Here is a 237,581-nt window from a genome sequence, read left to right as displayed (position 1 = left end):
CTCCACCGCAATCTGCTTTTCGGCTGGTGTTTGTTGCTTACTGCCCCATCCTCACCGTAAGGCACGAGAAACACCCAATCCTGAACAGAAATACAGATTCCCCAGCTCTACCCTGTTGCCCTTTCTTCTCACACCTCAAAATCCTCCTGGAAGCTCTGGATTGCTCCCCCTCCGCAGGAAGCGGCCCTGAGACCCTCTGCGAGGGGGGCTGCGATACAGGGTGCCGAAGCCAAAAGCACTGCGGCAGCTGCCATGAGCCAGGCCCCAGGGAATCCTCTCCCAGCGCCTGGCCCGCGTCGGCAGACACGCAACAATTTCAGATTGAAGTTTGGGTGCCTGTTTCAGACAAGCTGTCCCCTTAAATTCTCCTGGACAAACTTTTTCCCGGCGTAACCCTGCTCCCCACCTTCAGATGGTTCCTCCCAGGCCAGATGCCGTATTATCTGGAGCGACTTTCCCTCCCAGCCTTGTTTTCCTCCTACTCCTGAGCCCTTTGTCTGGCTGCCAAGTGGAACGGCCCTGCCAGGCAGACAGCTGCTCAGCATCGCTGCGCCGGTGCTGCCCTGTGGGCTGAGAAGCCGATTCCAGGCTCCTTCCATCTTTGAGGGGGACGTTCTGCCGTAGAGATAGCGTGTACCAGACGGAGAAAAGGCAAACAGCACCTGTAAAGATGTCGGAAGAGACTGTAAATGTTTACAGTAAAGAGGCCTTAATGCTACTCTGGATTTACCTTCGAGACGGCGTGAGTAGCAAGCCTGCTCGCTCCTGCTCCGCCTGGAGGTCTCCCTGGAGGACCACAGAGCGGGAATGAGAAGTTTCCAAGCCCTCAGCCACAAAAGCACAGCCCTAGAATCGCTCTAATGAGAGTTTTCCTCTTTGCAGTTTGCCAGGCAAACAAGCACCAGGCACCAATATCAAAACCAGCCCAGATTCCAACGAAAACCAGCAAAGAAAATAAGCGCAGAAAGGAAACGGCTTCATTTTGCTTGTGAAGAACAGGAAAATAAAGCTCCCGAGCCCCCCCCCAGGCAGCAGGAGAGCTCTCCCCGCCCTGCCGAGCACAGGGTGAAGCCAGGCGGGCTGCCCGGCTGGGCGCCCGGGCCAAGGGGCTCCTCCTTCCCTGCCGTTGCTCGCAGGGACGGATTATCACGTTATCTTCATATTACAGGGCTTCCCTGCATCGTCTTTCCAGACGAACGAGCACTCCACCCTGCCCGATCCCCTCGGTTTGCCTCGAAGGACTCTCCCTTCTTGCCCTGCGGGCCAGACTCGCGTTACCCTCTGCTCCTGCGCCCTTGAAGGCTGTGCCAAGGAGGGCGGCGCGGCCCAGGGCGCGCTGAGCTGGCACCGCTGGGCTGCCAGGCTGCGGCACGGCCCTGCCTCTGCCTCCCGACCGCTGCGGCTGTGGGCCCGGGGCAGGGAATACCCCACCCTTTGGCTGGGGCAGAGGAGGCTCGGAGACTTGCCTTCATCCCAGCCCTGTCTGGGAAAGCTCCTGAAGCTGCGCTGCGTCCAGGAGCAGAGGAATGCGCAGCAAAGCTGAGTGCTGGCTCGCCTGAAGCGCTTCCCGTACGCGGGCTGGTGTCAAGCACCCAAATGCCCTAATCAGATTGTGCCCGTGTGAAATAAGCTTCCACGTGACACCTGCGGTGGCTGCAGAATCCGGTTACCTTCTGGAGGGACACGCTGGGGTTAAGCCTCACAGAAAACCTTCCCCGTGCAAACCAAGTGTCACCAGACCAGTGACGTATTCCTGAAACAAACCGTCGAGAGGCACAAAACACCTCTGTCCCTCACTGCGACACCAACTGTAAAGCCTGATGGGAGCATCCCTAATTGTTTTGTTGCTGGTCATTTGAGCAAAGGAAGCGGAGGAGAGAGTGGAAGCAAAGCCCAGGGCTGGAAAATGGAAATGACTGTGAGGAAAGGAATGTGGAGCTTCACAACAACTTGGGGGGGAGAAGAGCACAGAGCAGAGAGAAGGGGGAAGGAGGAGAACCAGGGGGGAAATCGCAGCGACACAACAGCACGGTCTCATGGGGTGCAGTACATGGCCCCGGTGGCTCCTCGGTGGTCTCTGGTTGGGCACTGTACGGCCCCCGCTGACTCTGCTGCCCGGCGCTGCCTTCCCCTGCCCAGGCCAGAGCCTCAGACGCAGCTTTTGCCAGGATGAGTTTAACACATCTGCCGAGCTCCTGCCCCAGGACACGGCTCGATGCGAAAGTGAGAGCCCTGAAGCCGTCTCTTGCTAAGCTGGTGTTTGCGTACGAGGATCGCTGGTGTAAAAGCCTCTGTGCCCAGCTCCGTCAGTGGGTGCGTGTGGAGTCTTGCAGCGTGGATTGCCAGATTTCACACTCCCAGCAGAGGCAGCGTGACAGGGCGATGTCCACAGCGCTAGGGCTTGGAAATGCTAAGTATTTTTAGGCAGCCAAATAATCAAACTCCGCCTAAACATCTACCCGAAGAGCGACAGCAGCAGCCTACTGCCCTGTCATGCTGCCTACGAACCCCTTCTTCACCCCCGACCGCAGCAAAGAGGGGAGCCCACGGGGTCCCCCCAGATCTCTGAGGAGCGGACACGCCGTGGGTCTTCCCCAAAGGCAGAGCCCCCCAGGCCCTGAAGCATGGCCCAAGCCCCTCAAAAAGGGCTTTCAGGAGGGCAGCCAGGCTGTGGCACCCTCCCCAGGAGCATGCAGGCCTGGGATGTGCTTTTCTCTTGCCAGGGAAGGGAAGAAACACCAGTGTTTCACTGGCGTCCACCCCAGGAAGCAGCAAAGGGCCAGTGGGGCACACGTGGCTCAGCAGAGGCCAGCTGCAGGCTCAGCTCTCTCCTTGCTCACATCTACCTTTTCATCCACTCCAAGTAACTCCAGGGGAGATCCTACCCAGGAGTAATTAAATCACTTGCACCCTGGTTTATGATTTAACGTAGTCATTCTGGCTGATACAGATCTCTGTTTCACGCAATTTGTTGTGTATTTAGCAGGCACAGTCAATTTTTCCAGCTTATAAATGTGAAAGGAGGGAAGCAACATCTAAACCAGAGCTGGACTTCCCAAGGTAGAAGCCGTCAGCTCACGAGCTGCCTCCCTGGCATTTTTAAGGTGCATTATTCACATATTGGAAAAAAGCCAAGCAAAACTTCTCTTAAGACATTTCTCCCTTGCTTACAGAACAAAGTCTACTTCTTTATGAAAATGAATAATTAAATTCTGAGGTTTGGGCATCTTCACTTATTGCTGAGAACTTGGCATCATCGCTGTTCCAGATTTGGGGAAAATGAGAACAAGAGTCACTATAAAATGATTTACGAAAACAAGATTAGATTAGTCTGTTTATCCTGAACTAACTCTTTGAATAAAGATATTTGCATGCTATGCATAAAATATGAAGAAGTTGATACTACCCAATCTTAATAGTTTTTATAAACCCTCCTCCCTTTTTTAAGATCATTACAATTAGCATTCAGAGAATGTTGTGAATCTGCTCTTAACTACCAATAAAACTAGTTTAATTAACCAGTGAAATTAACCAGGTTAAGTGCCAGGTATTTAAAAAGATTGAAAGAAAAGATGTTTGGATTATCACAACAGGACTTCTGCTAGTCTGAAGGACCCTAAAATGGAACAACAGTGAGTATGTTTAATGTATGCAGAAGTATTGCTGAAAGGCGCTCCAGTATAAACAACCTACATGGGTAAGTTCCACAACAGAAAATTAAAAGGGGAAACCCCCTCAAAGTAGTTATTGGTTTAATTTCACTTTTTTTCTACACCCCCCCCCCCCCCCGTCCCCCCAGTACAGAACCCAGCATGTTCCTTTGTCATTTTTGTGAGTCTAAATCCTTCTGAACATCGCAGTGATGTTTATTGCTGGGCACTCGATGTTCCGCCACTCTGCATGAGGACAGCTGGCACGCACGGGTAGTGTCTGCTCACACGGAGAACGCAGGGAAACGGCGCGCAACACTGCGCTGGAGGGTGAAACTTCAAGGTTGGCAAACGTTTCCAGTCAGGGCAGGCAAGAACACCTACAATTCATCCCAAATGTGACGCGTCTTTGGAATTCTGTTGCCTTGGACTATTAACGGGGTAGACTGAAGAACCACTCATAGTGAAGACCTGCTTTAAAAAAATAGTGTGTCCTTTGTGCAGAGGTAGCCTCAGAGCAAAAGTTGTCGCAGGGGTGCGGTACGGCCCCTCCGCCGGATTGCTGGCAGATGCTGAGGCAGCAAACACCCACCCCAAATAAAATTCAGCCAGCTGTAGGACTTTATGTCAGTGACTGAAAAATAAATCACATGACTTGGCAAATAAAACTGCCGTTACGTGCCTGCAATGACTCTGGCATTTTCCTGGTTATCCTCTCCAAATCAGAAAGTGGAGACATAAATATGTATGTAATCAGAAATACCAGCAGCAATCTGTCTTTATCCTTCACAGGGCAAATCAAGTACAACAAAACTGCTCTTCGGCAGGTGACCTGTGTCATTAAAGTTATGCCCTGAGCACAACTCAGTTCAGAAACTTCGCTCTTACACCAGTTAACATACGTTGATTCAGGTATTTAAGCACTGCAGGACTTTTATCAACAGAGGACACTGCTTAAATCCAAACGTGTTCCTGTATCAGTTAAGTCCACCAGCTCTGTTACTTCCAGTCTGTCCTCTCAGCACAGATGTCCTTCTGGAAAGAACAGTCAGCGCCCTCCACACGCGTGGCCTGCAACTCCACAGAGACCCACGGGATCGGCTGACGACACAGAAGGTGAAACATTCCTTATACAACTTTCGGCCTCAGCTTAAACCTGTCTGGTTCCTATTCTTGAATCTTATTACTGCCTCAAACTTCATTCACTCAGAAAGGATTTTGGATCAATTAAGAAAAATTAAAGCGCACCAGGGAAGTTCTTGCTAGGTTTTTGCTTCTCACTCTCTTTAGCGTAAGCTTTTAGAGGCAATCTGCCCTCAGCTGTTGTAACTGTGGCTGAGAAACACTGGTATTTCCAGTCTTTTCTTCCCCCCTTGGTGTTTTTCTCCTTTTAAAAGAGAGTTGTTGCTTCTCAAACTCAGTACCAAGCTAAGCAGCAAACGAGGCCAAGGCCGCTCAGCTGAAGCGTCAGCCCTCGAGGTTTCCCATGTCTCCGTCCGCACCCAGGCATGTTTGCGGTTGCCTTACTTCGTGCCTTCTGCCAGCTCCGCCAGCCTCTACCGTGAGAGGCTGCGACGCAGAGTCCACTGCAGCTGCCAGCACACGGCAAAAACGCCTCCGTTATTTCTGCACATTCATTGCTGACGCTTGTGTTGACCACAGAAACTACCCGAAGTGTTCTGCTGCTACTTGCAGCTGGACGCTTCTTGCCATCACTCTCCAGTGGCGCAGCTTTGCAAACCGCTTAACTGAGGAAACCAGTGTGCAGACACAGCCCCTCCCAGCAAGAGGGGAAGGGCAAAGCCTGGGTGACAACTGCTGCAAGCTTTAGGGCTAAAGCAGGGACAGACAATTCATGGTTTGTCTCCAACTTTGATATAAATAGATGTATTTTTATCTGGCAAATAAAAATATGCACAATTTTTTCCAAAGAGAAGAAAGTTCCATTATCTGTGTTTTGCACATTTAGACATTACGTGAAGCTCAAAACGTTCCCAGAAAATACTCTGCAACAGACACATCTTTTCTGCTCTCAAATTACTCTAGGAAGAGTGCTTTTCAGACAGTTAACATTTAATATGAATGCAGCAACCGTACTTTTACATGTTAGGACAGGGGGCAGGCCCTATTGCTGATGCAGCTTAATTCTAGAACCCGTAGAAGCTCACCGAATGCACAAACTGAGATACTAATGAGTGGAAGAACACGATAATGTATCTAGGATTAAAGCTCAAGATCTGAAACGCACTCAAAAGACTACAGAAAACAAACTCCACAAAAATTCAAATAATTGTTTCTCTCTGATACAGGCACTAAGAAGTGAATAGTACCAGTCAGTGAAAGACACTGGGAATCAATATTCTCTCAAGAAAATGCATTATGCACCAAAAATATAGAATAAAGCCACATAGCATCAAAAGGATCAGGGAAGACAATCGATAGTTTTGACAAAAATGATGACAACATGTAACACGCACAATGTATGCAGACGTCCCTAGGAAGCTTTATATATGCCATATATATTTCAAAGTACACACAAACTGCCTGTTGGGCAGGTTGAGAAAATAGGAATACATCTGGGGAAGGTCACCAAGAAAAAAAACGCACAGGAAAACAAGAGTTATTTACATTCAATAATTCAGTAGCCTTTAACGTCTCTATATACATACAGACTCTTTCTATATATGTACAGACTGTGAAGGGGTCCGAACGAAGCTTATTCCAAACGCAAAATACAAAAGCCCCTTGATGATTCCCTTGGCAAATGTCCACAGGTTGCAGAGCTTTCTCCATTTACAAAGCAGATCCTACACGCCGAGCAGACAGCCAGCATCTCCGGGGAACCTGCAGTCCTGCCCAGAGGTGCGTGTTCCCAACGTCCACACAGCCATGGGAAACGAAGTGAAAACTTGCTGTGCAGAGGAGGGTTTTAGGGGGTCAGAATCGCATTTACTGTGTCAGACGTATCTTCAGTATGAAACTGGTTAACAAGTCAAACTGGAGTTGCTGTCAAGGGACAGTTTAAAAGAGAAAAAGCCAAATTTGATCCCTTCAATTCCCAAGTCAACTTAAAATGTGGATCTTCCCCCTCTACAGCATGCTTCCAGAACTCACGCAGTGCAGCCATTACTACCACTTTACACTGAGCTTTGCTCCTGTTATCAGAGACAACTATCCTTTATAAATTTTACATCCGTTGCAGCTGGCGATTTACACAAAGCAGATCAATGCCCCACAAGCAGCAAAAATAGAGACCATTCTCGCCTCGCAATTTATATGACGTGACAATCGGTCTCTCCTTTTTCCTCCCTGTAAGGATGTTTGTCTTACGGGCAGTGCTGCAAGAAGATTATAGAACCACAAAGGTTGGAAAAGACCTCTAAGATCATCAAGTCCCTTTTCTCCCCCAACCTTTATCAGCAGCTCATGCAAGAAACAAACTACTACCAAAAAAACACACCTGGACCTCCGAGCACAAATTTTCAAGAGAAAATGTTTTTTGTAGCTCGAAGGCTCCTGTTTTTTATCGATGTTAACCTTTAAGATGTTGTAACACTCCAGAGCTGTGGCTGCAGATGTGTTAGTAACCGAGTAACAAAGCCAAGGCATGGACGGCGGCAAGCAGCAGAGCACAGGCAAAGGAGAACAAGTGGGGGAACAGATTTCTGGAATGGGAACAGTTCTTAAGGATCTTTAAGTGTTAGGTGTGGGTGGGTTTTCTCTCCTCCAGGGGACGTCAGTCCATGGGAAGTTTAAGAGGGTGTGAGTGAACAGCATACGCTACAAACTCCTGAAATAGCCTAGTATGGCTTGGGTATCAATACAGAGAATGTCCAATTCAATATTTGCTCATTCCACCAACCAACACTGGCACAACAGGCTCAGTAGAGCACTTAGCAACAGAAGAGTATTTAAATAATGACTTTTAAAAAAAAAAATAAAAAAAAAATCATTATTTGTGAAGCTACCACTTCCAGAACCATCCTACTGAGCGTTAAGATCTAAAATACTATGTTACCATCTCAGATGGTAGAAGTTTCTACATTAAATAATACTACTACTAATTAAAAAACCCCAGTGAAGTCCACACACAGCTTGCTGTTACTAGCAGTTCAGTTCACTATCTGTTGCAGTAGTAATTTGTCAGCATACTCTTCAAAATCTCACTACTTTTCCAGGAATGGTTGCCAAACCCATCCAATGGCGGGTACGGAACACACGAACATCCTCCCCCACACCCTGGCTGTGGTCTAGCTTTCCAAGGCACATTGCAGCACTCGGGCAAGCTCCCCTGTACTGCCAGACGATTAAAACACTCGTGAACACCTACCGCCTGCATTGCAAGCACTTTACAGACCCGCAGCAGGCACTACGGCAACAGGCAGCATGCCGGCTTATTCTGGATCTGGATCTACATTCCCAGTCAGTCTCAGCATGCGCCAAGGATTCGTCCCTTTGACCATTTCGGACCAGGAGCAGAGGGCAGCAGGCAGGCTTCCTTCCCCGCGCAGGGGTGCCGGCACAGGCAGGGTTAACAGAACCTGAAGTGAAATAATCTACGTAAGGGAACTCACTTCAGCTTGAAGCTGTGGAACTTCTGGCGCCGTTACTTACGGAAAAGCTCTTTACGACACTTGAATCTGGCTCATGGAGCATTTACAGGAGTGACACGCGCTACAGTGGATTACTGCTGGTGAGCTGTACTTAAAACATGCATCAAGGTTTAAACACAGTTGACGTCTCGCCTCATTAATGAGTTCAGCTGAAATCTGGACTGCAAGACAGAAGCCAGGTTAAAGCAGACCGGAACATGCCAAGTCCTGTCGAATTCCAATTGTACAGACTTGTTAGTTTTTTTGGAAGACAGCGATTGCCTAAACAAGACTCCACTTCTTGTTAGTACAATAACTTTTATTTGACATCTACAAGATCATTATCTTGTAGGCTTTTTGGACAGGTTTATACAATCTCAATTTTTCAATAGTGCAACCTGTGCAAGCAAGAAATGACAAACATTGTCCTTCACTTTCTTATAAACATCTACTATTATAGGCAAAACAAAACTTACCCATATTATAGATAAGTGACTATTCACATTTGTACATTACAATTTCTTTTAAACAGCTCCAGATAAACTCTACAATGTCTTACAACATATTAAACAGTATTCAAGTTACTGGGTAACAGAAACAGCACATACAGCGGAACCCTCAAGTGTTTCCCATTCTCTAATTTACAGCTCAAGTAAGGTTTCATCTTACAAGTGACAAATTAAATTACATTAATGAAGTAAAAAATATAAGATTGTATGCGAGATGGAAGTGAATTTGCACTTAAGTTTCCATAACCACCTCGGATTAAGGAAATGCTTCAATTTAAGGAAAACAGGCATCCAGCCATCTTTGCAGTACACATTAGGAATACCATTAATACATTAAAAATGAACTAACTTTAATTTAAGATGTTTATCACAAAAAGAACATGTTGTAGACTCAAATATATAACCCCCAGGAGAGAACCAGAAAAAATGCAACACCTGGGTATAAACACTATAAAAATGCAATAACCAATGCTGTACAACTAAGATTGTGTTTCTCTCTGAATTCCTGTCTCGTGTGTTTATCCTGTCCATGCCCGTTTCCAAAGACATGCACTGTCAAACAGAAACTGGGAAGGAACCTGAATGCATGATGTGCAATCTCGAGGTTTCATGCTTTTATAAACTCATAAATCGAAGAGAAAAACCCAATATATATTTTCTATATATATACTCAATACATGCATTCAAGGATATCTCCCACAGCAATGGCATCGATGCACTGCGTTAAACCCTGAGCACTGTATGACAAGATAAAAATAAAGCCTGCTTGGGGATTTTCAAGCATTTTCAAACAAATTGTGGTTTGTAGCTTAAAAGGCCAAAAGTAAAAGCAAACAGGAAGCACTACAGAGAGCATAAGGAAAGACAGATGCACCACCATAAACAACTGCTGGCTTTCAGTTCTACCAACCTTTTTAGATCTCTTTATTCCCAAAGTATTGGAGAGCACACAACTGAACTGAAAAAGTTATATTTCTTTGGAATCTGTCCCTGATTTTTATGCAAGTGATATGCTTTTACAGCCTTTTCCTCAAACACCAAAGTCAACACCTGTAGTTTGTCCTGTTATGCGTTGTTGAAATTGGTGATGCTTTGCGGGTGATGCTGCTGCCATATCTGCTGCTGCTGGACTGCAAGCTGCTGAGACTGGTCTGACGTTGACAGGAGGTTTACAAGGGGCGATACGCAATTTGCAGGAATGATCAAACCTGAAAACAGCAACAAATCGATTGTTTCATAAGTGTGCAAACAATTTGTTCGTTAAACCTCAACCTGATGATTCCACCAGTTAATTTATGCAACAGTCAGCGACCATTTCCAATGCCAAGTCTCATCAAGCACAGCTACAAGTTCCGCTTCCCAGCAAGAGGTTTGTCTTCAACAGTCACTAGATCCTTTAGGTCATGGCGCAACACAAAGTTGCCCTTTTGCCCCCGAACACAAGTTTTATTCTTATGTTGCCTGCTGCCCCGTAAAACCAGAACTCAGCTATTTTTGCTTTTCTAGTCTCACAGAGGTTACAACACCATGAAAGTCTGCAACATGAAAAACCTCGTTTCAACATCTTAGAAAACTGTTACTAGAGTAGGAGCTGTCATGACATCACACAGCCACAGGAAGCCCGCGTTTGAAAAAAAAAAATACGGAGATTTCAGCCTCTGAGATACCTGCTACGAGGGCTTCACTAAGAGGTTTAGGGACAAGAAGTGATAATCATCTTGAAGTCATTCTAAACCATTGATTACATACGACTTCCAGTAGCTCAAAACCCACAAAAACAATCACTTCAAGGGCTTATTCTTTGCCAAAGTGGGCAAAAAGTGGAGCCCTTATGGTTTCAAAGGTAGCTTGGCTGGAACAGGCCAAATACAACATTTCTGTTCCCAGTAAATTGGAAGAACTCAGAGAATAAATGTTCCAAAGCCTGGCTGAAAAAAAATTCTCTATTCTTTAACTCGACTCAAAACAGTGTTTGTACTACAATACAGATTGCAAGCGTTGTATTTCTGCCCCTCCCCAACGTACATCCCGACAAGCCTTTTCTCTCATAAGCATCTTTATAGAGCTTCCTATGTGACTCTCAACACAGACTGACTTCTAAGTTACAACTACTCTCTACTTCAAGATGGAAATAAAATGACAGACAAGGCACTTACCTACGATCCTCTGCCCATCTTCTGTTCTTAGACGAACTATTTGCATTTTCACATTTGTACCACTCACAGAGGCTAGAACGCCTTCTACTTTTGTCCAGACGCTCAATACTGAACCACACAAGACATAGTACGTTCGACAGCGGAGTCCCACTTCACAAACTAATCCCAAGCCTGCCTTCTTACAATTGCCTCTCCTACAGTATGGAGAGAAAAAAAAGGTTTCAGAAGAGTTCTGCGAACAAAGTATCCAATTCCATTAATGACAAGCCTTGAAGTTATTTAACCTGTATTCAGAGTTGAGCAAGGCCTGCAAGTATGCTGCAAGGGAAGGATGCTTTATCCACAGCACACCTCCAACGGTAAAGCTGGGAGAAGTGCTGGCCTGTTTAGGACTGCATCTTCAAAATGTACAGACAGAGCTTTAAAGTCAAAGATACCACTCACTTCGATCACCTGAGACCAGAATACGTTACACATGAAACTGCTATCTGATCAGCGTGTTTCAAAAGCTCCAGTATTAATCTGAAATGTCTACCAGTTATGCTGTTTCTCAGGAGTTAAGACATCAGCTGCTGAGTTCAGACACAGAAGAGCCAGCACAAGCACAGCTGTTTCTGACATCTAGCTCATCTCTACGTGAAGTATTCCTCCCCCCCAGTAACATCTGAACTATCCTACCACAATAATAATCAGATCAAGACCCTTGAAGCACAAGCCACTCCCGGGCCATTCTACTTCTCCTGGAGTGCAATGGATACGTCAGCATTCATCTGACACATTACAACTTCAAGGGCAAGTGCAAAGCTTCATGTTGCCACTCAAAGGCTGGGTCATTTCACTGGTCATGGGACAATTCTTCTTCAGCAAGAAACACAAGATTTCACATGAGGAACAGAAGAATAAAAGTAGTGATAAACCAATTTACATAAACAGTTTAAGTTAAAGCATCTATGTGCATACAAATACTAACCAGTAAGCATGGGTGCAGGTGTCTGCAGAAGAATTGTACTGCTCTAACCAGTGCGGCAGGGCATCTTCAGAAGGTACCTGGAAAAGTCATCCAAAGTGGGAATAATAATCATCAAGTAAAACACATCAAGACTTGCATAGAACAAAAAAAAGCAATTTGGTCATTGCTACAAGAAAAGATGGAGCACTGACTGACGGTGACGAGAGGTACATTATTCTGTCATTTCAGGCTATGCCAGGGAAATGCAATCTCAAAGGATGAGCAAAATGCTTGAACATAGCAGAACCTCAGCAACAAGAGCAGCAGAGCCTCAGAGCTTTTCCAGTAATCAACCTGATCTCAGAGTTTCCTCAAGTTTTAGAACAATTTTATGGTGTCAAATTTGGAAGAAGTGTTAGATACCTTACCAGTCTCTAAACAAAATTATCCATTACAGTATTTAAAGTGTCATCAGCAAACAGCTGAAGCTTCAGAATTGTTACTTAGAATACACTGCACACAGCTGCTTATTTAAGAGCACGTTTGTACACCTTACATAGAAGACAGACTTTTCCTCGCTAGTCCTGAAAACCCCCTCATTTTCTATTACCACACCACAGATTATTTATAGTCAGAAAGCTTTGGATATAGGAATGCAGAAACCATGTGGATTCCATTAAAAAGACCCAAATACAAGCTCTGCTCTGGAAAAATAAGCCTAGTTTCTGACTTGCTAGAATTACACACAAATACCAGAAAAAAAGGTCCTTATCACTCTTATCCAATTTTTCTAAGTTTAAAACTAGCATAATTTTATGGGTTACCTTCTTGTATTTCTTTTTCAGGTCTGCACATGTTTCTAGCTTGAGTTGTTTCCCAGTATTTGGTCTGTATACTAAAAAAAGCTTCTTTTTAGGATTCACTTCTTTTACGAGAATAGCGGTTTTCTTGTTATTTCTGATCTGGAAAAGAAAGACAAACCAAAAACTTTAAGTTTAAATATGCTGACAGTATCTACCCGAGGTGATTCCATACTCTGCTCTTCACAGAGTAACAGCGCGCACGTGTGTGTACAGTAACACAAGCAGTAAGGACACCTTTAGAAGACAGTATCCTTAATCCACATTAACCTCACAACTTCTCTTTAAAGTGAAAGCATCTTGTTTCTTGATGCAGGTTTAAATAAGAGTTATTAATTTGGGCTCACATTCCTACCAGAAAACATCCCGAGCAGCTAAAAAGCTTCATCCTTAAGACTTGGAAACAAACTTATGTAACATGAGTTTTAATGTAAGATTGAAAGCATTTTGCAGAACTGAACAGTAGTCCATTTGAACAGTAATTTTTCACAGGAGACAGTGTATTTGGTTAGCCCCCCGCCCCCCCACATTTCGCTAAAGAGACAGACAAGCTTACCTGTAGTGATAAATAAAATCCATCATCTGGACCTGTCTGTTCTGCCCAGATCTTCGTTGCTTCATCCCAAGACATTCCTCGCTCCACACTGATCTAGAAGAGAGCCACGCAGTGGTACGCGAATGGGAACAGGCTTTAGGGCCGCTACAGACACAGGAACTAAAGAACCACAGAGCCAAATACTGCCCAGTGACAGGCCTGGAACCTGCCTCACTCAGCACATGCTTAGCCAGTTGCCACATTTTACAAATTTGCTGGTAAGTAAGTTTTATTAGTTCAAAGAAAGATACAGAATTAACTTACTGTGTAGAGTTCTACATGTCCGGAGGTAGAATATCCGGGAGTTAAAAACTTCTTCACGTCTGCCTTCCTTACCTTCTCATCCCCAGAGCCCAAATCTTAAAAGGAAAGGACAGAGTTACTCTGCTTGGTCTGTTCTTACTGAAGTACAAGAGTACTGAAAAATTGCTTTACTCACCTAAGATGCCCATATCGTATCTTCCATTCTTTTTAGCATTTTGAATAACTGCATTTAATGTGTCAGAAAAGTACTGGAATAAAGCATTCTGCTGATGTACTTCCATACCAAGAATTCTATTCAGAAATTTCCCTATATTGTTATAATCTTAAAAAAAAGAAAAAAAGAAATACACATATTAGGTCAACAAAGATTAAATCTGATGACAACAAGCTCTCAATCAGTATTCAAATAGTCTCAAGAAGACTACTTAAAGCCATCCTTTCAGAAATGAGGAAAACATTCTGAAGTTCTCTAAAAAAGTCCCTTTTTAGATAGTTATAACTTCAGTTCTGCTGCTAGGAATCTAGTATCACGATATATGATATTCCTAGTGACACTCTAAAGATACACGAAACACAGAAATACCTTTATCAAGCGTCAGTATTCCAGATCTGTCTTCTACATTTATCAAGCCTACGCCAATCAATCCCTGACGAACATCTAGGAAAAAGAAGTTAAATCATAGCTACTTTGCCATCTAAAAATAAACCAGTGAAGTACCAGCTGCTTTAGCAATCTTGTTTCAGGATCCACTTTCAAAACTTCCAGCACCCCTCAAAATACATTACCTACAATTTCTACCCAACACATCAATAAGCAAGGCAGAACTCTGCCTTCTGTCCTTCCAGGAAGCACAGGCAGGGAAAACTACTAACAGCACTATACATGAGCCCAGAGGGGAACAACATATTGCAACAGATAACGGGAACATGAAGTTAGAGAACTGTACGTAATACTTTGGCCCAACAGATATAGAACATGCCTTATATTGAGACAGTTTACAGATCTTGGTTCATACGTGAACTTCAACATTCAAGCAACATGCATAGGAATAACACCCAGCCAGAGCCCAGCTGAGCCAGCTGATTGTTTTAAATAGTAACAATGTTTTCTAGCTCTAAAATTACTTGCGTTTTCTGCACACTAGAGAATGATCAAAAGGTAACTATTACATCCAGTGAATTACACTTACCTTTGAAGAAGTCTCCAGGAAAATCAGGAGGCGGTGAGACCATTGGAGAGTCCAAGTTCACAATGGATTTCATAACAATCTCCAAAGCGTTTCTGCCATACTGCGTCAGAAAAAGAAAGTCGCTCTAACAATGTGATCTGCTGTTTGTGCCTCAGCCCCAAGCGCACATGGTTTAACAAGCATTTGTAATTCACAAGAAAAAGTTTTTCTCTGCAATAAAGGGAACTAATTATTAGCTTTTCAACTATGAACTACACTATATCAACAGCCCAGTCTTCATTTCTAATTAGACTTGCCAAATTCATGTCAGTCGTGACTGAAAGGACACATACCATTTACTTAAGACTCTGACTGTTAGCAAATGCAGAAAAGCAATTTACACACATATTTGTGTTCCACATAGCTTTGCAAACAGAATTAAGACTGTTTACTGGCTGTCTCAGAAAGAGGCGTCCTGCCAGAAAGCAATACAGTCAAAAGTAAAGCACTTCACAGGAGACAGAAGAAATCCTTCCTCAACAGGTCAATTTGTAGAGCAAGAACCACAGCATGAGCTTTCAAACAGGAACAGAACCGTCACCTTGTTGTCAAAATTGAATCTGCTGAGGTCTCGAGTTTCTGTAGCCCGTCTGTCACCATGGGTGAGGGCTCCCTGTTAAGACACACCTTTGTAATTAAATCAAATTCCAAGAAAAAGGAATTTAAGTTGTATTTTCTCAAATGAAAGATCAGACTTCTCGAAACAATCTTACCAAGCTCTCCAGTCTTTTTGCAACTATAGATGCAAATCTTTGCTCGCCTGCCAATTCCGAAATCAGGAACACGTACTCTGGAGCAGTCACTTGGTTGGATCTATGAGTTCTTCCTGGATAATTAAGTAGAAGCACATATGTTAAACAATTCTACTTCACTGAACATTTCTAATAAACTGAATTGTGAAGAGTAAAAAACAAGCTAGAACTTAGTCCTGATGAAAATTAGTTCCTGCTGTAGTCAGCCAATACAATGTAGTACACGAACGCTCTACAATTGTGGCAACTTTCATAAAGACGCTTGATAGATGAAAAAACCCTAAGCTGCAGCCTAAGTTTGTTTGCTAGGTTTCTTTCAAAACTTTTAAGACTATTTGCTATGACTATAAAGCTGATTCTGTTCACGAGCAAAGGACATTGAAAGGGTCCTTAAGAGGTTGCTTAGTCAATCATATTTTCCATGAATTAGCAGTAAGTTCTATTAGTATTACCGAGTTTGCTAGGGGAAGGATACAAAAGAGTTATTTACCAAACTGCTGTATTGCTCTGTCAGCGCTCCACGGCAACTCCAGAGTCATGTGAACTCTCCGTCTCTGATTCTTAGCTCGACGGTCTGCTTGCAATGATATACCAGAGCTGGCAGCCTCCGAGATTATGGCAATGTTCTTTTATTAAGAAAGGAGTTAGTTAGCAATAAATCCAAGATCAAGCCTCAGTTTTCAGTTTCTAAAAAAACTTTGATTTTACTATTAATACTAACATGTGTCCAGAATGGTTTCACTGTTCTTTGGTCTTCCTATTGCAAGAAGGGGGGCGAGGGGAGAAAAAGTATGGCGCGCTCTCAGAGTTAGAAATACTAAGGCTTTTTTTTGTTTGTTTGTTTTTTGTTTTTGAGTGAAAGGAGTGGTTTTCGCTTTGCTTTTCAGCAACGCCTGCCTGTGCAGATGAAGGCAGGCAGTATGCTGCAGTCCTGCCATTCCAAAGGGCAGGTGTCTCTGATGTTGGCCTGCACAGGAAGAGGGACACAGCAGAGGGACACAGGGAGGCTTGCTCCAATAGCAAGCAGCACAGAGAAGACAAAAAGTTGCTGCCAATACTGTATAAGGAAGAGGATACGGCCATTCTAGTATCTGAATGCATGCGCCTTGAAAGAATGTAAATGTTTAGACTGTGCGCAAGTGACTAACAGGAACATGAGTATTTACTCTTAAGTGTAAAAACAGGCCACAGAAGTTCCACACAACAGCTATGCTTACTTGATTTGCCCTCTTGTGGTAGCTCGTCCCAAACGAACCACAGGGAAGTTGTTTGGATTTTTCCCCCTCCTTATCAGCTTCAATTCTACCATTATCCCTGTCTGTATTTTCTTTCAGAGTGCAACATAAAGGACAAAAGCTATCACTCCCCCTGAGCATTACTTTCCCAACCTTGTTAAGGTAAACAACCTCCAGCTTCTCCCTTCAGCCTCTCACTGAAAGTTTTTTCATACCAAGTTAAGCAGCAGTTTTCCCCGTTTCTCAATTTCATTATTTCCTCTTGGAAGCAGAGGTACACAGTAATCCAGATAAAGGTATCGCAAAGATGTGGAGGGTTTATCTGCCTATTAAACATCTGTTGATTTTACGAGACCAGCTTCAAGGTGCTAGCTTCCAGTCTGGCACACCTCTTTAGCACAGGCCTCTGCAGCCACCCAAACTACAGCCTGACCTTCAAAGCACGCTGCAGCCACATATTAGGACTACTGAACATACTGGTTTGAAAACCAAAACACACAGCAGTGAATAGAAAACGCTTTCTAACCAGTACTTATGTGCCTAAAAAGTCACTGTGGGTAATGGCAGAGCCACAACGCTAATAACTTAGTGTTACTATGGCATCTGGCAAGTTTTTCTAAGTTGTATCTCTTTAAGGACTACCTTATCTCCATCCATGAACCTCTGCTTTTCCGTGATGTTGAGAATTTCAACGGGCACATCAAGTTCAGATCTTGACTCGTAAGATATGCTGCCATCATCATTGCTTACAACTCTCCCTTTGCGGCCTGTCATCTTTAAAAATGAAAAGGAATACAAGCTCATTATGGCAATACCAGAATTATTACATGACCAAAAACTTCAAGCTATGGTGCTATCTATTCACATACCAACCTTAAAATAGATTAGGTAATTTACTCCAGCCGCAAAACTACATTAGAAAACCTGGATTATTTTTTGGTTGATGCCATTATCTGCTACGTAGAACATATATTTTGAGGTAACGCAGGAAATAAAAAGCATAACAAAGCATATTTATGTAGAAATGACACAGTATTATACTACTGTCCATACACGATTTACGAAGAGTACTAAGCAAATAAACTAAACTGACAGCTGAGACTGTCACCAATTTTAACAGGGCCTTTCAAATCGCAATGATGTTTCTGCTTGATACAGACAGGTAGCTTACTGAGGACATGATGAAGAGTTAGAATGTACCCTCAGCAAGTTTGCTGATGACACCAGACTGGGAGGAGTGGTAGATACACCAGAAGGCTGTGCTGCCATTCAGCGTGACCTGGACAGGCTGGAAAGTTGGGCACAGAGGAACCTGATGAGGTTCAACAAAGGCAAATGCAGGGTCCTGCACCTGGGGAGGAACAACCCCAGGCATCAGTACAGGCTTGGGGTGGACCTGCTGGAGAGCAGTTCTGCGGAGAGGGACCTGGGTGTCCTGGTGGACAACAGGTTAACCATGAGCCAGCAGTGCGCCCTGGCTGCCAAGGCGGCCAATGGCATTCTGGGGTGCATCAGAAGGAGTGTGGCCAGCAGGGTGAGGGAGGTTCTCGTTCCCCTCTACACTGCCCTAGTGAGGCCCCATCTGCAGTGCTGTGTCCAGTTCTGGGCTCCCCAGTTCAAGAAAGATGAAGAGCTACTGGAGAGAGTCCAGCGGAGGGCTACAAGGATGAGGAGGGGCCTGGAGCATCTCTCCTACGAGGAGAGGCTGAGGGAGCTGGGCTTGTTCAGCCTGAAGAAGAGAAGGCTGAGAGGGGACCTAATATATATTTACAAATATCTGAAGGGTGGGTGTCAGGAGGATGGGGCCAAGCTCTGTTCAGTAGTGCCCAGCGACAGGACAAGGGGCAATGGGCACAAACTGAAGCAGAGGAAGTTCCAGCTGAACCCAAGGAAGAACTTCTTCCCTCTGAGGGGGACGGAGCCCTGGCCCAGGCTGCCCAGGGAGGTTGTAGAGTCTTCTTCTCTGGAGATATTCCAGACCCGCCTGGACAAGGTCCTGTGCAGCCTGCTCTGGGTGACCCTGCTTTGGCAGGGGGTTGGGCTGGGTGACCCACAGAGGTCCCTGCCAACCCCTGCCATTCTGTGATTCTATGTTTCTTAAGTTACTGAGAAAAAGATAATTCATCAGGCTTTCCACTAATGCAGTTATACAAGTTCTTAATCTTCATTGCCTATGAAGATGAACTAAAGCTGCTTTTGCTTTCATATACACCAGCTTCAAACTGAGTGCAGCTAGAGAAATATAACACTACAAAGCAAGAGAGAAACTAGTACGATTTACCCAACAAGAAAATATCAAGAAACTAGCGGTCTCAGAAATAACCTATTTACCCATTCATAGCTCTTCTCTGTATCCTAGTGCAATCTTCAGGTTTGCTGAATGCCTCTGAATTAAAGAGAAGAGTAACATGTATTCTTATCCCTGTGAGATTACTGATTAAAACTGATACAGGTTCTCTTTAATAGATACTTGGGCACATGCAACCTTGAAGAACAACAACACTGATTTACTGCAACGAGATAGATAATGTATGGCTGCAGTAGAAAAAAACATCAATTTTTTTCTACATGTGAACATCAGCCTACCTCTGCAACATTTTCTGGACCACCCAGTTCATCTATAAGCTCATCCAGTGTATTAGGTGGAAGATCTTCAGCCAGCTTCTCCAGTTTATCAAGCAGTTCTTTTTTCATTTGTTGGGCCCTTTCAACAGCATCCTGACTTGTTACAAAGCTGCTGTTCGTGTTACTGTTTGCTGGAATTTAAGAGAGACTCTTTAAGATTTAGAATTCCACTGCCTAATTGCTAAGAAAGTGAATCAATGTCAAAGAAACTTACTCTTACCTGACGTGTTGGTACTAGATGTGGTGGTACCAACAGTGGAAGTAAAACAGCTAGGTCGTTTCGATCCAAGACCAGAAGCTAGTAAGGCACTTTGAATAGAATCTGGGTCTATACTTTTCTTCTTTTTCTTGTCTTTATTTTTTTTATGCTCTTTTCTAATTAACCAGGGATCTAAAGTTAAATAAAATTATTTTCAAAAAGTTTCAAGCATTTACCAAAAAGCCATCTTGTCCTTCGAAAAACTACATTCTCACTACAAAAGGTGAGTTACAAAAGTCTGAACTGCAGTGTGTAAGATCTACTTAAAGAAGATGCATATCAAAACTCTAGTACTAATTCCAATCTCATTAGAACCAAACTACATGCTTATCAAAGTCTTATTATTGGCTCACCGAAATAGTTAGGACAGACTTTATGTTTACTGTCTGCAAGTACAGCTACTTGCTTGGTGAAACACTTAAACTGTCTTACCATCTTCATCATCTTCACTGGATTCATCTCTGAATGGGTTGAAGTCGTCATCATCTCCAGAGCTCAAAAACTTGGAGCTCTCATTGTCACTTTCTTCATTATCTGAAGCATCAGACTCACTTTCACTCTCATCAGAGCTGCTACCTGCAAGGCCTCCTGTTTTGCGAGCTTTTTTTGCTTCTCTGCTTATTTCTTCACCTAATCCCATCACCAACATCACCCCAGAAGAAGAAAAAAAATTACTTTACACCTTGTAGTCTACTTATGAGTTTTGTTTTACCACCACTGCATACAAACTAGAAAAATATTCAGCTTCTAAAGATGTAACTGTTTAAGAGAATCTAACCCAAGTTTTAAGACCTCTCTCCCAGGATTTTTACGATCACCTACATTTTGGTAAAAGCATAATCAGTTTGAGAAGAGGAGTGGTACTGGGCTTCTCCTTACTGACCCTCAAGAAAAAGAAAGCAATTATTTGCGCAACTGTGTCAGCAAATGGTCTGACATGCACAAGGCATTTTGGGACACAGTCCCACACTACATCAACCCAATTTTGAGTAAAGTAAGTAACAATCAGAATTTACAAGTTATTTTGCTTCAGCAGGAGTTTCGAAATCTGTTAATGGAAATTTCTAACATAGGTCTTCGAGACTTGTAATACATGCTCATTCATAAATTATTATACAATATGCATATTCCTGTATTTTTTTTTTTCAGAGTTCACTCTTATGCAACTCCAAAATCGCCATTTTCACTATAGCATTAGTGTAAGAACTTAAGCATTACCTTTCCGCTTCTTTATTTTGTTCTCCTTGCAAGGGCTGTCTCTGGGTGAATTGTTATTACTTTGAGCAGTCAAGTCAATTCCCAACAAGCTAAACAGCTTCTTCCTGTCAGGAGCTGGAAAGTGCTTTTCAATAAGAGACTGGAATACTCCTCTGTTTAAGAAAAAAGGGTTCTTCAGTCGAATTTGCATTTATTTAAAGTAGAAACCTGTAACTTTTTAACAGCTCGCTTGACTTCTCTGAAGAATTATTCCTTGGGAACGTTCTTACGCAAACACTCTGTATAATTATCACCCATATTACTGTATTTGTCACTTTCTTAAAAGCAGGAGACATTTTCTTTACAGCACTGTTACACATAACTTGTTAAATGTTGTTTAAATATCAAGTGGTATTGTTACTGCTACCTTCTCATTCCTCAAAGATTAAATGACAGATTAACTTCATTTACTAAGGTCTTCAGAAAGGTAGTCTCAGGATTGGATCTGGCTCATCTGATAAAAAAGGGAAGCCATGACTGTAACTTGCTTTGCTATAAACGCAGGGCACACCTGGCAAGCCTGCCCCTCCTCCCAGTTTGAGTAGCACTGCACCAGCTGTTCACACCTGAGAACGTCATTTCAGAGTGCCACTAGAACTAGGAACTAACCAACAGCTCACCTGAGCAGTACTGTCACGTTTTATGTACAGACAGCTTAAGTAGAGAACATGGGTACTAGACAAACCAAACTTTCTATGCACTGATGCACGTTTTACCCATGAAAGGACAAATTACTACACACACTAAGTTGGATTAAGATTAGTTTTGTAAAGGGCAGTTCTAACGAACTTCAATCTTACTTTGCTGTAGAAACAAAGTCATTCAGTTCACCACCTCCTTCCTCCAAAGCTTCTAACGTTCTTGCTTCTCCTGTAGACTGCAGGCCAATAACAACACACTAAAGGACAAATGAATACAAGGCATTGTCACTAAGACAACTTGTAAGTTTATTTTTTCCTGAAATTCTGCTCATTAAATAGCCTCAACACCATAATGTACAAAAGCATGCTACTACTACATCTGAAAATATCTGTGTTATAAACAGAACCATTAACAGCTTTACACTAAAGATATTTAAAAATAGGTCTTAATCAACTCACTTTGCCATTCTTGATTTCTTCCCGAGCTAGCTGCACCACCCTCTTCACTTTAGACGCTATGCACAGGTACTTGAAAAACCGCTGATGAGCTGACCAAAACTGACCCCACATAGACTTTTTCATTCGCTGTTCTGCATCGATAAGATCGGCTGCTTGTTGAAACCTCTCTCTAGCACTGACCCACTGAAGAAGAAAACGTTAATTGCTTTACACGTCACATTTCACAGCTACACAGGTACATTTTTTAATATCCTAACAAAGACAGAAGTGAAGTCACAGTACTATGGGACTGCAAGTCAAGTAAACTCATCATACATCCAACAAAGATCACAAAAAAGAAAACAGCTACGGCTTAGTAAATTCAGAAGATAACAACCCTCATAATGAAAAGCAGATACATTTAGATTACTACCAGTGCAAACATACACAATATTTTGTCATTACCTAGTTTCTCCATTAATACATTCAGGCTAAGAAAGCAAAGAGCACTGCCCATAATTAAACATAAAGCAAGACTCCAAGAAGAGAAAAACCCCGCTGCCTTTGTTGCTACAATATTTGCTATACTAATTGTTCCCAGGTTAGGTAAAGTAAGCTCTGGACACACGTTCAGTGGTTCTTTTAAATACTATTAATTAAGTGCTGTTTTAAAGTTGATGCTACATACCCATCAAAGATAAATTTTACCCATAGTAGCTACACAGCATCAACACAGAGTTATGCTTTACCTCTTGAGCAGGTAAAGACCCTGCTCATTTTAATCTATGTCCAAGGAGTAATTATTATCTAATACAGCAGTGGTGATGTACAAGCAGAATGCGCACTCAGGAAAAAGACACTCAGGTTAGCACATGGACAAAACAATTAAGAACAACACAAAAAAGATAACCAGCAGGTGAATAATGAAAACATTAAAGGTAACCACAGCTTCGATGCTTTAGATTTGATCTGCCACGTGGTTAAAACTATCACCCCATGGTGTTTAACTACAAGTACTACTCCACCACACTGCTTCGAGGAAGAAGCACATGCAGCAGGTCTAACACTGTGCAGCCAGTTCCCACCTCAGCTGCCTAAAGGGGGAGGACTGAAGCACAAAGTTGTGACCAACCGGTGAACAACAATGGCCAAGGTCTCTGAAGTGCTGCTAAAGGCAGTGAGGATCTCACAGATCCTGAAAGACACACCCAAAACTGCAGCTTTTATGACTCAGAACAACAGTTGACAGCTTTTGCCAGGTCTTAAATGGAGAAACCTTTACACTCATATCAGACAAGATGCCATTCCCGTCTCAGACTACTTCAGGAGCATTCAAGTTTAAACAAAGTAACTGCAATCTCCCATAACTCACAGAAAGAAAATTTAACAAGGCTTTCTTACCAGTTTCACAGATTTATTGTACATTTTAACGTATTCCTGTGAAAGCAGAACTTCATCAATTTTGAAAGTTACACCGGAAAAACTCAACTGTCTTGCTATGTACATTCCTCTCAGCTTCATGTCCATAGCAACTATTTCCATGGCACCAACACCTCTAAAATAAAGTAATAAATTAAGTCAGTATTAGAATTTTCAAGAGCAGGATTTGTTAAAAAAAATGACCTCTCGCACTTAAGAAGATAATCATGCTTACAAATGTGAAAGAATGTTTTCAAAAATTGTTAGTACTGTTTCATTGAACACATCCAATCAGGGGGTCTTGAAATTTAGCCTTCACATAAAACTGTATCCCTGCTTTGTGGGTATGAAGTGTACCCCAAGAGGTATCAACACTAGGAATCAGTACCTTACAAACTGCAATTGCATAATGAAGTTGGTCCAAACACATAACAATCTTGCATCGCAATTTTATGAACTCCAGTGAAGATTTAGAATAATAAATACAAACTGTGTTAAGCTATTCAGATTTATGTTGGTATGAAAATAATTACATTAGTAGCTAACTAGTTCTCTGCAACAGCAACACACCTTTAGCAATACCTCGAGAGCACAGAGGTAGTCAACTGCAAAGCTAACCTACTCACAAGCTTGGGCCTGTAATTTCATTATTGCTCATTCGATACGTACTCAGTAATGAAGCGGAGACTACACTTGCACAGCCTAGAAAAATCATGCATCACGTAGATGGTATGCAAGAAGATGTATACTAAGCCCTACTGTAGCATTCTGAAGTGTTCAAAATTCTTTTTAAGTAGGCAAACCATCATGCTTTGAGATGCTCACCTACCAAAGAATGCAGCAGTTGCATATTCTACTGACCTCTCGCATTTAGTTTTTTTAGTAAGTTCGGAAATACGAAGTACCTTGCAACAGCATACATGATTTTTCTAACCGTGTTCTTATGCCAGAAAGCATAAGAACAAGACTTTTTCCTGTTAAACTGCCTAAGCTGAATGCATAAACATTAGAGGGTTTCTACATGCAGTGAGACATCAACTATACAGAGCATACTCAGTACATACACCGTGCTTTCATGATGAGGAGCAAAATACTTTTATTTCATAACACCCATATTTTAAGAGGGCCATTTTCCCAGCAAGCTTCTAAAGCTCTCAAAATTTTCTGTGAGCGAGGGAAACGTCCCATTTTTCACCACAGAAGATAAATTACATTTCTGCTAGATTTAGAAGCTGGAGTCAGAAGGTTTCAAGTGTGACAGGACAAGTCTGCAGAGGACTATGAGTGAGTGAAAACGAAGGAACTGGAAAGCAGAGTCAACACAACCATATGCGTTCTTGCTATAGCTCTTTGAAATCTTACCTTCTTTCCACAGCCTGAATAAAGTCACTGAATTCCCTAAATGGAGTTCCTTCACCCCATATTCCAAGACGGTTCATATATGCCATATTTCTTGGCTCAGATGCACCTAGGAGAAGAACACACTCTGTACCAGTGCCACTAAAAACATACAAAGACATTTAAGGCAAACCAAGTAGTACATACCTGTGGCACTAGCATAAACAACCCTGGCTTTTGGAAGTTTATTCTGAAGTTCCAATACAGCCAGACCTGTTTTTGTTGGTTTTGATGAACCAACAGGACACAGATTCTTAGCTTTATGACACTCATCAAATACAATCTGAACCATAATTAAGGAAGAACTTTGTTCCACTTATTTTTAGAACGGGCACCTAACACAGAAGACAAGAAAATCTGCTGATTACAATAGGTGGCAGCAGTAAATTGTAAACTCAAGATGACACTACCGATACTTTTCACTAAAAACTTTGGGAAAAACATTTAGCCAGTAAGTACTTAAGAGCAGTTACCAACACATGAGTTCTTTAAAATGCTGTTGATGCTCCAAAAAATTTATGAATCCATTGGAGAAAATTTCAGTGTAAACTTGAGGTTCTTAAACATCGTATTTTAGTTTTATATGTTCTTTATAGAAAAAGCAGAAGCTTCACTCTTGTACCAGAACTGTGTGGCAACAATATAATGGTAGCAGATTTGGCACAAAATTTGTAAAACTTCAAGTCTGGTGTCAAAGCATACACACAATCACTGTTACGAATAAAGAACAATACCTAAAACTACAAGATTGTCTCTAAAGATGTAAGCTTAAATAGCTGTTCGGTTACAGCCAACCGAACTCCAGATAAAGGATACAACTCCATCGAAGTCTTCACCACACCAGTGAAGAAGCTGCTTTAATCTGGTTTTGTATTTACCACCAGACTGACTTTCACCAATAAGAGAAGAATAGGTAGCAAAGATGACACCCTTCTTCACACTTCCATTATGTTTGGAAGAAATTTTCCCGTACTTGAACTGCAATAAAAAGGTAAAAAGTTAAATAAATTATTCTAAAGAGATCCCTCCTCAAACCCACCTACCCTATGATTAAGGCATGCCGGTGGTCTTAACGCGTGTACACTTCAATATCCCTACATCGCGATTCGGGCGTAGGTGGCATGCGGTAATGCGGTGAAGGGGATATACGGGGTCTTACTTACATATATACTTAAGGAAGACTACATCTGAGGCCTGAAATATTAACAGCCACATTCTGTGACTTCACTGTCTCCTTTCTTTAAATACAATGAAGATTTTAGTTTCAATACATCCCTTAGAGCTAACAGATCAAGTGTATTTACAGCTGCTTCCATAGACGACAATTTCTGAAGATTTGCTGCATCTCAGAAATGAAGACTTCAGAAAGCAAGAATACTAACTTAAAACAAAGTTCAGCGAATTCAACTAGTAATCACATTTCACAATTTATGTAAGCAGCTAATCCTGAGCAGAGGCACAGTCTCCAAAAATAACTTCACACGCTACTGCTGCTTTAATAAATTACTGAGAAAGTCTCTTATTCAAGTATTACATAAAAAATGTATTGCATGTAAAATGTGCGCTGGGAGACAGAAAGGAAAAAATTCAAATGCTATGAAGTCTAAAAGATTTAAAGACTATTTCCACTTCCAGAAAATACTCTACTAGTAGTATCAGTAGTGGTTTGAAGAGTAATGTTTTTCACAAAAATATCACCTGCTAAGACTTAATCCAACAAGGGGCCTATTTACATGATTAACTTAAAGCACTGCGTGGTTCTTCATAAGCTTAAGGCCTGCCAAACAAGACCTAGACAGCAAATTTATTGGAATTCGTACATTCTTGCTCTTAAAACAGTCAATATGCACAACTTGTCACACAAGCGTACCTAAAGTTTTGCCTCAACTGTACACATAGTAAAAAGTTTCCACACCTTGTTTAATGAATGAACCAATATGTTTTTTGCTCCGATATCTCTCAAATCTCTTTCAGCATCGTATTTCAGATCATTTGACACGCTAAACCTGAAGATATAAAACAAAGCACAAATCCTGTAAGTTACAGCGCAAGTTCAGAAAGCAGTTACTAGAACATTTGTCAGAAGACTGATTACATTGAATTTAACCACTACAGCTGCTACAGCATCTGCTCTAACAAATCCTGACACACTTACCACACTGCTCTTTTTCTGCCTAACAGGTAATTTTCATAGATTATTCCAGCTATGGTCCTTCCTTTTCCTACACCAGCACCATCACCTATCAAGAATCCAGCTCTGTCTCCATTGGGCAGGAATGTTTCATGTTGCTGTAGGAGAAAGAACAAAATACTTGTACCCATTCTCCAGAACACATCACTGTGGATTGTCAGAAGTGAGCAAACATACGAAACATCCTACTGGATGAGATCAGTAGCGCACCCAGCCAAGCAGCCTCCTGACAGCAGGAAGAGGGGTTTTTATTTAGGGAGAGCATACGAGCCCAATGGCTTTATGTGATCCATTCTCCCCCTTCTTCCCTCAGCTCCTAGAATTGCTGTGAAATTGCTGTACATATCTGTCTAATCCTTGTAGTGACTACTACCAGACTGGCTTCTTGATTATGTAAACCTTGATTTCACTCCCCATTTCTTTTTCTCCCCTTCAGCCTGAGGCATCCCAGCCTTGTTCACCTCTTTGCAGGAGGCAACTTCTTCCCTCCTGTGACCAGAAGTTAGCTGTCCTCTAACTTCACTACCTTCCTGCCTGACACGCAGAGAGCGCTGCACGCACAACATCTGATGCAGACCCACTGAAATTTAATACAGCAGCAAAGTAACAGCCAGTCTTGCTCCCTGCACCCTTCCCAATGATGCCAAACAGCATTGGCTTTTTTAGCCTGCTGCTACTGCAGCCATTAAGTTATTTCAGAGAAATAAAAATGATGACTAAGATGCCCTTCCTGAGTTTTAAGACAGTCTGAGATCAGCATCATGGAAGTGGTTTAGACAAAGCTTTCCTACGTGTATTACATCACATTTATCTGAACCAAAGCTCACCTGCCACCCTCTAATGCAACTCAAACCTTTAAGCTCTTATTATTTTATCTCCTTATAAAACTGACATAGCTGCACGTCAGATAGCAGTTTTTCTTCTTAAAGTCTATGTTAGCTTTTACACCGTACTAACGTCTAGCATACCTGGGCTGCGTAAGTGATTGCTTCAAGTTGCAAAGCTGACAACCAGCCACTATCAATTGTTTCTTCTGATATTGATGTCTGGTACCACACATCAGGAGGAGTTACACTGGATAATGAGCTGGTTTCCACTACTGGGTCAGGATGACGTAGACCAATTTTTACTGGTTGAAAAGGGAGGAGGAAGGAGAAAATGAAAACATAAGAGTCTTGTTGCTGCAGCACAGGTTATTGTATTTACCAAAACAATTTACAATTGTCCACAGCAAAGGCTGAACTTGAGAACAACTATGTTTCACTACAACAGTACGTCAAGTGTTAAACAAGCTGCATCGTACCCAAAGGAACACATTAACCTGAATTTATATAACTGCAATGTTAACTTTGCTTCTCTTCTCATCACCTTCCTCCAATTTTTATGAAATTAGATAAAATTCAGTTATTAGAAAATGAAAATATTTTTATACTTGACATGTTTGAGGAAAAACTGGTCTAAACCTTGCCTTCCCAAGAGGCCACAGGCAGCCTCAAGATGCCAGAATCACAAAAGCAACATTCTTCTCACTATTTATATAGTGCTGTTTTTAAGCAGTATGAGAGGAGAAAAGATTCGGAACAGACATGGCTTAATTGCTGACAGATCTCGTCAGTGACAATAAAAATTAACCATTTAGCTACAAACTCCATGCAAATTTTTTTGCCTTGTTTTTACAGCAGGTCAGCAATGTACCTAGAAAATAAGGCAACAGCTTTTTATCATCGATTATGATAAAGAAGATAATGGAGAAAAAAGGATATGGCAATTAGCAGCTGTAAAAGATTCACTTTAAAAAAAAAAAAGCTCTAACAAGTCAGTCAGGAACAATGCAGGAAGAATGTGCTTAGGGCAATTTCACACCAAAAGACTCAAACTAGATTCTGAAGTGCAGCAGGGATCACTTAATCCCTTCACAGAATTTCCTCTGCTGAGACACAAAGCATCATAACATAGGTAAAAAAAGGCCTCATCTTGGTTCAGCTGTATTTCTGAAAGAAGCATCACTCAAAGATACACTATAGAACTGCTTTTCTATTAAAAAAATCACATACTTTCCAAAACTAAGTGCTATAGAAGAGAATATTTCCTAGGAAAACCCACCACAAATTCAGGTTCTTTTTACTTGATTTGGATAGTAACCTATCTGGTTTTTTTGGTGTTAGTAACTACAGAGGTGTAAATAACAAATTAGCTCTCAAAACATTTCAACCTTTTGACATCACAAAACATTAGGTCGTACATTTTATTGGCATATACTCGGCGTAAGTTTCTGCATGGCCCATTTCTTCTTCATCTTCTTCCTCAGGTTCTTCCTCTTCCTTTACTGCTGGCACTTTCTAGAATAGAGAAATACCTGCATTAGTCAAACAGAACACTGTTAATACCCTATGTCCTGGAAATAAACCTGAGGAATGAAGTGAGCACAAACTTGCACCTGAATGTTTTAACACACATACTACATGAACCAGTGAGCAGCTGGGAAAACTACAAATGGAAATGTAGATTTCTGACACTCTGAACAACCCATCAAAGACAAAGTCAGGGAATTTCCTCTCCTTTGCAAGGAGATTAGAGTACTCCAAATTCACATAAGCAGAATTAAAAAAGAAACACTTCTTACAGCATATTAAATCCAAACTATGACTTAAGAGAAAACTGCTTTGACAACACAGCAGCTAGTTAACAGCCAAAACCTAACGTTCAAGTACTCCCATGAATTCTCCTGCAGTTTCACATTCATTACCTAATCTCACGACTTCAGGGAATAGTTACAATAGTTACAGTTCTATCCGATATTCTCCGAAACCTGACAACTGTCCCTTTTTTACTGGGATCTTGATCAATGTAAATACATTAATATTTTTTAAGTACTCACTAGATGACAAATCAAAAACCTTCCACAATTATTAATTTAATGATTAACATGAGAAAAGTAACCTGAAAATCCTTCTGTATGTGAGTCACTCAGGAGCACTGTTCATCACAAACTTCAGCCTGATTCTAGCTATCAGCGAAGATGCTGAAACTCAAGTGTTTACATTACCACATGTATTTTTATTAGATTGAGAATACCAAGTGATACTCAATTTACGTCTTAAATCAAACTGCCCAGTGGGTCAGCCACACTAGAGAAAGTCTTCTAGCTTCTTCATTGCTGAATGAGGATATTTTAAAGAAATGTCTTGAAACACAGAGCAAGCGACATGTTCATCAGCTTCAAGGGGAGCACACCCTTCTCTGTCCACACAATGAGGTTCTGTTAAGGACAGTAATTTCTTGAAATTGTCACTGACTCTATAGGTAGTCCACTCCACAAAGCTGTTAGTTTTAGTCATCTAACCAAGTATTCACCTTGTGGAGAAACTAACCTTTCGAACAAACAGATGCACTCGATAATCTTACCACACAAAAAGGCCTATATGAGTAACTACTGAAACTACTCACAGGTGGTTGTGGCCAAAGAAATGTACATTCATTTAGCAAATTAACCATTTGTATTACTTACCATAGTAGGTGAAAAACTTCTCATTTTAATATCATTTATCCATATTCTTGCTACCTCTTTTGTGGAAGTCTCCTTCTTCGCTGCACCATTGCTTAGATCAGCTACAAAAGAAAAGCTGTGTTTTATAGGAATTCCCTCCAAACACTGGCTCAAATTAAGATCCTCCTCTTTTAATGAGCTAGAAGTTTAAAATGTCCAGTAGCACATTGATGCTTCAAGAACGCAACCAATGTTTTTGTCCAAACTAAAAAGTCTCTGAGCAAGGAGTTAAATCATCTCAGTTCTTTCACTGAGGAAACTTCCCATGCAATACCACCGCATCTGACAGTTGCGTATTAGTTTCAATATTTTTAAAAAAATATTTTGGGCCTTCACCAAATCTATACATAGTATTTAGAAATACTCCATCTTGTGAGCCTTTGAAGTTTAACAACAAACCAGAGAGCCCAGTGTTTCAAGAGAAATGAACTTACCTGGCCTGGTAGCATTTACCACATTAGGAGAAACTACAATTATTTCTGTAAAACAAAAAGCCAACACTTTGGACTTAATTGTTTAAAGTTTATAACAGGATCCTTCAAGAGGACAATTTATTAACTTTCCTGTCCTCAGCCACATTTAGAAACAACTGGCAATAGGGCTCAGCACAAAACTAAAAAAATTTACACAAGGATAAATGTAAAACATTGAAAGCAGCTGTCAAGCTTCCATCATGTTGACAGTCAACGCATGTAATAAATTTAGCACAATTGCTCTAAAAAACAATTAAGACAATTGCACAAATAAAGTTTTCCTCAAAGAGGTTGCACAATTTAACTTTTTAATATTTTCCAATCTAGAACTCCTGCTGCCTGAATTACATGAAGTTTCCTTCAAAGACTCTCTCGAATTTTCTACAAGTATTTGTCAATTTTTTATAAGCACAAAGATCCAGTAACATCAGCACACAAATAAGATTAGCAAAGCAGTTCCAGAACTTGCATGTCTCCTCTTCACTTTACACAGAAGCTACAGATCCAACTATTTCCTGCAGCTATGCCATTATGACAACTACTGTGTATTGATGTTACCTATCACTTATGTGCTTCTGCAAGTTTCCATTTAGCACAAGGGGGATAAGTCAGTCCTATAAGACCTTCTCCCCCTCTTCCTCCTCGCTCCTTTACCCCCTGCCCCAAATGCAGCTAGTGTCTTAACTGCATTTTTGTCAACCACTCTGTAACAGAGAGCAACAAACATGGCGGCACATGCTTTGTTTCAGTCCTACACAGCTTCATTTATTGCACACTACCTGTACACAAAAAAATAGGTTACTTCCGACCCTGCCTATAAAATCAGTAAATTTTCTTTCAGAGACAATGAAAATATAGTAATCCAGGAAAAAGCCCACATCCCTTTCAGAAAAGGCAGCAATAGAGGTATTTTCAAACTCAGCCTGTCTGATCTTAACCTCATGCTAAAACTTGAAAGACTCAAACCATAAAAATACACACACGTGCAGCCTTCCCCTTATGTTAAGCTGACCGTACAAGCTGCCCACATATTAGAAATAACATACAAGGAAAGATTCTGAAAGGAATCACAAAATGAAGATTTGGAGTGTGGTAACAAAATACTTGCGGCATTTATATTACCTCCACATTTAAGGAACATGGAAACAAACAGTACATTTTTAGGATTTAAGTTTTTAAACAATAGATCCTATACCTCCCACAAAACATACAGCCACAGAGATTTTCTCTCAGGAGATGCTCCACAGAAACACCCTATCACAGGAGCACTAACACGTACTACAAATCTAGTTTGGAAGATGCAAAAAGAGTACTCATTTGTCATCATTGCACAGCAAGCATACAGTAGAACGGCAACTGATGTAGACTCAAGTAAGATAGCTAAATCAACTTCAGTAATGTTCATGAATTAATTTTACCAATTTGCCAGCTGCAATTTAAAATGTCATTTTCCTCATTCCTTGCAGTAAATCAAGAGCTTGCTTAAAAAAAACCAAACACCTGTTATTTTGTATTCCTTCACCATGAATTCTAACACTAATAAAGTTAGACTAGAATTTATCAGGTTTTCTGGACCATTTCATTTTACTGCGATATTCTACCAATCAATGAAAATACAAGATATACAAAGATCTTCACGTTATATTACTTCACTATTTGTCTAAAATACTGTAATTACGAAGAAAGATGAAAACTCACTTGCTGCCGTTGCTACTGGTTGGGCAATATTGGGAGGTGGCTTCAACTTCATGAGTTCATTAAGACTATTATTCTTTAGCAGATCTTTCAGCTGAATCTGGTCCTTTGAAGGTGTAGAGGTCAAGGCATTGCGTACTGCTGGTGCTGCAACCGAGGGGCGAGTAGTTGTGCTGGTTTGAATGATTTTTGCTACAGTGATAGTCTGCCTCGTAGTTGTAACAGGTGTTGTTTTTGTCATCACTATTGTAGTCCCCAAAGTTGGAAGCTGATTTATTTGATTCAGCACAAAGGTCGTGGTGGATGGCGGTTGCTAGCAACAAAGAACCAGGGGAATTTTCAGAAGACAGTGGTGAAAAAAGCAGACTTCATTAGCCTTTCATCTGAAGCACAGGATTCACCAGTTCTTAAAAGACTCTTGTAATAAGAAATGTCTTCACACAACATGCTGAAGATGCTAAAGTAATTATCTTATGGTGCACCAGGCTGAGCAAGAAGTGTCTACCTATCAATACACTGATTTTTTTTAATAGTATTTTTAAATTTTAAGATAAGGGAAAGGAAACAAAAAAATACGGTGAAGGATTCATCACCTAGGTACAAGACATGACTACTACAGGTACATGAACCCCAAGCTGAAGACAATTCCCAATACATAAACTAGCTGCACAGAGAAAATAGCTTGCATTACTTAAAGTGTACGTGCAGTCTTTCAGACACACTGCACTACATCCACCTTCCTGCAGATCTGCTTTTTATATTCTCATTTTAGGTGCAACCACCACGACTACAGTGCTCAAGATTATCTGCAGCTAGAAAAGGTGCTACACAGCTCAGGCACAGGAGACAAGTTTACATAACCTCCCTATCCCCAGAATTTGCATGCAGAGGAAGTAAATGGCACATGGGACATCTCAAAATGTTTTTCTGCATGCTGCTGGGTCCTGCTTTGTGCTCCTTGTCACAGAAATTGTATCAACGTGGGAGTACGCTAAGCTTGCGTGGTCTCCGTGCAAGCAGAACTAAGACGATGGCCAGCTGGCACTTTACAGTCCCGCGTCTTCTGTTGCATTTCACTAGTACACCATAATGAGTTCACATGGCAAGGTTTTGGTAGTGGAGGCGGCTTCTGTGTGAAGATGCCAGAAGCTCCCCCACGTCTGATAGAGCCAATGGCAGCCTGGTACAAGACGGGTCCACCGCTGGCCAAGGTCGAGCCCACCAGCGATGTTGGTAGCACCTCTGCCGTAGTATATTTAAGAAGGGGTAAAAACTGCTGTGCAATCAGCAACTGGGAGAGAGGAGTGGGAACACGAGAGAGAAACAACTCTGCAGGCACCACGGTCGGCAAAGCAGGAGGGGGAGGAGGTGCTCCAGGCAGCCCACAGTGACACAGGCTGTCCCCCTGGAAGTCCATGGTGAAGCAGAGATCCACCTGCAGCCCATGGAAGTCCATGGTGGAGCAGGTGGATGCACCTGAAGGACACTGTGACACCGCAGAGAGGAGCCCATGCTGGAACAGGTTTTCTGGCAGGACTTATGGCCACAGGGAAGATCCACACTGGAGCAGTCTGCTCCTGAATGACTGCACCCTGTGGAAAGGGCCCATGCTGGAGCAGTTCCTGAAAAACTGCAGCCCGTGAGAAGGACCCAGGTTGAAAAGTTTGTGAAGGAGCTGCTGGAGCAGGAGGAGGAAGGAGCAGCAGAGACGACATGTGATGATGCCGGGAGTGAAGCTGAGCCCAGGAAGAAGTGAGGGGTGGGGGAAGGGTGTTTTTCGATTTGTTCTTTTTTCTTACTATCCTACTCCATTGTTAACTGGCAATAAATGAAATTAATTTCCCCAAGTTGAGTCTGTTTTGCCCGCCACAGTAATTGCTGATCTCCCTGTCCTTATCTCAGCCCACAAGACTCACATTTTTTTCTCCCCCGTCCAGCTGAGGAGGGGGAGCAATAGAGCAGCTTAGTGGGCAGCTGGTGTCCAGCCAAGGTCAACCCACCACACATACACAATCCTGAAGTACCCGTTCTTACCCGAACATTTAATAAGGTTGGAGTCGATACAGTCTCTGGTTCTTGTTTCACAGCAGCTGTGGCCTCAGTCTCCAAGCCTAGTTCTAACGCACTAAGTGGCACTGACTGCAGAGGAAAGAAAGCATGCATCAGGAAACACATTAGCAGGGAAAAAAACTTAACACTAAATATCCACCCACAAAATGAAAGTTAATGGGGAAGTCCTTAACTGTGCTCATTAATAAAGGTTTCCCTGACAATAAATATCAGGTGGTTGATTTCACATTCAAAGAAGCTAAACATACAACATCTTGTTAGTTAACTGTGGTGAAAATGTAATTAGTTTTGTGACATCAAGGTTCAACATACTACTGTTCCAAGCCCATGTCTGAGACAGTTACGTTCCTTCACAGTGAATACTGTCCCGGAGCTTAAACTCCATGTCATATTACACTTTTTGTACATTTTGCAGGAGAACAGCTAGGCTCCAGCGGTATTAAGAGTTCTCCATGGACACATGACAGCATGCCCCCATTTAGCCCAGAAGTTAAGTATATTGATGTTCATACTGACCTCCATAGCGTATTTCAGACTGTTTTTTGTATGAAAGTTTAAAAATCAATTAGCAAGTCATTTTCTAATCTCAGGACTACAAGGCAAGAAATTTATGAAAACTCCACATTCTTTAACCATTTTCTATGGACACCCGCCCCCAATACAAGCACAGGCTCTCATGTCCTTTAGCAAATGACCGTGTTCTTGTTTTAACCTGCTGAACAGCTGGAGTCGGTGCTGGATTTGCAAGAACCACGTCCGGAGAGTCAATATCAAATAGATCATTTGGACTGATTCCACTCTCACTCAAAGCAGCAAGCAACAGATCTTGTCCTGGCTCCACCATCTCTAAAAAAACCAGAACCATAATACAAGTTACATTTGTAATTTTTTTTTTTTAATTTTGTGCACACACCCACTCACATTTAAATCTCCCTTTCCTGGATTTAAGGGTATATGCAATGCATTTTCTTGTATACATAGAGTTTCACTTTCTGTATTTGCTCTGGCTCTCTGGCTCTTTTGTTCATCTGTACATTTTTTCCTCTGTTTTGGTTTTTCACATCTTTTCAATACACTCACCACATTTAGAAGCAGGAAGAATCAAATAGTTTACTACACAAAATGCTATCATACCCATAAAGCTAAAAAGAAAAAAGATGCCTTTTCTAGTCTTCATCACACTGCATTTTTCAGCATTACAAGAAACACCAAGAGGCAGAAATGGTGAGACTGTATTATGCTAATGATATGTCTTTGTCAGTGAAGCACACAGCACGAGGGAAGCACAATTAAAACTCATTTATTTTATCTTGTAACAACAAGTTGGTGATAAAAAGCTTGTAAGGAAAGCCTTTATTTCTTGCTTGCCCTTAAGTTAGGTAGCAATTCATTCATTGGAGAAATTTTGTTCTGCACAGTGGAAAGAACAAACATTCCACTATTATAGTATGTTAACTACATATTAAATAGGACACCAATATGAGGTCACAGACCCCTTTATGTGTAGGACAAGCAAAATTAATTTCAAAAAGCTATTCTGGACAGTGTAAAAACTCATTAAAACTGCCCACTACTCTGTGTTTTAAGATGAAGAGGTAAGATAAAGTGTTTTGCTTCCTGAAGAAGGAAAGCCATCTGCCGTAGTACCAAGACAAAAATTAAACGAGTCCACACAACTTGAGCTGTCACTTCTGTATTCTAAGACACACCTTCAGTAGAAATTCATTCCAGTCATTTTCCACACCCCCTGTAACGCCCACTGCTAACAAGCATTAAAAACTAACAAAGCTGAACACCTACTCTAAAGCAGAGAAGAGGACAAAAATACTTATTGGCATTTTAGATACACTCATTCACAGAGACTCCGAAACAGCATTCACTTGCTTATCCTTCTCTACACATCCAGCTAAGCCACAGCCAGCTGGCTGGTCACACATTACTTAGCACATTCGGCAGAACAGGTAATTCTTGTCATAAGTAAAGCCTCAGGCACTTACTTCTTATTCTTCCCAGTTTTAGTCTCTCCAATAGCAGGGAGAAACCTTTTAGTGGACTAACACAGAGATGGTGGCACCACAATTGTAGCAGTGGATGTACGGTAGTGGGACAAGGGGAAGATATACTTTTAGGCATCAAAGACTGTACTACCCAAAAGAATACGGAAGCAACAAACAACAACTGGTGGGACAGCTACTGACCACATGCAAGCCCATTAAACACCACTTGCTGTGTCAGAACTAGACTCTGCTTTGTTTGTTTTTTTTTTAAAGGCATTTGAGGTGATCAGATAAACTGGCAGAATGGCCCAGCTTGTAGCTATTGGGTACAGAAGACGTTAAGAAATTAAGACATCTAGCAGACTTAATTAACATGGCAGCTCCTTCAAAGGATGTCACCTCCTGCTAGTCTGTCTCCTAGAACCTTGAACAGGTCAAGTAAAATGACTAAGAACAGACCGTTAGCTTCACCTTTCAGCAGGATGAAGCCTCATGTCCCAAAAAAAGGGGACTATGCATATATTAATTGGGTAGGATAAAACCTTAATTTTTGTCAGCCTAAAATACCAACAGCAATCATCATGGTTAAGTTTAGAAGCTTATAGCATTGTTTACCAATTAGAAACAGGTGAGAGGAGAAAGATTAAGTCTGTAGATGGTAGTTTTAGCATATCGGTACTTTTGGTGTTACAAACTTCAGAGCAGCCATTGAAGGTGCATTTCTCTACAGAAGGGGAATTAACAAGGGTTACCCCACCAACCCAGCATCTCCAAAGTGCTTTACCATCACGACTGTGCAGAATCAATCTGGGAAAGAGGCACGAGAACTCTTTCACATAGCGCAACACTCTTGCTCAACATGGTCAAATAAACAAAAATGTCTAAGGAAAAAAGTCAGTTATATCATTGTTCAGCCTGCATGTAGTTTTGATCACGCCATCTCTAAAGGAAGGTATGACTAAAGTTTGGTTGAGACATAAGTAGCTATACTGAATAGAGGCATGGAAAGTCAGAAGCTCAGGGCTGTTTACTTAAGAGATCCAAGACAAAAAAATTACTCAAGATAACTTCTAGTCACTCTTGCAATATATGAAAGAAACATCTTTCTATGAAGTTGAGACTCAAAGCAAAACCAAGGCTAGAAAAAACCACACCGACATCACACAAAAACACATCTTGCCCAACCACCCTAAAATGGTGCCACAACCTATCAAGTCTGTTTCAAGTCAAGTTTAACACATCCACAATGACACCAAACTCTGCATTTTCATCCTTTTAAAACACAGCCTCCCTCAGTTTGGAAAAAAACACTCACAGCAGTTACACTTTAATTGCTTACTTCAAAGTTTTCACTAGATGACTAGTGATAGAAACTAGTAGAGCAATTCCTACAATTCCAGAGTAAGTATCTTCAGTTCAGAAGCATCCCCTTCCTAGCAGAGCTGTTTTCACACACAAATCCCCCAGCTGTACCTCTCTCCTGCTAACCCCCATTTTAACAGTCTTAAAAAATTAGCAGTTGCTAACAATCCAGCAAACAGCTAACTAAACCAGCAATTGTTTATTTGTCTGTCAGACAGTTTGGACAATGAAAATTTGACTAGTTTCACTTATTTTGTTTCTGTACACTAGGAACAAAGCTGCATTGTTTGAAACTGGAACAAAAGGAATTCTGAACTTCTAGAAAGTTTACATTAAAAAAGTCACTGAATACTCAACTCCAATTTTAGGCTTTGTGAAACTTCCAAGCACCACTGCTGCTCTCCCTACCCCCTGTTTTAATTTAGTAAGGAAATTAAATGAGTGAACAAAAAAAACCCACCAGGAAAAGCTACATCGCAATAGCTTAGTTTATTTTTTTGTAGCATATGCTAGTCAAGCCTAAAACATTATCAAGCTGAAACAGCTCCATAATCTTACAAGGTAGGAGGCTCCTTAGTTGACATAAGCGAAAGCGACTTTATCAAGCTCTGCAGCTCAGCTTTGGCAATACTATATAAGGACCTATTTGCCACATCTTAAAAATCTCCAAAAGAAAATACTTCTAAAAAAGTTGTGAATATTACAAGCTGTTCCCTGAGCATTTCACCAGTCAAGAAACTGTTCTGAGCATGCAGAATCTTGCAGATAAGGTCGTCTATGTTTAGTCAGGCTGTCCAATGTCATTGAGCAAGAATCAACCTGTTAGATAAAACTAAAAAGATATATTTATAAAATTTCAGCACTAGCGGTATCTCATTTTCTTTGTATTAAAATATAAACTGCTGCCATTTCAGGAAAGGCTATCAAAACACACCAAGCATTTTTGTAAGGTGTTCTTCTGCTGAAGAATATAGCCTAAAACTTTGATAAAAGGACAGTTTTGCTACTACTACATATTATATAAATAATTTCTGATTTAACAATACAAAACCAGAATGCCATGTTTAATATTATGTCATGTATCCATGCCAACCTGGCTCTCTCCTTCCCTCCATTTTAGCTTTGGTACAAAGAAGCAAAACAAAAAAAGGGATTCTAAAACACATGTCGAGCAACCTGCTCTCCATTTCCCCCAAGAAAAATAACGGTAGAATCCTGAACAATGAAAAGACTTTTGATTTTTCTCCGAGTTACACGTTGCAACACCGTATACCTGAAGGACTTTTTAAAAAGTAATTATGAACTACAGCATCACAACTCAGCCCAAATGGAACATCACACCAACCAGGTGCAGCAATTTCCCCACCCTTCAGACAACTGGCCTCTGCGGCGTACCCAACCTGCACACTTGGGTTTCAATGCCTGGCCTGGGACACCAATGTAGTTAAGCAATCTTGTTCTCCTTTTATTGGAAGGGTTTTCCCCACCGGCTTTCTGAGGAATGTATGTCACTTAAACTATACTGGAAATCATTTAAAATATCACACAAACTCTGACGTAGTAGAGATGAGACAGGATGTCCCCCAAATTCTCTGGCTGTCTAAACTGTAACCTATTATCAACCTAGAAATTTCACATCCCCATTTGCAGCCTCTCATAACATTGGTGTATGAGCTGCTAGCCCCCAAACCCACACAACAGGATTCTCTGGATATCCAGATGGGTTCTGCTCATCTCACAGCTTCTGGCTCCAGAAGGCAACTTGGGTAACAACAAAAAATTAAAAAAAAACAACCAACCCAATCCCTTCTGGTCCTTTCCAAGTCACCATCCAATCAAAGAGTAAAACGCTAATTACTGAACTCACCCATCCTTACATGCTTTAACCTCAAGACTAGTAGTTAACCTTGCATTTAAATGCACAAAGTTAACTTTTGATTTTTGTGAAAACTAACCTAATCTTGTATACAAACACACCAGTTTTTCAAACGCTGGTTACCCTCTCTGAAGTCAAAGGGTATAAGGACTTCAGGCACAGTTCAGGATACTGTGGATTTGATTCTCCCTCAAAGCTGTCTAATGACTGTTTTATGAAATTTACCGTAGTCAGGATACAGAGTATAAAAATGTGAAATTCATAAGTTGTTAAAGAGACTAAACAGTGCAATGATTTGGCATGAAATCAGCTTTCTGACTAAATGGTTGGAGGTGACAATTCAGCCAGTGGTGAAAGTTTTTAAGCAGCAAAACCCCAGAAGAGATAAGAGCAGTATCTGGCACTAGAATGCTTCCTTAGTTTTGGCCTGAGAGTCAGTTCTAGGTGTATCTCAAGACACAAGAAATGCATTAAGCCTATCTGTCACCTACTTCAGTAGCTTTCAGAGTAGACATCAGCCAGTTTTGACACCAAGGAATGTGTCTGGACAGCAAGACAAACTGCCCACATTTTATTTTTACAGACTAAAGTTGTTCAAATACAACATATCATGCCAGTAGGGAAGATGTAGAAAAACAATCCAAATGTCACACTGTTGCACAACTTCTGCCATACTAAATTATTTGCTTTACATTATCCACTCATTTTTCAGTTTGGGAGCAGCGGGAAGCTTGCAAGACATCCTTGTATGTATTACAATAATTTTAATGCAGACACAATTTATGTACTCTAAAGCCAAACAGTCTATCACCGAAACTCTTAACTCCAGAGAAAGTCAAAAATAAAAAATTATTAGCACGAACAAATGACACAAACCAAAGTGATCTAATACACCAATTCAATCTTTTTTTTTTTCAGCATTTAAACGAGTGGCCTCATATTTAATAGGCATCAAACACCTAAAACCAGCCTGCGAGTATCTGGAAGGAAGTAGGAGTTCTAATTTATACCCTCAAACACAGCGCGGAACCCAGTCACCTAAAAATAATAATAAAAGCAACCGAAAAAATGGAAGACAGACCCACACAGCCTCTTCCCCTGCAGCCTCTAAAGGCATTTTTCACGTTAAACAATTACTCACCCTAGCAACCTCTGCCTGAGGTGCGTTCGTTAAGAGTCACTGGACTTTGAGGCCGGGTCTGTCGCTGCGGCGTTCGGCCCCACCGCTCGCTGCCCGGGAGCTGCGGGGCCCCGGGGCGGGAGGGTCCCCGGCCCCAGCCCCGCCACCTTCCCCCACCGACACGTGTTCCCGACATAAACTTCCGGGTTGGGCTGGAATCGGCTGCGTAATCGTGTCCCAGGCACCACTTTTTGCGTTTTCAGACCTTCACCCCTTTAAAGGTCCCTTCCCCAGCCCCAGGAGCCCGGCGAGGGGCGGGAGGGCTGCGGCTCACGGCAGCCTCCGGACATTCCCCCCCCAGCCCCGCTTCACCACAGCGGCTCCATTTCAGACCTTCACAATTAACCCCGCCGCGGAAAAAGAGCGCACAAAGGCGAGCGGCGCGGAGCCGGCGGGCAGACGCCGCCGTCCCGATGCCATTTTGCCTGAGCAGGGCGGAGGAGGGAGAAGGGAAGCGGGGGGGGGGGGGGGAAGGAGGCTGCAGCCCCGTCGCCCCCCACCCCCGCCAACCGCTACCCAACCACTTGCCCGGAGCCGAGGGGCTTCGCCGCCCCCCTCCCCCCGCCCCGGTCGGCCCCTCCGCCCCCACACGGCCTCCGCCGCAAAGTTTGCCCGACTCCCGGGGAAGCAGCGGCTCCGCTGAAGCAGCGCCACCCGCCCCCTCACGCCCCGGGGCCCACCGGGGACCCCCGGCGGGGGCGGCCCGCGGCCCGCCGCAGGCTGATGGAGACGTGGAGCTCGCTGCCGGCACGGCGGCCTCTCCCCCCCCCCCAACAACAACAACAACCCGCCCCCTCCCCCGCCGCCGCCCGGTGCCTGAGGGGAGGGGGCCCCCGGGGGCGCCGCGGCGGCCCCGCCGCGCAGGGAGCGTCCCGAGGCGGCCGAGCCGGCCCGCCGCCAGGCGCAAAGGGGGGAGCGGGACTCACTCTCTCTCGCTCGCTTTACGGTCCTCCCGCGGCCGGTCCTGGAAGTCTCCGACGCTAGCCCCACCGCCCGCCGCTTTCTAACTCACGGCCGCCATCTTTGCCCTCCCTCCCCTCTCGCGGGGGAGGGGGAGGGGAGGGAGGCTGGGGCCGCCCGCCGCCGCGCACCACGTGACCGCCGACGCGCCTGCCCCCGCCCGCCGCGGCGCGCCCTCCCATCCCCACGTGACCCCCCCAGCCAGCCCCTGCCGCTAGCAGCGCGCTCCGCGACACGTGACCCAGCCCCCCTCCACCCCGGCCTCCCTCGTCACGTGGCCGGCTGCCGCCACCGTCTCGCGCCCATCCCCCCTCACCCCCCCCCCCCCCCTCGCCGCCGCCGCCGCCGCCGCGGGGCTTTGGCGCGCGCTCCCCCGTCACGTGGCATGGCGCTCCGCGTTCTTCCCAGCCGCAGCGGCAGGGGAAGGCAGCGAGCTCCCAGAGGAAAAACCCCCAGACCCCGGCGGCTCCAGCGTCCTCGGGCAGCGGCGTCCCCGCCGGCGGAACCAGCCCCGGGGGCGGCGGCCGGAGCCGAGCCGGGCCCGGTTCCCCGTGGGTGGGGGAGGGGAAGGCGGAGGCGAACAGCTGCGAGCGGTCACGTGATCCTGGCTCCTCCAAGATGGCGGCCACCGCGAGGACGCGCGAGGGCGCGCTCTCGCGAGATCCGGCGCTTCTCGAGGCATCATGAGGGGGGAGGGGGATAGGGGGCGTGAGGCGGGGATGCGCCGCGCGCAGGCGCGTCCTGTGTCCGCGCTGGGGTGGCCGTGTGAGGCGGCGCGCGGCGTTGGCGGGCGTTGTGAGGCGGGCTGGGGCCGCCGGGCTGAGGAGAAACGAGGCTGTCTCGGCCTTCCCGCCCGTCGGTCCCGTCCCGCTGCGGTTGGCACTGGTGTTCTGTGGAGCCGGGCCTGGGCGCCTCCACGTGAGAGCACGCTGAGGCGGCTTCGCAGGGCTCGGAGCTCTCCGGCGGGGTCGGTGCCTCTCCCCTGCCCTCGCAGTCCTGCGACCCCGGTGTTTCCCTCAGAGGAGCTTCCAGGACTGCCGTGGGAGAATGAGGGCTGGCGGAGCAGTGCTGTGGAGAGGGCCATCGCCGCTGGCCGGCCTTAGGAACGCCATGCCTGTGGGGATGTGCGGGCACATGAGTTTTCCCTTGCAAATATTTTACAAGCTGCTAATGCGAAATTTTCTGCTGCAAAAAGCTGACCATGTTTGAAAACGTGATGACTAACACTAGTTTTGCATTTGGGAAGCGCTTTTTAGCACTGAAGGCCCTCAGACTGACAAGAGTTTTGAAAAAGACAGTCTTCCATTAGAATGTTTTCCCAGTGGTGTAAGAATAGGAAAATTTTTACGAACTTTTACCACAGAATTGAAGCAGACAGAAATAAAGTGTGGACAGTCATGAAATCTGACTTGTGATGTTCAGTACTGCTCATTCGATTTTATACACGTTTACTTATTGTTGGACAAACTTCAGGATTAAAATAACCAATAAAGGATTAGACAGATTTACACTAAGCTATTTAAAGACAAAGCAACGTTAATTAAACTGACAAGTAATTGAGATTAATCAGTGATCCTTCAGACGCTAAATGGAGAAAAAGACAGCAGAAGTCTGGCCAGAGATGAGAAGAAAAACGACCGCTAAAATCTTGATTATTGCCCTCTACACACTTCAGATAAAGGCACAACGAAGTACAGTTCACATACGCTGTGTCTAACATTAAACGCATCTAAGCAGCTCCCTACAACCGTGGCAAGAAAGCGACCTTTTTGATGTTTTGAGTTGAAAAGGTAGTTATCCGTCAGGCCTGTGAACAGAGTTCGTGATCATCCTCAACTGGGAGAGGTGAGTAACCCCACCGGTGGCGATGACGCTTCCCACCAGCGTGAAATTAGCACGTGCAGAATTACCCGCAAGACCCTGTTTCCCTGGGATTTTGGATGTTGTAACGTAAAGATCTCACTGAATGCACTTTGTCAGAAATGCTCTTTTTTTTATCATTGGTAGATACTATTCTGAATGTAACTATATTTTATAATCTATCAAACGTAGTTAGCACCTACTGGCATTTTACTATACAACTTTATAAAATAACATTGCTTCACGTGGTGCTCAACCGTTACCCTCAGGGCATTGCTTTTACTTGCTTTGTAATGGAGAGGCCCAGCAGCTGAAACACAGATGGTCAGGATTTCGTCTTGTAAGAAATCTGTGTAAATGCTGTGATATTTATTTAATTGCAAATATGACAGGTGCTGTGTGAGAACTACAGCGAGAACTTGCTGCCAGGTGGAAATATTGAACAAGCATGTCTTGTTGGTATATTCGAAAGAAACTGAACTTTTGAATTCAAAGGTAACCCATCCTAAAAAAGAAGTTGTTTTTTTTTCTAAACCGGGTGAAGTGTTAATTTAGACTGAAGTTATTTACTCTGAAGATTTTCTTTCTTTTCTGAGCAAACCCAATGCCTTCCTTGTTCATTTTTCTTCCCTTCCCCCACAACACAATTTCACCTTTCCGCATTAAAACGTAGCGCTCTCCGGAGCTGCCCTTGCAGCAATATTTCGGTCACTGGGTTTTAAAGCTGGTCCTAGCGGGATTCGTGCTGCTCTCCCCCGTGTGAAGGAGTTGGCCTGGGCTTTCCCACCCACTGCACACCCCGAGTCACGGTGACCAGTGCTGGCAGACGCATCGCGTCCTCGTTTGGGCTGCAGCCTTAGGCGTGATGGCATCGGGACTTCCCCCCGGCACTGGCCTTTCGGCTGTAGCTCGCCGAGGAAAGCTAAGGGAGGCAAGCTCAGCGTGGTTTGTTAAATCATGGCGTCATCCCACCGTGCTGGCAGCAGGGGACAGTTCGAGATGACGTTGTTTTCTTTGTTTTTCCAGGGAAGAGAATGCCTTAGCTTGCTTTGCCCTCTAGCGGCAAACTCGATGGCTTTGTTTAACATATATCTACAAAATTAATATTAAAAACATCCAACCCCCAAAAGCTGAGCAAAACCACAGCGATGGTGTTTCCAGAGCTTTCCCAGGACATTAGGAACAGCGCTTCTCAACTACTGGAAGAAGGAAATCAGCATTACTAATTTATGAAGATATTTTTCCAGTCACATCCTAGCGATGTGAAAAGAACAGTGTGAACTGGGGTGGAAAAAATCAGACCAGTCTCTGCTAAGGGCTCCGGTGCTCTTCTGGAGAGCTTGGCGTAGCTGTCGTGACAGAGGAGCTCGTCAGCGTGGTGCCCAGCGGCTGGCAGCTGCTGGAGTTCACAGGAGAACACCTCACGCCCTGTGCTTGCCTTTCTGTGAAATGCCTACGTGTGCCTCGTTAGTGAGGATGCAGACACAAGAAACGATGGTGACGGTGCGGGGTGGGCTTGCTTTTGCCTTTTCTCGAAGCGCCTGTTTTTGCAGAGAGCCGTCGTGACGTGAGGAGAGGGAAGGCTGAAACGCCGCGCGGCCTTCCGGTCTCTCCTCTGCAGTTGCGCCACATTGGAGCCTTGGCCGCTCCCCTGCCACCAAGGGACAGCCCGGGAAGGACGAAGCCATCTCTTCTGGCCATTCCTTGCTGAAGTTGACACTGGGTTTTTTTTTTCTGTTGTTGTTCGTAAGAAACGGGGTAGTTTTCAGTTGCATCACGGTCCCAAACTGGCCGATCATGTCGCTGTAGGAACGCCCCAGAGACAACCAGCAGCCTGTGGCTGCAGATAAGCCGTCGGTGGGAAGCCGTGCCCTGCAACGATAGCGCTTTGGGGCAGCACACGTGCCGGGGACCCGCACCCCGGGGGCACGCAGCCAGCTGTTGGCAGCTGGGCCTGGAAGGGGCTGGCGCAGACAAGGAGCGAGACCAGTCGTGCGTTACTGCTCGGCGTAACGGTCCTGCGTGGAGCACCGGGCAGGCCCTGTGTGGTGATTTCCTAACTTCCACGATGACACCCACTGACGAAGCACCGTGCAGCGTCCCCTCGCGCTGCGTGCCCTCTCGCCTCGTCGCTGCTTCGCTCTTCGCAGTCGTGCTGTCCACACTGGGAGTGGTGTGGACGAGACCGGTCATAAGCTGCTGACCGGGGGCGCGGATGCCGGAGGCCGTTCCGGCTGGCCTGGAGACAGCTCTGTGGGTTTGCCACGTGTTGCCTGCCCCTGGCCGGGAACAGGGGGTCACACAAGAAGGGGTTTGGTGCTCAGTCGCCGCACCTGAGCGTTGTTTGTTCTGAGCGCGGAACCGACAGATGCGCGTTTCAGCCGCCGAGAGTTGAGCCAGACACTGCGTAGCTCCGCAGAGCTTTACAGTCCCGCTAGAATTAGAGGTATTGCGGCTGTGAGGCCCCCACGGCCGGGGAGGCAGGAGCAGGGATCCGTGCGCTCCGCGGAGGGGAGCGGGAGGAAGGGGTGAGGGAACCAACGGAACCGGCCCGCACCGGGCAGCACCGCGGGCGGGGTCCCGCTCCCAGCCGGGCGTCCTACCACGTGGCGGGGCCCTGCCGCGGAAGGACGTTCCTTCCCCGCGCCGCCAATCAGAGCGCCCGTTGCCCTTCGCACGGACCAATCGGCGCCCAGGGAACGCACATTTAAACCCCGTTCCCGGGATCTGCGACCAGCTCCGTGTGACAGAGCGAGGGCGGGGTGCGGCTCTGCGCGCCAATCAGGGGCGCGGAAGCGGTTATCGACAGGCGGCTACGCCAATGGGGTTGCGGAGGGGATCGCGGCGTCTCCCTGCGGAGCGGTTGGCTTCGGTGGGGAGCTCCTCGGGGACCGTCGGGGCAGCCCGGCCACGGGGGCCTCCTGGGCTGCCGGGCTGCGCCGCCGCCGCCATGGCGAAAGGTGCGCGGGCGCAGAGCCGGAGGGGCGTGGGGCCGGGGCCTCGGCGGGGCCGGGGGCGCGGCGGGCGGGGGCCGGGCGGCGCGGGGCATCTCCGCGGGGCGGATGCTCCTCCCGGGAGGCGCGGGGCGCCGGGGCCGGCGGGACTCCTCCCCCGCGCGGTGTGCGCAGCTCGCCGGGAAGGGGCTGGGCCGCCGCGGCTCGCCCTGCCGCATCCAGCCCTTTAAACATGGCGCAGGCCGCGGTGGCCGGGCGATGACCGCGGGCGGCCGTGCCGGACATGGCTCAGTCGCCGATCTTCCCCCTTTGCTCCTAGGGAAGAACATGCCCAAGGCCAGGGCGGGCGGCGCGGAGAAGGCCAGCTCCGAGAGCGCCGAGAGGAAGGGCCCCGGCCGCCCCCGGGCCGGCGGGGTAAGCACTGCCCGGGCTGGGGCGGGCGGCTCTCGGGGTCTGCTGCGCCCTCCACTTCCCCCGCGGGGCGAGCCAGGCGGCATGTGGGCTGCCCCGGGGAGCCGTGCGGCCCCGGGCGCCTGGCTGCTGGGGCTTCTCGGATCGTTCGCAAACCGGTTAACTTTAAGTGGAATCGGGCTCTTTCCCTGGCTCCGCGTGCCCAGCCGCAGCTGCCCTGCAAGCGCAGGGCGCTGCCGCGGCTGTCAGCGAGCAGCCAGGCCCTGGGCTCGGCAATCCCTCCATGCCATGGAAATAATCGTGGATATTGCATCAAACTCCCGAGCTCCTCAGCAGCCCTTCGTGTGCTCTGCTGTGCCGAGAAAACCGCTGCTCGCGAGGGTCTCAAGCCTGGCACAGACAAAGACGTGGCAGCCACGTCTTGGTTGCGCCAAGAGCGCAGCAGGCAGGGAGCTGGGAATGAGGGGAGGAAGCTACGCTGGAAAACTAGTTGTTGGTTTCCTGTTAAGGGTGTGTTGAGAGCCAGAAGGCTGTGCTGGCAGGTGGACTGCTGCACTTCGCTGCTGCTGCCTTGCTCCGGAAACACCCGGCTTTAAACTCTTCACTAAATCTTGAGAACTTTGCAGTGCAGGGTTTGCTGTTTGCGATTCTTAAAATGAAGTGCTTTCATAGTGTTTCATCCTTAAAAGCCCCATTTTTTTTTTTTTTTTAATAAGCAAGTCATGTCTTTCATAGGCCTTTTGGAAATATTGGGGCTCAGGGAGTGTCTAACTGACTGGCTTTTTCTCAGGCTGTTCTACTGTAATCTGTAGTAAAGTTTATTTGTGGACTGAGATTTGAGCCTTTAACTGGTCTTATTTTGTGTGTGAATTATGTACGCATTAAGTTTGTTATTCATGATTATGCTAATTATTAAAATTATCCTATGTATTCTATTGTGTGCTTTGTTTACTTCTTTTACTGTTTGTGTGACTACATATACTGGAGTATTTGTTTAGTCACCTATATTTGAGCTATTTTTTAACTAATTGGAACCTTTGTATGCTTTTCTAAAAAAATGGATGCATGTTTTTGTTGCTTGAACTGGCTTGCAATGTCTGAAAATTGCTTTTAGTTGAGTCAAAATACAGCCAAGACAAACTCATTCCGGCCAAGCTGCATCTGCTTGTCCAGACACTGAGATTTCGCAGTTGAAATCTGTGTGCCCTACACATGCTGTGTAGTCATGCTTGGCGAGGTGGCAGGAGGCGGTAAAAGCAAAGGTGACACGACTCCACTAAACTTTGGTAAATTTGATACTGCTCACTGCTGATTTCTTTGAGCCCAAGCCAGTGTACGGACTCTGGTCTCTGGTGTTTGACCATGCCAGAGGGTTTTACCATTTTCCCGGCTGGGCATAAGTGCTTTGTGTAGACTCTTTAATATTTCTTTTACCATGAACGACTTTTACACTCGATTTAGTGAAATATAGTGGATGAAAAGATAGTGTTGTTTATCTCCCAGACTTCACTGCGAGGTGTCATTCAAGGTAGACTGTGCAAAACTGATTGCTGTCTTCTGCGTTGCCCAGTAGAGCATATAATTAACTGCAGTAACATTTGACACCTCATGAGAGCGTTTGGGTAAGCTCATACCTCTGTGGCTATGAGGGCTATGTTCTAGGCTTGGGCAATTTTTGCTGTGTTATTAGTGTGTTTTTTGGCTTGCACTCTTTGAGGCCGCCTTCTTCCTGAGGAGCTCAGGGTTAGTTTTTTTTTTTAGCACCAGAGTTCATACTGTGAAGCAGAGGGTGAAAGCTGGACTTGGTTATGACTACCCCATCCTGCCACACTGCATATGAAAGTCCTCTTGGACGGAGAGTTTGCATTAGCAAAGCTCTCTGAGTGCTTACCACCATTTTGTTTCCGCTTAGTAGAAATAGCCACAGAGCAAGGGTGTCGCACTAAAGCGGTGTAACTTGCATGAGCGTGGTCAGTTGTCAGCCCTGGTCTTCGCAGCGTGTTTTGAATACCGATTTGATGTACCTGGCATTCCTGTGATGTACTGATTTTTTGTGTGGGTCTGTTCTAGGAGAATGTGTTTATTGGTCAATCCAAAATCTACAGCTACCTGAACCCTAACAAAACTCCTGGTGCTCGCCCCCCGCTTCAAGAAGAAAACTCTGTCATGTATCACGAGGTGAAATGTCAGGGCAAAACACTAAATGAAACCTACAGGAAAGGAGATGGTAAGATTGATCTTTGGATTGGTTGCCTCATTAAATGTGCTCCCTCCACCCCCAGTTTGAAGACTTCAATACATGGTCAAGAAGGCCAGGCAGCTCCCTTGACCCAGTTGCTTTCCCAGTCCTACAACTCTGTTGGCAGACTGGGACTCTACAAAGACAAGGGTGTCCTTGTCCTGTTCAAAACTCAGGTTATAGGTTTACCAGGCAATTTTCCTCTGTTTTTTGTCTAGCTATGTTTGTATTGTCTCCCTGGGTATAAAAAGCTAATACTTGCCTTGTCGATATGCCCTAATCTCCCTGCAATTCTGTTACTACTCTGTTTATTCAGGTCAGTGTTTGGCAGTTTCCTAATTACTTTGTTGGTCTGTTTTATTACCTAAAACTGGTTTATTCTATAATTTGACTACTTATACTTGTTTATATAAAGACAATTCAAAGTCAAATCAGGTACAAGGTAGAGGTACTAGTAGAAGAAGAAACAATTCTTAAATATTCAGGATGAAACAAAGGCAGTGAGAAGGAGGAGCACAGACTGTGGATGCTGAGTGCCAGGCTGTGTAGATGCTTCATTGTAGTAACTAGGAGTGGGAATGTTCCAGGAGTTTATGGAGGGGGGCAAAAAAAACCTGGCTTGTGTTTTAAAAGTGCATTTAACAACCTTAGTAATTTGTCAAAGTATTTTGACACAAACCCTTTTAGCAAGCAGGTGTTTTAAGTCCTACTCAACACAGGGAGTGCCAGGTTTTCTGGAAACTTAAGGCCTTTAGCTCCTAGTTTAGCTCTCCAATTTTGACAAGTGAAGATGGCTTTAGCTTGTCCCACTGCTGTGGCCTTGCAGCTGTGCTTCATTTCTCCAGTGAGGCTGAAGCATCTGTCTCAGCAGATGGGACTGTTAAACCTGGTGATGGGCTTTAAATAAAAACCTTATTCAGCTTTAAGTGATGCTCACCTACCTCTAAATCAGTTGGTTGAGCAGGAGGATGTGGTCATGTCAAGGTAGGATGTACGCAACCAAGAAAATGTTGGTTGTGTGTGGAGTAGAGTTCCTGTAAGTGCCAGCCCTTTAGCTCCTGTGGATTTTGTCTGAGTGGTGTTTGCTGCTTGGTACCAGCGTCCGCAGCTACAGATCACAGTAGTGCAGGATCCAGAGAGGCTTCGTCTCCCTTGTCACTGCGGGATGTTGATTAGCTTATGGCAACTTGATAATTTAGTATGCCAGATGCAAACTGTGCAGTTGTTTCAAATGCTGCACTGAAGGTGCTGCATGTTCAGGTTTGGAAAACTCCGACTTGCAAACCTAATGTGACGAAGTGCTTGGGCTCTGTTTTACCCTGTCTCTGCTCACCCCTCCCTCTGTATTATGTGTATTGTAGCAATGACTAGTCAGAAGCTGAGTAACAGCCTATCTAGGTTCTAGCAGAAAGAAATTGTATCATTCCCTTCCTCTTTCTCCTGTTTGACAGAACTAGAAACTTGGACTAGAAACCATTGGAATTCATTTAAAGCACTCTGGTATAGATGATCCTAAGTTCAGAGCCTTACTTTATTTTCCTGTCACCAGAAAAAAAGAATGGTGGCAATATAATTGAAGGTGCTATGAAATCAGAAGACCAGAAAGATAAAGAAGGTGGGTGCAATGCTTCGGTGCCCTTCTCTGATCAAAAGCAAGAAACTGTAGAAACTCAAAAGATGCCTCTGCCCTCAGACTGTGCTGATGAGGCCAATGCAAAGCCAGCTCAGAAAAAGATGGTTAAAGCAAAACGTGGACCAAGGAGAAAGTAAGTGACTTCTGGAATTGTAAAAGCTTTTCTTCAGTATGTCCTTTTGCACCAGGAGGCTTTGATCTGCATTTTTGCTTCAGGAACTACAGTCAGACCTGTAATTAATGTTACTCTTGTTGCCTTTAAGCAAATGGTTATGTTGAGGGGAGCAAATCTTGAGGAGACGTCTTTGTTTTCTCGAGAATAATGTATTTGAAAATACAGACCAGCGCCTAAAGTGTTTATCTACCTTGCAGAGGACTTTTGTTTTTCTTGAAAGCAAGGCTAGTGTACTTTATCTCAAGTGAAATACTTGCTCATCACCTATAGAAAAAGAAATTAATGAGCCGTTATGACCTACTTTTCTGTGGACAAATGGGAATGTATCTTGTCAGAAACAGAATATTAGATTAATTACAGTTGGAGGCTTCCTGGCTGAACTGATGCTCTTTCGCATGATATTGGAGTAATGTGACCCAACTTTAATGAATTCCTTGCAAGCAGTTTTCATGACCTAAATTTTAGAGTGCCTTCTGGCAGGGCACACAGGGGGGCTTCAGACTTGTAACGTGACCTCAGCTGGTTTCCAATGGCATCTCATTCTTCTTGTTAGAGAATTAGTACTGAAGTAGTGGAAATAACGTGAGGAAGAAAAGGGGATCTAGCTTCTGGCTTGAAGGGAAGAGTATTGATGAGAAACACTGATTAATATTGATCACTGTTCAACATACCAAGCTGAAAATAAAAATTTCTTACAGATGCCTCCATCCTAAGGTGACGCTTCACAAATAGTCTGAAATACACGTGTTCTCTATTTTTCTTATCCCTTAGAATGCAAGGAAGAACACCAAATCGGAAAGTGACAGATTATTACCCAGTTAGAAGAAGTTCCAGGAAGAGCAAATCTGAATTGGAGGTAGTGCTTCTTTGTTAAAGTAACATCACTTACAACGTTGCCGGTGAATTGAACGTTTGAGGAAGTGCATAACTATTTGTAAATGGTTTCCATTGGCCAAATACAAATACACTGAAAGTATTGTTAAGAACATTCTTAAAATTTGGAAATGCTGATCCAGTTCTTCTAGGGTAGAATCTAGCTGCTTATATATTTTGAGGGGCAGAAATCTGTCTCTTTACCATGCAGTTTTGCTAGAAATATGGGATGGTTTAGAAAAACGAGTGTTACTGGCTAATCATTTCCCTTTAGCTATAGAATAAGCTACAAAAAACTATCAACAATACTGTGGTTTTATTTGTTCTTATTTATTCTGCAGACTGAGGAGAGGAGGAAAATAGATGAGCTAATTGCAAGTGGGAAAGAAGAAGGAATGAAGGTAACTCTGATGCCAACTTGAGTAGCCGTATACTGTTTATAGACAGTATCTTGCTGTTACTCTGTTCAAGTAGAAAGTAGCAGAACTCAGTCTCAGAACTGCTGCAGTTCCTTCATGGTAAGATGGAAGTGCAGCAAAATTGGACCGTGCTGTCTTTCCTTTTGGATGGGCAGTATTTGGCTCTGAAGAACATGTACGGCCAGGCTCAGTCATAAATATTGAAGGGGCTTTACAGTTTTTACTGAAAATGCACTTGCTGCCTTTAGTATCTCATTTCTTGGGTTAGCTTCCAGGAGTGGGGTTAGATACAGCATCTTAATCGTCATGTGTTTTAAAGGTATCACCCTCTGTACTGTCTGTATGGTAACAAATTCTCTTAGCCCGTTTACAGCCAGTCGCTGTGGGTCTTCATTATGGTGCTTGGGATAAGGGGTTGTACTGGTTTTCCTCCCACTGCTAGCAAATACTAGTTATTGGGACCAGGTGCTTAGTGTTTGGGTTACTCTGATCACCTTTTTTAGAATTTAAAGCAGAAATGGCTCCTGGAAGTGCAGGAGAGCTGTGATTTTTGAAAAGCAGCAGCCTGCCGCTCACACTGTCACATCTACGACAGCAATAGGAGAACTTTCTTGGAGTTGTCCAGTTTACAGGGGGAGGCAGGAATGATAAAGTATTCTGGTGGGTGATAAGTGTAATTTGTGATCAGTTTTTCTGTTCCTCTGTTTAACCTGTGCATGCTAATGGTGACAGTGAACCTGAAGTGGAAAAGCTTACTGCCGCAGCTAATACGGAGTTTAAAAGGAAAACCAGAGAACTCTTCTCTGTGTGTGGTCTACTTAAAGTAATTCTTAGTTCTTTGATTAGAAGACTTTGTATCGAAATACCTGGTAACTGAGTGTGTCCCGAACTCCTCCTATATTTCTTCCACAATGTTGTGCATTGTGCATCTACAGCTTTGTCTGCAGTACACACAAATACCCTGCTGTAGCATTTTGTTAATGTGAAATCACTCGTTTCCTAGTAACTTGCATGTAAATACTTTCTAATTTCCTAGCTAGTTTTCCTTTCAACTCAACAGATTGATTACATCGATGGTAAAGGGAGAGGAGTAATCGCTACTAAACACTTTAATCGAGGAGAATTTGTAGTTGAATATCATGGGGATCTCATAGAGATCACTGATGCTAAAAAGCGAGAAGCTGTGTATGCTCAAGATCCATCCACAGGCTGCTATATGTACTATTTTCAGTACCTCAGCAAAACGTACTGGTAAGTTTCTCTTCCCTTAAGCGTGGTAGTTGAGTGACAGAGGCTTTGAATGCTGCTAAGTCTTGTTTTCTTGAAAGAAAAAAAAATAGTGGGAACCATGAATTAGGAAATCTTTTTGGAGCACTCTTTTGTGGTCCAAGAGCCTCCTGTACCTCGGGGCTAAAAGGAAGGGCAGGTGACTCAAATCCCTGTCCCTGCAGTACAGCACAAGCTATGTGGAGACTTGTATCTGCTTGGATGAGACTTCTGCCTCTGCTGTGGACTTCTACCTAAATTCATTCACTTGTGAAATTAACTGTTTTTCTTGAGTTGCAAGGATTTTATTTCAAAAGCAATATGGACAAACTCTCTGGAAGAGTAACGTTTCCTTCAGCTGTCTTTGGATGGGTCGTCTTCTTTCTCTGGTACCTGACACCCACCCCACCTGTATGCTTTTTCACTCTATTTGCCATTTCATTTGCCCTAAACTCCAGTCCTCTCTAAGCAACTACTCAGTGTTCTTTCCTCCTCGCCTGATATTACTGGATACTGGAGTGTGGGTCACTTAACTTGTATATTAATTACCTTGAAGCGCCTGATATGCGGAGTGTCTGAATTGCAGTCTGGATGCTACAGTGATCGCTGCCATAACAATTCTTTGTGCAATGAGAGGCACTAGAGCTTCAGCATCCAGGTCTCTGGAAGTTGGGCATGTAATATTTAGGCATTCTCAGCCTTCCATGTGAGTAGAGACTCTTGCTGGCTTACTCAGCGGATGCTATTTAGCTTGGACGCAGCCTTCCTGAGGGGAGGGTGTTTAAGGTATGAAGCCTTTCTGGTGATGTTCTACATCTGGATTCTGCTATTCCTCATGAACAGTTGGGAGCTGCTTGGAAGCAGGCAGCTCAAAAACATAGTCCAAAGTTGCCCATTTTCTGGATTTTGTGCTAACTTAAAAATCTCCCAGAATTGCTTTAGTTTACCTGCGTTGCCATGTTATGTGCTGTCTGTTTAAACGTGTGAATATTCTGTAATGTTCTGGTTTTCCTTCATTTTTCAAGCCTTGTGTGGATTCCTCGTCTTTATCTAATTTGCAGTTTGGTTTTTGTCCACAAATGTGATTGTGTGAGGTGCAGCAATCCTGCATTCTGTTCTTGTTCTTCCAGTGTTGATGCTACAAAAGAAACGAATCGTCTGGGAAGACTGATTAATCACAGCAAATGTGGCAATTGTCAAACAAAGCTTCATGACATTGATGGTGTGCCTCATCTCATACTGATAGCTTCCAGAGACATTAAAGCGGGTGAAGAACTGTTGTATGACTATGGAGACAGAAGCAAAGCTTCCATTGAAGCTCATCCATGGCTGAAACACTAATTCATCTTTGTTTGGGGTTTTGGTTTTTTTTGGACTGAGTTCTCTACTAGGAGTCAGTGGAATTTTTTTCCCTGTCCGCACTTCCCTCAGCTTTTAGTGGACTGCTTATGGTGTTCTGAGCTCCTTAAAAACTACTTTTTTGCTTTGCAGTATTTAAAATACCTATTACAGTTTTCCAGGCAGGCTTGAATAATTGAACCTAGATTGCCAAAAGTTTTATATCATAAAAGGAAACCCTCCCTAAAATTTGAATACTTCTGCATAGTGACCAGTGCCACTTGAGCATGCAGTCAGACTTGCACAGAAACTTAATCACTGGGGTTGCGCTTCTGCTTTTGCAGTGAAATTTCATGTTCCGCTCTGTGGGACGATGAACTTGGCGTTAGCTTTACGACAGCAGAGATACTTCTGTACTCGTACATCCAATGGCGTGACTGCTTGTCAGACTGCTTTTTACAACCCCGTGCTGACAGGCTTCTTGGAGATGGATGCTACTATTGTTCTCAAATAATTTGTCGTAGGGATCCAGTTTTTTCCAGTGTCATATCTCATGGTGGCAGTGAACTTTAAATGCACTGGCGGTGAGGGAAATGGATGGTAAAATTTGGCTGCTTTCTTCAGAGAAATGACTCCAAGCCAAATGAGGATGGATTTTGATAGACTGGGTTAATAACTATTAGAAATGTGAAGACGGAACTTCACAGTGAGAATCAATGTTTGATGTTACTTATTTTCTAAAATTTAAGATGGTACCTTTTTATAGTTGATGGCTGATTCTTGGAGGTGTCTCCCAGAGGATTTTAAAGAAGTAAAAGATCTCTCCAAAAATCTTTTTATTACCTTCCTATGCTAATTAGCCACATCAGAAGCTATTTATTTACTGTGAATGCTTGAAGTAGAGCATGGCGGTTCCAAAAATAGGAGTCATCTTCATATGCAGCTTCAGACTGTAACAATGGAGTTCATGCAATGAAGAAAGTAGATTCCTTATTGCCTGGTCCTGTAGGTCTGTCCAGCATGGTCTGGTCCCACTGTCTTAAATGGGAGTTGAGCGCTTGGCATCTGGCGGATGTTTGTGACATTACTGTTGGAGAACCAAATCTGTGGTATAGGCGGGCAATACAATGCAGGTCCTTTATGTTAAAGATGAATTCTTACCAGTTGGAATTTTTGCCAAGGCAGGCTTGGCACGTGTGTAGATGAAAAATGGCTGTGAGCCATTGGCCACGCTTGCTGCTGGAAGATGTCAGCAAGGGATCTGTGGCTCTGTTCACGTCTTCTGTTCCTTATGTCTTGAAGGCTGCTGCTGTTCCAGCTGATGCCCTCTAGGACAATCTTACGTGCTTGCCTATGTGATAGGTCAAATAGCAGCAACATCCTGGTTGTATGCTCCAGCAGCAAGAGAGGTGGCTTAGTGATGTATTTTTTAAATTAAAAACTTGAAGACAATGTCTCTGTAAAATAAAGAATATATTTATTATTGATGAAGTGGCTGCTATAGTACCTGTCTCCGTTGCAGATCATTAGCATTTCGAAAGAAAGCTGTGAAAATCATTAGCCGTTAAATGCTTTGTATTATTTACCGCTGAACACAAGGCAAGCTCATCAGAGACAGCCTGTGTACTTTCAACATTTCTGAAGATTTAACTGGAGACCTGTTACCTTACAGGTACTGAGTTACAGGTAAGCTTGGTTGGCTGACTTCATTTGTGTTGGTACGGATTTTTTTTTCTCTGGTCTCGGTAACAGAGACCACAGCAGTGTACAGTATCCTGTTTCACCAGAGCACTTCCCATAAGTCAAAATTGGAATAAAATGCTTCTTTTTTGTTTTTTTTATTTAAATGTTTGCTCTGTATTAGGTCAAACAGCTTAAAACCTCCGTTCTTCCGCATCACTTTTGTAAATAAGAAAGGGGAAGGATCTCTCCCTATTTTACATGAAAAGAAAATTGTCTTTTCTGAAACGCTTAACTGGTAATCGAGTAGCACTGCATCAGAAGATGGTAATAAAGCTGATGTTGCACTGGATATGTATCCTTTACTTTTCTAGGAACTGATATATATATCTCATAGATCTCAAAATACTTTTTACATAAATATGCTATTTGGATTTTTCTCTGCCTTTATAGGAAGGCTTTGTCTTTTAACAAAGTGTAGAGCACTTAGTGGGGAAAGATGCCCTTGGCTTGGGAGTTGAACTGCTGCCGTCAGGCTCATGGGGCTTTGCCGGGGCAGCGGTGTTGCTCCAACAGGACTGCAGCCACTGCTGGTGCAGCCACAGCCGAGAAGTGTGCCCCCCTTTGGAGGGAAAGCTGTGCGGCTCCTCTGCCTGGCACCAGTGTGGATGCGAGACTGATGGTTCCAGAAAAAGACTTGCCCAAAAAGTTTGAGGTGCTCTCTAACTGGTGAACTCCTACTTTTTTTTTTCTTAATAAAGAACATCTTCAATAGTAAAATGAAAAGAATAATTGCAGCTTTCATTGACTCCTTCCACTAACTGCAAAGAGTGGCCTAGGGCTACGTTGCACTCTTCCGTGCCTCCGTGGCAGGCAGTTCCTTTTGCATGGCTCTGTGTAATCTGTGCAGTTTATTACCTGAAGTTGTTTCATTAAGGCTCCGCAGAGTGAGCGGTGTGTTTTGGGGTGTAGGTCCTCCTCCCACCTGCCTTTTAAAGGAGATTGGAAAATACATCTCTGGATAAACCACAGACGAGGATGGTGTTCGGAGCACATGTGAACAGCTCTCTTCAGCTCCAAGGTGTATCCTGGCTGCTGCTGATGCACGGTAGATTGATTGGGGGGGTTTGTGGTGGGTTTTTTGGGTTGTTTGGTTCCCCCCCTCCCCCAAACACGAATCCTCTACTAAGGAAATGCAGTAACTCCCTTCCCTGCTACCGTGCTCTAGAAAATATGTCACGGGGACATGGCCTAGGCTTATTAGTATTTTGAAGAGGGCAAAATTACTTCAGCAGTTCTGTGCCTGGCTAAACCAGCTTGCTTAGGTCAGACAGCTTTGATGTTGCCTTGCTAACATACAATTGCTAACAAATTCTCTCTGAAAGGACCCTGCAGTTCTACCTGCAAAGGTGCATTCGCATTGTGCATCTGAGCGGACGTGTGAAGTGTCCTACATTTTTCATGCTGCCTAGTGTGTGAGAGGGAATCAAAGGATTTCAGAGCCTGCTTTCACTTCTGAAGAGAGTAAGATCATAGTTTGATACCTGTCACTGCTCCTTTTATGTCTGTTCAGACTTTCCTGCTCTTGAAATTCTGCTTTTCTAAACGTGGAACCTAATTGGTATATTTCAGGCTTCTTTCCTATTCCTCTGTTTGCCCTGTATGCTTCCACTAGCGATAAATCTCATTACTTGGGCTAATACAGAGCTTGTGACAGTTGACTGAAAGAACAGAGCTTGTGAAAAATACAACTGTCTACCCCAGGAGACCTACAGCTGTCAGAAATTAAATGCTTGGTGCATCTGTTCCAGTTTGAGCATGTCTGCACCTCTGAAAAGACATCAGTCCTTCATGGTGGCAGAGCACGATGCAGCAGCTTTTCTTCCCTTGCTGTGCTCTTCTCTGCCATCTTTCATCCCGGCCCCAAACGGCCCCTCCTGCGTGTGCGGGGGCTCTGCTGTCACAGCCCAACTGCGCCCTCCTTTGCTGGGGCGGGACAGGCTGCTGCCCCCAAATCGCCCATCTAATGCAAAGAAAGACCCAAAACAAAAAACGATGCTGGGGCTTTCTTCAAGCAGTTCTGTGTTTGCAGAAAGAAATTATCTTGTGCTAAAGAGCAGTGGGGACTGCAAACTGAATGGGTTCTTCCTTCCCAGCACCTCTCTGCAACTGCCCTTGTCAATGGCACGTTGCTCTTAAAGACCTTCATCTTGCAAAATCATCTGGGCTGAGCATTTTGATAGGTGGACAGGATAAATAACTGGTAGTACAGATCATCACAGGCTCTTTTAATAAGAATAAAAATCATCTTTGTATAAATGTTTATTCTCAACATGTGGGTAATATCTGGCTGGAATCTAAGAAATACAAAAAGTGTCTGTCTGTCTGAAAGAGTTTCTAAACCAGCAGAGTAAAATCTGTTCTGGAGGAATATTATACAACACCATTTTTATGAGATTGCTTATCCTTTACAGTACGAGTGATGCTTTGTCTTCCAATCATTGACGCCCCTAATGCCTTAGGGGCTCTCATCAGTGCCATGTCTCAGCAGAAGTGGTCTCCAGGATACTCATTTTCCATGTTTAAAAGAGAACCTAAAAAAGAAAAAAAAAAAAGGGCAACAAAAAGGAAACAATGTACAACTGGAAAAGCAGGAACATGCAGTCAGATGGCCGCATCGACGCGTTCTGCTATTTTGGGGAACTTTCGGGGCGCAGCCTGAGCGTGTGGGTACTGCGTACAGCTGCTCCATACAATGTGACCAAACCTCCAGGGACAGCTGGCGTGTTCCCACACACGAGCCTTCATGCGCTAGCAGGGGAGGCAAGCAGCACATAGTTTTGCTCTGAAATGCTTATTTTTCCTAGGAAAAAAGTGATGCCCCACTTAGCCTGGGTGGAGGTCACCTTCCTGTGGAGTGCTTTTTCCACAGGGAAGGATTTCTTGTGTTTTAATTTTACAGGGAGAGGAGGAGAAAACAATATCCAGCCAGCTAGGCCAAGGTTCAGAATTCATCCCCGGTTCACCAGGTACGAAGCATGCCCTATTCTTCCCTGTTCTGCCCAAAAAAAGGTGCAGACGAACTTACAGCCATTTGATGATCGTCTTCTCTGCGGTGTCCTTGCTGGTGGCAGGGCTGCTGCCACTGGCCTCTTTTTCCGGTTCTTCAGTTTGGTCCCTTCTCTGTGAGATGATCCCACTGGGAAGAGAGAAGAGGGTTTGTTTATTTTTCATGGGTTTGTGCATGGCGTGGCAATGCCATGTCAAACCCTCACTGGGTGGCCTGGGACGTGGCTGAATGGGGGCTCGCAGGACAGGGATGGCATCCGGGGTTATTTCTTGGAATTAATTGCTCTTCTTTTCCTTAAATGCTGCAGTGTAGTTTTGCTTAGGCTGTGCTTTAAAGAGAACACCAAAAAAGCAATGAGCTGACTTCTCCACACAGGACGAATGGCAAATCGTGACAGGAGTGGAAGGGAAGTGTAATTACACGCTGGATTTGTACAAGAGTCCAAAGAAAACAGCAGGGTGCAGACAGGGATGGTGAGTTTCTGTGTGGGTGGGTCTGCGGTACCTTCAGCGCAGCCACGAAGGCACGCACCGCGCGGCTGGGACAGGTGGGAGTTCCCAGCTTCCCTGCAAGGCAGGTGCCCATTCCCCTTTCCATCCTAGAGAGGAGAAAAAAAAGGCTTTGCCTGAGCTGTAGATTTTGTCATCCTGCTTCGATGCTGCCACGCTCTACACGGGTGTAACTGCCTGCTTCAGGGAAACGCTTCAGTTTTACCAAAGGATGTTTCCCCTCTTGGAATCGGGTTAGATTTTACCAGCTCGCATACTACGCTATGTTTTCACAGCTTGCCAGCTTGCTGTCCTGAGCTGACCTCATTTATCTGGAGAGCTGAGTGGATCACAGCTTGTGACTGCAGTAGCTGAAGGCTGGAAGTAGCTAAGCAACACCCGTCTGGACCTTGGAAATGAAAATAAGGGAGAGCATCTAGAACCCGGTGTTTCATTCATCTGGCACAGGGTCACTCTGTGGCAGGTTCTCTTAGAGAAACGGGACCGTGAGCAGTTTGTGACGCTGCAGATCTCTAATGTCTGCACAGTAACTTCTACTCAGAAATCGTGACAAAAAATGCAACCCCCAAGCATCGTAAGTCACTTTAAGCCGTTCCCTGGGAGGATATCGGTTACCTGGTGCTATACAGAGCTGATTTCCAATACACACAAGACATTTTAGAACACGTATTTATCCTATTCCCCTGCACAGCTCCTCTTTATGGCCGTACAATTATAATCAGTATTTTCTCTGAATGTTTAAAGGGAGGATGGTTTTTGGCTTAAGCTGTAACGCTGAATGAGGAGACAACCACACAGAATTACTTGAAGTGAAAAGCAGCCTTGACGCGCTCTCTGGGTGCACAGCACCGTGACTTAAGTCACCCAAAACCTGAAAACATTCACACTGTTAATCTTTAACTCGTCCTGGAACAAGCTGTGCGACACAGCCAGGAAATCAAAGCAAGCAGCCGTTCGCGGGCCGCCCAGCAGCGGCAGGCAGTCGAGCTGGGGAAGCAGTGCCTGATGGTGCGGTGAGAAGTGCTCCCAAGCAGTCTGTAAACCGACTGCTGGGATTTAAGTTCGACTTCTTGGCTGAACCTGCCCGTTACGGACGAGGCAAAGGGCGGGCTTACTGTATCTAAGGGGTTGTTGCTGAGCTATCTCGACAGAAATCGAGTGTGCTCAGACATTTTGTTTCTAGATTAAGTAGTTTCTCGCCCCAAAGAGTTTAAACTACAACCTGATGATGAGGGGAAGAGCAGCCTTGGAGGTGAAGGAATTGGCAGCACCGAGAGCAAGGCCCTTCCTCCATCCCACCCTTTGGCTCGCACGGATTCTCCCAGGCTGGTCCCTTCTGGAAAGACCAAAATCCTTCTCTGAAAGCACTTGCTTTGCATAGTTCAAGTGCACAATCCTCTGCTGGCAGTCTTCAAAAACCCCCGCAGCTTATCTTGAATGATGATGAAAGGGCCTAAGACTGCTTTCTCGATCAGCGCCGTACCCGCTGCGGAGCAGAGGAGCCGTAGGCAAGCCAGCGTCCCCCACGGCAAGCCGGAGGAGGAAGGAAATTTTGACTAAAGCTGAGGTGGAAACCCCCGTGCTCGTTGGTACGTGGCGTGGCTTTAGGCAAGAACAGAACGCCTGCGCCTGCTGCCATTGCGTAAATGCGCTCGCGTGCATGAGAACCCAGCTGGGATGTGGAGCAGGAGTGACTGTACGTGGGCTTACGGCAGGGCAGTTACGGGCATGGGCTGCCAACTGCACAGAGTAAGAGTTTTAACATTCTGCTGCGTGGAGATTTCATCATTCCCCCATTTTTTTTTGCTCATTTGTAGGCTCTTGGGAGCACCGGTGTCTCTTCAATGCCTAGAGAGTGCCTGGCCCAGTCTAGGTGCTCAAACCTGCTACGCTGATCCGGTAAGCTCCCCAGACAAGAAGTAGTTGTTACTGGTTCTTTGCTGACTTCAGGATATACCTCTTATAGCACTGCAGCTCCTCTTGCGCCACAAGAAGCTGAGCTTTCAGCTGGTTACGCTCTTGCAATACATCTCGCAGCTCCTGTAATGTGAACCGGGGGCGATTTGGATCCGTGAGGTCGATTACCATTTTATCCGGTCCAAGGTTGAGCTGTAAAATAAATGGTGGTGGTCATGATCTTGCCCTCCTAGAGTAAAAACCTCTGAATTTTATGAATATATAGTAATTCTTAGAATCAGCATGCATTCATCGCAATCCTGATTGTTTCCAAGCAGTTCATTATAATTTTTCTTATTATTTTGTAACTCCCTTGGGGTCTGTATTTGCCAGCCAAGTGCAGGGCCCAACTGTGATGGGCTCTGACCACAGCCAAAAGCAAAGTCTCTGCCCCAAAGAGTCTGCCATCTCGTTTGCCCAGAAGCTGCTCTGATCTGCTGCTCTGGTGCTGAGAGAGGCTGAGCAACCTGTCTGACGTCGCACCAGAGCTCTGGGGCAGAGAGAGGCGAGAGCTGAATTCTCCTTTCCTCGTTTCAGACCTTTGTGGTAATGGCTTTTTCGCCCACAGACATCATTTTCCCTTGCAGAGAGTAACAAAGCTTCAGCGTTTGTGTAAGCGGCGAATTGTCTTCATAGGCCAGCGCCGCGTGAGAGCTGCAGAAGGGTGGATTTGGGCTCTGTGACGGTGCCGGGCTGTGCCCGAGCCCCTCTGCCCACACGCTGCTGCGCTGACACGCGATTCGTCGCTGCAGGGGAACCGGAGCGAGAGATCAGCACTGTGCCTTGGGCCAGCCAAGATCCCCCTGCTCGGGCAGAGACTCCTGCCCTCCGAGACTCATTCCGCTGCCGTAAAAGCGACTGGTGACTGCGGTGAAGGCGAACCCTGATCCGTCTGCTGTCAGGGTGGGTCTCATGGCGCGTCGGTGGCCAAGTGGGCAGGCCTGGGGTGTGCGGAGAGAAACTTCACACCCCACAGAGAGTTATAAAGCAGGTACAGAATCACAGCACGGTAGGGGTTGGAAGGGACCCAACCCCCTGCCAAAGCAGGGTCACCCAGAGCAGGCTGCACAGCACCGTGTCCAGGCGGGTCTGGAATATCTCCAGAGAAGGAGACTCCACAGCCTCCCAGGGCAGCCTGGGCCAGGGCTCCGTCACCCTCAGAGGGAAGAAGTTCTTCCTCATGTTCAGCTGGAACAGTTTGTGCCCGTTGCCCCTTGTCCTGTCCCTGGGCACCCCCGAGATGGTACAGGGAAGGGGCCTCGGGCACCGGTGCCAGCCGCACCACTGAGCCCCGAGCCGGCACCCACCTGCCGGGCACTCCCCCGGGACCCCTGGGCCCGCAGCTCCTCCAGCTCCCGCCGCAGGCTGTCCCGCTCCAGCCGCAGCTGCTCCGCGGCCAGGCTGCTCTCGCTCACCAGCGCTTCCAGCATCTCCAGCACCCTGACCACCCTGAACTGCAGCCGGGCCAGGGCGGCGGGCAGGGGCCGCCCGGCGCTGAGCTGCAGCAGGTCCCGGCCCACCACGGAGGAGATGTCGTAGACATCCCCGGCCGTCAGCTGGAAGGGGCTCTTCTCCAGAGCCCTCTCCGGGCCGCCATCACCCTCCTCCTCCTCCCGGCCCCGCTGCATGCCCGCCAGCTTCCTGCCCCGGGGAGGGCCGGGCCGGGCGGTGCTGCCGGCGGGGCCCGCGGGCGGAGCGAGTCCTCCCGCCCCCGGCGGTTTCCATGGAGCAGGCCGCGGCCCCGCGCCGCTTCCCGCCCGGCCCCGTTCCCTGAGGGGGGAGGTGCCGCCCGCCCTCCGCCGTGAGGGGACCGCGCGGAGGGGCGGTGCGGGGCTGCGGGTGCCCAGAGAGGGCCCGCAAGGGAGGTAAAGAAGGCAGCGGCGGCTCCTTGCCGGGGCTAGGGGGAAGGGGCGGAACCGGGCCGGGGCCCGGCGGAGCGGGAGGAGCCGCCTGCTCGCCGCGCCGGGCGAAGGGAGCGGGGCGGCGGCGGGGACCGCGGGCGGGGAGAGGCCTCGGGGCCGCCTGAGGCCGGGGGAGCGGGGCTGGGCCGCGGGGGCCCTGGGGCGGGTCCGGGCCGGTCGCCGGGGCTCTGCGCGGGGAGGGGGGGGTGGACTCGAGCAGCCGCCATGTTGCCGGCTGGCTGAAGTCCGTCGCCCTGCGCGGGTTCCTGCGTGAGCGACGCTGTGCGGCAGCGCTGACGGGGCCTCTCGCGCTCCCCACTCGTCTTCCTAAAATACCCGCGCGTCTGTGCCACGCACGGTTTGTTCCCGCTAGGCAATGACCGACTGGGCCCCCATCGCGAAGGAGTACGACCCCCTGAAAGCCGGGAGCATCGACGGCACGGACGAAGAGCCCCACGACCGCGCCATATGGAGGGCCATGCTGGCGCGCTACGTGCCCAACAAGGGAGTGACCGGAGATCCTCACCTCACCCTGTTTGTGGCCAGGCTCAATCTTCAGACAACAGAGGAGAAGTTAAAGGAGGTCTTTTCCCGGTACGGAGACATCCGAAAGATCCGACTGGTTCGAGACCTGGTCACGGGATTTTCCAAGGGTTACGCCTTCATTGAGTACAAGGAGGAGCGTGCTCTCTTGAAGGCCCACCGAGATGCCAACAGGCTGGTTATCGATCAACACGAGATCTTCGTAGACTTCGAGCTGGAAAGAACTCTCAAAGGATGGATTCCTCGGAGGCTGGGAGGTGGTTTTGGAGGCAAAAAAGAGTCCGGGCAGCTACGGTTCGGAGGACGGGACAGACCTTTCCGGAAGCCCATCAATTTGCCAAACATGAAGAATGATTTCTACGGAGAAGGATCGTCAGAGAAAAGAAACTGGTCTCGTGAGGGAGCGAGGGACTGGAGAACAAGAGACCGAGACCACGACAGGAGCAGAGACAAGCGATGGCCGGAAAGGGAGCGGTCGGGGGCTTGGGGTGAAGGTGAGCGAGAGAGGGACTCCAAAGAGGAGAGGAGCAGAGGGAGGGAGAGGAAGGACAGAGACAGGAAGGACAGGGACAGAGACCGCAGCAGGGAAAGAGATGCCAAGAAACAAAGAGACGATGACAAGCATCGCTAGGTGACAGTGCCCTGCTGTCGGGGTGTGGGCCCTGCTCTGACATCCACCGCGCTCCAGTGGCAGACGCTGCCTTCAGCGTGGGCTGCGAGCGGTGTTCCCGCAACAAGGAGCTGCGCTGGTTGCTTCTGCCGGTAGCTCTCACCTGCTGGAAGCGCTGCAGTTCGGCTGCCAGCGCGGTTACAGCGCCTGTTGTTGAATCGTTCCTCAGATCAAATAAACTTTGCTGTCCATGTTTCTGAACCGGTGAATGCTGTAAGAAACGCACCGCGTGTACGGGCGTCCCACCTGGTACCCAGCGGGCTGCCTCGGTGAGTCGTCATGAGAGAGCTCGGCATTTAATCATTTCTGTGCCAGGTGTCCAGTCGCGTTTAGTCAGACAGACGCCCGTTACGAAACAGGCGCTTGTTGAAGAAATAGCGATGAAACGGCAACAATGAAAAATGTGGCCCAAACCAGGAGCTGATGGGAAGCGACTTTATTTTCTTGAAGACAGGCGAGATCTTTAGTAATACTGTGTCCTTAACTGGCTATATGACATGAGAGAGCAGCATGTAGTAAGAAACTCATTTTTTACGTCATGGGAGGATGTAATGCCGCTCCGTTAGAGGAACGCGCACTGCAGAGCGGCCAGCAGGTCGGGAAGCTCCCGTTCCTGACCAGTACGCGGGCAGCCAGGGTGTTGTGGTTACCCCTGGCTGCAGCTGCATCCGCTCTGCCCTCTCCTCCGCCCTGCGAGCAGAGTCCCGCCTGCGTGGGGCTCACATCCCGGGCTGGAAACTGGGCGTGCTGCTGGGTGTAGCTGAACCGGGGGAAGCAGCGGCAGAGCATCTCCGTTCTCAGAGCCAGGCGTGTACGCACAGCCACGCGCCGACCGGTGGGGAGCTTACGGCGCTTTCTGGAAAAGGCTCCCTGGTGTTTGTTGTCATCCTAGGCAAGTCCTAAACATTTCCAAAGTATTTTAAACGGTGTTTCTTTAGTCAGCCTTTGAATGGCCCTGTCCTAAACCTCGCCCAGTTTGAGGCTTTATTTCCATGACGAGTTGTGTGAGCCTTTTTCAAAGGAAAGAACACAGACCCACATCCCCAGGAAGAGATGGTGTTAACTGTCCACAAAAACCCCAACACAAGTCTTGCGGAAATACTTGTTGTTCAGAAATATTTATTAAACTGTTAAAATGATTTACTGCCCAACTAAAAAAAAAACCAAAAAAAAACCAACCCAAAAACTTCAGTGACCCTGCCCGCTGCAGACAGGATTGTTACACCCTGGATCTGACAACACCCTGGCCCCTTTTCCAACAGCAGATTTTACCTGAATATTGCAAAACAACACAGGACATATCTTCAAACCTTTACAAACTCTTCCCTACAGGCCATCCTTTCCGACGGCGCGTGGAGTGTATAAACTCAGCATTTCAAACACGAGAACGAGGAGCAGAGTGGTTAATGCTAGGTCAGGAGTAACTAATTAGATTTTTGAGGTAATGGGCTACGGAGATGAGTGGGGGGAGGCTGTACTGCTCAGTGCCGTTGTGTGGACCGGCTGCGGATCTGACCCGACTGGTGCCTGGGCTCTGGCGCAGGGGACGGGATGGGATGGGACGAGCTTTCCAGGCACTAGGCTGGGAGATGTCCTCTGTAATACACCGGCTTCGGTGCTGGGCAGAAACAGTGCAGTCTGTATTCCTGTTACCCCAGCTCACTGCGCTCAGCTGGTTTCAAAAGGGGTGGGCTTATTCAGGCTGTCCATCTGCTGCATTCCTGCACTGTTTCTGGTCACTGCAGCTCTTCTAAATGTGCTGAGTGACTGTACGCTGTGCTAGGGAGAGAGTTGACGGGCATCAGTCGCAAGTCAGCTGCCTGATCCAACTGCAGTGTACTTTTTTTCTTCTAATATGGAAGTGAAATAGACATCTTAGCAACTTAAGTATCATTAAATTAAGACACTCCCCCCATTTACGAATTGCTTTTCACCCAAGGGCGGGGGGAAGTCCTTGCTGTTTTATGGGTACAGCTTTCTGTAAGCATACAACGTAAGATATGTTACCAAAACGTAACCAGGCAAAAGCGTGTCTGCCTAATACCAGCATCAGATGCTACCGTCACTATCTCAACTGCAGATGGTTTTCACCTAAGGCCACGTATCCCCCCGCCCTGAACTGCAGTGACACCAGCGAGGCACAAGAAACACTTTCTCTACCTAGAACACGTGAAGGTGTTCAAAACACAGCACAGTTACCGTCAGCATTCAGCCCACCCCTGCAAAAATAGTTTCTCCTGGCAGTTTCCTTATAGATGGGCTAGGAACCATTTACTGCCCACGGACATCAAAGAATCTGGAGTCTTGGCTCACCCTGTATTAAAAACACCTGGCCTGCACTACACCCTCTGGCTTGCTGTCACTCAGGACTTCTCCAAGACTTCCTCCTACATTCAGTACCTGGAGTAGCTGAAGCTTTACTCCCACCTGAGCGCTGTTTTCTGCTCGTGGTGCTACTCCTAAGAGGCTCTTTACAGAGCAGATGTAGTTGCTGGGGGTAAGGTGCCAGCAGCAGCCCGCAGCCCCTGGCGCTAAGCCGTGTGTACGGAAGTTGCCTCCGGCCTTGTTGTAAGGATACGCTCCTCGCCAGCAGCGCTGTGCTCCAGCACGGACTCTCCTAGCACGCAGAAATCCGACCTCAGCACCTCCCTCGCCAGGGGCCGCAGACGCGCTCGTCCTCTCCCACCCGGTTAGGGGCCTTCGGGGAGAGCGTGACGTGCCCACACCTCACTGGACACGACAGCCATGCTGCGCAGGGCGTTAGTGTCATGGTTTTTGTAAGCACAGCTGAGGTCTCACAAGCTCAACGGCAAAGCAGATCGAAATCCCTTCTCCTGGCAGCTCAGCTGTGCTGGGCTTTTCCTGGTGAGCGTAGCCGCTGTAGCTGCAGGCTGCCCCAGCATCGACCAGCACCCATGGAGCAGCCTGCACGGACAGAACGCATCCGCCCTGCCCAGGTAGTGTTTAGACTAGTCAGAGAAAAGGTTTCAAGTGGGGGTCATCTCTGAGTCAGTTAAAACAGTTCACGTCAGCTAGCTGAGGGTGTCTTTCACTCTGAAGTTAGGCAGCCTTACCTAGACAGAAAAGTGGAGTGTGACTTCGTTAAAAACCTGTCTGTGGGAAAGAGACCCCGTAGCAGCTGTCTGCTACTCCAGGGGGAAGTCCCTGGTAAGAAGGGAAAAATTCAAGTGTTAGAATTCCTCCTTGTAAGCAGTTTGTTTTCCATTAACACTGCAGAACTCATGGCAAAATGCAAGGCACGCTCACCTCATACATCGGTTTCTTCATGCTTTAGGCACTATAAGCAGCAAGGGAAACGTACGCTCACTACCCCTCTCAAGGCTACTCCAGTTTATCAGTTTCTATCATCAGGTGGATCTCCACTCTGCAAAGTGCAGATGCCAGCTGAACTTGACAGGACACAGCAGCGCTATGACCTGCCATAGAGAGTGGCCAGCTGTCGTATCCCTCCTGAAAAAATCCTTACAGAAATAAAAAGCAAACAGCTGCTAGTGTTAACAAATAGGATAAAAGAGTCTCTGCCACTAGATACTGTACACTGCAAACAAACTTCTAATCATGGCACAGGTCCTTTCTTTTTGGTTTAAAGAAGCTTGTGTTACTGTAGTTAATGCATGAACAAGACCATGGACTTGTTACTCAGCACAAAACAAGTCATCTAGAAGCTTCGATGTCCCAGGGCATCAGCGACTGTTACTACAAAGCCTGGATTCTGTTTTCAGCAAACAGTCACCAAGTGAACAGTGAGGGATCCCTTCCGAAGAGCACATCGGAGACACAGCCGCTGAGGTGGGCAAGGCAAACAAAGTGACGAGCTGCCGGATTTGCTGACAGAAGCTTCATGTTAACTAGAGTGTCGAGATCTACTGCAGTCAGCTGAAGACCTCAAGGTTTTAGTCACAGGTGCTGCAGGGCTTCTTGTCCTTGTTCAGTGTAGGAGTCATCTTTATGTGAATTTGACCATTCTCCAAAAGTATCCTGGAAGTGCACATTTTTCTGTGATGCCTGCATACGTTTCTTATCACGAGAGAAGAAACTAAACCTTCCAGGAAGGGAGAAGCAGGGGAGGGGAGGGAAGAGAAAGAAGACTGTTTACCATCCTGAAAACACTTCAAACACCCGACACGATACACAGCACAACAAAACACAGAGCAAAAAAATCCGTTTGCATCTGCAAAAACCAAGGCAGGGAAGCCTGATGGGAGTGCATGTCAGAATGTTATTAGAGATGAAGTCATTGCAATCTCAAGCGGTTTGGCTATGGAAGCTTCAAATAAGCTCTAAATGCTGTTGACTCTACAAGGTCATTTTAGACGTATATTCCCCCTTCCCCATCCCTGAGATAACGAAGCGACACAATACAGGTTAGTTTCTCGGCATGAGTAAAGTGGTATCTTTGCCATTAAATCTGTATAATTTACCATAAAGCAGAAACAGAGAAAGTTTTTAAGGGTTTCAGCATGGAAATTTGTAAGATAAGAAAATAAGGCTCCACATTTTTTCCAAGTGTACAGATTTTGACAGATAAGACTTGATTCCTGCAAAAATAAATGAACAAACGCACGTATGCGCACAGGAGTTTGCAGGATGAAGGTTCTAGGCAAATGGGCCCAAGTGTGCACATCATTTCCTGTCACACGGCGTGGGTGCTCTAAGATGATGACGCACGTGAACCAACAGCCATTTAATACAACAACAAAGCTCTGACAACAGAGCTAAAAAAATACAGTTGGAAAAATCCTTGGTATCATTTTATTTGTATAGGATGAAGTTACTTGATTAGGCAAATTCAACGTTCGTCACGAGTTCGGTGCAAGGGGTGTTAGTGCAGTGTTCAGGTCTGCTGAGAAATGCAAAAGTTGCGGTTCCCGCTACCAAAGGTCTGAATTGGCTGCATACGCTTTTGGTTTCAGTGGTGCACTTCAGGAGGTAAATAGTGCACGGTACCAAGTATAATGCAGTCCTCATCCAGGACAGGAACTGCCAAATGCTTCTACAGTAAGAGGTTATGCAAACATAAACTCAGCTTTGACAGGTGATGGAGTATTTGTCAGGGCATAAACCTGATGCTGTGTCCACGCCCCAGCATCCTCAGCGTCCTTCCTCCTCCCACACTGCCCTCAGTCTCCCCTCCGCGCCATGGTCCCAACCCTCCAAGCCGCCTCATGCAGACCAGGGAGTTCTGCCTTCCATGTCTCTAGTCACACAGGAGGCTGTATTTGAGTGGCAGATGAGGTTTAAGGCAGCTTTCCTGCAAAAATATCCTATCATATGTGCAGGTAAGCATGATGATAATGGTTATCAAGAATATTAAGAATAATTATTTCTTGACTAGAAAGTGATATAAAAAGCAACACCAGTGCAATGCCAGATAACTAACGTTGCTAGCAGGACCTGAACTTTTGCATTTCCTGGCTTCAAATGTGCAGCCTTAATAGTGAAGTAAGTCTTTTGCACTTAATTGGCCTCACACTTTTCTACCACCTTCATCACAGGAGCTGATAAATTCACACACATATGCTACGTCTTTTCAGGGCCAGATCCAACTCCAGCTGATAAAAGAAGTGTCTAGTCACTGCGGCTTTCTGCTGAGCATGTTTGGTCCTGCATGGCCAGGCTTAGTATCCTGAAGTCCACACAACAGACTGCTGTATTTACGTAAGTGAGTTTCAAATGTCAAAGTTCAGTAATTTTCCACTTTATCATGAAATTAAGTAAGAGAAAAATACGTTCCTAAAATCTCTGCATGAAGCAGAAGGGTTAGGCTTTTTTTAATTCCTTCTGAAACGATGAAAAATGTTATTATGGCTAGAGAACTCATACGGAGGATGTCTGGAAAAAGCACCTCTGTGTGGAGAGGAAGGGAATTCAAATACTGTGTCGCTGCTGTAAATATGAAGATCACTGAAGCAGCAGTTCTACTGCAAAGAGCCTTTGTGTTAACAATTACCGGTACGTCTTCCAGGGACAGCCAAGAATAGGATGGTAGAACTGATTACTGAGAGTGTATGCTCTATTCCAAAATACGTAATTAGAGACAAAATATACAGTGCATGGATAGAAAGACACGGAAGCAACAGCCTGTAATTAACACTGGAAATTAATGTAGCTATCAGCCATTACATTCTGTAAATCTAACTAACTGATTTGTACCAAGTCATCAGAATGACAAGGGTTTCTTAAAAAGCACTGGTGTGAAGTGTGAATGGGCACGCTTAGTAAGCCAAATTAACAGATGCTGGTTAAAATTGCGTATTGCAATGGTTTTCTAAGGAGTAATGATTGGTTTAGCATGGTAACATTAAGGCAACGGGTGATAAAAAGTCAATACTTGAGGATGAGCGTGGAGGACTATGATGGGTTGGGCACTGACTGGTCATTCTGATTGGCACTTTGTTCTTCTGTGATCCCACAGGCAGCCGATGAGAATGCAACCAGCAGCGCATGTTAACACGGGGTCATGCAAAAGGAAACCACGGTACCAAACGTTTTAAAAAAAAAAAATTCCTACAAGGGACACAAGTCTTCTTATTGGCTGCAATGTGGGATCGTCTGGAATCAATCCAGCTGCTACCATGGGCATTATGGCTGTAAAGATCCTGGTCAGGAAAGTACAGACACAGAAGAGATAAGACTGGAGCAAGGGAAAGAAAAAGCATTCCATTAAAAAGAAAAGAGGCAAACACGATACATGGGGTTACTTTGAATTACCACATAGGATGTGTTACAGGGAGAGGTGGATCACCCAGGACAGCTCTCCTCAGTGAAAAACTCTCATTTAGGAAAAGCAGTCATTGTAACAGTTTAAATTGCTTTTGAGTTTCTAAAAGATACCACTTTTCTGTTGTGAGGCAGCCTGCAATCTGGGTTGGATTTCATCCAGGTCTGACCACCTCTAGCAATGCAGAGCAGAGGGCACATTTTTCTTCCCCAGAGACAAACAGGCACATACAGAATGAAATGAAGGATGAAGGTGTATGTTAAGACATACAAAACACGACTCTGCTGCGACTACTGGCTATTTGCACAGAAAACAGGGTTAGACAGGACCAGCACTACAGTTAAAAGATTTTACAAATGTTACAGCTGACAGTTTCAAGTTAAAAACCAGTATTGCAGGTGAAACGTTGAAATAACCTCCTACGCAAGCTGCTTGGTTAAAGGGCCTGTGTATCTGCTCCAAAAGAACCCTGCGTTGCTTCACATGCAGAAAGATGCCGGCGGCAGGCAGCTAAACACTTATTTGAAACCTTGCAGCTACTCTAGCAAACGCTTTCTAGCTGGCTAGCAGCAGTTTCTTGGTAAGAGTTCAGCACTGTCACTACGCGTTATACGATTCATGCAACTCGGAGCTTGAGAGAGCAAGGTGCTCTCTGCCCAGCCAGCCCCACACAAACCTGCCGCCACACCTTCATCCGTACCTGGAACACCCTCTGTTTTTCTAAGGATTCTCCTCAGAGGTTCTCCCTTGTGCCAAATATTTTTTTGAACTGTGGACTAATGTCAATTAAAGATTAAGTTGAAATCACGAGAGACATTTCACTTGTGACCAAATGCAGCTCTCCCCAACACAGTCACTTTTAACTGCTATTCTTCAATTAAAAAATGAAAACAAACAAGCAAACATTGTTGTATCATTAGCAGTAGCTAGAACGTCTATTTTTATGCATTGTGGCATGGTCCGTGAGCTGCAGAAATGAGACAGACACATCAGCTTTTGTAGACTGCAAGAATAGGAAGAAAACTTATGGCTGTTTCAGGCATTACATCAGTGACAAACAAGCACATATCCTTAAAGAGAAAACAAAAGGGCGTTTTCTGCTCAAAACAGAGGGAGCATTTTTAATCTCTGTACTTCTCCTCCACAGTAAAGCCTCCTGGTTACATTATTTCATCAGACATCTGACATGTGATGTGGTGGAGACAAATGTAGAAATCAGTCAGTCTGAGATCAGAACTCCAGAGTTTGCCCAAACCTGCAAACCCTGTGAGTGAAAAAAATGTTGATTTCCTTAACTTCTGTTTTCCTTTCTTTATGAGGATGTGGCACAGAATCACCTGAGCACATCTGAGATGGCACAGGCTACACACACAGGCCTCATTCCCTGAGGTACCGCGTGGTCAAGGAAAAAAGGGCACGTTACACGGGCAAGCATGAAACTTCTCTTGAGAGGAGAGCAGCAGTGTCTCCTATTTTTGTACTTCAGTTTTTTGTTTATATCAGGAGGAAGAGTCTGAAATGGAGGGAAAAGCAACCCTTCCTAGCAGTGAAATTTCCTGTCTTTTTAAAGCCCATCTACAAGTACACTGTTGACAACAGAGAGGAGGGGGGAAAGAGAAGAACCCCACACTAGACAAATCCCATCCAGACAGGCTGCAAGAATAAGTCACACCTGAAAACTATTACCGTCCTTCAGGTTGATGATTTTATCTTCCCTTATTTAATGTGATGGCTAAATGAAGAGAGAGCAGAAAGAAACCTGGGGACAGAGCATGACAGCTAGAGAAAGTAATTTCATCTTAACAGCAGGTTCAACGTGTGCTTCCACCGTCTGGCAGAAGAGAACTTTTGCCTTTTCTGAAAGGGGCCAAATCAACGGGATTTTATCTTTTATTGTGTGCGGGTTTAGTTAGATGAATTTAACACAGAATCTGAAAAACAAAGATTAGACAGGTGTCTGAAAATGTGCATTGACGGAGTGGTCTGATGCTCAACAGGTTTTCACTGATAAATCAACCGAGAGGAAGAAAGCACCGAGATAAGTGGTTGAAAACACTTCTGTGTCTCCTGCCATGGCTGCCTGTGTTGCTTACGCCTGTGTGCAGAGGGCAGAGTCAAAGCTATTACCTCGTCAGCACGTGCTCTGTCTTACAACGCCTATGTACGTTTTCATGCCACCTTTGTTTCATAAATCACGCATGGAAACTGCAATCAACACAAACTGCGTAAGCTGAAGCCAGCCACCCCCCCACAATTGGATAAGCTTTAAAAAGTACTAAAATAGATTTCAAAGAAAAGAGAAGCTTTACAGTGGAGACCTTGTGCGACAAAGTATTATTATTATCATCATCACAGTTGCAGAATGAAAACTTAAGTCCCAACTCAAAGTGTATTTTCTAGTCATCTGAGAGGAAGGGTTCTCTCAGCAAACAAAGCAGCACAGACAGAAGCTGGAGCCTTCTGAAAATCATCAAAAGTGCCCTCCTGACTTTATGGTGTTTTGGATCAGTACAGATCTTCCCAGGGAACTTACTCTCACGGGGCTGCTGCTGTTATTAAACAAGGACTGAAGGTTATGGACATGGGGACAGGATGGAAGAGCTTCTTATGTGGAAACAAAAGACTATTCCAAAATCATTTATACAGCTAATAACATTAAGCTTCCAGTATCACAAAAATCCAAAGACCTGCTAGAAGGTTACAAGACTTAACTTGGAATAAATAAACGTACAAGGAGGGAGTTTCAACAGACAAATGGATTGGCTAACACTGTGATTTTATAATTATGTGATACACTAGTAAATGCACACCTCTGACAGTAAGCTTAGGTTTCGTAAAGCACCATTAAATGCTTCACCAGAAGAAGGTGGGGTTCTTTATAGCCAAGAAAGCTAGCATCCTCTCCAGCAGCAAACAAAAGGTTTTTGTGCTGTACACATAGTGCAAGTCGGGTTCTAAAGGCTTAGGTCAACAGGGAAATGGGTGCAGCAAGGTCATAGGGAAACCTTGCTCTCCACACCCAACTGCTACAGCTCTGCAGCTGGTTTTCCTTGTGAACAACCCTCCTTACACCGAGCATGACCTGGGGGCCAGTGGTTTCTGACACTCCACCACCTTCGGATCTGTGTGTTAAGGAACTGGGACTTGCACAGGAGCGTTGTTCCCGCCATCCGTGGACACAGAGATCCAGCATAGACCAGTTTTGGGCGCTCAGGACAGGCTGAGTGCTACTCTGGATAAGACCACAACTAGCAGCACCTCCCTTTGGAGTATGGCTATGTAGCCCAGACAAGAAAATTTGCTAGGAAGATCAGGTGTCTGTGTTTAAAAGCTCACCGGCTCATACCAGCTGTGATAGAACACTGCAACACATGCTCTTTTGGTTAGCCTGAAGAGTGTACTTAAGAAGGACACATTAGATCTGCAGTGGGCATCTGGGGCACACCAGTCCGGCCCACAAACACACGCGGAGCACTGCTGGGCTCCCTCCTGCTCTCTGCACGTACGGAGCGAAAAGGTACCACAGGAGATAATCCGAGATTGAAAGTTGTCCCAGATCTAGGCAGAAGTTTTGGCCAAAGCCAGCTGCTGTTTCATGATACCTGTCAAGTGCTCCTCCAATGTCTCTCCCATATGCATTAGGGATGTGGTTATGTTAATTTTAGATTCTTTAAAATCATCCTATGCATAAGAAACATTTAGAATTTGCAGACTATATCCAGTATCCTTAGAAAGTATGCTACTTACAGTCGTTTGATTCCAGATTCAGGCTGAGTTGAGGGTTTGGACTGAATTATGGGTGTAGGTTGTGGGGATCTAGTTTCTTCCTCTGTTTCCTCACTTTAAAGAAAGAAAAGATAATTAATATTCTCCTCCCAAGCCACAGAAGCGCTTTAAGTTCAAAATTCAGTCTGAGGTAGTACTGTTGATGAAGAAATGCAAAAAGATCTGTTCCAAGCTCACTGAAATCAATGGGAGATTTTTATGTCAACCAAGGAACAGCACCTAGAACTGGGTCTCCTTCCAGTATTTTCTTCCCAAAAATACAAGCAGAGGGAGAAGGGGAATACATTGAATAAATGTTCTAGAATTTTCATTTTAGACCCACTTGTATCCCCATTTTTGAAGTTCAAAAGCATTACATGTTTATAATCTTTCTAAGATTCAGGGGGAACTTGGGAGTTAGGGAAGGACATAGTTTTTCTCAACCAGACTCAAACCAAAGCCATATGCTTCCAATCTCTACTTTAAGCCTTTGCAGAAATAAAAGCTTGCTGGACGCTATTTAAGACCACATTTATTGTTTCTAGACCTCCTTATGGCTCCTCTGTGTACAGCATGCAACAGGAGAGGAGATCTAGCCTACCTTTTGTAATACAAAAGCTCCTCTTGAAGTAAAAACACTTTAGATTTCAGTTCATTCCTCTCATGAAGGACATCCCGAAGCTCCTGCAAGGTGAATCTTGGACGATTCGGATCTTTTAAGTCCATTGCCATCTTTTCTGACTCTGAGAGGCAGTCATCATTGTTTGGTTCTGTCTAGGAAGTGAAACATGGTCTTTATATTCACCATGCAAGTGCATGTCTGAGGATTTTAAAGTATTTAGCAGTCTAGTTCCCAGCATCTTCCTTTCAGCACTATTAAATCCTCTTTTAGGAGGAATACAGCAATTTTAAGAGGAAAAAAAAATGTAGAAGGAATTTGTTTTTCATGTTAAAGACTGTCAGCAAGAACAGCTCGGTGATCTGATCGCTTTGTTCTTTCCTGCACTCTGCTGACTGAGGACACACGCAGGACTGGTGAGACCGTGGCAAGCCTCCGAAAGATGGGCTGAGCTCTGTTCTACCTCTCTTCACCATGTGCTGGGGGGAAGACCTAAGTGTTGTGACCCACAATCAAAGCCCCGTACTCACAGGAATCCTTCACAGAGGTACATGTCTGGGAAAACAAACAAAACCAATGGTTTCTAGCAGGCCTGAACACAAGGCCCAGCCTGAGCCACCTTACAGGTGATCAGTTTTCTTGTGCGGAAATTCTTGTGGAATCCAGACTGCCAGAAAGTCCACTGAAATGCACAGTCCAATTGTTGATAAACAAGTCAGTTTAAGGAATTCATACTTTTAACAAATGGGGTAAATCAAACATCAGTCTTTTATATAAACACTGAAAAAAATGCATAGCAAAGATCACGACAGTTCCTTCCGGCTCCTCCCACAAAGCTGGCTCCTTTAGACATAAACATACCAAGTGGAGATTTAAGTTTCTATCCCCTTAATGCCTTGATCAGAAAAGCCAGACTGGTGTTAGCACCAGAATCTAGGTGCAAAGTGGAAGAAAACTGCAGATGAATGCTAGATGAGGCATTTATACCTGGGTACCCTTGTCTCTTCTGTTCCCCTGAGGAGGTGACTGGAAGCGTGGAGGAACTGTACCTCCCACCCCCCGGTTTCTGCGGCTCCCAACAAGCCAGGACTTGCACTCCAGGCACACAGCTGGATTCCCAGGCCTGTGGGGCTGCTTCCTCTCACCAGGCAGGCTCTAGCACATGCACAGAACTATTTGGCCCTAACCGCTTGTGAAAATGTGGTCTGTATAAACACAGCACACAGAAGACCATCATTCAAGTCCGCTACTGTTGCTCCACTCGGTGGCTGCACAGAGCTGAGAACCAGTTAATGAGAAATCACAAGCTTCTGGGAAGGGTACTCAGAATCAACATGCTGAAAAGCAGCTACAAGCCTTTAGAGGTCTGCAGGATTTCTAACAATACAGGTAAATGCAGGGCATTCTGTTCCCGCAAAGTACATCTGAAATGTAGCAAAGTACATTTGAAATGTGATGCTTTTTGCAAGGACTGACTAGAAGCCAGCACATGAAATCAGAGATGCCAGCAGCCAGGCCAGCCACCCACCCTCCTAGCAGGATGCAGAGCTCAGAGTCTCTGAGCTCCTGTGTCGCAGTGACGCCTCGCTGGGATGCAAGCTGGACATTTGAGGAGCTAAGTACTGAAATTCTTAAGAGTCCGTTTTTTGTAAGGCTGATCCTACCCTCTTTTAAGCTTATGTGGTTGTGAAACAGTTTTGCTAGCTATTGATACATGACTTCAGGTTAAACTTGGCTGAGCTAAGTAAGGTTGGTGCAGTATCAATTTCTACAGCAGGGACAGCAGTCCTCCTGCAAGGACAAAGCAGCGGAGCAATGCTCACTCGTCCATTTGTTTGATTCACCCCACTCATCCAAATGCATTTCTTTACATAGACTACAATAAATAAAGATTGATGCAACCTAACAAGAGGTTCAAAGGAAATTACCCAGAATTTCCTCTTCTTCACCCCTCTAGATCAGGGTCTGAGCTGATGCCTCTTTTTTTTCCCCACACCTGTGCCCATATAAGCTATTTTTGCTAGATTTTGCTCAAATCAGCAAAGACTGAGCAGCCTGTAGCCAATGCAAATGTACTTGGCTGAAGCTAACAAGCAATGTCCATTCCAGAGTATGCAGCTATTCTAGCTTTCTGCTTGCCGCTGCAATTCCTGTCTAACCACCATCCTGGCAAAGAGAGCAGGGAACAGCTCTAATTAGAAGAGGTGCCATTGCCATGGAACTGATGAGCTAGAGAGAGGTAAAGAATGCGTCCTTTCTCTCCAGAGACTGAAGACACTTTCACTCCTGCTGGCTCCAGGCCTAGGCTCCGCAGCCCCTTTTGCAAAGCTGGGTGTCCTGACTGAATTAACAGCAATGAAATCATCCTTTTCATTATTAATACAGTGCTTGCGCAATTCAGCAGCGACATGTTTTAACACAACACTGGCTGTCACATTCCAGGGGGGACCAGGGCACCCTGTCAACCTTTGCCTCTGCTTCCTGATGTGTATTCCTGCCTACTACAAGTGAATTGGCTGTTTCACTCCCCACTGCAGTCTATCGGGCATTTACAACGACGCTTGGTACTGGAGCTCTTACCAACACATCCAGCCAAACACCTCTACACGATAGTGCTCATTTAAGTTCCTTCATATCATGATAGCCCTATCCTACTTGGTACTCTTCTAAGAGCAGCCCTAGGGAAGGGAAATACAGCACATTTGCTTTAGGAAGACAGAAGTAGTGTCACATGCACAAAGAAAAATAATGGGAACCATAAAGAGGACTCAAGGATGCAGCAGACCAGAGATGGATCTTTTTCTCAAGTCTGCATTCCTACGGCTCTGATCTCAGCACCAAGTCCACTTGCAGATTGTCACTTCGCCTGTTCCTGCAAGTACCCGAGTGTGCAAGTAGTAACATTTGCTTTTCATGAACATTTGTGCTCGTAAGACTTCACTGTACAAATTCCAACAGGAAGCAGAAGCAGAAATAAGGCCAAAGTTGGCTCCTCCAAAAGGTGCCTTCAAATCTTTATGTTGATTTGGTAGCAACAGACCAGCTTAGTCCTGACAGATCAAAAGTACCATAAGCACTGCAAGGACCAAGTGTGCAGAGCTCTGCATTGCCTCTGGGACCGCTTCTGACACAATTTCTTTTCTAGTATGGTTCATATGCCACCACCATCGTAGTGCACTGCACCTTTGGGACTCATTAGGGCTTGCATATCTGCATACTTGGCAAAGCTTAAGCTACTTGTCAGCTGTTTATCTTTTGGAAAACCCAGACTGCTTAAGGAATCAGTTTGTTTTCCTTTGGGGGAAGGGGTTGATGTGTACAAACAAAATGAAGCCAAACATACTAACAGAGCACTACCAAAACACTATCTGCCTCCAATACAAATTAACAGCTGATACTGCAGAGATTCTGGATTGCTTTGTGATGTTTTTAATAGAACACTCTCTTTTGAAGCAATGATCTGTTCTGATATCTGGCGAATCCCGCAGCCTAGTGCATGACCCAAAGGTTACACTTCCTAGGACATGTGGTGGGCAGCCACAAGTCTAAGGGGAGAGCTGTTCTCTAGTGCAGCCATCCCACTGCTAACGCCACTCTGCCTTCTTGGGTCCCTCCTGTAGGAAGGAGGGGTCTGTTCCACTGGGTCCTCACCCACCCTAATGGGGCCCTTCCTGTCACGGTGCAATGAGTGATGTTGCTCTCTGGATGTCACACCCGAATGCAAGATGCTGTCCTCAAATCCCACCATTGCCTCTGATGTGTATCGATCACTTTTATCCAAATAAGAGGTACTTGGTATGAAATCCAAAGCTTTTCAAAAAGCTGTTTAAAAAGTGATTTGAAGTGTCTCTTACCTTTACTTCCTCCCCATTTTGGCTGTCCTCACCCTGCAGTTTTTCTCTCAGTTTCCCCAGCTCTGCTCGCAGCGTGCCCATCTCCTGCTCCTTGGTTTGCAGGTATGCTTCCAACTCCACCTTCTGCTCGATCAGTGCCTTCCCCTGAGCCTCAACCACAGTGATCCGATGCCGCAGGTCATGGTTAATTTTCATTAACCTGTTCTGTTGCTGCTGAAGCTGCAAAACATTGATGCAATAGGTCAGCATCCATTCAGCCATCAGCCATGATGGCCAAGTCCCAAACACCATGTTAAAGAAAAACTAGTGGGATCCTGTTGAATTTAATCTGGGAAATTCTCTCCCTTCCTCACTCCCAGATTAGTTTCTTTAATATGTAACTATCTACTGCAGTTGCAGTCACGAAAATTTAATTGCTTTCTAGAGTAAAGAGGCATTTTTCCCCTAGCACAGGGAATTCTCCAGCTAAAAGCAAATCTATCACTTCTGGTATTATCTTTCAAAAAGGCAAAGTTCAAGGATAGGGTGGCTTATGGGATTCTGAATCAAATCTTAACCTAGAGTAGAAGAGAGAAAGACAAGGCAGAGGAATCCTCAGTATTCAATTTATATTATAAGTACTTTGCTTTCAGCTCTTAGGCTGTCTCGTAAGGTGGGGTGTGACCTGCTGGGCATCATGTGGACAGCACCAATTCGAAAGGCCACTGCACCTACCAGAGGCACTTGGGTAGAGCAAAGATCTTCTAGGTCTGCCCCTCACTAGCACCAGAAGAGTCCCATGGCCTCAGGAGATGAGGCAGCAAGAGGGTGGGAAGCAAAATATGGGTAAGGAGGTCATTCCTCCTGACACAGAAAGAACCAAGACGTCACGTGATACCCAAAGTCACAGTGGAGTCTGTGATTCATCTAAGACTAAACCTGGATCTCTTGTGCTGTGGTCCCTAGGACAACCCATCCTCACAGTGACCTGTTCGCTGCTGGCAAAAGCAAGTGACCCAGGCTGGGCTCAGGCCCCGTCCTCCCACACTCTTCCTGTGCAAAGAGGTAATCAGCATTGCATCCCTGGTGTGGGAGTGCGGCTGTGGAGTCCCTGCTGCCAAACTCTGCAGAGAATATATGTAAAATATACAGTAGCCTGCTCACCCACAGCACGGATCTCTGGGTGGGGCGAGGCATGGGGCTGCTGAGGAAGTTTGCACTGCCAAAGCAGAGAGAGATTCAAGAAGCCAGAGAAAGTTACCTGTCCCGTTCCCATGGAAGGGAAGAGGTATCAGGTCTTTAACAAAACAAACAAAACAACCCGTCCTTCCCCCATCTTCCTCTCCTTACACTGGTTTCCAGTCACGTTCCAGCTGTGCCTGGTCCTTCTGAATGCAGCAGAGGGTGTGTGTCTGCACTGAAGACTGCCCAATCATTTTGGACACTCGACAGCTATGCCAGACACTTCAGTTACCCGACTAATTATCTGGCATTGCTTACAAATTCTGCATTAACTTAAAACCTGAAGCCAGACTATGGAAATATGGGTAAGAAAGAAGAGAAACAGGAAGAATAAGAGCCACTTACAGCCTCTACATCCTCATTTTTAAGTCCAAGTTCCCGGTCCTTTGCTCTGATTTCATCCCTCTGTTTATCTACCACTTCCTTCAGCTTCTTCATGACTTGCCGCTCTCTCTCTGACATTCCTGGTTATAAAAGAACACAGAAAACAAACTAAGGACAATTAGAAGCTGCTGAAACTGAGAACAATAACAGTGAGAAATATTTATGTAAAGACTCTGGAAGTTGCCTGCTGGTAGAATTACAAAGAAGCTGTTGGAAGATGCTTTAAAGGTTACTTCAAGGATAACAGGGAACACAGATGACACAATCCACTCCATAAAGCCACTGCACAGTAACTCCTTAAAAAAGGAACTGACAGTCCTCAGAAACATTTGTAAGAGTGAGGTGATGCTTCTACATTTTGCTGCCTCAGTAGTTTTACACCAGAGTTCACACTGTGCCCCAGGGAGCTTGGTTATCTGTGTGATAATCTGTAGAATCAGCTGGCTAAGACCCTGTGAAAATTGTAAAAAAGATGGTCTGGATCCTCATCAAGTTCCAAACATGTCATTGTTGTGTGTGTTAGACCCAAACCAGCTGAGGTGCACTGGACTAGAATGATTTTATGCTGAAACCCAGTTTTGTGATGGGTGAACAGGAGATGAAGCAGGACCCTCAGAAAGTACCCACACCCTGAATCTAGAAGGAAAATTCAGTCTGAATTATGGTCACGTATTTTCCCCTTACATTTTGCAGCCCTTTTTGCATCCTGTTGTGTGATAATTCATATTAAGCATAATTGTACTTCAGAGAAGAATACTACACGGCATTTCACTTATGAAAGATGTTTGGAACATTGCCAAGAATCCAACATTGATCCTGTCTGAAAATAAACAAAGGATTAGATTAACCTGAAATCTGACCAACAAATCATTAGGAAATGTCACAAATCACAAAATAGGAAGAATTCTTCCGTTATTTGTCATTATAGAGATAATCAAGAACTGCTGGTACTACAGTGATGGGCTCTTTGCAGCAAACACCGACAGGGTGGTTTAACTTGGTGAGATGATAAATCCACTACACGAACTCTTCCTGGTAACGGCAGAGACACGCAGTTTGATGGTCCTAAACTATCACCTAAAATCACATTATCCAACATCCCATAGGAGGGCTTGAAGAGGGAAGGCTGTGACCAGGGCCGTGTGTGGCTGCTCTGGCCAAAGTCCAGCCCAAGCAGAAGCTCAAATCCAGGGCCTACTGCTGTCTCGTCACATCACCTTTGGCAAAGTACTTAGTTCCTTGGGCCCTCAGTTCCCTCCAACTATGAACTGCGGGTGGTGATAATTCACTCATCCCTCTGGGTGGCTGGAAAGCCGCTTCCTTTTTAATATATCAAAACAGTTCCCACATCAGAAGTATGCTGCGTACACATCAAATGTATCCAGCCCGTCAAGTCTCTACTTTCTAACATCAGCTCAGACTTTCTGGTTATGTTCTTCCCTCATCAGAGAAATCCAAAGCTGCTCCCATAAGACAATGCAGGCTGCACGCCTTTAGGAACTCCAGCTGACATTGTTTACAGTTTGAACTGATGGATAATACAGTAAAGCAAGACAAACTTGAGAGAAAGGGAGTAACTCTTGGTGGATGTGCACTCCTGCAGCAGCTGTGGGTGCCCATGCAGGCATAAAAAGCGTACTGCTGCCAACAGAGGGAACGCCAGCTCCGATCCCTCACCGCTAAAGGACACAGAATCCCCCAGAGCTACAGTACAGCAGAGAACAGGTAACTGCTCTGCTGGAAAAAAGGACTGGTGATCGTGGCTGGCCAGGAATTTGGTTCAGAGAATGTGCTCCTGTCAAACACCAGAAAACAGCTGAGTGACATGGTGTTCACATTCTAGTATTACCTTCTCATCTTTTTTAATTCTGTGGTAAGTCTGCCTGCTCTATTTCTGGACCCTGGTCCTTACCATCTCTCTGCTCTAGGTTCCAGTTCTTTGCAGGATAATTTTAATTCTGCACTGCGCTAACAGCTCATACCCACCAGGGAGGACAAGAGGACACGGACACATACTGCCACTTCACTCTTCTAAAAGATCCACGCTTTCCTATCACAACACAGGTCTGGCACACTACTGTAGCCACAAACTCCACTACAGGTTCCTGGATCCACCCTCTGCAGCCAGCCTCAGGGTTAGGGCCTACAACATCAGCTGTATTTAAAACAAACAAAAAAAAAAATCCAAAACTTTGCCTTGAAGTACAGAGGGACTGCAGTGAAACTTCAGACTGGTGGTTTCACCCCAGTAGGAGCTAGGAATAGTGAGTGCAGCTATATTCATTAGTACTTGTGAGATGCTTTGAGATCTCTAGATAGCAGGTGCTATTTAAAGAAAAAAGTACCATTTCGGTGCTGACTGCCTTTCCTCCCACTGTGCTCATTTTTCTCCCTGACATTTGGTGAACGTAAAAGACTTCAGTTGTGTGCACAGATCACTATATTATCCTTTTCATTTTAAGAGGAGAGGAAAGGAAAGGTGGGAAGTGTTTGTGAAACAGTCACATCATCTTCTACTTCCTCAGGCACTGGGGAGGAGCAGAGGGAAATCACTAAGTGCCCTAAATGTAAAGTAATTATCTCTAAATGATTCAAAGTCTAATATCTGCAAGATCTTCAATGGCACACCCAGCTGGCTTCCCTAGGCACATCCTATGAGCAAATTCCTGTGGATTGCTGTGATCATAGCATTGTTCGAGCAAGAGAAAGCAAAGCGGCTGAAAAAAAACAGAAAAGAAATGGGAAAAAAAAAACACCCCACCCCACGAACATCCTTCATGTTTATGTTTAGGGCCCTGTTTACTGTTGTGTTCATACAACATCTATCACAACAGGTCACAGCGGCAGTCAGGGCCTGTGGCACTATGCCAGTACCTAAATATTCAGAATAGACGTTTGCCTCCGCTTTTGAGAGGGAACTGTAGGTTCGTCAGCAGCCTAGCACAAGAGGTTCACACAACTGCTGACATCCCACTGCTTGTCTATACTGCCACAGCCAGTCTGAGACAGCAGCTCCCCTGGCTGCAGTGGAACAGCAGCCTGCTTCTCCTGTTTGACACACCTTGGGTCAGGCTTGCTCGGGGCGTATTACTAGGATATTCCAATCAGTCAGCACCATCACGAAGTGCTCAGCCTGAGCTTGGGCGGAGTAGCATTAATGGACGTTGCAGACTCATCTTTAACCCCTCCTGTGTATTTTGCATTCTGCCACCTGTCCTTTCACATGAACCCTGCTCTGCTCAGACTCTCAGCAGACGCCCTCTGTGCAGAACACTCCTGTTTAGACAGGATCGCATCTGCCTCTCTCATAAACACCTTCGTTATGCTGAAGTGAGGCTCTGTGAACTCTGATGTGACTATTAATTTGCAACGATTGAATCTCAAAGGCTTGTACACCCAAATCACTGGCCTCTGCTGACTGTGCTAAAGATAACTCTTTTAACTGTCTGGTAAGTAAGCAGCACGCTGTTAATCCCAGGGGCTAGCCGCTAAGGGGAGACATGACCACGATACTGAACTGTGCTGACTGGAGTCTGGTCAAAGTTAGTCCAGCTAACAAAGTATTTAGCTGGAAAATCTGCCTCTGTAGACTCTACATGTATCAGATCAAACGATGGAGACTGAAAAAAAGCAGCATGACTGCTTTTTGAGGCTATCCAAACAAGTCATTTGAGACAAATCTATCCCCATTCATTAATAAGAAAATTTCCTAAAAGGAAAACAGTTGGGTTTGATATAATAGGTCCCAATAATAAGACAACATTGCTATAAACTAATGCGATTTGACTTAAACTGATAATTTTGGCCAAAGAGTACCAGTGATCCCAGAATTTGATCGCTGGAATGGGTTTATGGGTTTTGTTTGTTATTATACTTGGGTAGACACAGTAAAAATAACAGGAAAAGCATGCCTGGCATTTGCTTGGCTAGCTGCATGTGAAGAGTATGGCTATATTTAAATAGCACATGAGCTGCAGTGAGCTAGATACCCACTGGAAGAAGAGGATAAAAAAAAAAAAAAAAGCAGAGAAAACAAAGGGGAAGTTGGTTCTTTATAACAAGATGCCATAGTCTTCATGGTCTGTGACTCATCGCTGCCATTCTGAAATTTTGCATGGAGTTTGTAAGGCTGATGTTGAGCAGCTACTTTGCCGTTAATTGACTTCAAAATTGAAAGCGTTGCATTTGTTTTAAAAAAACTGGTGCTCTTGAGAGGTTTAACAGTTTTTACTTTTTGAAGATTTCATTATACTCCTCCCCAGGGCAAGTGAGCAGTACTCGGCCTCTGGGAGGAAGCATGTGCGACTTGTGCAGCGTTGGACAGAGTTTCATCCACCTACAGCAAGCCTTCATTTAATCCCAGCCTCCAGTGTCTGGAAAAGGATATCCATTTGGTCCTAATGCTTTACTGGAGAGCTGCAACAGCTCAGCTGTGTGGTCTGGTTTTCAGACTGGCCAGTGACTTTGCACACTACACAATGGACATTAGCTTTTTGAGGGAGCTGTGACTTTACTGATCATCAGAACCTGCAGTGAAAGTGGAGCTGTGGCTTGAAGCAGTGGACCAGAGTCCCGTCCACATACAAACAGCTCAGAAAGCCACCCACTTCCCAACCGACTCACCATCACTGGCAGGTTTTGCTGCTGGAGTGACACTGTTACCATTCTCAGCTGCCCGCCCCATCTCTCAGCTCAAGGCTGCCTCATCCCCAAAGCTGCACAGTCATTTTTTTTCAACTCCTCAGCTTAAATCCCAGCAAAGTACCATGAAATGGACTCGGTACCCAGCAGCCTCAAATGATGAACTGTGGCACAAACAGACAGCGGCTCATCTGCCCCTGCTCTTGGGAAAGAGCTATTTGCTGAGCTGTGGGCGAGAGCTGAGGATGGCAATTGTTGCAGTTGCTGCAGTGAAATCTACCTGTCCTTGCAAGTTGGAATCCTATGTCTTGAGCTTCACTCTGCCTCAGGAAAGAAGCTGCCCACAAATTGGTTGTTTCAACTCTTTAGGATTCACCCACTCCCTGCATTATAAATCTCTTCACCTATTCTAAATTGACTGTAGGCCCCAAACAAGTGAGAGAGCCCTAAAGGCAGGTAAATCAAGTAAAATCAGCCTCTCCTATTCCAGGAGAGTATCATGACATTCTCCTAGAACATCTCCAGATGGTCGACTGATATAATTCACGCAAAGACATCTTGATTTGCTGCTTCACAAACAGTTATTGTGAATAGATCAACAGTTGCACTTATTTTTGTGCATAATGGTGTGAAATAAACATTGCTGAATGGATTATTAGAAAACATAAGGAAGGCTTAAGAATGTCTTTTGCAAAATGCAAACTAAAAAGAAAAAAAAAGTGATAGACAAAAAAATGAAGCTAAACTTTACTTTCAGAGATGCTTCTCAGCCAAACTTGTTCAGGCTTTTATTTCCCTCCTATGCCCACCTCTCACCACATCTTCAGTGTTATCATGTATTCTAAGATTTTTCTGTTTAGGTAAAAAACCAAACCAAACCACAAACCTCCAAAATCCAGACCTGCATTAACCTATAAGAAAAAAGCCAGAATATCCAGTCAAAATATTTTTATAAAGTATTGCTTTTTATAACAAAAGCAAGTACTGAATTTGAAGTATCAAACTTGCCTTCATGCTTCTGAAATTCCTCTTCTGTGAAATTAATGTCTTTGTGAGACAAGTTTGTCATCAGCTGTTTATTCTCCTCCTGCAGCTGTGCAATTTGGGTAAGAAGGTCCTGTGCTTCCCCTCTCCAGACATCCTCCACCAGCTCTAATTCCTAAAGGGTAGACCGGGACAACACATTTATATTTTTAAACATGTTAAGAGTCTTTGACTGGACGACTTACAGATCAAACCAGTAACAATCCTACTATGATTCTTATCAAAAACAATTAAGTGAGACTACTTTGAATTTCTTAGATGATGTCTACTTTTCTAATGCCAGCATCAAGAAATCAACTACCAAAGTCTCCTTCTGTTATATGCGGAATGTAAATACACGAGGAGACAATTCCTGACGCAAACATTTTTGACGTGCAAGTTACCCAAAGGATGGCTCCTTATGCCCCATTTTGCTGTGAGGACCAGATTAAGGGGACTGCTGTGTTAGACAAGATAATCAAACATGACCAAGAACTACCTCCTGCATTCCAGGAAGCAGTCGCAAAGGCTGTTACAAAAGCCCCAGAAACATCACACAGCGCGGGCCAGGGGAGCCAGTGTTAGGCACGCTCATTTTGAGAGGGTAGCATCTCTAGTCTAAATTTCTGTTATGAAACACAAGTGTAAAAATAAGGAGTGCGTGATCCAGCGCAGCAAACCCAGAGTTCCTAGCTCACATGGTAAACACAAGACAAAACCGACCGTCTTACATAAATTGTTCTATATGGAATGTCTTGAGTGGCATCTGTGTCAGTGGCAGCGAGACCAGTCAGAACAGCAACCCCCATTTGTCAGGACACTGTGTCAAGAGCAGCTGTCACCAATCCCCACAGAGGTCAAATTAGGACAAAAAGTATATAAAGTCCTCTAGAAAAAAAACAGTTGTATTAAGAACTTTGCTTGTTCCAAAAGCCTTTGCCATAAATCATACTTCTGCAGTGGGGGGCATTCTCTGCTCCATTTTCATGTGTGTGCTTCAAACGAAAAAAGCTGCATGCAAATCACTGGAGCCAGGCTGAGTCACTTGCTGACTTCCACATTCATCCAGCACGCCCCTTTCCTACCTAACAACAAAACACATTCAGACAACAACCCCGCCAAGCAGAGCTCCAGGCTAAAATAAGCTCTGCTGAGAGATTAAAGGATAGCTTTCTGCTTTGAATGTATGCTCTGATAATGGGAAATCATGCTCCTATTGGCTTTTGGGTCCAAATGCCATTTTATTCCAGCATTTATTCTTGCATTGCTGTCATTTTATAATGCCTATAAGTGTCCTAAAAGTTTTACAGAAGACACTACATGACAAATACAAATAACATATAGATGTTGTAAGCTATGCAGACTTAACTACTATGAAGGAAAGAAAATATAATGAATCACCTCTACTCTGCTTGAAACTCTTTATCTTGAGAGAAAAGCAAATTCGTAATAAAACTTTATGTAGTCTAGATATTTGGCAATTTAGAATGACGCTGCATATTATAACTCTGTAGCTAAAATAACGCACTGACCCAGTTTAGGTAATAAAACAGCACATTCACCACTTATGAGCGTACTGATAAAAACAAAATAGAACACACATAAACCTCCAAACTACCTCAAGTTAAATCGTTTATGTGTGGCCACAGTGTAAACACACAACTAGACTAAGCTTTCTTATTTATTGCTAGTGAAAAGCTCGATCAATTGGAGCAGAAATTAACTTCTGAACCCTCGTTAGTAGAGGTATCGGACCGAGAAGGCAGATCTGTAGGCCACTCTGTGCCAGCCAGCAGAGGAAACCCCAGGTGGTGCTAAGCCAGGTTAACAGGCAAGCACTAAAATCTCGTAAATTGATACTTGCCAAGAACCACTAAAAGCTTGTCTGGACTGGGTTTTGGAGGCTTTCGGGTCACAAATATTTCTCAGTCTCTGCCTTCTTCCTGCTTACCAGTACATGTCCTGTGAAAGAGTTAGCCTTCAAATGCTCACACTGGAAGACAGCTGGATGCAACGCTACTGTTCTATAGGGACTTACTGCACTGGGAATCAACTTGATTAAGAAATACATATGTATCATGTATTGTATTTTCCTTTTTAAAATGTTTCCACCAAAGTTTCATCTGGATTGTCTGAACACTCCCTGAGCCATTTCCTGACCATTAGAGGAGCCAGCCAAGTAGAGATGGTTAACTGGCAGGGGATAAGCTGACATCTGGCAAGCACAGCGTTCTGCAGTTGACACGCCTGGGAAACTTTTTAACACACAGATGAATTTCAGAAGCATCTACACAGAACATCAACTTGGACAATGATACTGGGTGTTGCTCCCAGGCCCAGTTCAGTATCCACTTCACCATGCAGTGTGTTGTTAATACACAAGATAAAGCACTACTGCTGACTGGAAACACCGTGGCCCCTGTGCAACCAGTGGGGAGCTGTGACTTGGGGCAGCTCTTCCCAGAGGCGACATGCCCTCAGAAAGCCTTCTGGCAGCAAGGGCTCTGGAAGACCTACCTCGATCTTAGCAGAGGGCCCAGACACAGTAAGGAACCAGCACAACAGACAACCTGCTTGCCTCAAAGTCAGATCTGATAGACGGGCAAAGGCACAGGTTTGCTATGTGGGCTTGTACCTGTTCTCTAGACCTTCTTACTTCATACTCTGGAGACTTAACCAGGGCTCTATACATTAAACATCTTCCACCAGCCTTTTCAGAGATACTGCCCTGAGACTTCCTCTGCAAACTGCTGCAGGAATTATCCTGGATTTTTCACGTGCTAAGCGAAAGTCGCCTGGCTGATTCTTTTTACAACACAAAACTTGAATTTATTTAAATTGAAGCCAGCTTTCGAGGTTTGAGGTCTCTCTTCCAGAAATTCCTTGTCTCCTCCTTATTCCGCATCTGTGTGTACAAGCAGGAATGGCATGAAGCAGCAGTGATTTAGCACAGTCACTAGAAGAAAACATTTCTTTAAATCAGTTATCTGGATGGTCTAAAGAGTAGATCTGCCATTTCCACTGCAGTAAGCCGAGCAGCTCACGCTGTCCTGCCACATGAGGGTGAGAAGGATAAAGGAAGTGATTTCTACCTTGGGCTTTCAAGGCAATGGTGTCAGGGAACAGTATGACCACCTCAGATCAAGCCAAGGGACAACATCTTACCATCAGAGGACGGAGCAGGAATTTGTGAGTGCGCTCTTCCCCAATCTTCAGCCCTAAGACTGCCCTGAAATCACTTGGTCCTCCATCCCTCTCCTATGTGTGCCAGGAAGACTAGACTGCTAAACCATTCGCGGCGCTGGAGAGAGAAGCGCATTCCTGCCAGTGACCATTCCCGGCCTAGGAGGAAGCAGCACTCTGCTCTCTCAGGAGAGGGGATGGAGCAGGAGTCCTCATCGGGGAAACATAAGGGGAAGGAAACACGGTGACTGGGGAAGGGCTGGAGGAAGGGAAGGAAGGAGGAAACTTCCAGGAAGGAAGGAAAAACAACAACAACAACACGCCCAAACCCTCAGCGACGCCAACGCAGCATCCACGGAGATCCCGAAAGCCCGCCCTGGCCGTCCCCGCACGCCCGCCCCGCGGCACCCCGCCCCGCACCCCCGCCTCTCCCTTTGTTTTCCCCGGCGGCTGCGGGGCAGGGACCGGCGGGGCCGAGGCCCGGCTCTCCCCCCGCGTCCCCCCCCCTCCCCGGGCCCGCACCTTCTGGTGCTTTCGCTCCTTCTCGATGCGGTCCATCCTCTCCAGGCGCAGGCGGTCGAGCTCCAGGCGCAGCTCCTCCATCTCGGGGTTGATGTGGTTGCGGCTGACCAGCACCTCCAGGATCTCCAGCACCCGCACCACCTTGGGCATGAGGCGGGCGATGGCCTCGCAGCCGTGCTGATCGATCACCCGCTCAAACTCCTGCCCCACGGCCGAAGCGATATCGTAGACGTCCATGACCGTCAGCTCCGCCGCGTTCTTCTCCAGGGCGGGCGGCGCCCCGCCGCCGCCGTCCATGGCTCGCCGGGCCCCGCGGCTCCCTCATAGGCGGCGGCCCCTCCTCGCCCGGCCTCCCCTCACACGGGCCGCGCCGCGGACTCGGGACGGGACCGGGCTGTTCGAACTCGGCCGGGCGGCGGGAGGGCGGGCGCGGCCTCCCCGCCTCCCCGCCGCCCCTCCCCGCCGCTCGGGGCCAATGGCGGGGCCGGGGGGGGGAGGCCCCGCGCATGCCCGCGGCCGGTGCCGCGCCGGTTCCCGGAAGGAGCCGCGCCGGGAGTCGGTGCTCGCCGGTCGCGGGTGCTCTGCGCTGCGCTGCCGACCCGTTCTGCCCGAGGCTTCGTCGTCCGGGGGCGACAACCGCGTGTCCGAGGGGTGGAACCACGAGGGGAGCGGGGGACGGCGCCCCGCTGCCCCCGAGGAGGCCGAAGGCTGGCCGGGGGCGCAGGCAGGCGTCACGGGGGGGGATCAAGGGCCTGGCGCGTCGCCCGGGGGGTTCAGACCCTCGCTCTGCAAGAGCGGAGCAAGGGGCTCCTTACGCCTGGGCACGGCGGTGGAGATTTTACACCCAGACGTAGGTTGCTGGCGCGGATCCACGGGCAGAGGAGTTCAAGCCAAGCCAGACTGCCTTTTGCTGGCGAAGTTTTTCGGTATTTTTGCCTTCGGGTGTGACCGCGCACTTCTGAACGTGCTTGTTCTCGCGATGTTTACTAAGCGTGCTCCGCTGGAGTCTCTTAAGGATAAATTAAATATGCCCCAAAATAATTTTAGGTCCCAATCCTGCCACTGGCTGCCTGCAGTGTAGGAAGAATGCGTTATGTTTTGGACGAGATGCCATGAATAATGTCAAACACGGGAACTAGTCAGGAGAAATGAAACTGCAGTTGCGAAAGCCAAGCCCGGGATGACGGATACGTGCTGCGTGCTGGGAATGCAGCACCGATCCGCTTATTTCTGGCGGATGCAAAACGCCAGTGCAAGTGAATGGGAGGTATGAGTGAGGTGAAACGCAACACTGGTGACGCTCAAAGTTTTTCATGCGATTCTGTCACAAGTTACAAAATTTCGATCTTCCTCGCGTGCTGCCAGTAGGCACTCACCTTCATTGTGCTGGGCGGGCAGGAAGGTAACAGAACGCTCTCCAAATGCCTGAGTTTGACATTCAAGTGCCTAACTTGTAATAATAATCAACGATATCCTGTGAAAATGCATCTACATATCGCTCATGAAATGTATTGCCCAAATGGGAGACCGCAGGATAGTGCATAAAGTTCCAGGGAAAGCATGAGGATGAATAATGGCGTAGTCGTCCTTTCCTGGCAAAGGCCGCCTGCGAAAGCACAGAAGGGGGTAGCAGTACGAGCAGAACGCTCAGAGAACGCTGTGGAGTACCTCAGGGGAACAGATGTGCTGTGAAGTCATCATTTTGTCTGAGTCAGAGGCGAAAAGAGAGTTCACGCCACCAGGATTCAGTATTAGATGAGCTCCCACTGTTAAGTGCAAATGCACGTAGAGGAAAAAAGCAATAATTTAGAGAACGTGAGAGTGGCCAGATTACAACTATTTCGAGACAGATGAAAAACCAGCGCAGCGGTTGATGCTATGGAAAGCAGCCAATTCAAGGTTGGCTTGATCCAAACTCATTGAAAACAAGGGAGCTTTTCAGCGACTCGGCAGGCAGAGGTGTCTTATCCAGTCACGTCCATGACCTCCAGCTCCTCACGTCCCCGCGTCCCTTGCCGAAAGCCTTCCCCTCCACAGGCATTTGTGCCCTGAGCCTGCACAAGCGCAGCCAGCTCTGCTGGCTCACAGCTGCCAGCCCGAGCGAGGTGAGCGGAATTTACTCACGTAAATCAAGTATTCGGATGACATCTGTCATACGGCTGGAGACAAACGCAACGGCCGAGTATTACCAGGAGTACAGTAGCGGGCGATTACTTGGCAAACCCAAACGCATATATGGTTCGCTAGAAAGCCAGACTGCGCTTTATTCTTTAAGTCTTCTGCAGATAATTACACAGCTAGTCGTGGAAGCAGAATTCCTTAAGCTCGAGCATGACCTTCTGTATTTCTGACTGGAAGTTTTAATTGAAAATTAGCCTTTAAGCACAGCCGTGCAAGGAGTGGCTTTTCACACGCCGTTAGTCTTGGGTGATGCAGAAGCCCTGCCATGTATCCTAGGCGTGTTTTCTTGTGCACAACGAACAGCCCCCAAGCTCGGCCTCCCCGCCATTTCCTTAATCGTCAGCTGCTCCCCAAATCCCACCTTGCTTAGCAAGCTTGGGTTTCCCGGGCTTCAGCGGCAGCTTCGGCCGCGCAGGACCGCGGTGAGGGCAGCCCGCCCGCATCCCCCCTCAGGAGCCGCCCGCGCTTCCGCCCGCATCCTCTCAGCAGCAGCACGCCCGCGTTCCCGCCCGTCCGCCCGTGTCCCCTCAGCAGCCGCGTTCCCGCCCGCGTTCCCGCCCGCGTCCCCTCAGCAGCCGCCCGCGCTCTCGCCGTCGCTCCCCCGGTTCCGGGCCACGCCCCCTCCGCTGCTCACCCAATGCCGCTCCGCGCACCGCTCTTTCTGCCGGGACAGCTCTCCGCGCCTCGTTCTGATTGGCTCCTCCCCGCCGCGGCTCCGCCCTCTCCTCCGTGCTCATTGGTTTCTCCTGAGCGCGGTCCCCACCTCCCACGCTGCGCGGTCCCCGCCACGGGGTTTAGGCCGTCTTTTTCCGAACGGTCCCTTAATGGCCACCGTAGCGCGGGCCGTACGTGGCAGTGGGGCCGCGGCGGCCTATGAGCGGCGGCCCCGTGCCCCGGAAGGGGCGTGGCGGAAGGCGGAAGCGCCCCCTCCCCTTCTCTCCCCTGCCGTCCCGCCGCTCGGCGCCCCCTTCCGCTGGGCTCCGCCATGTCGCCGGTGCGGGCGGTGCTGGCGCTGCTGGCCGCGCTGGCGGCCCCGGCCGCCGCCTACTTCGTCAGCATCGACGCTCACGCCGAGGAGTGTTTCCTAGAGCGGGTGCCGTCCGGCACCAAGATGGGGCTGATCTTCGAGGTGGCGGAGGGGGGCTTCCTGGACATCGACGTGGAGGTGAGGCGGCCCGCTGACCTTGGGCCGCCGGTGCCGCGCTGCGGGGAGGGCGTCGGTGCCCGGTGGGGCCTGAGGGAGGGGGGGAAGGGCGGCGTGAGAGCGCGTTAAACTGGCCGTGAGGATGGGGACGGGCCCGCCTGGGCGCGGGGGCTCCGTTCGGCTCCCCCGGGGGCACCGGGGCTCCTGCCCGGCCGGGTCGGGCCTGGGCTGGCGGTGGGGGAAGCCTCTCCCGGGGGTTACCGCGCCCCAGGCCGCTCCTCGGCTGCGCTGTTGCTGCGGGAGGCGGCCGTCCTGCTTCAGAGCCCTGCCTTGGAGGTTTTCTGCGCTGTCCTGGTCTGGTGGTGAAGGCTTTGGCGGGAAGAACGAACAGAGATGCTCTTGACACAAACTTGCTGGGAGCAGCGTGGCCCCCAAGCGCGCGGTACTTGGGCCCTTCGTCCCTCTGAAATGGCAGCTGCAGCACTACCCACACCTGTGCGTCCACAGTAGCGCTGCCATATGGGAGAAATCGTTTTTCCCTTTGTGTTTTCCTTCTAAACATCGGCGATAAGGTTTCCCCTGCAGTCATTAATCCGGCTAACAGCCAGGGCTGTAGATCGCTTGTGGTTTACTTGTTCTTGAACGCTGCTTATCTCGACCATGGAAGGCCGGTAATCTTGGCCAGTAAGAGAGGCTTTTGTATGACTTCCTTTACCAAGAAGTTGTGGGTTTGTTTTTAAAGAAGATTTCTGTGCAGAAAAATGCATCGCTGCTTCTGAGTTGTAGGAGGGTAAAAGTGTTGAAGACTGGCGAACCAGTCAGATTACAGCTGGTATTGGTAATTCTGACTGGATAACTTCAGAACGTGCGTGCGGTGCTGTAGTGGTGTATTTAAAACCACTGTATTTTAAATAAAATGTATGATACTTTGTTTTCCCCATCCAGATTACAGGGCCTGATAATAAAGGGATTTATAAAGGCGATCGAGAGTCCAGTGGAAAATACACATTTGCTGCCCACATGGATGGAACTTACAAGTTTTGCTTTAGCAACAGAATGTCCACCATGACTCCCAAGATAGTGATGTTCACTATCGATATCGGGGAAGCTCCAAAGGGGCAAGACATGGAGACAGAAGGTGAGGAAGACTCCTGGAAAGAAAGTAGCTTGGCTCGGGAGCTTTTCCCTACGTGCATGACTTCTGAACTTGACTAGGATTCTCAGAATTCCTGATCCTTCATGCCGCCTGGTTAGCTGTTCTCTTGCAGAGCTAAAACGGATATGGATGTTTTTAGACCTCGTTACATGATTTAATGCAGAATCACTAGGGAATCACTTGGCCATCTGCAGAAACTAATGCTTTTGTCCGTTAGCCTTTTCATCAGTTTCATTCTCTGATTTCTAGTTTGCTCAGCAGTATGTAGACTACTGTATGCATTAGTTGAGCTCTTTGATAAATGTGCTAATATAAAAGTTTTCTCTTAGCCGTGTAAATTACTGTTTTATCTGCAGCGTGTTGTCCTGTACTTGTGTTCATCTCTTACACTTTCCTCTAGGTGGTGGAGATACCTGGGATGGTATGTGTACTGCTTTTTGAAAGCTCGTTAGCATCTTGTCTTTTGCATACATTTATTCACTAACAGCTAACGTTTGCTTTTTCTCTGTAACATTTGTTTGTAGCATGAGAATGTTTTTTTAATAAGCTACAGGTCTGATTCTGAGCAATGCTGAGCACCTGCAAGCTTTCATCGAGAGGTTTATTTACTTAGCAGCTCTTGGGATCAGGTCCGTGAACTGTCCATGAGAGTTTGTCTTCAGGTGGTTATTTGTGGCTAACAGAAGACTTAATCAGGAGTTTTAGGTGAAATTAAACTAAAACACTGACCATCCAAGAACATGGGGTATTTTAGACGGTGTTTGCTTTCTGTTGCTAACGTGGGTGATGAGTAATCAAGGGCTTTTGGAAGCAGTATCTCCTTCTTTTACCTTATGAATGATCAGTAATGTTAGCAGGGGAAAAACTTCAAACTTGTCACTTGCTGTAAAAGAAAGAAATTAACATATTGGGTAACAAGTTAGAAAGTTTTGTTTAGAAATCAGTAACTGTAGCTAGAAAGGCAATAAATTCTGGTTTTCTATTTTAGCAAGTAAATAACTGTGCATTGAGTACTTGATATCACTTGAGAAGTATCAAATTCCTAACTTGTGATTTTTTTTTTTTTTTTTAAAGACTCGGTTAAATCTTTTATTGAGTCTGACCATATCTGTTGTAAATATTAGAGCAGCTTTTAAATTCTTAAGGCAAACACTTTTTCTTGAGTGTATTTTTTGGGAGTGGGTTTAAACAATCCCTGCAACTGTAATTTATTCTCATACTAAAGAACTGCACTTATTTCAGTGTCCAGCTGGCCATAAAAATAAGGGATTTATGATATTAGCAGAGTAAGTCTGGTTCACACAACTATTTAAGATTTTAATTGTGACTTATATGAGCATTATTCTCTGGTCCTCTTTTTGACTGTTCGCCATCAGGTGTGTGTTTTGAGTAGCTTTGTTTTCAGATTGGGATCTGAAACTATTTATAAACAAAAACCTAATAAGGTAGCTTCAGAGTCAAGAATGTCCCTTAAATGGAGAATGTGTTGGATTTTGTGACTTTTTGAAGAGACCTGATTGCCCAGGGCCTGTCTGTGGAACGATATGTTGAACTTCTCTTGGTGCTAGAAAACTTTGAAAATTACTTGCATAATTTATAAATCTGTGAGTGGACTTGAGCATGAAGGTATTTAAAAGATCCTGCGATTGACAGTCAAATCACTAAATCTTGGATCTCCGATCCTTCCACTTGCTGAACTATCTCAAGCTAGTTTTCTGTTAGCATTGGTTTGGTATTTTCCTCTGCTGCTTTCACGGCGTACCAGAACCTGAAGCCGGTTCCTGCTCTCTGCCAGGCCCCTTTGGCATTGTTTCTGCTGAATGCTGTGCTTCAGCTAAACCGGAAGATCACCAGATGTGATACGTTGCTTCAGAAAGTGATCTCGTTTTGCCAGCATCATGATCTTAAGCTAAATTCTCAGTCGTTCTATTTTTGCAAGCTTAACAACTAGGAAAAGCTGTAATTTAAGATAATTTGCTTGGAATATGTTGGACGGCAAAATAGATACTAGTGTGTGGTATTGATCTCGTGTGTTCTTGCATTCTGTTGCTCTGGAAAAGTATGCCTATATCGGAAAGAAGTGGTCTGTACTGACTCTAAATTGTGTGTATTCTGCCTTCTGGTCGGATGTGGAGGAAGATGTGTTTCCACTTACTTAATACCGTAGAGACGTGTTAGGAAAAGCGGCGCTGTGAAAACAAAACTTTACTTTGCTGTAAGGATAGAAAATTTTCTGCTGTACAGACTGCATTTTTCAGAACTACTTCTGCAACAGGAAATTAAGTATAACTGTTCATAAGTGTTAACAAATTGTTTTTTGAGTCAAGAACACTTTCTGATGCTTCTGAAATTTTTCCACAGCTCATCAGAACAAGCTAGAAGAGATGATTAATGAGTTAGCAGTGGCCATGACAGCTGTAAAGCATGAACAGGAGTACATGGAAGTTCGTGAAAGAATACATAGAGCAAGTATGTGTCTTTTGACTTAAATGCCTGTCCCCTCTCAAATGAACTTGCAAAATGTGATTTAAAATACGAGTCTGTGAAAGCTATTCCAAGTTACTAAAAAAAAAAAAATTTAGAACAAGTTCTGAAGGACCTGCCCATACAATAAAGAATGTAGTTGATGCCTGCAGTCGTCTTCAAATTGATTCACCTCTCGTATAATGAAGCTTGTTATGCAAAATCATCTTTGCTTAATTGGTGTAAATTCTGTAGTTCTTTAAATTGCATATTCGTGAAGATGCCGGTAACAATATGGTTCCCAGGGACAGACTTTAGTTGAACAATTACTTCGTCCTTGCCATGGGTGTGGCTTAATAATGGAGCCAAAGTAATTTTTAAATATTTTGTCGAAATAGAGCAGAACTACGGTTATTTCCAAGTAGAGAATATGGTCAGCTCTCCAGTCACAGCCCTCACTTCCTGAAATACAGCTTTAAAATATGACTGAGAGCGCTAAGTGGTGCGTTAGGGGAAGCCCACTGAGAATAAAGGGCGAATATTTGTAATGTGAAAATACAATGTGATATTAAAGCATTGGCGCCTCGACTCTTTGAATCTACAAATATCTCCGGTTTTATGACTTTTGTTACTAGTGGTCTGATTGAAGAAAAAGCTGAATTGTTATAATGAAAGATGATGAACCTTTAGGGATTTGAAATTCCCCGCTTGACTTGGAGACCATAATATGCAACTGTTACTTGAAAAAGCAAGTGGCTTCTGTTTGGCACTTGGGGGCTTCTGCCTGGCCGCTCTGAAGGTGGGCAGGATAGAGAAAGATGCTGCAGCGTGTGTCCAAAGTTGAGGTTCAGGCAGCTGCTCGTGTAGCATGGTGCAAGCTGTTCAGAGGAACACCCCTCCCTCAGCTCTCAGATCTCATCTCCAAGACTGCAGAGTCCTTCTGGAACGCTTGCAGTGACCGGGTACAAATACCGGTGGTTTGTCTGCTGTTCTTCAGTTCAATGACAAAGTTGTTTTAGGTTTTTGTTTTAAATGCTTTGTTACTTACCACTTCTTTTTTTTTTTTTTTTTTCCCCCCAACAGTTAATGACAACACAAACAGCAGAGTGGTTCTTTGGTCATTCTTTGAAGCTCTTGTATTAGTTGCCATGACACTGGGACAAATCTACTATCTGAAGAGGTTTTTTGAAGTCCGAAGGGTTGTTTAAGAGTACTTTTCTGGTCCCGGATTTCAGTTCACTGTCTACCAAACATCCTGGTCACAAAAAAAGTCGTTTAGTTTCTGAACCCTCTTTACTGAACTGTAAAACTTATTTGCTTATGTTCCTTCCTAGTTAAAAATTGTTTTTATATATCTTCTGTAGCAAAAGCTGTTCTGAAATCTTGTCACTTAATTGGCCTATTTTTTTCACTCCATTCTGCCTAGTCTGTATGCTAAGCGAGGTCCGAGCAAGCTGCAAGTGCTGTAATGCAACTGTAGTAACAAGCGATGCTGATGTCTGTTCTAACTTTTTTTCCTCTCCTCTGTTTTCATCAATACTTGCAGTTCTGTCTAGGGAAATGGTACAAGGCCCGAACGTGACTGTTAGCATTTTTGACATCTTTAACCCTGCAGTAGGTGTTAGGAAATCGAAATAATCCCTTCTTCACTTACATAAACTGCCAAGGAGAAGCAATTGGAACTTTATTCTGACAATGAATAAAAGACAGCTGACAGCTCCCACTCTAGTATTCATACCTAGTTGCTATTTAAAAGGAGGTCTTCAGTGACTATCCTGTCCTAATTACGTCAGCTTACTCCCAAAGTTCTTTTAAATTAAATAGTCGATATGAGAATACATTTTCTCCTCCGATTACGGAATGTTCATCGTGTGGTTTTTAGCCCTTTCGCAGGTTTTCTGTCGAAGCCGACTGTGTGCAGTGTCTTGGTGAGCAACGGTTCACCCTTTGGTTTCTGCAGGCCCGAAGCTCCGACGGACGGCACCGCTGTGGAATGCACGGGCGCGCGGGGAGTCTCGGTTCCTGGTGCCAAAGGGTTAATGGTTCTGGGGGTTTATTGCGATGCTATGCAGCCCTGGTATTTAAGTGGCAGTCTCTGCCGTTACCTGATCATCATTAGCATAATGCTAAATACTGGTGTGTTTTCTTTTTCAGGCACATGTAGATTTGTTTTTGTATAAAGTTACTTTTCTCGGTATCTGATAATTGGTTTAAAAATTAAAGAAGCGTCTGATGTGGGTGCTGAGCCAGGATTATGTTGTGACTGATGTATATTAGTTGTAATCATTTTGGGGGTGGGGTGGGGTCTTTTCCAGGGGGGAGCCTCTACAAGCAACACACAACAGTTTTGTACAATTAATTTAAAATTTGTTACAGGTTTTCATGTTCCAGGTAAAGTTTTTTCAACCTTGGGCAAACACTTGCAGCAGTTCTTCAGAAAGGTGGCTGTTACACCTTATTGCGACTGTTGTGTGCCAATATTTTTGTGTAAAAACACTTAAAATTGAATTCTAAGATGTACATTTAAAAATTGCTTGTGAATCTAAACATGACCCAGGTTCGATAAATAAACAAATTCTTTAAAAAAGAAAAAGTAATTTTTTTTTTTTTTCTTCGATGCTTTAAGGCAGTACAGTTTGACACAAAGCTTTTTCGTGATGCATCTCGTAGGCTGTCGGGAATTCATCCGAAAGCCATCCTGCTTTGTCAGCAGGTAGAGGAAATTGCAGCTCGTTCTAAACCTGCAGGTTTGCTACTCAACTCCGGGCAGCTGGGTGTCACCGTGCGTCTGTATGACCCGCAGGAGTGCTTATTACGATAGACCGCTTGCCGTAAAAATACGGTATTTTTTGCTATATCCGAAGTGAGGTGTAGAAGCCGGCTGGGGCGGAACTACGGTGCTGCGGCGGCTGTTTCCGCACGGCGCAGTCGAGGCCGGACCGCGGGGCGGGGAGGACGGGACCGGGCGGCGGACACGGCCGAGGCGCCCGGCCAAGATGGAGGCGGTGACTGAGGGGGGCTGGGAGTCCCTGCCCGTGGCGCTGAGTCCGGGCGTGCTGCGGGCGCTGCGGGAGCTCGGCTTCGCCCGCATGACCCCGGTGCAGGTAAGGGGACGCTCCTCGGGCGCGGGGAAGGGGGAGCAGGGCGGCGGCGGGGAGGCAGGACCTGAGGGGGGAGGGCGCGGGCGGTGGCAGCGGCGCCTGGGCCTGGGTGCGAGCAGTGCGGGGTCAGGGAGCTCGGCCAGAGCAGGCGGCGGGTTCCGCAGCAGCGAGGGACGTCGCGGCCCTTGGCTTTCCCGCCACTGGCTCTGCCTGGGTGAGGTTTATAGAGAGCTTCGGTGTCCTTCAGGCGGATTTCGCCTCTTGGGATTTGTTTCCACCAGAGCAAACTCGCTTGGTGTTTCTCTTTTTTCAGTCTGCGACCATTCCGCTCTTCATGAACAACAAGGATGTTGCCGCGGAAGCGGTGAGTGCGTTTTCTTGTCCGAGTTCGTTTGGGTTTCGTTCGTGGTTTGTCTGTGGACCTGAGGGGGGGCTGTCTCTGTTTTCCTTCTCACAGGTAACGGGCAGTGGCAAAACCTTAGCGTTTGTAATTCCCATAATGGAAATTCTTCTCAGACGGGAGGAAAAATTAAAGAAAATGCAGGTAAGATTTAAGCTATTGAGTTCTGAGTATGTTTTTATGATGTGCCAATAAGGCTGGACAACTTCAGGAAAAGTACCAATAAGGAAAATTGCAGACACAGGAAGTGCCTGCGTGCTCAGCTCTTTGGTGTAGCAGTACTGACAAACCCTTTAAAACTTGAAAATAAATAATGGGGTGCTTGCTTTGCACTTAGATACAGGTTTTTATTTGGCGTGATCAAAACAGGTTTCTGAGCTGTTAGAAAAGTGTCTTAAAATGTCAAATATGATGATGTGCTGCAAACAAGAGCCTTTGTGTGCTTTTTTGCATCCATTGACTTCAGATACGTTTTAGTTGCATTACTTATAATTTATTAGATACAGATTAGATACAGAGAACTTGCGCTGTTACTTGCTGTTAAATGTCATTATTAGATACTGCTCTTTGAGCAGAGGTATTTTGTGCGTTGGCGTAGTATCTCTTTCATAGAAATTTTCTGTTATTTTGTATACTTTGTTGTTTTTCTATGTAAATGTTTTGTCTAAAACTAGGATTGTAAACATGGCTGGTATGCATTTACCTTGTAAGGGGGAATTTTGCCCAAATCTTTATTCTCTTCTGTTATTTTCCATAAATCCTTTTTCACGTGCAGGTTGGAGCTATAATTATCACACCAACAAGAGAATTAGCTATTCAAATTGATGAGGTGCTATCACATTTCACAAAACACTTCCCTAGGTTTAGGTGAGTGAACTTTTAAGCTTGTCGTGACCATAGTTCCTTTTTCTTTGGACTTCTGTCATTCGTAAACTAGCAAACTGAAATCTTTCTGGTTTATTGTTTTAGTCAGATTCTTTTAATTGGTGGTAGGAATCCCATAGAAGATGTTGAGAAGTTTCAAGAGCAGGGGTGAGTTGATTGTCAATAATTTTATCCATGCTTTGCAGCTGTGGTTTACTGCCCATCCTTGGGGTTTTCAGATTAGGACTTTGGTCTTGTGGGTGCTGAAATTTGATGGTACTGCGTGAGTATGTGAGGGTGCGTGCTGAGGAGATTGTGGATTCTCTTCCTTGAGTGAGATGTGCCATAATGAGGCAAAAGATTGTGTATGAAGTCAGTGCCACTGACGTGCTGTTTGGGTGAAGAACAGCTTGCAGCATGGTGAGCTGAAAACTGTCTTCACTGAATATTTCAGTTCCTTCTTTCCTGTAAATGTTGTGCTAGTGGTAGGCTCCAGTGAGATTGACACTGTGCTGATAAATTGTTTTCTGGAACTGTTTGGTGCTGATACTAATGAGGAAGTTTTGAAGCAATCATATTTGCTGCTAAGTTTTATGTGGAGGTACCAAATATTCTAGCTGATAGTTGCTGATGATATTCCAAATTTTTATTACCACAAATGGTGTGCTTTCACCTGAGTGTTTGTCTCCCAGCAACATAGTGTCTGAAAGGCGCTGAAACATGAATACAGTTAGAAGTGGCAAACTGAAATTGTTTTATTGAAAAGTGCAGTCAACTTGAGTGCAGGTTTGTGCTGTCGTGGTGTTCTTAGCTTCTCCGAAGTCCTTACCTTGCAGTTACAAAATTGCCGTGTGTCTTGTTTGCAAACAGTGGGAACATCATCGTAGCTACCCCGGGCCGCTTGGAGGATCTCTTCAGAAGAAAAGCCGATGGGCTGGATCTAGCAAGTTGTGTGAAGTCTCTTGATGTGTTGGTATTAGATGAAGCCGACAGACTTCTAGATATGGGCTTTGAAGCAAGGTATTTAAACAATAAATTCTAGTAATATTTCTGAAGTTTTAAATGAGTTTATGTATGATTGATGTGAATGATTGTGGCCTACAATGCCCTGTTCAGTTCGACTTGTTCTGTTTTGTTCTTTTATCTCACTTTGCTCCGTAAACTACATAAAGCCATTGCTAAGGGGAAGAGAATTGGGAAAGAGTGGATCCTTGATGAATACAGAGTTTAAAATTTCTTTTTTTTGGATGTTTGTTACCACTTGCTATATTAATGCTTCACTAAGTATCATTATTTACACATTAGAATGGCTTAAAACACTTCAGCAAATAAGCTTTGATGTCTCTCTTCTCTTTTCTCCCAAAGTTAAGATAATTAGTTTAGTAGCAGATTGGCTCTTGATAATAAAAACTGTTTTGTTTGTAAACTCTTACTTCCAGTGATTAAACTTATTTCTGAGGGAGGTCTGGGGACAGTTAGTGTTTTATGTGTGCTTACTTGCAGTTTAAATACCATTCTGGACTTTCTGCCAAAGCAGAGACGGACAGGTCTGTTCTCAGCAACTCAGACGCAAGAGGTGGAGAACCTGGTGAGAGCAGGTCTCCGGAATCCTGTCCGCATCTCGGTCAAAGAGAAGGGAGTGGCAGCAAGCAACACGCAGAAAACGCCAACGCGCCTGGAGAACTATTATATGGTGCGGACCTGTGTGCTTTATGGTAGTTTATTGTTCCCTCTCCTTTTTTCCTGGTATTGCCGGTAAGTTTTTGAGTCTTGGCCAGTTAGGATCCCGTTAATAGAGGAACGAGAACTCTCAAAGACATGAAGCTTTTACAGGTTCTCCAAAGATCATTAAGCAAGCTGAGGAGGAAGATCTAAACTGGCAACCCTGTTGTTTTGTTTGGCTGGCCAGGAGTAGTTGTAACCCTAAAGCAGTTGCAGCGCTGTGGCTCCTTGACCTGCCTGTAGTGAATGGGCATGGGAGGAGACTTCGGCAATTTCAGAGAAGTGGCCGAGGGATGCTCGAGATACTGCTGCAGGAGAGGTTTTGTGGCTGGGGATGGGAAGAGTGGGAGCTGAAGTATTTGCTTTTACTTAACATACATCAGAGTAATGTTCCACGTGATGAACTGTGGTATAAATGATCAGAATTAAGAAATTGTGCCTGCAGGCGTTTATCAGTGCACAGTGAATGGAGGAAACTGGCAGATCACTTTGTATCAAGTCCATTTTCTTACTTTTTTCTTTTTCTTTTGCATAGTGTAGATCTGCAAGGCAGATGAAAAATTTAATCAGCTGGTGCATTTTCTTCGACAGCACAAACGGGAAAAACATCTAGTCTTTTTCAGGTAATTCTGTGTTTCATTGTGAAAACACTATGTGTTTTATTACTGAAATTCCAAAACCATGCCCTGTGCTGACAAGGATACAGCTATTTTAAAAGTGATTGATTTTGGTAGCTGTCTTGTAGAATGTGGCGCCTACAAAAGAGATTGATCATTGCTTCATACCGGGATTGTGTAGAACTTTATTAAGCAAAACGTAAATTTTATATGCATTTTTAAAGTAAGGCATTATAGATTATTATATGTTAATTATAATAATGATGTACATATTTCAAATAAAAATTAGGTAATAGTGTATATTTTTGAAAGGTCTCAGACCACTCTAGCTTGACTGTATAAAGCAGGTTAAAAATGCAGCATAATCTTTTGCTTTTATGTCTGTCTTTACCACAACAGCACGTGTGCCTGTGTGGAATACTACGGGAAGGCTTTGGAATCCTTAATTAAACAAGTGAAAATAATGAGCATTCATGGGAAAATGAAGCAGAAGCGTAACAAGATTTTTACTGAGTTTCGGAAGCTCCCAGGGTAAGAACATACGGATAGGCTAAGCCAGCCAAAAGTAAAAGTAGTAAGGGGTGTGTAACTTTGACGATATTCGTCTGCCGCTGAAGCGTGGAAGAGTGGCTTGCTGAGGAGGAGGGTGCTGCTAGCTGGTTCTGAATGTATTTATAATAACACAGACTATGCTTAGGTACTCAAATTGCGATCACAAACAAAGTGAAAATCACAAATGAAGTGAAAAAAGTGAAAGGGGTTGGGCTAGAGGATTGTTAAAGGTCCCTTCCAACCCGAACCATTCTTTGGTTCTGTGGAAAATGTGACTGCAGCCCGTCCAGCCTAATTTTAGATAATCCGTGTGGCAGCGTGGCGGGTGCGGGGACGTGGATTTTGGATATCCTGCACCCCTGACCCTCTGCAGTTTGTGCTGGTTGCTGACCAAGCACGTGCACTACAAAACCCATCGTTACTGCTGCTGACTGTGCTGCAGCTCTAACTGGGAGCCCTGTACTGTCACATGCTACAACCACACGGTAGCCTTGCTGTGTAAACGTGCCATCGATAGGGAGCTGGTGGTGGAAATAACCTTGTGCTGGTTGGTAACCAGAGAGGACGCCCAGGGTACTCTTGCGTTAGCGTATGAACAAGAAATGGCAACACAGTGCTGTGATTCACCTGCAGAAGAGTGTTCTTTGGCAGCTTTGCAGGATATCGTTAAGGGACTCTTGCCTCGTTAGCTGTCATTTTTTATTGCATAGGACCTGAGTTTTAGCATTTTATATTATAGGAAAAATAATTACCAACAGACTGGAACAACAACTGTTTAAAATAGCATGCTAAAACTGTCAGTCTCTTAGGTCTTTTATTAAAACATTTATAGTATTACATTAAGCTGTTGTGGATGCAATGGTGATTTAAGAATAGAACTTGTAATAAGGAACTGATTTTTTTTCTTAGTGATACATTGGCTGTAATATAAATCGCATCCCTTTTTATAATGTTATGTAGAATTTTAGTTGGTAAAAGCTGCAACTACCTCATAATATTTGGTCTCTTTTCAAAAAACCAAATGTTTTAAAATATTTTGTTCCTCATTCTCCAATGTAGATGCAGAATACACAGCAGGAGGGAGACTGGCTGTTCTCAAGTGACAGTTTAATGAAAATAGGCTTTTTCTTCTTCCTAGTGGCATTTTAGTCTGCACGGATGTGATGGCTCGTGGCATAGACATTCCAGAAGTACACTGGGTTTTACAGTACGACCCGCCTAGCAGTGCAAGGTACAACTTCACATCTTGAGAACCTTTACTCTGCTTGTGGTCATGTTACTGTGCTGTTCAGGTGTACATTGGGAACACAGAGCTGCAGAAAACACGTTTAATCCTGCCTGGAAGTTAGTCTGAGTGAACACACAAAATAATGCGTGAACAAGGGAGGCTGAAACACTGCAATTTTTATTTTAACTGCTGTGAATTGAAATGACTTTGTATGTGCGTAAGTCAAATGGTGTTTGCCACTTACGTTTGTGTGAAGAGGCACTCTGGTGTAAGGCTCAGTATGAGAATATCAACTAACAAGAAGTGAGATGCTAGGGTGAATGAGAACAGAGAAGAGAGTGGGGACAGAGCTCTTCAAGGAATTGAAAGTACACTTCAGAGGTGCTTTTCCGTGTATTTGAACTTCCACTGTCATAATTCTCCCTCCAGCTTCCCCAGACTTCACCCCCAAAACAGAGACCCCTTGCTTTAGCACACAGTCCGAGCAATTGAGTGGGACTGCTACACGTCTCTTGTATTGCGTTTCAGTGATTCCTGTTGGGTTAGTTCGAAAGTATACAGTACTTCACATTTTCCATTCCACAAGATTGCCCTTTTGCTGTCTGTCTGAGAGTTTAAAATCAGGCCGAGCCTCTCCTGGTAAGCTCGCTCTGTGTTGTGTTGTTTCAGTGCCTTTGTGCATCGGTGTGGTCGAACGGCGCGGATCGGCAACGTAGGCAGTGCACTTGTATTTTTGCTTCCCATGGAAGAATCTTACGTTAACTTTCTCTCAATTAACCAAAAGGTTAGTAGACTTCTATTCTACCCCAAAGCAAGAAAGGGCAAGGGAACAGGCTTCCTGATAGGAGTTTTGAAATCAGAACTCTCTGTTCTGCACCCTCTGTGCTCTTAACTCGATAATTTCCCGTGCCTGGTCCTGTGTTTGTGGGATTAATTGTATAAATTAGCTAGAGGCCTGCTAATGAGAATGTAGCTTGGTAAGGCGCAAGATGAAGATGTTGCCCCTCTCCAGCTGCAGTGTGTGAACTCTTCTGCTGGGCTGGGACAGCTGTGTGGGGGGCAGAATGGCTAACTGGTGTGGTGAAATGGCCGGGCAGGAGGGGGGAACGGGGCTTAAAGCTCCCTGAAGTGCATGGTTGAAGTTTCATGGTGCATTTCACAGCGTTTAGCTGAACTTTTCCTTTGTCTTTTGTATTTCTTCTCTGGTTTTCAGTGTCCCATGCAGGAAATGAAACCACAGCCAAACGTGTTAGATCTTCTTCCAAAACTGAAGTCTATGGCCCTAGCTGACAGGGCAGTGTTTGAGAAAGGGATGAAAGCATTTGTGTCTTACGTCCAGGCTTACGCCAAACATGAATGTAACCTGATCTTCCGAATAAAAGGTAATTCCCAGCCGGAGCTGGCATCTTTTACTGTTCTTTGCTGAAGACAGTATTTAGTTTGGCAAAAAACATAGTGTTATTGTCCACAAACTTCAGCTAGTGATTCCTGATCTCAAAGTTACTTCCTGAAGAATCAGATTCTGACAAAACTCCTATTTCTCTTAAGCAACATCTTTCTCATCATTTTCAGGAGAGAATGTTTAATTAGCAAGTTTGACCAAAACTGACATAAGTGACTTAGTGTTGTTACTAAGTATAGAATGCAAACAATGCAGTAAGATTGTTTTTTCTGTGACTTGCCAAGTGAAATTATGTTTATCCTGCAGGAAACTGACTTTGTAATCTTTATTTTAACAGATCTGGATTTTGCTAGCCTTGCCAAAGGTTTTGCATTGTTAAAAATGCCAAAGATGCCTGAACTAAGAGGAAAATGTTTTCCAGACTTTACTCCCGTCACTGTTAATACAGACTCCATTTCATTTAAGGATAAAAATAGAGAAAAACAGAGGCAAAAGCAATTAGAACAACAAAGAAAAGAAAGACAGGAAAATGGAGGGAAAAAGAGATTAATAAAGAACAAAGCCTGGTCAAAGCAGAAAGCCAAGAAGGAGAAGAAGAAGAAAATAACCGCTAAAAGGAAGCGTGAAGAGGTAAACTCTGCCCATTCGACTGAACTGCGTGTGATTAGTGTAGCATAGGTACACGGCGCAGAGAGTCATGGGTTTTAGTTTGACAGAATCGGTGACTGTAAATTAACTTTCTAGGACCTTGATAGGCAAAGCATAAAAAAAATTAGAAGCTTTTTGAAGCCAAACATTTAAGCAACTTCTCAGTACTCTGATGCTAGTCAGTAACGCTGCCAGCATAGGTAGCAGAGATTTTTATTTTTCAGAGATGCAGCAGCATGGCATGATGGGGGACAGTACTTGGGGTTGTTTGGGTTTTTTTTTCCCTCTCTTTGCTTTTTTTCAATTCTCAACAAGTATAACTGAGAGTTAGGTAGTTTCCTAGGTAGAAATTGAGTAGTATTTCCTGCTTGGAAACTCCTGGCAAAATCAAAGTTGTAAACTTCTGTTGTGTTCATCTGTATAGAATGAAAGCCTTTTGGTGTTGTGTCTAATTTGTTGTTTTTCAACCATCAACAGGGCTCTGATATTGAAGATGAGGATATGGAAGAGTTGCTGAATGACACGAGACTCTTGAAAAGATTAAAAAAAGGAAAAATTAGTGAAGAAGAGTTTGAGAAGAGACTAACAGGCAGCCAGAGTAGACTCAAAGCAGAAACTGTTGCTGACTTAGACTCTGAAGGTTGACAGTTATTCTAACCACACTTTTACATTAAAATACTGCCTATTTGAATAAAACTGTATTTTTATAACAAAATAAGGATACAGAGAACAGAATTGATCTAATTTCTTCATAAAGATACACAAACAAGCCTGAAGTAAGAACAAAGCTAAAAGTACTGCTCTTGTATGGCGCGGCAGGAGCTGCAGATTTCCATTAGCAGCCTGGTGTGTTTTTTCCTTTTGTTTTTCTCAGGTACGTACCACAGATCAGTAAGTAGCAGCATACCTCAGCATGAGTTCGAATACACCGTAAGGTATTTTATTTTACAATATCAAAATACTCCACCCATCTTTAAAATAATTTATTTTAAGTCTTTAGAAGCTGTAGTAACTTTTGGATTTTTTTAACAGTGGTCCACCCACGTTTTGTGTTTAGCTTTAAAAACTCAAGAAGGCTGATGATTACGTTAATCCTTATAACGTTGTCTCCTCACCATGTCCGTGTGACTTGTATCATCTTCCAAGTTCTTACAACTGGGATAGTCATTGAAGAAGATACATCCTGTACACAGAGTCCTCTGTTACAGATAGAGTTTAATAAGTTCATCGCTGACAGCTGATGGAGTTAACACACCGAGGTCTGTAAACAGTAACGTAATTAGCGATGGTGATGTATAGTCAATCCAGGGATGCTCCTCTGTCAGATTCTGACTTGTTTTCAGAGTGTCTGCTTTGTACTAGAGGGAAACAGAGACCATTAGTTATTACACAACTGCAAGTTAAAACCCCTTTTGGGCAAGAGTAGTACTATAGTCTCCAGCAGATGTTTGTGGTAAAACTGACGGAAGTCAGTTGCTTTAAAATGAGGCACAGGCTGGTGCCACCTTGGTCTCGGCTGTTTTACCTTCTGTATAAAGCACAGTCTGTAGTTCTGAAGTGTACTGCTTTAACAGTTTTTTGCACTCGGCTGCTCCTGTGCCCCAAATTAGGAACTAAATGCTAGTATCAGGACAAATTATGGCTGTTTAACACATGACTGTAACACAGAGCAACTCCGTATTATATAAAGTAAGCTACAGTAGAGAGATCCAGATAAATGAAGACATGCTTAGATGAAAATTATTCACAGAAATGTAAGTGTGCATCTTAGCTGGCTAAGAAGTAATTTGAATTTCTCTTACCTTAAACTTGTCTGGGACATCCTGTTGATTTAGAGGGAAAAGTCTTACAAACTTGAAACTTTCTGCTACCACATAAAATGGCTTATTCTGAGCTTTGGCACACACAGCAATCTGATTAGTGCCAATCTGTGGAGACAGACGGAAAACAACGTGCTGACTCAGTGCTACCATGACGTGATGTTGCCCCATTTCCAACAACAAATAGACGCTTACTGGGTAACATCCGAATAGAAAAGATTTTTCAGAAAGCCTTGAATTCTTCAAAGAAACCCAATTTTTAAAGTCTAGAGTTTACAGACTGATGTAATAAACTCACTACTTGTTACCTTGTTAATAATGCCTCCACTTTCAACCACGCCTTCAGCACCAACTAACACCAGGTCCACTTTCTCCATAATGTAGCTGTTCAAAGGGGGGGGGGGGGAAATCCAAGTCTTACTGGGTAATACGACAAATGAGTTACTGAACAGAACAGAAATTAGTCATTCAGACAGTCTTTCACTTTTCTAAACTGCTTTCATCCACCTATGTAAAGCCACGTGCTGTTACACATCCTTGGAGTGAGCTTTCACTGCCTCCCTGGCAGGAATATTAAGTAACCGTATCTTCTCCAGCCATAGCTGACCTCAGCAACTGTGTAAATGCTGCAAGAAGTTGAAATCTGACTAGGAATGATACTTGATTACAGGAACGTGGGCGCCTGTGATAAGACACTACCTACGCGGTGAAGTGTAACTGTACCATGATAACCTTGGCCAAATACATAGGATGCTCCTCGGGAATGCCATCCCCCTTTCTTTACATCCCTCCAATGTGTTCTGTTAATTGAAAATATAGATCTAAAAAGAAAACCATCAACTAAGTGATTTGAGTAGACTAAAGGTGTTAAACAGAACTTGTAGACTTGTCCCGTGAAGCTGCTGTCTTCCCTAGAGGTGCCTCGGTAAGCAGACTGGTAGGTATTCTCTTGAAGGCAGTCTCTGGCATTTTGCACTTACACAAGAATTGAGGTTCAGAGGCATTGCGGTTTGTCCTTTTCTCATGTTTTGTATTTACACTAAGCAGTAGTAATTTAGCAAATAGCCTAAGAAACTCTAAAATGATACACATGCAAATTAGGAAAAAAGTAGCATTTTTGCATAGCACCTCAGTTCTTTTTTACAGATATCCCCAAGTTCTACATTTAGGTGCGACTCCTTTTTTCATTCCAACGTGCCAACATCAAATACTTGTTTTGCAGCAGACATGCTCTCCTATTCGTGCACCTAAAGGTATAGCTTGTATAGCTTGTTTGATGACTATGACTAAGTAACAACCTCTGTAATTTGAACAAGCTTCTAGGAAACTTGCATATAACACCGTAAAATAAAATTGTGATGAAAAATACTAAGATGTAATGATCAGACTTACCCAACTGCAGCATCCAGAATCACAGTCACGGGAATGTTTAGCTTCCTCAGGGCTTTTGCCATTTTTTGCCTATTAAAAAGAACACGTTTGAAGCTAAAAAATCTTTTCTTTAAAGATAATGCTAGAAGAATACTGTCTGAAAGACTGAAACCCATGGCTGCCCACGTTCCCTTGCCTGTAGTTTTGCTTTATCATGTACCCTCTAATAGAAAGTAATTTCTTACGCAGAAATGGAAACAAACAAACAGATTACAACAAATCCAACAAAAATAAAGTCAGTTTTAGCAGTCAGGAATTACAGCTACAGAAAAATGAGTCAGTGAACTATTACTAAGATGACAGATTACCTAAAATGTCTCAGCTTTTCCATCAATAGGGTGTAAGAAACAAGTACGAAAGCCCATGCTTTGCTAGAAGTCGTTTCAGTGATGGTGGAAAATCGTATGTACTTCACCTGACTGAACGTCCTTGATTCTAGGGAAAGACTGGTAGCAATGTGTATTATCCCGTATGCAGGATTTACTACTTCACTTATATAACAGCGTATGCTCTGAAGAGGGAAAGCTTGCTCTCTTGCTATCGGTAATGTACTTCATTTGGCATCTTCAAACAACGTTGTTAGCTAAATGTTTTACTTTGCTATGCTTAAGATAATACTGATTATTTTAGTCTGCTTCTGAAACAGACAACTAAGAAATCAATTGTCTCCCAGGGGAAATGGAGGTTGCCTGGCACTGATGGAAAGTTTGTAAACCTTTGAGGAAGACCTAGCTAACACTCGTACTGGAATATTTAGTATTGGAAATTACTTGCCAATATTAGTTTTTTTACTTGTCCAGAATAATGTGGTATTATTAGGGATGATTACCATTTAAAAGGCTGCAAACAAGCCTAGCAGCTAGACAAGGTATGACAGATTTGATGCTAGCTGTAACTTACCCTGTTAACCAAGATAAAAAAACAAATAAATACTTGCCCTGCTTGATCTGGCTGTGATTCAGTAACATAAACACTGAATCGCTTCTTTGCCTCGACAGCTGCTTCCAACACTCTGAGGACCACTCTTGAGTAGGCATGCGTCAATATTCGCTGTCAACAACAACAACAAAAGACATGACTTTCTGCTGAGCTTTGAGAAATCTTTACTTTTGCTAATGGTGTCATGGCTTTTACTTCACATGACTGTCCATCAATGTGAGATAATAATGTATGTCGCTTGTATTCTACAACTCATATAGGATAGCAAACCACTGTGAGCTGCGCTTTGTGGCCTGCCCTGATGCGGCCAAGGGGTGATCTACCTGACCAAGATACTAGGTCAAACAAACTCGAAACTGTGACTTGTCAGCACCTCTTAGAATTAGACCACAAGTCAAAGTTGGATTGCAAGGGAAACTGGGAGATGAGTCATAACAAAATACAGCAATGGGTGATGTTACGCCTGTGTACTTGCAGAAGCCACTATCAGACAGTGCTGTTGTGAATACCAGCCTTATAGCAGCCTTCCAGTACCTGAAGGGGCCGACAGGAAGGATGGAGAGGGGCTTTTCACAAGGGTGTGCAGTGACAGGACAAGGGAGAATGGCTGTAAACTAAGAGGGCAGAGTTAGATTAGATATTGGGAAGAAATTCTTCCCCATGAGGGTGGTGAGGCCCTGGCCCAGGTTGCCCAGAGAAGCTGTGGCTGCCCCCTCCCTGGCAGTGCTCAAGGCCAGGTTGGATGGAGCTCTGAGCACCGTGGGCTGGTGGAAGATGTCCCTGCTCATGGCAGGGGGGTTGGGACCAGATGATCTTTAAGGTCCCTTCCAACCCAAACCATTCCATGATTCTATGAATGTAAAGAGACTTCATTCCCCTTCTGTTTTTCCATTACTGCAAGCAGCGGAGCAACAGAACAAGAGTGCCTCTGCCTCAGCCTACTTACGGCACCGTCTCTGATGAAGGGATGACACAGTTTGGCGATTTTGTTCCTCGAGAGAGAGACTTTCCTGAGGAAGATCTCCCCGCGCTCGATCATGATCTCTTTGCACTTGGAGTAGTCCTGCGAAACACAGCGATGCCTGCCGTGAGGCGGGAGGGTCCCTCCGCAGCAGGCAGCGCAGCCAGGCGAGGGGCAGCTGCCCTCACCGAGTACTCCAGCGAGGTCAGGCTGATGAAGCGCAGGAAGAGCTCCCCGCCGGAGGACACGGCCACCGAGGAGTCCACCCGCGACAGGGTGCTGATGGCGGCCAGCAAGCTGCTCCTCAGGCCCTGGATGGTCTCCCCTGGGGAGAAGCGGAGGTGCGTGGTCAGGGCCCCACCGAGGCGGGGAGACCCGGGGGGCAGAGGGGGGTCCCGGGCCCACCTCGGGGGACCCTGAGGGGGAGACCCGGGGCTGAGGGGGGTCCCGGGCCCACCTCGGGGGACCCTGAGGGGGAGACCCGGGGCTGGTGGGGGGTCCCGGGCCCACCTCGGGGGACCCTGAGGGGGAGACCCGGGGCTGAGGGGGGTCCCGGGCCCACCTCGGGGGACCCTGAGGGGGAGACCCGGGGCTGAGGGGGGTCCCGGGCCCACCTCGGGGGACCCTGAGGGGGAGACCCGGGGCTGAGGGGGGTCCCGGGCCCACCTCGGTCCTGCTTGAGGAAACCCAGCAGCGCGCGGATGGCGGCCACGGCCGAGGCGACGTCGGGGTCGTCCCTCAGCTGCGCCCTGAAGGTCTCGATCAGGTCTGCAAGGGAACGGGGCGCGTCAGGCCCGGCCCAGCCCGGCCCGGCCCGGCCCAGCGCCCCGTCGTCCCCGTCCAACCCCCCCCCGGTTACCGTCCGAGCTCATGTCCGCGGCCCCTCAGCTCCGCGCCTCGCCTGGGCGTGACGCCGTGCGGCTAACGCGGCCCGTCTGGATGACGTACGCCGTGGCGTCATCTCCAGGCGGCGGGAGTGGCCGGCGCTATGAGCGCGGGTGAGGCGGCAGGGAGGGGGGAAGCAGGCGGCGGGGCCCGCTGCGCCGCAGCCCCGGCGCTCGGGTGTCTCCGGAGGAGGCAGGCCGCGGCCCGCGCTCCGGCTTTATCGCCTTCCCAAGCGCAGCTCCGGCGGGCTGGGCCGTGCCCGGCTCCTCCGAGCTCCCGGGCGGGCCCCTCTGCTCGGGGGGTGCTGCCGGGGGTTCGCAGCGAGCCCGGGGTGACGCCGCCGTCTCGCCGCTCTTTCAGATGACGAGCTGAGCCTGCTGGTCATCGTCATCGACACCAACCCGATCTGGTGGGGGAAGAAGGCGCTGGGAGAAGCTGAGGTAGGGCCTGCGCGGGTTGGGGCTGCTGAGGGTGGTTTCCCAGGGAAGCGGTGCTCGGTTTTTCTAATTCCTAGAAAGTAGCCGACAGATGGGATTAGGCTGTGATTTCTGAACTGATGCTGAGATTTTCTGCTAAAACGGGTATAGCGGATACGAGAATATGGCCTCAAGTTGCGTCAGAGGAGGTTCAGATTGGATATTTGGAAAAAGTTCTTTCTGAAAGAGCAGTCAGGCATCGGACCAGGCTGCCCATGGCAGTGGTGGAGTCCCCATCCCTGGAGGGGTTCAGAAAACGTGTGGATGTGGCACTTGGGGACATGGTTTACCAGGCACGGTGGTGTTGGGTGGATGGTTGGACTGGATGATCTTGGAGGTCTTTTCTGACCATAATGATTCTACGATTTTTAAAAACATTTACACAGCGTTGTGTATTTTTCAAAGCTGTTTGCTAAATGCTTGCTGTTAAGAAAGGAAGCTCTTGCTGCGTCTTCAAGTTCTTTTAACTGCGGTTATATGAGAGACTTCTTTTAAACTTTTCAACTGTAAATGTTACTGTGCTGTATCTGCTTTCTCCTTTTTTTTGGCAGTTCACCCTGTCAAAATGCATCGATGCGGCAATGGTACTGGGAAATTCACACTTATTTATGAATCGCACCAACAGACTCGCTGTAATAGCGAGTCACACGCAAGAAAGGTACAGATGCTTCGTAACAGCGTCAAGGTTTAAAGTGTACTTTCCTCTGTCTCTCCTGATTTTCTTGTTGGATTGAAGTATATAATGGAAACCAGGTTTAAAATGCATACTGTATCATTGTCTTAAAAACAGAAATTAACTAAAACTGTGTAGGAAAGAAGTAGTCTGGCTTGGTGCTTTATGCAAAGCAACAAAAAGGCTTATGAGACTGAAGGGGGGTTTAAACAGAATTTTACTTAAAAATACCTGGAGAGAGGGAGAGAGCAGGACAGTGCAAGTGACAGAAATTTCCTGTTTAGTGGCTGTTTTTCCCCAGATACTTATGAGTGTCAGGATCTACCCTGAAGCGCAGGCATGGTATCTACTTGCCAGTTCGCTTAAGGGGTGTCTTGAAAGGGGGAGGTGAGTGTGGGTTTTACTCCATTTTGGGTTTGAAGATTGCCTGCCTTACGTAGTCTCTTTAACATCTGAAGTATTAAAATTATTTGAAATTATACTTCAGAGTACTACTGTCTACTGCTGATCATTTTGTGGCATTTTGTATTACGAGGTTAAAGACAAAACATGAATACTTTGTTTTTTCTGTGTTTCAGCCGTTTCTTGTACCCTGGGAAGTGCTGGGCTTCTGCAGATCTCTTCGGAGATGGTGGTAGTTCCATGGAATCTAATTGCTCTGGCAGCAAGGATGGAAAATATGAATTGTTAACAGCAATAAACGATGCAATTGCAGAAGAGATTAAAGACCTCATGACAAAAAGTAAGGAAAAGAAAATTCTAGGCTTAATATGCAGAATTGCCACACACTTGGACTTTCAAGGGGCTGTAGGGATTGCCTTTGTTTTGATCATGTGAATTTTAATATGCTTAAAGTAGATGAGTTTATTATGCTTGACACTTCAGACCTCTGCATTAATACTATTTGCCAGAGATAAAACTTGTAGTATTTGGTATGGTCAGGTTCAGCAGCTGGTTTTAAGTATAAAAGTAACTTTTGCAACTTTTCTTGTATTGCAGCTGACATGACGGGCCAGCAAACAGAAACTCTGCTAGCAGGATCACTTGCTAAAGCACTTTGTTGTATCCTTTTGATTACAGAATCTTCAAAGCCTTTATGTATTTTCAAGACTGGTTCTTACAATATTAATTAAGTTCTACTATTCCTGTTCTGTAATAATGCTCAAAACGGAAACATTTGCCTAATAACCGTGGGTCATGCTTATTAAAATGTGTGTTGGCTAAGGGGTGAATATGTGATGTGGATGTTGGAGTTATTTCCAAGGACAGAATGTAGATTCCTGAATGTCAGCTCACGTAGATATCAACAAGATGAGCAAAGAGGTAAAAGGTAATGACGCTGCTCCTATTTTGAGTACTTACATAAATATTTGAATGAGAGTAACAGATATAAATGTACATGTACATGCAAACAAATATGCATATGTTTTGACACACCCCCGTTTCCAAAATTGGCAATAGTAGGTACAGGTTTATCCCGATCATTTGAAGTTTCCCAGTTTGAACTAGGTCTGGATGACAGTTAGAAGTAAAGTACTTAATCGTTAGTCCACATTCTTATTCTGATTTTCTGTTGCATGCAAGTAAAATGAGTAAAACTGTAACTGGTATCTCTTTGGGACAACTGTAGGCTGCGAGGAACTTTTTGAAAGTCACACGATGCACAGATCCTCTTCCAAGAGGGCCACCTGCAGAGCTGTGATGACAGTTGAACTTCTTCCTCGGTTTTGGTCTTGCTCTTGTGACTTCTATTATCAGAAAAAGCGCTGTCTGTGAAAATAGTTTTTCACGGAGCATGTTGGACTTAGAATCAGCTGTACATTTCAGATTACTTTGATCAATGGGAAATACCATATAACTTGAGATATGTGTTTCAACCAGTGAGTTGGTAATGAACAGCTCTGAACATTGCTTTCCTGATGAACATCTAACTGCTTTTGGACAATAAATGAAATGGGTCTGCTTTCATAATGAGTCTGAATTAGTCCACAGATGCTTGTCACTGGGACTGTAAAACGGTTTCATATGCATATTTTAACTGAGATGTTAGGTCTAACATTTTGGATGTTAGATATCTAACAGATGTTAGATGCTACAGAATTAAAAGGGCAAGCTACAGGTGATACAAACATTGTGCTCATGTGTTTCTTTTTCTTTTTAATGCTTAGCCAATCAAGAAATGAAATCAAGGATTTTGGTAAGAATGTCTGCTGTCAGTTTTCTTGTAGTCTTGAAATCCAGTGATATTTTGTAGGGTCTTGAAATCCAGTGATATTATGTAAGCTAACAAGTTTGAATTGTTTTATCTAGGTCATAAAAGCAGCAGAAGACAGTGCATTGCAATATATGAATTTCATGAATGTGATCTTTGCAGCACAGAAACAGGTGAAGCTGGAATTTTTTTATGTATATTATCTTTTATTAATGTGCAAAGATAACAAAATTGTTCGTTTCTCTTATGATTATGTGCTGTTCAAGTGAAAGAGCTTCCCTGTGACTGTGGTGGTCCTGCAGCTGTAGAAGCATGTGTGTTTATAGGCGGGGCACATTTATAGCGGAAACGGGTCATGGCAGTAACACGGATGAGGCCGCATTGGTCCTAGCTGAATTTGGGTTTTATGCGTTTCGTCTCTTTTCTTGCAGAGTATTTTGATTGATGCCTGTGTCTTGGACTCTGATTCAGGTCTTCTACAACAGGTACAGACCTCCTATTCTTATTTGCTGTTTACATTTATTTGTACATACTTGATGCTAGATAGTTCGATATACTCTAAAGCTCTCTGCTGTGTTCCAAGAGTGGGTATGGAAATGTGTTGAGTGGATTTGACAGTTCCAACATGCAGGCCTTGTGCAGGATGTGGACGTTTTGAATATCCTGTTAATCTCGTAAAACATAATCTGATCATGCTCTCTGCTTTCCAGGCTTGTGACATCACGGGTGGCATATATTTGAAAGTGCCCCACATGCCATCCCTTCTGCAGTATTTGTTGGTAAGTCATTGAAAAACACTTCGGTGTTTTTCCTGTGACAGATGTGAAATCCTCCTGACTTCATTGACCAGGTAATACAGCAGTACCGTTCCAATTTGCAAAATATTTTTTCTCTGTTTGTGCAGTGGGTATTTCTCCCTGATCAAGAGCAAAGATCACAGCTCGTCCTTCCACCTCCTATTCATGTTGACTACAGAGCTGCATGCTTCTGTCATCGAAATCTTATTGAAATTGGTTACGTGTGCTCTGTGTGCTTGTCAAGTAAGTTTATAAATATTTCGGAGTCTGATTTCTTACATTCAAAAGAACTGTTTTAGTGAAAGACAATTCTTTTATTTTTCAGTATTCTGCAACTTCAGTCCTATTTGTAGTACATGCGAGTAAGTGTTTCTTCTTGTTTCAGGGGTGGGTGTGGAAATATGTCCAGTGTATCTGACGGTTCCTTTTTTAATGTTGTTTCAGGACTGCTTTCAAAATATCGTTGCCACCTGTCATGAAAGCTAAGAAGAAGAAGTTAAAGTTAGCTGTGTAACAATGTTATGTAAATACATCATTACCTCCTCCAGTAATTCCACGAAATGGAATATGTGTGAGAAATTGATGGCACTTTTCATTGGCTGTGAAAGAGAACTGGTACCACTTGTTTCTTAAGGCATAAATATTTAAATAATATGTTTTCTACGTAGCCCTGTAAGTAACAAATCACTGTATTACCATGTAACATGTGCTGTTTTAAATACTAATTCGTAATTCCATTAAGTTACAGCCTGTTAAGAGGCAGACCTTGTGAAGTAGAAGGTATTCTGGCCACTGCAGTTTCACACCTCGAAGTTATTTTCAAGGACAAGAGAGCTCTATTTATTTTTGCACGTTGGTGTAAAGGTGAGAATGACCATTTCTGGTGCGTAAGATCAGAACTTTAGCATTATGTTATTCAGGGACCTCAACTTCTTGCGAGCTTTTGCTAGCAATTTTGGACTGAAACAGCATCAATTTCAAAATAAATGAGCCATCATTTTCAAGACGGCTTAGAACCCATGTAGACCCACCTTTTTTTTTTTTAAGATTCTGATTCCCCTGCATGTGCACTTACGTGTATTCATATTCCTTTGACTGTACTGTCTTTGTGGTATTTCCTTCTCAATTGAGTATCTCTCTGTTCATCAATAAAAAGGCCCCCTTTTGTTTAAAATAACTTCAATAAATGCACACTAGCTGGTTAGTCGTTAAGGCTGTATTTTTGAACTGGAAAGCAAAAAATGTAACTATGTAATATGACAGCAGGCAACTTATTTTTACAATGTGGTTTTACATCTGGCATTTGACAAGTAAGAAGGAAGACTTTAACATTGGCGATTTTTCTGTTGGAACCTGAGGATATGCTACGTACTTCTGAACATGGCTGTGGTGTAAACAAACAAAATAATCTCCCACTTTTGAAAGGTAACTGTATAATTTGGTGTTTTTACCTGCTACTAGTAACTGATGTTCTCCTGAAAGGAATACAGAGAGTAATTGTTTTCCTGCATAGAAAAAGATGTAATTTATTTTCCCAGGATGTATACAGGAGTTTATGCCATGCCTTGATGCATGCATCGAGTGTTTGGCCATGTCACAGGTGTCCTAAGTGCCAGTCTTTTACTGGCTTGTTTGATTGCCAAAAGCCATCTTGTTCGAAGGCTGTATTTATAATTTACTTTTTATAAAACGTTTTTAATAAACCCTGTTCTTTTTCAAATGTGGTTAGATCTTGCTGTAATAACATTTTTAAGGGTGAGAGGCACATGGATAACAAGGAGGTGACTGGGGACAGCCAACATGGCTTCACCAAAGGCAAATCGTGCCTGACCAACTTGGTATCCTTCTGTGATGGGGTTACAGTGTTGGTGGACAAAGGACGGGCAACTGACATCATCTACCTGGACTTGTGCAAAGCATTCGCCACTGTCCCGCATGATGTCCTTGTCTCTAAATTGGAAGGACATGGATTTGACAGATGGACCACTCGTTGGATAAGGAACTGGCTCGATGGACGCACAGGAAGAGTTACAGTCAACGGCTCAATGTCCAGGTGGAGACCAGTGACAAGTGGTGTGCCTCAGGGGTCGGTACTGGGGCTGGTGCTGTTCAATCTCTCTGTCAGCAACATGGACAGTGGGACTGAGTGCACCCTCAGCAAGTTTGCTGATGACACCAAGCTGTGTGGTGTGGTTGACACGCTGGAGGGTAAAGGGATGCTGTTCAGAGGGACCTGGACAGGCTGGAGAGGTTGGCCTGCATGAACCCCATGAAGTTCAACAAGGCCAAGTGCAGGGTCCTGCACATGGGTCAGGGCAATCCCAAACGCAAGTACAGGCTGGGCGGAGAGGCTTGAGAACAGCCCTGAGGAGAAGGGCTTGGGGGTACTGGTGGACGAGAATCTCAGCATGAGCAGGCAACGTGTGCTTGCAGCCCAGAAAGCCAACCCTGTCCTGGGCGGCATCAAGAGAAGCGTGGCCAGCAGGGCCAGGGAGGGGATTCTGCCCCTTTACTCCGCTCTCGTGAGATCCCACCTGGAGTCCTGCGTCCAGCTCTGGAGCCCACTACATGAGAAGGACATGGATGTGTTGGAGTGGGTCCAGAGGAGGGCCATGAAGATGATCCGAGGGCTGGAGCACCTCTCCTCCGAGGGCAGGCTGAGGGAGCTGGGGCTGTTCAGCCTGGAGAAGAGAAGGCTCTGGGGTGACCTTAGAGCAGCTGCCAGTGCCTGGAGGGGCCGACAGGAAGGATGGAGAGGGGCTTTTCACAAGGGTGTGCAGTGACAGGACAAGGGGGAACGGCTGTAAACTAAAAGAGGGCAGAGTTAGATTAGATATTAGGAAGAAATTCTTCCCCATGAGGGTGGTGAGGCCCTGGCCCAGGTTGCCCAGAGAAGCTGTGGCTGCCCTCTCCGTGGCAGGGTTCAGGGCCAGGTTGGATGGAAAGCGCAGGACTGCCGCAGGGCCATCAGGCACCCCATGAGGTGCCTGAGCAGGGACGACCGGCTCTGTGTGCAGCTCGGTGAGGAGAGGAGGGCCAGGCATGTCGAGGGCTGCCTTGGTTGATCCCGCTTTCGGCTCTGCGATCGCTACCGTGACAAGTGGGAGCCGAGGCAGCCGAGCCGGGCTCTGTGGCCGCCCGCAGGCTCCGCTGCCGCCGCCCTCCCGCCCTCCCCGTGAGGCGGCCGCGCTTCCCGCCCCTTCCCATTACCATGGCGCCGCGCTGGCGCCGCAAGATGGCGGTCGGGCGGCAGCCGGCTGGGCGGTGCGGCCCTGCTTAGACGCCATGGCGGCTGCTTTCCTCGGGGCGCTGCTGCTGCTGCTGGCGGCACCTCGTCCCGGGCAGCGGGCCTGGGACCCCGGTGGGTGGAGGGCGTCAGGGGCCGCGATGAATGGCGACCTCCGGGTGGGCCGGGGGGAGGCAGCTGAGGGAAGGGGGGCCAGGAGGGCGGCTGGCGGTGCGGGGGGTCCTGCTTGGGCAGGCTTGAGGGGAGGCCCCGAGGGATGGCGGAGGGTGTCGCCTGGGACTAGGAGGTCGTGGGATTTGGTGCCCCAACCCGAGAGTGCTGGCCCCGGAGAGTCCTGCTACAGCTTTGCGCTGGGGGGAGATTCAGAGCTGCTGCTGTTGGGCTTTTCAACGTTGGTGAAGTCTGAAAAAGAAGTTCTAGTGAAGCTCCTAGCTCAGAGCCCTCAACTTGAAACAATGTCCACGCACTGCGGGCTGCAGTGTGCAATTCCCGGGTCCCAGGGAGTGAGGGGTACATAGCTGATGCCCTTCGTGGCCCCAGGAAATTAAAAAGTGTAAACAGAAGTCAGCAAGAAACGCGAAGTGTATTGTTGCCTGAGCTGTGCAGTGTCTGCATGGGCCAGTAAGTGCTGCAGTCTCCTGCCGTAACTTCCTTCTGCTGCAAGTTTACCGGGCATCTTGACAAAGGTAAACTTGTGGTGTGGAAAGCTATGGTGAACCCACTGCTCTAGCACTTTGCAGAAATGGACATATAATCCTGTACTAGGCATCATAAGAGACTTTTGTTCTACTTGAGACAATTTAAACTATAGGAAGGTAAGAATCTAGCTCAAGTGTAAGACCTAAATGTTTCTTACAGATGTTACCTTTTTCAGTTAGTGTGTACTGACTTGTTTCTTTCTTGGTTTTTTTTTTTTTTTTTAGTCTTTCAGCCTTCATTTATCCATATGTCAGGGTCCAGAGTCCATTCATTTTTTCTTGGAAATTCTTCTGGAGTTAATTTTTCCATAATTTTAAGTCCTATAGATGAAGAGACAGGTAAGAACACTTCCCCCACCGCCAAGGTATGTAAAGAAATATGTTTGATTTACTCATATTTTTTTGAGACTATAATTACTGGAGAAACCACATTGCACTTCATGTAATGCTTTAATAGTTACTGAAATAGGAACGCCAAAGGACTTCTGCTGATTAAGCCCTAAGTGCTCTGTTGACTCCTTGTCAGCTGGGCCTGAGGGTGTGCCAACTTGAAGGCACAAGAGGAGTTTAAATATGCTTCTTATTTTCCAGTCTTTTTTAAATGACAGTGGAATACTTTTTAAATTTTTATTTTGATATAGGAAAATTGCAACTTGCAAATTGCAGTGGAAGTAAAAGAGCTGGTGATTGGAACTTGAATGTAACGCCTGGTATGGTATGTAAAATACTGATTCTTCCCCAAAATGGGAAGGATTGAACTGACATACATTAAGGACTAATGAAATACTAGCACAATGTTAATGTACTAACAGCCCAGTTTGAATGTCTTGTTGTTGCCTTTTTTCCTTCACATATCCCTTTGTGTGGATGCCCTTGCTGGAGTTCGCTGAGGTGCAGCCTTGACACTGGTTCCTTGTTGTCCTCCTCCTCCTCCTCTCCCGAATTGCCTGTACTTCCTGGCTGGCTGTAGCATTTGAGGCTGTTTCAGATCTGCTGGAAGCAGCTAAGAGAAATAAAAAAGTAATGGTTTTATACAGCATGAGCTCTGGAACATCTGTATTTACTAGGCTTGCCTTCAGTGTTACGTTACACGTAATTCCTTAGGGGTTTTATCAACTCTGCACCAGTTTTCAACTGAAGGTAGCTGTAAAAACTGAAATTAATTTTGTGGTATTTGTTCTTTTCTTTAGAATTGTGCATGTGATTTCTGAGATAACTTAATCTGTGTGCATGTCTTATAGTTCTGCGTACAGGTCGCATCCTCACTGTATTTGCATATCTCAGTAGCAGACCCTTTGTCATTCCACTCTCACCAAATGTCCGATTTTATATAGGAAGAATATTGCATTGTAGTGTTGACAAAACAGAGTCGTACTGAAACTCCTCTTTCAGAAGCTGATGAATGGTATAAATAAAAGTAATTTAATATAAGCCGTCAAAGCTATTAAACTTTCTTTTGCATTTTTTCAGAACACTTCCAAAGTGACTATAAGCTTGACGAGAAATCTGCAGCTGTGTTTGCCCAATGCCACTGACTGCTGCACAACACCTCTCTGCGTGGTTGAAACGCTTCAGGTTTTAGCTTGCCGTGATTCAGTGATGTTGGCGCATCTCCTGATTCAAGCTGAAATATATGCCAACTCTTCCTTTACAGGAAATGTGTCAGGTAAGCATTTAGATATGCTAATGAAGAAATGGCATTTTGGCTGTTCTTTTCCTCTATATATGAAAAAATAAAAATTTGCGCAGCAATAAGAGATATTGAATAATCACTAACGGAATTTAACAAAAGGTTTGTACACAGCTGGAATAAACTGCAATGTGCATGGTCTATTTATTTGTATTCCAGTCCATTTAATCTGATTTTTAATTCTTTCTTTTTTTTTTAAATTCTTTTACAGAAAATGCAGCCATCATCCCAAACCAGGCGTTTCGTCCACTGGGCTCTTGTCCTTGTGACTTGACAGCTGGAGCTTGTGATGTTCGTTGTTGCTGTGATCCGGTACTTCTTTCATATTAAATTTTGATTTAGTGTTTTAAAAATTTCGAGGCTCTTTCTGTTGTCTGGGAGGAGAGGGAGGTACTGAATGCTTCAGACTAGATGGGGCTGGAGGGCTTGTTTGGATTTTCCAGTATTTCTAATGGTAAATATGACACCTCTCTATAAAATTGGTTTGATTTTTCCTGTAAGTATGGCTATAGTGCCCATGGTAATGCAATTACCGTGCTAAAAAGTGACCATTCCTTTCCCTTTCAGGAGTGTACACCAGACTTGAAGCAGTTGTTCAATGAATCATGTTTCACTGGAGTGTTTGGTGGGGATGTAAACCCACCCTTTGACCAGCTGTGTTCTTCTCAGTCAATGGAATATACACCTGAATGGTTTCCCTTCCTTTGTGTACAGTCTTCTCTTAACAATACACCATTTCTTGGCTACTTTTATCATGGCTCTGTGTAAGTCTTAAGACAGTTTATTTTCCCAACACACACACATTAGGCATGCCACCAGAATAACCTGGTTAAGAAAGTTATTTTGAAATTGGAATTTTAAGGTGTGAACTTGAAGTGCAAATGGAGAAATGTCATTGGTGCTATGTGAGAACATGGGACATGAAAGCAAATGTGTAATTATTTGTGTGAGGTAGGGAGTAAAGAATTGTTTAATTTTTAAACTTGTTTGCAGTTCTACACCCAGAATTCCTCCATTTAAGATCCCTTTACAAACTTCTCCTGGGAAGCTTTTCACTGGTTACAGACAAGGAGATCCAATTATGACAGAAGAAAATGAATATTTTACTGTTCCCCAGGTAATCACTTCATGTTCAGGAGCTTTTGGTTCCTCTTGGTTTGTTTGAGATTCTCCTTGTGTCTCACTCCTTGTGACTTTGAAAGCAGATTCTGCAGTTTGCTGTTGTGAAGTGGTGGAATATACTTTTCACCGAAAAAAAAAAAAAAAGCGGCGCAAAATCATTAATAAAAGTAAACATTATCCTTCCTGATCCCCCTGCCCATCCCCGCAAATGGTAATGTCTTAATTATTTCAAGAGTTTAAAGTGAGCTTGGTATCCCAATTAGTAGGTTATGGCTTATCATATTGCTGTATTTTTTTGTTTGTCTGCTGCGTTACTGAGCACTATAGTTGTTTTTTCCTTTGAATCTTAGTCATCTGGTTGTACGTTTTTTGAACTCCTTTTGCATTTTAGAGGCTCGTTTGTTATAATTATTTTGACAAATTAGGATGAAGCTATACTGTACATTGAAACTATTTTGAAAGCTAAGCTGGGCTTTTTAAATTTTAACCTCCCCTCTTGCTACAGATTGAAGTATGTTGATAACATCAGATTATTTGTTTGTCAAAGTGTCATATGGCTGTAGTACGTTCTTGGAGCATTTCACTAACAAATAGTCTTAAAATGAAAAGCAAAGGGCTAGAAAAGGGTCCAACATACTTATTTCTGTTGAACTGCCTGCAGCAATCTGTGGCTGGACAGTGTGTTGGAAATGCCCCCGTAGCTTATCTCCAGAACTTCGATGTCAAATGCCTTACCAATCTAGCATCTTACTGGGAAGGACTGCCCCATGACGTGAGGATAAACAGTGGTACTGGAGGTATGCGGTGTCAACCCTAACAGAAATGTGTTTTACGTTTCGCAGAGCTGCTAGAGCAGAACAAACCCGAGGGCTGTTGACATGGTAGCTACATGTCATATCTTTGTTATCTGGTGGCTGTAGTTCAGCATTTGGAGATGTTCTGTTCCTGTTTCTGATGACCTTCCAGCAGATGACCCACTATTTCCCAAGATTTGGGATATAAGAAACAGTGTGGTTGGCATTTGTTTTCCATTTACCTGTTTCTGGTGACTCATACTGGTTACGGCTCCACAGGACAGAGCGGAGCATCTCTTCCACTTTCTATTTTCAGACTGTTGCAGAGCCCTTTTTCTGTCAAGAGGGTGCAGTATTACCATTTTAGAATTAGTGAGAAGTGGTTACTTCTTGCATTACAAAAGCATATACTTAACGGATTGTGCTTCTGGAGTTTGAGATTATATGATTACCACCATGAAGACAGTTTATTTTATGCTGTGTAATTGTCTAATTTTCTTCATCTGTGTTACCTTTGTAAGACCCAGAGATAACTAGCTATGCTCTTGAAGTACATAAACTGTTTGGTCCTTTACCACAGTTAAATTTTCTAAATAATTTTCTACTCCATTTTCATAACAGCAAGTTTTGCACTCTGGATGTGAAAACAGCATGTCTGTCTCTTATTAGTCAGGATTACTGCAGTGTGTTTTTTATTCTCAGACTTCATCCAACAAAATGTCATCTATAGGACCATCGCTGACATGGGCAAATTCATCACTGAAAGCGGTATGCTTCTTCCGTTTAATAAATATGTTTCTTACTTTATATGGACTATATAAGAAATAGATGATTTTGATGCCTAAAATGTTTACTTGCTGCAATTCTTAGGAGAGCTTTTGTATGTTATCTAATGCTCAAAAAGTAAACTGTTTGGTTTACTGCAAGCAGTAAGTATTTAATTTACCCCAATGTCATTTAAAGCTGGTCAAGAAATCGGGTCCCTTAGCTTACATTAAAAGCAATTTTTGAGGAGAAAAATAGAGAACGCTTTAAAAAATCTCCAGGATGAACATGCAGGTGGGATGGGCAGACTGTAAGCAGATGTATGCCTCTCTTTTGGAAGCTCTTGTGCCTTTTTAAAGGCCTTTTTTCAGCCAATGAAGCAGTTGTTTGATGTAGAACAGTGGTTCCCAGCCAGTGGGATGGTAATGGAGCACAAATTAAACTAATGGAACCCATGCTAATGTGTATTTCTGGGCAGCGATGGCTCCCTGGGAGGGATAAGATGAAAGTAGGGTGAGTCCCAAGTCCGGAGAAGTGCATCAGCTGGTGATGTAAAGTCCAGTGCTGGGCTCTTCAGGAGAGCATTAGCTGCAAAAGGACCTGGAACTGCTGATGTTAAAATACTGATAAGCTAGGGGATTGTACTGTCGCACTGTCCTAATAAGATGGGACTTCAACGGCAAAATCTCAAAAAGATGAATGTTATAATTTCCAGAATTTTGTGAAGAGTTTTTTAATGTGTTCTTTTTCATCTACAGTAACATAGCTTGCTAATTAACAGTGCTTTTCATTATGGCCTTTTTTGTTCCTCTGCCAGAAAGCCTTCATACTGCTGAGGTTCTGTGTCAAAATGTCACTTTTGCAGAGCATTATATGTTCATTTGGAAAGACAAGAACATAGAGCAGATAAATGTCACAGTCTTCCTCGGAAGTTTATGTGATGGAGGTATCACGAAATTTCTTTCACGATTTTCGTTTTTTTTTGTTCAGCATGGAAATTCTGTGGTAGAATCTCTTATTTACTAATACTTCGTAAAAATAATTTCCCCTGGACTCTGGAAGTAAAATTTGTGGGGCTGATTTCCACTAATTTGTATTATTTTGAATCTTCTGTTACTAATGAAGGATGGGTATTTGTATCCTACATAGAGCATACTTTTTTCCTAATGTACAGAATACTTTTTGCTAATTTATTTATTTAAAAGTAAAGTAATAATTTTTTTTCTTGTACCAGAAACATTGACACAGAGATTCACAGTCAAATTTCTAAGTTTAGAGGCTACTAATGCAGCAGAACTGTTTAGGAATCCAGGTATTAATACTTTATTTTGTCTCTTAATAGTGAAAAGAAAAAAATTTTGTACTGTACAGATTATTATCAGTGACTGTTTTATATCCCCTTCATACTTCTTTATGTTGCTAGCTCCCACCTTCCTGTCATAATGCACTGCCAATTGTAATCGTGGTGATTTGTTCTTATGCTTTTGTTGTATAGATTATGATTATTTAAAGTGAGCATATTCTTACTGTAATGGAAATGTCTGTTCATTTATTTCAAGATTGATGACATTTATTATTAAAACAATGCTAATGCTTAAAGATTCTTATGCAGCGTTCACGATTTACCCTTCTATGTTTAGGTTATCAAGTTGGAAAACCAGTGAAAGCTGCAAATATGAATGCTTCTGATACTTCTGGAAGCCTGAACATTTGGCAGCCAGGTACTGGCTTGTGAGGTTGCAACTTCAACTGTAGTTAATGCTAAAATATGTATTTTGTTTATTTTTTATTTTAAATCCATATTTTAGTGAATAATCTGTCCCAAATTTTGCTATTCTCAAGTACCCCTAGCCTTTATTCAGACATCAGTGAGTAAGCCTCTAATGCTCTCTTGGAAAACTGAAGTTGAATGGACTTGTATCTATATTTGAACTAGACCACTTGGGGTTTTGCATTCTAATGTTTGATATTTTTGCACAAAATTGAAAGCTAGACATGGAAAGGTTGATACAAAAAAGCTCAAGTGAGATGTTTTCATTTCATAGCTGGCAGAGGTTTATGTACATCGGCAACTTATACACCAGTTTTATTCGGATTAGATTCACTCTCTGGGTGCATTCTGGAAGTTGGTATTAATGAAGATTGCAGCCTTTTAAGGTGAGCTACGTAGGCTGAATTGTTTTTCCCTCCATCCTTCTTGTTGCTTGTTACGTGATTCTCTACAAGTGCCTACTATGAGCACTGTTACGTTATTTTTAACTGTTCAGGTATGCATTTCAGCATTCTGTGGTTGATAGTCTCACCTTTTTTTTAAAAAAAGGGAAGTTATAATAATGGTTTAACTCAGATCTCCCTACATTCAAATGAGGATTATGTTTGGGTGGAATGCTTTGCCATTTCTTCCCTTCAGCCAATAACTGACCTTATGATATAATAATATTACAAACGCAGGGTGTTAGACAGTACAGATTTACTTTTTGTGTAATCTTATGTTCTTATTTTGTAGAGGAAATGTGACTGAGAAATTGAATTCATTAATACAAGCTACTCATGTTGGAAAGAGGGACAATTCAAGTTACAGTGATCTAAATGACTGGGTGAAAATTATACGTAAGTGAGGTTTGTGGTGTTGTTTATAGTCTAAATATGCCCATACTATGAATAAAACATCTCAAACCAAAATGTAATTTCAAATACCGAAAGATGCTGATTGTGTGTCTGGATCCATCCATCCAGGTATGTGTACACACACACACACATATAACTCAGTATGTATGCAGATACTGCACTAACATGTATTGTACTGTCAGCCTGTACACATATGACTTGGTATTTTAGTTCTCCATTGATAAAGTACTCCTTTATGTATATTTTTTGCTGTGTTTCTGTGTGACAGTTACCAGTATTTCACTGGACTATGACAGTAATACAATTATGGAAAATACAATGTTTTCCATAATACTTCTGTTTAAATAACTCTGTTCTCCTCTGTAGGTCTTGATCCATTTAATTCAGATACCAATGTGAGCAGTGGAAACTTAAAAGGCATTTGTCCAGATATTCCTGCGAATCTGAATATTCGCATAATGTTTGCTGATGTGGGTGCCGTACAAGGGATTCCCCGGCAAGAGATTCTTGCTGTGCAGATCAGGTAGAGAAAGTTGTGTCTCTGGCTATCTGACAAATAAATCTTTAATTTTAAGCCTTGCTTACCAAACATATCCAGCCTAAATTTTACAGGCAAAAATGTTATTTTGTTATTTCTAATTTTTACATGCCTTTTATTTGTATTTGCAGGCCAAATTCCTTTGATCAGAACTAGGTTTACCTTTCTCCCTCTGAAATTAAAATAACAGTAATAAAAATATTAATGGTTAACAGTAGATAGTTTTGCTACTTAACTGAAACATTAAATAAAATCTATGATGCGGCCAGTATTATGCACATGCAGAGCATTCGATCAGAAGAATGTTTTAACTTCTTGTCACGTGGCAGAAGTGACAACATTGTCCTCTGTTCTGGCTTAGTCCAATGCAGAGCTTTTCTTGAGAGCTGTGGTAAATGCTTTGCTCTTTTGTAAAACAGGGACTTTTCACTTTTTGCAAACATTTTTTTTTTCCCCAAGTTAATCCCAATCAAATACACCTGTTTCATTTTACCTCATTTTCAGACTTTGCAATTTCTCTCCCTGCATGGTGTTGAAAATCCAGAGATCATCAACTACCTCTTAAATACTGTGTATTTTGTCCTTTCAGGGTTATGTTTAGGCTCTAAATTTCCATTTACAGCCCTCAAGTAATAGTTATGCATATTCTTACAGCTACTCAACAGTCATATGGCAATTCCAGTGCGGGCTTATCTGTGACAACACTGTCAGCTTTCTTCCCATCACTGCTTCTGTTCAGTTTATTAAAGTGCCAGCTCAGCCACCCATTCCAATGACGAGGTAATTTTTGTAAAAACATTGATACTTGATATTATGTTAAGCAGATGCGAATAGCATTGAGCAAAAGGTTACTTTGGTTTGGTGCAGTACAGAGCAAGGCCTGGTTCGAAGATTTACCGAGTTAACGATTCTGTTAGTGACAGTTTTCCCCAGGACCATGAAGAATGTGAAGGGCTGTAAATTGCCCTGCGAAGCTGTCATTTGGTTTCGATAAGCTTCTGTGCTGTTTACTTGAGCGGATAAAGGGTGCTGAGTGAGGCTCCCAAACGATGCATTGTCTGAAAATGTTCATCACAAAAAGAAACATCTGGCTAAAAATGACAGAAATGGAGTAGTGGAGAGGCTCCTGTTCCCATTAGAGAAAGAGGTCAGAAGAGAATAACGAGAAGCTTGTGGTTTAGTTTTGGGTTTTTTTCCTGTAATCTGGACACCTTTTTACCCTGTTTTTTCCACTTGTGCTGGTGTTCTGCTACTGTAGTTAATAAATCTTAGGGTTTCTTTTCTTCAGATTTCAGATGAATTATACAGAATTTGACTGCAATCGAAATGATGTGTGCTGGCCACAACTTTTTTATCCAGTGACACGGTTTTACACAGGTAAAACTAATAAGCAATGTGGAATGCTATGATCTGGCCGTATTTCTTTGCAACGTAATTAAATGTGTGGAGTTTAGCCTGAAAGAATGCTTTGTAGTAGGGAATTAAAATTCCTCTTTTAGAAAGCGTGGTCCAAAAAGTCTGTTTAATTTTTTCCTTGATAATGCCTTAATTTCTTAGTTAGACTAGTGGAAAAAATAATTACTAGGAGTACTTTCTGGATGAGCTTGAAATTTTGTGAATGTCTGGCAGAGAGATGCTTTTTCACTCCCCCATAGAGTTTGGAGGGGGTTATGCTTTCTAAGGCAAAGGAGATTATATCGCTTTATGATACTGTTCTGTTTCCATTTCCTCCATTGTGAATGCGTGTCATTGCCCGTGAAGAGTGGAGGGAGACTTTGTTTCTCACCAGTGTGTGCTTTTCAGTCGGCCCACAAGTTCCAGTAAAAATTCGCCATCTTGGTCAGACAGCTACCTCTGTGGTGGATTATGTTTCGTGGGAAATGCTGTAGATTTAACGTCTGGCATTTCAAAGGGCATCGAGGCACTTGGGCTCTGTTCTGAGAATGCATGGACGGAGGCAACTGCCCGTGTTTGTGATCTGCACAGCTCCAGGGACTGAAGTTACAGACAGCACCAAGGTTTAGAAGTAGGAAGCATCTTAATTCCATGTTTTGTGCTCCATTATTTTTTTCAGGCCATGCATATACTTTATGGGGTTGTTGTCTAAACTAAGTTGTTGTCTAAACTAAAATTTAGCTCTGACATGCTTATACTTTTTTTTTCTTTCTTTCAGGAGAACCGTATTCCCAGTGTCTTGCTAAAGGCCTGTCGTTGGCATTTCTTGTTTTACTTGCAGCGATTATGAGTAATCCTTGGTTTTCTAAATTATTCAGTTCCATAATTTAAAAACCTTGATGTAGAGAACTGCTTTTTGTTAGTATTTAAGTACTGTTGGGGAATATTTGTGGATAAATATGTCTGGATTTTTTAGCCATTTTATATAAACATTTGAAGATACATAAAGTGAATACTCTTACAGCGTACAGAAAATGCTTGTGTTATTTAAAAAACTACAGAAGTAACGGAATTATTTTCCAGTGCATTTGGAGGAGCAGGAGTGGAGCCGCCTCCCGCGGGCCCACCTCTGCCCGCACCGGGGCTGGTCGGGCCCAGAGCCCGGAGAGGAGGGGCCCTGCTCCTGCCCAGCGCGCTCTCCTCCCCCGCTGCAGTGGATCAGGTGCCCCCCTCTCACTGGAGCCCCCGCGGGCGCCGGGGCCCGGCGCGGCCCTGCCCGCCCCACGGGTAGCGGGGCCCGGCCCGCCCCGCCCCGCGTTCGCCGCCGGTTGGCCGCCGCCCCGGCCCCGCCTCCCGGAAGCAGCTGGCGGCGCTGCCGGTGGCGGGCTGGGAGCGCTCCGCCATGGCCGCCGACCTCCGGGCTCCCGCCGGACGCCGCTCCGCCTCGCTCCGCCGCCCGCCTCGCTGAGCCTCTCCGCCCCGGCCCCGCCGCCCGCCATGGGCTCGCTGTTCCGCGGCGAGCCGATGTGCCTGGCGCAGCTCTTCCTCCAGAGCGGCTCGGCCTACGAGTGCCTCAGCGAGGTGGGCGAGCGCGGCCTGGCCGAGTTCCGAGACGTGAGTAGCGGCGGCGGGGCCTGGGCGCCCGGCGGGGCTTCCTGCGAGAGCGGGGGGTGGTCGGAGGACGCCGGGTGGGCGGCGCGGGGAAAGAGCCGCGGGTTTCATTCCGGTGGGGCGGTGTGGGAGGCTCCGAGGCCGCTGCTCGTCCGGCTTTCGCCGGCTCTGCCTCGCGGGTGCACGGCGGAGCTCCGCGGCCCGTTTGCCCGGGTGGTGGCGAGTCAGTGTGGAGCCCCGGCCTCCCCGGGGCTCAGGGGAGCGCGGTCTGGGGGGGCTGTACCCTGCCTCTCTCACGGGAGTACTTTGAACGTGGGGTTTTTTTTGCAGTAGGGTTCCATGCGCGAGCCCGTTACCCACCTGAAGCCACGCTGGCTTTAGTGTGAGTGTATGTGCACAGCTAGGAGATATGTCCACGCCGCTGGCAGATCAATAGAAACATCTTAGGTGTTCTCTAGGCTTACTTCTGCAACATCACAGGCCGCTGATTCATTAAACGTGTCTGTTCCCGGAGGAGCAGTTCCCCTTGCAGGAAACTACATGCCTGACTAACATTGTGTTAGGTCGGGTAATAATTAACCTTGTTTCTGTATTGTCTCATCGCAGTTACAGGATCTTTGCTTGCTGAATTGCTTCCAAGCATTCTTCAGAAATGTAGGTGGCAAAATCTTTGCAAGAAAAGCTGGGAGACATTAGACTAACAGCTAGTTAGTAAATATGGCAGGTAGGAGGAGACAGATGTGTAAGAACCATTACGTGGGTGTTACATGTTGCTGCCGTTCCAGGTATCTGACACACTGTTTATTCCAGAAATAATGTACTAGTGGTTCTGATTTAAAAGTGGAGTAAGTCGTCAGAGACATTGCACACTCATAATATGGGGATGTACGGAAAAAGATTCTTTCAAAACTTGACATTTCAAATAGAGTCTGCGGGACTCCATCACAAAAAATATGCTTGTAGAAAAGTTTGTTATTTTGAATACATTAAGCAGTATTTAACACTAGAAATAAGATTAGAAGTGGTTTCTCTGGTAGATCTAGTTATTTTGTTACTGGAGTAAAACTAGCGAAAAGCATTGATAGTTCTGCTTTAATAAAACCAACTTGCTGTGTGAAGACTTTAAATCTTTTTTGTGTTTTCATACCTACTTAGCTGAAAAGCACTTTGTAGAAGAGAGCACGCAGAATATGTGCAAAGTTGTCTCCATGAAGTCACAGAAATGGCTGTGGTTTTTAGGGGTGGTTGGTGTTTTGAATGCCTGATAGGCATTTTGTCTTTCTCCTTCAGCTTAACCCAAATGTAAGTGTATTTCAGAGAAAATTTGTGAATGAAGTAAAGAAGTGTGAAGAAATGGAAAGAATACTTGGTGAGCTTTATTTTACTGTCTGCCCTTTCTCGTCTCTGGTATTATTAAAGTTTACATTGCTAGAGTGGAACTACAGTGAAGGTTTCAGCTACAGATTTTTTTTAATCTTCCCAGTCTTGTATGATCTGAATGCTGTAGAATCGTACAAAATTTTCATATATGTGGAAAAAATACACACTCATTTGTAAAGTCTTTAGGTAGATTTTTGGAGCAGGAGATGACTGTAGCACTGAACTGGGTCAGAACACTCAAATATATTCCTTAATTTGTGTTGAGATGCTGCATCAGTTTTGAGTGTATCACAGAATCATTTAGGTTGGAGGGGATCTCTTGAGATCACCAAGTCAACGTCCAGCTCAATGGGGCAGCTAGAGCCAGTTGTCCAGGACTGGTGGGACTTTGAGTATGGAGACTCCACAGCCTCTCTGGGCAACCTGTTGCAGTGTTTTACCACGGATCTCTGATTCTTGGGTTTGTGAGTTGTAGAATTTACTTGCACTGCAATATGTATGTGCTAAATATGGGTTGGTTTGGGTTTGTTTAAAGCTTGGGGGGGAGGAGAGTTGCTAATGTGTTGCTAATGAATAGTTGAGACCATTTCAGTATTAACTGCTTAAAAGTCTGCTAGGAGAACGGAAGCTTTACTCTGGATATTTCCTTGACTATAAGATAAGCCCTGTTTTTCATGTTATTTAACTGAATGCCATTCAACTTCCAAGCAACCTCAAAAATATCTCAAGTTATTAATTATTAATTTCACATAGTAGTTAATGAATAGAGAAGGGTATGACGAGCATCACAAACAAGATGCAGGTTTCTTCAGTATGTCCCGAGGAAAAGTTACCCTTGAAGGGTTCTTTTTGTTGGAGCCCCATCAGAGGCATGTGCTGGTCATGCCAAACCATCCCAGTAGCTATTTCAGCAATCTCCCTGCCCAGCGTGAGCTGCGTTTGTTGTCAAGGTTGCTTAAGCCGCCTTGTTTGAACGCTTTTTATTCCAAACATGAGTTAACAAACAAAATGTCAGTTTGTGGCAGATGGCGTGATTAGCAGAAAGTGACACCTTGCAGCAACAAAGAGATACTATGAAATGTTAAAAGCTTCTTAAAAAGTACTTGTGGTTGGAAAATTTCAGTCGGAGGACTCTGAAGATAGCTTGCTTCTGCAAATTGCCAAGACAGAAATGTTCTGTGGTTTTTATTCCTAGCACTCCATAAGCCCCTCTTTTTTTTTCCCCTCCCTGGGGAGGCTAGTCTTCAGCCTTTCCTTGCATTGTTTTTGAAGATCGTAGTGTGTGTGATGGTGCTGAAATAAATAAATAAGATAGCCAGGGCCTGATGCTGCAGTGTGATCAGCACTATCACTAACAGCTGAAGGTCAACTGTGCAGCATTCTAGGAAGTATAAGGCAGTACCATTTCCTTTCTAACTCTGTTTTTCTTCTCACTCCAGGGTATTTAGTACAAGAAATTAAAAAAGCGGATATTCCACTACCTGAAGGAGATGTTGCTCCTCCTGCCCCCTTGCTGAAACACATTTTAGAAATCCAGGTAATTTTTCCACACAACAGATGCCAAAAGCATGGCTCTAGATCTTGGAACTTTATTTCAAACTTCATTATTTGCTGTCTTATTACCTGTGACTTAAGTTATAGGGCTGTGGCAGGGGAGGGGCAGAAGCATTTGCTTTCAGTTTTGACCATTTTTTTTTTTTCTTGCTGCCACTGTTGCTTCAGAGACTGCCAGTGAAGATTTGATATGTCGACACATAATTCCTATCAAAGGGTCACATCTAACTCATGGCGTTAGCAGTCATCGGTTTGGTTTTGATGGACTGGCATATTACACTGTTCCAGGCAAATTGTTTTCTGTAGCTGTAGTCCTTCAGCCTCACTTACTGCTTTGGGACTTAAGCTAAGACTCTTCTCGTGCATCCCAGATGTCCAGGGGGTGTGTGAGTTTTGTATGCCCACGGCTCTGCAGGTTCCGGCACTAGTTGCATAGCAAAACATGGTGCTGTTTTCCCTGGCTGCTTTTTCTGGTGTTGCGTTAGAAGTAGAAGCTAGTAAAATGCTGACATAATATTGAATGACTTTATATTTGGCTGTAGTTCTATTAATAGAATAGATAAGTGTCTTGCACCCTGTGCTATCTGCAGTTCGAATTCCAAGTCCGCATCACGCAGCTCAGACACAAATTAGGGTCAGAACAGCAGACTTAACAGGTGCCAGTGGAGGATCAAGTGTACTCAATACAAAGCAGTCTTTGGCAGCCTGAGGAATAAAACCTATGGAGCTGAAGTTACCTAAGAAATTGGGAAACTCCCATCATTGTGGCAAATAAACATGTGCTTAAAGTTCTTTCTCCCCTGATTCCCAAAACAGCATAACTGATTCTGTGTCATTTTTTCTCCATGTCTTAGGAACAGTTGCAGAAACTGGAGACAGAATTGAGGGAAGTAACTAAAAACAAAGAAAAGCTGAGGAGAAACCTGCTTGAACTGACAGAATACACGTGCATGTTAGAGGTCACACAGAGATTTGTCAGGAGAACAGCTGAGGTACTGATGAGGAGTGTGCGTCCTGTGGCATTTTTGTTGCATACTGTTAGTAGCTCTAGTTCAGTGCATGACTTTGCATTGGGCTTTACGGCGCTGGTAAGTTCATTATTGTTTGTGCTCCGTACCTAGAGAACCTGGCTGGCAACCTCTGGTGCTAGGCTGTGCTCAGGTACAGAGTGAAACGCAGCCCTACAAGAGCTTTGTGATTTCCCTGTTGAATTGTTTGACTGTTACTGCTGATGCCAACTGAAAATGAAGGCGTGTTTGTGTTATTTTATTGCATAAATTGTGCTAAAAAATTACCATGTAACCTTTGCAACACTGACTCTAACTGCTAAGAGCAGTGCGCTTGAGATCCCAAGATCTCTGTTGTCTGAGTTGAAAGCAGGAGAGGGTTTTATATTTTTATTGAAGTAATTTACTTAATTAACTTTTCTACTTCACAGTAATAAATGAACAATATTTCTTTTTTTCCGAAAGCTGTGAATGATCTTTGTTTTATTTGTTAGTACGAATCCCATTTACATGCAAATTACGAAGAATTTCCGTCTATGGAAAATGAGCCATTAGTGGATTACAACTGTATGCACAGACTGGGTGCCAAGCTGGGGTAGGTATGGTTTAGTCCATGTATGGCAGGTTGTCGGTGTGTGCTGGTTCAAAACTGTGTGATGAGCTGCCATAAATAACGGGCTACTTGCTTAAAAGATGGAGTGGGATGTGAATGTAGTGATTTCAGATGAGCCAAACAGTTTTAGAGAGGGCAGGAGCCTGACCCAAACATACCTTTGTAACAAAATTGGATTATTTGAAGAGATAAGTAGGACAGCACCAAAAAACGTGACATGAAACTTCAGTCGGACCAAGTATGTGTGTTAAGGAAGATCTCTTGAGTGCTCTAAATCAGTACTTCTACTGTTCAAGCTGTTTTTCTAGGATAAACATAGAGTGTTTTAATTGCTTGGCAGTGTCAGCTGTAAATGTAACATCGTTAATGTATGGACACTGCTCTCTACACCACCATTATGAGAGGGTATCTTACCAAGAAAAAATTAAGAACCTTAGAGAAAGAGTGTCAGCTGTAATTCTAGTTGTGTGCTCAGGCCTACAGTCTCTTTGTTTTCCAAACAGAAGTTGCATCTCTATTTTATGTACCAGTTACTGCCTGTTTAAAGTGATGCTTCCTTCTCTAGAGACGGCAGATGTTAAATTTTTGTAACTATGTGATCTTGAATGATAAGCTACTCTAAGTTTTTAATTTTTTCTGGTGAATTTTAGTTTATTTTTCAAACTTTTCTTTTTCCATAGGTTCATATCTGGGTTAGTTCACATAGCAAAACTTGAAGCATTTGAAAAAATGCTGTGGAGAGTCTGTAAAGGCTATACTATTCTTACATATGCAGAGTTGGATGAATGTCTGGAAGATCCAGATACGGTGAGTAAGCATTGTAACTATCAGTTTATGTTGTTCCGTACTTTTCATACGAAGAATTGCTGCTCAGGTCTTCATTGAATATAAATGATTTCCCAGTGCCCTCGGAGAGAGAACTATTTTGAAGTATTAGAACTTGTAAGACTTTAAAATTAGAGGTCTTGATGCCGCCATAACTATAGGAGTGGCAATTAATTTATCATAGTTCAACATGAAGAGAGCAGAACTTTGTTGTGGGTTAGCAGTGACTTTATGATTGGCTACCTTGATCAAAATACGTGGCATAAACGGCTGCTTGAATATTGATTAACTAGGTCTGTGCGGTGTGTTTCGTTTTAATAGGCATCTGGTTTCTTTATTCAATAGTTAAGGAAAAAAGTCTGGAGTACAGTTGGTCTTCTGTTAAGTTTTTTCTCTGAACTTACGAAATTCAGTTTTTGTAAATCAGCAACTGTGGCTGCCTAATCTGTCACTTTTAAATTTCACTTCGATTCTAATTTGTAACATTTTAATTTTTTAAGACTTCATTTGTTACTGATAATTCTGAGATGCTGAAACATAATACCTCTTTTATTTTCCTTGAAAGCTTTTTCTGTTTTTTCTCTTATATACCAAAAAAGAGAGATATTGGCACACTTGAATTTTTTTTTTTGATCTTCACTAAAATAGTGGAAGGTTAGTGCTACTACCACAGCTTTTTATTCAGATTTGTTATTTTGTTCTATAATTATATCACAGTGGCGTAGTTGGTTAAAATCAAACTTCATCAACTTAACTTTTTTGGGTTTTTTTTAGGGCGAAACCACAAAATGGTTTGTTTTTTTAGTGTCCTATTGGGGTGAACAAATTGGCCAGAAAGTTAAGAAGATTTGTGATTGGTAAGAACTGAAACTAATAGATACAATTTCTTTATCCCTGTGTTATTTTCTTGTTAGTTTTCCCTCTGCTCCCCTTCCTTGTGAGTGTTGATTTCTAGTCAAGGTTTTTGAAGTTAAATTTGTTCCTCCCCCCAACTGCGTCTAGCTTTATAATTATGCAATACACAAATAAATGTATGAGTCATTTTATCTGCAGTCCTTATACAAAATGGCTCTCTGTTGAATCTGTTCCAGGGTTATTAAATGATGTGTTGCAGATTTGACTAAGGCATGGGGTTAGGTGATTTGCTTTGTTTTAGTTGGGTTATTTAACACAAACTTCTGTTTTTCTGTAGCTATCGTTGTCATGTGTATCCCTATCCAAATACTGTGGACGAGCGCAAGGCGGTTGTTGAAGGACTGAACGTTCGTATACAGGATCTTCATACTGTGAGTAAATAACAGTATTCCCTTTGCTGTAGTTACTGCACCATAGGAAATAATTTGATGAATCACAGCATTAAATACATGAATATGTTTCTAAAATGCATACAGCATTGGATCTGGACATGACTGTGTGTCATGTCTCTGGTCTTGTGGTGCATTTATCTGTTAAATTTCAGGGCATTTGGCATTGCCTTCTGTTTTAAGCCGTGGCTGTTGCACCCTCCTACAAATGTAATCCAGCATTGTGCAAATACTGGGTGCCTTTACTGTGGTGAACATAACCACTGTTAACGTTTTCAGTGAAATCCTTTTGTTTTGTTCTTGGACAAAGGTGCTGCATAAAACTGAGGATTACTTACGCCAAGTCTTGTGTAAAGCATCTGAATCCATCTATACATGGGTTATCCAAGTGAAGAAGATGAAAGCCATTTATCATGTGCTCAACCTGTGCAGTTTTGATGTCACAAATAAATGTTTAATTGCTGAGGTTTGGTGTCCAGTGGCTGATCTGCAAAATTTGCGTCATGCGTTGGAGGAAGGTTCGGTAAGTCAGCTGAATGCTCAGTGATGTTAAAACGTTTGTCTTGAACTAACTATACAGATAAGGAAAGAAAATAATTATTTAAAATAGGCTAAAAGTAGGCATAGGCAGGTCTGGGTCTCTATGAACTCATACCAAACAATTTCTTTATAAGCAGAGCCCTTGTTTAGTGTTGTGTGTGGTGGTCTGGTTTGTTTGGTTTTTGTTTTGTTGGGTTTTTTTGTTGTGGGTTTTTTTTTTTTTGTTAATAACTGCTGTGTTGGACCAGGATCTGACTGGGCTCACAGTGCTATTTGCGGTCAGGTAGAAGGTGCTAATTCCCTTCTGTTAGTTGTGTTGAGTGCAGGTCCACCTTTTAGTTCTGTAAGAGAATTTTTAGTAACAAATCTTTGTTTTATAATACTGACTGATGAGTCTCATCTGATATTTCATATAAAGTAAGGATTAGAACACTATACGTAATCAATGTTTTTAGAGGAACAGATTAACTTTTCTTCTTTTAAAAAAGGCTTGAGGGGGTCAGTGTTAAAGTTGGGGCTTAATTTAGGGATGTTTCAGGATCAGTGAAACCGCTGATGGAGGAAATGTTTTCTCTTTGATTAGATTAAGCATGAAAGGAGTTTTCATATAAATGTATCTTCTTTCTGTCTGTAATTAGAGGAAGAGTGGAGCTACAGTTTCTTCATTCATGAATACCATCCCAACAACACAACCTCCTCCGACTTTGATACGGACCAATAAATTCACCTCAGGGTTCCAAAACATTGTTGATGCTTATGGAGTTGGAAGCTATGGGGAAGTTAATCCAGGTTGGTCCTCCTGAAATCTGAACTGTGAGCTGTGCTGTCATTACTGCTTGCCTTGTTAAGTGTTTCAATCCCTTGCTGAACTGGACACTAGTAAAGGCAAAATGGTGGCAACCATACTGCTTATTAGTTGTTGTTTCGGTAGTTCACCAGAAGTACAGATGGTGTTCCAAGCAGTAAGTGGGATTTGATTTTGCTGAGTTATTTTGGCATGAAAGATGCTGATAATAGTTGTATAATGCTTCTTTGTGTATTTTACCTTGGATAAGATAAGATATTTAAAGGAAAAGAAGAAAACTTTGGTAATGGCTATTGATCTTACTGAAGTGTGGAGCTCATCACTTGAAAAATCCAGCTTGTTGTATAGCCCAGTTAGTTTAATGCCCTTATGTATTTTTGTAGTTACATTGACTGTGTCATGCTGTACAGGAGAACGTACAGAGCCAAAATAGCCACGAAGGAAGAGTTGTTTGTTTTTTATTTCCTGGGCTTATGTTACTATCCTCAGAATTGTCGGCTAATGCTCAATTGTGGAGTTGTCATTACTAAGGGATGTTCTAAGCAAGCTTTAAATGGAGTTAAATTTATAGTGGAGGGGGGGGAAAGCTCTATTAGCAGGGGCTGAAATATCTTTCAAACAAAAAGCTGAAAATTGAGAGGTTATAGTAGTTGAGTTGCTTAGGCCTAATTCAGATAGCAACATCATCTATTGTGCTGTGTGCCTGAAATCTGTTATGTTGTCATTTCAGCTCTCTATACCATCATCACTTTTCCCTTCTTGTTTGCGATTATGTTTGGAGACTTTGGGCATGGTCTGCTAATGTTCCTGTTTGCACTCCTAACAATACTGTATGAAAAACACCCTCGATTACAAAGATCACAAGATGAGGTAAAAGGAATTACAAACAATTTACTCTCCACCCTCTCTCCACTCTGTTCAATTGAATAGTTATTATGTTTCTGAAAAGTACTATTTATTGCACATTAGACTGTTTTTTTTCCTTTGTTTCAGGATTTTCAGTGTTTAAAGCTGCCATATTCCTCAAGATTAATGTAGTATCTTGAACTATTCACTTTTTTTGAAAGGGCAGAAATAATCAAGTTCGAATGAAAGACTGACAAAAATTAGTTGATACTGTTGGGCTTGTCTTTCCCTCTGCTAGGGCTGCTTAGCGATGTGGGTGTTGTGCAGAATGTGGCTACAGTGACTAAAGCGAGGAGAAAATTGATTGTTCAAATTCCATCTTCTGTTATTGTTTCTGAAAAGGAGTTGCAGTTTGAAATTTATTGAACTTAGTTTTAACTAATTTTTTCATGATACGGGATTGGAGTGCAGGAACACCTGCATCTCTCCTTAGAATTGTGTTTAATTAAGAATGGCTGCAAATGACTAACTTCCTGAAAAGTAGTCCCGGGCAGGAAATGTGGCTTACAAAGACTATTTGTTTGTGTAACGACGCCAATGAGAAAAGTCTCAGTTTCTGTAATGGGAGCTTGCATGGGGACTTTGAATCTCCGTATTCGATTTAAACCGCAGTTGCCTTTCAGAATATACTTCTCGCTGCTAGCTGTGTTTCCTAATGCATATAAACTTCTGCATATAAGTCACTTCACATAAAGCTGAGAATGTGGGGAGATGAATTGCTCCAGTTTGGTGGCTGCCAGTTGTAAATTGCATATTCGCATACTTAAAGCAAAATTCTCCATGTTACATCTTTGTTGGCCTTAGGCTTCTTCATATTCGTTAATGACTATTCACAAGAATTTTTAGTTTTCAGAAGTCTTTGTATGGCCAAAAATGCATTTCTCTTAGAAATGTGTAGATAACGATTGTTCATGTACAGATGATGTTCTCTATTTTTTCTTTTTTCCAATACTTACAGATAATGAAAATGTTATTTGAAGGCCGATACGTTATTTTATTAATGGGTCTGTTCTCTGTATACACTGGATTGATCTATAATGACTGTTTTTCAAAGTCAGTAAATATATTTGGTTCTGGATGGAATGTTTCAGCAATGTTTGAACAGAAGGTTTGGAGGTGAGTAGCATTTGCTAGACCATTAAAACTAAAATGTACTTTATGCAGCAGTTAACCCTTTTGCTCACCCATTTTAACCGACCTTTTATTGAGAGCAGTAAGGAAATGTGGTGAAATCTAGCAAAATCTATTTAAGATAGCAAGTGCTGGTGCACTAAGGGCTAAGTGATACATCTGCACTTAGAATAAAAAAGGCAATAATGGTTATTTAAAAAAAAACAACCAAATTGCGTGTTATTTTAGATTGCGAAATCCACAGAGAACACAATTTCTTGCAAAATCACTCTTAGAATTTGATTATATTTAAATCAGTCAGTCTGTGAAGTTAACGTCATATTGATCAGTGCTGCTTTACTGGGTTTACATGTCCTTGGTCACCTGGAACATCTTCTAGAGTATTATCATTTGGTATAGCTGACAATCAGTCTTCTCCTGGAGCGAATTCTGTTGCGATACCCTAATGCTGTGTGCTAGCTAGCGACTTCAAGTGATTAAAAACTGCAGCTGGCATAGTATCTTTTTATTGGTAGTAAGAACTTGCACCAAATTTTATGAGGTGATATTTCTAAGCTTTATTCTGTCTCTAAAACTTCTTAGGTGTGTTTTGCATGGTTTTTTGTGGTCTCACGACTTCAGTAGTATTGTAAAATCCTGACAGCAGGCACTAGGACTTTGTCTTGCCACATATTCTTTTTATTCAGAAGTGCACTGCCTCCTATGTTATGGCTTGTCTTTACATTGATGGTTTTAGTTTGTCTCCCATTATTGTATTTTCCAGGAGAGGTTTCTGAAGGAAAAAAAAATCTTATGAGATTTTGAGACGAATAGAAAACACAGGGCTAGTTTTGGAGAAATTTGTCATACCTAGATCATGCTTCTGGAATGAATAGCTGAGCAGCATTAGCACCTACTTTAAAGAAAGTAACAATTAATGGAATAAATTAATTACCCAGCAATCATTAGTCTCTGCACAGCTTTCCTTGGTAGTTTAAAAAAAAAAAAAAAAAAAAGGCTATGTGAATTGTCAAACCTACTTTTTCACAAAGTGGGGTAACCTCATTGTTTTGAGGTATCGTGGCCCTTTGGTATTTAAATGTTCACAGCTTGAATCTCATTTTACCTCAAAAACAGGAAGTGACTTAAAATAGAAGAGTCAAAACCGCTGACTTTGATTAAAGTGTGAACAGGTTACGAGTGCTGTGTTAATTAAAAACTGCACGAAGTTAGAGTGGAAACTCATGCAAAAGGGAACGAGGATATAAATTGTTCTTTGGGTATTTGGTAGTGAATTTCATATAAAAGCAAATTGCGAGCTTTTAAATGAAACTTTCCATTCTAGGGGAATGAGGAATAAAATCCAGAAACTTTCCTTTCAAAGACAGTGCAAATTAAGCTCAGATTTTGACTTTCTGGAGGGTTATGGGGTTTTTTTGGTATTTTTATTAGCCAGGCTCTTTGTGCTTAGAAAGCCTTTTATTCTTTTGAAGTCTGACTGTGGGTGAGCTGGTTGTATAAAGGAAAGCAGGAGCGGTGTCCTGCAGAACTGAAAGTGTAGGCTGTCACTGTGTTGAAACAATGTCAGATCCAATTGTGTCTTTCTTTCTCTGCAGTCTGGAGGATCTGAAGTCTAATAATTTTCTAACACTGGATCCAAATGTAACTGGTGTATACAGTGGAGCTTATCCCTTTGGAATTGATCCGGTTAGTTTTATTCTTTTAAATTACCCATTTGCGATGATCAGTCATTTGTAAATTAGATTTTGGTATGTGTATTAAGAAGATAAATCTTACTATGGAAAAAATACACTTCTACTTGCGTTCTCTATTCAAAAAGAGCTGGTTTTGTCTTCTTTTCTTCAGATATGGAATTTGGCAAGCAACCGTCTCAGTTTTTTAAACTCTTTCAAAATGAAAATGTCTGTGATTTTTGGAGTGACTCATATGACGTTTGGAGTTGTATTGGGGGTATTTAACCACTTGTAAGTACAAGAAGTTAAGATAATATTAACATTATAGTTTTTGTCAAGACTTGAATTAAAACAGTTAATCCAGTAAGCGAAACTGGAACAATTTTTTAAAAACAGAACAACAGTAATTGTGAAAAGTTTTCTTAAAAAAACCCAGTAGCAGAGAGGTCTTCCTTCACATAAATAAGAAATCTGAAGACATTGATTAATACGAGATTTTTTCACTTGTTAGTAAATATAGGTACAAGCCTCTTATGGTCTTGATTTCCACTGAAATACCTGATTAAAATTTCACTGAATATGAAGAAATCAGTTCTGGATTGTAATTTCAGTCTTACTGTTTAAAAGTGCTGAGTACTGTTCTGTGTTATTGAAGTCATGTTTGGGCCGTGTGTTTATCTTGATCTTTCTTTGTAAAACTTATTTGTCTTTTTCCCATTTTTATCTTTAAGGCATTTCAAGAAGAAGTGTAATATTTATTTGATTTTTATTCCGGAACTTTTATTCATGATGTGCATTTTTGGCTACCTTGTGTTTATGATCATCTTTAAATGGTTAGCGTACTCTGCAGAGGACTCTACATCTGCTCCTAGTATTCTGATTCAATTTATTAACATGTTCTTGTTTTCTGGTGGTGAAACAGATGCCTTCTACACGGGACAGGTTAGTAGTGTTCTTACAAGCTTTTGAAGAGCCTGTATTCCCTATGCAGATAACACTTTACCAGTCATGAAGAGCTGATGGCTGAGTGTTCCCCTAGGAAGGGGAGTGTATCAGACTCAGGGGAAACTGAATAAACGTTATGATTAAATAACATATTTACTCTTTAATTGGTTATAAGATTTTATATAGTGAAAATACCTGTTTCTAGAACAGTATCTCCCAGGTTAAAGTTAACGCTAGGGAACAGAGTCTCATGCTTCTAATTTTGATGCTTTTCTATGTGCTGTAAATAATCTTACTAAACTGATTATCAGTAATGCTTAATCTGGAACCCCGTCCTGAAGATGCTGGATGTCTGTAACCCAATTTAAGGGCCTGATTAAGTTCAATTGCATGTGCATTCAAGTGCATGTTCAATTTGGAGTACATGCCCACTAAAATCAGTAGTAGTTTTCTTGTGCTCGAAGAGGCCTTTGAAGGAAAATGGGAAGGCTTTTCCTATGTTTGATTTTGTGACCTAATCTCATTTTTTCTTTCTCCCTCAAACAGGTTGCTCTGCAGAGGTTGTTACTTAGTATTGCTTTTCTTTCTGTTCCTGTAATGCTTTTTGGTAAACCACTTTATTTATATTGGTTGCGTGGTGGAGGCCGAGGCATTAGAATGTACAGGGTAAGTATTGAGAGACACTTGCACGTTTCTTCAGTATAGAAGAATTCAGCTGGTGTTGTATTGCATATAGAGTAATGTCCTTACTAGATATTTCTACTCAACTACAAAAATTTTTGACTATAACACATAATAGTACTGTGTTTCTCTAGCTCTCTTTTTGCCTTTGCCTGCGACTACTTTAAATAGATTTTAAAAATGACACTGGCAGTCACTTGAAGACACGATACATTTCCATTTTGTAGAGTGGCTACAAGCTAATTCGAAAAGAAAGTGAAGAAGAACTTTCTCTGCTGAGATGTCATGATGTAGAAGAAGGAGGCAGTCATTCTGACAGTGGGCACAGAGAGGGGGATGGAGAGGAGGTAACGTTTTTAGTTAATCTCTAGTTTGTATGTCCTTAAAAGCAAATTAGAAGTGGAAAATCTAGAAGACAACATGTGCACTGAGTCCCTAGAAGTTTTCGCGAAAATCAGCTGAGCTTTTACAAAGACCTGGATGGCTGAGTGCAGTTTATTTATTTTTATTTGTTGCTATTTTATTCATTATTTCTTGGTATATTCAGATTTTTACAGTATGCCACAATCTGTCTGTAGTGGAGAACAGGACGAGTGCTTTATTTGCATCTGTAGACTTTGTATCTGAGACTATAGGCGTTCTTAAATAGAAGACTGGGATAAAAATCCTTGGTTTTGTATGGTTTTATGGATTCTTGAAATTAAGGCAAGAGGATGACTGTCCATTTTCCTCATAATTAAACTTGGCTTTTCATCCAGACAAAAGTCTTTTTTATGTCTGCAAATTACATCTTGTGATGAGGATGATTGCTAATGGGGTTGGGGAGGCATGGGCGGCGTTCCTGGTCCCCAGCTATTGCTGCTGTGTAGTTTGGACAAATTTTTAAAGGTCTTGACTGATTCCACTGATTTCATGAGTTGAAAGACAAAAATGCTTCAGTTTCCCAGTGTACAGACCATGTATAGTACTTGCTTCACTGATGCAGTTGACTCTTCCTTCTTATGTGTAGGAAATACAAGAATTGTTTGTTTAAATAAAACATGTCATAGTTTCATGCAAAGTAAGTGTTGAAATTTGCAGTAATTTTAGTCTTGGAACTCTTTGTTAGCAACAAGTACGTATATTTAGAGTTTACAGTATTAACGTGGTTATTTCTCTGTCATTAGCATTACTAATAATTAATTCTGCTTTTAAAGATGCAAACATTGACATTGTAAACTTACGACCTCAACAGAGTGGGAATTGGAACCATGGCTGGTTTTACTACTTAAAGTTTTCAAGTATTAGATATATTCCTTGTGGAGAAGATAAATTGCATTCATTTTTATCTACCAACAAAGTAATTGGGGAAACTAACTGGAAAACTATAGCATCTGAATTTTTTTTAATGCTGTCTCTCTCATAAGGCTCTAAACATAGCAGTTTTTTTTTACTTGATATGAAATTGATGTATTACCCTTTAATGGATTTTTTTCTTCCATGTCGATTAAGATTTGCAGATGAATGTTTTTGTTCTGTCATGCTGTACTATGTTTTTTTAAATGGATACAAATGTATTTTTATATTTTAGCTTAATTTTGCAGATGTTTTTATGAATCAAGCAATTCATACCATTGAATACTGTCTGGGATGTATTTCTAATACAGCCTCGTATCTGCGACTCTGGGCATTAAGTCTTGCTCATGCACGTAAGTGGGGTTTTTTGTTGGTTGGTTGGTTGTGGGTTTTTTTAATCTGTCCTGTATTTTTAATGCTGTTTAGAGGGAGGCTGGCCTGTTGAAGTGATGCTACTGAAATTAGTAGGAAATTATCTTTCTTCATTTAAAAAAATTGCCTGTTTAATGATCTATGGAAAGCCCCCAAACTATAATTGTGACTTACTGTTTGGAATCTAGTAATTGTCTTCATTGATTGCTCTGTGTTGTCAAGACACTGATTATCTGAGCACTGTGTTACCTCACAGAACAGTGGATCAGTAGTCTGTACAGTACCATTTCTGCTTTTTTCCATCGATTGACCAGTTTGGAAGGTATTTAAAAGTATTGGTGTCATGGTGTGAAGTGTTGCCATCAGTAGATTGTATTTTGAAACTGAGATGTACCTTCAGGTATTTCTGGGGAACGAGGAGGGGCAACTAACTGGGGTGGGAGGGTTGCCATGCTCAGCAGATCGTGTAATATTGTTTAAACTAGAATGCGGGTTAATTAGGGTAGCTCACTGGGTGAACGTATGCACTACCAACATTAATTATGAAAACTTTTTTTTTAATAGAGTTATCAGAAGTTCTATGGCAAATGGTGATGAGAGTGGGTCTTCGTGTGGATGCAACATACGGTGTCTTGCTGTTAGTCCCTCTTCTAGCCTTTTTTGCTGTGCTAACAGTTTTTATTCTTTTGGTCATGGAGGGGCTTTCTGCTTTTCTCCATGCTCTACGACTTCACTGGTAAGTTAATTATTTACTTATACCACTTTAGCATATACTGGCTTGTTTAAGAGGAGGTTTTGTGTCAAAATATTAGGTGCATTATTAAAAAGAAGTGTTAAATTCAACAGCCTCATGCTACTGTAATAGATTTATTTAATCATATTAAATAAATGGCTAGTTAGTTGAGTGTGATTATTCCTCTGGAATATTTTCAGTAAATTCAAATATTATGTTGGCTTATTACGCATATTAACCTCAGCCACATTCGGAGCTGATTCTGGTGCAAACTATGAGCACATTTGATTTATAGTATTGCAACTTTTCATACTGTAGAATTATAGTAACGTGATTAACTGTTTTTAATTTCAGTCGGATTATATCACTGAATGGCTTCAGTCTATTTTATTTGTTCGGTTCAACAGAACGTTTATATCAGTGAGCAAAACTTTTGCTAAAAGGAGGGCTGCCAACCCTTAAGTATTTTAATCCGTTCTTAGTCCTAATGTCACTCTGCATATTGGAGTGGATTCAGAGAATGTTTAGTTTGAAACCTGATGAAATTTACAGTGTAAGAAAAGGCAGACATATATAGTATATAAACACACGAGGCAGAGCTATATGCATTACATTGTCCTTGTGATATTGTGTATTTGCAAAACAATTGACTTCAACTAACTCAAAACCAAATTAATAAGAAGTGAGAAATGAGCCATTGCAGCACCACCTCAGTGTGTTTGGGTCTCTTGAGAAACATGAAGTTTGCCTGCGACTGTGACAGGAAGGTTAAATAGCTGTGCAGGAAGCGTCAGTGGCAGGACTGGGATTGGGTTTGTTCAGCCGCTGCCTGTTGCACAGTTCTGTCCCTTGACGACTGGTCATTTTGGTTTCATACACAGATTTCTGCTTGTTTTTTTTCTTTTCTCATTTCAGGGTGGAATTTCAGAACAAATTCTACTCAGGTGGAGGATACAAGTTTACACCTTTCTCTTTTAAGCACATTTCTTTACGTTTTAATAAAGATGGTCGGGCATAGTTCGGTTGCTGTCAGCAGAGATGTTTGGAATTGTCTGCAAATAATCATGCGATTGGATCTCCCCTATGAATGGTTTCTTGTAGGACAAAGTGTTTTTCACTGATTGCCTTATGATGCAGCCAAATAAATCTGTAATATATACCTCCCGTAGAAATACATAGCAGATCTGGAGCATCTTGTAAAGTATGTAGGTATAAAATGTACATTCTTCTTGATAAACTAATGTTGTAAATTAATTTTATTCTTAAAAAAAAAAAGGTTGTTACTGCTTGTAAGTGTAGGCTTTTTTTTTGTTGAGGCCGTTTATTTTCTTGAGTGGTTACTTTTAAGTTATCCGAAAGACTCTTCATCATATTAAACATTCATTACTAATCATATACGTAAGCAAGCTGCCATCTTGTGCACTTTGGGAACAACTCAGCAATGCAGCAGCAGCACTGTTCTCTTTTCAGTATCTTTTCCAGAAGCATAATGAAATGTAAATTTATACACAGCAATGCAACGTGCTCCTTTTTTTCGGCCATATTTAAGATTGCGCCGAGAATGTTAAGTGGTTATTCCGAGTTCCGCCCTAGAGTCATTAATCTCTCAGAGGCCGCAGTGATACATCGCGTTACGGAAGAAGGCAGGATTAGAAGTGGGGACTGGAAGTGTTAGCCCTGTCGTTTCCCGAGAGCGAGGAGCTTTCTGCGGTGCCAGTTGTGTGCAGCCCGGCACTGGCCCTGACCTGGATGGGGAAAAGCCTTGTGTGGTCTGGGTGAGGGGACAAATAAAAGACTCAAACTCTGCCTGCTAGGAATTTCTGTCCCAGGCTCTGTTTTCACAGTGTGCTCCCAGGCAGAGTTTCTGCTCCTAGGAATAACTTTTGCATGGCGGCTGAAGAATTGACCTCGATCCGTGCTTATGGATATGCAGCATTATTTATCTGATGATGAGACGAAGTTTACACTGAAGAGGCAGAAAGGGGTCGTTTTGCATTGTTTTTTTGTATCAGTCTGAACATGGGGATATGAGCATAATGTTTTAACACGTGCCCTGAGACCAGCAGAAGTTGAATTTTGCACTTGTTTCATACCAATTGCGAATAAAGCCCGTTTTGTCCTTTTTGGAGCGGGCCCTCACGTTTGTACGCGGCCCCGGGCACGGCGGGAGGGGCTCGGGGCTCGGCCTGCGGCCCATTCTGCTGCCCGCGGCGGGCCCTTCGCTGCCCGGGGTGCGTCCCCGCTGCCTGAGGCGCTTCCCGCCGAGGCGCCCAGAGGGGCGGCGGGGGCGCGGCCGCGCGAGGCAGGCTTTGGCCTCCTGAGGCGGGCGGGCCGCGGCCATCGCTCCTCCCCGGGCCGTTGCCGTGGCCACCGGGGAAAGGCGTCGGTCGGGCCCCGGGGTTTGCCGCCATGAGCTTGGACGATGTGCGGGTGCGGTGGGTGCGGGACTGAGCGCTCGCCGTCCTGGGGCTGACCCATCCGGCGCCTTTCGAGGAGCTGCTGAGGCGCGGCGAGGGGGCGCGGACCGTGCTGCGCTTTTTCGACCGCGGCGGCCGGGACGGGGACCATGAGGGCGAGACGGGCGCGGCCCTGCTGCTGCTGCGGGCCCAGCGGCGCGGCGGGGCGAGGAGGCGGCAGGTGAGGCCCTGCTACCCCGGCCCGCCGAGCCCTGCCCTGGGCACTGCCTTACCCCGAGCCCCTTCGCTCTGCCCCTCCCTCCCCAACTCCCCCCCCTCTCCCTCCTCCTCTCACCCAGTTTTCCCCATGTCGAGAGTCCTTGCCCCATTACCCCTGTCCTTACCCCTTTCCCTGCCTCTCCAGCCCTAGGGCTGTGTCCACTCCTCCTGAACCCCTGCTAACCCCACCTGTTTCCACGCCCTTTCTCCTCTCTGGTTGCGCCTTGGTGGGATTTGCACCATCCCCACGCCGGAGGGGTTGTATCATGCTTCTCTGCCCTTTTGTGTGTGTGCAGACACAGAGGAGTTCGCAGATGAGCGGAGGGAGGAAGGCGCAGATAACCTGTTTCCTGAGCAGTCGGCTGAAGCAGCCTCCTCTGTGGTGTTGGAGGGAAGGAGGTGGTTTGAGGGGCCAAAGTGTAGTTGTTGCAGGCCAAACTGCCGTGGAGGTGAAATGTGACTAGCTAACGTGGCTCTCTTAAGCAGATCCAGCAGTATCTGTAGCATCAACAGCTTCCTTTCCCAGGAGACCAGATTTGGTTTTGTGGATAGTGTCGGGGGCAGTGTGGCTACTTAATGTTTTCTCAAGATCTTCTGCCTCAGGATGCTCCTTTGAAAGAAACCTGCCTTAGTTGGGCTCTTTCATCTTTTCCAAAGAAATGGAAAGAAAGAGACTGACTGGGATGAACAAAATCAACCCCCAAGCACAGATCTTCCATCCAGTCTTTGTCTGTGACATCTTTTACTGGCTTTATAATTTCAGCTTTTTAGAGATTAATGTTATTAAAATAAATAGAATTGATTTGTTTCCTTTAGTAGAGATGAATGAATTCCCCTTGTCTTAAAAGTTGCAAGCTCTCCTCTTTATTCTGATGTAGTTTATTGAGGATAAGAGAGGTGATCCTGTAAAGAGTTAAGATTGGTCCAGTACTTCACCCACTGTATTGCAGAGAAGCCTTTGGAATAAAATAAAGGAAAAGGGATAGAAAAGGTATCAGAAGAGAGCAATGATTTTCTGCGGCTCAGAGATTCAGTTCTCTTCTGTGAACAAGCTTCTGAAATAGTTACCTGCAGAAGCAGAGCGTCATGGCCTGGTGTTTCATAGCTGTGTAAGGATTTTCTTCGTACGGTGCAAAAAGGATAGTACCATGAAAGTTAGTGCTGAAGCCTGGTGTGGATGCAAGTAGACTAAAGGAACGATAGAATTCAACTTCCTACTCTGCACCTCTGAATGGAGGCAGCTGCAATGCTGCAGATTAATGCTCAAAAGCAGTGAGACAGGGAGAATTATCACTGTTTGATAATAATACCAGAACACAAAGGATTCGGTTGGGGATGCAACTATGCCCTTTCCACTTCTTTTAAGAGTTCAGAAGCCTGTGTTGAAGGGGGAAGAAGACATGCCTTTTGAAAGAAAGTATAAAATAAAGTTTGACGTTCTCGACTGGCCCAAGAATTCATGCAGTTGTTCCTGCGTTAGTGTCTTCACCATCACTTCTTGGGCATGACAACTTGTCCTGGGTTTGGCCAGGACAGGGTTAATTTTGACCAGACTCCAGGAAGGGGCACAGCCGGGGGGTGGGGGCTGACCCCACCTGGCCAAACAGAGTCCGGTATTCCATACCCTGTGATGTCACGCTGGGTTCCGGTGGGGGGGAGCGGTGCGGCGGGGACTCACTCGCGGCTCAGGAGGGCGTGGTGCTGGTCCTGTCCGGGAGAGAGGGTCTGTTGTGCGAGTTTGTGTGGTATTTTCTCCTTATCTGTACCGTTGTTGTTACTGTTCCCTCTGTTTGCTGCTCTGTTAAACTGCCCTTATCCCGACCCACCAGTTTCTGCCTCTTTCTTTCCATTCTCCTCCGCACCGCGGCAGGGGGAGGGGCGGCCGTGTGGCACTTTTGTTGCCAGTGGCAGCTGAACCCAAAACATTAAATTGGCACCCGAGCGTGGGGCGGGGATAACGGCAGGGCTGAGCAACGGGTGTTAAAACAGCTTTCTCACATTTTGTTAAATTTTGTTATAGGCATTTTTTCTGTGTTAGTTAAATCGTCGCTGGTAAAAAATGTTTATGTCTGTGATCAGACGGCTGTGGTTTTTGAATCCATACTTGCGCTATGTTTTCCCTGTGGTGCTGTTCATTACCTCGGGGAAAAGGATCAGGATGATGATTTTGCTATACTGTATGATGTCGACTTATGACATGATAACGTCAATGTGCATGAAATTAGGCTTGTATTTGTATGCGGCACTGCGGTCATTTCCGTACCTCGGATCCTATTGTCACCGCAAATCCGGGAACAAAACCTCGTAACACCAATGTGGTGTTAAAAGGCAGGCATTCTTTATTGCAGCGCTGGATGCACGGGGGATAAATCCACCGAACGTGCCTACCGCATACCTTTTCCGTATAGTTTATATAGATCAAAAATATACCTATTTATTAGGTTACGTACCTTATCCCTTTCATAGTAAAATTAGTTCATTTTCATACACTCCTCCCACCTGCACTTGCGCAGTGCCTCCTAGTGGTGGTCGTCGGGGGTCCCAAGATGAAGGCTCATCCTCTTCATCATCCTTACAGTGTCCGCTGGTTGACCCCAGCTTCTGCACATGCGCAGTCCTCTTCTGGCTCTTGTCCCGTAGTTAGGTCGCTGTAACTATGTCGCTGTAGCTAGGTCGCCTTGACTGGCTCTAGGCGACCGCTAACATTTCAGCTGTGACGTCACGCTGGGTTCCGGTGGCGGGGCCTGGCATGAGAAAACGATAGGAAGGAGAGAATTAAGTTTTAGAACAACATATGCAATGCTTAAGTGAACTGCTACTAAGCTGACTTTTATTGTTTTCTTTTTTAATATGAACCGTCTAATCTCTGGTACCTGTTTGAATTATAGACGTTCTCACCAGCGCTCTCCTCTAGTGAGCAGCAGACTGAGGAAACTTCCTTTCATCCAGATAGTGAAAACACAGATTTTGAAAAGAGGGATTTACCCGAGACTGAACTTGCAGAAATGAATGAACAGCCTGTGGAATACTGTGATATTCAGATGAGGAATGAGATTCAAATGAACAGGCAAAAATTCTTAAGTGTTACTCCGCAGACTGTACAACTAACTGCAGGTGAGTGTTCTGCCTCTGCCAGCACTGGGGTGTTTAGGGCACATGACAGTATAAAGAGTTTCACTTAGGAATGGTTTTATGTGGGATAACAAATTCATACAGTTTCTGGGGAAGCTCCAGGCCTGATTAAAGTTTCTCTGCGCTGAGAACAGTAGTATTTTTACTGCCCTGAAGGATAGGAGGCAGCATGGAGAAACAGATAAGTGACAGTGTTTCAAACAGTCTGGAGTAATAGTAGGAGAGCAGGTAAGCGTGCCTTGTTGCTTACCAATGTTCAGGGGACTCAGCCATAGCAGGGTACAGAAAGGGGCAGAGCGAACGAGACTTCCATGTGCCGTTTAGCATCCCTTCTCTGACAGCGGCTACTGCCATGCCATTAAGGAGAGCATAGTGGCCTACCATAGACAGAGTGATCATCTTCTTCAGCAAAGCCCTAATCCTAATTCTTAATAGTTAGAAATCAAACTAAGGCTTGAAAGCTGAGAGCTGTTCTTGTATTTCTAGGAATATATCTTTCTTTGCACTGTGTTAACTGTGAAGCAACTGGATGGTTTTTGCCATATTCTCAAATAGGCAGAGCAGGTGGTACGTTACCTACTTGTTATCCTCAAGTATGGAACCATCCTAACAAGATGGAAGGCGTAAGACATTTCAGTGCTGTTACTTTACCAGTGCTGATGGAACAAGACAGTTAATTCTGTGTGCCTTTTCTTCCAATAGGACATATTAAACTGGAGATGCCCACTATAAATCTAGATGGCGAAGTGGCTGTTCTTGCCACAGTTCCAGAAGTGGTTGAAGCTCTGGAAAGTTGTGCAGTGACCTGGCAGAAATTAATATCCACAGCTCTAGAGGAACAACGGAAAAAGGTTCCACAGGTAGTGTTGCCTATAACAGCAAACTTCTTTTATTCCTGGAGACATTACTTCATTTCCCCACAAGAATTTCTTTGAATGGTTTGTGCTCATTTTTAATCCATCTTCATGTTTCGTTGTTGGAAAGCCATTTACTAACTGATGTAAAGTAGAACAAAAGTAGTGAGGAACTGTGTGACTGGGCAATAGAATATGAAGTAACTCACTGCACATCCTACCCACATAGGATTAACTGTGGAAAACTAAGGCACTTTTGTTATCTGCACTCTTCTAAAGATAGCCACGAAGTATTAAAAGCTGCAGTGATTTTTTTTTTAAATATACAACAATGTTTTTGCTTGAAAAAAGTAATCTCTCTCAAACAAAAAAGATTCCAATGGTAAGGTTCTGATTCTGCAAACACTTACACATATGAGTAATACCATTAAACGTACGGAGGGATTTCATGTCTGCAAAGTTACTTGTGCATAAGCTTTCGCAAGCATGGACTCTCCAGTTCCAACTCAGGGATGTACTCCCCATGAGCAATTCCCTTCAGCATGTGTAAAACTCTTTTGATTGTAAGGATCTTCTGTCTGGATTTTTTGCATGGTTGAATCATGCCAGATTTTGCTCAGCATATTGGATAGAAGGAACAAATACAGTCCTGGTTATAGGTTTTCACTCTTGCATAATAGTAATTTAGAATTTTTATTTTATTCTGCGTTACTTGTAGGGTAACGGTCCACTTGCAGAAGTTGACCTCTGGCGTGAAAGAAATGATACTTTAAGTGCTCTTACTGAACAGACAAATCTTCCAGATGTGCAAAAAGTCCTGGAAATATTACAGGAAGCTGAATCTGAGCATACTGGAGATTTACAGATAGTCTTAAGTGACCTCAGAAAACATCATGTGGAAGCCCTAGATAATGTTAAGTTTCTTTCAGCTCTCGAGTGCCATTTGAAGGTATGTATCCGTAAGAAAACTTTGTGAAGTTTTAATTGTAGTTACCTGAGTTTGGTTTCTCTGTTGTTATAATCACCTCTTGTTTATTTATGACTTTTTATCAGCAATAAAGATATACGATAACTTGTTAATATTCAATTAAGAAAAAGGGCTTGCTTATTTTGTTAGAGTTACAGTTGTTCTAATATTTGAAAGCAAAAGCCCAGAGCTGTGAAGAGTTTGGTTTGTGAGTGATGACCTTGGGAGAATTTGACAGCATAGCTGAATTGGGGAAAACAAAGAATTCCCTACTCTGTTTTTGAGGTAGCTTCTATCACTTATTACTGCTGATGTCTCAATTTTTAAGTTTTATTGAAGATCATCCAAGCACCCAAGTACAGAGTTCAGTCAAAACCAGTCTTGGGACACCTTTTACAGAAAATAGAATATTAATGAGACAGGACCTATAAAGCATTTGGGGCACCAGACACAGATTTGCGCATCCTTAGCCATGTGTGTTACGTGGCACCACAGTGTTTCGTTGAGTGGGTTATTTATTTAAAAATGTTACAGACTTACTTAACTTCAGGTATTATAGAATAAATATATGTTTATTGAATATGTGTCTGTATATTTTAATGACATTCACAATATTTATAATGCTTTTAATAGAATTTAACATATGACACTGGGTTTAATGTTGTCCTGGATACAATTCCTTCACTGATGAATGCCCTGAGAATGGTATGGATTATCTCACGGCACTACAACAAGGATGAACGAATGGTACCCCTCATGGAGCGCATTGCATGGGAAATTTCAACAGGAGTGTACAAAGCTGTGGATTTACACACACTGTTTAAGTAAGTACTGGATTCCTGTGTAACTAGGCTGTATTTATTAAGAGCTTGCTTGTTTTACTTGAAGTGCAGTAGGTAACATTTTCATAAAACAGGTTTCAGCAGTTTTCACTATCTGCAGTTGTGTTAGAAGGTCAATTAAAAGTAAATTTATTTTCTGATTTTCCTAAATTACTGAATCAGCCCTGAACAAATAGGTGCTTGTCCTCTTTTAAAAATCTCGGAAGAATAAACCTAATAGAATTATAGTAGCAAAATAGTGACATAAATATAATCAAAATCAGTCCTGAAAGAATATCACCTTTCAAAATCAGTCACATTGAAAATTAAGACCTTACAATTGTGAGTTTCGCCTAGATCTTGTACTGTTAGAAGCTGCTAAACCAGAGTATATTAATCCAGTTGAGGTATTCTTTTCTATCTGTAGTCTTTCTATCTATAGTATCTTAATTATTTTGATTTGATTGACAGAGAAGATAGAGCTGCTGCAAAAAAGAAAATAGCAGAAGCCAAAAGCACTCTTGAGCAATGGAAGAAATGTTATTTTACTGTTCGTGCCCAAATTGAAGCATCAGGAAGAGAGCAACACTGGGAATTTGACCGAAAACGTTTATTTGAAAAAACAGATTATATGACTTCAGTCTGTCAAGATCTGTATGATATTTTGCAGGTAGTAATACAGACAATTAGTAAAGGGATTTTGTGATCAGTGTCTTATTCAGCAGAGGAGAATCTGTTGTCTTGTGGTTGTTGAAATGTTAACAGCCTTTAGTTTTGTGAGTGGTTTTGTGTTTAAGACCTGAGCAGTGCCTCTGATTCCAACCAAGCTGCATTTAATGCTTAGGATGAAATAACTCTTCTCAAGGTACTGGCTGAGGAAAGACATTACTGTGTACGCTGCTGTTATGAACATACAGGTTCATAACAACCGTTTCACAGATTGGCAGTTTTCATGGGTTGCTAGCTTAATGATCTAATTTTAGATAAAATAACCATTTAAGTATGCTATAATACAAAATTTGAACATATATGAATCAGTATATCAATTGCAGGATAACATATGAATGAAGAGATGCTATGTTTAGGCTAATTTAAGTCAGGGTAACTAGAACTACTAGTGGTCCATCAATGGATAGATGCTATAGACAGTGTATGTAAAAACTTTGGAATAAAAAGGAATAATAACTGAGTAGTATCTGATTTAACTGCTGAAGTGTTGGGCCTGTAGAGTGGAGGTTTTTTTACCATAAGGCTACTTAGTGTGTCCTGTAGAAATACATGAGGTGTAAATCACAGCACAAATTGATCATTTTCTGAGCTGTTTTTATTTTTTTAAAGGAAATAGTATCAGAAAGATGTGTTAAATGGCAGGAAAAAACCCATTAAAAACAAAGCTTTCTGGTATGTATTCTGAATTAACAGGTCATTGAAGAGTTTGACAATATATTTTGTCCTGAACTGAAAGTTGTCACGGGGGATCCAAAGCGTGTTGATGATCTACTGAGACGAGTAAACGGACTAACTAATCCTATGGAAGAACTGACTTTTGACCCTTTTAACATCAAAAGCGCACATGACTGGAAATTAATTATGGCAGAATTCAGAGAAGATGTTTCAGTAAGCACCATATACTGTGATTCCCCCTCCCCTGTTACTTCCTATAGACAAATTCCTTCTAGAATATCAACATTTTCATTTAAAGAAAATGTAAGCTTGCAAAAGAAAAGAATATATGCATAAATAAGTAAATGGAAATGTCAGGAATTTGACCAGTTTTTCAAGTCAGTATTCTGTTTCCAAGTAGTTTTGTTCATATTTTATCTTGAAAATGGTGAAGCATGCTTTTTGTTCATTGGCAGAATCGCTACAGCATGAACAGAGGCTACATTTGACCTCCCTGTACTCGTGTGCTGACTTGTCTCAGTCATGTCCTACAAAGAAGTAGAACTTTCTTTTCTGGATTCATTCAGTCCTTCACCCCTCAGCTAAGAATACCCACAAAGCAGAAATTGTTCCAATGGTTTTTGTGATTTATTTGCCTGGCCAAAGGCAAGACACATTAATTAACATTAATATCCTGCAGCTTACTGGAAAGCCATCCATTTGTTAGTAATTTATAAGACAAAAACAGTAGAAATATGCTTGACCACTACTATAAAAAAGTATTTTAATTTTGCCTTCCTTTCTTGATTTTGCAAGATGAATCTCTAAGTGATAGGAATTCTTGGCCCTCTTCCTTTGTTTAGGTTATTGAAGAAGAGACCAAAAACTTTATTGATGAATCTTTTAAGACCCTTCGATCAGCAGAAGCTGCGTTTGACATGCTGTTAAAATTCAAACACATCCGCTCTCGTGAAACCATTTATAAGCAGATGATGATGAAGTTCAATGATATTTTGGACCAGTACTGTAAAGAGGTATTTAATTTAAGGATTTCGTGTGTAGTACCTGAAGCTCTTTACCTAGTGAAAATCCTAAATCTGTGTATATGTCTAAATACCTGAAAGGCTGAAAAGTTTTACAAAATGAACTCAATACTCGCTTTCACTTTTTTTGGAGGCTGTTGGAGAAATGGTATGGTTAATTTGCTGAAATGAATGTGCATAGCTGTATATGTGTGGCACAGTCTGGGAACTGAAAGATGTTTGCATGTATTCTGAATGCAACAAGGCTTGTGGCGATCCCTTTACCTTGTGAACAGCAGGTCAACAATAGTCTTGCCTGAGAAAATACATCTTTCACACCCTACAGCTTTCTTGTCGTGGACGACGAGTTCATGGTATGACCAAAAGTTGTCAGAGATCAACTGTGAAGGCAGAAATAATTTCTGACACATTGAAGCCTGTATATTGGAAAGCTTTTCATGTCATAGCATTTTTCTTCATATTTCAAAGAACATTATGTAGTGTAATCTTACAGAAGACACTGCCACAACAGCAGTTCCACAGGTTGTATAAAGGAAGACATTGTCTGTAATGCAATAAAGACAAACGAGAGATGCATGAAAAATAAAAGGGTTGTTTTTATCCTACTGCTGAAATTAGCTTCAGAGCTTGCGCTGTGTACCAGGTCAGTTACTGACCATGGACAAGCAAAGGAGAAATGAATCTTTGCAATATTTTGTTCTCTTCTAGGTTGAAAATGTTAAGCAAATCTTTGTTCAGAACCTCAGGGATCCAGCTCTGTACAAGAATCATCCTCCAGTGGCCGGAGCAATATACTGGTCCCGATCCCTTTTCTATCGGATCAAACACACTATTACTCGTTTTCAGGAAGTAGAGGAGTTGCTTGCTGGTGAACGTGGGAAGGAAGTATGTTAGTTCTTTTGTTATTTAATGAAGGAAGAAATACTTTCTTTGTACCCTTCTTCTGAAGATGTGAAAGTGCTCTTATGTGAGGTGAAGTTCAAAGAATGTCTTTGCACACAGCAAGCCATGTTAGATGTGAAAAGCTGATTGGGGCCTTCCCACTGTTTCCCAGAGAGACAGTGATGGAATCAATGGCAGAATTCAAGAGCCTAAATTCTCCATCGCCTGCATTAATTACAAGGCATTACTTGCCCTCTCATCTAATAACAATTAGAAACCCTATTAAGACACCGTATTAAGACAGGTTATTTGAACATTTCTCATGGTCTTTAAAATTAGTTATACAGAATTTTCCTTTCTAGGTAAAACAAATATATCTTCAAGCGGCGAAGAGGATGAAGGAGTATGAAGATCAAAAATACAGTCAGTGGAGAGATGGGACAGAACAGATACTCCCACTGTTACTGAAAAATACTCTGCTGACTGTTGTCACTGGTGGGGCTGCACACCATGTTAATCCGGAGACTTCTGAACAGGTGAGACAGAGGAAGATAGTATACCAGACTTCTCTGTGGGGAAGAACTGAAACCTATGTGATGGTCAGTGAGATTTTTCTAAGAAGAACATTTTAAACATAGTTTTTGAAAGGAAAATTTAAAAATCCTGTTCTAACTAAACTTTTGTCTGACTGTGAACTTCCACTGGGATTTCTGTTGCAACTGGTTGCAGCAGTATGTAAACAGAGGTGATTTAGTGTGTTTCTTGTAATCACCTTTCACTGGACAAGGTAGTTGTTTATAATTTCTGAAACTAGAATGCTGAGGTTGCTGTTGAATTTTAAAGGCGTTTCCACAAGCTCTGAATGTCAGCCATTCTGACTTTTACCAACTGCCTTAGCAAATGTCTCCAAAAGCTAACCTTTACCTTGCATTGCAGAAGTTTGGTGTTCCTCTCCTTTCTGCTACTCTTTCTTGTGTTGTAGAGCTCTGTAACAGAGGAGCCTGTCACCACAAAGAAAAGCGTCCGCTTCATAGTGAATTTTTCTCCCATACTCCAAGAGATTATCATTGAAACAAAGTACATGGAACAATTAGGGTTTCCAGTCCCAGAAGTAGCAAGATATGTGGCATTACAGGAAGACAAGTACCTTAGGTAAGGCTGTAACAGAATATTTACTCACATACAGACTTATGGCAGTGTTTCAAGTGATTTCACTCCAAACCGGAATGGGCCCCAAGTCATCAAATTTTGGAAATATGAGAGCTCTTAGCGACGTTATTTTTTAAAGGTGAAATTACTAATGGCCATATTGCCCTAATCAGCTTTTCTCTGGCACTGTCTGCATCCTTCCTCCTGGAGGACTATGTCATGCAAATGAATATCTCGTCAGATCTGAGAAAAAACAAGGAAAGTAATTTGTTTTGCGATGAATTGTTGGTGCTGTTTAGATTTCAGCTCCCATTTAAACTCACTGCCTCTTTCTTCTTGTGCAGCTTTGGATAACTCACTTTTGCCCAAGTTATCACAGGCATTTAGCACATAGGTTTTGCTGATAAAAGCCCTGACTGGATTTTAAAGTTCACCTTTTGAGTTCATTTATGTGCTTCAAACTGAGGCTGTCTTAGGAACTTTTTCTGAGTTGGAGCAGGAGAGGTTTGTCTAGCTACTATTGAAGCCATATGCAAGTTTTCTTTTGTTTTCAATAGAAAATGGTTTACATTTATAATCAATACATATTCAGTGGTTATTTCTGCAAATTTTGGTTTATATGGAAGTCTAAATGGAATGATGGAAGTGATCCGCTCTTTGATCTAAGTTCAGAGCTGTATTTCCAGAAAATCATCATTCTATGTTTTGTTGTTGTTGTTGTGTTTCTTACACTCCTTAGGTATACAAATGGATTGAAAAACATGCTGGATCGCTATGACAAATTAATGGGAACACTGAATGAAGCAGAAACCAAACTTCTTGATGACCATATTCAAGAACTTGGGAGAGTATTCAAATCAGGGCACAGAAGACTCAGCTGGAACTCCTTAGGTAATACTATTTTTAAATGGCCTTAGATGCTGATTTTCAGCTAAAAAAATCTCTTCAATCTGCTATCTATTTTTATGTCATATGACAGTAATATATTGCTAAATGGTACATCCTTATTGCCACAGGCAGGGTCAGAACAGTGGGTTAGACAGAGTCTGATCCAGGAGGATATTTCTTATGATTTTATTATATTTAGAACACTAAGTGGAAATGGATAGAGACCCCTAGATAACAGCTGTAAGGGAGCTAGATCAAGGATTAAGTGAGAAATCATCTAATCTATCTTTCTGTAAATTTCATTCTGAGAGATGAAACACATCTGTTTGTGGCAATTTTGATGCATTGGTGAAATAAACCCCCATGGTTGTGTTTTGCTTCAAGGTATTGGTGTCTTTATTGTCCGATGTACACAAGCCATCAGGAAGTTTGAATCACTTGTCCGTCAGATTCATAGTCATTCTGAAGACATAAGCAACAAACTTCTGTTCATAGAATCAACAAATCTTTTTAAGTTTCTGCCTTCAAAAAATGGTGATGAACTTCCTAGTAAGTCTTTATATTTTCCTTTCCAAGCTCTGTGATGTTTTATTTTGCTCTGTCTGCTACTTTGCATTTTTAGTTGCTACAACCAACCCTTTTAATTGTTACCAAAACGACTTACAGTAATATTTCATGGTGTAACAGAGGGAGCACAAAGCAGAGCTTCAGTACCCTAACGCTGATGGTGTCAATGAGAGAAACATAAAGATGAGCATACAGATAGATCATTTGACTTATGTCTACCTTGCCTCTGATCACTTTCCCCCTACCTTTCCCTTGATTTCCTTATCCTTCTTGTATGCAGTAGTGTAGCCTAAGAGCTGCAATCTGCATGGAGTGTCGGCTCACTTCTGGGCCGACAAACTGAACTGGTTTCCTCAGATGGAAGCTGCAATGAGGCAGTTGTCTCCCAGGTCTCCCTGTCACTTGAGTGAGTGGGTGATGGACCAAATTTCTTTCAATGCTTTGTAAGTCTTAAAAAGGTTACTTTCACATCTAATGGTTGCTATTAAATAATTGAATCCATATAAAATCAGAGGGTTGAAATATTAATAAATTAAGCATTAATAAGTGAAGATGTTTTTTATCAGTATACAAGATCAATTTCATGTTCACAAATAAAGCTCAGCTAATTATTCCAGTATGCAAGTCTGTTAGGTCTTTTGCAGTTAATAACGCTATTTTTTGTATCTTTTGCAGAAGCGAAAGAATTTTTTGAGTACGTGAAGTGTGAAAGAGCAAAAGATGTTGCAGACATGGTTAGAAAGTATACTGCCATTCCACAATTGCTAATGAAAGTGGAAAGACGAGTTGCCGGTACGAACAGTGGCAAATCTCCAAAACTAGCTTCCTATTATGCATACTGGGAAAATAGGATTTATCGGGCGTTGACACAGTTAATTGTGAAGTAAGTAAATTGTTTGCTTTAATGGGTTTTCAGTCTTTCGTGTTCAGATTTTTCTGGAGCTGTTGATCGGTGTGTACTCTGTTTGGATACCTCGGTGATTTGCAGTTTGAGACAGATTTGTGTTTGTACTGTTTTTTTCCTGTGAAGAATGGAGAACTGATAACAAGGTACAGGAGAAACCCAACTTCTGAGAAAACGGATATTGGCATGTTGTTAGCAGAAGAGAGATATAAGATACATTTATTGTAGCGTGTGTACATATCCCTGGTTTATTTTTAAAATCAAGGCTTTGTTTTACTAAAGAATACAATTCTGAGAACTTGGTGTCTGGGTGCCAGATGCATCCCTGATGCAGGGGACACCAGTACAAGAACAAAGGTTTGTTGGCTTTTACTTTGCCTGTTCTGCAGCAGCTGTGGCCAAGGAGGTTCCTGTAGCAGGACACTATAAAGGCTTACATTATAAGCAAGGCATTATTACAATAGAGCACTGCAGGGTTATAAAAGCTTCCCAGCCATCTCTTCTTCTCCTGATCCATGTCTTTGTAATCTGGTCCGTGGTCAGCTGACTTCATTGTGCTTTCTTGGTTGGACTCTTGCAGTGGAATTGACCGTAGTCTCAGGGTCCTTTTGCACCAGCGTATCCTCATTCATTCCTTCAAATAGCTTATTTTGGCTAGCCAGGCTTTTGCATTAAATCAGTATTAGTGGGACAGTTTTGCTCCAATACACATCAGTGTTTCCAGCTGAAATTGGTGGTAACTGACTTCACACAGATCTGCTTATGTATGTAAGAACATACTTGATAATTGCAGTCTGCTGGGCTTTTCCATGGGAGGCAGCACCTGATTATTACAATCTTTGACATGATTTTTTTTCCCTTCGCAGCAATTTGCAGGCTTTTAATGCAGCTGTTCTTGCAAATGTGCCACTGTTCCAAACAGAAGCTGTTTTATCTGTTCCCGAGATAATCTTGCAACCTAATGCCAAAGAGATTGACAAAATGACTGCACAATGTATCCGAGACTGTATTGCGGTCACTAAGGTGATTTTTGATAAAGATTTGCTTGTTGTCAGAGTTTGCTTGTGATTATAATGAATTAGTTTTGATTTATGTTTGGGCAAGCATAAATGCCAAAGGGAAGGTTCATATTGCCTAATCTTGAAATCGAAATATCCAGTACATTGTTCTAATTTTAGAGACTGTCCTAATTCTACAAACTGATGACAAAGGAGAAAAATTGCCATAAAGCTTCATGCAATTTTTACTCAGGCAAAATTATTTGCTGCTTTTCAGCAGTTTTTGCCAGTGTAAGGACATGGTTAGGTTCTATAAATCAGCATACATCAGAAGGAAATATTTTTCAGATTGCACTGCAGATGTTGCTTTCTTATGTATAAATAAGGTGGTGGAATAAGGAATGTGAGTAGCCTTCTCTATATTATGGCTCTCCTCAAATGCAGCAGAAAAACGGTTCAGGAAATGCTGGGATAACAGCATCTAGGACACATCTAGGACAGTGGGTTTACAGCAGATGAAATATCTAGCTTGCTGACAAAGGTGTAGCAGTATTTCCCTGCATAAGTATGTTCACATTTAACTGCTTTCCAGAAACGAAGCCAAATACTGTAGCAGTATTCCTGCCCTGTGCTAAAGGAGATATGGTTCCAGATGTCACCTGAAATGAATAAATTTGCATTAAGTGTGCTTCCTTTGCTCAGATTTGCTGTTCTGCTCCACTGCTGCATCCAGCCTGTTTGATCTAATACCTGTTTCTCTGTGTCATGCTATATTGTTGCTCAGTGTAGAGATTCAAAGCAGACTGAGTAATGCATGGAAAGGTTTTGTTAGGATGAAATTAACTCTTCTCTCAAGTTTGTGGGAAAATGTAATCCCTTTCCTTGGTGTCAGAAAAACAATTGATTTGAGACATCATTCACACCACCTCCTATGTAGTCTGCTAACTGATGATGAATGACTTGACTAAAATGACTTTCTCCAAAGTAACTGTTTTTCAACTTTCTCTTGAAAACTCTAGCATTTTGTACGATGGATGCATGGTACATGTATTGAGTGCCCTCCTCAGCATGTCGAGGAAGATGAAGTTATCACTTTCAGCTTTTACAGTGACGTCTCCCAGAACCCTCTGATAATTGACCAGGCTGTTCTCATCACTGGGAATGTCCACAAACTTCTGGCTTCTCTCAGCAAGTATTTGGACCAATGGAAGAGGTACCACCTGCTGTGGAAATTAGACAAAGACATAGTCATGGAGAGGTTAGCTGCAGAAAAACCTGCTTGTGTCGCCTTTGATGAAGAGTTACAGTTCTATGTGAAGGTAGCTCAAGAAGTGACTCGACAAGCCTTGATTAAAGATGAGCAATTTATTAGGCTTCAGCTGGCTCCTTTAGCCTGCACAGTGCAGGAGAATGCTAGAGGCTGGGTGATTTCACTTGGAAGGTTGCTTAACGAATCTGCAAGAGAGGAACTCTTCAGTCTTCAGGAGGAGATTCAGGTAGGTGTTTTCAGTTCTTCTTGTATGATGTAGCTAGCCCTGAGTAGTAGGTGATGATCTGAACCACGCTCCTAACTGGTTGAAACTATCTGGTGTATTCTGGTATGTCATATGTAAAGAGGTGAGCTGTTCCTCTCTGTAGCTGGGAAACAGGAGAGAGTAGTAACAGGAAAACCCAGGACTTTCTCATTCCTGTACTGGTGAAAGGTTCATACTGGTAATCCTGAAGTGGCCTTTAAACTGCTGCTTACAAATTCTGTTTTGTGGTAGCAAGAACATCCTTTCTGTACTGGGGTTTACTTTGGGTTGATTTTTTTTTTTGTGTGTGTTATCTTTATCACACAGACTAAAAATGAAAATGAATCTGCATGTTATTTACTTGTGTTTTGTGTTTGACTAATAATTATAATTTTGCCTAATTGCTTTGTCGGTGTTGCTTCTGGAAATTATTATTACTTTTTACAGAGCTTATCACAGAGTCTTAAGACACCTCCAGATTCCCTGGAAGGTCTGAGAATTGTCCTTGGCACAATTGCAGAGATCAAAGGCATGTCCTTCAAGGTGGAACTGAAATATTTAGACATCTGGGAGAGATACCGAACTCTTGGAATGTACAATATTCCAGTAAGTGCATGCTATGCCTTGTCTCATAAAAGATGTCCGATTTGAGCTAGGGGCACAAATGCCTCATATGTGAACAAGTAAATGTTTTTCTTTTAAGACATTTTACAGAATCACAGTATTGTTGAGGTTAGAATGGATGTCTGGAGGTTGTCTAGTCCAAACCCTCTTCTCAAAACAGTATCTCCACTTTAAAATGGACATATTGCGTGTGTTTAAATCTCATTCAGATCACTTTAATGCTGGTTTTGTGTTTTGCAAATTGATAATGTGAGCATGTACTCCTCACTTTCTTGCGACTAATTATTTCTTGTGAGAGATGTTACTCATTTTGTTTTAGGTAGCTAAAGAAGAGCAAGAGATGGCCGACAAGATTAAGGAAAAGTGGGAGACTGTCTTCTTTGAAGCGTCAGAAGTTGATCACAACCTTGGAGGCATAAAAAGTACATTCACAAAGGTAATATTTGTAATTAATGTTGAGAAAAATTAGAAATGGAAAGGAAAACAATTTAAACACTTGTCTCCTTAGATTACACAGCAACGAACTGAGGACTACAGCAAAGAGACAGAAGATTTCTTTCATAAATTCATGACCGAGGGGCCTGGTGCTGTTGGGGAAAATCTTGATAAAGGTAAATGGATTCATGTGTGTAAAGAAATGTCCTAAAATATTAGTCTTTGGGCAATTCTTCAAATTTTATGTAAAACAAGAAAATTGTGCTTTTCTTATTAAGATGCAAACTGATCAACCAGGAATGTGACATTTTCAGTACCGTAACTTCTACAGACTACATGCAAATGCTGTCTTATTTATTGCCATGATCTGTGGGATTGTTTATCTAGAAAAATTCCTCTCCTTTTCCAGGATTGGAACTTATGGCTGTTTTTGAAACAGAAGTGGAAAAACTGGAAAAAATTCGTCAGGAACTGGGCAGTGTTGAGAAACTTTTTGACTTGCCAGTTACAGTGTACCCTGACTTAATGAAAGCACAGAATGATCTGAAAGGTCTAAAGCAGATCTATGAAATTTATGAATTGCAAAGAGTAAGTATTAGAGCGTGTATTATACACAGGCACAGACATATTTATACACACACATATAGAAAAGGTGGGGGAGAGAAGAAGAGGCTGCATTGCCCTCTAGTTACTATCCACTCTGTTCTAAGCCTTTGCATGAAATAAGCTGTGACCTGTAGTTGGTTATCACCATGGAATGATTTTAATGATGTCAGTGTACGGGACTAACCATGCCTCTGTAGTGGACCAAGCACATATTCTTCTCAGATGGGAGCAGACCTCCCTCCCCGCTAATAATTATTGGGTGGCATTTTACTGCGCAAGTCTTCTGATCATTTCGGTAGAATTACTTTTGGATATAGTATGTGCATAGGTGACAATGGGTATCTCAGGCTTTAAATGATCATAGTTATTTTTAGTAAGTTTTATTTTTCCAAAATGAGAATGCCCTGTGAAGTATGCTCTTAAGGATTCTTTTCCTGTTCTCCATATTTCCTTTTGATTATTTCTTATACAACTAGTTGTGTTTGGGTATGAATCTTTCTTAGACATGAACCTGTGTCTTCCTTTGTTTGTAAAATGTTAATACAATTATGTCTGCATCCTAACTATGGTCTCTAGGTCCTACTGTAGTGGAAAGATTTTTTTTTTTTTTGTCAGAACTAAAAGGAAATATGACTTTTTTCCTCCTGATGACCTTGTTTGCAGGCAGCTAAAAAGGAATGGTCTCAGACACTCTGGGTAAACCTCAATGTGCAGTTTCTTCAGGAAGGAATCGAAGGATTTCTTAAAGCCCTTCGAAAGCTGCCCAAGCAAGTACGCAGTATGCCAGTAGCCTTTCACTTGGAAACAAAAATGAAGGCATTTCGAGACTCCATTCCTTTGTTGCTTGATTTGAAAAATGAAGCTTTAAGAGAAAGGTTTGCTTTGATTTATTTAAATCCATTTTCTATATATATGAAGATTTTGTTTGTTTTGTTAGAACTTTTAATTTTGGTTACTGGGGTAGTGCCATGTCCTGCAGCTTGAAACTTCCCTTTCTGCTTAATGAACTTGTGTAGGAGCACGCAAGATGACTACGATGACTGGGATACTTCAGGTGTTCAAAATACTAGTTCTTATTTAAACAGTAGAGTGCTAATCATGGTTTCATTATGATATATTAAATTACAGTTGTTTTCATTTTTACTCTGTCGTGGTGGTTGGTACAATTGTTGATGTGTCAATTCAAAACAGGCATTGGCAAGACCTTATGGAGAGAACAGGAACAAGTTTTGAAATGGCAACAGAAACATTCACTTTGGAGAATATGTTTGCTATGGAACTTCACAAACACTCAGATGTTATCAGTGAAATAGTTGGAACTGCTGTTAAGGAACTTAGCATTGAGAAGGTAATGTAAAAAAATCATAAAACTAAAAAGACACAGATGGTGAGGGGACTGGAGCATCTCTCCTACAAGGAAAGGCTGAGGGAGCTGGGCTTGTTCAGTCTGAAGAAGAGAAGGCTGCAAGGGGACCTAATAAATGCTTATAAATATCTCAGGGGTAGGTGTCAGGAGGATGGGGCCAAACTCTTTGCAGTGGTGCCCAGCGACAGGACAAGGGGCAACGGGCACAAACGGAAGCAGAGGAAGTTCCGTCTGAACACGAGGAAGAACTTCTTCCCTCTGAGGGTGACGGAGCACTGGCCCAGGCTGCCCAGGGAGGTTGTGGAGTCTCCTTCTCTGGAGATACTCAAGACTCGCCTGGACGCGGTCCTGTGCAGCCTGCTCTGGGTGACCCTGCTTCGGCAGGGGGTTGGACTGGGTGACCCCGAGAGGTCCCTTCCAACCCCGAACATTCTGTGATTCTGTGCTTCTGTGACAGCAGTCTGTGTTTTATTTGACGTTTTTATATTGGCGTACCAGCAAGTTCGTCCATCTTCAGGGAGCTGCCATGATATAACTGATGGTAACTAAGATCAATAGCTCTGTTAATAAGCTACCACATGGCACAGAATCCTAGCTATCTTGGCTTTGGCAGCGATGTATTGGATTTCAGTTTCAGAGGCAAGTCTGGCCTATGAATACGGATCTGAAGAATAATCCATTCTGTTGCTGTCATGATGTTTTGAAATAGACCCTTCTTTGTAAACCAGAGTTTATGAAATAGAGTTATAAAATCTTTGCAAAAAATTTCCTGAATTATTTGTTTCGTTTTTATGCTAAGATTATAGTTTTCTAGTTTCTGAAGACTGAAACATGCATCTTTTTATGCTCACATACAGGGTGTGAAGGAAATAGCAGAAACATGGGAACACCTGAAATTCACTGTACAAATGTACTTCAAAGGCACTGAGGAGCGAGGCTTTATTCTGGGATCTGTAGATGAAATTTTAGAGATTCTTGATGACAACAGTGTCAATCTTCAGAGTGTTTTGGGCAGTCGGTTTGTGGGTCCTTTCCTTTCAACCGTTCACCACTGGGAAAAAACTCTCTCATTGATTGGTGAAGTAATTGAGGTAGGGAGGAAAGTGCTGAGCTAAATAATTAATGTTTATTATTTATAATCAGGGGTTTTAATTTTTTAAATTTTTTTTTTAATTTGATGGTAACATTTGATTCTTAGATCTGGTTGGTGGTTCAGAGAAAATGGATGTACCTGGAGAGCATCTTTATTGGTGCGGATATCAGGTCACAGCTTCCAGAGGAAGCCAAAGTATTTGACAGCATAGACAGGATGTTTAAAAAGGTAAGTAACTGGCTTGACTTGTGATGACCATAATTACTCAGTGCATTTTGCTTCCAGTTCCTTAGCTGACTGTGGTCTTCTGTGTCCTTTGTAACACTGAGAATGGTGTGTTAAAATGAATTGAATATGAGATTGGGGAACCCAAGAACTCGTGTTTTACTGCATATCTGTCATAAACAGAAGATGACTTCTGTTTAGCTAAGCTGGGCAGAGTTGTGATCCTTGGCTAGCCATACGGGACAGGCAGAATTCCCTTTTCCTTTCATTGGACACGTCTTTTTACCTTTACCACAACAGTAAGAATCTTAGATGTGTTTCTGTAGGTTGAGGACCTACATACATGCTAAAAAGCTTTGCTGATATAATGGCACTGTTTCCATACTGAACACATACTCCTGGTATGAATATGGCTTACTTTTCTTTTTTCCATCTGCAAAATTGAGATAGTACTGTGATTCTGGAAAGCTTTGTTTGTCCTTCACGTCAAGTACCACTGTATACAGGAGCAAAGTCAGGTATATGCTTACACTTGCATGACTTGGGATACAGCCTTGTCTTGCTTATGCTTGCTTTTTAGTAGTATCTCCATGCTCTCAGCTTTGAAAGCATACTATCTCCACGTTTTCATACAGCACTGCTGCAATAGGAAACCATATTTAAAACTCTGTCTAATTCACTTCTGCAAGAACCTACACTGCTTGAGCTGCTTGTGTGCTTTGTCAGTAGTTAAATGCAATTTAGTATAAGCCATTGCTGTTCGGTATTTTTTTTCTTTGTTTTCTCCCTATGTAGATAATGGATGAAACTGTAAAAGAACCAACAATAAAAAAATCCTGTGAAGCCCCAAATCGTCTGTCAGACCTCCATCATATAAATGATGTGCTGGAGAAATGTCAGAAAAGCTTGAATGATTATTTGGATTCCAAGCGAAATGCTTTCCCAAGATTTTTCTTTATATCTGATGAGGAGTTGCTTAGTATCCTTGGCAGCAGTAGCCCACTTTGTGTCCAGGAACACATGATAAAGGTACAATGTCTGGCTTTCCACAGTGCCTTGTGCTTTTAGGTGCTTTAAAAAGTTTTAACAGACTATACTGTACATGCTGTTGAGGGTACACTAATATTTATTGCATACAAAGAGCATCCTAGCAGCATGTTGAAGAAGCTTCTGAATAACCAAATCAAATCTGATGGATAGTCTCTCCTGACTCTCATATCGGCCAGCAGCAGTTATAGTAGAGGAACGTTGGTAGAGGAGCATTCAAGATACAGCAGAATGATCAATCATTAATGAATCATTCCTGTAGCTCATGATAGATCTTTATTTTCTAGGAAAAAAGTCAGTGTCATTTGGGCCAGATCATCTGCTTGTTTACCCTGCAGTTGGGCTGCTGAGCTATATATCAGCATTTGTATTTGATTACTTACGAGTCAGATCTATTTCTCTTAAGAGTCCATGGAAATTTTCTTTCAGGATTAAACGGGGGCTAGATACACTTCCATCTTTGAAGCTTGGTTTCTAAAATGCCAGTGAGTTTCTTTGTTGGTTCATTTCAGATGTATGATAACATAGCCTCCCTGAGGTTTCAGGATGGCGATAGTGATGAGAAAATTGCAACAGCCATGATTTCAGCTGAGGGGGAGGTGATGGAGTTCCGGCGGGCTGTAGCTGCAGAAGGCAGAGTGGAGAACTGGATGACAGCAGTGCTGGCAGAAATGAGACGAACGAACAGACTCCTTACTAAGGAAGCTATTTTTCGATACTGTGAAGACAGAAGCAGGTGAAACAATCAGTGTCAAGGATGACACAAATACCTTATATGTTATTATGAGGCTGTAGCAATATAGAGAAATGAAGACTAAATTTTTAATTTTTTACACAGTTTAGCCTGTATTTCTGTATGTGGAGGGATATAAATACATGCATATGCAGTATTTTAACTGACCAGAAGAAATTGCTATCTATCGTATCTAATTTCCTAAGTCTTGCTTTTTATTTTTAGTGTTGTCTGCACAGTATGTTTTTCTCACTATGAATTCCACTTGGCAACCTCTACACATGGAACAGGCAGCTTTTCTATCAGAGTACTTCCTAGGCTTTCGAAATACTACAGCACACCTTGACAGAATACTGTACATCTCTGTAAAGTTTGGCTCATGGTGTAGTTGTTGCAGAAATAAGAGGGACCTCTTTTTTTTTTCCTTTTTTCTTCTTTTTTTTTTTCTGTCTGATCAGTTACTTGGAATAAACTAACTCAAACTCCTTCCGTATATGTATTTCCCACAGAGTTGATTGGATGTTACTCTACCAAGGCATGATGGTGCTGGCTGCTAATCAGGTGTGGTGGACTTGGGAGGTAGAGGATGTCTTTCGCAAAGTGAAGAAGGGAGAAAAACAGGCAATGAAACTTTATGCTAAAAAAATGCACAAGCAAATTGATGACCTGGTTACCCGCATTACAATGCCTTTGAGCAAAAATGACAGGAAAAAATACAACACTGTTCTCATTATTGATGTTCATGCCAGAGACATTGTTGATACATTTGTAAGAGACAGGTAAACACCGCCCCCAACCTACTGAGAAAATACCAAATGAAGAAATTGTGTTTCCATTCTTTTACCTCATGTGAGCAAGTCTCTCTTGTGTAGCATTCTGCAGGCTGAGGAGTTTGAATGGGAAAGCCAGTTGCGTTTTTACTGGGACCGAGAGCCAGATGAACTGAATGTGCGGCAGTGCACAGGCACGTTTTCATATGGTTATGAGTATATGGGTTTGAACGGACGTCTGGTGATCACCCCGCTTACAGATCGTATTTATCTTACGCTCACTCAGGTATGCGTTCAGGGGGATTTTTACTAACAAGCCCTTTCAAAACACACTTCTAAGCAATCATGTGACTGTTTTATTGCCACTTCTTGTTATCTCCTAGATGCCAATGTGAATGCTAATTATGTCTGAAATCAGTTGTGATAGCCTTCTAATGCGATTGCCTCAAAGATAAAGTAGAATGCATTCACAGATAAAATTTACGGCTTTTTGTACCCAAGGGTACATTTGTGATTTTTCTATCAACCTAATATAAATGTAATCCAACCTTTGCTTTGCTTTTTGGTCTGTCTCCAAAGGCTTTATCAATGTTTTTGGGAGGAGCACCAGCGGGGCCAGCAGGTACAGGGAAAACAGAAACAACCAAGGATCTGGCCAAAGCACTGGGCTTGCTGTGTGTAGTGACAAACTGCGGAGAAGGCATGGATTTCAAAGTAAGAGTTAAAGATCTGTGTTCTCTGCTAAAGTGCCAGTAACTGCTCTTTTTTAGTATCCAGGATAAGGACACATTCTGCACTTCTGCATAAGTACCTCCCTTGGAGATACCATACTAATTGATAATGAAATATAGTAGAAAATGTCTGGTTTGAATAAATTCCTGAAGGTATTTCAGGTGCTTTCGAGCAGAGGAGCAATGACTAGACGATACGGGTTTCAGCTCGTCGTAGGCATTCTGCACTTGGCAAGACATGATTGCAAGAGCTTATGACAGTTTGCTAGCTCCTGCATATCTAAATATCCAGAGGTTTTACCCAGTCATTAAGAGTTTTAGCATACTCCAAAGTTTGTTGATGCTGAATGTTTTATATATTCATCACTGAGAAGTATTTCTTGTTGTTCTTCTTAGGCAGTTGGTAAAATTTTCTCTGGTCTCGCCCAGTGTGGAGCATGGGGATGCTTTGATGAATTCAATCGTATCGATGCTTCCGTGCTTTCAGTCATTTCTTCTCAGATTCAGACTATTCGAAATGCTTTAATGAATCAATTGAAAACATTTCAGGTAAACATTAAAAAAGAAGAGTAATTGTGAAAGTTGATCTTGTTTTTGAGGCCCAGATTCAGGGTTAGACCCCAACACTAGATCAAAGGGCTGCTGCTTCTGCAATTCATCTGCGCTGAACATTTCAAACTCCAGAGTGTGTACTCTCAGAGATGTTAAATCCTTGCTGATTTCCTAATCCTTTGCTAGGTTCTTCCTTTGTGAAGTGAGATGAAAGTAAGCTAAATAGGATAATAGTATGTAAATAGGATAATAGCATGGTAGTAATTAGGGAGAGAAGTAACTTAATGTGGATTTTGAGGCTTTATTTACTCATGTTTATTGGAATTTAAAATCCTCAGAAAATTTGATGGAGAGGTGTGAAATGTCTTGATGTTTATATCTAAGATACATTCATCGCACTGTTTGTATCTGGGTGACTATCTAATGCTAAATATTTTAACATGTTGTCCTAAGTGTGTGCCCCAGTATTGCTGTTTTTCTCTCTGAGCAAATAGTACTATTTATTTCAGCTCCAAATACACATTGTTCTAATGTTTTCTTGTGCCTTTAGTTTGAAGGACAGGAAATTACCCTTGATAGCCGTATGGGGATTTTTATTACGATGAATCCTGGTTATGCTGGCCGAACTGAGCTCCCCGAGTCTGTAAAAGCTTTGTTCCGGCCTGTGGTTGTTATTGTGCCAGATCTTCAGCAAATCTGTGAAATCATGCTCTTTTCTGAAGGGTTCCTTATGGCAAAAGTAAGAAAGTTTTATTGCTGTCCATATCCACGTACACACCCATGTACGCATGGCCAGTGTTTGGTTGCACCTTACACATTTGTGATTCTCTAACTTAATTCTCAAACAGATGCTTGCCAAAAAGATGACAGTGCTATACAAGCTGGCAAAGGAACAACTTTCTAAACAGCATCATTATGATTTTGGACTGCGGGCCCTTAAGTCAGTGTTGGTGATGGCTGGAGAACTGAAAAGAGGATCAGCAGACCTCAGTGAGGTAGATTTGCTACTTAGTTACCCTGGGCAGATCATCTTTTTCATTAGGAAGAGGATGTGTTTACACATCTGCTGTAGTTTGTCTGCGCTGGAAATGGCAGCATTGGTGTTATTTGTCTTATTATTTCGTGTTGTTCTTACTGAGTTTCATCACGCCCTCTGCTAGCAAGGTGGCATCAGACCTCAAGTCAACGTAGGGAAATCTGTAGAAAATGAAGTATTTTACTTCGTGTTAAGTCCAGGGTACAAACAGCCAGCCAGAAGTCTCTGGATGAATAGCGAAAGCTGGTTTTTGAACAGTTAGTGCTCCAGTCATGCAGTTGTTAATTGCGTAGCTCAAGTAGTACAGTAAACTTATAAATGAAAGTTTTTCAATACTGCATTGCTTTTTATGGCTTTCTTTTACACCTATTTTTGATTTCTGTGTGTACAGTTGTGATATTCAGTTGCCTAGGGAAATTCTTACTAAAATTTCTTCTTAAAAACTTGGAGACATAGGAAGGAAACTGCCATAAAGTTATGTACAGATGCACATTGCAGCTTGGCAGGAAATTGGGGTCGAAATGATGCTCTCAAGGAGATTACAGAACTTGGGTACGTTCATAAAAAGTTGATTATTTTAACATCAAATCAGGGAGGCTGTGGTTTGGGCCACTCCAGCCATTAGGCATTTGGTTAATATGGTAGAAAAAGGCAGGGTGTTATTCTTAGCTATCGGTCTGCCTAACCCTTATAAACTAACCTCTGTTTCTACTAGTAACTGATGCCAAGAAAAAATTCTCAAAGTTGTACTGAAGTAATCAGGCAATAGTTTTTAGAGATGTTTGAAGTTACTATGTGTTAGATAATTGGTTAGCTATTTGGTAAAGATTGATTCTGGTATGTTTTGTCTAGGAAGTTGTACTGATGAGAGCTCTACGAGATATGAATCTTCCTAAATTTGTGTTTGAAGATGTACCTCTCTTCCTTGGCTTAATCTCTGACCTGTTTCCTGGCCTGGATTGCCCTCGAGTCCGCTACCCTAATTTTAATGATGCTGTAGAACAAGTGCTGGAAGAAGGAGGTTATGTTGTTTTACCAGTCCAGGTATGAAAAATTGTTAAGTGCATGAGTTTTTGTTGTAAACATTAGGCTGGGTATGCGTTGCTGCACTCTGGAACGACTCCATGAAAGCTTAGTTGATATAGACCAGCTGGTGATCTTGTCCATGGAATAATTATGGACAGCAGTCTATTATCAATATTTATTTTTCAGGTGGATAAAGTAGTTCAGATGTATGAGACAATGTTAACTCGTCACACTACAATGATAGTTGGACCTACTGGAGGTGGCAAATCAGTTGTCATTAATGCTTTGTGCCAGGCCCAAAACAAGTGAGTAGAGAACTTGATACATGGAAATCAGGTTGTAAAATGGCATAGACTGCATTATTCAGCCCTCTGTCACCAATAGGTGACCATAATATTTGCTTGGGTTAACATAAGACGGTATTGTGTCATTTTAATACTGCTTTTCTTGCTGTATCTTTAGGCTGGGGTTATTGACAAAGCTTTACACACTGAATCCTAAAGCTATGAGTGTGATTGAGCTTTATGGGATCCTTGACCCTACCACACGAGACTGGACAGATGGAGTCCTGTCAAACATTTTTCGGGATATCAACAGGCCTACTGACAAGAAAGAGCGAAGGTAGCTAGAAATCGTTGTGCTGATTTTGGGATACTGAGTTTTACATCTTTTTTTGTTTTTAATATTTGATACTGCACTATTTAAGAAAAAAATGCTAAATAAATAGAAAGTGTCTAGGGGTCTTTCCCTCTTCTGTGAGTTTCTAGCCTCAGTGAGATGGATGGAAACTATGCAGTTGTAAAAAATGAATGGGAGGCTTCAAAACACCTGGACTGACATTGACGCCATTGATGACACATCTGAATTCTGAAATATGTTAGTAAAATCAGAAAGAAGTCAGTGCCCCTTGGCTCCTGTATCCACAGGTATATTCTGTTTGATGGAGATGTGGATGCTCTCTGGGTTGAAAACATGAATTCCGTCATGGATGACAACAAGTTATTGACCCTCGCAAATGGGGAGCGGATTAGACTTCAGTCGCACTGTGCTTTGTTGTTTGAGGTAAGTAATGACTGTATTGTTTAATACTTGGGAAGGGTTAGATACAGATGCAAAGCAGTTACTGTGGCTGTTCTTTGTTTAAGTGTATGATTATCTTGTATGATTGTTTTGTAGGTTGGTGACTTACAGTATGCATCTCCTGCCACGGTATCCCGCTGTGGAATGGTCTTTGTAGATCCTAAAAATCTGAAATATAAGCCCTACTGGCAGAAGTGGATCCAAGAAAGAGGAAATGAGGTGGGAATTTCTGCCTTTGTTCAGAGAGTATCTGTATTAAATACTGAAGTGTAGACAGACAGCTGTAAAAAACAAAAAACCTTTGTAAAGGCAGTCTGATTTTCTGACAACAAATGTAATCACTAGGGCTGCAGCACAGGGCTAAAGAGAGTTCTCAGATTTTCTAACTTCTGGTTGTTTCTGAGAAGTGAACCACCAAGAATTCAGTTTACCTGATCTCCAAAGAGTTAACAGTGAGATTGCTTAGGTACTAGTTTCTTACATTTAGATTAAAAAGTCCACAGGGAGTTGAAGTAAGACAACTTAGTTGTTAGCACCTGATGAATGCAGATCTTCACCTGCTGAAAACTGAGTCCATACAACAGGGTCACATTTCTTCGTGTGACTGTACCCTGTCTTTGGTAGAAGTGATTCCTGCAAGAACAATCATACTTGGTCAGTCAGGTATTGATGGGAAGCTCTGCTGTCAAAAATCGGCTTTTCAGGTTTCTGTGTGCTGAATTACTGTCCTTTTTCTTTCCTCAGCAAGAGAGAATTGAATTGAATCGTCTCTTTCAAAAATATGTGCCCTACCTTATTGATATGATTGTAGAGGGAATTGTGGATGGCAGACACGGAGAACGGCTGAAGACCATTGTTCCTCAAACAGATTTAAATATGGTAAGGAATAGAGAATAAAGGTTGAAAAAGTTTATCTAAAAAGAGAAATGGAACAATGGAGAGAGTAAAAACCTCCAAAAGAAAGTACAGGAGCAGAGTCGGTGCTGAAATGGCAGTCTGCTAGTGATGAGCACCACGAGACAAAAGAAACAGTCCGCTCCTAACAGTGCTCTTCTACTGTCATTAATACACGTGTCAGCAGATAACACCTGTAAGGACAGAAGAGCAGCAAACACTCAGCTGAAAATATATGAAGAGCTTTCATACATCTAAATGGCAATTCTATTTACAGTTTTGTCTTGTTTTACAACAGGTGGTGCAGTTGACTGTCATGCTGGAAGCTCTAGTGGTACAGCCTGATGATCCTGATGTCCTGGAGTGTTTTTTCTTGGAAGCTTTGTATTCCTCCTTAGGTGCTGCTCTTCTTGATGCTGGGAGAATTAAATTTGATGAAAATGTTAAACGTATTTCCTGCATGTCTACTGTTCATGATGACAACGTCCTGGCTAAGCCAGGGGAGCTGCCAGGTAGGATCTTGTAGTAATTTAGTCTGAATCCCATTGATTATATTAGAAAAGTGTTAGGTTTCATGAAGGCAGAACATGGTTCTTCCTTTCAGCCAGCTATCCTGACTGCAAAATATACTCTCTGAAGGACTATCGCTGAGAACCACATAGAGGTACTGATGCTAGATGACTCTCAGCTGCTGGTCTGTCCTCATAGAATAGTACTTTTCTATGCCAAACTGAAGAGATAAGTGGTGAAAGGAAAAATAAAACATGAAAAGGAAAGTCAGTGGAAGGTGGTTGAAAAATGATACTATGATCCAAGGGCTGGACTAGGAGAATTTTGGTTGATGTCTTACTGGGTTAAACGACAAGTAAACAGAACACAGTGTTGGCCAGCTTGGTCCAGAATCTTACCCTTGACTTTCACCTCAATTAGATTATTTTTTTATGAAATATTTCAGTGCTCTAGAAAACCTCCAGTTGGTTAATGTTTTGCAGGTCAGCTGCCAACTTTGTATGACTTTCATTTTGATGGATTACAAAAAAAGTGGGTACCTTGGATGAAACTTGTTCCTGAATATATTCATAACCCTCAAGTGAAATTTCTTGACATTCTAGGTGAGTGTAAGATAAAATACAGTGATGATTTGCCTTTAGTTTATAATGTGCCACCACTGAGTGCATGGCACTTAACATGAGATATCCACTTTCTGTACTGAAGATCATCTACTCAGGTTCAGTTTCTTGTGATGGCACAAATCAATTTCTTTCATGTTCTTGTCATAGTAGTTTACCAGGATTAGAGCTGATATTTACAGCAGTGTGTACTAAAGAAATGAGGAAAGGATGAAAAGCTTGTTTCAGTTAATAAGGCTTATTAGGATCTAACAATGCCTTTTACAAGCCAGAATAGCAGAAGCTTCCAAGTCTGCTCTACCACAAACTCTAGGAAAAAGGTCAGCTCCATGGTTCAAGTACTTGCTAGATAAAAATTACATTCTTAGGGCCATTATTGGTTATTACTTCAGGCACTGTATAATGGTGACAGGTGCTTTTCGCGGTTAAGGACAAATTAAGTCAGGTTACTTTGTAGTAATATTTCAGCAAGCACAGGTTAACTTCACTGACACAAGAGATAATTATATGATCTCTGAAGTTGCTCCTAATGGCAGGCTATTCACATAGAAAAAAAATTCATCTCTGTAGAGTTCTCGGAAAATGCTTATGATCCAAATAAATCCTGATTATAGCATTGAAACAGGGATTAAATGGAGCTTAACCAGTCCATGACCCTCCTCTATAGAAGATAACTTCTTTTTTAATATATCTATAGGAGAAAAGATCCCAATGATAAAAGCTGAAAAGAGATGGTTGAGCAATTAAAATTTTCTTTCGACATTATTAGTGAGTTGATATTTCAGATTATGTCTTTGTGCAACTGCATGTTAATACCTTGAGAGTCTAATCCAGCACTATTCTATAAATCTGAATCCCCTGGCTGTACTGCATTTTAAGTTGACCTGCTGTCATATTCATGATCTTTTTCAGTGCCTACAGTGGACACAACACGCACTACTTGGTTACTAGAACAGATGGTAAAAATGAAACGGCCAGTTGTTCTTGTAGGTGAATCGGGTACATCTAAAACAGCAACTACACAAAACTTCCTAAACAATCTGGACAAAGACCTTCATGTATGTAGCGTTTTGCCTTGTTTGTCAAGCTGCATTTTCATTCTTTGTCCTTGTTTAAATTTTGCATTGTGAAGCCTGAGTCTGTGGGTAGCAATATTGACTTTGGTAACGTGACTTCAAGCTCCAGACCAAAAGTGTGTGAATGATTTGAGAATCTTTCAGGGTCAAAGATGTTTTGTTCTATTCTACCATTTACAGATTCAATTTTATAAAGTAAATATATATTATCGAAGTGCTAAGAATGGGATTACTTTTCTTGGTTACCTGTAACTCAGGTGAATAAATGGACCAGAGAAGTATGTCTGACCGTCTAATACAAAGAATATTTTTTGAATGCTCTAGTTAAAAAAAAGACCAAGTAAAAATCCATTCTTATCCATTTCCTCTCCTTTGCAGCTGCTGCTAGTAATTAACTTCTCCTCTCGTACAACGTCAATGGACATTCAGAGAAACCTAGAGACAAATGTAGAGAAACGAACTAAAGACACTTATGGTCCTCCTATGGGAAAACGTCTCATTGTTTTCATGGATGATATGAATATGCCAAGGGTAAGCTTCCCATCGTTTGCAAGGTAGTATAGAAACATTTGGGGTGGCACTGATGTGGTTCCTTCATACACAGATCCAGTGAATCACAAGTCAAGGAGATTCATGGTGAGTGCATAACTGGATTTCAGCTTAGGATCTTTAGAAGATTTGGACTTGTGTGCAGTAGGGGGTGTTTCTGTCTGTTACAATATTTGTCCTACATATGAGAGATGCTGTTGGATAATTTCTTTATGCCATTAAAATAATGTTTCTGTGGCCTGATATTGGCTGTAGGTTCTGTATTGTAGAAACCATCTCTTTCTCTTTACCAATGGGGCAAAAGAGTATGTGTGCATTTAATTTATCTTGGAGAAGAGGCACTTTTCCCATAGGACACGTTGGAATGAATGTTCGCAGTCATGCTAGAGCTTTAAAAAGTGTTATTTAGTCCTTGTAACGTCCTCCGGAGTATGAAGCACAATATTTCCACATTTATAGCAATAATTGGCATACTGATGTACTCTGCTCTAAATATCTTGACTCTTTTGTATTATAAAGGTTGATGAGTATGGCACACAGCAACCCATTGCCCTGTTGAAGCTCCTGCTAGAAAAAGGTTTCTTGTATGACCGTGGTAAGGAGTTGAACTGTAAACTTCTTCGAGACCTGGGTTTTATTGCTGCCATGGGGAAAGCTGGAGGAGGCCGGAATGAAGTTGACCCTCGATTCATCTCACTCTTCAGTGTCTTTAACGTACCTTTTCCTTCTGAGCAATCACTGAATTTGATCTATGCCTCCATCCTGAAAGGCCACACCATGGTAATTTCACTGTTTTTAAAGGGTTGTTCAATAGGTGTATTATTGTAAAATAATTTATTTTTGGTTGCCACAAGACCTGAAATCTTCTGTTATCGGGCTTTCTTCATATTTAGAAACTCATGCATTTAACTTCCTCTCTTTCTCAAGAGATGGGCTTACACCGTTTTGATAAATTCTTGAGTTATATGTACATACTCAAGTCAGCACATAATTAATAAAGCTGGTGCTTTTCATAGGTTGAAACCTGTGAACAATTTGGTTATGGTTCCTATAACCAAATACACAAAGGTCAGCAAACTCTTTCCTGAATGACAGTGAAAAATCAAGTATAATGTAGTAGACTGCATTGCTAGCAAGTAACCTGCAACATTATATAAGAAAAAAGCAGTTTGTTTTTTTCTGCTATAGAAGTGCTGTAGAACCTCCAGTCATGGAGTTTGATGTTATCTTCAGCACTGTGCAAGCTCAGGAGTGAAGATGGGCCCTGCCCAAAAGATTTAACCGTAGAATGTTCATACTACAGAGGAATATGAATTTCTGAAAATGTTTGCCCTCAATTATTTGAAATATACCAAGCAGGGTTAAAAGCTGGGAAGCAGAATATGTGTAATAGCATGGAGTTCTGAGCGATCGCATGAAAACACCTGATCTTTCTCATGTTTGCAGACTTTTAATGAGCCTGTATCAGCCATCTCTGACAAGATTACTGTGTGTACTTTGGAGCTTTATAAAATGATTACTCGTGACCTACCTCCTACTCCTTCCAAATTCCATTACATTTTTAACCTGCGCGATCTTTCCAGGGTCTATAATGGACTTATTCTTACAACTCCAGAGAGGTAAGAATAGAAAAATTGTCTTCAGTGGTCCTACACCTATTTATATGGGATGAATCTGGGTGAAGATGAGGTAATTCGGTGCATGAAGTCAGTCACATTTGGTCACGTTTCATTAAACCGTCAGCACAATGAGAAAAAGTTCAGGAACGTCCTAAATTGTGATAGACAAACACAACATGCGTTAGTCTCTCTTAAAGAAGATATCCAGAGGTGAAAATGCAAGCAAATTAATTATTTGCCCTTATGATAAGAACAAAACCAAAAAGAGTGAAAAAAAAAGCCACTGCAGATTTTGGTCAGTGTTATTAACCATTTGGCCTTAGGAATCATGTCAGCTCATTAAGTGCAGTCTGATATTTCAATTTTAACCTAGGTTTCAAACAGTGACCCATATGGTGAGAGTCTGGAGAAATGAGTGCCTGAGGGTTTTCCATGACAGGCTGATTAATGAAGCAGACAAAGGATTGGTGAGTAATTTCTTTCAGTTTTTAGTAGTCACTGACTATTGCTATGGCAACTAATTTACAACAGCTACATTACCAACTGTTGCACTTGGATCTTGCAGTCAGACTGCAGAATTGTCTAACCACTATGTTGCTCCATTAATTTAAAGCATGGCCCATGCAGTTTTCTTTTCTAAAGTAAAGTTACTATAGCAAACTGAGTGAGCAAATCTGCTGCAGTAACAGAAAGCGTCACTGGGTTTGCCTGTCCAGGAAAAACTGGTTAGCAGTGGCACAGGTGACAAAGTGTGAGAGCAGTGCAGGGACAAACTCAGGAAATCGCTTCATTTTCAAGTCAGGATTTTCCTTTAGGAAGGATTGTATCAGAATGTAACTACACAATCAAGTTGGAAAAAGAAGGATAAGAGACGAGTTCTTAAACAGCGCATTCAGTTTTGGCAGTTATGCAAACTGGAAAATGCGAGAATTGCAGCAGTTTTAGACCTTGAAGAATTAGGGGAGGATTTGCATAGTTTACTTGCATATAAGCAACCTGTGGAGCAGTTTTCTTAGATGAAAAGACGTAGATTAAGGTGGCTTCAGACTTTTTTTTGCTTTCTCCTCTAACATACAAAAATACATTTCCAGCTCAATTTTCACAACTCAGAGTAATTATATTGCAACTTTTCTTTATTTGTACATTCATTGAGACTGACAAGATTTGTGACAAATCTTGGTGGACATCTGTGAATGATGAGAAGAAAAGTTTATTAATATAATATTTACACCAATGCGTGAGTTTGTTGTTTTTTTAACAGGCTTGTCCTTTTCTGTCTTAAACTTCCGCAGTCCATTGGCTTGAATGGTTCTTGAACTGCCTATTAGATCATTTTGGATCATACATAGAACATAATAGGAGGCTGTGGTCTTTGGATCTTGTAGTGATATAAGTATCGCCTTGAAATCAGGCACTATTTGCGCAAGAATCTGCATTGTCACCCTTTTGAGTGTTACTGGATCCAGAATTGTCTGCTTTGTTATGTTGCCTGACTCATTTCATATACTTGAAGGTACAAGGTCATATAAAAAAACTGATTGAAGAGAATTTCGGAGATGACTTGGAGCAGGCCATGAGGGATCCTGTTCTTTTTGGAGATTTCAGAATGGCACTGAGTGAAGGAGAACCTCGTATTTATGAAGATATCCAAGACTATGATGCAGCAAAAGGTCTTTTTCAGGTAGTGTGCATCAGCTTGGAACCGCGCCTGATTCTGTCTCTGTGCCTGAGGAACGAGCAGGAGCCTGCCTCAAACTGTAGGAAATCTGTTCTATTTTTGTGTGCACACAGAATTTTGTGCATGCTGTTACCCATTTGGGGGTCTGCAATAACGAAAATTGAGGATCAGCTACAGAGTTGGCAGTGTTTTCCAATAGCTCATTTTCCCTGAGGAAGGGGAAATGAATAATGCTGCTAAATGGGTTGTTATTTTATTAAAGATATTCATTGTTTCCTTGGTCTCCTAGTAATTTGCTGTCCACCTTTCTCTGCAGGAGATTTTGGAGGAATATAATGAAGTTAATATTAAAATGAATCTGGTTCTTTTTGATGATGCTTTGGAGCACATAATCCGTGTACATCGCATCATACGGATGTATCGTGGTCATGCCCTGCTCATAGGAGTGGGAGGCTCAGGAAAACAGTCTCTGACAAGACTGGCTGCCTACACAGCTGGATGTGAGGTTAGTGACCCTGCATCTTTGCAATCAAAGAAAAGGACAGCAATATTGTGATCAGGATTAAATTGGTGAGGGCGGGGAAGGGAAGTCAGTCAGTCAAGATAAGATCAGGCTGACATCTCTTCTCTGTGGAGAGAAAAACAGGGTGAGGTTATTGCCAGGAGGTCTAAGATGATGACTGTGGGTGATCTGGGCAGGAAGCTGTCAATGCCTGGATCTGGGTTTTGGCACTGGGGACAGAAAACAAGGATGGGTTTGAGGGCGAACAACTAATAGTCCCTAACTACTGCTTATGTTACTTATCTGTATTACAGCAGCACTCCGGTGCTGCTTGAGGAACCTTGTTGTGATTGATAGTGTAATATTTCAAATAGGAAATGTTCCTCTCTCAGGGGTACTTTCAGTGTCTTACAGAAACTGTTGACTTGGAAGGGAAGAACAAAAAAGGAGGATGAACACACAGCAATTTTGAAAATGCAGTCCTGCAGGGTTGTACAACTGTAATATTTAAAAAGAATGTAGTGCATAATTTTTTTGATACTTATACATTTACTGATGATAGGGGCCAAACCAAAACTCTTGGTGCAGCCTAATTGAAATTCAGAGTTACCATCATATCTGTATCTTATCAGTGTATGTTTGCATCCTTAGGTATTTGAGATCATCTTGAGTCGAGGATATGGAGAAAACAGTTTCCGAGAAGATTTGAAAAATTTGTACCAGAAGCTGGGTATTGAGAACAAGTCAATGGTCTTCTTGTTTACAGAGGCCCATGTAGCAGAAGAGAGTTTCCTGGAACTCATCAACAACATGTTAACTTCAGGTGACACAGGCAGCCTCAATTCCTCCTGATCAGTATCTACTTGTGACTGATAATCTCAAATGTACCCTTGATCCAGCTATTACTGTTTCACCCTGTGTCGTCTGCAGCTTTAGTTAGGTACACCTTTCGGTACCACCTGAAATGATCTTGGCCTTAATAATGGCATTTTGGCATCTTCTTACGGTCATTTATACGTGTCTGGGAAGGCTGAAGAGTTAATTCATGCTGATCACGATGTTGCAGGAGTCTCAGATTTCTTCCAAGACTGAGGCATAACTTCATCTGCATTTGGCCACAAACCCACCTTTTGTTCCTTTGGCTTTTGAGTAGCATTCACCTGAACTGCAGCAACTGCTTATATATATGTCCTAAACTGTATTTTAATATCTTTTAGTGTATGCAGCAGCTGAAAATGAGCAGCAGCTGGCACTGTGTGACCACCCTCTCTATAGAAGTTCCTACACAGTGTGGTTTGAAAACAAATGTGTTAAATCTTATCCCTTTCCTTGGTCTAGATTTCCTCGATCCTGTTCTGATCATGTCTGTCATTACATAACTAAAGTGATATTAGCCATGTGGCTGAGAGAATGAAAATGTGAACTGATGGTTTGTAGACACCGATGAAGGTCGTCTTTGTAGAGTTAAAAGCACTTTATGTTCTTGCGACATTTTGGTAGATGTTGCTGAAGCCCAAATGAAAATGACTTAATTATTGCTCTAAATCCCCTTGCATCATCATAAATACTGCCTCTCTATTTTCCATGGGGGCTGGGGAGAGGAGGAGAAGCATAGAGAGATTAATAGATTCATTCAAAACTACCCCGCATCATTTTTGCAGAACTAGGTTATAAATGTGTGACTCTGGTTTCTCATCTGCCCTGTCCCCAGCCATATGGTTTTCTCTTACTGGTTGTTCTCACTAGCATTCTTCTGTCCTTGTGTTACAGGAATGGTGCCAGCCCTTTTTGCAGATGATGAAAAAGACACCATACTAAGTCAAATTGGAGATGAAGCTACTAAAGCTGGTGTGACCCCAGCTAAAGAGAGTGTCTGGCAATATTTTGTAAACAAGTGTGCAAGCAACCTTCACATTGTCCTGGGCATGTCCCCAGTTGGGGACAGTTTGAGAACGTGGTGCAGGAATTTCCCAGGTATCAATTGTATATACTGCTTAGTCCCTTCCCGGTGAATACAGGCTTGCAGGGAAGAGAAAAAATCTCCTGTGGACACTCAGAGATGTCTGGCAGCTAAAGCTAAGCAGAGCAGGCTTCATCATTAAGGATTTGCAGTGCATGGGTTTTTTTTTTCCAGTTAATTACCACGTATCAGTATTATTGATTAGTATTTACCAGATCAGTTCATTTTCCAGCTGAACAGCTAGAAATCAGTTGGTCATTCTCATTGAACTGGAAATATCCAGCCTATGTCTGCAGCCTGTCTTCTGCAGTTTACAGAATATGTGGTATTAAATCATTATGAAACTAGGAGGGTGGTAAGAGAAACTTGTTTGTATCCAAAGCCCAAAGAAGGGTGCAGTGGGAGGGACACCCACTGGGAGAAAAACCACCTGAGCCTGGTGGATGCTGCACTACAGCAGGTGGCTGAACGGAGTCCTGGGAGACTGAAGAGACCCATGAAAGAGGTGTATGGGTGGGACCCCTAACACAGGCATAAAATATCTTCTTGCGGCTCTTGAGCACATCCTGTAGAATGGTACAACCTGAAGAACGGTACAATGGGGTTAGCAGGACACAGGTGTAAAGCTGATTGTTTACTAGCACAATGGAAGTATTGACGTTGTGGCAAATCCTGTTACTAATCAAGAGTCAAATTTAAGACAGATCCTGCAGATTCTTGATGAAAGTGAAGTTAAGCATGGGACTGGCTGTCAGATTAGGGTCTAGTTTTACAAAGGAATTTTTCAGATGACACTATCCTTTTATTTTAAGGTCTTGTCAACAACACTGGTATTGACTGGTTCTTGCCCTGGCCTCCCCAGGCCTTGTATGCAGTTGCACAATCCTTTGTCGGTATGTAAAATGTCACTATTTTAACCCATTAGCCCTTGGGAAAGCCTAAGAAATAGATTCTTTACTTTGCAGTTATTGTAGATTTCATAATTTGATTTCCCATTGTGCTTGTTACCTTGAGTCTAAACGGGTGATGCAAAATCCCAGTCAAAAAATGTTTTTTGATGGAAGTTTCTTACTCAAATAGATTAAAAAAATTGCTAAAATTCAAGTTCCCAACTCTGCAGACAATGTGGCCTGCCTACCAGGACGCCCAGTTTCTCTTCTGACTGTGCCTTGCTCTTGCTTTTTGCCCCAGAAAAGACTTTATTTTGGTGCCTGTCTTAGATGTATGTGAGAGAGACAGTAATTGGCAGACTCTTAAAAAACCCCAACAAAACCTTTGAAATACTTGATTTCTTCTGCCCGATTTTAGGAAATAGCACATACATCCCATCAGAGAGCTCCAAGTCAGTGATTGAGCACATGGTCATGGTGCATGAATCTGTAGGGGATTTCAGCAAGAGGTTTCTGCAGAAACTGAGACGTAGCAACCATGTCACACCAAAGAATTACCTTGATTTTATCCATACTTATGCAAAATTGCTGGAGGAGAAAAATGAGTTCATTTTAGGTAAGGCTGTATAGATGTTTTCTATTTATTTTTTAGTAAGTGATTTAAGTATTTTTAAAAGAAAAAAAATCATGGTGAGAATCCCACGTATTACCCACATTATGCAAAAATCATTTTATCAGTGCTATCTCAAATGCTGTGCTGGCTTCTGCTTTTGACATTGGACCAATATCCTGGCCACATGTGAATGTTCAGACTCTTGTCAAATGGTGGGCTCTCCTCAAATGCTTTTGTGAATGAACCTGAGCCAGAAACTCCAAACCATACACTCCTCTGCTTGGGGAAGAGTCTGATTAGATCTAATACCAGCTCAGCCTAGCTCAAGGTTTGACATTCTTCCTCCAGTGGCAATTCTTATACATACTTCAGTGGGCACTGGGATATGTGAAGAGCATAAAACATGAACAGTGTAATATGGAAAGCAAGTTGTGGCACAGGGCCACTATGTGGCAGCTCAGGTGACATTAACTCCCTCTTGGGTGGGAGGCTTAGGAAAGGAAAAACCTCTCATAGTCATTTTCCTTGCATAACTGAGGTTGCCTTGCTGCAAAGTGTGCCTATAAGCATGTATACCTCCTGTGAGATTGTCTGTTGCTGTGTGATAGTACACAATCAATGAGTCACTAACTTTTCTCCCTTTTTTCCTACCTAGCACAATGTAAACGGATGGATGGGGGCTTAGTTAAACTGAAGGAAGCTAGTATACAGCTGGTTGAGCTGAACAAGAAACTTGCTGAGCAAAAAATTGTGCTAGCAGAAAAATCAGCTTCTTGTGAGGCTTTGTTACAAGAGATTTCAGCAAACAAAAGAGTAGGTAGGTATTTTACAACTACTGAATTGTTCCACAGGCTAAGCAAGTCTGCCGTAGCCTGTGTTTGTTGGGTTGGAAGACCCTCTGAGAGCTCCAGCTGCTTCTAGAGGTAATCCTCTTGTTCCATCTGTGCCGATCTAGTGTCATGCTAGAAGAGCAGGTCCCCTATCTTGCCCAGATTGCCATCTTTGCAATATATTTGGCCTACAGTACTTTACACAACTCAGGACTATGTTCTCCTGCCCTTGCCTTCCCTTTCCAAGGTGTAGGGCGTAACGTGGGAAAGAGGCATTAGCAAGAAAGGGACCTTCTGATTCAGAAAATTACTATTAGAGGAATAATGGAGGGAAGCATGGGAGGAAAGGAGATCATGTATGCTGTTGTGTGGAACACAGTGTTCCTAACCTGGTGATAGAACTGTAAATACTGGCAAGCTAGCAACAAAAAGGTGCTGAGTTGATGGTAATTTCTGATTTTCAGCCAAGAGCGAACCTGTATTAGTATATGTTCTGTATACAAATTTGAATAATCCATTTATGGTCCTGCTTTTACAATTCCTAGCTGAGGAGAAGAAAAAACTGGCTGAAGAAAAAGCTGTGGAGATACAGGAACAGAATAAGATTATTGCTATGGAGAAGGCGGCTGCTGAGACAGCTTTGGCTGAAGTCATGCCTATTTTAGAAGCTGCCAAACTGGAGCTTCAGAAGCTTGACAAGTCTGACGTTACTGAGATCAGGTGACTTATTTCCAAGAGCATAAACTCTTAGAAGTTCACTGAGGCACTCTTGTTTGCAGGGTCTGAACCTTAGCCTTCCCTTTCTCACCTGCCTGGTTGTGGGTGAAGGTCAGGACATCGGTTGTCTGGGTGCAGAGGTCACAACAGAATCCCCTGATTCCTAGCCCCGGACTTCCCCTCAAGCCTGTTCTTCCAGTCCTTTGATGTGTCCCCCATAATTCCCTACCCCATGTCTGATGCACTGGAAACTGCTACGGTTTTTGCCTGAGCAGGGGCTGTCCAAAACCCTTCATTCCTCCTCTGTTTTTATTCTGTGTGAATAGGAACACAGTTATTTTTGAGGGGTGCTTTAATAGCATGCAAATGTATTTCTCTGCTGAATTAACTTCTTCCTGTGTTTTTATAATATATCTTGTATTTGGGTATAGATATGAAAGCAAATCCAGGCCTTGGCTTTCCCTGAAATAGCAATGGCTCTCCTTACCTGGCACACTTGCTTAGTTTCCTTTCTTTAGATGACTCTTTTAACGGGAATTACACGTGTCTGGCATCATGTGCTTTGTTTTGTCCTTTTCTCCTCCACTGTCTCCTTCATCTGTTTTCTAGATCCTTTGCAAAACCCCCGAAGCAGGTGCAGACTGTTCTGGAATGTATTCTTATAATGAGAGGTTACAAAGAACTAAATTGGAAGACAGCCAAAGGAATGATGTCTGAGGCAAATTTCCTACGATCCCTGATGGAGATAGATTTTGATGGAATTACTCAGAGCCAAGTGAAATCTGTCCGAGGTAAATTACTGACCTGTACAGTTGGAATGAACGTAGCATCTTGTTCATGTGATTAGCCATGTCACCAGCAATCCTTCCAGTGTCGTTTGGGAGGGTGGGATTCACTGTGTGCAAAGGGACAGCACTGTGCGCAACGCTGCAGATGTCGCGTTGTTGGGGTGACTGGATTTTTCAGAGTTCAAAGACCTTCTGCTATGTGCTACATCCAGTTTGTACACACTTTGCTTTAGAGCAGGCAAGAAGGAAACAGGCCAGCTGAGGGGGCCTGCTGTCTGCTTTTAGCCACTCAGAAAGAAGCATTATGAGCTTGTCCATGTGGTGGCAATTAAAATGTGATATATACAGAGTGGACAGAAGATAAGCTATATCTAAAGCTTATGGGCCAGACTTTGCGCATGCTCCCGAGGGTGCAACCCAGACTAGTTCCTTTAAGAGGGAAATTTGGCCCTTTGAACAAAATTGCATCTGCCTGCTGCCGAGCAAACAAACCATGATCCTGAGATGTGCTGAACAACTCCTGAATGCACTCCCTTCTTGTAGAAAGAACTTGAGAAACCACTATCAAGATTGTGCTTGTATTATTAAGGTCAGAGTTTCTTTAATATTCTGACAAATGTTTCATATTGTCTATCACAGCATTGCTCTGTATTACTGGTAGGAAAGGCTGTTTCTCTGGGGAGTTCCGCACTGTGATTAAAGTCACTTGCAATATTTTTCTCTTTGCCCATTTAGCTCTGTTAAAGAATTTTAACACTACCATCAGTGAAATGGAACTTGTTAGCAGAGCAGGACTGGGAATGTTAAAGTTTGTTGAAGCAGTGATGAGCTACTGTGATGTAGTTAAAGAAGTCAAGCCAAAGAGAGAAAAGGTAAAGTGTGCGTATTCAAACTCAGAGGAGTACGAAGAATAATCCTGATGAGAAAAATAATACTTGGCAATTTCATAGACTGCTCATTGTGCCTTTTTGAAGTGCCGAAAAAAAGATGTTTAGGAAAGCTGTTGCAGCAGGAGTGAGGCGGGTACTCAGTTATAAGCTGCTGTGTTTGTTGTGTCATGATGCTGGGATGTGGGTTCCCATCCACGCCAGTGCTTGAAGGAGAAGGGAGGAACGTGTTCAGTTGGAATTTTGTAATCTAACATGGTTAGAAAACCACAATTTATAGCTTTTGACTGAAAACAGACTTCAAAACACATGGCATTTGGACAGAGCAGAGCTCAGTAGTACACAACATCCATGTCCCTTAAGCACAGACTTTTTAACATTTTTTAGAATGACTGGAAAGTTAGCTGTATTACCAAAGGAAATGTAGTGTCCGGCAGGTGATGCTGGGAAACTTTCTTCAAGAAAAGGTTATTATATACAGCTGACTACTGAGAAAGTATATTCACTAGATGATGAATCTGACTATTTTTGAGGTCTTAATATTGTTGTTCAGCAGACAAACCTCCCCTTTTGTCACGGGATGATAGTCCTGCTGACCTCCAGTGTCAGCAGGACTGCACACATGCTTTAATGTACCTTGTAGGTACAAAACTCCAGGATGTTGATCTGCTTCGTAACTGCAGTATCAGACCATGATGTATATGTTTGGGATGGGGACAAGTGGGTATGAAACAGTGCCAGTGAGTTATTTTGGCTTACACTCTTTATTACCAGGACACTTTGAAATATGTGAAATAGCCAAAAGAAATCTGAGAACTTAAGACTTCTCTCCAAAACCCTTCTTTCCTCTGACACTCTTGTGTTTCCTTCATAATGTAGGTGGCTAGGCTAGAACGGAACTATTACTTAAGTAAGCGGGAACTGGAAAAGATAACAGCAGAGTTGGCTACCATTGAGGATGAGCTTAAAGCTTTGGGGAACAAATATGAAGAAGCAATTAAAGAAAAGCAACAGTTAGAAGAAGAAGCAGAGATTATGCAGAGAAGATTAGAAGCTGCTGACAAGCTCATCTTTGGCTTGAGATCTGAGAACAAGAGGTGAGTCAAGATTCAAAAAGGAATACTTTGACAGCAGAGGGTCATGTGCCAGGGACAAAATCTAGCAATCTGAGACATTTTTGGAAACGTCACTTCCTGTGATGTTTGTTTTTGAGAAGAGCTAATGGCCATTCTAAGCTGATATCCATTAGCTCTTGAAAAATAATATTTTTTCGTGCAGAAGAAAAAGGTGAACTTGCATTAAAAAGGAAGAAGGTTCAGATCAACTCAGTGTCTGTGGCCATCATAATAATGAGAGAACAACTGATTGTAAATTTGGGTGTCTGTCTCAACCTGCACCTAAAGTAGCAGCAGCTGGGAAGTTCTGCGCATAAACCCCATCTTCGTGGTACAGACTGACCCAGGATTCCCTTATATTTCTGTCAGGTGGACAAAGGAATTAGAGGACTATGAAATACGAAAGGTGAATTTGCTTGGAGACTGTCTGCTCTGTGCTGCCTTTCTGAGCTACGAAGGAGCATTCAACTGGGAGTTTCGTAATGAGATGATCTATCAAGTGTGGCAAGAAGATATCCTCTCACGAGACATTCCTCTCAGTCAACCATTTAGGTTGGAAAGCCTCCTGACTAATGAGGTGGAGGTTAGCAGGTATGTCCAGTCAAGAAGCCCAGTGACTACTGAATGTGAAATCGTGAAGTGGGAGTCTGGATCTCAATCTGTGGCATGGAATTGGCAATGTGGGTGGAGGTGCACAGCCATAGCAGAGAGACCCCGCTTTACTTTCATGTCTCAGAGACGGCAAGGAGACAAATTATTTTTCTTCTGATGGACAGAGGCTATTTGTTATATCAAACCGTTGTACTTTACACTCCAGGGACACTCACTGAACGTAGACACAAATAATACCTTTTTTAGGAGATTTTAAAAGGAGGCATCTGTAAGATGTGTTTAACCCAAAACCCAACAAGAGTCTTTCATTGACTTCAATAAATTTGGAATTAAACTCGTGCCCAGGTAGCCCATATGTCAGCTGCTGCAGGATTACTCACCAAATGCAACAGTCAGTGTTTAGGGTAGTGTAGTTACAAATGACTCGGACAAGGAGTCAGTCGGAGTTTTGACACTGTTCTCACAATCGCATACACTATACGTTTCCTTGTCTGTCTAATAGCATGTTCAATGTATCGCAGAATTTTACTGACAAATGGAATGTGCTGCTCTCTCATCAAGTGTTTCTTCCAGCCTAGTCTTTGATCCATTCCGTTCCTAGGTGGGTTTCCCAAGGATTGCCTCCGGATGAGCTCAGTATCCAGAACGGAATCCTGACAACATACGCAAGCCGCTTCCCACTCTGTATTGACCCACAACAACAGGCATTACATTGGATTAAGAAGAAAGAAAAAAAAAATAACCTGAGGGTAAAGATGAACCATCATTTTACCTCTTTACTGGTTGTTTCAAAAGCTGCATATGTATCTGTCACCTTGAATGGGGAACCAATTATGTACTGACAAATGTGTTGACTATTGTGTCTCTAAAGTAGATAGCGAGTATCACTGTTCATATGACCTTCAGTTCTTTGGGATGGATGGTTTGTTTGGGATTTTGGCTAGCCTTAGTACATGCAGAAAACCAGAAGGCTGGGGTAGGTTGTGTTTTATCTCAGCGCCAGGACGGAGTTTTCATGTAGGACAATTAACACAGTCAGAATTCAGTTGGAACTCTGAAAAATAGTTCTCCAAATGGAAATTATTTTCAACTAATCAGAAAAAAGCGTGCCTCTGCTGTTCTGTGCCAGTGCAGTTTACATCATCTGTAAGAGGAAAGACAAAAAGCAACAAAGAGCAAACTTCATTAGTGCTGGCAACTGTTGTAAAATTATGCTCTTCAGCAAATTGAATATCAGTTCTTTTTTCCTATCTTCCCATTGTTCTTTTGCAGATGGCTTCCTTTAATGATCCAGATTTCCTTAAACAACTAGAATTGGCCATCAAGTATGGAAGCCCTTTCTTGTTGTATGGTGTCGATGAATACATTGATCCTGTGATAGACAATGTCTTGGAGAAGAATATCAAAGTTGCGCAGGGGCGAACATTCGTTGTACTGGGTGACAAAGAGGTTGACTATGACAGTAATTTCAGATTGTACCTGAACACCAAATTGTCAAACCCGAAGTATTCTCCCTCTGTGTTTGGCAAAGCTATGGTTATCAATTATACAGGTAAGCAAAAGTGTGTATTTAGTAACAAAGTAGTGATTATGCTGTAGTGCCAGTTTAGGGCCTGGGTGTTTGTCTGAAACAGCAATGAAGCTCTAAAAAATGCATAGTCCCCCTTACACTTAGCATCTGATTTAACAGAAAATCTATCTCACTTCTCTCTTATAATCTGAAACTGAGCTAAATAGCTCTTCTTGCACCTGTCAGGTTAGGATGCTTTGGTAGAAATAAGAGAGTTGTTAACTAAGTCACTCTGTTGCACTGCTGTGGGTTTGTGAGATGGTGTAGATGAATTAAGTTGTGTAAAAGCTCTCCCTGTGTTCAGAAAAAGACTGTGCTTTGTACATGTGTTATATCTGTAGTTACGCTCAAGGGCCTAGAAGATCAGTTGCTCAGCGTCATCACGGGTTTTGAAAGAAAGGAATTGGAAGAACAGAGGGAACATCTCATCCAGGAGACAAGTGACAACAAAAACTTGCTGAAAGATCTGGAAGACTCTCTCCTTCGGGAACTGGCATCTTCCACAGGAAACATGTTGGACAACTTGGACTTGGTGCAAACCCTGGAGGAGACAAAATCCAAAGCTACTGAGGTACTGGCTCTAGACTTTTTGGAAAGATATCTACTAATATAACATTGTCTTTCCTTTTTCATTGTGCTTCGTCATTCACTCTTGAAGCTAGGAATTCGTTTGAAAGGAAATGGAGAGTTTTCTCATGAGTATGTTGCCTCTTTCAGTATTGGGCAGTATTTTATTGTCTCAGAGGACCAAGTCTTATCTTCAGGAAAGTCCTCGTTGGGACCAAAATAATGGTTGTTTACAGTTCTAAAGCACAGAGCATGTGACATATTTCTTTCAGCTCTGAAACAACCTTTGTCTTGCATTGTGTCTGAAATGAAAAACTAAGATATTTGTTACTCGGGATGTAGAATCTCCATCCTTGGAGGTTTTCAGGCCATAGTTGGACAAAGCCACAGCTGACCTGATCTAGCGGTAGTCGTAGTGCAGCTTTGGGCAGAAAGTTGAACTGAAGATCCCCAGGCGGCCTTTCCCACACTATTTCCATGACTCTGTGTAAATCTTTGCCTTTACTTTTCATAGGTACACAGAGTGGGATTATTTCTCTCTAACTTTTGATTTTTACTATTCATACTACTTCTTTAGGGTTACCTGCCAAGGTACCTTATGTAGTCCACTTAGGACTGAATAGCTCTGCTTATTGTGATATAATATACATACTATGGATCAGCGCAGTAATTACATGTGTATAAAATCCATGTATGGCTAGGTGATTGAAAAACTGAATCTGGCTGAGACAACAGCGGTGGACATCGATCGTCTTCGAGATGGCTACAGACCAGCTGCCAGGAGGGGGGCCATTTTATTCTCCGTTTTGTCTGAAATGGCACTTGTCAACATCATGTATCAGTACTCCCTGGCCTCCTTCTTAGAGGTTTTTGGGCTCTCTCTTCGGAAATCCATGCCCAGTCCTATTCTTCTGAAGAGGTTAAAAAACATCATGGATACACTGACTTTCAACACCTATAACTATGGCTGCACAGGTTAGTGCGATTTAGTGATGGGCTGATGCCGTGTTCTGCAAATGCTCGTTAGAGCCGTGCCTTCAGCTGGTTTGCACTGAAGAGGCAAGTTACCAAACGGTGAATCCACTGATGTTCAGTGCTCAGCATTGGTCCTGGTTTACGCTTTACTCCCTGCTATTTCTGTTTGAAGAAACTATGCATGTTACCAATGTAACTTTTAAAGAAATGCTTTTCTTAATACAGTTACGAATGGTAAATCACAGCTATGGATCTCGCATCCCTGGATGTAGCTCACAGATGCCGTTTTGACTCTGTAAGCCTGATCTAAAGCCCCATCTTTGATCACCCTGATCTTTGTGGGGTGACCCAGTGCAGGATGTGGATTTAAAGATTGCTCGAGTTCCACAAGTTTTAGCAGCTGATTTTTGAAAAATCTTGTCCTTCTAATGTAGGCTTGTTTGAGAAGCACAAGTTACTGTTCTCCTTTAATATGACTGTCAGGATAGAACAAGCTGACGGCAGAGTTCCACAAGAAGAACTTGAGTTCTTTTTGAAAGGTAAAGTGAATATTTGTATATCAATATATGGCTATATGTAGCAATAGCTAAAAGATCTTTCAAAGATAGACTTTGACTAGACATGATTTGCTGTAAGAGCTCGCATGTAGAGAAAGCACTGAAGACAGCTGAGCCATGTTGGTTTACACAAATTGTGGATTCTGCTATTTCCATTTTTTTCACTTCGTTAAACAGCGAAGAGGCTAAACTTTCCCTGCAGATGTTGACTAATCTCACTTTAGCTAATTGACAGGATGTTACCTGAGAAAATAATCTGTAGTTATTTTCTGACTATGTATAAATAATTTTAGAAATGTTTGCAAAGATACAACTCTCGCTTTTGCAAGCACTTGTAAAATCCCATCTTTTGTTCACCTGACCAGTTTAATCTTACAGTGCTTCCAGAAACAAATTTCCAGTTGGTTCCTCTGTGCAGTGGGACTGTCTGTGTGGTCATGTATTGGAGAATTTATGACATGGACATTCACTCTGGTTTCTGAATGTGACTAGGCAATATTTCCCTGGAGAAGAGCGCACGAAAGAAACCGTATGCTTGGCTTCCAGATCAAGGCTGGGAAGACCTAATTCGCTTGTCTGAACTATGTCCTGAGAAATTTGAATCTCTTCCAGATGATGTGGAAAAAAATCCAGATGTATGGAAAAATGTACGTGCAATCCTGGTCTCTTTCCTTGTTTTTCTTCGGGTATTAAATGTTCGAGTGTGATGCAACGTGCCATAGCACTTGGCAGGAGGCATGTCACCACTGGCTTTTTCTGCCAAGGCCTTGCTTTTCTTCTTGACCTCAGTTAGTGATTGGCTTATTTCTAGAAGCATTAAGGCTCTTATTATTTAAAAAACAAACGAAAAAAATCTTTCCGGGTATACTGTAGTTTTTTTATTTTCCAGTCAAATGCCTTAGAAGAGTTATTTGCCCTGCTGAAGTCAGTGGAATTTTTGCTGTTGATTTCAACAGTCAACATTTCACTGTTATTTTTGTGCTGCTAAATTGTACTTTGATCTTCTTGTGGCAGTGAGCTCTATAGGCTAGTTACATAGACAGACTTTCCTTTGTTCTGCCTTTACTTGCATTCCATGTCTTCTTGCTTCACAAGAAGTCTTTCTGTAAGCAATCTGTTAACACTTTTTACTTGAAGATGGTATTTTGTGTATCTTAAGATACTGGACATAAAATGCAAGTACAAATTTGTTTCTGGACTTGAAGATGGTATTTTGTGTATCTAAAGACAATTACTGGACATAAAATGAAAGTACAAATTTGTTTCTGGACTTGAATACTTTATACTGTAAAAGCTGAAATTTTTACGTCTTTCAATATTTTTGATTGACTTTCTTGTATGTTTTCCTTGTGTCTCTTGGCCCCTCATTAATCAAAAGGCTTTTGTCTGCTTTCCCTGTGATTTCATTGATAGAGCCATTTGATCCACTTGCATTGTCTCCCGTCTTTTCTTGCCAGTGGTATGACACGGATGCTCTCGAACAGATGCCATTCCCCATGCAGTACCAGAACAACCTCATGGACTTTCAGAAGCTCCTGCTTTTACGGTGTTTCCGGGTGGACCGGCTGTATCGGGCAGTAACGGACTATGTTACTGTGACAATGAGTGAGAAGTAAGTCACTCTCTTTCAATTCCGAATCACACCGTTAAGGTGTTTCACACAGAACTGGAGTTGTAATCAACTATGTAAGAGATTTGGTAATTTCTCTACAAAACAGAGCGTAATTTGTCTCTGTATTGTTTCCATGTGCAGTCTGCAGTGAGTTTTGATGTTTGTGTAAAAGTCATCTTTTACACAAGATGGCTGCTCTCGTGTAAATCAGCGGTTTATTGTGCTTCTTTCCCTACCAGGTACGTGCAGCCCCCTGTGATCAGCTTTGAAGCTATCTTTGAGCAGAGCAGTCCTTACTCGCCCGTTGTTTTTATCTTAAGTCCTGGCTCTGATCCTGTCAGTGACCTCATGAAACTGGCCGAGAGGACAGGCTTTGGAGGGGATAGACTCAAATTCCTAGCCATGGGACAAGGCCAAGAAAAGGTAACTTTGGTGGGAGGGTAGGGACGTGCTGCGTGCAGCAAGTCAGCTTGTGAACAGCAAGTTGTGCTCCTAATGTTGCAGGCCTCTTCGAATTTCCTTTCCAAAGGCCTGCTCCGTTTAAAATGGAGTTCCGTTGTGGTTCAGGCGTAGCACACAATTTGCCAGCCCGGGAATAATGCTTTCCCCTAATGTTAAAGGGGGCATTTGGCTGGTCGGCTGATTTTATGGCTTGGATAAGGGTAGATCCTGAATGATACCGTTGTCTATTAAAAAACAGTTGAGCTGAAAAGATGTTACTCTGCAGTCTTTCAAAGGTCAGTCAGTGCCCCTGGTCTCTGTCTATGGACACGAGTTGATCAGAAGTCACACTGTTTGTTACCAAAAAGATATCTGGCTGCTCTTTCTGTCTTCCTGTAGCTTTCCTTTTTGCTATGGACACTAAGGCATGGGTGTCCAAAGCTTAGCAGCTGACTGAATTTGCTGTGAATTCAGTCACGGGGAGAACTCCAATTCGGTTCATTTAGATCACCACTTCGTGGGCTCTGATCTTCACCCTCTTCTGGGCCATGCACACTCCTGCAGTGTTTTGAAATACTTCAGTGCTGTGCGTGACTTTAATTTCCAAAGGAAGTAATGAAATAAAAAAGGCATCTCAGGGCAACTTCTTGTGGTGTTGGAAAAGGTCTGTTCTCAGCGAGGAGCATTCTGATAAGTCTGCTAAAACTAACTGAAAGGCTGAGTGTGCTTCCTAGCAGGAAGCCCTCCATTGCAGAGTTAGTTCGCTGACAGGACAAGGGGAGAGTTACTCACAGACAGTTCTTTCCCTCTCTTAAGATCGCTTTGCAGATGCTGGAGAACGTGGTGGTTCGTGGAGAGTGGCTGATGTTGCAGAACTGTCACCTTTTGGTGAGGTGGCTTGTCAACCTGGAAAAGGCCCTGGAGAATATTACAAAGCCTCACCCAGACTTTCGCCTCTGGCTGACTACTGACCCGACCGAGGGCTTCCCGATTGGAATACTGCAGAAGTCCTTAAAGGTACTGCGTAGTGGGGCAGCCCCATTTGGGAGGGCATGTCCTGCCACTCTCATTCAGCAAAGCGGCCTGGCTTTGGGAGGAGCATGACCTGAACGCAGCGTGCTGACTTGGGCTGTAGGCACTAGCTTTTGCTCTTTAGAAGACAAATCCCTTTTTCATCCTCCTGTTCACCTCACGGTGCTTTTTCCTTTGGGTGGAAGCTGTTCAGCAGGTTTTTTCTGAAGCCGTTACTCCAGAGTAGAGGTTTGTGAGTAAACGTGGAAGTGTGACAAATGCTCTTTAGACTCAAATGCCACCACAAGTGAGGAGCATCCGGAGAGACAGAAATAGTCCTGTCAGTCCCGATGCTGAAGTGCAGAGCCCAGGTCTGTGTTGAGCCTGGCAATAGTGCCAGTGGAGCAGACATCGTAATAGGATAATGGTTTCCAGCTGCTACTTCAGGCCGCAGCATTTATCACAAGCAAGCTGAGCTGATTATTTGGAAGGCACAAGCCATGGTGCTGTCCTAATGTTATTTTATGTGCTGCTTCACTTCTGTTGCGGTGAACCAGTTCTGTAAACACAATAATTGTATTTCACAGATTCTGGAGGCAGTGGCATGGCAGATCCACCCAATGTGTGCTCTAGTGTGTCAGGGACAGCTCTGGAGTATTCGCCTCCAGCAGTGCGTAGTGCTGCAGTGGGGAGAAGTGAGCGTCAAAGTATCTTTAAAAGACTGCAAATACGCAATTTCTGGGTCTAGTGAGCAGTGAGAGCGAAGGTTTTACAGCTGGCTCTGCCTCGGTTTGATCACCAGTAAAGCCCTACCGAAGGCTGTTAAGCCATCTCACTGTGGTGATGGGTAGGACGCACCAAAATGTGTAAAGTACTGATAACATTTCAGTAAATTAGATCTCCAAGGATGATAAATATTAACGCCTTTCCAGTAGTGTGACTATTTCTAAAATAGTATCAGGTTTCTCTTCTTGTATGTGTGTTTACCTTAACAAACTTAAAAGGTCTGTTTCATGGCTTTACTTCAGAAAAATCTCCACATTGATATGAATTTGCAAAGCTGTTAAGAATGTTCAAGCTTGCATGGTACAGCTTACTTAGAGAGTGTGATATATTTACAGCTTCTTTTCCCGAGGCTGTCCAGTAATTGATAGCTTCCCTAATTATTTGATAGGTTGTGACAGAACCACCTAACGGTCTGAAACTGAACATGAGAGCCACCTACTTCAGAATTCCCCAGGAAGCCTTAGAGCAGTGCCCACATCCTGCCTTCAAATCCTTGGTCTACGTCTTGGCATTCTTCCATGCTGTGGTTCAGGAGAGAAGGAAGTTTGGGAAGGTTGGCTGGAATGTACCATATGATTTTAATGAATCTGATTTCCAGGTAAGAAAATAATTACAATGGCTCTCACATTCTTGAGTTGCTCAGATGATTACTTTTGAAAACATCTAATCTAGCCAGCTTTAATCCTTTCTCACAATAACAATTTGCTTCATCTTTTTTTCTGCTGCTGTGGACTCCTGTGGACTCCCAATCTTCTATAATGTCAATTTTGGCCACCAAAAATTAACCACATTCCCAGCGCTCCATGTTTATATTGCCTCTCTCATGGGTTTCTTACGAGGATTTATACTTAACTTTTTAATTATTTGAGAAAAAAAGGATTGTTAGTTTTCAAAGAAGAGCTACGTTAAATAAAATCTACGGATATGCACAGCTGATTTATGAATCTTCTTATCTTACATGTTCTAACAACTTCATCAGGTCTGCATGGAAATTCTCAACACATACTTGACAAAAGCTTTCCAACAAAATGATGATAAAGTCCCCTGGAGCAGTCTCAAATATCTTATTGGTGAGGTGAGTGCCTACAACGTCACGAAGGAACACTTGATGTAAAAGAATCCAGATAAATGAAGCCTCCTCTCTGTGTGGGCTGTACCGTCAAGTAAAGCTGGCTGGGAATCTCTCCTGGGTAGGCTAGAAACTCCTGGGCAGCCCTCAGCAAGTCACTGAATCTCGTCGTCTCAGTTGTGTGTAACTGCACGACAGGGGAGTTACGGTGCTTAATTAATTTGGAGTGAGAGCGCCCTTGGGATCTTCTGCTGACAGGTCCGGAACAGCACAGCGTCGCAGTGTCGTTAGCACAGGGGAGTGTTACCGATGCCAGGGCTGCGCAGAGCATAGAATCTCAGAAAGTTTTGGGTTGGAAGGGACCCCTAGAGGTCATCTAGTCCAACCCCCCCGCAGCGAGCAGGGACACCGCTAACTAGATCAGGTTGCTCAGAGCCCTGTCCGACCTGGTCTTGAATGTTTCCAGGGATGGGGCCTTCACTACCTCTCTGGGCAACCCATTCCAGTGTTTCACCACCCTCATTGTAAAGAATTTCTTCCTTATATCCAGCCTAAACCTACCCTGTTTTAGTTTAAAACCATTACCCCTCGTTCTGATCTCTCAAGCTCTTGCAGCTCTGTGTGGTGGGTGCTGTGGGGGAGCTGCCGTGATGTGAAACCCTGCAGAAAGCCGTTGTTTTGCAGCACTTAATCACAGCTGGACACGAGCTGGTGCCTGGGGAAGGTACCATCGCACATAAATCACTGAGATCAGCAGTTACTGGCAGCGCCCACCGCAGCTACCGCCAGCCTAAGTCCAAACACCTCCTGCTCGCTCCCCCTCGAGGGGCTGGAGAAGGTGCACCTGGTGTCCCGTCAGGGAGACGGTGTTACCCCAGTCACTGCAAACCCTTTGGGATCTTTCAGTGATTTTTACCTGTATTTTCTGCCCCAAAAGCCAGTGCTATAATATTGCTGTAACTAATTTCCAGGTCATGTATGGTGGGCGCGCAATCGATAGCTTTGATCGCCGCATTCTGACCGTCTACATGGATGAGTACCTTGGTGATTTCTTATTTGACACATTCCAAGAGTTTCATTTTTATAAAAACGACAAGGTTGATTATAAAATTCCACAAGGGACTGTAAAAGATGACTTTGTTGGTAAGAAATGCTTTTACTGCCACATAAGTTAGCATTATACAAAAAAAAAAAAAAAGCCGGCTTACTTACAGTGTACATTCTCTCCATACGTCCGCTGCTGGACAGACGTTGAACAGCACTTCAGGCATTGCCATGTTGCAATCCACTGCTGATGCTGTTCTTGCTTGATATGAGCGGCCCTTTGTAATGTGAGCCTACCAGCGAGCTCCTCATTTCTTAAAAAAAAAAAAAAAAAAAATCCCAGGTAAACAGCATGGTAATTTTTTTATTATAAAGTGATATATTTCCATGGGGAAATATATGTATTTCCGTATTTCCCGGGTAGTGTGTGTGTGCACATGCATTTTATGCTTAAAATTATCCGATCCTTGCAGTGTTCCAACACCAGCTGTAGCATTTGATTTTTTTCCCCAAGCAGAGCAATAACAAAAAAATCACTCACGGCAATCTCTGCAGTATTTTTTTTCCTGGTAGCTGTGGTTTAATACTTGGCACCTCTAGGAAGTGTGTGCGTGTGTCTTGCAGAGGCGATAGAATTTCTGCCGCTTGCTAATACTCCGGAGGTGTTTGGTCTCCACGCGAATGCCGAGATTGGCTATTACACACAGGCAGCTCGCGACATCTGGGCTCATCTTCTGGAGCTGCAGCCGCAGACAGGTATGTTCGCCACTACTTTGGTTTTGTAAATAAGAAATAAGGAGGCAGCGAGCTCCTTGCCGGGGGGATTGCGAGACCTCGGGGTGCCTGCGGCCCACGGCGCTGCCTGCGCCCTGCGTGGGGAGGCAGGGGGTCCCGGGGGGCATCCACAGCCTGGCAGGTGGAGAAGGGCTCGGGCAGCCGCGCAGGGCGGTGTGTGCCAGCCTGGGATGGGGAACACAGCAGGACTGGGCTGGGGCTCTGGGAGCAGCGGCAGCGGAACAGCAGGGACTGGAGGTGAGCGGAGCGGCTGAGCCCCCCAGCAGGGAGGCGCTGCCTGGGGCAGAGTTTGGGGCGTGCAGGGAGCCTTCTGCTGCAAAGGCCAGTGCCGCAGAGGGTGGGAGCCTTCAGTGCCAAAAGGTGGGTCAGGTCTCAAAGTTCTCTTAGCAAATTAGTAATAGAAGGGGTAACCGATGCAGATTCAGGCTCACTAAACCATTTTTGTTTCAGGTGAAACGGGTACAGGAATTAGTCGAGATGAATATATTGCAAATGTTGCTAAGGATATAGCAAACAAAATACCGCAAGTATTCGATCTGGACCAGATACGGAAAGGTTTTGGAGAGGACATCTCCCCTACGACTGTGGTGCTCTTGCAGGAACTGGAACGTTTTAATAAGCTGATTGTAAGAATGGCAAAGTCATTGGCTGAACTGCAGCGGGTAAGTAAGAACACAGCTACGGGACGACATCGGCCAGGCTTTACCTGCCCCGGGCTGGCACTCAGCCTCTCACCCTCGTTCCAGGCCTTGGCTGGGGAAGTTGGAATGAGCAGTGAACTGGATGATGTGGCTCGGGCTCTCTTTAACGGACAGATTCCTGCAATCTGGCGGCGGCTGGCCCCCGACACACTCAAAACTCTTGGAAATTGGATTGTTTACTTCAGAGCTCGGTATAGCCAGTACATCAGCTGGGTAAGCAAGTGCCTCCAGAAAGCTTTTTGTTGTGTTGAGCTGCACGACACACTGTGCACACTGGTGCAGAAGTCAGTGCTCAGGCCCTGCTTTGGATGAGTTACTTGCACTAATGCCAATCACCACCCCGAACGGTAACGAACCCTTGCACAACACGGGCCGCACCGCATGCTGGCCACGGGCTGGTCTGAGGAGCCCTGCCCTCGGGCCAAGTGCCAGGTGTGGTGGGAGACCCCAGTGCTGCAGCGTGTCTCCTGTGGTTGATTGCAGGTTAACGAGGGTGAGCCAAAGGCCATGTGGCTCTCAGGGCTGCACGTCCCACAGGCCTACCTGACCGCGCTTGTTCAAGCCACCTGCAGGAAGAACAAGTGGCCCCTGGACCACTCCACCCTCTACACCGAGGTGACCAAGTACAGGACCGCAGAAAGCATCACTGAAGGGTCTACTCAAGGTAGGCGTTTTTAGGATTATTTGGCAAAAATAACAGTTAATTGGTGAGGGGGAGATTGCCTGGCTTGCTGAGTACATCCCATACTGAGGCCCTGCACACACAAAGCATGAGGTTCCTTCTCCAGCTCTTCTCGGCCTCATGCACGTGTTTGAACCCACCCCTCTGCCTTGCTCGCGCTCTTTGCTTTTTTCTTAACGGGTAGAACACTACCAGTCCCAGCAGCTTGGTGGAGACCTATTATTACACTGCAAATAATATATTGAAATATTTAGGCAAACAGTAAACACAACTATGTACGATTTGTTGTGTCAATATGTCCTTATGAAATTTCTGTGACTAGCACTGCTCTGCTTACTAAATAGATCACACCCTGGGTAAAGGGAGAGCCAATTCTGAGTACCAGACCTGGCCAGATGAGGACAACAGAAAATCTGATTGTTCTTGCTAAACCTAAGTTTCAGTTAAAAATAAGTCACCTCAAGGACCCACCTAGACTGTTCTTTATTTACTAACGTTTCATCAAAGCGCTTGGTATTCGTGCCAGAAGAGCTCTATGCCAGCCCTTCACCTTTAGTCAGCGACGCGGTGAAAAGCTCTCTGACACCTTGGCTATGGCTGGGGCATGTCACTGGGGAGGGCACCCGCTGTGGGGAAGAGCTGCCAGCACAGCAGCATTTATTCCTAACAATGGTTATCACATCTAGTGCAGCTGAGACAGTTCTGATTTAGGAAAAAAAAAGTTTCTAAACACACTAGGGCAGAGTTCTACCATAAAAGCAAACACCACAGATAAATACACCTCTGTGGAGCTGCCGTTTGAAATGAAGAAGTGAGGTTTGTCATGAGGGTAACTGCCAAGGACAGCTATTGCAGGAACAACTGTCTGAAACGGATTTTTGAGTAGCTCAGTTAACCGGAGATGTTGCATTTTCTACCTGTCCAGGTTGCTTTGTGTCTGGTCTGTTTCTGGAAGGAGCCGACTGGGACGTGGAGCACGGCTGCCTGACCAAAAGCAAGCCTGGTGTCCTGGTGGTGGAGCTACCCCTTCTTAAGATCATCCCCACTGAAGCACGCAGGCTCAAACTGCAGGTACCTTCGGGGACACCACGGCCCATGAGCTCATCACCTCCTCCTGCTTTCACACCCCTGAGCTGGCAGTCCCTCCCTCCTTGGCACAAGCAGCAGGGCTGTGTCCTTAGCTCTGGTGTACCACTTATGCAGTTTGACACTTCTCCTCACATTAACCACAGCTGAAGTTTTCCTTTCCCAGGGGTGACACTTGAGGGGTCAGTATGCTCGTTCCCTCTTTTCCACGTAGGCAGTGTGGAACCATCTTGGGACCTGCTTATAACCCCACTACTCCTTTCGCTACTTCCCATTACCAGTTCATGACAAAGGATGTTGACATTTTCTGGGTATCAGTTATTTAAGACTTACAACAAAAAAGCCATTTTCTGAAGATCCTCCTCTCTCCTAGAGTCCGTTCTTGTCGCCAGTTCCCCGCAGCGTTCGCAGCACTAAGTGTTCTTCTTTACTCCCTGCTTTCAGAACACCCTCCGGACTCCCGTGTACACAACCTCCCTGAGAAGGAACGCGATGGGTGTCGGCCTTGTTTTCGAAGCGGATCTCCACACCACAAAGCACATTTCCCACTGGGTCCTCCAAGGCGTTTGTCTCACCCTGAACACCGACTGACACCTTGATTCTCCCCCCAGACCCCAGCCCTTGCGGCAGGGGGACAGGAACCAAACCCGGCAGAGATTCAGCCCCACGGGTGGGGTAGCGTCACTTGGGCACACCTGACTTCACCCAGTACGACACAACCAATAAACCCCTTTGTAGAGAACAGCGTTTTCCGTAATTTGCATTTCCTTTCAGAAAGGTCCCAAGCTGGTCTCTGTGCACAGAAGAGGTAATAAGTTAGTCCCGCACACACAAAGACTGAGGTTGGCCTGTATGGTTGTAAGAAGTGGTTTTAATTGCCCAAAGCATCACTTCTGCTGTGCTTCGAAGCGGTGCCTTCTACCATCCGTGAACAAGTGGCAGGGTAAATCAGTCATACAACAGATCGCCATAAAAATATGGCAACAACCACCAAAAGAACCCCAAACCACTGCTGGTTAATGCAATACACTTAAAAATAGTAAACCACAGAATAACCACCTTTCTTTAGCCAACTGTCTTCCAGCAACACAGCGTTTCCCTGTCCCTCCCCGCCAGCCACGAAACCAATCCTACCGCGCGACCGGCAAGGCCTAACACTGCCGAGTCTTTCTTGGGCTTCCGCGCAGCAAGTGGCCGAGAGGTGAGGGCGCACGGGGCAGGGCACAGAGCCCGCTCCGACAGGGAGCAGCCCTGCTGCCGGGTGTCATGCCGCACAGGAAATTTCGCAGTGCCACCACCGCTGGGCAGAACAGCTTTCATCACCCTGCCAGGGCCACTGCGGGGGAAGCGGCCAGACAGTGATCCCAGGCTCCAGAGGGAGACACACACCAACAGGCAGCTGCAGGAGAAGCTCAGGAGGGGCGGACTACAGCTGGCAAGGGGAGGGCAGAGGGCAGGCAGGAATCCTTCACAGCTGTCGCAGAGATTACGCGTTCCGAGTTTTGAAGGCACATCATAAGCTTAGCAGCATTTGGGAGCCATTGTTTCTTGCTGGTCCTACTCAGAGGCTGCAGACAAGAGTGAAGCAGAGGTGAGCTGGAGGTGCCGATTGGAATTTAAGAAAAATGGTCAAATTTGTGCTCCTTTCCCAAAAGTACGTACTCTCACAGCTCTCAGTATGCCTTTCTTTCCTAGGAAAAAAATAATAAAAAACTAATCAAGTAGTCTAACAGCTGTAGGGTCTGTCTACCTGGTGCTCACTAGAAAGGAGTAGGGGAACCAGGGCAAGTGCAAGGCAAGGCCATCCCAATCCATGAGGACAAAAATCAAGGAATGCCAGGTTCTCCTCCTGTACCAAGTGGTTACAGCAGTTAAAATTAAAACTAAATACACACATTTCAGAGGGACAGCTCAGGTTTCTAAGCTGGCAGAAGCCAGCACTGTCTGATGATGCCCAGAACAAGACTGAGGCTCTCAGGAAACAAAAACAATCCCTTTACAAAAAAAGTGCAGGTTCGAGCATAACGAACCATTTCCGCATGGGATAGCCAGTCACGTTTTCTCCCTGGGAAAGGAGCGCTGAGCCAGTGTGGAAGGTGCGACAAGTGCAGTGTACTGACTAGTGTGAAATGCGAAATGGAGCCGTTCAATTAAAAAAAACCCAAGCCCAGCCAGCCCCTGTCCATGCTCTTTCTGTGAGGCTCGCTAACCCTTTTAAAGAGTGCTTCGTCCCCCCTCCCCCTCTTTTTTACTTAAACAAAGCCACAAACCAAAGGATGGAGGATTCATCAAGTAATACTTGCTGGGACTCTCAGGACTTTGAGAAAGAGAAACTGAACGCGATTTGCAACCGAGAGCACGTGCAGGTGGAGGAGCAGCTGTCCTCAGTTCATCTGACAGCACACACGCATCTGCGTTCCTTGCGATGCCACTGTGAGAGAGGCTTTGCCGCGGGTCCTGCGTGTGTATGGAGTGGACGCACACGGTGAAGACAAAAGAACCACCGACAGTTCAGACGCTAACAGCCAATGCACACTGCTGCAGGTGTACAGCGAAGTTTGTTGTCACTGATGTTGATCAATAACGCAGCCTGCAGCCCGTGCCTTTGTCCACACGTGTAGTTGCGGTGAGGGGAGCAGCGCTCCGAAGCAAGCAGTCAGGGAGCCCCGATTTGGCCACAGCATTTAGTAGTCGTCTACCTTGCCATATGAACACAGTCATGTTAGGGTTCATTAGAGGAGCGTAATCTATTAAGGATGTATCTGGAAGAAGTTTGGCATGCATGGCGCATCAAAAGAAACTTTACTGCAGGTGCTATTTATCCTACAGGATCACAGTGCATAAATAGCAATGGAGTAGAGCGTTTCGGTGCCTGTCCTCAAACAGTTCTGTCTGTCCCTGAGTGCTTTCTGACCACTTTGCCTCCGTGGACCTGATCCACTGCCAGCGTTTCCACCTCCGGCTGCGGCTGGGATGGCGCGACGTGGTGGATGCGATGCGCCACCCCGATGTGGGCCTTGTGCGGCTTCTCCCGGGCCGGGCTGTGCGATTCACCGGATGCACGATCGGAAGCGATCGGTGGAATAACTAACGGCCTCTCCTTAACGAGATGTACCTCTGCCGTCTCCCTGGCCAAGAGAAACGGCGTGGGGTCAGGCATGGCATCCACAGGCTCTCTCAGCAGCAGCTTGCGGCTATCCGACCCTATTCTGTAGGCCTCTTCAAACTCGGGGTTGAGCGGCGTTGACAGACTCTTCTTCATCCTGCGCCGCGGAGTCTCCGGCAGTTTATCCTTGGGAGGGGACGGCTTATAGCTGGACAGCACGGGACTGCCAGAAGGGGTCCCCTCCAAAGTCCCACTGGAGCTCAGCAGCTTCTTCTTCGTGGCATGCAGCTGAGAAGTTAAATAGGCAATAGTGCTCGCTCTCTGCTCTAGTTCACTCGACAACATGTTGAGCTTATGGCTTTTCATTTTCAACTCTTCCAAATACTTCTTTTCTCTTTCTTTAATAGTGTTTTCCAGCACCATTATCATCGCATTCTTTTGCTCAAGATCTTTCAGTAATTCATTATTTTCAGCCTCTTTGACTTTCAGCTGGGCTTCAAGATCTTCGCACTTTCTTTTGAGTTCGTCACTTCTTGAACTACCTTTTCCTACAAGAACAGGAAAAGCAGAAGTGTGCCAAGTTAACAACAACCCCTTGGTAGAACAGTGCCACAGGGTTCCTGTTGCCATCCCAAAGCTACAAGAGGAATCCTAAAGACTAACTTCAGCTAAGACTCCAATTTTAAACTACTTCATCTTCAGAAGCACTGTGACAGCTTTTAAGGAACTGGTGATGAGCTAGTGCCGCTCACCATGGTCTGACAGTGTTCATGCTACGTCGAGATGCTTCACGTGTTCTGGGGAACAAGGATTACAGAGGCCATGCTTGCTGAACTGGCTCACAATCGGAGCCATTCTGCAATTCCTCTGGTTAAGAGGAACTTCTCCCACTGCAAATGCCAGGCTAGCTGGGAAGAGCGGCGGAGCAGCTGTCAGAGCTCTCCGGGAAGACGTGCTCAGGCTTCAGCCTCACCCCTCCACGGGCAGCTGAAGCCCGTGACGCCAAGGCAGAGGTGTGCCTCTTCGCTAAGGCTTTGCTGCTACAGGAGTCTCTGTGGGGACGATGTGTCCCAGCCCAGCTGCCTGCTCCTCATACGAGCAGGACGCATTGCCCTGTAGCCCCCAGGGTGCTGGTGCCAGCGAGGGCACACCACCAGGAACCAGCAGCCTGAGCCGTCTCAGTCCCTCTGCGCCCACGCCGTCGGGCATGTGGGGCCATTTCATCACCCTTCCCGTGGCTGTTACAGCGGGGCGGCTTCCCAGCTCTTCAGCAGAGACCAGCAGCCCGAATTTCTCCAAGAACAAGCACCCTGTGTCACGGGGCTGCTGACTGTAAGGTGTTAGGTATCGTCCCCTCCACAGCAGGCCGTGTCTGAGCTTGGCACAGCATCAGCACAGTGGCATCACCGACACAGCGCCTGCTCCGAAAATCCTGGGATGAGCAGCATCTGAGCAACACGGCAATATCAAGAAATAACGCTGAGAACACGCAAAGCTGCTCAGTTGCTTTGCTGAATTTGCCCACGTTCTCTCTTATCTGCCACATGTCCTGTCCCACGCTATCCCTGATCCCGGAGGTTACTCCCAGGGAGTATTTTATTCCTGTGCTTCACCTGTTGATAACATAATACATCTGAAATAACTAGAACCTAGCACATATGTGTACATATATATGAAATAAATAAAAGCTTTGTGGTGTAATTGCAGTACCAGGTAAGTTTTAAAGTCTCACTCTTCTGCCCCTAAAATCCACATTCCCTGTTCTCATACAGCACGCAGTGAACGGACTGCCTAGAAAGAGAGACTGTTGGCAGTTCTACGCTCTGCTCCTGGCTCTTTCAAAGATTTCCTGTGTGACCTTGTTAAGAACTTGTGACATTTACTTCATAAATAACAGTAAGTCTGGAAAGTAGAAAACTACCCTTATGCCTTTACAATTTATAAAGTCAACATCTCCACTGCAAAGTACTCTCACCTACTTGTAATGGAGAAAATACAAACGTTCAAAAAGACGAGGAAGTTTAACATGCACATTGAAGGAAAAATGCTATGTATTCCTTACCTGACAAGTCCGTACTCTTTACAGTCAGCTCATAGGTTAAATCTGAGGAAAAAAAAGTTATTTTTTTTAGAACAACATCATTTCTGTTAGAACAAAAGATCATTTTGTTAGAACCCCATCTGGATGGGGCCAAACTCTTTTCAGTGGAGCCCAGCAACAGGAACAAGGGGCAACGGGCACAAACTGAAGCAGCTCCAGCTGAACACGAGGAAGAACTTCTTCCCTCTGAGGGTGACGGAGCCCTGGCACAGGCTGCCCAGGGAGCCTGTGGAGTCTCCTTCTCTGGAGATATTCCAGACCCGCCTGGACGCGGTGCTGTGTAGCCTGCTCTGGGTGACCCTGCTTCGGCAGGGGGTTGGGCTGGGTGACCCACAGAGGTTCCTTCCAACCCCAAACATTCTGCGATTCTGTGATCATCTATGCCATACAGCACCTGGTGAGCATGCTTGCAATGGCATACCTCACTAAAATTACAACTAACTCTTCCCCCCACCTAAAGAAGTAACAGGAGATCCACTGCAAATTATCCATTCTGTAAAACAGCTATAACTATCAGGTGACAAAATGCTTTTTTTCTTTTTTAAAAAAAGAAGTATCTTTGCTTAATGATCACACAGTTGCACCCCGAGGTACCTGCTGACCACCCTAAAAATACCCTGGGGGTGACCTTTGTTGCTGAGGTTTCACTGCTGAAGTAGGGAGCTGTTACTCTATCCTTGCGAGAAGAACTCGCACCCTCGTCCCCCCGCAGCTACCTGTGCAGTGCTGCTGCAGGCGGCGGATCTCAGCGTGCAGGCCTTTCAGCGTGTTGGCATGCTCTCGCTGCAGAAACAGCAGGTTCTTCTGGGCACTCTGCAGCTGGTTCTCCAGGTTTGGAGTCGCCATCCTGACGTGCAGTTACCCTGCCAGTGAAAGGAGGCAGGAACGTAACAGGGAGTCATCTTGCGCATACACTCCCGTCTCTCACTCGACAGCCAGGTTCAGCAGGAATACCTGAATTTACCGGGAACGAACCGATAACGCGGTCAACCAAATGCTACAGAAGGTTTTTCTGTTTCATGACCGTTTCAGTTGGGAGTCTGTAAGTTCATAGAAAGCCTAATTATACTCTAGGCCACAGCAGCGCAGGGAACTCACTTGTTTGGAGTTAACGCATTTAAAGGATTAACTTCAGACAGACCGAGACAGTAATCCTGTTACAAGATAAAAGTGGAGTTCTGAGAAATGGGGTAGTATGTGTCTCTGTCTCGTTGCGGGTTTTCCACTTACCCCCAGGGATGCAGGAATCAGTGACATCCCTGGACAAGAACATGGAAGAAAGCACTAAGCCGCACCATTCCTACTGAGAAACGCGAACCAGGGAGTCTGACAGTGCCAGGCCCAGCGATACCGTCATGGACGCGGCTGCTGCGGGGCCCTCGGCTGAGATGCGCTCACCGGGACCGGCAGGAGAGAAAGCTCTGGCTGCTGCTCGCTGCCACCGCATCTCCCCAGCTGTGCTAGTGCAGGGATCCTGTACCCCGCGCAGGCCCACACGGCCCCGGTGACGTGGAACACGACGATTGACAAGGACAATGTTTTGTTTCTAGAGAAAATGAGCAGATTTCTTTTGCTTAGGTTACGAGTGCATGGAAAACTGTTACACCGCTGGGTTTTCCTTGTGGAACAGCCTTGTAAAAATAGGCCTTGACTACAGCAGCGCACAGACTCAGATAAAGATACAGCTGGTTAAATGTACGATACTGGAGGCATCCTTGAAGAGCCCTGCACTGCCAGTGTTCCTGCTGCTCCTGATAAGGCAGCCACGGCTTTACGCATACCCACAGGCCAGTCTGCCGCGAAGCATCTGTCTGGCAGAGCTGCAGACACAGACTCTCCAGTGAATTCCCTGCTGCAGAGGTAAAAATAGCTCCTCGCACCAGGCACAGCCCTGGGCTCTCTGCTGCGACATTTCAAGGCGTACCTGGAGGAGCAACCAAAGAAGCACAAACAGGAGTTACCAGGTCCCTCGTGCTATCTAGTCACCAGCTCTGTCACGACACGATTTTGTTTATTGTCCTGTTTCCTAGTGAAAATAAGTGTACTGATGAGAAAGAACAGCGATGACAGTATGCAATCCTCCTGCAACCTCAAAGCACAAAATCACCCAGGCATATTCTTAGCAGTTCCTGAAAGTCACCGTGTGATGGCTGCCCCTCCCTGCACACACACAGAGCGCGCAGTGCTGCTACAGCCAGGCAACATGGTGCTGCTCCACCTACAGCTGGTTTATGGCGGCTGCTGGGTCTACAGGAGAAGAACTTTCCAGAAACATATATCCTTAGTAACTCCACATTGCTCCACTTTAAATTTCTTACCAAGAAAGCTGTCCTGCTTGGGAAGCTTTCTGAAAACCCTGGGAAGTCAGCTGCCTTCTTGGGCAGCTGAGGAGCACAGAGACAGCACAAAAATAGGTGCACAGACAAGATCTGGAGAGCCAGGCTAACGGGGACACGGGAGTGACAGGCAGCAGCATATATTGAGTGGGAGTCACACAAGCCACAGTGGGAGAAACAATTTCTGGGGGCAGAGCAGCACAGGGAACTCTGTGAGAGCCCCTGCTCTGCCCTGTCAGGGCTGGGAGCCACAGCAGCCCTGGCCTGCTGCCGAGCAGTCCAGCCAAGGAGGAGCGAGACCCGTAACGTGGCTAGGATGCTGGGTTAAACACCACTGAGGCACAAAGAGCGCTTGCTTCATCATTACTGTACTAAAGGCTAAAAATGGTTCTGTGTGGTTTTATAAAAACAATTACAGTACTTAGGTTACAAAGATAAGTGAAGAATCAGGACTCCCGTTGCTGGGACAACCATCTGCAATGGTACCACAGCCAGGGTCCGTAACTACAAGACCGCACGCTGTGCGTAAGACAGACCTCGATTCTGTCCCGCAGCTGCCTCACAGGCACCTTCACTGGCTCCTCTTGCCGTGTCAGGTGTTCTCCATTGGGCTCTTTTGGGTATGTAGTTTTAAGACAGAAATTTGATTCTGCAAGTTTAAAACAGGTAGAGCATACACTCGGGGAAAGTAACACACTTTGGGCGTTCCTAAACACAACACAGCCCTGCGTTTAATTTTATGCTTTTTACCCCCCAAAGGAACATCGGACCCAGCGCTCCTGCGCCTCGGTAAAACATTTTTGGGGGTAGGATAAATACAAACACACATGCACAGCGCCTTCCTGATTTCACGTGTGACCTTAACTGACATCATCAGCTGACTTCTCCTTACAGAAGCATATAGTTGATTATAAAATAATAAAGTGAAGGCATAAAAGACTTTCAAGGAATCCACTTCTGTGCAAGGGGCAAAACAGAGTTCCTGGTTACTTTATAACAGAGATCAAAGATTAAATCCAGTGCTCAAGAAGAATGAGGGTAACGGTGCCAACTTGTGCTTTGTCGAGTGGAACGGGTCACTTCACAATCACCATCATTAGCAAAGAAGCCAAAATTATGAACCAAAAAATATTCTAAGAGGAGGTTTCTGGGTTGGCTAAATAAGAAATAAACTGAGCTGTGCATACAGGTTCTTGCTCTATGGCTTCTGAAAAGCAGCCCATCTGAGTGGTGGCTCTCTCCGCAGCCTGGCAGCAGATGCGCTGGGACATCACCCCCCGCCGCCGTGGAACCCCCTCCCCGCAGCGGAGGACTTGCGCAGTCCACAGCGATTGCTGCGGGGCACCAGTCATTTTGAAGACTGATAATATTTTAGCTGTGTTACATTTTCAAAGTGACATCATCTTGTTTGCAGAGCTGACTTCAGACAGACAGAAGCTTTCCCGACCCATCCCATTTCTGCAGTGATCACGATACCCGCAGAGTCCACGCCCTCACCACAGCCAGAGCTCAGCCTCAGCCCGCGTGGTACACCAAGGCTCACAAGGAATTTTTAATCACAAAATGTATTTTCTAATAGATGCTCTAGGCACTGACAGTGCTCGGTGACAGAACAGCCTACACACAATATCCCGAAGCCTTTACTATCACAATGGTTACCAACGGTGGCTTTACACCTGCGACTGATGTGAACACAGAAAGACTTCACCTCCAGCAACAAAACATAGGTGTTTATAACTCAGCTCTTGCAAATAAATGTGTTCTTTAAAAACTAGTTTCTAAATGTTAGAAAAAGCAAAACAAGGCTGTCACTATTAATCTCAGTTCTTTTTTCACCTTGATCTGTTGCATCTTCGAAATCACACTAGGATTACCTACTCTGAAGAAGAAAAAAGTAATCAGAGACAGGCTAGTTTTATAGGCTTAGGAAGAAAACAAAAATTATCAGCACCAGAACATCATCTCCCCTGCAGACTGGTAAGCTAATCAGTGGGAGCAATTAAATTAATCCACTACGAATGTTAGCTGCAGCCCCTCCTCGGAGGAGAAGGGGTCGGAGGGCTGACCTTCCCGCAAGCCTTCTGCAACCTTCCAGCACTTTTCCTCCTCGCTGCAGCCTTGCTGCCTGCCCGCACTCCCTCCTTTCCTTCGAGGGAAAGGGAAGGCCACCGCGGTGAAGCCACAGCTTCCACAGAACTCATGGGCAGCAGCTTCAGTTCAAACCCCATTCCCCCCCCGCAGTCCCCTCTCCTTACATACAAACACTGCGCAATCCGGGCACGTGTGCTCTGGGAAACAGCCGGAACCACCCACCGCAAGAGCAGGGGAAGGGGAAAGTGGCTGGCGTAGACAGTCGCTGTACAGAGACGCGTTTGCTATGAAATCTGCTTAGAGTTGTACAGATTGGTATTGGTAAGGATACATTCCAAGCCACTATTCACTTTGTGCCTATTTTACACCAGATCTAAACCACAAAATTAGGCCTAGAATTAGTAAAGACTGAGATCTGGATGAAACAGATTTCAACTGGATGTGTGTTATCTGTCAATCAAGCTCATGAGAACAGTATTAGATTGCTTTTGCAGCCAAACTTACAAGGAAATTGGTATCACTCAAATGAGGGACGAAAAACCCCCTCACACCTGCAGCCTGAATAGCTCCCAGACACCCACAGCTCACCTGCATTTCACCCAGTTCTCAGTTCAGCAATGCTTTTCCCTGTAGGAACTTTTTAGCCAGTGCCTAACTAAAACGTTGGCCAAACTGCCACAGCAGAAGCCAGCTAAAGAGAAAACTTTTATCTTTCTAGAATGATATCCGATTGTTTTATGTCCCTGGAGATAATACAGCTGAACTGGACACAAGAAGACCGACAATATGGATAGGCTATACAGTAACTCAGGCCAACAACCCAGGCAATTCGTCTGCTCCTGGGCAAGTTTACTAGGCAGACCGTTCCAGAGATCAGAAACACGGGGTTAAAAGGAGGGAAAAGCCTCTCAGCATGACATCCCGGAGAAGCGCTCCTGAAAGCAGGACCTCAGGAGCTGGACACCCGTCGCACTCCCTCCAGGAAACACGGCCTTACTACTACCTGTCTCAGCAGGTGTGCAGTGCACTACGTACAAAACGCACTGTGCTTCACGCCTTAAACACTACTTAAACCGCTTGCACGCCTTCTTCTGATCTCTTCAGCTATGCCAGCAGGGGTTTATTTTATTTTTCTTGCTTTGCTGGTGGTAGCTTGTGATTTTGGAATTGTTTACTATACAAAAAATACTGCTGAGCTCAATAATGGCTTTTACCGAGAAATTACTCAAGAATCAATATGAAGGACTTCACTTCCCTATAGAGAATACTGACCGGCGCCACTCTTTAAAGACTGCTCTGGCAACCGTTCTGCTTTCAGGTCAGACTACAGCAGTATCATCAGACACCTGAATAAAGACCACCTTAAAGAGCCTGGAGACACCACGTGTGTTTTGTAACGGGACAGACCCTGGGAGAGAAGCAGACACCCTCCGGGATGCTCCCATCCCCGACGCTTCTGCAGGACAGGGCAAGAGGAGACATTACTTGGTTCAGCGCAGATTCAGGGCTGTTTGTTTTCCAGACCGTTATGATTTAGTGTGATTATGCCCTTAAGAAGTCCAACCAAATCACGTATTTCCATTTAAAGCATATTGGCTGAAAATGGTGTCTTGTGGGGTGGTGGCTGTGCTGAGGATTTTTTTAAAAAGAAGTGGCAGCAGGAAAATATACTCATTTATGACCGGGAAGTCATTTGCATACAACTAGTTCTCTAAGTCAGTTAGTTTTGAATGATTAGATTATTAAATACTCAAATAATTGGCTTATTAAAACACTGAAGGCTTTTGTTTTCCCCACTTACAGTCAGTTTGCATATTTTGTACGTTTCATAACATCTTACAGCTGATCAGCTTCCTTGTTTATGTAGGCTGTGTAAAGATCAGAGGACACCATGCAGAAATATAAACTGATTTTTAAAGCCAGATACATTGACAACTGTCACAAATTTAAACCATGCACTGAAACATGAAAAAGCTGATATAAATTAACAGCGCCCCTTTAATTCTGCGTTCCCAAGTATACCATTTGTGCAAGCTACTACGACTGCATAAAACATTTTATTTACTGTTAGTCTCAAATTTGCCAGCAGCTCACAGGATACAACACAAGTGAGACCCACTGACCCATGCAATCTCAGTCACAAAGTTTTTTAAATGGGAGTAGACTCAGAGATGTAATGAAAAAGAAACAAATACAATCAAAAAGAAATAATGGTTTCTTTGAATACAAGTCAGTGAACGTTTTCTCATGCGCCTGTGCAGACGCTTTGACTTCATTCCAGGGAGTTTGGTTAGCGAAATTTACAGCTACTCCAAGTTGCTTAACCATTCTTAACCCCCTGTTTCTTGGTGCGTAGCACTCCATCACAAATCACATCCAACAACTGCTCTCATGGGCACCCAAGATCTTACAGAAAACAGTCTTGGGAGGGGCCAGGCTAAAGGAAGAAAGAAAAAAAAAAATCTATTCAGGTACATCTGCCAGTGGGGTTTCAAAGAGGAAATCCTATAAAGCGGTTCTGGGATTGCACTAAGCTGATTTCATCTCCTGCTCTCTGAAACAAGAAAGAATGTGCAACCAAGAACAAGGTTACCATCAAAAAGCGCAAGCAGAACAGCGAAATGCAGAAGTCATCTGAGCCCCTAACAGCCCCGGTGAGCAAGCTCCACTCTCTCAGCATGGAAGTCGGTGGGACAGCGCTGAGCAACCAGTCTCTGGCTGGATTTTGTCAGATAAATTAAGCCAATGCTGGGAGGAAAGCTGTAGCTGCACACACCGTGGAACAGTTACATCACTATGGTTTCTCCTCCTTTCCCGTCGTCTCCAAAGCAACTTACTTTAAAAAAAAAAAAAAGTCTGCTATGTTCTTACACAAAAGGAACTGTGCAATGCAGAGCTAGGCAAACTCCCCCTACGAATGCATATGTCTCACAGCAAGACTTGCGCTGCACACCAGCAGTGCCCAACCTGTCACAGTTACGCGAGCTTTATCCGGGTGGTATGCCGCGTTCCACCCTTCAAACCTGCACAGTTTCTCATTTCTCAGCACCATCACAAAATGTTTCTAGATATAGCTAGGAATGTAGATCTGGAGACAGCTCAAAGATCGCGCCTCAAGTCATCCAGGCCTTTTTCAACCTAAAGTATTGGAATAGAATTCAATATATTTCACAGAATAAGCATCAGGCCGTGTATTAAGTGCCTTTGAACAAAATCAGAGCATCTCTACACCCCACTGCAGGGTAAGAAGAGGGAGATGCTAATCTGTGACTTTAGAGACGGTCCAAAGGAAGCTACTGGAAGGAAGCCGAAACAACTGCAGTTATTAACGTTTTCATTCCTGTCTGGTATCCACTAAACAAAGCAGAATAACCTGCCTTTACATGGATGGGGTGACTATCACCCGAGAAGCTGCTTTAGCTCCCTGCCAACACATATCCAAATCTTCTCGAAACACGAAGCAGGCATTTTCCTCTCAACTGGTATCTAGCCAGTGCCCCCTCAAAAGGTGAAAAAGCTGCCAAAATGCTTTCTGTATGCTACACAAAATACAATTTCAAGACATAATTAAGGATACAAGAGTCTTCTTGGAAAAACTTTCAAAGTTTTAGCCAGTCCCCATTTTAAAGACTGCCACTGAACTGACCAAACGTTTTTAACTAATGTAGCTCCAGTGATAAAATGCCCAACTGACAGACACTTTGCTGTTCCTTGCTTAGATCAGCTCTCCATCTCCAGAGACATACGCCATCCCCGAAGTGTTTGTTCAGCTTATTTCAAAGGACATAGTAAAGGAAACGTTGCAGTCTCCACCGCCACCTCGAGGGCTTTGCTATCTTTCTGCTCGGCCATTTGCTTTAAGCCCTCCCAGCCCATCCGATACCATTACACTTCTACTAATGCAGATCCGGCAGTAACACAGCTGAGTAACAGCCTACTACACCGTTCCAGATTTACGGCCGCCCCTCACCCATCTGTGTGTTAGACCAAACCACTTTAACCACTTCAACACTTCTTGAAGCCCTGCTTTTCAGACTGTGCTAGGCCTACACGACCACCCCCTGCATGTCCTTCCCCTTCTCCAGTGCTCCCTCATCCGTAACGAGTACGGCTGACAGCAACAACTCTACCCCCTCTTCCTCTGCCTTCTGTGTTAAACAATACTTACACGTCATTGCTGCCCCAATAGCTTGTTTTCATGTTCTTTCAGTTTGTGTGTTCTAAGCCAAGCAAAATTAGTAGCTCTTTCCTGGAGATCACTAAGGGGAAAAAGGAAACGTGCCACTCTCCTCCCAGAGGAAGGATATAATTTTGCTTTCTCAGCTCCTTTCCCATTTCTACCGCTTTTCAATGCTATTTTACTCAGTTGTTTCCCTCCCTGGCTTCCCCTTCATTTTCTGATCAGAGATTCTGCAGACTCTTTCCAGTTCATCTCTGAGTGTCCCTGAGGAAGCACAGGTTTTAGTATTTCAGTAAGAAAATAATTTTTTGTTACTCCAACAGCAATTGATATGGCAGCAGAAAGAATAATTAAGTGGACACACTCCTGGTAGCAATGGATTAAATCTTCCAGATGTGCTAAAGGAACAAGCTGGTCCTTTGCACAGAAATTGCTGACTGCTTACGCACCCAACTGTCTACCTGAAGTCATGAGGACCAACCAGCGTACTTCAGATGGAGTCTTCTCTGTGCTTGAGACGACACAACCCCAGAGCCGTCACAATGGAAGAAGACTAAAAGTAATCAGATACCGTGACAGATACTAGTAGAGAATCAAATCAAATGGTCCTGCCCTGGCATTCTATACAGGTACAACTATTCTGACCGATACCCGGTTATCCAATGCAACGCCTGTGCAGCTGTCAAGAAGAGACAGCCAATGAAAATCTGGGTATAACTCATGGTAGGGAAACAGGTTATCTAAATAACAACAATTACTTCAAAAGAACCCTTTAACAACAACGAAGTCCACGCAATTTTTATGTTTTTTTAAAGTGAAATCTCTCACGAGTAAGGCTATATCTTAACTTAGAGGAACAGATTGGTTCTCTTCTGCTTTCTAGCACACACCCCTGACGTGTGGCCTTCACTTCATTTACCCCTTCGTTCCAAGGATAAAGTACTTTGTTATTTTAATATAGTCTCCATCAAGCCACAGAACACAGATTGCACCCCGATCACAGCTAGTCAGTTATAATATTGCAAAAAGACACCTTAGTCTTTCTACTAAAGTCAATTTCTTTTGGCGGAAGGGGAATGAAAAGGAAATTAATATTCAGCTCCCCCAGACTAACGCAGTATCAGTGTTACACAGTAAAATGAGCCTGATCCTATTTCTTTCAAAGTCATTCAGAAAGTTCTCCAGCTTCAATTACAGCTGAATCAGGACTTACGCTAGTAAGGTGGGCTGTGGGAGGTTTTTGTACAAGAATATATTAAGTATAACTCCAAAGTTATGCTTAGAAATAATACTATACCATGGAAAGGTCAAGGGTTTTTTTTCAGATATCAAATATTCACTTACGAACACTTGATGTTCTCTTTTAATTTTATTCTCTACGATCAGTAACATGGGAATCGCACAAGAATTCAGAGAATATGTATTTGTGTCATTTAAAAAAAATTTCCCAGTTCTGAAGGCTTAATGAAACACAAACAAAAAAAAATTACTAGGCTGGGTTCACACGTGTGACTTGGTTGGGCATTTCTCCCCATAGCTGGACAATAACGTGCCGCCAGACAGGCATGCAGCTATCCAGTCCAGCCGTGACTCTGTCCCACCCCTTCCACTCGCACATACTGCGCAAGAATTTACTGTCATGGTTCTGAAACGCTTCGAAATCACTTTCCTGGTCACTCAGTGACCCACGCGAGGGAACTGGTCGGCTGTTTTTCCACTGCCTGTTTTGCCGGTGACAGGTTCACCGTGCAGCACTGCAGGCATCTGTGCAGCTGAAGGGGAAGGTGGGGAAAAACAATAACAATTAAAAAATCTGTAAGCAGGGCAGGTGGGTGGTGCAGGCAGAACTGCCTCCTGCAGCAGCGCCAGCGCCGGGCACTCACCTGAGCTTCAGCTCCCCCTGCAAGAGCTGCAGAAATGAGGATTTTCAGTTTACCTGGAATATTTGTGAAACACATCAAAAGGCAACGAAGCCCTAGAGCAAGCTGTCCTCCTAGGAGAGATCCATTTACAGAGAGCAGCTAGTGTAACAGCAGCTCTACACAACAGCACCACAATTTTTCAGGCGAGCTGAACAGGCTGAGGAGTGTGCTTTTCCCTAATGCATTCTGCGATGCTCTTTCACAAGCCATTGATTTTATTATTTTAGAACAGCAACTGTGATCAAACATACAAAAATTGGTCTCCACTTTGCCAAAGTAAAGGTTTTGAGACCTGCTGATGAAGGAAATCTAGTCATGGTGATGGCCTGTGCCCAAGTCCTTTCTTAAGCAAAATTTCTTTTTTTTTTTTTTTTTTTTAAAGTAAATAGGATGCCAAGGCAAAAGAATTTCAAACAGAGGTGCTTTGTACTCTTACTTACATAACCCAGGTATCTCCAATCGAGACAATAACACTGTACACTGCTTAAATCAAGCTTTTGTGAGGAACGGAAAGCAAACAAGCACAGATTTTTACTGCAAAGGAACCCTGCTGCTGCTGACATCGTTTGTACGATTTGCCCTGCACAGAGGGACACTTCCTTAGCTCCACACCTCCACTCCGCAGAGGTGGGATGCACCGCACCTTTGGTGCCCTTCCTCTGGGCACTCACCCCGATTACAGGGAGCTGCTGTTCCCTGGCGTGTTTTCAGCCTTGCTAGAGGCAGCCGTCTGCCTGCTTAGGGAGAAGCCATGACATTTTACAGTTTTCAGTCAAGCAATGTTTTTTAGTAACATTGATCTTAAATCCTGTCTCTCACCCAAATAATTAGGGCCAACAAGCAGCAATGTATTTTAACATTTTAAGTACAAACCAATGATTATCTAGGAGTGAAATGAGAGTAAACATGTTCCTCAACAGCAGGAAAGAAACAGTGATCCAAATAAAAGACTTTTCAAGGATTATTTCAAAAAATCCCAAACAAACAGCTTGCAGAAGTTCTGATACACTCCCAAGGACATTGTTTTCAGCAATATTCTGTCATGCCTCTAACTCCCAGCAGTAAATAAATGTATTGCTCCCATTTATAGTACCATGCTCTTTAACATCATCAGGAGAAATGAGCTAATGAGCTGCTAGGTAACCGTAAAATGTTATTACACAAAATTATTCACCGGTCACATGGAGATACTGACTAACACCCATTATCACACTGTGGGATATCCTTGTTTAGATGAACACAATTTTTCACGTCACTTCAAAACGTGCACAGAGACTACCTGGGCACACGTTCGTTGAAGATACTACAGCCAGATACATGAAGGATGCCAGGTCTCATCAAGCAAGTGAAGGAATCGGAGCTGAGGTGCAGCAGGTAGCAGCTGGGGCGGGGGGGGGGGGGGGGGGGGGGGGGGCTAACATTCAAACTTGGCTCTACTAAATGCACTTTCTGTTACCTGCATTTGCTTTTGCAGGTATCACATTAGACAGCATGCAAGAAGGGAGCGGAGAGTTTGTTTTGGCGCGGTGCAGATGCAAAGGAAACCAGAGCTCCAGCGGTAAGGTTTCTGCCTGAACAAAGGGCACCCTCCTCGCTCCGGGCAGCAGCACTCAGTACCATAGCTCCCACGGACAGGACAAGCTCTGTGAGAGACTGTTCCGATAGTGCTCGTTAGGGGTACACAATATTAGCTTAGTGCAGCATATTTGTATCAGTAACAACAGCGTGCAAGCTGCAACAAGGCACACGGACTTATGTCTATGCTTTTCAACGTTTCGCAGCTACTCACAATGTTTTATTGTGTGCTGCAGCGGACATCAAAGAGGCTGCAGAAAGCCAAACCAGAGACTTTTCACGCTTTTTGCAACACCAGAATCCTTAGATCTTTCCTTTCTTCACCGGTGGCTTTGCTTTTTAAACCAGCAGTAGGAAAAGCTATGGCCTTGTCTAGCCAGAACACACTTAGCTATTTCCCTACAGCATCACGTTACCTGACACACCGATTTTTCAATACGTCACTGCTCCTCAAAACCCACCACTGTTACTAACAGACAGACACACATATATATTGATACACAAATATATACAGAAAGTGTCACCTGACAGCAAAATAAATTCTTAAGCACTATTAACAGTTTCAGAAAGATGGTGTCTGTTCTCTGTACAAAGTAAATGACAATTTGCTACATTTTTTGAAACTTTACTATGGAAAATGAAGTTAAACCTGAACTTGAGTAAGAGGAATTACATAATAGCATTCTGTTTACACAAGTACTGCAATACATTGTGAATCCTGAGAATATAAAAGCAATCCTTCAAAGTCTTGCTACTTTAAAACACCATTTTTTAAGCCATAACAAAGTAATGAGACACCTAGAAATGAGAGATTAACACACTAGCAGAAGTAAACTTCCAAACTAGTTCATTACAACTGTATTCCCTCTGTCATACTGTTTATAATGTTCAAGAAGTATTTTACTTTACATTCTGGTCCACATTCAGGAGTAACAGCACTGGGGAGTTTTTATTTTGCCTTCCGCTGCTAAAGGATTGACTACACAGTAGATCTAGGCAAACAAATATATTGTCCTTAATACCTACGGCCTCTTGAAATAGGGCACAGAGAGGAACAGTTTGGTTTTTTGCAACTCCAATGACAACATGCATTTAAAAATAAAAAATCATTTAAAAGCCCTGAAAGTATGCAATTATACCTGAAATCTGAAGTAAAGGAAACAACTTAAGGAATGAAATAAGATAGCTATTCTAGAGTTTGCAAAAACTACTGGACTGAAAGCCACATACAGTATTTGGACTGGTCACGAGACCATCTATTCTAAGGGGATGGGGGAAGAAACTTTAAAGATACATTAAGCAGAAGTATGATAGCAGGATGAAAACAAGTAGTTATGCATCAGTTTAGCTGATATTCTTTTTTTTACTTAAGCATCTGATACTTTCCTCTGCTATGACCTCCTGATCTTTGTTCTTTCATTAAAAAAAATGACTGCTGGAACCTCAGTACAACCAAAAGTGTGAAAAAATAATATTACAAGCCTGCCACTATCTGTTTATAAAGTACTTGCTTTAAATAGTCAAATCAAGAAGCAATGTGCAGTTTAAGAGCATAAATGTCTGCATTTAGCCTAGCCTCTCCCAGAGGTTCATAATAAAGCACTACAGAATTACATTTGCTAAATGAGCAAGTTATATGGAAAAAGGCACTGTATTTACAGTCACATCCTTTTTTTTTTTAATTAAGGAGCATAATTTATATTGCAAAAGCACCAATAAAGCTTTTTTAAGCTTCAGCGTCTTACCATGTAGGCAAAGCCAACAACTACCCTGGATGCTTCTTCTGCACCTGCAATGCAGATCAAAACGGACAATTCCACCCTCGGGGCTGCCTCAGCTTCTGGTTTTATTCACCTCCACCGCCTCAGCTTTACACAATTTAATAAGCCCAACTCTCCGAGGCAGACCCCGGTGGGCAGGGCCCCGCGGCCCCCCCCCCCGACCGGCGCAGGCAGAGCCAGCAGCTCTGCGGCTGGAAGCACCCCCGCGCCCGAGGACGCCCTGCGCTTCTCCCCTGCCACCTACACGGATGTTCTCCTGGGAAGCCAAAAAACCTCCTCGCTTCGACCGAGGACCACTCCCCACCCGGCCACCCTGCTGCTCGCAGGCCCTTTGCCACCCGTGGAGACCCCGCTGTCGCGTCCTGAGGGGAAAACGCACCGCACGCAGGGAGACCGGCGGGTGGAGCCCCCAGACATGCCCCGGCGGGGGGGGTGGGAGCCCGCGGGTATGGTGCGGAGGAGAGCGGGGGGGGAGGCGGGTGGGCCGCGCCCTCCTCAGCTCGGGTGCGTTCGCAGACAGAAATGAGGGAAACGTCCTTGCCCCGAGCGCAGAACCGGGAAGATACGGGGCGAGGCGAGCTGCAGCGCAAGCTTTTCTCGGGGTTAAAAAAGGCCTTTTACGCGTTAAAGAGAGGAAAGCAGGCACCGGGAGCCACCCCGCGCTGCCTGGCAGAGCCCTCCCGCCCTGAGGCGCGGCTCGGCCCGGCCGCCCCCGCCCCTGCTGAGGCGCCCCGCAGCCCCCGGGGACCCGCCGCGCCTCAGCCCCCTCACGGCGCGGCCGCCCCGCACCCAGCCGCGGGGGATCCCCCTCGGCTGGCCCGCGGCGGGGGTGACAGGGGGCCGTAACGGTTCCCGCGGTCCCCTCAGCCGGCCCGGAGCTGCCGCCCCCCCGGCCCCTCACCTGGCTCGGCTCCCGCCCAACCCCTCGCCGCCGGGTCAGCCGCTGCCGGAGCGCATCACCCCTCGCCGCCAGCCCGAAGGAGTCGCGGGGCGCCCGGCGGGGCCGGCACTTACCGCCCGCGGGGGAGGACGACGGGGGACGGGACTGGGGGCGGCGGCGCAGGCGCAGGTGCGGCTGCGGCAGCCCGGCCCGTCGCTATGGCAACGGGGGGGGGGCTGTCAGCGCTGTCACCGGCCCAGCCTTAGCCACGCCCACCGCGTGGGGGCGGGGGGCGTGCGCCTGGCCCTCGCGCTCGGGAGCGGGGAGCGCGTGCTCTCACCTGGCGATGCGCGTGCACAGGTGCGTGCGTGCATGTGCAGGGCGTGGATGTGCGTGTATGGGCGTGTGTGTGCGTGTATGGGCGTGGATGTGCATGGATGTGCCTGCACAGGGCAGGTATGTGCGGGTATGTGCATGTATGGGCATGTGTAGGGCATGTATGTGCATGCATGTGCATATGCAGTGCCTGTGCAGTGCGTGCATGTGCATATATGTGCCTGCACAGGGCAGGTATGTGCGGGTATGGGCATGTGCAAGGCAGATATATGCGGGTATGGGCATGTATGTGCATGTGCAGGGCATTTATGTGCATGTATGTGCCTGTGCAGTGCGTGCATCTGCATGTATGTGCCTGCACAGGGCAGGTATGTGCAGGTATGTGCGGGTATGTGCAGGGCATGTATGTGCATGCATGTGCATATGCAGTGTCTGTGCAGGGCATGTGTGTGCATGTATGTGCGTGTATGTGCATGTATGTGCATGTGCAGTGCTTGCAAGTGCATGTATGTGCAGGCATGTGCGGGCATGTGCATGTATGTGTGTGCATGTATGTCCATGTGCAGGGCATGTATGTGCAGGTATGTGCATGTGCAGTTCCTGTGCAGGACATGTATGTGCGTGCATGTGCGTGTATGTGCATGTATGTGCCTGTGCAGGACACGTATGTGCAGGACACGTATGTGCAGGACATCCCCCCCCAGCCAGGAGCACAGGAAGGCGGGGGCAGTCGGGGACCTGCCCGTGCCCAGCGTGTCACCCCTGTGCACGGCGGACGTTGGGAAGAGCCCAGCGCGACGTCTCTGCGGTGTCTGGGATGGGAAGAAAACACCTCGTTATAAGGGACTTCAAAATTCAGAGATAGGACTCTTTAAAGCAGCCAACGGAAAAAGCCAATTAATGTTCCTAAAAGTTAATTTTCTAAGGAACAAGAAGTACCATACCAAACACAGGTAACTATTTTCAGGCCTTAACCAATATAAGATTCAGTGCCGAGCTGCATGCTGGCAGCTCTACGGACCCTCAGTGGGGTTGTGAGGAAGCGGAGAACAGATCTACCCGTGCTTTGCACCTCGCGCTCCAGAAGCAACGGAGCGCAACATTACTTAGAGGGAAAGATTTTTAAGAAAGCTCATTAGTTCTCAGTCAAAGACGAGCAGTTTGAAATGGGCGTTGGAAGTGAAGAGGCCGGTACGGGAGGGATTGAGGTGCGCTAGCAGTGACGGAGAGTGGCCCTGCAGTGGGAAGGCGCAGATACGGTGGGGTCCCGCCAGTGTGGGCTGCGCGGTGCAAGGCTGAACTCAACCACCGGTTTGCAACGTCAGGCAGACGGAGACCCAGCGAAGCAGCCCTCTCCTGTTCACGGTTTTCCTTCCATTTTATCTCCGATCCATCCCGCTTTTTGTATAAAATGCGGACTCTTAATTTAGGAGCCCATTAGGTGATGAACTAGTCCGAGAAGCTGATTCAGTCAGGACCTGTGCCAAAAAAGAAATGCATTTGCCATGTGAATCATCCTGGCAGGAGAGACACAAGGATGTTAAATCTGATGTGGATCCCTAATAATCTAACACAGACGAAGGAAAAACCCCCGGCTGTGTCACTGGAAACTGAGTGCTTTGTGTTAGCTGGCCTTCGGATGTGGCATCCCTACGGCAGAAAGAGACCTTGCAACCCACGTAAGGAAAACATGTTCAAAGCAAAGGGATCACAGAATCACAGAACGGTCGGGGTTGGCAGGGACCTCTGTGGGTCACCCAGTCCAGCCCCCTGCCGAAGCAGGGTCACCCAGAGCAGGCTGCACAGCACCACGTCCAGGTGGGTCTGGAATATCTCCAGAGAAGGAGACTCCACAGCCTCCCTGGGCAGCCTGGGCCAGGGCTCCGTCACCCTCAGAGGGAAGAAGTTCTTCCTCATGTTCAGCTGGAGCTTCCTCTGCTTCAGTTTGTGCCCGTTGCCCCTTGTCCTGTCGCTGGGCACCACTGGAAAGAGTCTGGTCCCATCCTCCTGACACCCACCCTGCAGATATTTGTAGGCATTTCTAAGGTCCCCTCTCAGCCTTCTCTTGTCCAGGCTGAACAAGCCCAGCTCCCTCAGCCTCTCCTCGTAGGAGAGATGCTCCAGTCCCTTCCTCATCCTTGTAGCCCTCCACTGGCCTCTCTCCAGTAGCTCCTCATCTTTCTTGAACTGGGGAGCCCAGAACTGGACACCCTGGATGAAAATACATTCATTCAGAAATAAAACTGAAATAGTCCCTCTGCATTTTTTCCATGTCCCCCTCGTTTCTGTGACGTTTTTGGTTCTGTGGAGTTTCAGCCTGCAGACATCACCCCGACTTGTCGTCCTTTCACAGGCTGCTCCGTGTCGGCAGCTGCTGCCCCTCGCCGGGCGAGCGGCCTGCTGAGCTGCTCCAGTTTCTTCATGTTCAAAGCGGCAATATCTTCATCTTGCAGGGTGCTGCGAGCATGGTAATTCTGTGACATTAATATCTGCAAAGCTCTTCGAAAATCCCGAAGAGGAGGATGCTGTGTGATACAGTTAATTATAGCTCAGCGACTCCTCTGTGCACAGTTGGGCTGGAGGAGAAGCTCTGGCCCCGGTCACGACTCCTGAGCTTTGGAAATGGCCAAGGGGGTTTTCCCCAGAAATTCAAATCCCCAATCCATCGAAGTGAGAATGTCGGGCTGTTTATGCTCCGCCAAAATCAGAGCTGACAAAAAGCTGTGATATGCTGTGCAGCCGTCCTCAAGGCCCTGTGCTGCCTGTGGGTTGTACCTCCGCTGTAACCATCAGTGCTTCCTGCAGTTACAACTCTGTGAAAACTGCAGGCGTCCTTTCAAAGACTGGCTCCAAGCAACCACACCAGAGATAGGCAGAAAATGCACAGGGAAACTGAGATAAAAGCCAGATTTCTTGACTCCCGTGATTTGACAGGATCAGGCAGAAAATCCAGCAAGTGGACTCCAGATCTAAGGACCTCTGAGTCCTGGACTTCAGTTCAGAGACCTCCGTCCCTTCATGGCTTATTCCTCAGCCATATGGCCAAGCTCTGCAGAGCAGAGAACTCCTTGCGCGGGTGGATTTGCCCGGATTTGGCGGGATGCAATCATCTGTACGGATTGCCAGGACCTTGTTGCTAAGCGGGGAGTCGCAGGTTGGCCAGTCTGCCTCCGGACCAGCTGAAATATCGCTCTGATCCCCCGCCACGTCGCTGTGCGTGCCCTCCACGGGCTGTCCTGGCTGCGTTGGAGTGGTGCCAGGCTGCTTGCACAAAACATCTCCTATGTTTATATGTAGAAATGAATCAAATGGCTGCAAAGCCTGGGCAGACAGTGGAGGAAGGAGGGTTCCCAGCCGTGCTGACAGCGGCAGGAGCAGCACCTGCCTGCCAGCACCAGCTCTGGGCTCTTCTCCTCCCTTCCGTGCTGTCTGGGACAGAGGGAGGGACTACGTAAAAGGCTGAGTGGAAATTGGTGTGTACTTGGTGGAGTCACCATGCATACTTTGAAAAGCCCACGCTAATTAGTTAATGGGAGATAAGTGCAGGAAGATATTAGGGAGAGGCTGGGGCATGGCTGACCCCATCCTGTGTCCGCCTCAGATGATCTGCCGCCTACCCCATGCTTTCTGTGGTCTTGGGTTTGCTCTCCAGGCTCTGCTAGGAGCAGGGACAGAGATTTTTCAAGACTTTTCAGGCAGTGCATCTTCCCACTCTTGCTGGCTCTTTGCTTTTAAGGTGCTTCTCTCTCCTTATTTTCTTTTGCTTGCTTTGTTTTTTAAAGGGCACAGATTACTGGGACAGGAGACAGCAGCAGGCTGCAGAGCTAGAAGCAGAGAAGGGTCATCACCTCTCCTGTGTCACTGCACAGGGACGTTGTTTCTCTTTGCCGTTCATCTGTAATAGCAACATGCACAGCTGGCCAGGTGTTGTTTCCGGTAATGCAGATCTAAATCCAGATACCCTCCACCCTATAAAGCCAAAAGAGTTACTATTAATTAGATCAGTGCAGCTGAGATGAGAATCTGGGATTAGCTTCACGTTCACCCCGTGGGGAAGGAGACGGTGCTGGAGCGGCTGCCTCTCCCTGCAGGTTGTCACACGAATCCTCTGCTCTCGACAGCAGCGCGCTGGGGGCAGGACAAGAGGAAGGGTGTCGGGCAGTGTCTTTCCCAGAGCTTGGCATGGAGTTGGGAACAAGAGCCAGGGTGAAATTCAACCAAAACGTTAAAATCTGAAGGGTGATGTGACCCCCACCGGTTCCAAAAGAGAAGATTTAAAAAATCAGAACCAAATTTACGTGTGTGTGCATATAGAGACTTCTATACTAATTCTTACTTCGTGCCTCTGCCATCAAACATCCTATTGAAGAAGCATCAGTTAAAATACCCAAGGCCTAATTCTGCTCAGTGACACCGGCCAAGCCAGCGTTCCTCCCGCAGGGCTGTTCTTAAGCGCTGTCTTTGGTCCCTTTGCTGCAGCTTACCAACAGCCTCTAAGATAATTAGCAGTCATCAGATGAGATCTAATTTTTAACAAAATTCTCTCTGCGTGGGAGAGGGAGGGGAAAGCCTAGTGAATGGCCGGAACAGTCCGTGTCAGGGAGCGACGACAGTTCCTTTTATCGTCCTCTGAAAAACAGTGACATTACCAAGGATTTATTTACAGAAGCTGGGAGAAATAAGGGAGATGCTGTCAGCTCCTTCAGGCAGAGAGTGTTTTTAGTTATTGTTTTTCCTTTGTTTGCACAACTCTCAGGCCAGTGGGGTTCCTGGTGCAAGAGGAAGCCTCCTGCTGCAGAACATCTGATGACAAGGACAGAAACCGAAGCTCAGGCATCTATTGAGGAGCAGAGCTGGAGACAGCGGGTCAGGATCCAGGAGAAGCCTAATCCGGGCTGACACACAGGGCTGGAGGATCAGAAGGTGGGAGTGGGCTGCCTTGATCTGCACATGCATCTGCGTGTTGGTTTTTAGTACACGAGAGCATCATTTGCAAACAGATCTGCCAGGCCTTGCTCTGGAAGTGCATGCAGGCAGCTCCCCGCAGCAGCAGGCAGCCAGAAGGATTTTGCATCCCTGATATCATAGATTGCCCAGAAAGCTCATTTAGTGCAAGCTGCCCTTATCCATTAAATGTGCAAGTGAATTGACCTACTCCCCGACTGTAAAACATTGCTACAATTGCTGGCTGGGAGAAGGCATCAGCCCCTGAGTCAGCTCCCTTAGCTCCCTTTACCAACCAGACTCTTAGAAAATCCATTATTTTTCAGCATTAATTCATGAGGTGGATGTTAGCCAGAATTCTGTGATTGCACAGAACAAGGGCAAAAGCAGTTCCCACCGTTCAATTCTACCTCGGGCCTTTCCCAGGAACCTGAGGAGTAAGGGTTCCCATTACAATCGGAAACAGTGTGATTAAAGCCCAGAACAGCTTTCAAAAAACTCTTGAACTAGGCAGCTAAACTTAGACAATCAGTCCACAAAAGACAATGGACAAGTTGTGAATAGCCTAGAAATAAGAGGAGAAGAACAAACATTTTTTCAAGTGCAAAAGAAGACCTGTGACACCTGCATTTTCTTTTAGTTTTTAAGGCTTTTACAAAAAAAGTAAAATAAAAATCTAGTGTAAGTATACCTGTAATCACTGACAGCTTTATGTGTGTATGCCCAGGCTCTGCCTACTGTATTCTATCAGAGATCATCAGGGAAAAGGCCAGTGACCTCTGCGTTCAGGGAGCACAACAGGCATGCAGAACCTTGTCCCTTTGGTCAGACCGGCTAGATGCGCTGTAGCTATTACGGTGCATTAGCTCTCGTCACACACATTCACACGCAAGCCATGATTGCTTCCTTTCAGGTCAGTGATAAAGTGGCTTTGGAGAAGCAGATTCACAGGGGGAGATGTACCCTTGGGCCAAAGAATCTTTAAATTGTCAGCATCAAGAAATCTACTGCAATGTGACTTGACAGTTGTACAGTACTAGGCTGAGGCTGTGCTTACTCTGGACTTCTTAGCCTGGCCTACACTGATTTTTTTTTTCTTTTTCTCTGAGTAATTTCCCATCGTTGCTACCACATGGGTTCATTTCTATGACAGATGGAGGAAAAGACAAGTCACCGCAGTTGTCAATAGCTGACTCAGTACCACCGTCTCAGCAAGCCAATGCCTGCCTGCCCCAACAATACAGGCAAACTGGTGGGCAGTTCAAAATCCCGGCTGTACCTCAGAGTAAAGTCAAGCACGTAAGAAAGTACTAGGCTAAACGATTGCAGAGGGTCCAGAAAGTCCTCCACTACCCATGCTCTGTGCTTTCTAATCCTGCTCAACACTCAGGTGAGTCTGACCACCTTGCACATGACCACGAGAGCATCATCTGCAAACAGATGCCGCAGTCCCCATTGCCTCCTCATAATAAGCAGCGCCCACATGCAGAGCTTTAAACCTTGTTGGACAAAGAGTGGGAGAAATATAGGAATCCTTTTGCCGATGAGAGATTCAAGGCATGGAAATATTAACCAACCTGCCAGAGCACACTGGGAAGCTGAGTGACGTTGCATTGCCTGAGGGCTTGCCTCACATTTTAAGAGAGATGATCTCTGCTCCCATGGAACAGAACAGGCTTACTGTTAGCTAGGGAAGTACAGATGCCTATGATCTGGCTTGCAAAGAAAAGAGCTTTAAAGACCAGAAAACAGCACAAAGATTTGAGCTTGCTTTATGAACCTAAAACATGCACTTGCCTGTAAGTGTAGCATTCCACCTCCGTACAGCTCAGCTGCTCCGTGGTCTCTAGGTGAGAAAAAATGAAGGGATTTTGTTTTATCTTCCCTGACGGTGACTGGTAATGACCTGTGAATTGGTGTCATGTGCGGCCTTTTTTTTGCAGGCTGTAAAAAAATTAGGCTTGTTCCCCAGTTATAGTTTTGCTCCTTGCACCTGGGAGGGTTTTTGTGCTTGCTGCAGGGGAGCACTGTCTATCTGGGAGTTGTAAAGACGTCTGTGGTTTTATTGCTAGACTTTTACAAACCTCAGGTTTGTATTTTTATTATGATTGCCGCTGTGAGGACATTTTAAAAAAATATCGTGTTTCACTTTGAGATTACGTTTCCCTCTGTTGATCTTTCTCTTGACATTTCAGGGAGTTGGGAGATACTGGCAAAGCACACAGAGTAAGCAAAGAGATCTCCTTCACCCCAAATCCTACCTTTGCCAAACTGGGGAAGCAAAGGATACTTTCATTTATTAAATTAACAGGCTCAGGCTGGTGTGAAGCAGTGTCCGAACAGAGCAGGGCAGGCTGTGATGTCAACAGCCCAAGACAGTGCCATTTTCCCTCTCCTGTCAGAGCTGCTGAACCTTTTCCCAGACTTTTTTTTTGCTCATCCAAACCTTACACAAATACCCTGTTCTTGGGGTAATAGACAAATTGTACGGGTGCTTAACTGTCACTGTTTCGAACCTGCTTTAGATTGGCAGGAGTGTGTTTCAGAATGATTAAGCAAATGCCATGCAAAGAGGAAATCTCTCCCTTGTCTCTCTTACCTGAGGCTAACGGTAAAGTTGAAACGTAGAGATGCGCTGGCATTTGGCTGCCATAGAGCTGTATCAATTCTCTGTTGTTACTAGTCTGGAGAACTCTAAAACCTCATCATCTTGCCTTGAAGATACAGAATCGGTTTCCATTAGCTTGCTGAAAAGACCAAAAAAGGCACGTAGGAACCTGCAGACATGAAACTTGTGGTCAGTCTTGGCTCATATCTTTTTATTGTGCTCACTTTCAAAGGACTCCAAAGAACCTGGCAACTATTCAGGAGTTGGTGGTAGAGCTGTGAATTATGTGACAGTGTCCTGAAAAGAGCCAGTTTCAGTATCCGGAAAGAAGAAAGTTCAACTCCATTTACCGTATGAGCTGTTGCAAACACTCACACCTTCTGACCAACAGGATGAGGATGGGAACAGTTTAGGATAGAGTATTTTTAGATGTTGGGAGTTATCCTGTATTATTTATTATCAGAGATGTTTTGGTCCAGGCACTGATAATAACAGTGCTGTAGTCAGAGTCTGAGCCTTAAATAAACTATTCATGGGCACCATTAAAATGCTGTTCCTCACGTCCTCAACAGATCTTGCAGGGATGAACTCTGAGATAACCTTGTGATGAGAGGCTGCTTGACCAACTGACTGGAGCCTTTTGGGGGTGACGGGCACTGGTTTTCCTTCTGGCCCTCTCTGGTCTGTGACCTTTAGCAAGGCAGTTCCCTTCTCTCTGCCCACCTCCTCCCTGGCCAGGACTGTTTCTGGCTGTACAAGCCTGCAGTGCCTGGAACAACAGGACCAGGATGTTGGTAGAGGCTTCTTGGCAGCAGAAGGATGCCAGCAGCAGATAATCACTGACCCGAGTCATCAGGTTCTCATAAACACCAAGCTGCTCCATCAGATACAGGCTGTGCCCTGGCCAGCCCTTCTCTGGGCCCTGCTGTGAAAACCCCGCTGATGGCAGATCTGTCCCCGGTGCAGGTTCCTCCCTGGGCCTCCACGCACGCCTGGGGCACGAGCAGAGCCAGGCTCCGGGGAATGTTTCTGAACAAAACCAGAGGAGATAGAAGGCTTTGTATTTTGTTTTGTTTTTTTCCGTATGGGGTATGGTGGTCTGGCATCTGTCAAGCGAACAGATTAAGAACAGATGGGGAAAGATGTGAAACCCCATTGATCTCTGAGGGATTATTTCAGAAACACAGAGAACAAACACATCCTGGATTCTACCCCTGCTCTTATGCCCTTTCTGCAGGCACTGCCCAAAACGTGCTTCGCACTGGTGAAGAGTTCCTCTGCTCCTGTGCCTTGGGCACCTCCGATCTTCTGCCCCCCTTGTGCAGCTGCCCCCTTTCCAGCCTCCACCATCTCAGGCCTTACCTGGGCTGTACCAGGGGGCCCACTTGGGGTTCCCCCCCCCCCCGGCAACGGGGCTGCGAGGGAGAAGAGCTGCACCCTGCCCTGCACCCGCAGCCCGAAGGCACAGAGACCCTGACCCCCTTCCTTCCTCCATGCTGCGTGCTGCAAGCAGCCAGCTTGTCGCTCCATTTCACGGTTGGTTTATTCTCCATGTTTAAAACAAAGTCAGGTCACAAACTCCCCGTGACACATCCTGCTGTCCCTAGCCAGGGTGTCACCACATGCATTTTTTGCTTGCAGCCAGCAGAGGACACTTGCTTTCTTTGCAAAGCTTGCGCTGAACTTGGATGCAGCAAAAGAAAAGAGGAAAAGATTCAGGGCTTGGCCACACGTGGGCACTGGAACAGCAAGAGATGGGCTTCTCCCAGACTGCTTTCTAGCTCCGGGGCTCTGGTAGTGCCTTTTGCCTTGGCCTTTCGTGAGAAGTTTGAGCTGTGGCTGCCACACGCTGCAAAGGGTGCAGGCTGGCTGCGCCGGGTCCCTGGGCCGTGCTAGCAACTGTCCTTCCTGGGGTTTGTAAGCCCTCAGATGTGGTATCACCAGGCTTTGCTTCAGAGCCCGTGACTCCATGGGTGGCAGGAGGATGTGTGGGCTGACTTGGCATCGTGGGCGCGGGTAGCAATGTAGATCTCAGTGCAAAATGCAAAACCTTGGCAAACGTTAAGTTACCGAGTTTGAACTGAGCTCTCCCTTGCAGGGCTGTGCAAGCAAATGAGCTTCAATCTGGATCGTATATGTAACTGCATACACAGCGCCTCTGAGATTCAGATAGCGCTCTAGAGAGCGTAGCAAAGCCAAGCTAGGACTAAACTCTGACTTCTGCAGTCTGTCTGGCTGCTCCGATGGCCTGGAGGAACACTAAAGTTCCC

The 237,581-nt window shown here is 44.2% G+C and overlaps 13 protein-coding genes across 23 annotated transcripts; 8 read left to right on the top strand and 5 right to left on the bottom strand.

Annotated features, from left to right (window-relative positions):
• Positions 1-5,506: 5,506 nt before the first annotated feature.
• SBNO1 (strawberry notch homolog 1) lies at positions 5,507-42,322 on the bottom strand. 2 transcript variants are annotated; one of them, XM_075435106.1, is made up of 32 exons: positions 42,146-42,322; positions 35,517-35,650; positions 34,769-34,873; positions 32,738-33,047; positions 30,528-30,628; positions 29,262-29,358; positions 27,988-28,148; positions 26,984-27,117; positions 26,744-26,834; positions 25,645-25,806; positions 24,976-25,111; positions 24,793-24,898; positions 23,413-23,566; positions 22,033-22,215; positions 21,733-21,830; positions 20,894-21,045; positions 20,108-20,305; positions 19,637-19,807; positions 19,378-19,547; positions 17,434-17,565; positions 16,047-16,182; positions 15,518-15,630; positions 15,346-15,417; positions 14,766-14,865; positions 14,159-14,233; positions 13,751-13,897; positions 13,576-13,670; positions 13,273-13,365; positions 12,681-12,818; positions 11,878-11,954; positions 10,908-11,101; positions 5,507-9,959 (listed from the first exon to the last, which is right to left on the bottom strand). In XM_075435106.1, exons 2-32 carry the CDS (start codon positions 35,646-35,648, stop codon positions 9,817-9,819), a joined length of 4,176 nt encoding a protein of 1,391 aa, XP_075291221.1. In that variant the 5' UTR covers positions 35,649-35,650; positions 42,146-42,322; the 3' UTR covers positions 5,507-9,816. The 2 variants fall into 2 exon arrangements, with proteins under 2 accessions (XP_075291221.1, XP_075291222.1); XM_075435107.1 differs by lacking the exon at positions 42,146-42,322 and adding an exon at positions 41,181-41,664.
• A 4,492-nt stretch (positions 42,323-46,814) lies between these two features.
• Positions 46,815-57,751, top strand: KMT5A (lysine methyltransferase 5A). Of its 2 annotated transcripts, XM_075434856.1 has the most exons (9): positions 46,817-46,999; positions 47,313-47,407; positions 49,475-49,631; positions 51,193-51,258; positions 51,337-51,409; positions 52,223-52,307; positions 52,666-52,725; positions 53,804-53,994; positions 55,140-57,751. In XM_075434856.1, the coding sequence occupies exons 1-9, from the start codon at positions 46,861-46,863 to the stop codon at positions 55,348-55,350; spliced, it is 1,077 nt and encodes a 358-aa protein (XP_075290971.1). In that variant the 5' UTR covers positions 46,817-46,860; the 3' UTR covers positions 55,351-57,751. The 2 variants fall into 2 exon arrangements, with proteins under 2 accessions (XP_075290970.1, XP_075290971.1); XM_075434855.1 differs by having other exon boundaries at positions 46,815-46,999; positions 51,193-51,409; positions 55,140-57,750.
• A 1,558-nt stretch (positions 57,752-59,309) lies between these two features.
• Positions 59,310-64,244, bottom strand: RILPL2 (Rab interacting lysosomal protein like 2). Its single transcript, XM_075435122.1, has 4 exons — positions 63,870-64,244; positions 62,564-62,715; positions 60,116-60,226; positions 59,310-59,621 (listed from the first exon to the last, which is right to left on the bottom strand). Exons 1-4 carry the CDS (start codon positions 64,188-64,190, stop codon positions 59,597-59,599), a joined length of 609 nt encoding a protein of 202 aa, XP_075291237.1. The 5' UTR covers positions 64,191-64,244; the 3' UTR covers positions 59,310-59,596.
• SNRNP35 (small nuclear ribonucleoprotein U11/U12 subunit 35) lies at positions 64,234-66,090 on the top strand. The gene is made up of 2 exons (XM_075435121.1): positions 64,234-64,427; positions 64,837-66,090. The coding sequence occupies exon 2, from the start codon at positions 64,840-64,842 to the stop codon at positions 65,635-65,637; it is 798 nt and encodes a 265-aa protein (XP_075291236.1). The 5' UTR covers positions 64,234-64,427; positions 64,837-64,839; the 3' UTR covers positions 65,638-66,090.
• A 7-nt stretch (positions 66,091-66,097) lies between these two features.
• Positions 66,098-92,085, bottom strand: RILPL1 (Rab interacting lysosomal protein like 1). Of its 4 annotated transcripts, XM_075435120.1 has the most exons (9): positions 91,631-92,085; positions 87,911-88,061; positions 82,223-82,341; positions 80,657-80,875; positions 76,785-76,957; positions 76,166-76,258; positions 72,209-72,296; positions 70,942-70,948; positions 69,948-70,227 (listed from the first exon to the last, which is right to left on the bottom strand). In XM_075435120.1, exons 1-9 carry the CDS (start codon positions 91,925-91,927, stop codon positions 70,115-70,117), a joined length of 1,260 nt encoding a protein of 419 aa, XP_075291235.1. In that variant the 5' UTR covers positions 91,928-92,085; the 3' UTR covers positions 69,948-70,114. The 4 variants fall into 4 exon arrangements, with proteins under 4 accessions (XP_075291232.1, XP_075291234.1, XP_075291233.1 ...); XM_075435119.1 differs by lacking the exons at positions 69,948-70,227; positions 70,942-70,948; positions 72,209-72,296 and adding exons at positions 69,652-69,739; positions 73,119-73,194 and having other exon boundaries at positions 91,631-92,083; XM_075435118.1 differs by lacking the exons at positions 69,948-70,227; positions 70,942-70,948 and adding an exon at positions 69,654-69,739 and having other exon boundaries at positions 91,631-92,083.
• A 2,637-nt stretch (positions 92,086-94,722) lies between these two features.
• On the top strand, positions 94,723-101,167 carry TMED2 (transmembrane p24 trafficking protein 2). Of its 2 annotated transcripts, XM_075434894.1 has the most exons (5): positions 94,723-94,976; positions 95,901-96,093; positions 96,512-96,532; positions 98,473-98,580; positions 99,658-101,167. In XM_075434894.1, the coding sequence occupies exons 1-5, from the start codon at positions 94,797-94,799 to the stop codon at positions 99,780-99,782; spliced, it is 627 nt and encodes a 208-aa protein (XP_075291009.1). In that variant the 5' UTR covers positions 94,723-94,796; the 3' UTR covers positions 99,783-101,167. The 2 variants fall into 2 exon arrangements, with proteins under 2 accessions (XP_075291009.1, XP_075291010.1); XM_075434895.1 differs by lacking the exon at positions 96,512-96,532 and having other exon boundaries at positions 94,725-94,976.
• A 377-nt stretch (positions 101,168-101,544) lies between these two features.
• DDX55 (DEAD-box helicase 55) lies at positions 101,545-111,328 on the top strand. 2 transcript variants are annotated; one of them, XM_075434381.1, is made up of 14 exons: positions 101,545-101,678; positions 101,989-102,039; positions 102,133-102,219; positions 102,851-102,942; positions 103,045-103,107; positions 103,810-103,959; positions 104,443-104,632; positions 105,202-105,284; positions 105,678-105,809; positions 106,969-107,061; positions 107,728-107,842; positions 108,272-108,440; positions 108,798-109,090; positions 109,586-111,328. In XM_075434381.1, the coding sequence occupies exons 1-14, from the start codon at positions 101,571-101,573 to the stop codon at positions 109,751-109,753; spliced, it is 1,794 nt and encodes a 597-aa protein (XP_075290496.1). In that variant the 5' UTR covers positions 101,545-101,570; the 3' UTR covers positions 109,754-111,328. The 2 variants fall into 2 exon arrangements, with proteins under 2 accessions (XP_075290496.1, XP_075290497.1); XM_075434382.1 differs by lacking the exon at positions 103,045-103,107.
• Positions 110,023-115,227, bottom strand: EIF2B1 (eukaryotic translation initiation factor 2B subunit alpha). Its single transcript, XM_075434384.1, has 9 exons — positions 115,119-115,227; positions 114,926-115,027; positions 114,448-114,584; positions 114,245-114,361; positions 113,297-113,409; positions 112,321-112,389; positions 111,237-111,312; positions 110,911-111,036; positions 110,023-110,466 (listed from the first exon to the last, which is right to left on the bottom strand). Exons 1-9 carry the CDS (start codon positions 115,129-115,131, stop codon positions 110,311-110,313), a joined length of 909 nt encoding a protein of 302 aa, XP_075290499.1. The 5' UTR covers positions 115,132-115,227; the 3' UTR covers positions 110,023-110,310.
• GTF2H3 (general transcription factor IIH subunit 3) lies at positions 115,203-121,022 on the top strand. Its single transcript, XM_075434383.1, has 13 exons — positions 115,203-115,257; positions 115,505-115,584; positions 116,172-116,278; positions 116,872-117,035; positions 117,293-117,355; positions 117,594-117,623; positions 118,462-118,490; positions 118,604-118,678; positions 118,937-118,990; positions 119,216-119,284; positions 119,410-119,545; positions 119,628-119,664; positions 119,747-121,022. Exons 1-13 carry the CDS (start codon positions 115,248-115,250, stop codon positions 119,814-119,816), a joined length of 924 nt encoding a protein of 307 aa, XP_075290498.1. The 5' UTR covers positions 115,203-115,247; the 3' UTR covers positions 119,817-121,022.
• A 1,496-nt stretch (positions 121,023-122,518) lies between these two features.
• On the top strand, positions 122,519-133,229 carry TCTN2 (tectonic family member 2). 3 transcript variants are annotated; one of them, XM_075435072.1, is made up of 18 exons: positions 122,519-122,663; positions 123,473-123,586; positions 123,889-123,962; positions 124,718-124,913; positions 125,149-125,249; positions 125,505-125,701; positions 125,931-126,054; positions 126,721-126,856; positions 127,556-127,621; positions 128,484-128,564; positions 128,853-128,930; positions 129,259-129,339; positions 129,664-129,775; positions 130,125-130,228; positions 130,613-130,769; positions 131,439-131,564; positions 132,073-132,161; positions 132,958-133,229. In XM_075435072.1, exons 1-18 carry the CDS (start codon positions 122,588-122,590, stop codon positions 133,068-133,070), a joined length of 2,025 nt encoding a protein of 674 aa, XP_075291187.1. In that variant the 5' UTR covers positions 122,519-122,587; the 3' UTR covers positions 133,071-133,229. The 3 variants fall into 3 exon arrangements, with proteins under 3 accessions (XP_075291187.1, XP_075291186.1, XP_075291188.1); XM_075435071.1 differs by having other exon boundaries at positions 128,436-128,564; positions 132,958-133,228; XM_075435073.1 differs by lacking the exon at positions 122,519-122,663 and having other exon boundaries at positions 123,536-123,612; positions 128,436-128,564; positions 132,958-133,228.
• Positions 133,230-133,581: 352 nt separating this feature from the next.
• On the top strand, positions 133,582-151,700 carry ATP6V0A2 (ATPase H+ transporting V0 subunit a2). The gene is made up of 20 exons (XM_075435070.1): positions 133,582-133,793; positions 135,081-135,159; positions 136,610-136,707; positions 137,579-137,716; positions 138,226-138,326; positions 139,025-139,151; positions 139,944-140,026; positions 140,362-140,455; positions 140,784-140,996; positions 141,652-141,802; positions 142,549-142,688; positions 143,683-143,840; positions 145,451-145,541; positions 145,701-145,819; positions 146,260-146,470; positions 147,020-147,139; positions 147,382-147,501; positions 148,725-148,842; positions 149,426-149,597; positions 150,510-151,700. Exons 1-20 carry the CDS (start codon positions 133,677-133,679, stop codon positions 150,610-150,612), a joined length of 2,553 nt encoding a protein of 850 aa, XP_075291185.1. The 5' UTR covers positions 133,582-133,676; the 3' UTR covers positions 150,613-151,700.
• A 303-nt stretch (positions 151,701-152,003) lies between these two features.
• Positions 152,004-208,182, top strand: DNAH10 (dynein axonemal heavy chain 10). Its single transcript, XM_075434444.1, has 75 exons — positions 152,004-152,024; positions 155,158-155,383; positions 156,104-156,261; positions 156,974-157,204; positions 157,856-158,046; positions 158,515-158,713; positions 159,466-159,660; positions 160,290-160,460; positions 161,178-161,354; positions 161,714-161,887; positions 162,334-162,503; positions 163,240-163,391; positions 163,773-163,937; positions 164,631-164,838; positions 165,726-165,882; positions 166,877-167,353; positions 167,819-167,977; positions 168,315-168,431; positions 168,504-168,606; positions 168,840-169,018; positions 169,700-169,911; positions 170,228-170,384; positions 171,260-171,493; positions 171,601-171,723; positions 172,516-172,749; positions 173,280-173,503; positions 174,010-174,279; positions 174,373-174,556; positions 174,850-174,984; positions 175,398-175,550; positions 176,104-176,292; positions 176,402-176,548; positions 177,442-177,633; positions 177,802-177,920; positions 178,078-178,236; positions 178,542-178,677; positions 178,792-178,914; positions 179,440-179,574; positions 179,888-180,101; positions 180,582-180,701; positions 181,632-181,777; positions 182,174-182,326; positions 182,864-183,124; positions 183,791-183,963; positions 184,337-184,430; positions 185,477-185,644; positions 185,958-186,146; positions 186,795-186,966; positions 187,914-188,117; positions 188,916-188,996; positions 189,412-189,609; positions 190,262-190,423; positions 190,982-191,156; positions 191,763-191,944; positions 192,677-192,813; positions 193,708-193,925; positions 194,313-194,534; positions 195,157-195,304; positions 195,828-196,107; positions 196,467-196,696; positions 197,394-197,667; positions 198,102-198,206; positions 198,717-198,871; positions 199,682-199,836; positions 200,076-200,259; positions 201,094-201,294; positions 202,463-202,672; positions 203,054-203,149; positions 204,115-204,286; positions 204,812-204,943; positions 205,433-205,644; positions 205,729-205,896; positions 206,167-206,347; positions 207,291-207,436; positions 207,896-208,182. Exons 1-75 carry the CDS (start codon positions 152,004-152,006, stop codon positions 208,040-208,042), a joined length of 13,221 nt encoding a protein of 4,406 aa, XP_075290559.1. The 3' UTR covers positions 208,043-208,182.
• A 120-nt stretch (positions 208,183-208,302) lies between these two features.
• CCDC92 (coiled-coil domain containing 92) lies at positions 208,303-227,606 on the bottom strand. Of its 2 annotated transcripts, none has more exons than XM_075434328.1 (4): positions 227,445-227,606; positions 213,375-213,521; positions 212,620-212,661; positions 208,303-211,105 (listed from the first exon to the last, which is right to left on the bottom strand). In XM_075434328.1, the coding sequence occupies exons 2-4, from the start codon at positions 213,502-213,504 to the stop codon at positions 210,330-210,332; spliced, it is 948 nt and encodes a 315-aa protein (XP_075290443.1). In that variant the 5' UTR covers positions 213,505-213,521; positions 227,445-227,606; the 3' UTR covers positions 208,303-210,329. The 2 variants fall into 2 exon arrangements, with proteins under 2 accessions (XP_075290443.1, XP_075290444.1); XM_075434329.1 differs by having other exon boundaries at positions 227,558-227,582.
• Positions 227,607-237,581: the final 9,975 nt, after the last annotated feature.

The sequence above is a fragment of the Opisthocomus hoazin genome, chromosome 13, assembly GCF_030867145.1.
Source record: "Opisthocomus hoazin isolate bOpiHoa1 chromosome 13, bOpiHoa1.hap1, whole genome shotgun sequence".
Lineage (NCBI taxonomy): Eukaryota > Metazoa > Chordata > Aves > Opisthocomiformes > Opisthocomidae > Opisthocomus > Opisthocomus hoazin.
This window is presented reverse-complemented; position numbering and strand designations above follow the sequence as displayed.

What these genes read in the sequence shown, in the direction of transcription:
- SBNO1 (XM_075435106.1), bottom strand. Translation starts at nt 35,648, where the DNA reads ATGGTGGAGCCAGGACAAGATCTGTTGCTTGCTGCTTTGAGTGAGAGT. An exon ending in CGAGTATATGCCAATAAAAT is followed by an intron (nt 28,149 to 29,261) that starts GTACGACCTAAT and finishes CTTTTCAACCAG; the next exon opens with TAAAAATTGGTCTACGTCAT. An exon ending in GACTTTGTTTCTACAGCAAA is followed by an intron (nt 21,046 to 21,732) that starts GTAAGATTGAAG and finishes TTTCTTAAACAG; the next exon opens with AGGAGTATTCCAGTCTCTTA.
- KMT5A (XM_075434855.1), top strand. Translation starts at nt 46,861, where the DNA reads ATGGGGTTGCGGAGGGGATCGCGGCGTCTCCCTGCGGAGCGGTTGGCT. An exon ending in CGCCGCCGCCATGGCGAAAG is followed by an intron (nt 47,000 to 47,312) that starts GTGCGCGGGCGC and finishes CTTTGCTCCTAG; the next exon opens with GGAAGAACATGCCCAAGGCC. An exon ending in GCCGCCCCCGGGCCGGCGGG is followed by an intron (nt 47,408 to 49,474) that starts GTAAGCACTGCC and finishes GGTCTGTTCTAG; the next exon opens with GAGAATGTGTTTATTGGTCA.
- RILPL2 (XM_075435122.1), bottom strand. Translation starts at nt 64,190, where the DNA reads ATGCAGCGGGGCCGGGAGGAGGAGGAGGGTGATGGCGGCCCGGAGAGG. An exon ending in CCCGGGGGAGTGCCCGGCAG is followed by an intron (nt 62,716 to 63,869) that starts GTGGGTGCCGGC and finishes TTTATTTTACAG; the next exon opens with CTCAACCTTGGACCGGATAA. An exon ending in GAGCTGCAGTGCTATAAGAG is followed by an intron (nt 60,227 to 62,563) that starts GTATATCCTGAA and finishes CTCTCTTCCCAG; the next exon opens with TGGGATCATCTCACAGAGAA.
- SNRNP35 (XM_075435121.1), top strand. Translation starts at nt 64,840, where the DNA reads ATGACCGACTGGGCCCCCATCGCGAAGGAGTACGACCCCCTGAAAGCC.
- RILPL1 (XM_075435120.1), bottom strand. Translation starts at nt 91,927, where the DNA reads ATGGACGGCGGCGGCGGGGCGCCGCCCGCCCTGGAGAAGAACGCGGCG. An exon ending in AAAATGGGGAGGAAGTAAAG is followed by an intron (nt 76,958 to 80,656) that starts GTAAGAGACACT and finishes TTCACTTCCTAG; the next exon opens with ACAGAACCAAACAATGATGA. An exon ending in GAATCTGGAATCAAACGACT is followed by an intron (nt 72,297 to 76,165) that starts GTAAGTAGCATA and finishes TTTCCTGACCAG; the next exon opens with GATCTTTACAGCCATAATGC.
- TMED2 (XM_075434894.1), top strand. Translation starts at nt 94,797, where the DNA reads ATGTCGCCGGTGCGGGCGGTGCTGGCGCTGCTGGCCGCGCTGGCGGCC. An exon ending in TCCTGGACATCGACGTGGAG is followed by an intron (nt 94,977 to 95,900) that starts GTGAGGCGGCCC and finishes TTCCCCATCCAG; the next exon opens with ATTACAGGGCCTGATAATAA. An exon ending in TGGTGGAGATACCTGGGATG is followed by an intron (nt 96,533 to 98,472) that starts GTATGTGTACTG and finishes ATTTTTCCACAG; the next exon opens with CTCATCAGAACAAGCTAGAA.
- DDX55 (XM_075434381.1), top strand. Translation starts at nt 101,571, where the DNA reads ATGGAGGCGGTGACTGAGGGGGGCTGGGAGTCCCTGCCCGTGGCGCTG. An exon ending in AAACATCTAGTCTTTTTCAG is followed by an intron (nt 105,285 to 105,677) that starts GTAATTCTGTGT and finishes TTACCACAACAG; the next exon opens with CACGTGTGCCTGTGTGGAAT. An exon ending in TTCTCTCAATTAACCAAAAG is followed by an intron (nt 107,843 to 108,271) that starts GTTAGTAGACTT and finishes TCTGGTTTTCAG; the next exon opens with TGTCCCATGCAGGAAATGAA.
- EIF2B1 (XM_075434384.1), bottom strand. An exon ending in TGACCTCGCTGGAGTACTCG is followed by an intron (nt 114,362 to 114,447) that starts GTGAGGGCAGCT and finishes TGTGTTTCGCAG; the next exon opens with GACTACTCCAAGTGCAAAGA. An exon ending in ATGTCCCAGACAAGTTTAAG is followed by an intron (nt 110,467 to 110,910) that starts GTAAGAGAAATT and finishes GTTTCCCTCTAG; the next exon opens with TACAAAGCAGACACTCTGAA.
- GTF2H3 (XM_075434383.1), top strand. An exon ending in ATTCAGGTCTTCTACAACAG is followed by an intron (nt 118,991 to 119,215) that starts GTACAGACCTCC and finishes TCTGCTTTCCAG; the next exon opens with GCTTGTGACATCACGGGTGG. An exon ending in GTGCTCTGTGTGCTTGTCAA is followed by an intron (nt 119,546 to 119,627) that starts GTAAGTTTATAA and finishes TTTATTTTTCAG; the next exon opens with TATTCTGCAACTTCAGTCCT.
- TCTN2 (XM_075435071.1), top strand. Translation starts at nt 122,588, where the DNA reads ATGGCGGCTGCTTTCCTCGGGGCGCTGCTGCTGCTGCTGGCGGCACCT. An exon ending in GCAGCGGGCCTGGGACCCCG is followed by an intron (nt 122,664 to 123,472) that starts GTGGGTGGAGGG and finishes TTTTTTTTTTAG; the next exon opens with TCTTTCAGCCTTCATTTATC. An exon ending in TACTTTTATCATGGCTCTGT is followed by an intron (nt 125,702 to 125,930) that starts GTAAGTCTTAAG and finishes ACTTGTTTGCAG; the next exon opens with TTCTACACCCAGAATTCCTC.
- ATP6V0A2 (XM_075435070.1), top strand. Translation starts at nt 133,677, where the DNA reads ATGGGCTCGCTGTTCCGCGGCGAGCCGATGTGCCTGGCGCAGCTCTTC. An exon ending in GCCTGGCCGAGTTCCGAGAC is followed by an intron (nt 133,794 to 135,080) that starts GTGAGTAGCGGC and finishes TTTCTCCTTCAG; the next exon opens with CTTAACCCAAATGTAAGTGT. An exon ending in TTGGGGGTATTTAACCACTT is followed by an intron (nt 145,820 to 146,259) that starts GTAAGTACAAGA and finishes TTTATCTTTAAG; the next exon opens with GCATTTCAAGAAGAAGTGTA.
- DNAH10 (XM_075434444.1), top strand. Translation starts at nt 152,004, where the DNA reads ATGAGCTTGGACGATGTGCGG. An exon ending in GATTTACACACACTGTTTAA is followed by an intron (nt 158,047 to 158,514) that starts GTAAGTACTGGA and finishes TTTGATTGACAG; the next exon opens with AGAAGATAGAGCTGCTGCAA. An exon ending in GATCAGCAGACCTCAGTGAG is followed by an intron (nt 176,549 to 177,441) that starts GTAGATTTGCTA and finishes TGTTTTGTCTAG; the next exon opens with GAAGTTGTACTGATGAGAGC.
- CCDC92 (XM_075434328.1), bottom strand. Translation starts at nt 213,504, where the DNA reads ATGGCGACTCCAAACCTGGAGAACCAGCTGCAGAGTGCCCAGAAGAAC. An exon ending in CCTGCAGCAGCACTGCACAG is followed by an intron (nt 212,662 to 213,374) that starts GTAGCTGCGGGG and finishes TTTTTTCCTCAG; the next exon opens with ATTTAACCTATGAGCTGACT. An exon ending in AAAGAGTACGGACTTGTCAG is followed by an intron (nt 211,106 to 212,619) that starts GTAAGGAATACA and finishes CTGTTCTTGTAG; the next exon opens with GAAAAGGTAGTTCAAGAAGT.